Source organism: Manacus candei, unplaced genomic scaffold, assembly GCF_025592945.1.
Source record: "Manacus candei isolate 608988 ecotype Guabito, Panama unplaced genomic scaffold, ASM2559294v1 h1tg000009l, whole genome shotgun sequence".
Lineage (NCBI taxonomy): Eukaryota > Metazoa > Chordata > Aves > Passeriformes > Pipridae > Manacus > Manacus candei.
The window spans coordinates 6,467,264-6,755,621 of record NW_026138057.1 but is presented as its reverse complement, the minus strand read 5'-3'; the positions used below and the strand labels follow the sequence as shown (position 1 = coordinate 6,755,621).

Here is a 288,358-nt window from a genome sequence, read left to right as displayed (position 1 = left end):
TCAAACCTCCTAAAATAAATACTGCCTCACTTTCAACTGTCTCAGAGTAACAACATCTCCCTCTCGATGTAACAAAGCAGAACGTTCATTGTCTTGCCAAGGGCCATAAACTCCCTCTTGCTTGGGGGCTTTACAAAGATCCCGCTTTAAGTACTATCTTGAATTACTTCCTCCTCCTCCTCCCCTCTTCACAGCTGCCGCAGACCGGTCTGCAGTCCCCTGCTGAGCCCCCACCTCCCTCCTCCTTCCACTGCTCATATCTTTCATCTTTCCCAGGGGCATCTCCTAACACCAAACACCTGGGTCTCTGCCAGCTGGGAGAAGAGCTCTGCCCATCCCGCTCCTTCGGCTCCCAGTCACAGTCCTGAAAGAAACAAGCAGTTGGGAATGCTTCCCATTACCTATGGCAATATTCATCAGCCATATCTAAAGATTAAGCAGCTAAGAAACAAAAACCTCTAGGGATCCACGAACAATTCAGAATACTAAAAAAAAAAAAAAAAAAAGGCCTTCAGCCACAGAGAAAAGAAGCTCAGCAAGCAAATAGAATTTATAAATGTGTTTTCTCAGACTATAGAAAAAATGGTATTTAACTCATGGTAACTACTGCAGGGAACTGGTTGGTAGACATGGAGGATTTTTGGTTTATTCTTGATTTTTAAATGGTCTTCCTTAAGAACACGAACTACAAAAAAATGTTATATCTTGGAGAGTTTTCCCCCTTTTTATATAAAATACATTTAAGGATTGTTTTAAAGAATAGTTTTCAGATTTATTTCCCCAAGTAACCAGTTTTTTTTCTCTGACTTCTTTCATCTAGTTGTTTATTAGTAATTTGTCCTCCGAATATAATGTGGAAAAGGAACCCTTTCCAGGCATTGCATTTTTCTTTTCTTTTGCAGGTTTGGACATCAAATCCTGGGGAGGATTTCTTTTTTCCCAAACCACATCAGAGTGCTCTGTGTCAGTTTTATTAAGTCATGCCTAGCAACATTTATCTGACCTAAGCACCAAAGATGCCTCCAGAGCATCTCCTCCCATCACAAGATCCATTCATGAGGCAAGTCCTCATGTGGCATAATTCTATAAATTAAAAAAAAAAAGGAGAAACAAGCCTGTATTCCAGAGTTCCCAAGCTGAACTCAATATTTTAACTGACACAATTACTTTTTCCAGCTAGTCAGTTTTTACATCAGCATAGGAAAATAGGGGTGTAGTAACAGTATTAATTCACTTTTCTTAATTAGATACGGGCTTTTAAACTAAAATGTTGGGCTTTGCTCTTCATGGTTCAGCACTGGTCAGCTGAGTTACAGTCTTTAATGTGCCAGTTAACAGACAGGTAGTTATAAAAAGAAATTTAAAGACAGCCTTATCTGCATATGATTCCTTTGGTTCATGTGCCTAACTACGAATGTCTGAAGAAAATCCACTTCTCATACTTAAGCAAAAAAAAAACCCCACTGTGAGGAGAGATACATGCTATTACTATGGTGAGAACACTTAAACTACTCATACAGTGTCTTTGTAAAGTACCTGTCATCATCCTCTATTAGCACCTCCACGAAAGGGTTGCCACAAATCTACTTTATAACTAGAATCACGGTAATCTTTCTGTAGAGGGTGGTGATTTTCAGCTACAATACAGACTGACTCACTACTCAGAATTGTCTTAAATGTTTCTCATTTTCTTCAAATATTACCTACCTTGGCTGTGAAAACCATATCAAAACATGCTTTTCAACAATTACATTTAAGCACACATCTGTTGAGTTTTACTACCACTGTGGTTATGATGATGGTAAAGAATACTTTCTAGAGAAAAATGTTCTGCAATGACTCACATGGAGTTGCTAATAATATGGAAGTCAAAATGCAGTCAATTGTCCTCTCACAATCTAATATTTTTTCAATTCATGAAGTCTCACTTTAAAGGCATTTAGCCTTCCTTTTGAGTGGAGGGTTTTTTTAAATGAAAATTCAAATAAGATAACGTTTTTTCAGGACATAATTTTGAACAAACTGGTCCTGGTACAACACTCCTTTCCAGAGGGCAGGAGAAATCTAGTTGACAAGAATGCTTCCTTGCAATCTAGGATAACGAACACAGAAGAAATTCACTTGTACTCTTTTGTTATGGGCTTTTTCAACTGCTCCTAGCATGTAACACAGCAAAACTAAATTTGTTGAAATGGCCAAGGATCCAAGTAATAGTAATACCTTTACCTGGTTTGTTAATCATGTCTCAATCATCCAACGGCTATTAATTTATTTTTATATTTCTTCAATGTTCATAAGCTCTACAGATTTACACAATAAAAAGAAAAAAGGGCTTGTTGCTACTGTGCTTTCTTCTCTGGCTAGATTTTAGATTATGGCTATATTGTTGAGCAACTGCCAAATATTTCCTCTGCGTCCCCCAAAAAATGAGAAGAAAATTAATAAACAAATAAACGAATGAATAAGTACCGCTTTCCCTCAAAATTATTGCCTAAATTATTTCACTGCATTCCATAAAGATCTCTGTATGCAGCACGTCTTGCACAGCATTAATAAAAGTATAGAGTTGATTTATTCCCTCGTGTTTAGCCTCAGAAAAGAGGTGGAGTGTCTGGGCAGCTCTGTCAGTGGGTCACAGTACAACTTCAGCCCCCCCTTTGTTTGACCCAGACTATTGAGCCCAAAAAAATTTTTGAGAGCCTTACTTTGAACAAATGAACTTTCCTTGGAGTCTCCCCTTTTCCTTCTGGTAATCAAAGACATTCCCTGGCATGCCACTGTTGCTTGTTGTTCATAATTTGTATTTTGGAAGTCTTAATTATAATAACGTACACTTGAGATCTAATCAGTTTTCATCATCACAACACGCAAACATACCTGCTCATATAGTAAATATATCTTATGCAATTACATAAATTAGAAGCTGTTAATAAATTCCTATAAATGGTAATTGATGCTGCCATAATTTTACCATCTTTCATAAAAATAATCTGCATCAAAAAAATATGGAAAAGAATTTAATTTAGACAGGATATGGGAAGGATACTGTGAGGGTCTTTGAACTAACTTCTGTTAAACAGAAAAAGTACTAAGCTTTTAGAAGTATATTGGGCATTCCCCCTTCCTTGTGCTTAAAGCATGAACCTTATTCAAACCTCACAAAAACCTAATCTGTTATCATTTCCATCATTTTAGTTGATTATTCTGCAGCAGCACATAAAACGGACTAGATCAGTGAATAATCCTAACAACAGAAAAATGGAAAGCACCTTTAAGTATTATTATAACATTTGACTAATAATGTTTCCATATGGAAAGTGTCTCTGCACCTAGAAAATATTTGAAGACAAATACTGTCAGACAGACAGTACTTGAGAAGGGAATTCTGACATCTTCCGTGGTACCCCACAGAAAAGTCATGAAAAACTCATTCCTGAAAACCATTTCAACAGAGCACAAATGTGATACTGATGCCAGCAGCAAAGAAAGCACAACAAAAACCTGTGTTGCTGAAAGGGCTTTGTGAACCTCTATAACACCATGGATTTAACAGAGTTGTCTTGAAAAGGTGACGAATACAGAGCCTGTCACCATGCAAACTCTATGACATATGGCCAGTAGATTGTTGGTAAATATTTAATAAAATGAAACATTAGTCCCTGACGTAAAACCTCTACTATACAAAGAGGCAGAGGTACAGCAACAAAGCACGTGCTCTTTTTTGACAATGGCGCTGTGTTTCAGGTTGCTCATATCTACAGACTAAAATTAAAGCTCAGTCTGTTACCACAGTGTAATACAACTCAGCAGAAGAGGCCTCTGTAGATTTTCTTTTTAGTTAAACCTGGCTTCTGTGGTTCAACAGCTTGACAGCAGTATATTGCTTTTGCTGGAACATCTGTCCTTCAAGTCATTACTATTCCTCCTTTAAAATCTTTGCTGTAAAAGCCAGTAGAGTTTGGGTGTGGGGTTTGTTTGGTTTTTGCCTTTGTTAATATCTTATACTTTGTATAAGGTGCAAGATGCACGTATAGCACAGGACTGGTGCTCAAAACCAGAAAATTATAAAACGTATCTCAATTTGCTAGTCCTCACTGCTTATGTGATAGAAGGCTAGATTTTATAGAGGACCAATTAACTTTTTCCTTTTGAGCTGTGATTTAAAATCAGAAATAGTAGTAAAATTAGTTTAAGAGCTTCAGTTCCAGGAGAACTCCAGAAAATTCAGCAGCTCCACTTACAACTGGAATGAATTGCCAGAATGCAAAATGAACACATTTAGATATAGCATGCCAGAATTATGTGCAAAGTTGCCAATCCAAATTCTAAAAATCACAGATGGTTTTAAAAATCTTTACTTTTATCAATAATGAACATTGAGGTCGGGGTTTGTTTTTTTTTCAAGTTTTCATATTTTTGCACACTTAGGGTCACACTTATTTAAGCATATTCTAATTTTAGACCCAAGTACTATCAATATAATTTCTTCAGTGAAAACAAAACCCATCAGTGTCATTTCCTGATTTCCGCAGCTGAGTTTTTGAGATACCAAATTGCCCGAACAAAAAAACTTAAAAAGTGGTACAAGATAAAAAGATCCACAATACAAGATCCATTATGAAGACTGACAATTGGCAACATTGTACATGGAAAGCATAAACTGTGCTTGCCAAATTTCTGTGATGGAATTAATCAGCCATCAGACATATTTGTCTTGGCCCATTTGCTGCAACTACTTTATTATCCTCTAGAAGCAGTAACTTACTGCTACACAGATCTACTACAGACAAGTCAGCACTTGAATGGATAAATATGTGAATGGATATGCTGGAAAAAATGCCTGTCTCAAAAGCTGTTATCCACTAACATTTTTCTTTTTTTGGACAAATTCACACTTCACTATCAGCATTACAGATTAAACATTTGTGAAATGTTTGAATTCTCCTTGTGTAGCAAAGTAAAGACACAATATTTTTTTTTCCATTAGAAAAAAAAAAGGCAACATCTTTTTAAAAGTAAATTCACTCTGCAGGGCAACAATATTTCTTCAGGACAGTCAAATTCCAAAACTGCAATTATATTTCTTTGTATAACGTTATAATTCTTAAACACTCCACACAGTGCTATCTCATTGTAAGTTATTTCCTGGTCATCTTACTTATTTCAGCATCTCATTACTCATAGTCAAAATTTCAGTGAGACTAAGAACAAATACATATGTAACACTGAAAAAAAAATCCTGGCATCAGTTCAAACTAGTAATAACATTCTGAACATTTGTTATTTAAGTTTGTTTAATTCTTTCCATCTTTAAATGTGTAACAAGGCAACTCGTCCTATTCATCATCATGAGATCTTCCATTATCCAATCATGTATCAAGAAAACATGAAAAAGTCACATTACAATAGCATCTGTTAATGTGTTTAGAGCTCTGCAGTTGCTCAAGCTGATACTGAATGCAGAGACCACTAGATGGCATAAAGTAATAAATATAATGAGAAAAAACATAATGAACTCCCTGATTTCTTTTATGGTATATATTGATTTCCTTTATGATAAAAATCATGCACTGAGAGAACTAATTTCTGTTTACTGAGGTACTAACCAAAATTAATACTTCTTCTACACACAAAGACCTATAGAGGGTTGTGTTGAGGACACAAGCTTAACTAAGGAAGTCAGATAATGTTAATATGAAGGCTATAAATACAACCTCTACCCTTTAAGATTACCTATTCTGCTACAACATTACTATATATTCACACATTAATTCAAATATAACGCAAGACCATAGTTTAGGTTTTTATAAGCAGATTTCTTCACCAAAAAAAGTGGCTTTTTTCTTTTTTTGATATTCAAAGTGCTTATGACTCACAGTCTGAAGAAAAGAAGACTCAGAGGAGACCTTATAGCTCTCTACAATTACCTGAAAGGAGGCTGTGGTGTGGTGAGGTTCTGCCTCTTCTCCCAGGCAGCCAGCAACAGGACGGGGGGAAACGGCCTCAAGTTTTGCCATGGGAGGTTCAGGTTGGATATTAGGAAAAATTTCTTCACTGAAAGAGTGGTTAGTCATTGGAAAAGGCTCCCCAGGTGGAGTTATAATCCCTGGAAGTTCAGAAAAAGAGTGGACATGACCCTTCACGACATGATTTAGTGGGTATGGTGGTATTTGATCGAAGGTTGGACTTGATGATCTCACAGGCCTTTTCCGACTTTAATGATTCTGTGATCTTTGCTAACAACTTAACAAGTTTGAGACCTGGTCTGTAAAATTTCTCAAGCCCTCATGAACCTCTCCCAGTCACCACAACCATTCAAAACCATCCTGGCCTTGCCAGGACATCAGCCTCCTCCCTCAACACGCAAGTACATCCCATCAAGTACCACGGACTTGCGTACATCCACTGTGTTTTAGAAGTCCCTTGATTTGATTGTTTTATACCAAGGTTTAATGGGTTGACCCTGGCTGGAGATGCCAGGCACACATCAAAGCCACTCCATCACTCCCCTCCACAAGTGGACAGGGGAGAGAAAACATAACAGAAGATCCATGAGTTGAGGCAAGGACCAGGAGAGGTCACTCACTGAATACCATCAGGGTCAAAACACACTCAGTTTGGGAATATTAGTTGAATTCATTACTAACAAAAGCAGAGCAGAACAATGAGAAGCAAAATAAATCTTAAAAACACCTTCCCCCCACTCCTCCCCTCAAAAGGCACCAGGAGACAGGGAATAGGGGTTACAGTCAGTTCATCACAGGTTGCTCCTGCCACTGCTCAAGAAGAAGAGTCCTTGCCCTGCTCTCCGTGGGGTCTCTCCCATGGGAGACAGTCTTCTACAAACTTCTCCAACGTGAGTCCAACTCACAGGCAACAGTTCCCCATGAACTTCTCCAGTGTGGATCATTTTTCCATGGGGTGCACAGTCCTTCAGGCACAAACTGCTCCAGTGTGGGCCGCCCACAGGGTCACAAGTCCTACCAGGAAACCTTCTCCAGTGTGGGCTCCTCTCTCCATAGGTCCACAGGCTCCTGCCAGGAGCCTGCTCCAGCACTACTTCCCATGGGTCCAAAGCCTTCTTTCAGGAATCCACCTGCTCCAGCATGGGTCTCCTCCACGGGCTGCAGGTGGCTCTCTGCACCACGGGCTGCAGGGAAACCTCAGCTCCAGTGCCTGGAGCACCTCCTCCCCCTCCTTCTCCACTACCTTGATATCTGCAGAGTTGTTCCTCTCACATAATTCTCACTTTGCTCATCCTCTGGCCACAGTACTTCTGTGTAATAACTTTTTATTCCTTCTTAAATATGTTATCACAGGGGCACTACTATCATTCCTGGGCTCAGCCTTGGCCAGTGGTGGGTCCATCCTGGAGCCAGCTGGCATTGACTCTGTGGGACTTGAGGAAAGCTTCTGGAAGCTTCTCACAGAAGCCACCCCTGTGGTCCCCTTACTACCAAAATCTAGCCATGCAAACCCAAAACACAAGGGTGAATCTTCCTTGCTTAAGATTTTCCTGCTGGTGTCTGGGGACCTGGGATTTCTGAGGGAAAAACCATAGCAATAAAGGCCAAGGAGAGGGAAGCACTGAATACTTCAGCCTTTTCCATGTCCTCTGTTGCCAAGTCTTCTGTCCCGTTCCACAGAGGATACACATTTTCCCTAGTTTTCCTTTCTCTGATAATATATCTAAAGAAGCCCTCCTAGAGAATCTCTCACTGGATTAAATTCCAAGTGAGGTTTGGCTTTCTTAACTCTGTCCCTGCACACTCAGGGGAAGAAGGAAAAGAAAACTAATTATTTATGTAATTAGTTTAAACATTGAGTAGTGTGTTGAGCATTGGTGTTGTTTTTTTCATTTTATTTATTTTATATTTTCTTATAAAATTGTAACTTTGTTTATTCTGAACGTTATGAACAAATGGTTTTATGTGCATTTAAGCTCATCCAGGCTCAGTCTAACGACATTTAAGATAATTTAGCAACATCATCCCTCACCTCAGGTCATGACAAGTCTATAAAGCAAGACCCTTGGGGCACTTTACCAGTAGACCAAGCACTCCAGCTCGTCCTCCATGGTTTCCAAAAGGTAGGTTTACAGCTGAACTGCTCGGGTCAAGGAGAGAAAAGCCACTGTAGGAGTCGGGAGAAGAAAAAAAGTTTTAATATTGCTTACACTAAAGTCTCTGGAATGCAAGAAGGACTTGAGACACCGCAGGAGTTATGGATATCAGGTGGGTATTCCACTTTTGAGATATAGCCTTTGGTTTCACTGAACTTTCTGTTTTCTGTATTTACCCACTGCCTCAGTTCAGCACTTCTATGCCTATATGCTATTCTTTTATATTCCATTGATGCTATCTGTAACAGTGGTAGTGCCGAGAGAGAGAAGGCTCCAGAAAAAGGGACCAGGCTGCTTATGAAAATGTTGGCTCACCAGACCAGTGGTAAGTGAAAACTTCATAACATTAGATGATGCTTTTTCAGAGTGTGCTGCTTCACTTCTACTTTTGAATGGTTTCTGTAGCTGAACCTGACAGTTATAAAGCCGTGGACTTCCAAAGATGAATTGATTTCCAGGAAGCCAGGACAACTTTTCGTTCAAAATTGAATTATCCTTTTCCCCATATATATATATCTATTTCATAGATATATATATACACACACACGCATATTCCTTATGCTTTATACATCAAATATGTATATGTATTAAAATATTCACATCTCTTTTCATTACATGTTTATACACATATATATATTTTCATATCCTGGTGCACAGGAAGAACCAAAGATCAGGAAACAAACATGAGAATGTCCTTTGTAGACAGTAGGAAAAAGCCTTTTGCACAAAGCAATAATAAGCAGACTATTTCTCCCCAGCAAAGTGTTTCCCAGTAGTTACAAGCTCTCCAGCTTTTCAATTAGACTGTTCCACAACGTGGAGCTTATTTCTAGGTGGTGACCAACAGACCCCAACACTAGATGTAGTTACTGGTAGCAGCCAAATTGTTGCATTATTTCAGACAGAAAGTAGAATGGTCTCATAAAACATCTTCTATGTCTGTTTCTCTTGCTGTCCTGTCTCTAGCTGTGTAAATGCACGAAGCTTTTGGTACATTTACACAACTTTTGGTCATCTTTCAGTGGTGTTCAATTAGCTCTTTCCACTTCCCTGCAAAGCTATTTCCTGTGTGCTTTCCCTGCGTGCTTCCCTGTATGCTGCCTGTGTTCATTCCCTCCCCTGTTTGTATACATTCCCCTTGTGCTTTCACAAGCTTGCTCCTCACTTACCTTGTGTTGAAGTGTTCTTTTAGATGCTACTTAAGAGAGAAGAGACACTGAAGATATGGCAACAACACGATTCTTCCTGCGAGGAATAAGCCAGATTTGGTACCTTCATGTTAGTTGTTCAGACACAGTTTTTATAAATGCCCCAATATCATAATAGATTATGGTTTTTAATATCTTCTTGATCTCTACTTACAGAGCTTCAAAATTAATTTAGGCTTGAGAAGTGTCAATCTCTTTGACTAATTAAATTAAAGCCTATTTGAAATTGGACCATTTGGGGCCATTAACTTTTTAATAATAGTTATTACCATTAAAAAATAAGACATGGCTGAGCTGTCATCGTTCTGCCTCTGATGTGCTGTCCTCAAAGATTGTGCCTATCCAAGCAAATTATTATATCATGAAACATGGTTTTTCATAACTGTGTATCCATAGGCCAGTCCAGTTATGAGCAGCTATGAGGCATCTAGTTATGAGACATAAAAATGTTAGTGTGTATAATTTTTGCCTTCTAATATAATTTAAAAAACAAAAGCTGCTTCAAAGCTAATTGAATGCCAAGGAAAAAACAGATGCTACTTTATTTAATTACCTGTTTTAATCTTTACTGAGAAATGCGTTACCTTATTAAAAACTCACTGGAATACTAGATGTTCCCACCCTGTCTATAATGATACCCCACAATAGCCTGAAGTTGTTTCAAGGTTTTGTTTCCACTTGATTGTATATTTTAACGCTTCAGCAGCAGGTTCACTTGTTCATACAAAAAACATGATTTGCATTTCAACATTAAAATTAAAATTCACTCTGATGCAAGTAGAATGTCGAGTTTGCAGCACAAGAAGGCTGTAAATAATTTTTAAGTGTTTCTATAAAAGATAGGGTACGTGGGGAACCCAAAATCTAAGTGCTGTCATTTATATGCTATGCCAACTGGAAACATGGGCAACACGAGGATGAGAGAGAGTGAATGTCTTTCTGCATCTCCTTATAAAAATAAGAGTCAATACAATCAAAAAGGCCCCTAGAAAAGTCACCTGTCCACTGTGCACTCATGGCCTTTAATAAATTAGGTTGTAACTGTCAAATAGGCCATAAAATAGAATTCTAATTCCATTAGAAATTCTGAAATCTGTCTAAAATTCCTCAAAGAGAATTGAAGTGTTTTTTAAAAATTTTACTCTGAAAAGACTATTATCAAATGTTCCTAAAGCTCCTGGAAGATGCAGGAGAGTTGTTAGAAAGCTTGCAAATTGAGAAGATTGTAAATCCTGGAATCTGAGAAAGCTGAAGACAACATAGTCTACAGGCTTCCTTGAAACTTCATTATCATATGGTAAGTTTTGTGAGGTGTTTCATATAAAGATGGATCAGGCTCGATACTGAATGTACAAAGGTTACCATAAGACTTTTCTATCTTTTTTAATGAAGTGGTAAATCATCCACCCCTTAAGTTACTCTAATAAAAACTAAAATAGCTCTAAGTTCATTTAGATAGTAGACAAAGAAGAGCAAGAATTAATATTCCAAACGGAAAAAAACCCTCCTATATCTTCATGATAAACCTGGATCCTTACACACCACTCAAAATATTCCACTTTACAAAGGCCTGCACCTGCCCTGCCATACCAGCCTTCACACATGTGCTGGTTTGTGTGGGGTGCAGCTAATTTTTTTCATGTTAACTAGCATGGGGCTGTGTTTTGCTTTTGTACTGAAAATGGTGTTGAAGAAGGAATGGGGGATCATTTAGAGTAATGGCACCTGTCTTCCCAAGTCACTCTCACACATGATGGAGCCCTGCTTTCCTTGAGACAGCTGAAGACCCACCAGCCCCTGGGAAGCAGCGAATTAACATCTTGTTTTGCTTTGCATTTGGGTTTTACTTTACCTATTAAACTGTGTTTATCTCAAGCCAGGGGTTTTCTCACTTTTACTCATCTGATTGTCTCCCCCGTCCCGCTGGGGGAAGGAGCAGCGTGGGGATTAGTCGCCGGCTGGGCTTAAACCACGACAAGGCAAAATTGTTCCATTCCATCCCCAGCCACAGGACTGGCAGTAGACACCGAGTCCTTGCTTCTGGGATATGTTTGGAAACCGAAACACAAAACTACAAAGCATACAGGACCTCCTTATTCTCTCTGCTCTACATTCTTCCTCTTTATTCTCCCTACCGTAAGAAGCTTGAAGGCTCTGACTGTGTGCTGTGGTTCGTGGGGCTCGTGACAGGACAGGATGACTGAGGAGCAAGTAGAAAGACCCAGAAGCTTCTGGGGCTGCTCCTGAAATATGTTTTAGATCTTTTAAGGATAAACAAAAGTTATCACGAAAAGTCTAGACAAGGTGACAATATGGAACCATCCTGAACTCTCCAACTTACTCACCTGCTTTCTGGAATTCTCAAATATAAAATTTCTCTATCCTGTAATACAATAACTAATACTACTTTCAACAGATTGGCACAAGCCAAAATTTCTGATTTCTCTCAGTTTTGGCTTTGGGACTAACAGTTATTGATAAAAAGTAGAAAAATATCAGAAATCCTCAATAACAATTCCAGGTCACCAAAGAACAGCAGCAAATGGGCAGCAAATAGACCATTATTATGGACTTGTATTCACTTTTCTAGTTGTCGAAGCACATTTGATCAAAATATTGTTTCTTAAAACCAAAATCTCAAGACACGAAAATATCACGTATCACCAGCCTAGCTTCATTTGATTCATTCCTATCAGCAAATCTATGCATCCTGGAACAGCTTTGAGTAAAGACTTTCTCTTCAGGATATTGATATTGGGTCCCACAACCCTAGTTATATCTTTCAGGTACATATGCCTTATAAGCACTGCTGAGGCTAAATAAGCCATGTCTGCTCCATTAAATTAATAACATTAATTTTAGCTTTTTTTGCAACTTTCCTAAGCTGGAAACAGAAAGAATAGTGGAGAATTGCTTTGTATTTAATATTTTAAATTTTATAAACCTTTTTCTGCACAAAAACCAGAACATCTGCATATGGCACATTAACACAACTTAATGCTGTACAGTAAACTATTTTGAAAATCGAAAAATCAACAGACAAACAGAATGTAGCACAGAAAAAATTTATGAATATATAACTCCAATATATAATGGATTATAGGACTTTAAAATACATGTCATAGCTATCAGGGTAGTTTGCTTTACGTTTTGCTTATTTACAAGGGCTGAAACTTTGTGTTCACAAATTATGAAATCTACTAAAAGAAATAGACTCTTGAAAAACATCTCTTTTTCCACAGTGGGACATACTTGACAGATGTCAAAATGACATAATCAAATTTTAATATGCTGTAGGAACTGATCAATTAAGAGAGCTTGACTTATATATCACAATGCATTACCAAACTGACGCCACCACAAACAGGGTGATTTTTTTGGCACTACAACAATTTTCTGGTAGATTTGTTGAACAGCACGAATGTAAGAGCATAAAAATTTTTCCTACAAAATAGGCAAAACAGTTATTTGACATTCTCAGTGATGCTGGCCAAAGGTAAAGCATTACAAAAGACTGCTGGGAAGAAGATTCACTACAGCTGTTTAGCAGTGCCCATTCATATATCTCACATGTATGAACCACTTTCAGTCAGGGACTAAGTTGAACACCAAGCTACCACAGAAGCTGAAGACAGTAACGAAGTGCTGAGTCATCTCAAAATCAAAACTCAGAGAATTCAGTCGTGTTTATGGCAAAAATTATTCTATTCTGAATAATAATACACAATAGATTTCATTTTCAAGGGTATCCTTGTTGAAGTCTCCCTTCCTTTTAGTATCCATCAGCTGTGTTTGAAATATCTCACTGTATAAGTATTTACTAAGTTCTTGGGATAGAAGACTGCTCCCTAAAATGGGGAATTGTGCTATGAAAACAGAATAGCATTTGTTTACACTTGTTACAAACAATTTTGTTAATCTTGAGCAAACATTGTTCCTAATGTGATCACAGTTTGCCAAACGAAACACTACATCCAGCTTCATTAGGTAAAACCCAGTTTCTTCTTCAGGCAGTACAATGAACAACTTCATTTGTTGCCAGATTACTCCATCTCTAATTTCTTTTGCCAAAGGAAGTTGGAATTGGCATTCAGCTGAAGATTCCACAATGAAAGTGGGTTGGCACAATTTTGTTGAGAAATTACTTCTCTTTTACGATGAATTTCCAAGTCAACACAGTGAGCAGTGGCTTGAAACAGATATGTTTCTGGTGTGTTCCTGCCTATAACTGGATACTCCAGGGTATCAGGATACTCCCTGAAATATCCTAGCCACATTGACATGCGTGCCTTAAGAACGGAGGGGAATACAGAAAATCTTCTGAGATTTAAATTAAATTCCTTCTACTAAACTGATAGGATTAATTAAAAGCCACAGTCGCCATCAGAACAATACTGTGGTAAGGTCATAAAAGATCCAGATCGTTCCAGTGGAATTAGTGGTACCATAAAAGTGCCTTTGAAAACTGTTACTTTCAAGAAATCTTTTAACTCCAGGGAAACATGTAAAACTTTCGGACTGAGAGGCAATCTTTGGCAAAAATGTTGCATTTTATTCTGACTTTATTTTTCTAATGGCACTATTTTTGGCACAAAGAGTTCTTTCTATTGCAGAAGATATATCTCAGACCCTTTGACCTCACCAGAGAGTAACAGAGAAAACAGCCCCCCTCCTTTTTTTTAGACTTAACAAACTGGAGCATACAGCAAGGAAATGAGTAAGCAGGCAACAAAGGTATGTTTCCAACTTCCTAAAGATACAGCAACTAAATCTACTTCATTAAAAGTGAGCTGTTCCTTTATATTCTTCCTCCCTATCCTGGCCACTGGCAAAGTTGCACTATTATCCTATGAGTCATTCTTTCTTCAAAATATCTCTCTGGGTAGTACTTGTTAATTAAACTTTCTCATCCTCTCTTACTCTCTCTCTTACAGTTGTTAGCAATAGTCTTGTATCCTCTTTTTTGAATAGACATCTATATGTAACCTCCCATTATTAGAGTAGTAGGAAGGAACTGACTATCTTTTACTCTGTGTGCCCATTGAACATAAAATTACTAATTATATCAAGCGTGCCTCGTGAGTGCCACTGGTGATTTAAATAGTACATTTTCTTCATCTCTTTAGGACAATGTTACCTATTGTGCAATGCTTCTTTGGTGGCATTTTAGCTAGAGAATTTGAAAGGTTCTCCGGTTTCATAAAGAAAAATGTGGAACATCTGTCCTTTTTCCGTGGATGTGACTCTGCAGCAGTTAAAACAGCCTGCTGTTCAGAAATGCAGAGTAGGAAATAAAATGTCATTTGAATACACGTGGTAATAATAGCCTGGTTGGCAGCGCCCTAGCCAGAACAAATACCCATCAGAGGTGTACCTAGCAAAATCATAGGTACTGATTTCTTAATTTCATTTTTATGAAATGATAAAGAAACGTTTTTCACAGAAACTAGGTTTGATTCCCAACCATACAAACAGACATATATATTATATGATGGGTTTGTCCTACAAAATACAGAGAGAAGTAACAGAACATGAATGAAATACCTGAGTGCAAACGAAAAGATTATAGAGCTGCTATTTATGCTTAGTGAAACAAATTCACAGAGTAGCTCTGTGGATGGCCAAGAAGTTGCAGCTTATGTCTTTATCCATATTCATTTAATGCCTAGTTCTGTACAGAGTAACAGCTCTGGCTTTAAGCATGTGGTAGGACAGGGAAGGCAAAATATGACTGAAGAGTAGCTGATGTGTTGGAAGAGCAAGGTAAGCAGGGAGAAAACCAGAGCTTAGTAACACCTAAAGCTCTTCGTCGAAAGTCAGACCTTCACCATGGAGGCTACTGCAGAAATGAATAATCAGAAAGAACCAGAAGTCTACAAGGGGTGGAATGGGAAGGTAGAAAAATTCAGATTTAAGATTTAACTTAGGCCAAGGAAATCTTGGAGCAAAACCAGGAAAAGAATCTACCTCTCAAAAAAAAAAAAAAAATCAATCCAGACCTCATCTAGAAAGTACCTTTTGTAAGCAGAGACAAACCAACACAGGCTGCTGTGCTCTGGGCTGCCTTAGAGCTGACTCGGTACATCCCCCAAAGTCCCTTCAAGACCTACATTTCAGCAGCAAGATAAAGATAAGGAGGATGGGACATTATATGTGTGATTTTTGATCTTTTTATTTCTGTCATGTATGAACATCAAAAACGTTTGTTGGGACTGCAGTTGTCAAATTGTAAGCCAGCATGTGAAAACAGCTGTCTATCCTCAGCACCAACAAACACGAATAGATCTGTCATCACAATTACAGCTCAGAGCTGGACTGCCTTCAAATACCAACAACAGTCTGCACTGCGAGCAATGTCAAATAAGCCTGACTCAACTGGTTTAGGATCCATTTCTGTAGAGAACAGAATGACAGCCTTTCTCTTCTGTGAAAGGTTGCAAGACTTTCTGTGGAAGGAAGTCTGTTATCTCGCGTGTTAAATATGTCGCGACTTGCTAAAAGAAGTCACTCTAGAGATCAAAAAAATTATTTACACGTTTAGTAAAATAAATATACCATTTATTTATGTGCATATAATTTTAACTTGATTACTCTCCGACAGCCCTGTTTCTTTATTACAGCAGTAACTGGCTTGTGATATTTTTTTTACGGATCTCTCACAAGTGTTTACTTAGATACACACAGTGGCTCAAGGGGTTGTAATGAAACACTGATATTTTCATCCCAGAACAGCTATATGTTGGCAAGAAGTGACCAAGAGACATCTGAAAGTACCTCTTGATTTAGCAGTGGTCTAGGCAAAGCTGATCTGGGAATCTTATTAAGAATGCAATTCTACGATGTAATTATCACTATCAGCATATCTAGTCAGCAGATTTAAAATGAATATTACATTTCTCTGTATATCATTGACAATATGAAAAAGAAATGAGAGGAAAAGAGGCAGAGACAATCATTTCCCTTGGAACACAGAAGAAGCAAGAACCAAAAATATAACTATTTGAATCAATTCCCAGCCTCTTTTCTGAAACAAACCTGTGTACTGACTTCCCTCAGGAAAGCAGATTGAAGTCTTCAGATGTGCAGATTGCCATTTTGAAATTACAACTTCTAATATTTGTTCTCTAAGGATATAGTTTCTCTCAAGTCAGGATATTGTTACATAGCAAATATACTCTGCTTCCTATTGGTGCATTACTTCTGCATTCCTGATTTTTTTAATTATCATAACAGTCTACCAGACAATAAATTACAAAAACATTCCGGTACAGTAAAACCATTAAGCAACTGGAATTACAGGCCACCAATACCAGTATCCATATAAACCAAACTGGCTGTATAGAGGCAAAGACTTTTGCCTCTCAAAACCTTACAGCCTGAGGGTTTGCACATATTTGACATGAAGTTTTGCTAAATGTGCACTTTCATGGCAAATGGAGGTATTTTTAATGTGGAAAGTGTACTACTTTTTAATTACTATACTATTATGCTATATTACTATAAAAGAAGTAGCCATAATCATAAAGAAGCAAGCAGGAGAAAAGGAGAAGAATGTAAGAAAGGGAAAGGGAGGGAGACTAATTTAGGAAAAGAATAAACAAAAAGAGGAGTTTAAAGTCCATTGTCACAGGACCAAGAAAAATCTTTTAGTTTGATTTGATTTTTATGTAAGTGCATGCTCCTGAAAACTTGTATGTTCTGCTGAAATTTTTAATTAGGAAATGCATTGTCATTATATTCTGATTTTTTTTGTGTGCACTTAAAATCATCTGAAACATCTCACTGAAGGAATCTGTAAAGTTTTTAAAAGACTGACACTGTGCAGTAACAAACTTTAATTGAAAAGTACTGGCGATGAACTGATAGTTACCAATGGATTAAATGAGGGACTGAAATAAAATCTGATGATGATTCCTCTCCTAGCTGCAGGTTGCAGAGTATAAGTTCAATATTATTGTCATTTCCCTTTCCATCCCTCTCCAGTGATCCCAGCTGTATGTGCATTCTTGGTCCCTGGATACAGGAACAAAAGACAGGTAGAAAGTTGTTGGCCAGTTCATTTTGCACGTGTGATACAAGTAGTTTCTCCCTCTGACCCCCAGCTCTCAGGAAAGGATGAGCACAGTTTGGTGTTTATAAATACAGCTATAACTGTGCACACACAGACACACACATACAAGTTATGTTGTGCAATGTAACCTAGTAAACGTAGTATAAGTTGTTATCTTAAATTCATCTGAGTGTTAAAGATGCAAGTGATCATAAAGAGAAGATGCAAATTTAAATATGGCTCTTCAGGAGTGGTTTTCACGGTGTCACAGTGTATACCTGTCCTGTAGATTCTATCCAGGAATTACCTGGAGCTTCTAACCACCGTGAAAACAATGTAATCGTGGTATATAAAAAGGTATAGAAGCAGTGTGAGAACCTGCACATTAGCTGGCAATTGTAATCTTGAAAGAATTAGCGGTTATTAATTGTTACTAATTCTTGTTTAAGCTACCACCGTTCCAATCCACAGTAAATAAATAAATAAGTAAATAAATAATTGAGATGACAGGAGTTAATTCACATTTCTAAAGGCCATTTTTTTGTTTCTGGTAAATCTGGGATCTCAGAAACATAAACGAAAAATTAATCTCAGCATGGTTTACACAAGGTTTTTTGTTTCTTTTGTTTGTTTGTTTTGTCTTTTTTCAAGGGGTCTTCATAATTTACGGATCAGAAACAGAGAATCAATTTGTATCCCTTCAGGATCTACTTCCAACTGATGATGCAAAGATGTTTTTTATAAACAACTGATGAGGTTTTTTTTAATTTGAAATATTAAGTCTCTGTTTACCTTTAGTGTACTCTAGAACAACAGTGATTGAGGGATTAATTTTTAGGCTTGCTTTCCAGAATAGAGAACTTGCATTTCAAAGAGGCATTATTGTACATTATTCTTCCCCATGACTAAGGTTTGCAGAATCTCTTTCAAATTTCACACAGGCATATGTGAGGAATGTGCAAGGAACAGAGAATAAAATACACTATCACAGATCTACCAATGATGACCTCAAAGGCAAAAAGTATCATGTTATTTGTAGGCTTGAAGCTGAGGTAAGGGAAGACCTTTGGGATTCAAAAAAAGCTATTATTTGAGATATAATAGGCCACAATCTCCACTTCTGATTATGCAACCCAGCAAGAATAGATATATATCCTCAAGAAAGAACCCATGAAACCCACTCATCTTTTATGTCAGCCTGTAGAGAGAAAGGAAGAGAGAGGATATGTTTCAATTCCATTCTGACTAGATGGTGAATAAGTCTGTAACAGTCAGTAACATTTCTTAGATATGCCATTTAATCACACACACAATAATGTAATTAAAGGTGCAAAAACACCCCAAAAATTAAAGGCCTGTCTAAAGAACTGGTGATTCACAAGGAATTGAATACACGAAACTTGGTTTGGGTCTGAGTCATGTGGAGCTCAGTATACGACTGATTTTTGCCAAAGGCAACTGTAATAATGTTGAAAAAGATTAAAATTTTAAATATGATTAAACTCATTAAGAACTTGTTTTGAAGCTTAAGTGGATGTGGCAGCAGAGAATAGGCTGGGATGCAACTGTGAATCATGCCACTTTCACTCGGAAAAAGTGCTCTCCAAACCCTGGAGTTGTGCTCTGTGTGAGGAAAACGAGCTGAACGGGTCCCAGGGCAGCTTGCCTGGAAAGGGAGGAAGTTCACTGACCCAGAAATGCTGTTTTTGCTGCAGTGCCTGTGCAAGTCCTGTCTCCTGCCAACCGTGTAATAACCTGAGACTCTATCTGGAACTGATAAGGAATGAAACCGGGGCGGAATGGTTGAACAAATTAAACATGAAGCACTTCAGTTTAAAAAGTTGTCAGAAGCTTGTCAATAGTGATTTAAATATGTGGGATGAGCCACATCCTGCAAACGTCATTTTCTCATCACTCTCTATACAGCTTATTTAGATTATACAACAACTTCTAAGAGTTTATATATAGATGTGAGGAATCCCACTTCCAGAAAATAGAAGATAATTAGAAAATGAGAGAAAAGCATCACTTCTTTTTTGTAAGAAACACCATTGTGACTTTCTAATACTTCCCCTGATAGATCTCATGAGCTCTGGTCTTCAACCAAACAATTCTAGTCCTGCTTTTTGGTGGAAAGTTTGTGAGTTTTTCAGAATTATTCTTTTCCCTACTGTTGCTGAAAGAGAAGAAGCTACAAGTTCTCCTCAACTAAAATGGTCTGCACTTGCCTGTAGTATATACAATAACGTCTTTGAGGTTTCCACTTATAAAGCTGGTCACTGTCATTTATCTCCAAAAAAATTTAAAATAAGATATTTACTCATACAATTGACAAAGGAAACCTTTCCTAAACAAAGGTTAGAAGGAACCAGATACTTTCCTAAGACAAACACAGTAAAAGAGGTAGCATCATAAAAGAACTCTTTTTTTCCCCTATAAAGTCCATGGACATGTATTTTAGCAAGGGGTCTTTGGTTTTTGAAGGGATTTGTTTTCTCAGGGAACTGAACAACAGTTTTCTCTGGAACGCTCATTATTTTCTCAATACTTAAGAAAATGAAGGAAAATATATAAATTAGCAAACTTTATCAAATCAACAAAAAGATCAGTTTGATTTGAAAACATCAGTATAATTACTTCTAGAAAGAAAATCAGGAGATATACAGTGGCTCTCACATTTCATACTTCAAACGTCTGCAAATTTTTTGTTCTGACCTTTTGAGTCTGACCTTAATAATTATTACTAAGAGGATAGCCTTCATTTTCACTAAGTGTCTTAGTGAATCCCTCAACAGGTGAAATCTCCCCTTTCAAAAGCCCAGCCTCAGTTATATGAATCATTTAATTACTGCATATGTTCACGGGGTTGTTATTTTTTTTTTAAATAACCCTAAACTAACAGAGCAACAGTTCCCAACCTATTTATAGGACCAGCATTGAACTAAAACACCAACTTACAACCCATTTTTCTTTCAAGGCAGTATTAATTTAAATTTTTAGCCCTGAAACTTCTCAAACTCTAAATACTTTATACTTATACATTTTTTAGTTTAAGTATCATTATACCATCCCTAAAAAGTTCTGACTTAACAAAACGTGGTGAAAAAAAGCATGGTTAACAATTAACAGTTTTGTATAACACTAGGGAAAGTTTTTGCATGAAACTGGGTATCCTTTCATTGTTCTCACTGGAAATCAGAGGAACACTAAGGCAAAAGAGCATATCCAGCAATCACATATCCAATTGATTTTAAGTGACAAGACCAGGTGTAAGACAGAATATTATCAGCATTTTAGTCAATTTTTTTCTAGTTCAGTTCATTTATGCCTGTAGTTAAAGTGTCTCATGAGTTTCAGTTTGTTAGAATGGACTTTCAGTGAAGGAATGAAATATGATTAACTTTAAGCAGGTATTGCTGAATTGAGCCTGCAAATACAAACATAAAGCAAAGATTAATAGTTCTGTCCAATTCTCTCTAGGACTGTACTTTTGAGGAAGATGTTTAAAATAGTATACTTAAACTAAATAACTATTTAGCATCCAATAAATAACAATTTTTTATATAGAATAGGCCTCAAAACGGAATGTTGTACAGATGTCAGTTTTTTATTTTCATTCAGTCCTAATATCTTATAATTGACCTGGTGCAAATAAGCATCTTTTAAAATGCTTCATTCAGCTCTAGGTTTCCTAAATATCTTAAAGACAAAACCACACCATCTTGTCAATAGATATTAAAAAAAAAAAGCCTTTTTTTTTTCTTTTCAATGGGATAAATCAGTACTAAGATGGAAGATTATTCCTGAATGACAACATGTTATATTAACAACATGCTCATGGAAAATGCATGAGTATTTATTGTCCCCTCTGGAATTTTCTCTGTTGACAGCAAGTCTTGGAAAGAAAGCATTTTCTTTACCTTTCTAAATCTACCTGCAGCTCTCATATCAAAATTACTTAGGATAGGTGCATCAAAGCAGAGATGGCACAGTCTCTTCTCTCCGAGTGAATCCTCCAGACACTGCGCTAGGCAGATCATCACCTTTTTGAATATTTACTTTCTGTCATTTTCCCTCACAACAAAACAGATCTTCGATTATAGGTCATTAGCAAGGTGCTGGAGAGTGCTGAGAGCCAAGTTCTGGCTGCCTGCTTTCCAGGAGTTGGATATCTGGATCTAAAGTAAAAATTACACTCTACAACTTTCTACCTGAATGAATGTACCAAAAACCAGACCTAAGGATCATCAGTTGAAGAGAAAGGAAAAGCTGTGATAAGAGCTCAGTTCTTTGATAGAAAATGACTGGCATTGTACTGCTTGTACAATTGTACACTGCATAATCCTCCTTGAAGCCCTGACAGAAACGTCACTAAAAGGAAGGAGATTTCAGAACCTCCTCTGTCCTTCATGTTTCCTTTGCTAGTGGAGAAGGTCCTACACTGTGATGCAGCCTGATCTCCTTGTGTTATGATGTAAAATATAGCATTATGCATTCCATTTATAGCTAAAGGTTAGAGGCTGCAGTCTTCAAATGCTTAAATACTTCTCTATTTTGGTTGCTCTTCTGTAAATAATTGTATCTTTCTTTTACTTTATGTCTCTTCTGATGCCACCTACATAATTTCTCTTTGTATTGGCCAGTACTACATGCTCATAGCAACGCATTTGTAGGCACAGCTGCAATACAGATAATAAAATAACAAATAATAAACAATTATCAGTGAATTAATGACGTTCTGTAATGATGCCAAAGTCCACCTGATCAGGCACAAAGCCTGAATCATCTTCATATTAAATCTAATATTCTCTTGCCCATTGTAAGTGAAGGATTCCTTTTCCTTTCCTGCTCTCCAGTCCAACAGGGAGCTTGGGAAGGGTATGCAGCACACGATACTGTGATAAAAATAAGAAAGTGGAATATATCAATGGAACCAGAAGCAAAAGTAACTCAAGGTGCTGATTCACGTCATAGACGCCAACAACTCAAAAAGTTGCAGTTCATGAGTTTGTAAAATTTAAAAAAAAAAAAAAAAAAAAAAAAAAAAGGCAGTTTTGGCCCCTACCTCATGGCTGCATGACAGTAATTTAGTAATTCTTGATGTGAAAGTTTGTCAGATGCATATTCCAGGCAATACCTCCTCCCCCTCGTTGAATCATACAGGCTGTGTCCTAATCAAATTATATTTTTGAAGTGTTTCCTCACTGAATCCCACAAGATTGTTTCTCATATTTTCCCCCACACATGCTTTTGAAACTAACTATCCTGAGGCTGCCAGCAGAGCCTTCTTTCTTCTCTCTCTCCCCCTACCCCCCACTTTCCTTTTTTTTGAGGGGGGGAGGAAGAGAGTCATAGTTACATTCGTCATTTTTCAGTCCTTCACAATCTGCCCTGTCAGCTGATAATATCTAAAAATATCAGGAAGATCAATATTTATTTCTGTCATTTCAGGATTATGCCTACTATTTTTTTTTTCATAGAAGGAGTCACCATCTATTAACGTCAGGAAAACCCTTGCGTTCAGATCTGTTGTGTCCTGTTAGTTGGACTGTCAGTGACCTTCCCCAATATTAATGAGAAGGTCCATTGATCTCTTCCAGCAAATACAATTGGAAACTCCCCCTTACAGCCAGGAACAGAAGGTTTGCTGGAGAGCAGCACAGCAGAGACATGGAATCTCTCACCTAAGCTGCTGCCATTTGCTGCCACATAATTACTCAGTGATTAATACACAAGAACAAAACATGATGTCCTTGGCTGCTCACTGGTTACCCCTGCTTATCACAAGCCAGTTACATCATACCCTGTTTTTTATTTACAATGGACTCACTGTTGTCTTTTGAGTTCTTTCCAGTTGTATTCCAAGAGTTGTTCTCTGTACATTGTAATAACCATGTACCACCTGTTTCCTCTCAAACTGGCTAGCAAGAGGACATTTATGTCACCCCTGCCCAATCATTTGCTAAAACAGGCCTCATTGCTGGGCTACAGCCTAGTGCTTTCCCGAACTTTTTCTGATGTTCTAGCAGTATAAAGCAGCTGACAGCAGCTGGTTACCCAGCCCTGTGTCCTCAGTACTCCCACAGTTTCTGGTGCAAAAAGACGAGGGGAGACAAGGTCTCAGGACATGGGAAGGCTGAAATGCAGCTGTAGGGCTAACAGCCTTGTGGGATTCAGTATGGAAACATGTAATTTGAGTGGAACACACTCACCATGTTGAGCTCAGTGGGGAGAAGCTATTGCCTGGCCTCTGGAGTCATGCAGCAAAGGATACAGGTGACCCACATACAAGTGAAGGCAAAATTGGGATTGCTTTTATTGATACGTGAGCTTAAACTATTTTCCACCAGGTCTCATGTCCTGGGTAAAATCAAAGACAGTCTCCATGGAGTCCTTCCCTAGCACAGCACTGATCACAACCAGTCCCTCAGTAAACATCCCTAGAAACACCTATTACTACCGAGGGCTGGATTGCAGCTGCCACTTCAGCTTGAGCTCGTTCCACCTCAGCTTCCTTCTCCTCACAAATGAGTTTTGCCTGGGAAAGACCTACCACACAAATGATAGACCATTCTGTGGTGAGGAAGCATGAAGCCTTAGCTCTTACAGTCATACTCTTAGCAGTTATAGGATGTCAGAAATGAGATGAAAAGCATTTATTTCCTAAGCAGAAATGCCAACAAGTTTTCTGAAAACCCTAATTGTCATAGATCACACAAAAACAATCCCTTTCTATTGGCACAAGCATACTATCACTCTGTGACAGTGTAAATGAAGCAAGATAGATATACATTTCAGGAGGACACTGAAGAGGGGCTGGAAGCTTCACTGAAAACTTTGTGCACAGCTTTTTTAAAAGTAACTGGTAAAGAGTACACAAACTGAAGTAGCCTGGGGATTTAATTGCCACATTTATTTTTAAAAGGATTTCCATCTAAGATGACGTATGAGACACAACACAAAGGACCTAGATTTTAACAGGAGTTGGTCAGGGGAAGATGGAAAGCACTTTTGAACACGTTTGAAGCACTTTTTGCAATATATATAAGGCAAAAGGCACACGAAAAATCTGAAGTAAACAGGTATATACATTACTATCGGAATCTTGACTAAGAGTCAAAACCTGCAGTGGCCTTCTCTTGATGCACTCTGCTTCCTCAGTGCACTTCTCTTTCCTCATGTTCTGTAAGGGTACACTGTGAGTTTAGGCCGGAGCAATGTAATAATACAAGGATAATAAAACCTTCTTCAAGGGATGGGAAAGAGTTGGGGCACAGCCTGATGTTAGACCCCTAGTTTTTTTTGATTAAGAAGTCTTTAGTGAGATGGGTCCTTGTGAGGACAATGCAAGTATCAGAAAGAAGCAAAGTGTGCATGTTTCACATAAGTTTTAAGCTTTGCACCTTCAGAGTTAGGCCCATTGCTAGAGCTCATTTGGAAACTATGCTTTCAAGAAAAGGGCTTATGGGCTTTCTGAGTGTTGAAGTTCAGCTGCTAGAACTGCTAGAGACTCTACTTTCTGATCTAGCAGTTAGTCCAGACCCCAGGTGTGCTGTCCCAATTGTTGGTAAGCAACTAAGTAAACAGGTCAATGAAAATTTATCGTATCAAATGTTTGTCTGGACATCATGGATCTTAGTTGGGAAAGCTTACTTGTGGGCTGCCATAAAGCCTTGGCAAGAAATTTAGTCTATCCAGGGCACTACCTGAATCTATCTGTACAAGACAATAACAGCATTTTTCTCCTCTGGAGTCTTTTAGAGACAGAATCCAAGAGTGATACCAAGGTGTTTCCATGCTAAGACAGCAGTTACTTAACACTGTGTATATGATAACAATAGATACATATCCACTGAACTTATTACACTACTTCAGCAGCCTAAACTGAGCTTAAATTTTCCATTTAATTTATCATATTCTCAGAATCCACAACTGCCCTGGTTCCAGGGGTGTTTCAGTGGGAACACTAAATTGAGGAACACCATTCCTAAACCATGACAATCCTGTATCTCAGTTTGTTGGGCAATAAGAATTACAGTGCACAGCTTCCCAGCCTTCTCTATGGCCTGTCACAGATGTGCACTTTATCCTCACACCAGTAATAGTTGTGTGTCCTTTGATCTCGTTCAGTTTTTTTGCATCTCACCCACAGGACGTGACTACACCAGGCCTAAATCCTACCAGTGGCATCTTCTTTCCAGTCAAACCCAGGGCAGGATGAGTCCTCCCAAAAATTCCAAACAAATTCTCTGTTACTACTACTAATATCAGGAAAACTGCAGACACTCTGGGTCTTTGGTTATCAAACTGAAGACAAAGGAAAGTTAGTGAGACCAATCAGTTTGCCAGCTAGATTCCATTAGAACTTGAGCAGCTGAAATAGGGACAGGCAAGGAAGCTGTGTCAGTGATATTGGGCAGATGCTAAAGATGCAGTTGGGCATATCCAGCCTGGATATGCAGTCTATGAGAGGATCCAATGTCAGGGACAGAAGCAGAGAAGAGGGGAATAAGTACTAAGGAGGTTAGACAGGGATGGAAAACTAGTTGTTTAAATTGCTGTTCATTGTCAGGATTAGGAAACGTGGTCTGGCCCCTCAAAGTTGCACAATGACTAACAGATGGAGATAATTTGGAGAGATATTGACAATGTGTGTGCAGGTCAACTTGGAGACAAATCTGTGCACACTCTAAAAAAGAAAATAAAAGTAATATTATGATTAAAATAATCTTAGGCCTAATTTAATTAACACACAGTAAGTGAGAAAGTCTCTGAAGACCGCATGAGTGTACCCAATAACAGAAATTAATGAGTGGAAAAAAATCTAAGATAAAGCAAATTGCATCAAATCCTTCTACAGGGGGCTTTTTTTCTTCCACTGCTACTGCCCACATCTCTACATCACTAACCACTACAGATGTCATCATTTTTCCTTAACCATGCCACATGAAGCTACAAGTATAAATGAAATACAATACATATACCCCACCTAAGCATATATGTCCAACCAAAGCTCTTATAGAGTACATGGGGAAGAACACGTGAGAAGGTACTACTGTGCAGCTATCAGGACTAAAAACTGCATTTTCACATGCTCAGTCCACTCTACTATGCTGCCTCACTCTGAGTTATTGCATCATTCTATCCACCCTTGAGGCAAGCTATCTCATCAATTTAACATTTGTATATTTATATCTCATCTAAAAATACCTGTAAACATATGTGTATAAATACTGTATCCAACCTGCCCATCAGCCCCAGTCACCTCCCACCTCCTGCTCACTAATAGCACAGTCCTGCATCACCTCCCACTCAGCCAAGTGATCCTGTGCTAGCTGCTTTCGACATACTCACAGCTATATATACTTGTGAGCACGATAAAACCCTCCTGCAAAGTAAAGACAACATCTCTTTTGCAAGAGTTACAATGCATTTTAGAGTCACTCTGATGCTCCGGGGTTTTGGGGTTTTTTTTACGCTGGTTTATGTGCTAAATTTGCGTATACGTGCATGTCTGCAACTCATCTAGTTTGAAAAAGCATATACCACTAAGACCAAAAAAAGAAAAGCAAAAAAAAAAAAAAAATAATCCCAAACAAAGAAACAAACAAACCCCCCCTAAACAAAACAAACCAAAAAACAAAGCCACAAACAAAAACCCCAAACTGGTCACCATTAGGTAGGTAAAAATATTTTTTTCTAAAATAATAATTAAATTATGATAATTCTGAATTGTTGATAAATCTTACCAAAAAAAGTGAATGCAATTATGGTTTTTTCCATAAGGGAATATTTCTCAGAGCAACTGTATTCTACAGTCTTAATTACTTGTATTCTATATGTTCTGTGTTAGTGGCTAAATGCAATCATGGTTAGGGATTCCCAGTGTTACTATGCCATTTATCCATTCCTAATACAGTGCAGATACATTCCAAATCTATCATAAAATGATTTTCACATAATGGAAATTTTCAGTTTTCTCCTACTTTTCTCATGAGGTTTTTCCATTGTTTAGTATTTCATCTCACTGCAAAGAGTAGTTCATGATTCAAGCTTATTTTTCTTGCTTAATTTCATCCAACTATTCTAAAATAAGAATTTCCTTATCTCAGTATTTGCCCTTTTCAAGTACATGTTAACAAATATCATAACCTTTTTGCTCAATACTTTTTATTTGGCCAAGTTATACACAGAAATTTCTTTTCATGGTCAGCCAATTGCCTTAATCTCTAACTTGTCTCTAGTGGGTTAAATTAGACCTTAATGCATTTAGGGTATTGCTTCAATTTAAAGAGTTTGGCATTCCTATTCTTGGGGATTTAAAAGGTGTTCATGCAAATATGAAAAATTTTATAGAACTCTCAGTGCAAATTAGGCTTGAGATCCTTTGACAAGAGTTTGCAAATGCATGTGGGCTACAACACTTCCATGTTACATGGATTTACCTGGCCCAGAATGGTGCTGTTTACAGGAAGTTTAACAAATTCCCTATGACTGATGGAATGGCAACTGCTCACTGTCTGATTGACTTTCACATGAACACTATGATCAAGAGGTGGTCCCTCACTCAAGTCTATAATACCATTTTTGTAACCCCACAGTACACAAGGAGTACCCAGAATGTTTCTGGACGGACAACATTCAAACTCTGGAATTAAATTTTCAGAGAATTGGACCTTTATGTATACCTGCTAAGTGGTACTCTGAGTTTTTTTTTGGCAGAGGCAGGGAGGAACTTCCTCCTGTGGCCATTCCCCTGCAGCAGTCTTACTGTCAGTTTAGGATGTGATATATACAGTATGTTCTAGACAGGAATGACTCCTTACAAGACAAAAACTCTCTTGGCAAGGAGAAGAAAAATATACCCAAACTTTTAACACTCTATACCTAATAAATTTAAAATATTTAAATATTTTCTGAGAACGAGACTGGGGTTATACCAATATATATTGGTATATCAGTCAGCTATAATGCTCAACTGAACATTGGACAGCTATTTTAAAAACATCAATTAGTTGTGGTATTATATTACTCATCAAAAACTTGTTTCCAACCAGAGAGTTGTTTCATTGGGATTTTTAGGTGTCAAGTTTCTAAGTATCAGAAATTACCAAGAAAACTAACAAAAGTATATTACGAGTCAAAAAAACACCATAGCTCTCTCCATTAAATAAAAAAAAATCCATTGAGGTCCTTATTTTAATCTTGTTTCCCTCTTCTCCTTGGAGCCCAACTAATTAGCTGCCATTTATAGGTGTCCAAGTACAGGCCTGCAGGATACCAGACTTGATAAAACCAAGATATTTTCTGAAGATCTGAGCATGAATCTTAACATAGATTGTCATCTGAAGTGGCACAAAAACAAAGTACACATCCTGATATAGGAGGCAAAAAAATCTAAGAAAGCATTTTAATTACATTTATGCTTTCAGTGAACATAATAATAAGTACAGACAAGCAAGTAGGCAGCAACAAAACTCATGGGGATTATTTGTAAACTACTGTAAAGTTAAACTAATTAATTAAGTGCAATTGATATTCAGATGCATTATCCTCAATAGGATAGAGGCAGGATTTAGTTAACATGGACATTTGTTTGAACCGTATTTCTACATCAAAGGATCAAGACCTGTCTTAAAAATGAAAAGAAGTAGTTTCTCCAGACAAAAAAATTATTCCTATGAAAATAGCAACTAATGAGCCTTTGTTAATTTTAGGGGGGGAAAAAAAAGTTTGTTCAGTTTTAAGCAGAGTGTTTGCTCTAACTTAAACAAATTTCTATATTCTACTGGATATAATTGTGAAAGGCAGATAAGGTAGGTTTCAGAAATTATAGGTGAATACAAAACCAAAGAAGTCATTCTGTTACAGGGGAGATTGACTTTTACCACATTGCAAAACAGGTAATTTTCTGTTTATACCATCTTGAACTTTCTCTTGGTACCAAAAAGTTCTCATACATCCCAGAACATTTCCACTGCTTAGAAACAATCATTACTTAGCCAGAAACGATGGTTGCAGTGCTCAGTGATCCTTTCCCTGAAGTTATTACAGAATGCTGCAGAACACAATGTACCAGATGACTATAAGAACTCAATCCTTGAGGTTCATCAACAGTGGAATTTAACATTAACTAATTCCCCTAGCTCAGTAGAGATCCAAACTCACCACTCTACTCTGCAAGAAGCAAAGGTATCTTACTGGCACTCAGAAGTCAGCCAGGAAATTAATGGAAGCCTATGGGTACCAACTGACAACAACTTTGCAGTCATTCTCATCTCTCCTTTATGCCTGCTGTTCCAGTTTCCACACTTTTGCATTTCTCAGTTGCCATCCTTTAAAAGATGCATGGAATGCCAAGCTAAATCTTATACACATCAAGAAGTTCTGTCCATAAAGGATAGTGGGAGTTCCATCTGTAAGACTTCGCAAACCACTGTGATAATCATTGTTAATCACCCATGTTTCCAATGTAGTCAATATAAATAATTCCACAAACAACATTTGCAAAGTTCTGGCATGTGGCAAATGTTCGGTAGCTATGTTTAGCACATGCTGGATAATCCAAGTTCTTCATACACATTAAATTAGTAATTTTGACTCACGATAAAAAGGGAAAGGAAAAAAAAAAAGGTTTTTAGAATCTATTTCAACTATAAGAGGAAAGATGTGTGTCATGCAAGAGTGCTATAAACTTTAGAGGAAGAGGTGCTTCCTTAATATAACAAGTAAGGTACTTTGTCTAGCTTTGTACTAATTGTTACTAAAGCTTTTCTGTTGTTCAGCATGGAGGAATCTTTGGGTAGTGTATCAGTGCTACAGTTGTTCCTACATCATCCTCACTGAAGGTGTAGAAAGGAAACATGTTATTTGATATACAACTGTAAGAATAGCCCCTTGGGGAAAGAGCAGACCTGCTTAATGCTGTTCCTTATGAAGACCTCTATGCTTTCCCCAAACGTCTGTAGCTTTTATTAGCAGAAATTCTGGTATTCACTCCCTTTGGGGAGGAAATGCTCAGTTGTTTCTCCCAGAGAAAGTATCGTGGTTATATTTATGTTCTTTGGAGAAAGTAGAGTGACAGGAAAATGAAATATCTTCCTACTAAAAACTCAGATTTTTGTTGCATAAATTTGAATATTTTATTCGCTAATGCTACTACAGTGCCTTATGCTTTCCAGCTATGATGTTTTCTCCTCTTATGCACCACAGCCACTCTTAAACATTAGACCAGTGAGGAGAATGTTCACCTGCCATGGATTATGGGAATTGTAATCCAAAGAAAATTTAGCAGCAAACTTATCTCCTTGAGGTGCCGCAACATGAGACTCATATTAAAATTAGAAGTGCCCACAAATGCTGTGGGTACTCCTTCTCTTTTTTTTTTCTCCCCCAAAAAGAAAACTGAAAACTGCAGATGGAAGTCTGAAACTTTCTGTAAAGAGCTAAGTGTTAAGATACAGGTGAATTCTAGTCGTGTTATTACCACGATTACTAGCATGGCATTTGGTAAAAGAAGAAACTGAGTCATCGAGGAGAGTATTTGCCCAGGGTCAACCACTGAAGTGGTGACAAAATGGAAAGCAGAGCCAAACAGTCAGAAGCACTGACGAAGGACAGACGGCTGGGGAGAGGAACGGGCTGTACGAGCCGCAGTTGTGATCAACTTCGACAGCTCCGGAACCACGTCACAAACTTTGCCTCTTGAAACAGCCACCTAAACTCTGCTCACTGCCAACTTTTGTTGCTATGTTGTGATTTCCCCACACCCCCGCCCCAAGGAATAGCTTTCTTTTGAATGAGGACAAAGCATTACCTCAAAAGGGTCTCTGACTTTATTCCTCTGAAAAGCTTTTGGCTTGATCTTTCCTTTGTCCAGCTTCTAGGCAGCTATTTAGACGAACACAAGTGCTTGACAGAGATACAAAACACAGAACATTAGCATTCCCCATCAGTATACACACACATATTATCACAAGAGTTCTACTAGATGACAAGTAGGCAGAAGCATAGCTATGTAATACTACATCGAGATAACTTTTTCTTATGCAGTGTGACAAATGTTCTATATAAGATTTGCTTTCACGTGCACGTTCATTTGGATACCCTTTTGCTCCTTGCGTCTAACATAAAAAGTGGATTCAACCCGGAGGTATTGAGCCATGGCAGAAATTCCACAGATTCCCCTCTCCTGCAGGATCTCAGAGTGTTAGTAAACATAACAGACAACCAATCAGTCAGGCTACAGTAACACACACATCTCCAGAAGGCAGTGAGAAAGCCTTAAATAAAACATAGTACCAGCCTTCAGTGGAGTGCATTGAGACAAATGCCAGGGATATGAAAGGTGTCGCTGGGATTACCAATGACGTGCTAATGGTTGTTCAAGCAATCTCTGTGCCTCCTTCTCTCTGACTCACTGTCTCTCTTTGGAGGCTTCTCTCACGTCATTAAGGGACTGAGGGTTATTCACAGATCACTGACTAAACGCAAGCTTTAGCTTCCCGCCTGCATTCCCCTGGTCGTATGAACAGGACTGAGGTCACTGCCAAGCAGCCTTTGAGCTTTTTATCAATAGATTCAATGAAAAAAACCAAACCAAACAAACAACAAAAACTTGAGTACCTTCTGCTCTCCCGTTTCTATCTCCCACTCCATTCTCCACTCCCCCCCCCAACTCAGTTCTGTTTTTTCCTGTTTTCCCCAATGGTTTAAAAATTCCCCTGTTCACAGCAAGAACTGTTTTGTGGTTTCCAACTCTTTCCAGAGGCTTCTGACTAATAATGCAAGATGAAATACGTACATAAAGCTCCTAAGTTTTACACAAGAATCCAGCTTCAGGATAGTTACTAAAGAAATTTTTGGTTACTACTAGAAACAAATGAGCCACAAGTCAACCCAACCATTTTCTTATACACCTGCTTCTAATTACATTTTACAGTGTGCTGTGGTGCTCTCTCACATGCTTTTTAAGCCATCACTTTGGTAGGAAGTGCTGCAGGCACTGCAGTCTTTGACTGAAGCCCCTTCCAAGTTGCCATTATCACTCGCTCAAGTGCTACACTGTTGGTGGTTTTTTAAACTGGATTCCATGAGTTATTCATCTTTTCATTGTAACTATGAGTTTAAGGCAATATACTCCCAAATGAGACATGCACAAGATACTACTGTTGCACTGCTTTGGCAGTGCCTTCAACCGACCACAGGGAGTGTTTTCCCCTTTCCACGTGGAAACAACCTGTACTGCAAAAAATACATTTATACTAAGGTGCCTGCAACAGTACTATGGGACTGTAATGAGTATAATTAGAATCTACACAACAAAGTAGTATAATATTTATGTGCAGCTTAAAAAATTCAATAAGAAAGGATTATTTTAGACAAGATGACAAAAATGAAGGACTAAGATCCTATGTCTCCAGTGAGCACAATAAGCTATTAATCTGGCTTCAGCACACACAGGCAAACATGTCACAAGTGCATTCATAGGACTTTTACACATCATTTTTCTCACAACATCATGTGTAATTGTCCCTATATTGCCTTGTCCCCATCTTACTTATTCTCCTTCTATTGTTTTTATCCAGGTGCCAGTTCTTCATCTGCAATCCTCATCAGATATTGCAATATTCCAACAGTCAAGTTGGCACCTTTTTGCACTTACAGCCCTCTTAAACAGAAGCAAAGTAGCAGACTTACTTCAACACACTCTGGTATTCCCAGGTTGCTCAGCTAGTTCATCACAAAAGCCTATTTTCCCCACAGTTGATGTCACAAAACAAGATTATTATCTTCCTTCACAGATAACGATTTCCGTTGTTTTCCAAGAACTTTTGTTTCAGGAGGCAAGTTCATGACATGATAACTGTAAAAAGGGTTGGAATCAGGCTAACAGACTCAAAAATGAGGGAGGGCCTGGAAAATAAGAAGGGTATGATAGTAATAGACTTCATCTGCTTAAGCCTGTTTGTCTGCTAACACTGAAATGTTCCACTGAACATGTCTGCTCCACTGAAACAGAGGAGATAATCTAGAGGTGAGCTGGTCAGCAGAAAAAACACTCAGGACATCAACATGTTAAACCACTAAAGAATTTCCAGATTGTATTTCTTAGCACCCCAGCACAGCCTATTAAATGTGGCAATGAAGCAGACTGGGAAGGATTCTATTTTTCATCTCCTACAAAGCACTCTGCAGAAGAAAAATACCGTGCCAAGTTCTCAGTTTACATTTTGTGACAGGGTGATGCTCTTAAAAATTAGTTGTACCCTCCACTGAAAGTATAGTTTTCTGCTGTCATGACTAAATCTCCTGAAATAACAAGTCAGTTTATTTTCACACCCTACAGTTCTCTGTGGTAAAGAAATTCCAATATATTTTTGTCTTTCTTCTTCCTATTTTCAACATTTGTGACACTTCTACTTCATAAGATAAACATTTGAAAAGGAAGATGTCTCCACACTACAGAAACACACTTTTACCACACTGGCTTTTAAAAGCAAAGTTCAGTTCTGAAAAGGGGAAGAAATCACATCATCAGAAAATGACTTTGGATAGTCCTGTACATGAATTATTCATGCTCTATTTTATAGTCCCCTTTATTCTCCAAGAAATATCAAATGATTCAGCAAGCCTATGATTTTCTGTGTTAATCAGATGTCTGACACTATACTCAGGCCTGATGATGGGCCAAAAGAGAAAGAACTTCTTTATGTGAGTTAACTGCAAAAACTCTTGACGAATCCCACTCAGTTGCATGTCTTCTTGTAATAGGATGTTCAAATGCAACACAATTACATTAGTGAAAATGGAAAATTTCATCTAATGATTTATAGCCCAAACACTAAGACATCAAGGAAATTCCCACCAGAACCATCATGTGCAAAATGAGCTATAGTTTTCAATTATTTTTGAAAAAAATAGATGGTCTCTCTATTTTATTTCTTTCTTTCAGGTCCATCAGTACATCAATCATAGCCTATGGTTTCTTTTTCCAATACGTTTCACACATCCTCACTATCTATAGTCAAGGACAAGATTATACATATATGTCTTATAATGACATATTTAAATGTCTAACAGTCAGGTTTCTTTATATCAATTCAGAAAAAAAAAAAGAAAAAAATCAAGACAACCTTCTGCTTTGTTTGATTATTATTATCTAACCTGCTAAGGGTCCCATTATGTTATGTTTTACAAGTCCACCAGAAAGACAGAAAAACAGCATGTTTGTCCAGAACAACAGAGAAAACTGCAGCATGGCCTATATAGTTATATAGATCTGTGTATTATCTATACAGCCAACACTGAGTCAGAATCTTCCAAGTCCCTCATCTTGTGGGTGACTGTATAATCCCCTTTCTCTCTCATTTTGATGATTACAAGAGCCCTTATTACCACATCTGCCAGTACTTGGTACAATTTCTTTAGTTCTGTTAGTAACAACATATAGGTAATAGTAGGGCTTAACCACCTAAGGAAAAATTGTTATTCTTTACCAACAGAGGTATCAAATCAGCTATAAACAATATTTTTTCCACAGATTTTTTTTTTTCCTGTACCACAAAGGAAGATTTTTGAATAACAAACACAAAAGGAAAACACTCCCAGAATAAGCAAAAAGTTCAAAGTTACAGCTCAACTAATCTAAATCTCACCATGGTCATGGAAAGATGTTCTGCCACAGCCCAGCTCACACCATACTCTTCTGTCTGCTTTCTTTACACTTGATCAAGCAGCAGCCAGCTGAACCCAATCACCATTTTGATAACAGCATGATTTTATATTAGATCAGCTGTAACACAAAGCTGTAACCCTGAGTATGTCTACATAGGAGGGCTAGTAAACCTTCACAATCAGCTTAAAACTCATGGTCTAGGTTTCATGAAAATCAAAATATGTCCTTGAGTAAGCAGGATGATTTTCTAATGCTGATGTTTAAATTAACATTTTCATGTGGTATAACTTCTGAGATAGATATGACAGATCATGCAGATTTTGAAATCCCATTGAAAAAAAAAATACCTCCCTTTCATCTGATTTTAAACCATGTTACAATATTTGTAATTTCCTATAACCTATGTGAGGTAAAATAGTAGTATAAGGGCCTAGCTATATTTGAAAAATAGTAAATAACTAACAAGGAATAACAGGTTACTTCAAGAAAAAAAAATGGCCCAGTATGATTATCACTGAGGGCTTCACGGTTGTTGCAGTATCTGCTGCTTACTGAAAATAACTGATGGGATTAGATAATGTTTTCACATAAAATTTAAAAAATATTAGGCTATAAAATACAAGAATAAAATAAGAAATAAAACATTTTACATTATTTTTAATAACACAGGCTAGTCAACTCTCCAAGGCCTCAGAGCAGATTCAGTATTATTTCTTCATTATGGCCTATATGCACCAACAAAACGTGCTTAGGAAAATAAAAAGAATCAAAAAGTCAGTTAACATTGAATTTTTAACTAACCCTACAAATCTGACTAACCTATGATTAGACATATGTGACATATGATAGACACAGAGTGTCTGAACCAAGGAGTTTATACACACACACCCACACACAAGGGGTGGAAGAGAAAGACATGGAATGCAATGTGACAACAGTAAGCCTTGGTACACTAGACTCAACTGTGCATGCCTCAAGTGTAGCTTTCTTGTTTTGCATCTGAAGCACTGCTCCAGGAAGGAGAAGAGCAGGAAAACAAGGCACTCTAAGAATAAAAGCCAACCCGTACACACAATAAATATTTTATGTTCATTTTTGACTATGCCCTTGTTTCCTGTTCAGTGGCTGAGCTGCGCATGGCAGCTACTCCAGGACCATCCTAAATTGTAAATCCTCTACTGCAGGCAGAGCAAAGAGTAGGAGGAACTGAAATACGGTCAAAAGCAGCCCCTTCCTTGCTCAATTTGCGCAGTTGGTACAACAGTTGTGTTGCGTTAGTTACAGATTCATCCTTGGCTGGAGGGCACCGCGGGCTTGGCTGACGCTGAGTGATCAGCAAACAAGTGTGCTGGGGAACAAAAGTTTGCATCAGTGGCTGGTAAGCAGGCCTGACAGTGCTAATTGCCTCTCAGTGGCTGGTTATAGATGAAGAAGATGCACAGCGCGGCGTCCTTGAAGCGTCATCAGTTCTGAGAAAAACAAACAAACGATTAAAATAAGTGAGTGGTGGCAATCATGAAGAAGAATAACGAATAAAGAATAACATCACGAGAAAGGACACAAAATATTCATACAACATGTATTTTCTTTAATCTTTTAAAGCCCTCACTTCAATACTAGCTATGTTATGTTAATTAATGATACTAGAGCTCACGGCTATGGCATTTCTTGGCATATTGTATGAAACAGATGTCTGAGCCTGAAGACACTGGCTTCTATTTTTCCCCAAAATAGTGAGCTGTTAGCATTCTTTCTGCTGCTAACATATTGAAATCTGCTGCCATTTTCTCTTCTGTTGTCTCAGTATTAAATCACAAAATACATTGTTGGCTGGCTGAGAGAGGGTAGAAAAATATTAATTGAGACGTGAAAAGACTCCCTTTTACAGCATTGCTGCCCCTCAAGGAATCCTATACCAAAGGAGAGGTTGCTAGAAATATTTTCAGCAACTGAGTAGCAAAAAAGGATGGTGTGTGGAAAGCATGTGTAATAGGGTTAGGAATACCTCAGAAGGGATGTTGAGTTCTATGATTTGTTACTTTCTTTTGTTACTCTACAGCTACTTGGAAATCGAAAGCCTGTTTTCCAAAATGACATATAGTTGGACTTCAGTGATCCTTGTGGGTCACTTCCAGCACAGGGTTTTCTACGATTTTATGATCTCTCCATCAGACATCACAGAAAGAGCATGAATAACACATCCCTTTTGTTATTGAAATGATGTTCTTCGAGTATTTAGGGAGGAACTTTTTAGGTGCTCCTCAAAATCCACTGTCACACAAGCAACGATGCAGATCACCACGGCCCAGAATATGCTATCCTACTGTATTTTGAATTTGAGTATTATTATTTGTGTTAATAGCACAGAGATGTTTTCATTTTTGCTGAGCAGTCATTTCACAGAGTGAGGGCCTTTTCTGACTGCCACCCTCCCAGTGAGGAGGCTGGGAGTGCACAGGGTCCATACACCTCCAAGGACAGGAAGAGACACAGCCAGGACAGCTGACCCCAGCTGACCCAAGGGATATCCCAGACCACGGGGTTGTGCTCAGCCTACAAAGCTGGGGGAAGAAGGAGGAAAGGGTAGACATTCAGTGATGGCATTTGTCTTCTCAAGTGACACGTTATGGAGCCATTTGTTCCCAGGGATGGCTGAACTCCTGCTTGCCCATGGGAAGGGAGGAATCGATACCTCGGGGCTTTTTGCTTGCCTGTGCAGTTTTGGCTTTACCAAACTGTCTCAACCTGTGAGTTTTCTTACTTTTACCCTTCCATCTCTCTCCCCCATCCCACTGTTGGGGGGAGTGAGTGAGCAGCTGTGTTGGCCTTGGTTGACATCGGGGGTTAAACCACAACACTTTGTTTCTAAAAGCCTGCAAATTTGGCATGGTAACTTCATAACACTAAGCTGTTTAGAACCATACTGTATTGTTTCAGCTTAGATTTGCCATACTGATCTTTACAAAGCAGAAAAATATTTGCTAGGAGAAATATTCCCACTTATAGAATATGCCAGGCAATGATTACATGGAAAAACTAAAGCCAGCTTCTCTGTTTTGTAGGACTTTGGCAAAATCGTTCAGTGATACAGCATTCAATCCTGGGAATTTTGAATTATAAAGCTAAAGAAAGATATAATGAACTCAGAGAAGAGTTAGAAAGGAGCTGGCAGAGAAAGAGGGAAAAAAATTTAAAAACTCAAGGAGTTGTTTGGTGAACAATTGAGGGAGTTCTAAAAAAGGTGGGTTATATGTTAAGTTTCTTCAGATATTTGAGTGGTATAGTTAATGAGCAGGAGCATTTAACATTGAAAATTGCATAATTCAAAGTGATTTGGTGGACTTCATAAATCAGAAAAGAGGCAAGAGATTAGAGAAGCAAAAAAATATTTAGTGGCAAAAACTTGAAGGGCTCTGACTTCAAATGCAAAAACCTGTTTCTAGGTAATGCACAAGGCTGGAATGCAGCAGATCTGGACTCACTTATCAGGTCTGTTATGTATATTATCAGCAAGCCCAGGAGCAGCTCTTTGCTTCAGTTGTGCTTTGCTAAAATGGGGATATTGTTGTGGCCACTTTCTCAATCTTTGTTTTATCTATTTAGACTGTAAACCCTCCAGGGGAAAAATTACTTTATGCTATGTGTTCATAGAATACCTTGCACAGTGGAATCCTAATTTCACTTGAGCTCTCCAATTGTTGCCATAATACAAATAATAAATGATAATGTATTAAGACCACCAAAGAACAGCCCTCCAGTTCAATAAATGTAAATCCTCACTGGAGATAGTTAAATCTACTCTGGACTTAGAAATAGAAAATATATTTCAGGGAATAATCCTGTACCAGTAGGGGCACAGCTGACCTATTTTTATCTCTAGCTCCATGAATCACGGAAGTTAAAATGGACGTATTACAGTATCAAATGTCTATTTTGAATGATATAATAGAAGGAGAAATCTTTTGAAGCTCCTTTTCTTTCAGGCACAGCACTCTCCATATTAAGCCCAATGTAAGGTGCTTATCTTTGAGATATGGAATAAAAGCTGTTGACCTTTTAAACATAAAATCTTGGTGAGCTTTGGTATGGCTTGATCTAATTATATTATAATGGATATAAGGTAATCTCTTATGTACGCTGTCTAGACACATCATCTCTTATCAGAAATCTCAGGGAAAAAATTGGACCTATAGCAAAGCAGTGATATAGCAATCTTTGTTGAAAGACCAGGATGCCATGGCTTCACAACAGACAACAAGAGATGCATGACATTGCTAAGCAACGCTATGAGCTAGTGAGGTTTTCTCTGGCTTCATATGGTGTGGTAGTTAAGGAAGTAAGAGCAAGAAAAGAAAGACAAAAAAACAACCAAATGAACTGAAGAGCGTAATAAAGAAAGCAAAGTGGAAAAGCAGGAAAAGTAAGTGTGAGCTACTCAAGTAATTGTAGCATATCAGAACTGCTGTTCCACGAAAGCCAAAATATTAGAATTTTGTAATTAAAAAGTAGTAAAAATCAAAATGTTTGCCAGTTGATTTCCCCGGCTGAACTTGCATCATCCTATACTCCTTTAAAGTTTGCAATCACATGTGGATTGGAAAGTGCATCCTAAAGTAAATTATGCTTTAAAGGAAATCACCGTTTGTTAAAGCTCTTCTCTCGCAGGTAGGCTAGAGAATGTTTGAAAACTAAACAAGTGGGTTCAAATGTGGTTGACAGAAGGTTTGAGCATTTCAAAGAATAAAACAATCTGATAAATGGTAAAAAGGTTCTCTTTGACAGCTTGACAAGTTATTTGCACTCTAGAAAGCAGAGTTGCTTATTTGTCTCCATCGTTTCTCTCCATGAGATTAATTCTCAGACGGTAATAGGTTTGTCTCTATGAGTAGATGCTCCCATGTTTTCTTCTTTTTTAACAGAAATACTCACTACCACTCATTTAATCTCCATAGAGCCAGTGTTGTTAAAAGTCTTCCAACCAAAAGAACCTCAGCAGATAACTTTCTAAAGTATGACCTGAATTTTTCCTGAATATAATCAAATCCACACTCACGTACAAGAGAATCTAGTCTAGAACAAAGGTATCATAGCAGAAGGTTTTCCATCTAATTATAAAAGGGCATAAACTACTCCTTCTAAATAAGGTCATCTGATTCTCTTTTCCCACTCAGATTGTTCTTCAGTAAGGTCTCTGACTCTTGTGTAACTTTTGTCTTCTGTCAAAGAAAGGATATTTGGTAAAAGATTAATGAGCACTCCCAATCCATCTCTCATTCAACACTGAGGAGGTGTATTGTCACCTTGTCTACACATAACTCTTTTCAGGGAATACCTTCTGACCTTGTTTTTCCTGGAGTGCTTCCCAGACAAACTAAAGCTATCACACAGATGACAACAGGATTGCTATCTCTTAACTCTTCAAGGAGAGTAGGAGAGATCCTTTGCAACACTTGATCATCTGATGTGAAAGCTGATGTTCAGTATTTCTCATGGTGACCTAAAATAGTTAAAAGGACCATCCAAAATAAACTATTTAAGATGTCATTATAACAATGACTAGGTGTCCATAACCACTGCAGCAGTCAAAACAAAGTCACTTCCTGCTGGTTCTCCAGTTGACAAACATTTTTATGAAAAGAAACAACTTAGTTATTGAAAAATTAAAATCACAGATTGGAAAACGATGTATCCATTTGACACAGGAATCTGTATCTCTGTATGCTCTTTGAAATAGAGTAAGACTGAGTTTCTAGTTTTCAATTGTTTTGTAAACATGCAGCAAGAACCACATGACACTAACTCCCTCAAAAAAGAGCATGAAGTACCGACTAAAAAAAGCCACAATTTCAATGCCATTAAACTCTTGTTTTCTGTCTGATTCATTAACAGGAGCAAAAGTAATCTTGGAAAACAAGGAGTAATTATAAGCAGACTCTGGGCTGCAAACCTGTAAAATAGCACCACTGATGAAGCTGTCACTTCCTGAATTATTTTTGTGTGAGAAGAACTCTCTTTCTCCACAGTTTTCTAAGAATTTTCAGTCTTTAAATGCCTGCAATGAGTATCTTATTTTGCAGTGTCTGTCAGCCCAGAAGCTGTAAAATTATTCTTTCCATCTTAATGAGAACATGCTTCTTATCTCTATGTTAATGGCTAAAAAAATATGTTCTATTAGACTAAGAACTCTCCACTTCCATATCTGACATGATTATTCAGGATTTTAAGCATGATTTATTTAGAGAAGCTTTTTCTTTCTGGTTAGAAAGACCCCAGTCCTATCCTTTTTTTTTTTTTTTTTTTTTTTTTTTTTGCTGTTTTTGTACCACGCTTTTAAATCTCTCACTAATACTGAGTGACATCAGAGAGTTATCCTTTAATGAAGTCCAGGAATTACACAAGAAACTTGAAATATTTTAGCCGCTTGGTTCGGTTTGGGGAATGAGAGGTGTTTTGTGACCACAAGAGGGAGCTCAGATTGTTCTGTTCCGTGCACAGCAATGTGTGTGGGCACACGGGAGAATTCACTTTAAATCAATTTGCTACAGAAATGAGAAAGGTCATCAGATATATTTTAATAAGCAAGATGGATACAGATGCAAGTTTGAATTCATATCAATCTTAATTAGAGACTTTTTCAATGAAACCAGAATTGTTCCAGGTTTTGTTCAACAACAAAAAATGACACATTTTTCACTGTTTTTTTGATAGTAAAAAGATTTAGGATTTATGTTAATACTCTTTTGTGAGTAATTCCCTAGTTTCAATGAGACCATTTATGGGAGGGCAGATCTCTACCGTGATGAATGATGGCAGCAAAATTCATCCTAGCTCTATACATAATAACAATATACAAATGTTAACATTCCTAGAACAAATCTCACATTTCAATTACACAAGACCTACCATGTATAAATTGAAGCAGCAGTAACAGAATTCTTAGAAGTCTTGGAATGCTCTTGAACCTCTTATCAAAATGTAATAATTATCAAAAGAGAAATGTGAAGAAAGAAAACGACTTTGGACCAAAACCTGTCCTCCTCCATGGTTGGACTGTTTTCTGAAAACCATTTTCTAATCTTTAGACCTGTTGAATTCCAAATGTCTGGAACTAAGAGATTCTATCAGTTCCCATGTTCTCCAAATTTCATACTTAAAAAATTTTGGGATATTTTCTGGCACTCAGTCTTCCCTTTTCTCCTTCTGTTTTCATCTCATTCCTCATAGGCCTGCACATCTTGGCAAACAATCCCACTCCCTTCTTATTGCTTGAAACAGTCAGGTCTTGCTCGTTTATCCACACACAAATACAAACACACTCATAGGATTGAAGGGCCCTGGAGCTGTGGATGATACAAGGTGGGAATCATAACTGTGAAGCATCAAGACACTGATTTGAGCACAAAATTAAGTAGGGGATGTTTGAATATATATTTATATATATATGTGAATATATATATATATATATATATATACAGTGGAAGAATTTCATGTATGGCTTGAGATGAAAGCTCAGATGTTTTCTGTGACCTCAAGCACAGCTTGTTCTTCCCTGACAATACTTCCCCATGCAATCTAACCAACTGCATATGTGTCCAGAACAAAAGTGAACATGTGCAACCTTTAGATCAGTGTATTTTGGAGATTTGCCTGTAAGTGCTCCTTCCCATAGCCCCCTCAATTATCATTAGAGTTTTCAACCAGGATTATTTATAATGACAAAAAACATCTGAGAAATATCATTTTTGTGCAGACTTGTTTCAATGTCATTTAAACATTTACATATTGGTGTACGCTCTACTTCAAAAAACAGAAAAATAACAAGACTGTGGTCTTCTGTGCTGACAGGCTTAGCCACAAGTTGTTCCAATATCTCACTAAAACATAACAAACTTGTAATTCACAAAACATGTATGTAGATCATTAGTGGTTTAAACTAAGTGATGTTTATTGATTTGAAAAGGTCACTCCTTTCTTTGTGTAGCACTTGGCAGGTTCACCCACAACCCATTTTACCCCCATAACTTCCTTTAAAAAATGTAGACCACCTCCACATTCATACTATTATCAATACCAAATTAAAAAAAAAATTATGAAAGACTTGCAGATCCACGCAGACGGCGCTGAACGCATCTTATACGTGCAAAATGTTTTGCTGCATTGCAAATCTATACATAATATTTGGTTGTATTGTGATATAAGTCACAATAAAATCACCATATTTTTCAGTGTTCTATGCTAATTTACATTTCAATTCTGTTCACGTGCCCTCAGTAAACTGCATAAAATCAGATTTTCCATTATTACAATGTAAAATACCACTTGTGGCTTAATAGAAGTGACGCACATATTTAAAAATAAAAAAAAAACAAAAACACAAGAAAAAACCCACAAGGAATAAAATAGCAGAAAGTTCTCTGCACTTTCCTCACTGAAAATTAAAACAGCAGTTGAGGAGGAAAAAGAAAAGAGAAAAATTTTATTAAGGGTAATGCTATACACATTTATGTAATAAACATATGTCTGACCTTTCTGCAGTCCCCAAAATTGCCAGCTACTGTGAGCCTTTCCATAAACTGCCTGCCAAATTGACAGAAATACTGGCCACTTTCCTACAGTTCACATCTGTGTTCAGTTTGCACGAAGAAAGGACGTTGAGAATGTTTGACTTGCTCCAGTCTGTAACATTATTTCTGATGAGAAAGCCACTTCATCACAGGAAAGCAGAGAAACTGGTGACCAGTACTCCTGATAAGGAATAATTTGTTAATAATAGATCACTTGAAGACAGAGATTACTTCTCCGTATTTAAGTCAGTTAATTCACTTCACGATGTCCAACACGAACTTTTCCACCTCAGTGACATGAGAGAGAAAGTGCCATCCCTAGTTTTGTACTGTCCAGAGGCTTGGATCCCAGTCCAAACGTGGGAAACACTTGCAAGGCTTGGTTTCACTATTAATGACCATTTAATGACACCAGCAAACCACGACATGAGCCAAAAAAAAGAAGCAGCCTTTTCTAAGGAAGGGAACAATACTCTGGTGGTCTACACCGGAGCCTGAACTTTGCAATTTGTATATGTGTGAGATCCTCATGACACAATAGGATATTGCAAAATGAATGTATTTTTGTTAGCTCACCAGACCTTTTTATATATATACCCAGCAGCAAATAGCTCAACTCATCCTCTGAGGCTGCTGTGATACTTTTCATTTCCTCTGGGACACAGCTGCTTAAAACAACCACCACCACAGACTTTTATGCCCTCTCAGTTCTCAACTCAAATTTAACTGTTTGAGCAGTGTGGTGATTCCCTAATCATCAGCACACCTAACATTAAATGTAACCCCATGATCTCATGCAAGTAAAAATACTTGCTAAATTTTGGTAATTGCTGACTCAGAATTAAGAAGTCCTGTCATGGGTATTGCAAAGATGTAAACTGTCTATACGTGATTCTAAAACCTCCACGAAGCAAAAAGAGTCATGTAAAAGTGTTCAAAACATTAATATTTTACCTCATGATCTTAACCATTGATATTACTACAAACACTGTATCTACTCTAAAATATCTTTCAAAACTAGCATGATGCTCAAAGATGGACCAACAGTAATACAAATTTACAGCGTAGAGCTGCACTGCAAAGTACTGGCTCTTGAATGTTTTGCATAGCAATATGCAACCTGATGTTTCCTGAGGTCAAAATTGTCAATTATATTTAAGATATGAAGAATAAATTAGGGGTCAAAAAGGGCACATGAAGCCTTTACCTCCCCTGCTCTCCAGACGTGTCTCTCTGTACCGCGTGTGAGTAAAGCCTCCTCTCCCAGATCTCTTTGGCAAAGCTGAGAAATTTGGACTCCTACTCTTGGGTCTCCTCTGCCACTTTGGGCATAAACCAAAAGAAAAGTATTTGTGATCCTGGGCGTTCCACTTGTGGCGTCCCAAACAGAACTTCCTATTAAGTGTAGGAAATCACCACTTTCTGAAACGTGCACTTCTTTTTCTATTTACTAAACTGAATAATTTGCAATCACTAATTCCATTTAGACTCCACCATCAATGCTAGTGTTTAAATAACAATACCAAATTTGAAGTTGACTGTGAGAATTAGTTTTTTAATTTTTAGCAAAGTGGTTGAAATATATAAGGTGCAACTGCATTAAACATACAAACATGAAATCAAACACAAGTCTATCTTGAGACAAGCCTAGAAAAATGAGAACATGAAAGATTTCTTTCAGTGATAATTCCTAGCATTTTACTCACAAAACGAGAATAGAACTCCTCCTGTTCTTGATACATATTCTTGAATGATATAACAATAACAAATGCCAAAGTACTGAATTAAAATTGAAATATTCTCTTGAAAAATATGGATTTTGTTATTGCATCAAAAATATATTATGGATAGTTCTTTTCAATGGAGAGTAAGAGTATTTCCCAGTAATTTTCTCTGGAAAATAATTCAAACATGAATATGTTTGTAAACAAGGGCTTTCATTAAATACTTTTTAAAAATCCTAATTAGATCTCTAATAGTCTGAGTGTTCTCAAATCAACTTTAACAGAGAAAAAAGGGAATGTCCACATTTGCCCTTAATTCAAACAATATCTCTGTTTTCTTTTGCCCAGCATTATTTTAATGCTGTTTCAGGCTAGCATTTAATTTAGGATAGAGTATATGATATATGAGCACAATCAGGATAACACTAGAAGATATTCAAGCTTTTCTGTGTGTCTTTAATGGAGAAAATATAAGAATCATAGTTAGAATTTACAGTTTGAGGATTTTATGCTCAACATGTATGCTAGGCAACAAACCTTTTCATAGCAATTTAAATATTCCAAGGTAGGAATAATTTCCATACCTTGTTTATTTTCTGTAAGGTTAGCCACTAGTTTATTTTTATTCTGACAATCTTTTTTCTCCTTCCTCTCCATAAAAGGAAAAGCATCAACCAACTATTCTGAAAGAGAAGTGGGAATACCATTTGTGGACTTGCAATTAGGCAGGGGATGGAATTAAATCAAGTTAGTGACAGCAAATTTAATGCACCACACCAAGAAGCCAGACATGAAGAGCTGGCCACACATCTAAAGAAAGGGAAGGGAACTGTCACAGTTATTTTATCAGTTAAGCAAATACACATATTTTCCAACTTATATTGCTTGAGTGGAATGGTTCTGTTCCCACAATGAACTTAATTAACTACCTGGGAAACACAAATCAGCTCACATTTTCTGTGAGCCTCAAATATACTTCAATACTAAACCGTTTGCCTGTCAACTTTTTTCCTCTCAGTGGTGTACATCTCTACATATCCTCGTTCTGTTCCAGTGCTGGAGCACAAGTGGTGTGAAAAAATCAAAATAAGTTCACTTCTGGCTCAGTAATTTTAGTCTGCACTTGAGGGAAGCTTGAGGCTTTTTGCTTTGTCTGGTTGGGTTGTCTCTATAAAGAAAAAGCTGCTGCCAATTAATAACCAGGATAAAACTTCACAAAAGCAGTTGGGTCAAAGAAAAAATTTTCATTTCATGACAATTATTCTCATCTCCTTCAGCTAAATCTAATATCTTAAAGGACACTCCAGACTCAAATATTTGGCACAGAGGGACAAAGAATTGAATTTGACCTACTAGCATTTTCCAGACTCTCTCCTGTCCTTACTTTTGACTCATTGTTCTCCCTATATTACAGTATTCTCATCCAGTTTTCACAAAAACTATTGCACATAACTGCACCGGAAAGCTGGTCAGCAAGGAATTTAGAAAGCCACAGAGAAGGAGACCAGTGCCAACATCTGTCATAGTTTTTAAAAGGACAGTTTGCTATGTTAGGCAGGAAAGCAAATAAATCTCAGGGTAGTATTTGACAAATATTAACCCTGGCAAATTGGACGACTGAAATGTACTTTTTAAGATATCAGTTGTTTCACTGGACACTTGCATTTATTATACGTATATTATATTACACATAACTTAGTTCATAACTAACCCAAGTAAATAATTAGCAAGATTATGATCAATAAATAAAAATATAAATTAAATTTAAAGTGACTCCTGGCATGTGAACAAGCAATGTAAAAAAAGTAGGCTTTCTAGACTGGTACAGCAGAAGCACCAGCACTGACTTCTCAACACAGCCAGCAAACATGCTCTGGAGTTTTTTGCTCTTAGTATGGGACAGGATCTGTCTTTGCATTTGCACATGCTGTAGTCCTATGAAATGTCTCCTTTAAATATCTGCCATGTCAGCTAAATTGTCTGATGCCACACCCAGCTGAACTTCACACCTCAGATGTTGCCTTGTCTGCCCTTTAAAACGTCTTCTAAGGTATTACACACAGCTGACATCAGCCTGCCTCATCTGTCGTTCCTGAGTCTGTCTCCATACTGATAAATGTTACATTCATTTTTCCTGGCCCTCAGGTGGTTTGTTTTGACCCACTACAAACCACAGAAAGGCTGACAAAAATCTCTTCATTTTCCAATTTCTTTCATTTCACTATGCACACTTGACTACGCAAAATTTGGGTTGCAAACATGCCTGCTCAATGGATTGACTCCTTCTCCTCTGATCACCTGAAGGATTTTTTGTAAAGCCTCATTTCATCCCCTTCTGAAAGTGATAACTTGCTTCTTAAATTGGGTAAAATACCCAGCTTCATAAAAATAGCACTCACATTGATTTTCTGCCTCATTTCACGTTTTGTTTTCAAACTCATGATGTGGGCACATAACCTTCTTCTTAGCCTACATTAATCACACATCAGTAAAACCCAATGATGCCATTTTGACAGTAGTTCCTTCTCTTTACTTCAATTTCTTCAAAGACATACTATGAAGCAGCTTCTACTACATATCAACTGGATGCAGTCTCTTCCACATCATTTCACGTGTTCACAGACATATAGCTGTTTAGAGTCTTTATACTCAGGAAAATCGCTGTAATCAACATGCCAGGGTCAAAAATAAATATGTAGAATTTGAATTAAGATGTGTAACATGGGTACTTTTCCATTGACCAGCGATTTTATCCTTACCTCTTAAATGGGGTCACTCCAGTCACCTGCTCTCCATCCGCATTCAGCTTACAGCACGATAGAATCTTAGTTTCAAAAAGACTACTAGTGACAACCTCAGTTCTTCCAAGTTTGTACTGCTTAGGTCAACCAAGAAACTCAGTTCCTTTAGCACAGAAGAGTATTAATTCCAGAAAAGAGCACAGATCATACAGACAGCAAAAAATAATCACTATGAAGAGGTGTTTGTTGTTTTTTTTTTCCCCTAAGAAGATCCTTTTTGCCTGATAGGAAAGTCTGTTTTGGGGGAATACAAATGACATTTCCAAAATTCACCTCACTCTACATATTATACCTGCAGATTTGTGCAACATGAATGCTCCAGCTTCTCTACTCCAGGTCTCTGTGACATTGATGACAGCATGAAGCTGTAAGCTCTGGAGTCGACTCTCTGAGCTCAATAGACCTATATAAATATAACACTAAAGTGGCATGGGGATGAGTGACTAAAGGACCAAATCCCATGCTCTTACTAAATCAACTTTTATGTTTATTTTAGTCTAGGCATACATGATATATAGCATACACTGTGTAATCATATATGAGGTTTGATGACAGCTGCCACGTATTTAAATGTGATATTAATGTCAGATGAAGATTATGAAACTTGATGTTTTCTCTTGATGGTCTTCATCACCCTGAGCTTCCATCAAATCATTTCACAGTACTCTTTGAAAGCTCTGTAGTATTGTAGGCTGCAACAGGAGAGAGGAATTCATAACTAGCAAAACCTCCCCCTCGCCCACACTTCCTCACAACAATCTCCAGAACAAGGCCAAGAAAAAAGTTTCAGATGCAAATGTTCTCCAACAGGAAATTCAAAAAAAAAAAAAAAAGAAAAGAAAAAGAAAAAATAAAGTTAGCCATTTGCAGAACAGACTTTTAAATGAGAAAAAAAAAAAAAGAACAATTTAGGAAATGTAAAATGAAGCCTTATAACATTAAAATCTAACATCTACATCACCCATCTAAATACCAAGACCTAACATGGTTTTCAGTGGCTCTCTTCTGTTTTTCAGATAGCAGTCATTAAATGAGATCTTATGTTCACAAAAGTTTAGGAAGAGGAAATATGGTGCACATGTATATGTTTGAGAGCAACTACCTTTTATAAAAAAAAGCCGCGGATAGACACTTTTTTTGGCAATTTGGTAAATAAAGAAAATTAGGCAATTTTTATTAGCATACAACATAAAAACAGGTTCAGCTGGATTGATTAGGAGGAAGTCAATGTTGGCTTTGAAAATGCATCTTAACAAAGGTTGTATCTATTTTGGAAGCCTTGTGCATCTTCACAGAACCCAAGACTAGACACTGAGAAGACTGGTGGGTAGACTGAGCTTTAGTGATGGTGCCACAAATCCAAGAACATGCACTCACCAAAACTCACTTTAAAAACCTGAACTCTGAATAATTAGGGTGAAAACAGAAGGTTAAAACTCTCAACACACTTTCTCTCTGCTTCTCTACCCGCGCTTTATAATAAGCTTAAGAAAATGTACACTGGAAAATAAGTATTACCTCAAAGAGAAGGTACTGAATGAAGATTCTGGAGACCTTCAGTCAATTCCCAGGTGTGCCACAAAACTCTGTGTGCCCCTTACTTAGTCACTTCCTCTCCATGGACTTCAGGTAAAAGCATCGATCTATTTTTGGCTCACTAGTTTATATATAAATTTGAAGGACTTCCACTTTCAATTTTTTTGCTTTTTCTCTGGTTCAGAGAACCAAAATTATGGATGGTTCCAATATTTCCCTTTAGGATGTTTTCTCGTAATGAAGCATTATGTACAAACACTTACTGGTATTGCTGATTAGTGTTGTCACAGTATAACCCAAGGCCCCAGTTGCCACGAAATCCTGTTATTGTAAGCACTGCACACACTGCAAAATGGTGTTTAACACACTGTAGAAGATCAACAAAAAGGCTTTAAATACCTCAAAGGACAACAGAAGTTTTTCACATTAACAACAAGTGCACTCTAAAGACATTACAATGACACGTGTCTTACACACAAGGTGGCACATGCCAGCAAGGGACTGCTCATCTTTATCAAAATTTCTGCTGCTGCTGACTGCTCATCAAAATTTCCTTTGAAAAAGTAATGACCTGACTTTGCTGGGTGTGTTTTAGGAAGTTCTCAAGGCTTTAGTTGTTCTAATCTGGCACTTCACTCCTGCTTATGTTTCACCCACAGGTTTATCAGCCAGAGACCATCCCTGAAACAAGTCACAGTCTTACCACAAGGTATCACGATCTTTGCATGTTTGCATCACACTGATGTTTTAGCCTTATCCTAACACACTCATTTTAAATCTGCAATCTCTTCAAGCATAATGATATTCAAGTACATAATTTTTTAGAGGATCAGGTCCCTGGAGTCCTCAATGTATTTCTCATCAGCTTCCAAAAGGTTTGGTTTGCTGTTTTGCAAATTATTATATTTTATGTGGACTTAAACGTGTAGAGAATTTTTTTGAGTAACGAAGCTTCTTTTGATGAATATTCATTGCTTTTGTAGTGAAAAATATCTCTTACTGGAGAAACTCTCCCTTAGCCAAATTCACTGTATGTTAATTTATTATAAGAGAGTGCTTCGCTTCATTTTCTTTATCTATTTACATACATATTGGTCAGAAAGGTCATAGACAAATGAACAATTATCTATTTACAGGATTAATAAGTGACATATGATAAAACTGGCTTATTTACTATGAATTACCATAGAAGAAATACTCAAACACATTTAGATGGACTGGAATCTGTAACAACACCAAAGTGGAGAAATGAGTGCTTAGGTAATTATTTCAACAATTATACTCTAGCGTAAACATTTTTCAGAAAAAAAATCCATTAACATGTTATTTCATTCTATTTAAGCTTAGTGCAATAGCTACTTAAAGGAGCTAAATGGAAGGTGGTTCAAGGAAGTCATGTTAGGTCCGAGACTAAACTTTGGACAAAAGCTTTTGCAAAAATTATTCTGTATGACTAAATGTGGACTACTATGAGGCTTCTAGGAGATTGCAAACTCTTTTTGTTTGTTGGGGTTGACAGCATTTTCCAGCCAGTTGAAACTGGATGTTGCACTAGAGGTTTGGGTTGCAAGCACCTGTTTAATTTGTTCCGTATAAACCACACACTGTCTTGTATTTCCATTACAAATGTAACTACTATAGGCACTGTATCTAGTACATATTGGTCCCTTAAATGGGAATGAGGCTTTATACCCAAGCTCCTCCCTGAAGCAACCCACTTCTTTTGGTCATTTAAGTTTTAGAAATACTTTTGGCATAAACGACCATGAGAGGTAGGGAAGTATTTTTGCAGTGTAGTGCATTTCAGCAGGCCTGTTTGCTGAAGTTTCAAAAGGTGTCTGCATTTAAATAGTCTGTAATGTTAGATGCATCAAAAGCATGCATCTGATTGCTGTTGCTTCACAAACAGTCTGTTACAAACCCAGCACAGCAAGCATTGTCTCCAGTCTATTAATCTACCACTTACCACAACATTTTTGTGCAATACCCTGGGGTAGAATTTATAAACATGGGCCTAGCTCCCTCATAATTTTAAGATTTAGCTTTTCAGATACCTGTCAAGAGAGATATTGCTTAGCCAGTGAAGTATACCCATTCTGAAAAACTATGATGTCCCAGTGGGGACTTTTAGCCAAGAGTTCCATTCTTTTTTCTTTTAATTCAAATAGTTCTTATCACTAGACATGCAGGATGCACCCAAATGAGTACAAACAGAAGCCAGATATGAGAAAAATATATCAGAAATCAGATAAGATTATTTTCTTGATAAGTATTGAATATTTAGTTAGGTCCTTGGTTCCATCTTACTCTCCTGTGTAACCCTAGATGCAGAGCTTGAGTAACTCGTGTAAAATAGAACAATATGTCCCTGTCTCGGCACTTCAGCAGTGTATGCCCTTCACTTCAAAGGAGGAACTGTCTTCTATTCAAAGCCCTCTCCTCCCTGAATTCATCCTGAACTCACAGTCTTAAAGAAAGTATGTCAACAACATTCACTAGGCATATTGCATTACACAGCACCAAAGTGAGGTTCAAAACTCAATCACTGATGCATTTATCTAATGAGCTTTTCTTCAGTGGGTCAGTAATATTCTCCTCATGTCACAGATAGAAAACCAAGATGAAGAAAGGAAATATTATCTCCCTCATAAGGTCACTCCATGTGTCACTGGCAAGCTTGGATACAAACATGGATAGCACTTGCTACTCTATGGCAGGCAGTACTGGCTCTAATCACAAGAATAGCCTTAACCAAACTCACCAAAACTCAGTGCTTCCCCAACACAGAATTCCAGGAAGGAGCACTTACGTCACCAGATAAGAGTGACTAATAATGAAAATATTGAAATTACAAAAATAGGCTCTGTAGTAATAAAGAAAGTCGATCTATATTTTAACATTCGTGCATTCTACTTGAGATATTTCTAAAAATAGTCTTACTGTTGTTTCTTTTCTTGACTCATGGGGTGCCAAGATGGAAATATAGATAACTAACTGAAGCTTCAGCTGGGATGGAGCCTTTAATTATTAACGCATGTCTGTAACTTCTCAAAGATCATGGACAAAATTAACCACGACAGGATATATCTTTAACTGTAGATAAAGCACCAACCAATGTGCCACTGGCACATTAAGATTCTTTTATAGCCAGAGGAGTCAAACTCAAAATGCTTAAAATTAAGGACTTCACAGTCACAATATTTGTTTGTTTATGGATATTCCTCTTACAGATGAGAATATTCACGATTTCCCAATTCTACCATCAAATGCTTTGCAGAGACCTTTGACTATAAAATTGTGTGGGAGTAAACTGAGGAGTTACTTAAATAGCAATACCAAACTTAACAGCTCAGCAACGTGTGAACATTCTTTAATCTTGATCCAATAGTCAAATCACGGCCCAGATAATAGCACCACGGGTATATTTTGTATTCATTTAAGGTTTTACACCAGTACTGGAACAAAGCCACTTACAGTGCTCCACCATCAGCATATTCTTTCTCCCTTGGTCTCAACATTCACCTGTCCCAGCTCTCTAAATTTCCAGACAGAAATTTCATTAGATGCCAAGGATAAGGCCCCAGGAATCTCCATCTAGTCCACTGTGCTGTTGTAAACAGCAATACTAAAAGAGCTGAGCCACAGAATAATGTATTGAGAAGGAAAGCAAGGGGGAAAAAAAGGAAGAAAGCAAAAACCTTCTTTACTCATGTTCCTGAGTGCTCACTGTCATGGCGTGCAAACAGCTTTTCTCTGAAGTCAAGCCTGCTACTTTATAGTGGCTGTCCATGAACTGCCATTTCACAGCAGGATTCCAGGCACAAAACCACTAAGCACGTGCCACGTGGTAAACTATAAACATGTATTTGTGCACAGCACAAACAGGGATTTGGAGCACAGCATCATTGAATGTACTCAGCTGAACACTGATAGGCTACTCTAGAGCCTTCCCCATGAGAAAATGGTGAAAATTCAAAATGGTTTCACATTTTTTGTAGTCATAACTCAGCGCTTTTCTGTACTATTCTGTTACATAACAGTTTCCTTTATCAGTATCAGTTTGTCCAGCCTTATGAAAAAGAAAATACATTCCCTTAAAGGACAGTGGAAATGCCAATGATTAATTCATATCAAAACCAAAAGACAAGATGTGGGTAAAAAGCACGTGATTTTGTGTTGCGTATACACAAGACTACAGTAAATATAAAGAAATAATAATTAAAAAAAAAAAGCTTCATTTGCTAAGAATGTACTACTCCAGCTCTATTTAATGAACTAGAAATCTAAAATTCTTAGCTAAACTGCAGTGCTCTGTTTTACTGCTTCAGACTGGATAATCAATATTTCAAGTATATATATACAAGACATGATGTAATACTACAATACAAACATCTTGAATCTTATATAAGAAATACACATTCATTTTTACATTGTTTGCTTCTATTCCTTCACAGGTTTTTCTACACTTTACTGGAATAGTATCAGAACTATGTTCTAGTTTTTTGTACACAAAATATAAGCATTTATGGGACCTAATTCTTCCTGTGGCAACCAACTTTCATGTGAGAGATTAAGGATATATGACTTTAATACAGGTAAAGAGGCAGGGGAAATGTTAGTGGTGTTGAGACAGAGAGAATGGTCTAAATCTGTCTAGCCTCTAATCAAGAATTGTCATGAAATTCTGTAAAATAATGGCTTTGTTAAACCGAGAAATAAAAGTTGCTTTTCTCACGTTCATTGTTCATGTAAGTCAAAGCACGATACATGAAAACAGAAAGCATTTATATAAACAATATAAAGAGACTTGACATCTCACGTGCTTTTGTGTGCTGTCACTGTAGCCAGCATTAAAAATCAGCTCCCCCATAAAACCATTTTACAGCAGTGGAAATGGCTTTCAGGTGAAGCCCCACGCAGCGAGCACAGCTGCCTCTGTGTGCACAGCCCCCTGGCCAGCACAGGACGCCCACCCACCCCCCATGGACCACACCAAAAACAGGGAAAACTGGGGTATTTCAGCTGCTTCTGAAAGCCACACTTGTCCTTTGGTCACTTCTCTTTATCCAGGGCTTGGCTGGGTATGGAAGGAGAAGCCAAGTGCCAACCCTCGGCAGCGACAACCACACTTGAAGCACAAAGGAGCTCCTCCAAAAGAACAGTAATGCTACAGACTACAATAAACCCATGGAAAGCTGCTGAATCAGTACCCCAAAGGAGACAGATGTCTAAAATGTGGGTATAAATAGTCAATGAATAGAAAGGCAAATGCTAAACGGTAAAATATTTAGAGAAATTCACTTGGAAAATAGAAGGCTCCAGATAGACATTCTAGCAACTTCCAGTACCTAAAGGAGTCTACAGGAAAACTGGAGAGGGGCTTTGAACAAGGCATGTAGTGACAGGACAAGGAGGAATGTTTTAAACTGAAAGAAGGCAGGTTTATATTAAATATTAGGAAGAAATTCTTTACTGTGACAGTGATTAGACAGTCTGGTCACAGGTTGCCCACAGAATTTGAGGATGCCCCATCCCTGGAATTGTTCAAGACCAGGTTGGATGAGGGTCTGAGAAGCCTGGTCTAGCAGGATGTGCCTCTGCCCACGACAGGGTTGTTGGAACAGGATGGTCTTTAAGGTCCCTTCTAAAGCAAACCATTCTGTAATTCTGTAAAGTCGATTACCCTTCACACACCTGTCGCGGCGCACGATTGTGGCTCCACGCGGCAACGAGCGTTTCCAAAGGGAAAAATAAAAAGAAAAAAAAAAAAAAGAGAAAAAGAAGAAAGAAAAATTATAATAAAACTATATAAAAACCGTGCCTTGAATTTTTCTCACAATGTCACCACCGAAGCACTGTAACAGATCCCCCGTACAAATCCTCCTCAGCAGCAGTGGCACCGACCTCCGCTGCGCGCAGCCGGTGACAAGGCCACGCCAAGGCGATGCCCAGCAGCCACCCCTCAGCACCCAGCCCTGCTCGAGGACCATCCTGCAGCACCCTGTAGTGGTTTGGTTTAGGCCTCTTCCTGGCAACCAGGTCTAAACTAAGGAAGTACCCGTATCCCAATATTCCATTCTATTCTTTACGTAAGCAGAAATATAAAGAGAAGAGGGGAAGGGAGTTGGATGGGAGATCTCTTCTGGGGGAGTTGGAGAGAGCAGGCAACCTCCCAGCAGCTGGGATCTTCGTGTGGGAGTGTAGGCCTGTAAGTTTTTGAGAGGCTGTTGCTTCTTCTCGATTCGAGAGGAAAGGGTCCAGTGGTGTGGCCTCTGTTTTCTTAAGGAAAGTATTAAGATTTTGTTTGCTAGTTCTTTATTGGCTGTGTAAATCTGTTTTTTTCTGGGTTTTTTGGGGTGTTGGGTTCTCTTTCTTATATGTTTTTGTAACCTATATATAGTTTTTGTAACTGTATATAAATGTAAAGTATATATATATATATATATATATATATATATAGCTTTGGTTCTGTTATTTTGGTCTTTTGGTAATTTTTTCCTCCATTTCCTTCCCTGCGTTCATAAAAAGGGGGGGGGGGGGAAGGGAAGCCCTTTGCTGTGGTCTTGAGCTCTTGGTGGGGGAGCCAAGTCCAAACTACCACACACCCCCAGGTGCTGACTGGTTTTGTCTGGGGCAGGGGCTGCCTCTCTCAACACCCTGCTGAACTGGGAGTAACTGAGCCAGGTCTGGAGCACAGAGCCTGACACACAGGACAGTCGCCCCACGTGCTCTACAACCACCGTGTTTGGGGCGGAATATTCCCCAGAATTTCAGAAGACAGGGATAAATGAGCAAATGAGAAGAAACTAAAATAATTTCAAAAGTTTGTGGCTCTTTTGTCTTGCATATAGCAGCAACAGAAATACAGAGGTCCTGACACACACCTGCAAGGGCAGCACCTCGGCAACCAGCCCTTGGGTCAGTGCTTGTCACACACAGCAAAAGACCTTCAGCGAGCACTGAAAACCAGAATTTTTTAGGTGTCCGTATACATGTCAAGGACTTAGAAACAGGAGTTGGAGGAAGAACAGAATGTTATTTAAAAAGAGCATAAAAAATGAGCAAAAATTTTTAGGGTTTTCTTTTTATTATTATTTTGTCATCAGTGAAGAGCATGATCCTGTAAGACCACGTAGCTGCTGAAGAGAAATGTTATTTTAACCATTATTTGTTTTGTCTTCAGAACCAGAAGCCTAGGATAAGCATCACAAAGCAGGGAAACTGTTTCAAGGGCTAAATGTTGAACTGAACTACTAGACTTTTGCAATTGTCCTTGTTCTTTGCAATGGACTGAAAACCAAACAAGCCCTGACACAAACAGCCCCAGTCTCAGTTCAGTTGCTAACAGTGACCCATATATTGAACAGTCTTATAAGAAGCTGAGAGAAGTTGAGCTTAATTTATAGCACCTTGGTTTAGTAAAGATTAAGTTTTCAAAAGTCTGGGTTGACCTAACCCTACTCTCAAATTGGACAGTATCAACTGTTATGGAGTGTGAAAGTTGTGCCACAAACCTGTTGCCAAATATTCATTAAATTTCCCCAAGTATACAAATACAATTTTAATTCAAAAGCATTCACTTTCCATAATGCATAAATAAAAGGGGGAGAAAACCTTATAATCATTCCCTTTAAATAAGCGACTAAACTCTACAAGGAAATTACTATTTTCCTTCAGCATTTTCCATCCAACCATAGGCCCAGCTACCAACACATTTCATTATGCAAAAGTCGAAGAGGTTAAAGATACAGATAAAACCAGATAAAGAGTTTTCAAATCTTTTAAAAAATGTTGCTCTTCTCATGCCTGAACAAGGTGAAAATAAAAGATATGTAAAAAGAAAGAACCTGTCTGGCATCCTCCCCGACAATATGGGAAAATTATATGTTTCTTCTGGAAGTGGTATTTTAGCACAGTGGGATGTTCTTATGTTGTGACAAGATAATGTGTGTGTAAAGCACTCCTATAATTTAGCTGTCACACAGACACAGCTACTCAAGTGCATGTGTGTCGATGGAGAATTAGCTTTGATCTGTAAAATACATCAGATGGTTTCCATTCCTTATGCTCAATCAATTCAGTTTGGTAAGAAATTAATCTGACCATCTTTCATACAACCATTGTCAGAGTGTTTAATCTCTGGAACTGATGCTGTGACTGCATGGAGCTGTTTACAGGATAAAAAACCTAATGTCAACATGGATAAAAATCACTTTTAATGATTTTTAGCTTAGCACTTCCATTTTAGAGCATCCTGAATATTTAAGGCCATGAGGGTAATATGTTACCCAGCAAATTTTTCTGGGAAGAAAAAAAATAATGCATATTTAATCCTGGATAGACACTAAACTTTGGAACTGAGAAATACATTTTCTGTAGCTTTTGTAACTTCAACATTAGAGATCCAGATGTGAAAACAGAATTCTTTTTACAACTATGCCTGCCAACACTATAACAACTGACTTAAACTTGCTGTAGTTTAAGCTGTTAAATAGCACAGCTGGTACAAAGCTTTTTTCACTATAATAATTCTTCCAAATACAACCTAGTTGATCAAGGGAAGCCAGCTGATGGAATCTTTTTGGATTTCAGCAAAGCTTTCGATATCGTCTCTCACAGGATCCTTCTGGACAAAATGTCCAGCTCACAGCTGGATAAACACATCAGGTGGTGGGGGAGCTCACAGGTCGAGCACAGAGGGTAACAGTGACTGGGGCAACATCAGACTGGTGACCTGTCACTAGTGGGGTTCTGCAGGGCTCCATCTCAGGCCCTGAGCTCCTCGACATCCTCATAAATGACTTGGGCACAGGACTGGAAGGGACACTGAGCAAGTTTGCACATGACACAGAACTGGGAGGAGCTGTTGACTCCCTGGCAGGCAGAGAGGCCCTCAGAGAGACCTGGACAAATGAGAGGGCTGGGCAATCAGCAACTGTGTGAAGTTCAACAAGGGGAAGTGCTGGATTCTGCACCTGGGATGGATGTGTGGACAGACTGGGGATTGAGGTGCTGGAGAGCAGTGCTGTGGAAAGTCACCTGAGGGTCCTGGTCAGCGACAAGTCGAACATGAATCAGCAGTGCCCTGGCAGCCAGGAGGGCCAACGGTGTCAGGGGAGGCTTACGTTGGATGTTAGAAGATGTTCTCCCCTCAGAGGGTGGTTGGGCACTGAACAGGCTCCCCAGGGCAGTGGTCACAGCACCAAGCCTGACAGAGTTCAAGAAGCATTGGGACCATATGCTCAGGCACAGGGTGTGACTCTTGGGGCTGTCCTGTCCAGGGCCAGGAGCTGGACTGGAAGATCCTTGTGGGTGCCTTACAACTCAGTATAGTCTGTGATTCTGTGATTAACTTAAGACTGGACTCTGAGTTTTTCAGTGCATGGTTCTTCAGGCAAAAAGAAAGCAAAAGTAACTCCAATTTCCAGGAATCAGATCACAAGAAAGGAAAAAAAAAAATATATTCACATTGTAACTAGAATGAAATGCTTTGAAGCTAATGCCTGCTTTGAGGGACTGGGATCTGGGAGCTGTCTCATACATTCCTCATTTACCTCCTGCACATGCTCACCTGAAAACACAAAATATTTCTGAGAAATTCCAGTGTTCTTTATACACTAAGCATGTTTCAGTCTTTAAAGTTCAGCTGCTGTAACAATTCTTCATTCGGCATGTGGGAAAAAAAGGCTAAACCTTAGATCAGAAAAAAAATAGTAGCTTAAATAAGGCCCTACTCTTCAGCATTCCTCTCTGCTGTATACATCATAGTTCTCTAAAGTCTTACCTCTAGGCACAGACAAGTCCTTAATTAAGAACTAGTGGCAGAGACTGCCTACAGTCATTTAATGCAGCACAAAAAAATGGGACCCAGCACAACAAATGAAAATCACGCCCATGCTTGTTCTTGAGTTAAGCACATTACAAGTTTGGCTCTTTCAGTTTCTGACCATTTTACTGTTTCTAAAGGCTACTTTTATGGAGCGAAAACATCTATTTTGAGGAGCGTAGTCTTTACTGCCAGCACTCCATTTCCATAAATAAGTATGCTTTAGTTAGTGAAGGAAAATAAACAAAGAGAACACACAGATAAGCTATTTCAGCATTCAGTGCAACTCAGGCAGTAGGGCAGAGAAAGGTGAAGTGGTGCCAGTATTTTTTAAACCTTGCAACTGATAGAGTAGGAGTGTAGAGAAGAATGAGGACTGTGATGAACAACCCTGAGATTAGCTCAGTTGGTTGGAGCCTGGGGCTAACAACGGGAAGGGTGTGGGTTTGATCCCTGTATGGGCCATTCACTTAAGAGCTGGACTCGATGATCCTTGTGGGTCCCTTCTAACTCAGAATATTCTGTGATTCTGTGAACCAGAACCACGTAATTTGGACAAGAGACAGGCAAGAGAACAACCACCCCTCTCCATCTATCTATATGTGTGTGGCTATTAGCTGTACTGCTAAACACCAGTTACACCTCTGAATATCAAAATAAATCTACTTCCCATATTCACACTAACTTCTAAATTTCTTAGATGTGAAGAGAACACACATTAATTAGGCAGCTACACACATGTTACTTATGTTTGCTGTTCCAACCAGACTAGGGAAGGCAGAGCAATATTTCACAACATAAGATTTTTGCAAAGCCACAAGAATCAACAGCTTTGTCACCAACCCTTCACTCAGCGAATCAGCTCTTCTCAAGGCAACTCACTTCTATTTTTCCAGTGATACCTTTTTTTTTTTTAATGCTTATGAGTGTCCCTTCAAGCACATGCATACTTTCTTCTTCACTGTGCAGTAAGAACACCCTCTTTCCCTGCGGAAAAAACCAAAATATCACCTCTTTGGCCTCTTTCAAGTACCCCTTCACCACTAAGTCCCACTTTGAAGTCAGTACTGTCGGCTCATGATGATCAGGCAGCTGGCAAAGTGCAGAGCTGTTGATGGCTGTTAGTTGACTGTGGTTCTCTCCTTTCTTGGGGAAAATATCCGTTTCACTTTTCTCTTTCCCTGTAATTCCCATCCCCTTGCCCTGCAACTGTGAGGGAGGAAATAACAAACCAGAATAAAAATCCTGACCTACTTTATTCCTCCCCAAACTCCAGAGAAACTATTCCTTCCCTTACTCAAACATTTGAGGGATTTTTGTGGGTTTTGCTGTGTATCTATTTTTTATTATCATCATGCTTCAATGTTCCATCTTCACTGCCTTCTCAAATGATTCTTGTCAGAAATATTGTGATTTTACTATGATCTCATTTAAAATACAGTAGATTGGATTTCATCTTGATCTGTATTCTTGGCTACAATTGTTGGACTGCAAAAGGACAAGTAGTAACAGGTGTACATAGAGCTAAAGTTGAGTAGGATGTGATTTGTTGTGAGAAAGGAAGTACAGAAGTGGAATGCAAGCCTGGTAAAGACAGCATTTATTTTCTTAGTCCTAAACAAAACAAAACAAAACAAAACAAACAAACAAACAAAAGTGGGTATGCAGTTTTGGGCCACTTAAAATTGTAGTATTTATGCTTCTACAAGTTTGTTCTATATTCTGTCTTGAAAAACAGAAAATTGCCAAGTCAGAATCTGAGTAGGCAGAAGAACCTCAATAAATCTGTAGACATTCAGAAAGAAACTTGTATACCTTGTTGTAAAAAGAGTTTAATGGCTCTGAGATACACAGCACTGTCCAATAATCAAAGAGAATTAAAGTGCAATTAATTACACAGTTTGAAATTAATATATTAGTTTCTCAATGGTACAATTTCTACCCCTAATAGACTTCAAGCTGGGAAACTGAAATAGAAATTGTAACCACAGCACAACTTGTTCTGTGCACACACAACAGACAGTGGCCATTAACTGCCTTTAATGGTTTGCACACCAACAACTCACTGGAGAAAGGGCTACAAGTATTCAAATAGTATACTGCAATGAAGATGAAAACAAGCATTCCCTGCTCCCTGATGGAAAGGTAACTGCAGGAACGGAAGAAAAATAATAACTTATAGGGCAAGAAAACCTGGGCTAACTAAAAAAGTATGGAAAACATGGAATAACCTTCAATGCTTATATAATGAAGGTTCGAAGTGATCATCCACAAAAGGAACCAGCCACTGTGCTACTCCAGAACGTAAATTTTGTTTATTTTTTTAAAGTAAAATAACACACACACACACACAACTGTTTTAGAGTCAGTAGTGAGTAAAGAACTGTGTTGAAATTTCCAAATGTTTCACAGAACCTGAAGGGCAGAGAAATAATGTAGTGTCTCCTTCGAGCTTCCTTAAAGTAACACATACAGACTACACAGAAAAGCTCTGCAGGACAAGGGAAAGTTATGAACTTCTGGCCCCCATTTTGGGACTTTGCAATAGGCAGCCACTTCTGTGTCACCAGGAAGGGACATTCTGTTAGTCATCACTCGATTTATCTATTACTGTCATAAAACAGGATTCAAAGGGTTTAGGATTTGATAAAAAAACATACAAGTCTGTTACAGGCAGTAGTGTGGTCTATAAATTTGCTTTACTTATGCAGTTCTTCTAAATATAACACACAAACATCATTTTAATATAACTTTTTGAGCCTGACACTTGTCTTCGCCTCAAGAACAGAATTTTTGTGGACAATAAGGGCACTAGAAATACTAATTCACTGTTTTTGAAAAAGGGTAGACCTGTGTCAAATGAGCAAAAAATGTGAATCAACTACATCAAAGTATATTTGTACTCCTTAAATTTACATAGACAACAATACAGACATCACAATATTGTCGTAATATCACAAATTATATGTAAATGAATGACAACACAGCCATCCATTCCACAAAGTTGATATCTGGAAATGCACAGAATAATCTTCAGTAATCTTCTAGGCAAACTATCAAGGAATCAGTTAGGCAGTTTGAAGCTGTTCTTCATTAAACATAATTAATTGCAAATTCTGTGACACTCAAAAGCAACCTTATCTAGTAAAATAAAACTGCTGTGAATAAACTTCTCTTCAGTGTCTAGTGCTATGCTAGACATACTTATAGTGCCAGTTACCTTAATAACCATAATTTGACCTTAATTCATCACATCATTATAGAATTTTTGCTCTAAAATTAAAAGCTAGAGGTTTCCTTCTGAGAACTACCTTAATAAAATACCTACATATGGTTTTTATCCACTATATATACACCACTTACAAACATTGTATCATGCACACAGCTTTTACCCGTGTCTTTATGTCATATTTCTGTGTAAATAAGCTTTACTTACAGCAGTTATCACTAGATAAATCAGTTATTTGGTTGGAAAAAAAAAAAAAAAGAATAATCATTCGACAAAGCCAAGCTGCTGGAAAACACAAGATGGAGAACCAAGGACTGCCATTCTCCCCACTAAGCCTCTGCTTGGCAGCAGTGCAGGCTGTCCTGTGGGAGCCACTGCTTGGATTTGATCATACAACCAAAGAAAATTGCAACCACCCTAGCTTTAAGATTTATAGATTTAAGACACTGGCCCACCTTGGTATGATCTGCCATTTCTGGGCCTTTGTGTGAGGCAAATGCAGCTTGCTTGCCTCTCCCCTCAGCACGGAGACACAGAATTGGCTCGTGGCAGTGCTGCTCTGCTGATCAGAGCAACTCTGGTTGCCCCGTTAGAAAGGGATTTCCCAAATGACCTTTGTGACTGCCTTGGTTTGAAGGCTGACCCATGAAAAGTAAAGTTTTGTAAAGGCCTACTGGCAATTCAACACAAAAGAGTCTCTGTAGGAACACAAGGAGCTCTTGATACACAGCTTCAGCTCCTGCCTATCAGCTGTACATAAAATTCGATCATAAATTAAATACCAGTAGCACCACTGACACTGGAGTTTGTATTAACACTTTTGTATTAGATTTTTGTATGGGCATAGAGTAAAAAGCTGAAATTACAAAGCATTTTCCTATTTCACAAAAAAAAGTAATTAGAGCATAATTTATCTGTATGTCTGTATGTGTGCATCTAGAGGACTCAGAGCTTTCCAGAAAATAAAAAGAGAGGGAAAAAAACCCACCAAAACAAGCAAACAATCCCCAATCCATTTTGCCCACAAAACCCTTTCAAATTGACAGCATATTTTACTTATTCTGCAATAGTTCTTTTAAAATAAAGACTGGCAACTCCCCACTCAGACCCCATATATACAGATCTACTTCTGTCATTTATTTCTACAAAAAGACAGAATAATGTACACAGGTAATGCCTCTTTGTCACACCAAGATAACATCAAGGGAGTGAGAATACTCTTAGAAACACCTGGGAAGGAGAAAAGAGAACTGCAGCCTCACTCACTAGAGCCACAAGGTGGTCATGGTTGCCTCTAAGAAGTTCACATAGCACAGGATTACTCTGTGGTTCTTTGTGATGGGGGAAGGACAAAATTAGACTGACAAATTAATATAGCCACTGTAGTTCTAATAATTTGAATTTACTACAATTATTCTCTTCAAGTTTTAAAATCAGACTGAAAAAAAACCCAAAACATTTAGCTCAATCATGTGCAAATAAGACAGACCTGAAGTCAGAAATACAGATTCCAAAATATCAGTAGAATATTGTTTTAGTAATTTACAGCTGAGGCACTAAGAAAGAATGGCTTTTAAGGAAAACAGATACGGTCAGTGTCCCCCTTACCATGTTAAATGTCAGTGTCTACTGAAGTCAGCAATGCCTTGTCTTTGAATTTCAGTTGGCACCAATAGGTTCTTCACAGCTCCCTGACTTTGTTCCCATATGGCAACTGTTAATTTTTAATAAAACAGTAAGATGTAACAAAATGAATCACAGTGACAGCGAAATGCAAGAAATAAGTAGCTCCCCACTTCAAATGTATGATGAAAGCAATGAAGTATAAATTTACAACTAATTCTATGACCCTTTTATTCATTGCACCATTTTAAATTACAGAATCACTGCATAGTAAGGTTGGAAGGGACCACAGCGGTCCAACAACCCTGGTCAAGCAGAGGTACTCCTTCCCTGGAGTACCTGGACTTTAAAATGTTCACATTTTATCAATGTGTTTATGGTGAGTCAGTAAATAGCAGAATTCCCAGCTGGACTCTCGCTTCTGCTCTTCAGCTGGATTTGATCTGACTCTCATGAGCTCAGTCTTGCATCATTCAGAAAATTTTTTCAAGTAACTCTAGCCTCAAAGTTGTTCCTTGAAAAGGTGAAGTTTTTTTTCCTCTTTACACAGAGAATGAGCTCTGCTCTTACCAGCACAGTGTTCAGCTGGATTCCCACCCTCCCCCCTCTCCTTTAAATTGAGGGCCAAGGTCATTTTTACATTATCTGCTACAGACAGATTTTAAACACACCAGCCAGATGTTACTTCCATCTTAAAAATATAGCTGTGGAAAGTGTTTTAAGTCATAACAAAAGAAATCTGAGGGATTTGGAATTGTTTTGGAGTGACTCAAATGAGGAAGAAAGTGCACGTGATGTCGCAAAGAAGCAGTTCCAATATCACATTGAAAGTACAGACCACTAGAGATCAGCACCCCTGAAAATTCTGTAAAAGCAAATAAAATCTTGGGAATAAAAGAAATATGATGTTCATATATTAGCAATGTTGTTATTAAACTCCAAAACTCCTGTCCAAGCGACTTCAGAAGCAGCACCCACTCTTACTTGCAAGAAAAGTTTTACCACTAGTTGGTAGTAAAACCTATCTCAGTACAGTGAAAACATTTTCTTGCTCAGCAATGAGGGCTTGATGTTCACTTAGGAGATCACTACATATTTACAGCTCTCTTGAACTACCTAGGAGATTCTGGGAAGCTAATCACAAATGCCATCTCATTTAACCAACAACTTATATGAGGAATTGAGTAATCTCCTGTAAGAAGGGGTATTGACCTGTAAGAGGGGCAATTTTTTTCATTTCTTCCTTCCTATCACTTATCCTCCCTCCCCTTTTAATATAACAATATTTCAGCGTGTACATATATATATATATAAATTTAATCTTAATATCTTTTCCACAGTAGGAACAGGAAATCTTTGCAACTCTGCACTTTGTAAACAGTGCCAACTCTAAAACACTTGTATTTCCTATTTGACAAAATTGTCCAATCCTAGGAAGATCTGAGAGCATAACACCACTGAAAAAGGTGATTTACATAAAAGATTTCCATAACTAAACTAAATATTATCTGGGCTTGGTATCTCTCCCCGTGGCCACTGAAAAAGTCTTTCTGCTCTTATAAGCTTAAATTATCTTTCTCTAAAAAAAAAAAAAAAATAAAAATAAATAAAAAATGGATTGCTTTCAGCTGCCAGTTGGGAGAGATCCCTGATCCATGCCAGCTACTTCATGTCCAGGAAACTATCAGGGAAAACATGGTCTGACCAGGCCAAACAAAAGAGGCCAGGAATACTTTAACAGGAAATAGCATAGGCAGCTGAGTTTGAGTGCTGGGAAATATTCCCTGTTACTGTTGGACAGGATTTACATATTGGCACTGCCTCTTAAACTGTAAACCCCCCACTCTGAGCAATGCTGGATTTACACTAAATTTTTGAGGCCCAGATCAAAGCTTTTGTAAAAGTGACACATGGAATGCTCGCTTCTTTTATTAACATAGCAATAAACTAATAAAGAGGAAAAATATTATTACCTTCTTTTTAAATTGGCTTTTGTCTTGAATGAAAGATCTGAAATAACTCCAGCTGTGCTGTTTGCAGCTCTACATTATTCTTGGAGACGATTTAGCAGAGCAGACTGTTCCACCTCATTCTTCAGTTCCCAGTTCTCTAAAAGGACCAAAACAATTGTGTTTCATGATGGAACCACTGGGGACTGAATGTCAACTCTACCAGATCCTTCAGTGTAGTAGCAGTGTGAGTTCCTTTAACCAAAGAAATTATATATATATATATATATACACACGCACATGTATAAATGCAACCTGTAAAGCCATATCTTAACACCAATGAGAATTTTTTAACACATTGAGCAGGCATGCACCTGGCTGCAAGGCCCACATTGCATGTTCAACATTTGGGATCTCCATTATTCCAGCATATAACCTAACCCAAATTTCACTTACGAAAGCCCTAATAAAAAGTCAGGAGGCTGCTCCTCTGAGTCTGCTGTGCTACCTTTCATCCTTTCCTTATTCCTTTCACTGTAATCCAAATAAAGAGCCATGATTTCATACCTGCCTGCCCCTGGTGGGTTACCACCTGTTTTGCAGCTGGTGGGTCTCTTTCTTTACATGAAACAGTTTTCAAACCAGCCCTTCCTTCTGGCACCATGAGGCAAATTTTAGTCCCACTAAAACTTAGTGTCCAATTGCTTTCACATAATCACAGCCACAACCCCGAGCACTGCTGTAATGGTTCCAAAAAGACAAAAATCTGCGGCAGTTTGAAAACCTGCTTTGTTCATCCAAGATTTAATGGTCTGTTTGCTCCTTCCGGAGACTACATATTGTGACATTTTGCTCAGTCTAACAGATGCTACAAACAACTCTTCTTAAAGCTGTGACCCTTATTCTTGTTTGCTGCTTTTGCATAATGTGAAAAGACATATTAACAGTCCGTCCAGCAACTGAGAATTACTGCAAGGGATTTATTATTTACCTAAGTATTTTTTCCACATACATACATTTCCAACGGATCTCAGCCCTTTTGTAATGAAAACTCAGACTTATGCCCTCATATTCCTCTTGATTGTTGTTTGATTTCACTTTTATTTTTATTACTGTCCTCTAACAGCAAATGTATTCTATTTAAGAATCCGAGAAGGAAGTGAATGTCTTTTCAGGACAAAACAATACGGGCATTTTAGAGATGATTTTATTGGAGAAACTGTTGTTACTATGATTTAACTTTCATTTAAGAATTAACTGGTATGCCAGCAGGCCAAGTTGAGGTATGATGACATATACTGAGACATTAGATTTCAGTGTAGTAAGAAAATCTATATAATACTGGTTTCTTGTTCAGCCAAGTATGGAGGTAATTGATGCATATTTTTATATGTGATTTCTAAATTTTGCTGTTAAGATTTCTAAAGTTTGCTGTTAGTCTTTTATTCTTTGAAACAAAACTCATTATCACCCTTTGGATTTCCCCACCAAATACATTTTTGCCTGGGATGGTAAATCTTGCTCCTTGCACGAATGCCCTATATTATGATGTGCAAGTTGTAATCGTTAAAAAATGCTTTGTAACAGTTATATATTCTGCCATGTTCATCATATTTCATACTTGTTACAACTTAGGTACTTTAACAAATGTCTTCAGGGTTTTGTTGGGACGGTGTGCTGATAAATGAAGAGATGCTCACACAATCTGCATAGCTGGTCGTCTTCCTCTCTACTGCAACCTGCATGCACCAGGTAGCAATTACACCAGCTGTGGTCATGTTTATGTGACAAGAAACAACAGCCTGGCAGAAGCAGTGAAGTGAAAGAAGCGTTCAACCTGCACTGAGAGAACAGAGCAAACAGCAAAACCCAGCACCGGCGCTTTTCTCGAAGAGTGGGTGCTCTCTATAGTTATAAATTTACCCCTTTTCCCTCTTCTTCTTTCAGTTTCTTTCTTCTGACAGTTCAATTTCTAAAAAGCATTGTTTTGGAGTGCAATCTGTGTGAAAAGTTGCACTGTGCTCAGAGGAATAGATCACTGACCCACAAAAGCCTTTGTGCGGTTACCAATCTGCCTTCTGTGCACACTTAGGGATTCTCCAAAGTTATCTAGGCTGAAGAGATCGTATCAAAGTCTTTTGTATTATACCAACTGCAGGAGTTTCAAGGGGAATTTTATGCTAATGATTCTCTTTAATCTCCATATAATTCAGGCCAACTAAAAATAGATCTTTTACAAACAATGAATCATCATGACTTTAAGTGGATGCAGTTCTGCCACAATAAAGTCAAAATCTCTGTTCCAGAGCACCTTTCTTTCCCCTCTTCACGTAACAACCACCCAACAAGCCACCAACAAAAATCAATATAATTGATTTTTCTTCCCCCCTCTTACTTCAGGTGTCAGTACTACAACCAGAGTCAAATAAAGAAACAATTCCAAGTACCATATTAATTTGAGGGATAATTCTGGAAATTAAACCGAATTTACCAATTTTTTTAAAATTAAGAAAATTAGGCATGAGATTGTCAAATCTCACAACAGTAGCAATAGCCATGGTCGTTTGTATTTTTAAAGAGAAGAAAAAAGTACCTAGTCCCAGAGCAGGCTGTAGACCTACTTTTACTGCTGTTCCATCCTCCTGGAATGTGTGAGAACTCAGAGATACATACAGCAACTAAACAGATTATCTATGATTAATTAGCATCTATGTTACTTTGCAGATCAGATCTGTCTCACAAATTTGCACACAGTGGTATTCTACATGCAAAGATATCACCCAGTATCTCACTGCCAGGAGACAAATAGCTTTGCAAATGCATCTCTAAGACAAAGCAGGCGTGTGCAGTAAGGAGCTAGTTTTGTATTTGTCCTTAGCCCATTTTACTCTAAAATACTATCAAGTAAAGGAAGCAGAAACGGTCATGTTGAAATACTAAACAGTAATTCATATGGCAGCTGAAAGAAAAATGACAATACAATTGGTTTCCTAACATAATTCTTGTAGATTCTTTGAATTTTACCAACACCCTTTTGGAATTCCCTTAAGACTAGCACATAAGATAAAGGACTGTATGCATTTTTCTTAGACAGAAGGTGGAATAAATGAACATCTAGAGAGCAAAGGCCAACTATTAATATCACAGAGGTTTAAAGCTAAGGGAGATCCAGGTGTTGGCTGATGAAAAGTAAGCATAAAATAAGCTGAAAGATTGTTTCCTGGACTTTTAAAAGCCTTCATGTGTGAACTTCTCTGACATTTGCTTTTGGATCTCATCACATTTTATTTTATTCTTTTTCAATGGAAGTTAACAGTATGATCCCTGGGTTAAGTTATGTACCTTACTGACAGTGAGGCATATCTCTCAATTTACCCAAATTTCAACCTATGGAACTTCGTGAATCTGATGTGGCAAGGTCCTATAAATGAATGCACATGTCAGTATTGGGTGGCACAAGGAAAACAAATCTCCAGCAGTGCCCCAGCTGCTATGCAATGCCATTAGACCTCTTTTACACAGTGCACAATGAGGAATTACAGACATTTCTAAGACCACTCCATTTTAAAAAGCGTTGTTTAAAATTATTGCAATACATATGCCAACTAAACCAATGGGTACAGATGCAAACCACCAACCAGGAGACAACAGAGCAATTGGATGCCTGTAACTAAGCAGGCAAAGAAACAGATCCTGCAGGACACCTGGAACAGAGAACCCCCCAAGACAGTGGCCTTTGCTGAGCTCTCCATAATCCTTCATAATCAAACTAAAGGAGGACAGGTTTACATTAGATGATAGGAAGAAATTCCCCCCTGTGAGGGTGGTGAGGCCCTGGCACAGGTTGCCCCGAGAAGCTTTGGCTGCCCCATCCCTGGAAGTGTTCAAAGCCAGGTTGGATGGGGCCCTGAGCAACCTGGGCTAGTGGGTGGCATCCCTGCCCATGGCAGGGGGGTTGGAACAGGATGATCTTTAAGGTCTATTCCAACTCAAACCTTTCTATGATTCTGTGATTCCTGGTCAGCAGAAGAGCCTGCTAGTCAAAAATAGCCCATTCTCTGTTCTGTCATCTTTCCCAGTCCAGAGCACAAAGAGGTCAGCGAGAGTGTCAGCATTTTGCATTAGGATGGGAAGAGTACTTTTTCAAAGATAGCATTTCTCTAGGACTCAGAATTATACCTGAGCGAAGCTTAAATTTAACATTTTATTATTTATCTCCCAAGTGAATACCTAAATCTCTGTCTTGTTGATTTTTTTTAAAAAATATGACTAAGAAAATTGCTTTCTCCTCCAGAAACGTAGTGCTCAGTTTGCAGATGCTCACAGTTTTGGAGGTGTAACAAATTGGAACTCCGTGCTTATTAGGATTCAGATTTTTATCTTTTCTGCAAGAAAACATTGGCTCTTCTTTCTGGGCTAGTAGTAGTAGTAGTAGATCCAGATATACTAAAATCAGTACAGTGCTTTTAGATCTGAAGAAACATTTTCTATAATATTGTATAAACAGAGATCCACATTTCCAGGTGAGACATACTAAAGTATGAATGTAACACACACTGATACAGTAATTCACTTTGTGGTCAAAGACCACAGTGATGAAGGTGGAAGAGAATTCAGCCAACAAGGAGACTGTTAAATTCAAAGTTTCCTACCATCAGTGAAAGGAAACGAAAGCATTACAAAATTAAGCAAAATCAGGACTCTGAGAAAGCAGTAAACATAAACCAAAATAGTGTAGATTTTTGAAAGTACTTAGTATTGCTCAGTGTTGATCCTTGGGTAAGTTACTTGGGTAACTACTACATAATAAGTGAAATAATCCAGCTCCAAACACAAAATATTTGAAAGGTCTTACCTGTCTTTCCCCTTTATAGCTATTTTGGCTTTTATCTTTAATTGCTTCCTCTTTTCACTTCTTCCAGCTTTCCCTTTCTGCCTACAGTAGTCACCTTCTCACTACCAAGCACTGCTCTCCCTCTGTGCTAAAATTATCAAACTATTACATTCATCGAAAAATTCACATTAAAGTTTGACTCTACTTTTTGAGTTACCCTAGAAATTACTGAACAGGACATCCAAGGAACTGCAATTACATAATGTGCCCTAGAGGCAATTAACAGACATGAAGCAATCTGGCCTGGAGAAGACCCACTGAAGAATATTTACTGGAGCTTACTAAGCCTTGGCATAGCCTGTTTAGAAAGGTTGCTCTTGCATGAAGTGGTACACAACGTGCACATTAAGATCAAGTTTCAACTGCAGGCAAAGAAGAGTGACAGTGAGATCCTTCCATATTTTTGAAGAGGCCCTTAATGAGCACAAACACATCAGGGGTTTACTCTGCTCAGCAGCGACTGAAATAAGTATTCTATGAATTGTGAAAGAATTTAAGGGCCACCTAGTGCATTATGCCTCCCTGTTTCTGATTTTCTGTGCAATTTCTGAGGATAAAGAAATCCTCAGACGGGTAGAAATTTTGATGATTTGTTATTGTGTAAGAAATCAGAATAACCACTTACAGAGCATGGCCATAGGAATTACTCTTTAGACATCCTTGGCTCAGACTAATTATGATATTTTTTAAACCTTCAGGTCTTTTTGTCCAAATGAGCCAGAAATAGTTTGTGTCAGGTGGGTTAAGTTACCTGGCATGTGTGGCACATCAAGCATATCAGCATGGGGAACTAGCACAGAAAATTCTAGTGAGCTGCCATTTGACTTTACTTCAGGTTCCTGCATACAAATTGTTATTCCTTGGAGTTTTCTTTCTCAGCATTATAACATACAAATTATTCCCTTGCATTACTTAAACCTGCTTAAACTTATGCCAGGAAAGTCTTTCCTTAGATTTTGCCAAAAACTTTCCAGATTTGTATACCCCATTATACTCATACCAAGATGTCCACTTTGATTGTCCATGGAACATGACCATAAAGATGAGGGGTTTGTATTTACTCACTACTTTCTAGAAAAATGAACACCATTTTCACCAGAGCCCTTTAGTAAATGATGTTCCATGGGATTTTTTCAGTAGCAGACATATCCCAGAAAAATACTAGAAGGCAAAAGCTGTCTGGTTCCTTCTTGCCTTGCGTTCTACTTTTCCTTCATAGCATTTCTTCAGTGCTGTAGAAAATAGGGTGCATTTTTCAGATTAAAAGCTGTTTTTCAATTTGTTTTCCATGAATGTTCCATTGTGCAATGTGCTGCATAAAATCTTACTGCCACCCCAGGAGAGAAACTGTGTGTGGGGAAATCCTACGGTACCTTTGTCTAGAGTTGATTATTTGTAATCGTGAAACCTGCGAATAAACTACCTTGGAAAAAAAGGAAAAAATTGATCCACTTTGGTAAATTACTATTAATGCTTTCATCTAAATTGCATTAAAGAAAATCGTCACATTTGTACATTACCTGTACATTACCTGATGGGCAGGTAATAACAACAACATCCTGACTTTGTTGACATCTTCATTTTTCGGTCGCTGTAACCACTCCACTCTAGATGGTAAGAAATGCTGAAAAGTCAGAAGAAAAAGAATTAGCCTGCCCCATAGTGCTTTGATTCATCCCTGCTTTGCCTTGTTGTTCTTTGTTGCAGCGTATACTGGATAAAGTTTCTTAAATTGAAGGAACAGCATGTTCCTTCCCCTCCCTCTACAGAGGGACTGTGCTGAAGAAGGGACCATCTTGTGGTGTTCTATCACCAATATGCAGGTCATTTCTAACTTTCTTTGAATCAGCTGAAGTGCCTGTGGGAGTTTCTTTGTCTCTTTAAACAAATGGCCCTAGCACTTAATACTTTGGAAAATATTTACCACTACATTTTTCTATTTATACATTTCTCAGGAAAAAAAAAAAAAAAGAAAAAAACATTACCAAACTCAAACAGGTCTTCCCACCGAAATTTTTGCCAGACATTGTCATTGATTTCATATTTTGTAGAATACCATCTTGCCCAAATAAATCATATAAAATCTGCTATTAAGGCATTTTTTATATGAATGCTGTGAATCAGTCAGTCGATGGGCTGTAAAGAATATCCTCAAATGCACATTTCCTAGACCTGACCAGAAATGAGGGATGTAATAACTCTGTGATAATACAAGTTGACTCCCTCAGCATAGATGCACCAATGTAAAATAGATGCCTGAAATACCACTTGTGTGCATCCATGTAGCTCGTATCTATGTGAAATTATCAAGTTTGGAGTTTTTACTTTTTCCCTCAAAAGCATATTCTTAATTTTTTATTACTGAGGAATAACACATTTTGAAACAATTAGACAGCAATATTTAAAACTGTAGGCTTCAGAAATCTGTAGTATAAAACCAACTTACATAACATGAATAGAGTTTTTAAGCACCTGATGAAATTTTAATAACTCGTCTCTTTTTTGGAAGTGTTCTTACTATGTGCACAAATTAATATTGACAGTTTGATTAAAAATGACAAATACTTTTTTTCAAAGCATTCTGCTCTTAGCAACCCAGGCTCTGGAACATATTCCTTGAAGAGGTGGTCAAAAAGTCACTTTCTTCCTTCTCTCCCCACCAAAATGGTAATTTCAGCTTGCCCATTATGAGGCTATTTTAATGATACATTTAGTACACTGGTGTGGGGAACAAAGGCACACAAGTTACTGGTATTATTTCATAGCAAGGTACTACTGCTGAAAGTTTCAGATGGCCCCACTTCAATGGGTTCTGTACATCAACCTATCTTTATCTCAGTGGCCTGCTAGAACAATGCTTTTTTGTTGGGGGGAGGGAAAAAAAAAAGCAATCTATTTTTCAAGTAACAGATGGATAAACAGATGGGTGGAAAAGTCCACTGAATAGTGTGTTGGCTGCCTGTCATTGCTGTATGACAGCCAATAAATATCATATGGATTAAACCTGTAAACTAACATGTCCCTATTTAATGAGTTCTTTCAGAATGGTAGATGTTTGCTTGCCAATACCCGTACAAATGAAATGCCACTTTGGATAAGGTAAATTTTTGCAAGGAGACTAAACACCTAAGAATAGTTTGTTCTAAGATTAATAACCAAAAAGCAAACAGGGAAGGGAGCCACATGGTAAAGTGCATTTTTTACAGACTGTCTATGAGGAGGTACCTTTTGCACATCTGGAATGAATTCCTGCAAAGAACTTAATCTTCAGTATGTTTACACTTAGGATAATGTTTTCATACTCCTTACACTTCTTCTTGTGAGAATTTAATTCTTTTTCTTTTTTCCAGTGCTCAATTCAGTAGCCACTCATGGACATACCTACCCACACCAGACCAACAGCAGAACCACATATTTCATCCTCTTTTGAGAGATTCTCTCTACTTTGGGCAAACATAAAATTAATGAAAATAATACTGACATGACATAAAATTCCATATTTACTGGCACTTAGGCCTTTCAGTGTCACATGCATCTTGCATTACAGGTGATGACACTTTGCCTGTCTGACAGTGCCAGCATGGCTGTGAGGAATGGAAGGCTCCTGCTCACTTTAGAATGTTCATCAGCACACAGATTGTTGTGGGTAAGAGTAGTTCCTTTACTTTTCTTCCAGCCTGTTGTCTAATATTCACTGAGTAGTTTCTACTGAGACAGAGCAGAAAATTTTTTCCTTATTCAACAGACCATCCCTGATTTTACAAACAGAGGTAAAGCTCTTACAGGCTCAGTTCCACAGGCTGCAAAACGAGATGAAGAGAGATTAAAAGTTTACCCATGGTGCATTGAAAAATCTGCCTTGAAAAGAAGTTCAGTTCTCCAGAGCAGTGTTCCAGTGCTTTCACCCCATGGGAATCTTATTCCTGAATTTTTGAAGAAGATACGAAAGCAAATATTCCGTCACAATAATGACATGTGAATTTCAGTATTAACATTGCCTCATTTTTAATAATTTTTCACAGGTAGTAGAAATTGATTTTCTGATTTTCAAAAATAAAAATCCTTAAAAACAGTATTCCTGAAAAGAAAACGCAGGAATGGTTGATGTCATGAAACATAAAATATTTAGTTGTGCCAAGATGGAAAATAATAGAGAAAGAAAATGCAAAATAATTTCATTATGAAAATATAATCCATAAACTCACTGCCAATAGGTGGGGTGAATGTCAGTAAAAATTTCTGAAAATGTAAAGACATTTGGAACACGGTGAGAACAATATTTTGCAACGCTATCAGACAAAACACTATGGATGTACCCAGCAGAATGTTGTATTACAAAAGAAAATTGGTTATATTTTAAAGGCAAATAAAAAATGAGTAGAAAAACCCTGAATTGCTGAGTAAAAAGATTTGACCTAAGAAAGAAATGGTGAAGATTCACTTTGAAATTCAAAAATACATTCTACCATACGAAAGTATCCGTATGAAGAGATCTTTGCCTTCATACAACACCTTTTCCCTGAGAAGCCCCAAATCCTGTGAAGAGGTTAACAACCTCCTCGTGAGGGGCAGAGGAGGGGCAGGCACTGATCCCTTCTCTGTACTGACCAGTGACAGAACTCAAGGGGATGGCCTGAAGTTGTGTCAGGGGAGGTTTAGGTTGGATATTAGAAGAAGGTTCTTCCCCCAGAGGGTGGTTGGGCACTGGAACAGGCTCCCCAGGGCAGTGGTCACAACACCAAGCCTGACAGAGCTCAAGAAGCATTGGGATGATGCTCTCAGGCATGGGGTGTGACTCTTGGGGATGGTTCTATGGAGGACCAGGAGCTGGACTTGATGACCCTTGTCAGACCCTTCCAACTCAGATTGTTCTGTGATTCTGTGCTTCTATGTAAGAAAACACAAACCCCTGAAGTGACATCAGGAGAAAACACATGCCAGGGATTTCTGGTTAGCAAGGGTTGTACTCTGCTATGGGAGCTGGTCCTAAGCAGAGACAGGAGACAGGACAGAACTGGCAACCCGTTGGTGCAGGATCACACACACATATGTGGTTCTGAGTTTTTAGTGTAACACAATCAGGTGGTGTCTTCTTTAAAAGCATCACAGAACCCTGTGAATATCCTTCAAACTCCTTCAGAGCCTTTACAAGGCTCCAGTACAGCCAGCAAGACCACAGCCTTGAGAAGCCCTCAATCCATGCTGACAGCGCTCCAGTGTACTTAGAAACAGGTAACTTCAGTTTTTTTAAAAACAGTTATCATTTTTCCAGCCTCTTTGGGCATATGAGGCACATGTTTGTGCAGACATTACCTGGATTCAGTCTTGCCTGGGGCTGGAGAGTTCCTGAATGGTTGGTTCAATTTTCTTACACACTACAGCAGCCTTTTGAGTGACTGCACACCTCTAGGTCTGATTGAAGGGGTGAATTAAAAGTAGAATATTCTCTTTTAGCGTAATGTAACATGTCCATGCATCTTGCTGTACACTTAGTCATCCCTCTGTGTGTGAATAAGCCCTCCTGCAAAAGAGCTGCTCTACTCTGGGTATATTACTGTGATTGACAGAATCTGTCAGAAACCTTAGTGAGATTTTTGCCCTCTTTTCCTTAACTTAAACATAGCAGAAAATAATTTTTTGAAGTAGTAGGAAAGTTAATAAAACCACTAGAAAGATAACTGGCATAAAGAAACACAGGCATTTTATTTTTACCTCTCAAAACTGGAGAGTTTCAAATTTTGCCAAGCGAATCTTTGTCCAACTCTTTCTTTCTTTTTTAAACACAGAAGCCTTACATCCCCGAAATAACTAAATAATTCCATAGAAGTTTAGATTAAAATAAAATGAGGCTTAGATGTATTTCTGAACTAATTTTTTCTCCTCAGCTGGTGAGTCTCTGGAGTCTTAGGAATGCCTATGTCCCAGTTATTTAAGGCAATTCAAAGTCCCCAAAGTCTGACAGGATCCAAGATTTCAAAATACCACCATGGAGTATGAATTTACTCTCAACACAAAACAACCAAGTGTTCTCAGCCTCCTGGATACATACAGATTTAAAGCTACTTCTGTATTGTTATTTTTGCATCCCAGCAGGGATGGGTTATTCCATGGAACATAAGCCAAAGCAATGCATGAAGTCATTGTTCACACGAAAGTACACACAAAGAGTGAAGATTATTGCTAGCCTTTACACACCTTTCTCCTTCTATTCACCTTTTTGACTGATTTGTTCTCAATATCCATGTCACAGGTAAACTTAGTTTTCTCCATCATCCAGAGGATTTTTGTCACTATATACTTGACTACTTCAGTCTTGCCTTTTCAACATTCAGTGCAGCTGAGTGCATTCCGTGTCTTCACCTCCTCACCTTTCAGCCTTATGCAGCTGCCTCCAGCAGATTAGACTGAGATCTCCAGCAACTCCACTGACAGGTGATATTAGATTATTGCACAGGTTGATGCCACCTTCAGCTGAATTGACCCGTGAAATTATTTAACCAGACAGGAGTCCCTCTGAAACTAAGCCTAGAAAATATAGCTAAAGCACAATTCACAGAATCAGAGAATCATAGAACATTCTGAGCTGGAAGGAACTTCAAAGGATCATCGAGTCCAGGTCCTGGCCCTGCACAAGACAGCCCCAAGAGTCACACCATATGCCTGAGAGCATCATTCAAATGCTTCTTGAACTCTGTCAGGCCTGGTGCTGTGACCACTGCCCTGGGGAGCCTGTTCAGTGCCCAACCACCCTCTGGGGGAAGAACCTTCTTCTAATATCCAACCTAAACCTCCCATGAGACAGCTTCAGGTCATTCCCTTGAGTTCTGTCACTGGTCAGGACAGAGAAGAGATCAGTGCCTGCCCCTGCTCTGCCCCTCACAAGGAAGTTGTAACTGCAATGAGGTCTCCCCTCAGTCTCCTCCAGGCTGAACACACCAAGTGCCCTCAGCTGCTCCTCACACGGCTTCCCCTCAAGGCCCTTCATCATCCTCATTGCCCTCCTTTGGGCACTCTCCAATAGCTTAATATCTTCCTTATATTGCAGACACCAAAACTGCCACAATATTCAAGGTGAGGCCGCCCCAGGTCAGAGCAGAGCAGGACAATCCCCTCCCTTGCCCCGCTGGCGATGCTTTGCCTGATGCCCCCCAGGACACGGTTGGCCCTCCTGGCTGCCAGGGCACTGATGATCCATATTCAATTTGCCATCAAACAGGACCCTCAGGTCCCTTTCCTGGCACTGCTTTCCAGCATCTCATTCCTCAGTCTGTCCATACATCCAGGGTTGCCCCATCCCAGGTACAGAATCCAGCACTTTCCCTTGTTGACCTTCACACAGTTGGTGATTGCCCAGCCCTCTCATTTGTCCAGGTCTCTCTGAGGGCCTCTCTGCCTGCCAGGGAGTCAACAGCTCCTTCCAATTCTGTGGTCTGCAAACTTGCTCCATGTCACTTCCACTTGCATCCAATGCCCCCCAACACTGCCAACAAGGGATCATCTCCAGGGGCTCCACATCCATTGTTACTCCCCAGGTGGATGCTCTTTATATACATTTATAGACACCGGACTAGTTATGGAAGCAGTCTGGAGGACACCCAGGATGATTTACGTGCCAGTGGCCACACTGCTATCACACACAACTCCAAACTGCCCATATTCTCCAGGAAGGACTCTGGGCCAACTTCTGTGGAGACACAAACAGGCAGGTTACAAAGCAGAAGCTCAATGATGTACAGCCTCATCATGTACAGCCTCATCATAGACTGTCAAAAATATAGTCTGCTCATGTGTTTGACCCTGAAACATCAAATGTGAGCTGCTACAGAGATGATCTTGACAGGAATACAGGTTTTGTAACCCAGAAACCTGGAAAATTTGATTTTTAAGGTCTACTTTAAACACAATAAGTGCTAGCTCTATCAGTTCCTTGCGAAGATGCAAGAAGCTCTTACAGTTCGAATTATCATAGAAAATCCCTTTAGAAGTGTGTGGTATAATTTTGAAAAACCTTAAAAAAAAAGACAGATGAATGAGGTTGTGTGTACACTGTCACTAAAGTTGTGACATTAATGTTGTTTTTAGACACTGAAGCTTTGAGTCTCTTACTGGAGAATCTCTTTGTTAAAGATTCAGCATCTAAAGTGACAGTTACCCCCAGTATTGCTGGTTTTCATTCCTTCATCTTTTTTTTTCCCCTTCCTTATATTAAGCCATTGAAATTTTGTAGGACAAGAGGAGAAGAACCTTCAGGAAAATAGTTTGTAACATATGAGCAGTGTAGGCTATGTGGGCTGATACAAATTTCATATATCTTATTTAAAAGTCTTGGTGATTCATATTAAATTACCTTCTAAATTTATTTGTTGATAGAAGAAAACAAAAGCTAACAAAACTCCAGAAAAAGGCCTGCTATTCGAGCACCTAAAAATGATGATAAGAGCATGTGGGGATTTTTAGGGTATTTAATTCTTACTATTTTACTAAACTTTTATGAATAAAATGTTAAAAAAATATGTTCCTTTATTACACTTCAACTTACTGGTTCTAATCAGAAATGCTGAAAAAATCACAAATGGAAGGCCTAATGCATAGTGTTTCTGGACTCAGTCAAATTAACTAAAGAAGAAAAGGTCCCATATAATTCTAAAACTTATTTTGGGGTTACAAGGGGTTCAACAGAAAATCTGAACTTTGATGCGGTTTTTTTTTCAAGTTGAACCCCTAAAAATTGATTAATCTTTCAATGTATTATTAAAAAGTTGTTTAAACAAAAGAGCCATTTTAAGAATTGAACCTAATATTTCAAGTACGGCGAAATCCGGTCTTCTCCCAACATCTCCCCTAATAAGTCCTTTCCAAGACTCCAAGCTGTGATTCAGAAAGAGAAGAATAGTTCAGGGGCAACAGCACGGTGAAGCCCTGAGTCATGCACACTTTGTGGAAAGAGTTGGTGTATCATTAAGTAATACAGGAGGGAAGAATAATTGATACAAGCCTAGTCAGCCATGGGAGGACAAAGCCTACATTTGTGATGTGTGACTCAACGTGCTCTTCAGCAGCAGCACTACAGACAAACAGCTCTCTGCAGGCCCAAAAGAAGTGGAGGTCTTTCGAGAGGAGAACAGGGAACTTTTCTTTGGCAATTTGCTACAGCCCAGAACATCTCTCTGCAGTATCAGTCACATGTAAACACGAGTTATGCACTATAAGAGAGAATTTAAAATACCTAGTGCCTGCTTGTGACTTCTGCTATGGTATACAGACTATAAAAATGGCACTACATGAGCCAAAATACACCTCACAAAGATAAAAGAAACACATTTTAAGCACCACAGATGAAGAAACTGTAGTTCAGTAATACCATTTTCCATCTCAGTTCTGTCATTTCAGTTGCAGAAGTCCATCTGTTTTCTCTACATCCCTGTTTATACATGACCCTTTCAAACAATGGCCCCATCACACAGCGGTGGAAACACTGCCATTAACTCATGTTGGTTTTAATTAAGCATTAACATAGGTGGGAAATACTCCTTGGCTTTCTGGGAAGAAAATGTGTATGGTAGTTGTCAGCATTGTGAGAAGAAAACCCCAACCGAACAGAACTGGGAAAAAGTAGGTGACTACCAACATTTTCCATTTCCAGTTACTCATATATCTAACATAAATACCAACATAATCTAGTGGCCTAAAATAAGAAATGGTCTTCTTTCAGTTCATCCCCTTGCAGTACAGAATAATTCCTTACATGATAGTTGTCATTTCTTCGTCAAGCCTGATTGGCAAAACCACCTCCACACCTTCTTTGGAAAAATCTGTGTGTTGTCATAAAGTTTGCCATGAAATTCACTTATCTTAACATCTACGTATTCTATTTTTCCCCCCCCCTTCAAACCACGCCAAATTCTCTTCTCTCTTGCTCTTTCCACATCCCAAGTACTTATACTCAATCATCACAGTTCTTTGCAAAGGTGGCCTGTGAGCCAGTCCCTCGGATGTCACATGGGTACAGATGCAAGGCAATATTCCATAAATGGATTAGCAAGTGCAGTCCATCATTGCTGTTCACATTTAAGGGCTTACAACCTACTGCCATAGGAACTTCCCTCCATCAGCCTGGCTTCTTACTCTTGAAGGAGAGGCCTTATTTTCTCAAATACCCAAAGGATGGCCATGCTAATTAATGAAGAGAGACTTATTTATGGTGTGTCTATGTATACACATATATATATATGCATACCTAGATATACACCTGCATACACAGACAATTAATTTGGTTAAAACAGTGCAGAAACATAAGCTTTGTGCTCAGGTAAACAGTAAGTATAGAACTCGCCCAGAATCCTACAGTGTGAGAAATCTTTGATGTAAACAAATTCATAGCTCAGGAGACATTTGCCATTGTAGCACTCTTTATATTGTCATAACTACCTCTGTAAAATGGAAGTTTGATATAAAATTCCTGCAGGGCTGCTCTGAATTTTAAAGAAAAATAAAAGAGAGGTGAAAAAAACTGGCCAAAAATTCCTTCACTTATTTTTTTCTATATCTTCATTTTGGGGTACAGAAAGAAGAGCAGAATTTTCTTCACTTCTACTTAAAATCTGGAAAAAAAATGCTTGTTTTCAGATACACAAGCAATTCTATTTCCTTCAGCATTTTGACTGAAAATACTCTTCATTTTCCAATGTCCATAGTTTTGAAGAGGTGTAATATTCTCAGTAGGAGTAAGGTAGTTTCCAACAAGCTCTGCATTATTTCAGTAACACAAAGAGAAGACAGGAATAGGATTTACGCAGGGAAAAGGGAGAATTAGAGAAGAAATGCCCTGGCTCTTGGTGAGCAGTAACTGAATGGTACTGCCACGTGAAAGCTGATCTGTGTAACATGAGGTGTTTATCCCCTCAGTCTACATCTAAAGACTTCAGCATCAATAAAGACCTTAACAGTGGTAATTAGCACCATTTCAAACAAATTACATGAGTTTGCAACTCATTGCTTAATTGACACTTTACTCAACAGAAGGTATTTAATACTCACATAAACCAGAATTTTATTAGAAATGTGGTGAAAGTTTTATTTTATAGACAAAGTAGCATGTTAATAAAGATGGAGTTGAAACTATCATCCCATTTTGAGACTATGCTGCTGCCATGACAATTTTGCAGCAGGAACTATATAAAAGCTTTGTTGTCAGCTCTCTATAAGCATGCCATTTGTAAATAGCTACATAAATATGTAAATCTATCCGTATTTCTGATCACTACATATTTATGACATTTACACTTTTTCCCTGGTCAGAAATGACTAAAAACTATGACTTTAATTTAATTAAGAAGACGAATTGCAGCAGAAGAGCTTCCTTGTCACCTGGAAGGTGAGGGAATTTAAAAATACTCTAGTTGCTATTTCAGATAGCTTCCCCCCTGTGGAACAACCTGTGCCACTTTTAGCAACAGCTCACCTTTCTGTAGATTTTTTTCTCGATTTGAGAACTGTACTTCCCTTTTGAAAAGAGGAAGAGCCCCATTACAGTGTACTGGAAATATCTACAGCAGACAGATTGTCATTAATGGGAAGACCAGAATGTGTTCATATAGGCAGGAGAACCACAACTCTATTTTTAAATACAGACTTAATTCATTTAAAAAAGAATACCTGGAACTTTACTGACTGCTGAAAGAAGTGATAACACTGTTAGTTTTAAGTCTTGGAAAAGTTTAAATAAAGAAAGTAAGATCTAATTAATGAAACTCCAAGATTATAAAAGAAAACAATAATAAATTTCTGCAAGAACATATTAAACCCACTCATGAACTATTCTTCAAGGAAAGGAATCTTTCCCAAAACAGCCACTTAGGTTAAATGGGAGGAAATTATGAAACTGAATCACAAAGCTGTAGGGTTCACGTTCATATTAAAAAGAAAAATAACAGGAACCAATCTCCCACTCTTTCTCTTCTGTGGTTTCTACTGCTTCTTGTTTATTCTCTTTTAAAAGAAACTAAGCAGGCAAAATTAAACTTTTCTATTAATGAGTATGTGTTGACTCTTGTGAAAACAATAGTGAGGACTTCCCCACAACTGTTCACATCAGCTATTTTTAATTTATTGCATAGGCCTAAACATCCTGAATGACCAGCTGAAGGACCAATGAAAACATTTATTCTGAAAATATTTTTTAAAAGTTTAAAATTTTGAGCATTTTTAATTCTCAGGTGAGTAAAGCTTGTTAATAAATAAACTTTTTTTTTTTTAAATTTTCTAATTTATTCTTTACAAAATCCATTGTTGTGGACTGTGAGAAATACTGTAGCCAGCTACATACTGGCAGCTACATTAAACCACCCACAGTGTTGGGCTGTACTTGAATACGAGCACCTACTTACTCTGGCTGTAAACACCACAGAATATAACAAAAATACACTTGTAGATACCAATACTTAACTTCATTTATTAATTCGTGCAGAGATGGAGAAAAATGAGGACTTTTTTCACAGGTCCTTTTCAAAGACCTATGTTGACCGCAGCGAAGGTTTTTAATTGATTCCCTGCAGATAACCAAAATTAGGAACGAAACACCCACCAGAGTTCAGCTTGAGTTTTGCAAGCAGAACTGGTTACTCCCAGTAGAATGTTGCTCTGTGTGTGGCAGAAAACTCAGAACATCACCTCCCCCAGCAGTTATGTCAGCAGAGGAGCTCAGTGGTGATGGACAAGGAGGAGGAGAGGATGCCTGGGTGAGCAGAGCGGCCTGCAACGCAGAAAAGAGAGGTCAGAAAAATAAAACGCGGTAAAATGCATTAAATAACTGGTTAAAATATTAAATAACGTGCTCGTTTCTGCATGCAGACACACACATCTCATAAACTGCTGTTTGAACATCAGAAAGAATCTCCTATGGGCATCCAATTAGGTTTTGAATATTTTTTCGTACGCATCCTGATGATCTGGAACATTTCCAAAATATCAGGAGTATGATTAAATGCATACATATGAAAATGTGAATATTTTTGCAAATAGGATTTTCATCTCATGTTTTCTGCATAATAGGCCTTTCCATGGCCCAGTGGCTGAACAGCTTCTGGCGGGGAGACCTACTCTTCATTTGTTATTGCAACTTGTGCAGCTCATTATAATGACAGAAACCAGCAAAGCTGAGGGCTTTCATCCATCCATAACCCTGTGTATTTCTTTAGGCCAGTGGCTAAATCTTTTACTGAGGCTTTGATAGGTCTTAAGAATCTATACTTTGTCCCTTAGAAACAGCTTCCTAATTAACTTATTTATTTATTGATGAGTGTAGATGAGAGGAAAGAAGCAAGGGTAATAAGAAAAGCACACACTCCCAGCCTATTAACCCTTGCTATTCAGAAATGCTTCAAAACCTGCTTAACTTTCATATTTTCTCCCTCTAGACAGATAAGGCAACATATTTTACATTCAGTATGGAGGAGAAATAAACATCCTTGCCAGTTACATTTCTGCAGAAAATGAGCCCTAGATCAACAGGTTTGTGTATTTACAGACATCTGTCACAGAGGATGAATCCTCCAGAAGATTAAACCCAGAAGAAGTGACAAATAGTTGTTGGAATTCTGATGGAGATGGGCTACATTGCCATTTCCCATGAAAGAGTACAGGTGTCTAGTGGTCTTTAAGCTTCTTGGACAAAAAATCCCCACAAACTATAATAATTTGCCAAAACTCTACCTGTCAACCTTTTTCTGCATTACTTTAATATTGCTTTACTGATGTGCTCCACTGCTGCTCACCATACACTACTTTAAATAATTTCAGAAAGAAGGACAGCTACTGTAATTGCTTCGAAAAGATAATTGCAGACATTGCAAAGAAAACAGTTAAAGATACAACATGAATTGGCATTTAATGAGTCGGACATGCTTGAAAGTCAGCCAACATGCTGTTAAGCAGAACATCACTGATAGAAACCCAAGTTGCTACAGAGTCAGGTTGGCATGTTCAAGAAAAAGGTAGCGTGACAGACATTTTTCTTTGTCCCAAATGCAACACTGCCACTTGTCAAGCTGACAAATTTTTGTTCAACAAGGTTTAATGGCTCTGCTTTAACTAAACTGCTTTCATTTCTAGGAGAAACATTCATCGGCACAGTTTTTACTAAATCGATTACTAAAACAAATTCACATCAAGAAGTTACAGGTTGTGTGCATTCAAGATATTATTTAATTATTTTAAGTGAAATCACAGCTTTTCATGTCACATTCAGGTATCTCAAACTGCATACAACTTACCTCTGCATTTTGCTGAGATAAGGGAAACTTTGCCATTGCCTCCTCTTGCCATGAAAAGCTGTCAGGGCACACAGTGGGCTTACAATTCCCTTTTCCTTGGATTTTGGAAAGGAAGCAGTGGCTGCAGTGAATGCAAATAGAGCTAATAATAATTATTAAAGACAGCAACTGGGCACTAGTCACACATTCTATCATTTCTCAACTTTTCTCCTGACGACACTTTAAAATCTTTGAGCATTTCAAGCTGCTGGATTTAACACTGGGACAGATCCCATACAATTGCTAACTGCCCACCAGTGTAGCATAATTTGGGGAAAAAAATGGAAGCATGACTCAGGCAATTTGAATTATATCTCGACTTTAATCACCGAAAGTGATATTCCCAAAGAGCCATCTTTCAAATTAAACACCTCTCCCCACTGTGGAAGATACACCCCTCCAATTTAACCTGCCCAAGAAAAGTCATGTGCATTATTCTTTTTCAGCATGATAAAATGAATCTCCCCACCCAATAATAACCCTCAGCCTTTGTCATTACCCAAGGCAACTTTAAATTACACAATCACCAATTACACCGTGCACCGCTAGAGGTATCCTCCAGCTCTTAATATCACCGAGCAGTCCTTGCAGGCTTCTGTCGACAGCCAGACCCAGCCACATCCAAACATCTTGCTGCTTTGTCATGCAGGATTGCTTGAGGGGCAGCATGAGCAGCCAGTAAGCTGTGGACCCCAAATCTCCAGGTCCCTTGAAGCACTGCCAGTCCTGTTCTGGCGAGGTGCCTCCTGTCGCTCAGGAATCTCCTCTGGAAATGTGTTGACCTGGCTAAAAAGGCTAAGGAAATTGCCCATTGGGAAAAACTGTGATTACAAAGCTGTATTTATAAACGTTTTCATTCATGAGTTTCATTCAAGAATCTATCACCTTACTAGGATATAAAGTGTAAGAAATACTTTTAAGGACTCATTTGTAAAGGTTCACGTTTGAGAGGTTTTTATGCTCCAGAGAGCAAAAATTTGTGTGTTGAAGATGATCTGATTAGCTGATAAATCACACATAACCAGGAAGCAGCAAAAAGCCTCCTTTTCTTCCACTTCAAACCAGTGTCAGTGCATCTTCATTCCAGTGTCATGACTGGGATTCATAGACACTAAACTTTAATGTTTCAGGAAAGCTGATATTCTTGTGCCCATGGGAAAACCTGGAGCATCATTAATTACAAAAGTAATGAGCGTTGTCAGCGCTGAATCTGATGCAGTGACTTGAACATGGAAATATTTCATAATTTTCACATGCAAAAATAAGGAAAATTACAAGTGTGGAGTTTGCTTAGAGAAAAGAAAACCCAAGTTAAGCACAGTTATTGTTAATTAAATTAAGAAGAACAAAGTGTGAATGCATGCTGAGGAATGCCTGCTACTCTGCAGGCTATAGGAAGGGACTGGGAGTAAGGCCAGTTCAGGTGATACCCTGTGTAGGAGGGAACATGATAATCTATTCAGTAGCCAATATTAATTCTGTATCCCTAATAAAAATAATTAATTATTTCAAAGGAGAAATTATGGCAGAAGTGATTAGATCTTTATTTCCTCATCAAAGTTAAAAACTTTTTATATACAGAGAGTGCTCAAATGAAGCAGAATCCTGAAAACTAAGCTATAACTTGAATAGGTCAGGTAAAATATTTGCCAACTATAACTATGGGAGTGGCTAAACTGTGAAAGAGTATTTCCAATATGCTTCTGAATTACTGAACTATTGGGAAATGCGGTATTTATGGCAGGCTGTGCTCCCACTGGGATACAATTAGATCTAATGGTCACTGCAATTAAATTCATTAATTATTTTTTGTCTAAGAGACAAATGTTGACTGCTGCTGAATCCAGGAAAGTTTCACTTAATTTTAAAAGAGCAATAACCGCCTTGCCTGGAGGAAAAAAAAAATCAAGTTCAAGCAGCAAATACCCCCCGTGCTCAGCTTGTGATATGTTCTTTTCCAAAAAAACTAGAGATCTATTAATAAAGCATTAAGTCAGTGCTCTAAAAAGTAAGATATTGGAACATTTTAAGGGGAGGCTGAGATTTCAATCTCCGTGTCAGTCATCGCGGTATCGGCTGCAGCAGCTCCTGCCCAGGTGTGTGGGGTGCAGCCCAACGCTGCTGTTTACTGAGGATGCACACACGAAAAACTGGCAGGGTCCTGGTGGGAAGGGTAGCGTGACAAATCCCTAATCATGCCTCAATTGCCTTAGTTTTGGAATACTATTAGGTGCAGTACAACTACATGGCAGGGCATTTGCTGGGCTTATTTAATTAATCTGTTGTACCGTTTTATAACTTCACTTCACCTGCTGGTTTTTAATAGCCTAATTAACAGTGATAACTATAGTATGTGTGCTGTTTAGATCTTGAGCCCACATTTTTTAAAACAGTGGAAACTTTTTATCACCTTTAATAGGGGCAGCAACACTAGAGACTAAACACTCTTTCCTCGCAGATATTTTTCTGTCACCCTCCTGCCCTCCCCAACAGAGGCAGTAAAAAAAAAAAAAAAAAGATATTTCAATTCCAAGGATTTTTTTTATTATTTTCCTAACTTTAGTCTTCTGAAACCCACTGCCACCATTATCAAGGCATTTGTGGAATGCAGTGTACTACACACCAGTGAACCTGCCTCCACACCAAGCACCGTTCTAATTCCGCATCATTGTGTCTGTTATTGTACAAGTGCTGGCAGTCAGCCTGGACTGCCCCATACTCAGGGGACCTTGTTTTGCAGAGTGTCAAGCCCTTTCTGTTTCCACAGAGACCCGAGATCAGCCTACTGAACTTACCTCTGCTCTGTCAGCTCTCATTGCCTACCAAGATTTCAATTTAATTTCTATCAAAACTATGAGAACCAGGACATTTTACATATAAAGTGTACATATCGTCAAGCACTGGAACAGGCTGCCCAGGAAAAGTGTTTGAATCACCATCCCTGGAGGTATTCAAAGACGTGTAAAGATGTGGCACTTCAGGACATGGTTTAGTGGTGGGCCTGGCAGTGCTGGGTTAGACCTGAAAGGTCTTTTCCAACCTCAATGATTCTACGTTTCCATAACAAATCTGGACCCAAAAGTAAAGGCTGCAAGATCAGGCTCTCAGACTGTGCATGTATTAACAGGCATGTATGTGTCATTACTCTTGACAATGTAACTTTTGCCCTATATTACAAAACAGTTTTCATGATATCTTCATTTTCAGATACTTATCAGCCAGGACTGTCAATACTTCTTATTTCAGTTCTTTGCAAAGTCTACAAGAGATGTTCTTACATGTGAAACTACTTCTGACTAAAAAAAAATAAAATATATATATATATATACATAATTTACAGGAAAGATGTGGAGAAATGATCTTAAAATAGCGTTCAAATTAAAAAAGAAGCTTTGCTAGCCTGAATTGTTGATGACTAAGTGATTACTAAGCTTCCACAAATTGTAGTGTACAAGTTATATCATGATGCTTCAAGATTTTTTTTATAGTTACTAACTTGTGATATAACCTTGTTAATGCTATGTTGCTATGTTAATGGTATTAGTATAATTACAGCTAATATGAAATTCTAATAACATCATAAATCTAGTAGAAACTTATTCTGAGCTCTAGTAAACGTCCAATGCAAATATAAACCACAGACAGCCTACACTTTCTTTACCAGAATCACATCCACAGACTCAAAGTGATGTGGCACATAAAGAGATGACAGTGGAGTACACTAAAATCTAAGTTTTCACTCAGGTATTCCAGCATGTGTGAGCTTTCAGGTGTGACTTATATATCGTCATTTATTTTCATTCCACTTTCTGTCATATTCCCTAATGTTTATGCAGATTTTTCCACCAGCAGAGATATTTTTTTTTGTTTAAACGGAGGTCAGAAACATGAAGTGTATTTGCCACTGCTGTGTCTGTTAAATTGCATGTGCACTAAAGAATAGCTAGAATTTTTATACATTTATATTTTATTCTAATAATAAATTTTATGTTTGAGAAACCCACTGAGCAAGTTTGTTTCTCTGTCTTTTGAATTAGGTATCTTCACTGAAGTATTTTCAGACAAGAGCATGATTTGTCCTTTGTTCTTTTAAAATCCCAGTTAGCCTAATTTAAAACAACTACTGACCTGTAAAACAAATTATCCCCACGTTTTTATCTTGTGTCTTCGTGTTGACAATAAACCTGCTGTTCCTGTGATCATTTGCAGGTGCACTCCAGAGACCAGAGCAGAGGTACTCCCAGGACAGACAGAGGGAGCTGTATCTCCAGTTTTCCTCTTTAAAAAAGACACCTATAAACAAGCTGTCAGGTTTTAAATTTGCAACCATACAAATATATTTCAAAAACCCTCCAGCTTGTTTTTTTCACCATTACAATCAATCAAATTAGGCTTGTAAAAGCAACAGGGAGAATATGATTTGCCTAAAGATCAAGGTACAGTGAAAAAGTTTTAGTCTTTATAAATACAGCTATGTTGGTACAGTAAGAGATTCAGGTTAACTGACCACTTGCTCTGTTTTTATAGCTTTGATTTCCCAGGAGCAAATATTCACCTGTTTTCCTGTCTTAGGGATGTAATGGCAATACCGAAAAACATGACATGTCATCAGTGAAATATGTCAAGTAGAGAAGTACTAAACAGCATTAATTTAAATAAAGTCCTAAGGACAGGTATTACACTTTTCCAAAAAGGAAAAGCCCTTCCCTTTCCTTCACCTGGGATAAGGTCACAGAGGAGCCAGAAAGATAAATACAATTCTAACTGCAAAGGAGACAGAGGGAAAAATATACAGAGCTGGACTTGGAAGCATATATACCTTCCCACTGTTACCTCTGATTATGCACTAGAAACCACGTTCTCCACCCAGTACACAGACTGAGCTCTCTCATGGCTACTGCTTATCCCCAAACAGGCAAAATTAAACAATGAATGGAAAAAGTAATAGAACACTGCACATATGAATTTTTAAAAAATTGGATGTCAACCTCATAAATTACGTTTCTTTCTAAACTGTTCAACTTTACTGCTTATTTCTTGCCTTTTAATTAAACATAATTTTTTCTTCCACCTTCTGCAGAGGCCGGGGAAGGTAAGAAGGTAAAAGAAGTTGCTCTACATTCATTTAAATTGTTTGAAAGATTCACTGTAGCACTGCACTCTTAATTAATCCACAAAATCCTGCTTTAATTCCAGTATAACTAACTCCAGTGTAAAAAGGCCTCCCCATTTGCTTATATTTCTGAAAGACTTATAAATATAATCTCATATTTTTATAACTTCCATATTAGTTTTAAGCAAGTGCTTTATGAAAAAATAAATCTATGGATATAAAGACTGACTCACATACTCTGTGAATGTTGTTTTTAATCCTGGTATAAATGGTCCTAAACCTATTGAAGGGCTCTTTCTGGAGAAATTTTGAGGCATAAGAAAATCGGGCCTGAACCCCTTCCCTAGTCTTGCTAGAGGTTAAGTAAGATGGGCAGCAACAAATTAACTTATGAGTTCATTACTTCTCTGTTTATTCACATTTGTCTCATTTTTCACCAGTACTTTCGTACAGTGATACTCAAAACAGTGAGTCACAACCGATTATTTAAAACAACTAAGTTATTTTAAAATTTAATCAAATCATCAACAATCTGCGTCTAGGGCTGCTTATTGAAATCATCCCACCCCTGCACATCACCTTTCCCCAGGGCAGAGCTCCTCTCACTGCGCTGTTACACTCTTTAGGAGCATAAACTATCCAATTAAAACCGTGCCTTCTCCAGTACAAAAAAAATGACATTAGAGCAATTATATGAATCATTTATCATCATAGAAATGCTACTCTCGAAAGCAGAATGCAAAACATCTGACACAACACTCGCTACTAGAAGAGCCACTTGCTCCTGCTGTTCCCTGGAGTCAGCATTTTCCCCGTTCCTGCTACGTTAGGAATCCCCTCCTTCCAACTTCCATCCATCAAAACCTCCGCACGTCTTTACAAAGACTGATGTTTCAGGCTGGGATTTCTTTCAAGTCGAGCGGCAATCCCAGCAGCTGTGGCTGCAAAAGACTACTGAGAAAATACTCAACTGCAAAAGTTAAAAAAAAAAAAAAAACAACACAAAAAACCCCAAACTGAAAAGATATTAATTCCTTATATTACTTGCACTCTGAAACAATGAAACTGATTATTTTTCTTGAGGAAGCAGTAGGGAAGCAATACTTGTTGGTAGGTCCTTGTGGGCTATAAATGCAGATAACTGTGCCTAAACTGTAAAATTATGTTTTAAAAAAGTACTGTATTTTTACCATAAATACTTTATTCACAAGATAAGTGGGCCTAGTTTTCAAATAATTATTCCATGCAAATCTCTTTACCAGGCAGGTACTTCTGACAGCATATCAACTTTCTACTTCACATGGATTAACTCATTAAATCCCACTGTCTAGTAATTTCAATAGAAAAGTATGTTTAAAATGCATACAAATAGTCCTGTAGCTGGTTTTTATCCTTCTTAAAATTTTCCCACGCCCTTCTAAACTAGTAACATGAAAAGATACACTCTTTAGCAACATGCTTTCATGCACATATTGTTTGGCAACACCACTGTCTCACCATAATTACCACTTGACATTCTCTACAATTATTTCACATATTGGAAGTTTCTACTCATCCCATTGTGTACAGCACCATATTATTGCCATATTCCCTGCAAACATGGTCTACAATCTTTTTTTTTTTCTTTCTTGACAGATAATCTTGCATTTGGCTGTATTAAAATGTGCATTGCTCAGGTTGAATGGAAGTTTTCAGAAATTACACACAACCTGTACCTTGACAGCATGATTTGGTTAATTTTCCACCAGATACCATCTCTTTCATAAATATATTTTTCTATTATGGAAAACAAAAAGTTTAGTTTCAGTAACATTTCATATATACCACATTGGGAAAATTAGAGATGCACTATGTAGACGTGTCCTGGTAAGAAGATAAAGATGTAATACCCTTCACATAACATGTCACTTACTAAATCATAGAATCATGGAAGGATTTGGGTTGGAATAATTCCCAAACTCCTTGACATGGGCAGGGATACCTTCCACTAGACCGGGTTGCTCCAACCCCCATCTAACCTGGCCTTGAACACTTCCAAGGATGGGGCATCCACAGCTTCTCTGGGCAACCTGTTCCAGTGCCTCTGAGTAAAGAATTCCTAATGTCTAATTTAAATCTCTGTTCTCTTAGTTTAAAACCGTTCCCCCTTGTCCTATCACTGCATGTCTCTGTAAAAAGTCCCTCTTTTTTTTTATTAAATGAAATGAAATGTTTAAAGAGAAAAGAATACTTTGACCAAGTACAACCAGAGGTTTTTCTGGGAAACCATATTTATTTTTTTTCTCAGGCAAGCAGAGGTTAAAATTCCATCCTTTCCATACCTCAGCTTTAAAGCTGAAGGTGAGGAGAAGCTGAGAGGAGAGCAACAGACTCTCCAAAGAGAAAAGCTCAACAAAGGATACGCTGCCATCCAAGCTAAAGGCAACTCCAAGCTAAAGGCAAACTCCCAAACTGAGGGAGTGCATCTACACAGCCTGGTAATACAGCAGTTCCACTACCATAAGCAACTGTGCTTTTGAATTTAGATGTGAGAAGTGTGGGTTTCAAACATCGTTTTAAGCGTAAGGAATTTTAATACTTCCAATATAAAGTCTGAGATACTAATACTCAACTTCTGCTGCAACTGGATGGTCTTTTCCTGAGGCGTGTTCCTGAACAACGCACAGCATGGCACTACAACTCCTCTAAGCCTGTGTTGGAGGCACAATTTTTCAAATCTACAATTGAAATACCTCTCAGTATGAAATCTTGGCTAAAAATAACATTAGCTATTTATATTTAATGTTTGGATGAAAAAATGTCTATTTAGGGTACAGGCTGTTGTCTCAAAGATGACAACAGTAAGTAATATTATTTGAAGTGGAATGTTTTATTTAATATTTAATAGCATGTATAATGAAACTAGTGGGAAAATATTGAGATTTCAGAAGAGTATGAAATGCCTATCATCATTTGACTTCTATTTGAGATTAGTGATAGATGTTATCAACTAAGAATACATTATAAGACTTAGCTTTACCAAGGAATTAAACAATATCCAGCTATTTCAATATATCGTATATTACAGACAGTGAACCTAAATTTCAACTTGTTTGTGTCAATATGACCCAAAAAACTCCTGTGAAGTAATAATTTACACCGATATAAAGAGGATGCTTGATGAAAATCAAGTCCAAAATGATCCAGTCAGTTATCTTTCAGAAGCTGGTGTGTAGTAGTCATTTAGCTGAGTCAGAAATTGCACTTTTTTATTCTACCAACCAAGTTGCAGACTCACCACAAATAAAATCCTGGTACCAATTTGATTATTCAAATTAAGACTTTTTCCTGAAGAAGTCAGAGGTCAAAGAATTTGCAACTTATACAATTTTCCATTTATTTTTTTAGCATATAAAACAAGCAAACCAATGGTCTTATAAGAAAATATAAAAGCTAAATGTAATTCATATTAACTTAATAAAAAAGAAATTATGTTACATGTTCTACTACCTAGTGTAGCACCCAAGTTGAAAGCTGGTGTTAGAGTGGGTCTTGTCTAAAATAATTCAATACTTACCCTCAGTAGAACCTCTTAAAAAATGATCAACGGCAAAGAAGAATACTTCATAAGACCACAATACCCCCCTTTTTTTGAAAAGTTAATTATAATTCTATCAGCACCTAAAAGTTGTACTGGATCTATGCACAGAATTTATGGTTACAGGAAGAAATTCAGATGATCAAGTACAAATTCGACTGCTTGATTGAGTGTCCAAGTGCCAACAAGTGGTCTGCTAAGTATCTTTTCTTCCATCAAGATATATTTATTATTTAGAATTCTTAATCATTAAACAACCAGGTGATCTCTCAGAAAAGCCCATTTACAAACTCCTGGATAGAACATGACATCCTGATGTCACTTTATTTCAGAACTAGCTCTTTTCCCATAGGCATTCATGCAACAAGTCAGTTGGGATACAGAGACATATATATCACGAATTCTTAGCTTGCTTTAAACTTACTCTAGACTGGACCAGACATCTGAATTAGGTGTGTGAAATCCACCCCCATTAAAAATGTGTCTGTCCCAATTAGCTACTGAATTTAGACAGTTAATGTCGGGGTTTTGAATGTAATCTAAAGGGAGTACTACAAATACATCAAACCTGCAATTTTTACAACCTTTACATTTGATGCTCTTTTAAAAAAAGACGTTTATTTTTTTATGATTAGTGACACCCACTGATACCCATCTGTTTTGCATTTTGATGCTCTATACTACATTCTAGTTAAAAAGAACACAAAGGTAAGAAAGAAATGTTTTTAACAGCCTTCATTTTATTTTTTCAGTTTGATACTACCTGTCCAGTTAGCCTTCCAGAAAAAAAAAATTACAGGAAATTATACAATTATCTAATCATATATTTTGTTTTAGACTTTAATAGCAGCTCTTAGCTTGGCCGACCTTCCTCTCGGGTTTGTTTGAACATCCTTGGCCTGGGGTGTGAGAACTTTTTTCTGTATAAAAATCCACTTGGAGTTGGATTTTCCATGGGGAGATTCTCGTGTGTCTTCTTTTTTGGAGGGATTTTTCAGAGCCTGCCTTATCTTCTGCCTTGAGCTAAGATTGTACTTCTCTGTCATGTCTATCCCACGAAGAAAACGTTTGATAATACGATCTTCCAGCGAATGAAAGGAGAGGGCTACGAGGCGACCTCCAGGTTTTAGAAACTTCTCAGCTGTCTTCAGTCCTATGAAGAGTTCGTGGAGCTCATCATTGACAAATATTCGCAGGCCTTGGAAAGTTTTGGTAGCGACGTGCGCGGGTCTCTGAAGCAAATCCTTCCGTGCGTACAGTGCTGATGCTGGAAAAGCACCTGCCACAAATTTTAAAAGGTAGATGTTAGTACCTTATTATTTCTACATCTGGACACCTATGCACTTGATATTAATCCACTCATGCATGATGACTTTAAAGAAAAGCATACTTAAAAACTCTGAGTGGTGAGCTCCCTTGTTTGTAACATACATTACTGTTTTCTACTTAGAATTCACATCTCTGAATGTAAACCCTATTAAAACATGCTGGCTTATGGTTAAGTGTTGGGGTTTTTTTCCCTAGAATCTTTTATAGAAATTGCTTCTCCAAATGCATCACAACTTTAAAATACAAAATGATGGCTGAAATCAAGATAAGGGAAAAAAGAAGACAGGCTAGATAAGTCTCACCTTACAGCTCAGTGTAATCAATGTCAGTTCAATATTTGTGGTTGTGTTATGCTTTTAAGGAAAAAAAATTAATACACAATGGACACAATTTTAACTGTTGCTTTCTAGATAAGCAAGCATTTCTTCACAGGCAGAGATAAGTGAAGACAATGTCTACCTGGCAATAACTATGTTTCGATGAATTACTTAAAGCTTAAAAGAGGCATCCCTTGCTTGGGAATAATGATTGTTGACCACTACTCTTGTGTTTCTTCAAATGTTCACAATAATACTTCGAGAACTTTAGCAAATGTTGCTGATACTGTTGCATTTTCACATGCAGAATGTGTCAAGGTACGGATTTGTCAGATGAAAAATCACCAGATTAAATACTTTTTTATTAGATGCACAAAACTCCGTCTTCCTTTCCCCAAAATTCTTATGAGTTAAACAAGTCTCTGTAGAGACTGAAATTTTGATAGAAACTTTATTATATCAATATTTAATATATTTTAGGCTTGAACTTTCATTACATGAGTACAGAGCAAAAAGCTAGAGAAACCTGATTTGATGGATCAGAGGGACTAAAGTGCAAGAATTTTACAAGATCTGCAAAAGCTGAGTAAATTTATAATCTATTATGTAAGTGAGCACAGGAGTCTGGTAAAGATAAATTGAATGAATAATGCTGGTACATAACGGAAAGAATTATTTATCCAAACAAGAGGGCCCATTAAAGACAAGGCAATACAGTTGGTATATATGTATTAAATTTCATGTCAGTGCTAAGCTGACATAGTGAAGCAAGTAAATGCAGTTCATAATCAAGTAATTGATATTCTACATGGTGGAGTAAAAGAAGGGAACATTGTACCTCTGCAACTAGCTGTCTAAATTCACATTTACACAGGTGATTGAAAAAAATTAATAGAGATATCATAATTCAATATGTTGGCACAAAATAATTTATTAGTGGAATTCCTGAGAGTTTTAAAGGCCAGGTTTTACTGATGTCAGAAAGCATAAGCGCCTGGTATCACAAACACACAAGTGATCTTAGTGTTCAGCAAAGGGACAGGATAATAATGGGATTTAAAACTTCGATCATTAACAAAGTTGTTATCATGCTGGCAACGTATCTAAGATATGTTTCTGCATACTTGATTTTCCCAACTACATTACCAACCCCCTCTGACTTCAACACTAACAGCTCCTAAATTCACTGAAGAGATTCATTGTAGCTGTGGCTGCTTCCTATTCTTATAGTCTGAATCTTTTGAGATAGAAAGTGGCAACAGGATCAACTTCTCCCAACAAACTACTGCATGGGAGGGAATTTGTGGCTTTAAACTGTTTCACAAAACAGAGTAAATAGATGTTACCTGTGGGAGACAGGCTTCTCCATCATTTACAAACTCTGGAAAAGTTGCACTAGCTAGTTAATGTAATTTCTGTCTTTGAGAACATAACCTTCTATATTTACTATAAATCATAAAAATGAATACATACTCTTCTTGTAGGAGTCACAAAGCCCATTTTGACAAGAGAGCTAAACTCAAAAGAGGACTCAAAATCACAGGAAGTAAGGTGTCCCAAGAAACACACTGACACCAAGCTTGCATGAACACGCACAGTATCTGTTTTCGTATTTCTTTACAAACCTATAAATAGATTCTTTGAAAATGGAACCCTTAAAACATCCCTTGACTGCCAGTTGTGTGTGACGAAAATTGTCTCTTTAGTGCATAACATAAAGGAATGCTGTGCTAAGCAAAATAAACACAATTTCTTTAAAGGGTCAAATAACAGCTACAAACACCAGTAGTACGCTCAGAACTCTCTGAACAACTATTAAATGAAACAACAAGGTTTAAAAGACCACTCCTGTCATGTTCAGTCTACAAAAACAGTTTTAACTGCAACGAAAAAGTATTGTTACCTTTACAAAATATTGGCTACTACCAAGCTAGTGGGTTAGAAAACAAGGTGTGTTTTTTGATTCTACCTGTATTGATCCTGCCCCGTCCCGAACAATTTACAGCTGTGACTTAAAGAGCATTGGTTTTATACATTCAATTTTGGACTCTTACTACCCAGAGCTGGTGTTCACCTCTCAAAGCAGATCCAGAATTTTTAACCGCCATATTTTAGCAGTCTAAGTATTTTCTAAAAATACTGCTGGTTTTCTGGGGATGATCCATTTCTGATATTCTAAGAGTATTTTAGCTTCCAAAAGTATCACAGATAAAAATGGAGCTAATCCACAAGAGTACAGCATGTAATTTAGGTACAAAACTGACAGTGCTTCTTGACTGGGACCCAACCATAAAAACAGAAACCTGGAATGAGATCCTCTGTTTAAATCTCCACAGCCAATCTCTCAGGAGTTTTAGTAAAATACTGAGAGTTTTACCTCCTATGTCAGTAAAGCATCTTTTACTCATCTGAAAAAAACAAGAATGATATGAAGATATATGACATCCTTGTCTCTAAACTGGAGAGACACAGATTTGATGGACAGACCACTTGGAGCACATGAGATTGGTTGGATGGTCACACTGAGAACAGTTGCAGTCAATGTCTCAGTATCCAAGTGGAGACTGGTGATAAGAGGCATCCCTCAGGGGGTCAGTGCAGGGACTGGCACTGTTTAACACCTCTGGTGGTCACATGGACAGTGGCATTGAGTGTAGCCTCAGCAAGTCTGACAACACCACTGAGCTGTGGGCAGGGGTTGACATGCTGGAGTGAAGGAATGACACCTGGATGGACCTTGACAAGCCTGAGATGGGCCCGTGGGAGCCTCATGAAGTTCAACAAGGCCAAGAGCAAGGCCCTGCCCTTGGGTTGGAGCCAACCCAAGCACAAACGACGGCTGGGCAGCGAATGGATTGAGAGCAGTCCTGAGGAGAAAGACCTGGACATGTTGGTGGATGAGAAGCTTGACATGACCTGGCAACGTGCACTCGCAGCCCAAAAAGTCAAATGTGCCCTGGGCTGCATCCAAAGCACTGTGGGCAGCAGGTGGAGGGAGGGAATTCTGCTCCTCTACTCTGCTCTGGTGAGATCCCACCTGGAGCACTGCATCCAGCTCTGGGGACAGGGGCCTGCTGGAGCACGTCCAGAGGAGGCCATGAAGATGCTCAGAGGACTGAGTATCCTATGAAGACAGATAGAAAGAGTTGGGGTTGTTCAACCTGGAGAAGGCTCCAGGGTGACCTTCCAGCAGCTTTCTAGTACATAAGGGGGTTACATGAGAGCTGGAGAGGGACTTTTTACAAGGGCATGCAGTGACAGGGCAAGGGGGAGTGGCTTCAAATTGAAAGAGAGTAGGTTTAGATTAGATATCAAGAAGAAATTCTTCACTGAGAGCATGCTGAAGCACTGGAACAGGTTGCCCAGAGAAGCTGTGGAAGCCCCACTCCTGGAAATGTTAAGGCCAGGCTGGATGGGGCTTTAAGCAACCTGATGTAGTGAAAGGCCCCTGCACACGGCATGGGGGCTGAAACTTGATGACCTTTAAGGTCCCTTCCAACCCAAAGCATTCTATGATGCTATGATCTACTTCAAAGGGTTTTGTAAAAACATAAATGGACACAGCATGCTGATATCTGGGCAGATTTCCATCAGTCTGATCACAAACACCATTATTTTGCAGTTGAAACACTGCATAGATAAACAAAAGAACAACGATACAGAGGCTACCAGCACGACTAGGACACTAACAGGTCTTTGGGAAGTTCTTCCACTTATCCTGCCATGGCTGTTGAGTACACTGTCTTCCTGCAATAATCTTCTATGACAATTAACTGAGACATTAATTTACTACTGCGAGTTAATTTATCACAAACTGAAAAAAAAAATAAATTGAAACCCAGATATATTCAGTAAGTATCATACAACCTTACACGCCTCAGTTGGACATGCACAAAGAGCACTGCAGGTCATATTTAACAGTACAGAATATTAATATTCAGGAAATTTGTAAAGAAATGCAGTCACTTTTTGCGGTTTTATGCAAGTAAATCCTCTAAACTAAAAATCAAACTATTTACAAGTTCAAATATTTACTAGTCTGTGGTCAGAGACTGGGATTAACTAATAAATGTAATCTGTGGTAGTTATTCCTGTCACTCTGGCCTTCATCATTTTAGTAAAGGCAGTGGATTTTGATCTATGATCCACGGGTGAAAAATTTTCCTATCACTCTTACTCCTCTGGTATAGTCAAATAAAAAGCTATTTATGCTTTCTGCTAAGGCATAATATCTCTCACCTAGCCCTCTCCAATTACCAAGACACTAAAAGAAAATCCTTCCTGGTAACTGGCTGTACAATGTACAAAAACATTAAAAAAAAAAATCTCTATGGGAAGTTTGTAAAATGAATTTCATTCATAAAAACATCACGCTTCTGGCTAGATGACTGGCTTGAAATTCCAGTGAGAGAAATTATCATTTTTAGTTTTAGGATGCCTTGATGATACTTACACTTTTAAAAATCTAATACATGTTGAAATGTATTGAAATTTCAAAAGCTTGTGAATGAAATTAGCAACATGCTGTGCCTGTCAATATGAACTATTAAAGTCCCCAGAGTGTATGAGAGTGGGAGAGTTTAAAAATTAATTCAGACCGTGCACCTGTTTGCAGGAATTCGTCTGTTGAATTAGCATTGCATTTAATAAGTTTCTGTGACGCAACTAATGTCCTTTTGTCTGGGCTCCCTCAGTACAGTGTTAATTCTCACCCATCTGAAATTCAGGCAATATTACAAATTCCAAACTGATAATTAAAGTCTATAAATGTGAACCAGTCTGAATGAGACTGACTTTAAACATTAAAGTTCTTTTTAAACTTTATAAAATTCTTTAGTATCTCATCATGAATTCCTTTCAAGCTAAGGTCAAATGATGACATGATCTCAAAATGATCTGTTAATAGATTAGGTATCTAAACAATGCTCAGAAAAATTAATTTTTGGACAAAAGTTAATAGATAACAAAGTACATTGCTCACTGAAAAGAAATCAAAATAGATCATCAGTTGTACAGGAAAAGCATATCAAAATTACGTTTGAAAAATTTTACTATTTTTAAAGTTTTTCTGCACACGGAGTTAAACCTATTGTTTTCAAATAACTCAATGAGGTACAACAAAAGACCTCAGCAAGCCCTTCATAATCAACTTCCACACATCGATTCGCTGCCCTTCAGTGGAGAACTGCTGCTCTTTAGTATTTACAGAGCGTTCAGCATTGCAGAGAGCTTTGTGGAAATTATAAACAGCCAGCAGAGCTCCACTGTGCTGCAGAAGAGATGCTGTTCACGTGAGTGAACAGAAAACTCCTCCTTTCTCACACGTAAACTGCAGACTCCACAGCTCGCAGAGATCTTATTTAAATGGATCGGAAGCCTTCTGGAGAACATTTGGAAAAATTAAAACAAAAAAGCCAAATTTTAAATTTCTTTTTTCAGGACCTTATGCACTGGCATAGGATGTAGACAGAGAGAGAATTTTCAGGTGCTATGACAAGATATAGAAAGAATTATTTTCTTGAATTGGAACAAAGGACAGCAAGAAATCACTTGGATACCTGAGTTAGCCCCAAATTGTTGTAGTCAATCTTGACATACAAATCTAGTTATATATTTTTCACAGCTATACCTTACAAGTAGAACTCTTGCTAATACAAACTTTAGAAATATCTGATTGCTCTGTGAGTGTTGTGCAGCTGGTTTGTATGCCTGTTTTGTGGATTTTTTTAACTACATCCTCCACTTTTATCTCCCAATCAATTAGCAACAGCAACACACGTTCTAACCTCTTGGGGGGTGGTAGGAAAGACCAGAAATCTAGCATTCTATAAAAAGAAATTAAATTTTCCAATTTCGGGTTAGTCCAAATCTAGATTCACTGTGATTCTGGTTATTGGCTGGACCTTAAGACAAAAACTGGGGAGCTCTAGAAAATCTGAAGCCACATGTGAAAGGAATATGCACAATACATAAATATCAGATTCTGACACCACCAGAGAAGAAGACATAAATAGCCAGCTTCACTGGATAGACTTTTTGCTTGTTTTCCAATTCCTATATAGGCAAAAATAATGACCCTGTCCTGGAAGACGATCAGGCTTGCACAGAATCTGCAAAATCCAAAATGCAAGATTTTATTATTCTAATTAATATCTTATTTTTTAAAGGACGTGACATTTAACTAATAGGTCATAAATTTTATTCTGGTTAAGTCCTGAATTAGTCAGGGTTTTTTTGGGCTGTGCCACTGAGAGGTTCCTGTAGCTGTGGTCTCTGGCACTTCAGCTCTTGTTTATGTCAATAATTTCACATAAGCATATATATGGATGATAGATGAAATTAATCAAAATACATTACAGTTATCAAAAATTTTGTTAAGGTATAATCAGTTCAAAACCAGATACAATCACCATTGTTCTCCTTTGCTGGATGAATCAAACTAAATTTGGAAGAAGTTCTATGCAAAGAGGGATCAGTGTAACAACCCTAAAATTACTATAATGACTTGCATACTCCAAAAAAAGCAGACAAAACATATATATTTATTGTCTTGGTAGATGTGTGCTGGATTCACTGTTTCTGGCATGTACCCTACCTGATGCATACATGACTAATGTATCAGGAAGCTCTTCAAATATAGCAGAGAATTTAAAATGAGAACAAAAAAGTCCTTCTCATTGTCACAGAAAGTGACCATTAAGTGATGACTCACATGCACCACATTAAACATGAAGGGATCTTTAATCACTGTCTTTTATACACTAGTTTCAGAAGTTACTGAGTGGCTTGCTTACAATGTATAACACATGACATCTTTAACACAGCGATGTGGTTGCTTCAATCTCAATAATGGTATGCTGTCTTAATCAACAGTTTTTCAAAAAGCATAAGAGACACATGATAAAGCCTCAAATTACTATTTTGTGAGGTTGATAATGATGATATTAAAAACGTAAGCTTTGTAAAAGACTCATAGTGTTTTATCTCTTTGATTTTTTTAAAATTATTCGCTCCTCATATTTACTGTATTTACAGTAGGGGCTTCCAACAGCAAGCAGTGTCTTCAGATTCTTTCATCATATCAGCCAAACTTTGGGACTCAGTTGACTGGACATTTTGTTAAAGTGCCCTGACTTCTACAAATCCAAACCTTTTAATTTGTTGGTCATTAAAAGTAAGTGCCTTAAACTTCCAGTTTAAGTAACACTAATTTTTAAGAATACAGTAAATTTTTTAGGACTCTTCAGGATACTTATAAAATATTTTACACTGTTCTTAAGCAAATGTTAAATTTGGATTATCATTTTAAAGGTCTATATTGAAAGTCAGCAATTTAGACTTATTTGTGATGAGATCCAGTGATTTTCATTAATTGGTTAAAAAGAAACAAACATCCTGACATTATGCATTAGAGTGTTAATGAGCAGGATTTGTGTCTTACATTTTTCCTTGAAAATTTTCACTTGACAACACAAACGTGAAGGTTCTTGATGCAAGCACTGTTCCTGCCTAACTGCATTTTGTTCAAGTTGTTTACAGTGAGGAGCAAGTAAGATGGAGTGTTTCAATAGTCGCTTCAGGCTGATTTAGTTGACATGCACAAGGTGAAGCAAGCCATGTATTGCTTTGCTTTGTGCTTCTGATCCTTTAAAAAGACAGAAATCACTTGATTTCACTCATAATTGGAAACTGCTTTGGTACCTCCCCTCAAAATATTAAAATGCAGAAATTTAAAGCTAAATGAGGTATGACATATCTGGTATTTGAAGGTTTGTCAACAGCCAGGATAAAGAATACCCTAGGCTGCTGTCATTCTGTGGTTCAACTTCGCTGGCAAAATGATAAATCACTTCATGTAAAATCTATTATTAAACTAATTGTCAAACCACAATACAAAAAAAAAAAGAAAAAGAGAGCTGACATCAGAGCAGAACAGGCAGGATTAGATCCTGCATGATTTCAAGTACAAATAGATCCCTCTGGGACTCGGGGATTAATATTTTTTTCTTTTTTTCCCCCTCTCCTCGGCCGCTGCGGAGAATTAATGAGGGTACCTGCAACGATGCTTGCAAGCTGCTGGGTTCTGGTGATGGGGTATATGCTGCGTGCCTGCACGATGGCCGAGGCGATTTTCTTGGCGTGCCTCTCCTCCCCGTACGCCCTGAGGATGGACGCAAGCGCCTGTTGATCCAGAGCGTTCACAACATCGGCGGCAGTGGGCATGGCAGGGCACCTACGCACGAGAGCGGCCAATTAGCCCACTGACGTCAGCCTTCATTGACAAGGGGTGAAGCTTCACAGCGTTGGGACATGAAGTCAAACACACACACACACACACACACACGGCACACAAGTGCCTTTGAGGTTTTCGAATAGGAGGTGGCAACCCTGGGAAAAAAAGCTTGCACCTTTTAAATCCTTTTTTTTTTTCCGTGCCGCTCCAAATGGAGTTTGTTCCTTAACTTCAATTAGAACGGCTTTAACTTCCAAGTATTATCATGAACTACGTTTAATAAGGTGACAAGAATATTTCAGTATCGTGCTAAGATGGAAATGCTGTGTGACCTTTTTCTTCAGCCAGCTTTAGAACATAAACTGGCCTCTTACGGGTTCATTTTAGTCACCTTGCATCGTATGTTGTTTTCTAGTTAGAACTGATTTCAAGGACCTTTTCTTTCACATCCCCTGCTATGAAAACAATTGCTAATGAAAATAATTAAATCTTACTTTTCACTAAAAGGCGTAAGAATTTATATCCACGTACTGTTCTGATATAATAGAAATGACCTATACAAATTACAGGAATTACTGCAATTTAAACAGTATAATCTTCACATCTATATATCGAAATCTCTTTAACTTTGCTATTGAAATAGTTCCAAGGTATTTTATGAACATCATCTATGGGTTTACTAATCAAACGAAACATATAAACCACTTAATAAATTCTCTTCTAAAAAGACATGATTTAGCAGAAAATTTTTCAGGCATTTTTTACTCCTCTGCAGTATCTTACAAAAGATAACAAAACTTAGAGGCAAGTAGTATCATAGCAACAACCATAGTGTAAGGCTTTTGTTATGCCTCAGGTACCCTTTGTTCTTATGCTCGTGTTCAATGTATGTTTTCTCATGATGCATCAGGCTTATATTTAAGCCTGGAGTTCAGATTCTTGAAATCTGAGGACTGAATCCCAGGAGGATCACGGGAGCATTTTTGCACAAAACCAGAAAAAGCAAGTATCATGAAATTTGCTGCGTTAAGACATAACATTAACGTGGTAAGCCAATTCCTTAGAAATTGGGGCTTCCCTTTGGCTCTCTGTGAGCAATGAAAAAAGCAAACGGCACTTCTTAAGACTCCAGGTCCATTAAAACACCAAGAAAAAACCCTGTCATTCTCCCAGTATTGCATCATGCAATAACAGCCAGCATCTATACAAGAGAGATCTTTGGTTGCTCATGTAAAAAGCAAAATGCTTCAGAAATACATCAGCTTGTTTGAAAACGATAACCACTGCATAAGTAGAAATTATCATTCCACCACTGATTTTCATGCTCTTGAAAGTACTTAATACCAGTCCAAATAGTTTAAACACAGGTGGTTTATTCAGTAATCGTTAATTTGACAATTAAGTAAACCTGATGTGCCTCCCACACAATGTGAAAGGAAGCTTATGATTTTGCTAAGGGAAGCTTACAATAAATCTATGGGCAGGGAAAACAACATTATACTAGCGTGCTAAAAGCAATGTAGCAATCTGATTTAAAATGGCAGATATAATAGACAGGGGTTTGTTTATTTATTTATTTTAGATTGCATTCCTTTTAGAGAGAAGCAACTGGGTAAGACGGTCATTGCACAAAAGAAGGACACTGCCCCTTTCCTGAGGAAGCAACTGAAACTGCTCCAGTGAAGTTTCCACAAACAGTAAGCGTGGCAGGAAAGGGACTGCAGTAAGAAGTTGTGTGCCTGCAGATCAAGTACAGGCTGAGAAACTGTGGAAATAACAGGCCTCTGAAAGGGAGATGTCCCAGGTACACAAAAGTTACTGGTTTAATTACTCATCACGGGAACTTTCCCCTTATTTCAAAGGAGGTAAAGATGATAACCAGGGCTGAGCACTGAGACGGAAAAAAGCTTTTTGGGAAAAGAAAAAAAGTATACTCGTGCAAAACTGGATGTGGTTTGATGATGGGAATTCTTCAGTTTAAAGGGAAATGAAATGCACAGGGGTTGCTGAGCAGACAGTTTTTGAGTTTCAAGAAGAAATATTATCGGGTACCTGTCACTATCCATCCTCATGTCCAAAGGTCCATCCTTCTGCAGGGAAAAACCTCTTTCGGGTGTATCAAATTGCATGGAAGAACAGCCAGCATCCAGGAGAACTCCATCCAGAGTCCCTGGCTCAACCCCAGACGAGAGTAACAAAGCCTCTGACTGGCTAAACTGTCCTAGAAGAGGTTGAATCTGTTTCCTGTAAGAAAGTAACAAATAAATAGCTTCGAGTTTAATTATAACAACACAGTCTCTCCCCCTTACATAGCAGGAATTAGATAATAGCACTCAACCTGCCTCAGAAGCAATAGGGCTATTCTCAAAGTAATAGTTCATGTACTTTTCATATGCCAACATTGAAAACTGGTCCAAACCACCCCTCGGTGACTGCTTGAGCTTCTTTAACTCTTTACTCCCTTCCTGTTTGATCTCAAAAAAAAATGGAAATCTGATTAAAATTTAATGTTTTCAGTATGCAGGAACTCAAAGGACACCTTTCAGCAGGAATGCCCTGACCACCAAGGTATCTGCCCTGCTAAGCAAGGCCCTCAGTCAAGTGAGCACAAAGTCCAAAAAAAGAAGGAACAGATATTGGACCTAGAGAAGCAGATAAGATGGAACAGAACCGCACAACCTTGTGGTTAATATGTACCTACCAGGGAAAACATCCCAAGTTCCTGCCATGGGACAAACACCTTCTTAGTGGTATTTGCCATTTTAAAAATAAATGGGCAAATGAGGTGCACTGGATCATAAGCAGGGAAAAACACTTCAGTGTAGTTTGCATTCAGGCACCTAATCACTAGGGAGAGTAGTTTTACATGCCCTTTTGTGCTTAGTGTTCTTTCTTAGATTTAAAATGGTTCTTGCTTAATATTCCCATAACGAGACAGAAAAGTGGCATGGCAAGGGAGAAGATGACAAATCTGCCTCCCCACATGTTCCAGTGTCCAACTGCACTGAGGGTGGTTGGGCACTGGGAACAGGCTCCCCAGGGCAGTGGTCACAGCACCAAGGCTGACAGGGCTCAAGAAGCGTTTGGACAATGCTCTCAGGCACATGGGGTGACACTTGGGGCTGTTCGGGGCAGGGTCAGGAGTTGGACTTTGATGATCCTTGTGGGTCCCTTCCAACTCAGGATATTCTGTGATTCTACGATCTCTGAGGTGTCCAATGACTTCTTGAGTGTCTAAACCTGGATTTTTGATTTTTGCTTACATATAAGGTGACTTACAATTATGTATTTTATCTGCCTCTCAAAATCTCAATGAATTTTACAGATTTGAAAAGATTAGCCAACGTGTTGCTGCATTTTTAAGCAGTACCTGCAAAATACAACATATTTCTGTCTCTACCAAGAAGCCACTGCTTCCAGTAGAGAGAAACAGTTCCTTTAAAAAGAAGACATTATAAGCCCAACCATATGGAAGAACGTTCAGCCCCACAATGTTCTCCTCGTTAGAGCAGAACTACTGAACGTAGCACAAAACCCAGGAAACAGTGTGAATGAACAAATTCCATGAGGGATATCATGATCACACACACAATTTCGAATTGATTACTGTCCAGCACATAACTGAATACATCTACTCAGCTTAATAAGAACTGACAGTTCCTGAAAAGCACAATGATCCACTTAACATATTTAAACCAATTTAAGCTACATAGTTATAGTTCTGAGATTGTATTTCCCCTCAATATAATCAGAGGAATTTTCTTAAAAATCTGTAGCACTTTTTCCAGCTGGGCAGTGTTTCTAACTTTATGGTTCATGCAAATGAATGAACTTTAAAATTCCATATGTGGGACACGAAAATAAACGAGACCTAGGAAAAAAGGTAAATTGCCATTGTCTGGTTGCCCAGTAGACAGTACTCCATGTCAGCAGCTCTGAACTAGTGCTCTACTATGTGTTACCAACATATCTGAAAAATTATTCTGAAAAATATTTATTTATTGCGAGACGTTTTATTACATTTCTTTAAAACGGTCACAGGCATGTGGATAACTAAGATGTTCGGGACAGCTTTTGATCTGTGGCCTGCCAAACCTTTGTGATTAGAAAAACCTAATTAAAAAAGAAGAATATTTGAAGTAAGTTGAAATTTACTCTTCGGTAGAGAGATGCTTCAGCTGGAAAATATTTTGGAGTTTGCAAATGTTTTGGAGATTGAAAGATAATTAGGCTGACATTTTGATGTCATACTTTCAGCTGTGTGAAATTATAGCTTCTGTACATAAGGTGTTTTGTTATACACTGCCTTGTGTGTACCAATAGTGCATATAGGCATCTTGGTGAATATAATTCCTTACTAAAACCAGATGGTTTTTATGAGTTTATAACGACTATATCGCAATGGTCAGGCCAGTTCTCTGAATTCCTGTTTCTCTGTGGAACAGAAGACACAATTTTAAGCATCTTGGCTATCTCATACACTTCAATTAATCAAACCAAGTACACAACTATGAAAGATTTATTACCTTATGAAAGGAAATACAAATATCAACTCTTTTTTAGACAGGATAGTAACAATGATGATAATGATGACAAGGACTAATCTATTAGATTATAAGCATGACACATTTATTTAAAGTAAAATATTTTACCAAGCATTCTAATATGAGAACATATTAGAACATAATAAAACTCTTTTCTAGCCTACCACTCTTTATGCCTATGTCCAAATAAAAACTGCCTCTTACACACATGATTTTCTCTAAAAATTCCTACTTTAGCCTCAACTTCCTTTTGCCTTCAGGTTTTTATTTACATCATCTGTAAATTCGCTTTACAGAATAACCTCAAATAAATAATAAATGATAAACTGTTAAATAATAAACTACGTTGAAAAAAAAATTTCTATTTCCTGGAGTCACATGCCTTCTGCTCTACCCAGGTATGCAGAATTCATTCCACCTTCTTTTTCTCTAGTGTTTTCTTTGGGCAAAAGAAGATTTATGTTCTATGACCACACTTACCGAGGGTGAAAATCTGTTATAGAGAGCATTGTAATCATTTTAGGCAATCTTTGAAGGTTACAATTTAACTAAATCCAATTGTCTTGCTTAGGAGAAAATATTTAAACTTAGTACTTGAACAGCACTTTACATATTCAGAATATTTTAGAAACGGAAAACAACTGCGAAGAGCTTTTAGCTTCTCTCTTATAAATGGAGAAACAAAATTTGCAGGGTTTAATATTTAATGACTTGAAGATACCAATGCAGAAATCTAAGACAATTTCAGAGATTATGGTCTGAGGATGTAAAAAAGCAGAAAATTCCTGTCATGTTAGCTCTCATTTGGGGTGTGTCTGTATGGGGTAATAGCATGGTAATTGTTTGATAAATTCCCAACTGCTACAGACAAGCAATCTCTAACTTCTCAATATATTCAACATGCTCACTCCCTCTTTATTAATCTTGACATTCTACAAGAAAACATTATCTAAGGTTTTAAAAGAACACTGGGAACATGGACAAAACAGCCCATTTTATGAAGAACAAAAAGTTATTTCAGCTGCTACATACGTCGTTGGGGCCTTAATACATTTTCTTGCACAGCAACTTCAAAAGCTTGCAGAATCCTTGGAAAATAACACAGTTGGAAAACAAACAGAATGTTGGGTTCAGGGTCCTTTGTTCAGGTCATTACACAGTATTTTATTATATTTTACTATGACACATAGCACAGTAATTCTGCTAGACAGCACTCCATCCACACTTCTCAACTATATGAAAGAGCAGAATGACAAAGAGTTCAAAGTCTCCTAAAGTATTTCAGGCTCTACAGATTTCAGTTAATCTCTGGTTTTTACATCCCTTTATAAAAATATTTATTTTTTATTTTACTAAGTTGAGAGGGATAAACACAGGGAAAAATTAAATCTGAACATAGCTTCTACAAAATAAACGAAATCTTTTCTCTCATCTAATTTTTCTCCCTTGTCACAGAGACTGATGTGACATCAATCATTCCAGTAATTTCACAGAAATGTGTGATTATGCTTTGATGGCGCTTTAGCATTTTTTTATGTTTAAATAATAATACTTGCTCTTGATCTTTCACTGTTGCTCCACTTACAAATTCTATGTATGAATACATAGAAAGCCATGATGACGACGTGTCAACAGTGAAAACCACCTCCTACTCAACCAGAATTAATGGTTTCTTCGAGAGAACCGGAAGAAAAAAAGTTTCTCAGCCAACTCTTGCCACTGCACATCAAACAAGGAGACCAACCTGGTGCTTTGATTCTCTGCTGAGACTCCACCAGGGGTGCCAAGTAGCACCAGCTGCAAGGAGGATATTGGTGCAGACTTGGTTTGATGTCACTGACTCACCTCACCCGGGTCATTCTGCAGCTGCCAGAGAGCTGCGACTTTCACTCACGGCTGCACTGCTTCAGGCACACCCAGGAGCAAAATACTCTGCTTGTAAATCCCTGGAACTTTCAGCATCCTACCTGGAAATTGCTGTGAGTGTTATCCTTCCTCAGTGTAACACCCATCTCAGAAAACGTACCTGGGCATTCTGTAAAAAGTTCTAAATTACCTTTGTCAAATGGAAAACTGGCATGGGCTTCGTGCTTGCAAAGGGAAAAAGTAAAATCAAAAACTGTAACATCTATCAGCTTATAAATGAACCCTGTCATTACATTCCTAGATTTATAAAAAAATTAATGACAGATCTAAAAAAAGGCCCAATTCAGTCTAGGCTGGGTTTTGTGCTACAAAACTACAAACTCAAATCTCAGCCACTGATTAACAAAGACCTGAAAAAAGGAAGAAGAACACGTAAAAAGCAATTTCCATAGAACCAAGTTAATACTTTCAAATTTGAGGGCTATAATAATAATTTTACTCTGTGTGTTGGGATCACAGAAATGTGATTATAGGTATTTTTAAACTGGTAAACATTTACTTACCATGTGTTCCCACTCAAGAGTAGGGAACACTTAAAAGGTATGCATACATTTGAAGGCTCAAATACTTCTCTGCATATAACTTGAAGACATCACAACGAAAAAAACCCCAACAAACCCCTCTTTTTGTATTGACCTATTGTTTAGTAGAACACTAAACACCTTACACTGTCAGAACTGCTATCCCAAAAGTGAAAATGCTTGCCTTTTTCTGTCTCCTCCTGTCAACTGTCTACCTCTCTCACACAAACCCTTATGAAACTAGTTACTTCCTGCTTCAATTGTTCTTCTCTAGCTCCCAGGAAAACTTCCTCTCCTCATTACCCTATAAAACAGTGCAATCCTTTACTGCTCACATGTCATTGACTCCAAACCCCCCAAACTGTTTCTAACAACCTCTCAAGTGTACCTGTGAGATATGTCAGGATGGCTCAAAACAGATTGCTCATTATTTTAATGTTCATTTTTACTTCTGTATGAAATATGCACTCCACTGTTCTGTCCACTAACACAATTTCTATGTTAAAAACTGCTGCAGGAACTATAAACACCGTTTCAGCAGAAGGAAAAGATACAATTTTTTAACCAATAGCACAAGTATCACAGATTACTTCCACTGAGCACCTCCAAAATCTTACCGTATTAGACATCTTCCACAGCAGGTATGTTAAATCCCATCAAAAACAAACATGAAAATTTAAGTTCCTAACGAACAATGTTTTCCACTAAATTACAGATTAAGAATGCAATTCTTTTCCCTTTGGTGGGAAAACAGAACACTAATAGAGTAAGACTAGCGATCGTTGAGGCAAATTTCAAAATTACATGCCCCACCAAAATTTTGAGCAAGTGTATTTTGTAGTTTCACAAGTCACACAAAGCTTTGCTGCATAATGAGAGCAACTGATGTTATTTTATGCAATTGTGACTAGCCAGAGTTAAAATCCTTGTTATAAAATATGTAATATTGTTAAGCGTGCCATCTTTATTACATAATATATGCAGAATATGTAATATGCTGTCATTGTTCAGATGTGCAAAAAACCCAAGCGATCAGAATGATTTGCTTGTTGTTCATAAGACATAACAGTTCAGAGGGTAAGACACCATCCTCAGAAGAGTCATAGATATTTCTCTGACTTTACCTTGGCCCATCTGGGGATGTCACTTTAAGGTACATGTTAGTTTAGCCTTCACAGCAATAGGACAGCCCAGTCTTACAAGGATCAGCGGGCACAAGCAAGAATAGCTGAATACACGTGTTGTTACCTCAGCACTACCAAACATCCATCGTGACCCTCAGCTTCACTACCACTGATTTTCACTGCCCTGTCAGAACCAGGATGTATGTATTACATACACCAATGAATCTGTCTGTTATTTCACCTCTATTACTTTAACAAGTAGTGCAAGAAGTTTTGTTGGACTCGTAGCGTTTCCACTGATGGTTTGCACCATCACGGTGAATGTTCAACTCATCATTCAAGTTCTAAGATTATTTTTCACTGTAAGAAAAGATAGCAAAGCAACTTTTCTTAGAGTTCATAAATCTTAATAATTATATGCTTATTCTTTCTCTATTAACATCTTAACAGATATGTTTATCAAAATTGCCCCTCCATTCCCCAACAACCCGCATAAAAATTGATACTTTCACTAAAGACATAATGGAATTTCACTGAACTCAAAAGAAGCGTTGCTACTGGCCTTAGAAGGAAGAAAGGTTCTGTCTAAATCAGTTGCCAAAACCCAGGAGATTTCAGAAAGAAATTCTGGATATACACCAGCAAGTCAAAAACTACAAATTGATATCAGGAACACAACAGCTGTGTATAAACATGTTTCAGCCCATGAATATAAGAATACCAAAATTTGTAGCAACAATCATCATAGATAGATTTTTTTTCAACATGAAGGGAAGAAGCAGATCACAACAGTTTTTCCCAGTATTAGCACCCAGTCTCAGAGGAATCTGAAATTATAATTGAGGGTTGCAAACCGGGGACAAGGCACACAAACAGATTTATCATGCAAACAGCTTTACTAATCAATTACTGATTGGTTGTGATCAGCTATGTATAACGACCAAAATACCATATATGAAATATTACAGTTTAAAAAGACAAGAACTCGTCTCTCCTGTATATTAAACGAACAGAACAGCATACTTTCTCTAATAACTGCTTTCCCACCCTGCAACATTTTGGTTTCTGCTGTCTGAATATATTTCTACCTTACCTAAATGAGTAATTAATTATTCTTCCTTTGACAAACTATTTCCTTGTTTGAAACAGTAGTTAAACCTTAGAACACTGAGGGTAAATATATCGAGCATCAAGAATTTATTACAAATTAAACAAGGATCTTTTTCTTCCTTTCTGTCATTCTTATCTAAGCTCTGTCATTGAAGAACATGTCTATGTTCTTAATTGACTCCCACCTTAAGCATTAAGCTGTCTGCCCATCACTGGCACAGCATCACATCTCTCAGTTACACGCTCCTAATTGTGGGAAGGAGAAATAGGAGAAGCAGAACACAAGAGGAATGCAAATAAGGGCAGAAATTAAGTAGGGGCATCACTCAGCTAAAAATTACAAAAGCCACAAAATTTTGCTCGCTCTTCTGTATCTTTGCTTGTACCAGGTCTTACCCTTTTTGAGACAAGGAAACAAGAACTGTGTATAAAATTAAAAATACAATCACGTCATGCTTTTAAATGAGGGCTAACATTCATTATTTTGTTCTCTATTTCTTTCCTGGTAGTTTTTAGCATGCTCTTCTAACTACCAGTGAACACCAAGCATTAAGTTTTCAAAGAACAAGCCCACTATTTCATTACTCACTAGTCAGCTCATAGCCTACATAAGTAAACTTAACATCTTTTTTGCCATTTCACTTTATACTTAACTATATGACTTTTCATCTGCTGCTTTGTAAGGTTCTACAGTTCTTCAGAATAAATCTTCATTTTCACTGTATTAGGTAACATAGCCTAATCAACAATCAGCAGCAATTATGCCAGCAATTTACTGTCTTATTTAGATCATTTATGAATAAATAAGTTGCATGCCCTACTCACATATCCTTGTGGTACTTCACTGGTGAGCTCATTGATTTGAAATGAGATCAGTGGCCCCAAAAACCAGGCAGAAAAACCTACACCAGAAGACTGTTTTGCTTCTACTACCCATTCTTTACACAACTTTACCCTGTTAAATCCTACTTGTCACTTCTGTATTTACAAACTGCAAAAATTTGTTTGACATTAAAAAGCACTTATAATCAAAATTAAATCTATATTTGTTTCTCATAACATTGCAATCCATTCCTGGAAAGAAAGTAACGTGCTTAATCCTACTAAAGATTATAACATTTATACACATATTTAAAATGGAGTATTTTACTGGTTCATCAAATCAAAACCTCAAGAAAGTCATGATTTTCAAATACTGCATATGAAAAGTTAGGCACATCCCTTAAGATAACAGACCTTAGTTACACTGGTAAGCATTAAACTCTGAAAAACTACTAAAGTTCCACAAAGGAATAGAATATTAACAACTGTAAGAATGCTGATGATTTAAAATGCTGTCTTAAAACACAGTTCAGCAGCAATTCACTTTCCCAGCAACCTTGACCTTTTTTCTAGTTTAAAAATTTCAATTTCAGAAAGCAATCATAAGAATAAAACTAGTTTGTTTAGGAACCATTAACATCTTGCTGCTCTGTAGACACCACCTTGTTAAGCATCCATGTAGAATCATACGGCCAATTCTATATTAAATTCTAATTTCGTTATCTCACCTTGTAATAAAATTGGAGAAATTTAAATTAATTTCACCACTGACAATCTTTCCTGACAATCAGTGTTTTCTGTACTGACATTTTTACTTCATACAAGTCATGAGATGCTGCATTCAGATGGACTTCCCTCTGACATAATGAACATCCAGAAATTATGCAAATTATCTTTTAAGTATAAGAAATAATAATTAATGGTTTTAGTGAAATACTCTAGTTTCAACAATGTATTTTTAAATGCATAGAGACTACATGCACAGTCTAATTATTTGCCACTGCAGATGACAACACAGGGTCTGAAGCTGTAAGTATTTGGAGAAGTAAGAGAACATTTAACTGAATAATGTTTGGCCCTGAAAGCATACACTCAGTTTTAAATTACTGCTCTGGTTCTCTCTACTGGGATAATATATACAATTGAGATAAATAAAAAATTAAAAAAAAAAAATCAAACAAACAGATAACAGCCCCATTTGTGAAACAAGACAACATCCAGAGGTAAAAATATAAAAAGCAGTGAGTTGGCTCCACCAAATATGAAAGTTAACCAAACTGGTACATAATCAACGGTTAAAAAAATATCATATAGAAGAAATAATATGGAAGTGTACAAATGTGACTGGCAGGCTATGAGAACAGAAGCTGTTGCAAAGCTCCCTTTAAACTATGATGAAACATGATCCTTACAAACCCACAAGCAAAAAAATATTTGCAGTCAAGTTTCTAAGCTAGAAGAGGCAATGTCAATCAAGTCAAATCTGTTGCATGTCCTCCAGGAAAGGATGACAAAGTTCCTACGAAAAGGACCCAAGAGAAATGGGATGAGTTCAACAGCATCACGTGTGAAATTATGTACTGAAGGCCTGAATAAAAACCTTGCACAAGCTGGGATCTCATCATCTGGGAACAGCCATGAAGAAAGGGAACATGAACTTTTACTTGACCACAAAATGAACAGCGAACAGTAGCAGGAACACAGCTGTGGAAAGGGAAACAAAACCCTATAATAAATCAGAAGTCCAAACTGGAACAGAAAAGTATGAATGGTAAGATGTTATCCAGAGCATGGTGTGCCATTATGGGAGCCTCATCTAAAAGAGAACAACTCAAAGGGGAACTGGCACAGAGAAGCTCAAATAGGATGAGTAGAAGTGAGAGTCATTATTATGAGATGAGAGTATAAAAAAAACACCCAGACTTGTTTTGCATACAAAAAAGAAGGCCAAGAATAGATGTTAATATTCTACAGCAAGTATTTTAAATGCCAAGGAGAGAAAAGAGCTAATAGATATTAATAAACTATTAGTTAATTTTAGTCGACTAAAATTAAATTAGGTAACTACTTTAACTGGAAATTTAAAGAAAGTTTCATATAATGAAAGATTAGACTCTAGAATAGCTTGAACACTGCATATAGAACTCCTAATTACTTTTAAGACAGAGCACAGTGAGGGAGATTAAATTATCCAGTGGCCTGTAATACCATGCAATTGGATTCAGTGATATAGAAGTCTCTCATAGCATGTTTATATTTGAACAGTGATTGTAATTCTCCATTGAAAAGTTCACCCTGAAAATGTTTACATAAACTTATCAAGACATATACACATTACACATTTTACATGTGTATAAACATACTCCAACCTAAGAATAACTTACCCCTTAGGTATAAACGATTCATTTTATTTTTAGAAAACCCTAAACTGAATGCATAAATACAACATTGGCACTGAAAAAGCTTCTTTCTTTTAATTTTTCCCCAAAGTGCTTGCTGGGGATTTTTTAACCAAGTATAACTGGTATTGACTAGGAACTGCTATTTGTCTGACAGCAAACTCAAAAAAGACACTGCTCTCAGATAAAATTATTCTTAGTTTGTTTTGGGTTTTTGTTTTTTTTTTAATTCAGAAGATGAGAAAGCAACTCCCAAAACTTTTGCTGCCACAAAAGGATGATTAGGATCCTGAGGTCAACAACTTTTGATCACTACTGAAGGAGAAGTTCAGTGTCTGTGTTTCCACAGAGAGTAATAAAATAGTCTAAAGGCATTAAATTAATGCGATAGAAAAGGAGAGTTTTGCAATACACTAAAAAGAAACCCCCAAACAAATCCAACTTACTCCAGTGGTATTTTAAGTATATTTCTATCCATCTAGAAAAAAGGAGAATGAGTACATCTAAAAAGAACATTTTAACCTTTTGCTCCATGGCTTGGAACTTTGTAGGTTGTATTTCTCTACATTTATGAGTAGTTTTTCATCTGTTTAGCAGCTGATTCCTCAATCAGACAAGTACTTTCTTTTGTATTACCAGCTTTATTAAAGGCTAAGATCTTATAAGTAAAGTAATTACAGGTACTTTCCACATCAAGAAGAACCCTTTGAGAGGCCAGAAAATACACAACACGATCTTGACAGCCTTCAGAAAACAAGTCTACTTAGGTATTTATTTAAAGTGAAGTTTCCCAGAACTGGAATTAGGTAAGAGTCCATTTGATCCACAAATCTTCAGACTGTTATGGAGAATTTTTTTTTTTTTGAAGTGCCAGGTTCTTGCCTGGGAATCACAGAACCAGACAATAATTTGCAAAAGAGACCTCCAGAGATCTTCTAGTCCTGCCCCCTGCTCAGTGCAGGTCTAATCAGATGGGCTGCTCAGGGCCAGGTCCAGTTGAGCCTTGAACACCTCCAAAGATGTTCCACAGGCTCTCCAGGCAACCTGTTCCAATACTAGCACCCTTATGGCAATTTTTTTCCCTACAAAATCTAACTGGAATTTCCTGCCTTTTAACTTGTGTCTCAGAAACTCCAAAAGACTCCAGACCTTTGGCAGCCCTTCAGGCAGGTGAAAAGCTTTAGTGCAAATTCTTCGTAAAGTTGGTAAAGGGTTTTAAATTATTAAAGTCTTCAAGAATAGTATAGATCACTGATGCAGTTTTTAATCTTTTTTCCCCCCAGAATTATCAGGACAAACTTGAAATTAAGATATAGCAACTGTGTATATAATTCAATTATAAAACAAGTGTAGTTTGACACACCTCTGAAGATTCATTCTTGGTTATGTTTTGTCACACAGAAAACTAAACAATTATTCCTTAGTTATTTATATATTTACTGCAAGCAGGTTCATTTTCCATATCAGGCTAGTAACATATGACTTTGAGTTTTTGATGCTGGATTCTTGGCAGGATATAAAATAATTGCTCATCGTTACCTGATGACATGAAAAATTTAAGAATCAAGCTGTAAACACAAGCTGGTTTAGAGCTCAGTATTTTTGCACATTCTCAAAATTGCTGATTTTTCAGTTATAATATGGCTTCCCTTTGGAAGTGTCAGTAAATGGAATTTCATTGCTCTCCATTTCCTGCAGTACTTTGTTAGTAGAAAAATTCATTACTGAGTAGAATAATCCTCTTTGGAAGAAAGTCTAATTTTTGTTACTATACATATATATTTGTGTTCCCATTCACAAGCTGGACTACTTAAATCATTGCAAATATGAATACCAGCACTCCAAGTGAAAAAAATAATCTTTTATTTTGAATAAATGTCTCTTTGCCATGGTGAAAACATAGGGAATTCATTAAATTCTTCAAAATACACTAGATGGCTCCACTGGTGTTCCTACAACGTGCTCTGGTAACGTTTCAAATCTCCCACAGGAGTTACTAAAGAAACACCTTCCTATTTCATTTCAGCAGGATAATGTCTTACCTAGAGTATACTCTTCCCTAAGGTGGCATACCATAACATTAACTCCATTTGAAAAACTTCTATAAAAGCAACTTAAAAGACACCATGTTTCCAATAAAGAAACATCAAATAAAATCAAACAGAATTCAACTGAACCACGCACCAGAACTCATTAACGTCAGGACACGCAAACCTTTGGTTTCGCTCTGCAAAGCACTGCCATGAACCTGGTGCAGTAAATTCCATCCCCACACACCACCTGCAATATCAATGACTTTCCTGTTATATTCACAGTATGGTTATTAGATTTGTTAGAAAGTATATAGCTCAATTTGATTTCTAAAAGTAATCCTCAAGTGATCCCAGAGCTATTGTTCCGCCTTACAAAAGAATCTAGAAACTATTGCCCAAAGAACTCCCTCTGTGAGTCTGACTGCTCAGCATTCACACATTTGGGCTGACTTCTCCATGTAAAGCAGTTCTGATGTCATAGTCCTTTGGTCCATAAAACGAGTGAGTTATCTGATATACAGATTAACACCTTACAGACAACTCCGTCTGTTGGAAAGATTATCAGAGAGTTCTGGTTTTTAGATGTGGGGATAAAAGACATGTTCACTTCATTACAGCTGGTTTGCATCATGCTTCTTACAGAGAAGGAGCTGAGCAAAACAATGCAGGCAAAGGCTTAAATCTTGTCAAAAACATATTGGGGTCTTTTCAAAATATGTTCCTCATCATTTATCTTTATTGCTTGTTTACCTGATACCACCTCTCTGTGGATCCCTCTGACAAACACCAAAGTCTGTCCAAAGTGAAGAAAAGAGTAGAAGCACATTGTGCACAAAAGGGTCTGGCATGGCATCTTTATAGATGTATCCACTAGGAAAAAAGGCAAATCTTTTTACAGTATAGTTAGCAAAAGTCTGATAAACAAAATTAAGAGTCAAGTGTTCCATGAGTCACAGAACTAATCAGGTATCACCTGAAGTACTGGGCCAAATTTTACAGCAAGTGCTTTAAAACAAGTAGTCAACAAGCTGAAGGAGATCTAGAGACCAACAAAAAAGTGTTTAGAAAACATGACTCATATGGAAACACTGAAAGTTGTGCTTTGGTTTGTTTTTCTTTCTGGATAAGAAGGCTGGAGGGGATCTGATGGTTATCTCTATAAGAAGTTATTAAAAAGATGTCAGTCTTCAGACATTCTCCATGCCAAGCCAGTGCAAGTCAAGGAATACTTGACTGAAGTGGCAGCAAAGTAGCTCTGAGCTACACATTAGGAAAAATTCGTTATGTATAAACCACAAGAAATCACCAAGACATATTATTTATGCAATTCCTGTTATTTAAGAACATTTCTAAGAAGAGGAAAGGAAAGCACTGTTTTGGAATTCCAGAAGTATATTACATTTTGGGTCAGTTTTACGATTTATTGACACTGTTTAAACCCCACGTTTCTAACATACGTGATTTATTTTATTTGAATTCCCTTTTGAAAATCATTCAGGGTTGAAGTTGTTTCATTCCTAAGTTTGAGTAGGAAATCTGCAGTTAAATTTAAAGTTGCTAACATCACGTCTTAGAAAAAGTGGCTGATCAAATTTTTTCCTATATCATTCCATTCTTTCTTCTGTCTTATCTCCTGATACTTCCAAGACTGCATCAGGGGTTCTTTATCATGGATTTATTTCTTTGTACTAGAAATACAGGCAGAAGGGCCCCCTTCACACCCTTTTCCCTGCAGTCAACAGTTTCCCAAGTATGACTTCTGAAAGGCAGAGACCATAATGCCTACTCTTTTCTGTCTGTTGTAAGGTGGTATTCTGCATTGACTAAGCAGATTTTGGATATACAGAAACCTTTCTTCTTGAGTCTGCAAAAGTCATCTTTGACTCTTCATCCTTCAGTATCAGGAGTGTCAAAGTATCTCTCTAATCAACTGAAGTTTATATAAAACATATACATATATATATATATACATATATATATACATATATATATACATATATATACATATATATAAAACCTCCTCAGAAACATTACAAGAAGGATATAGATAGCTGGTACCCTTGCCCATGGGGAGGGGTTGGAATTAGACAATCTTTAAGGGTCCCTCCCAACCCAAACCATTCTATGAGTTATTATTTGTTTTCTTTTTTTTAAAAAGGGTATAACATACAGAACCCACACTTTTTTTGAAATTGAAAATTTTAGCTCAAAGTTGAACACATGAACATAGATGTTACAAATAAAAAAAAAACCCCAAGAGGCTCTGGACAGCACAGAACTGTCTGAAGGGACCAGCACACACTTAAAAGCATTTTCACTGATTGATTTCATGCTGAAGTGGACAGAGAGGTGCAAAGCCATGGTACTTTCCATGGCAACTGCAAGAGATGCCATATATGTACTTCTGCTGTAGAGCAAAAGATGAAGCAAGACTGAAACGCAGAGCCATGCACAGGTTTGGTATTTTTCCCCTCTGTACAAAGGACCAAAATCTGTCTTTCACTCAATACATTCACCTTGAACTAGACAGCCTGATGACATATCCTGAAGACACAACTAAAGCTCTTTCGAGGCTATCCCTGATTTTCCCACAAGTTTTAACGAGGCTGTTGAATGGTCAACCGATGTTTAATTTCTGTTCTTTGCCATTTTGCCTGGCACATTCCACATTTGCATCTCTTCCATTCATTTCACCTCTGACTCATATTATTCCCCTTTAAAATGCCCTACTCCCTTCAATCATGAATTATTCAAATCACTTGTCCTTTTGGCATTTTTCTGATGCTCCATTTTTCTCAGCATAACTTACACACAGCTCTTGTCTTCTAGATTTGCTTTTTACCCTTCAATTGCTATATTTTTTCAATTGTCCATGTTTTCATTAATTTCCTGCTCTCTTCCATATTCTTCCTCACTGCTTCTCTACAAAGTAGCAATGCAATCCTACAGGTATTCTTGAGACATAATAATTGCCATGGTTCAGACAGAACAACGAATAGATGTTTACCTCAGAAAATATCACTTAAAAAGCTTCTCCTATTTCCTAGGGAAAGAAATTCTCATTTACCAATGTACAACCCAAGTAGTTATGAGCCAGGCTTCTTCTCCACTATATTGACAGAGATCAAATTGAATATATTCACGTTCATTGCAAACAAATCCCACCTAAGTGATATGAAATCACTGAAACTTTACAATTCTGCACAAATGAACATTAACCTCTTTTCAGCTCATTACACATAACCCACAGTTTTACCAACCAGCAATTGAAGTTAGAGGGCTGAAACACTGACTTGTATGTACAATTCAGTTCTTCCCAAAAAGCTTTCCACTACAGTACCTCACCAACTGGACTTTAAATAATCACCTGTGAATCTTGCATGTCTAATTTAATCTAGTTTCTGGTGAAATGGCAAATGTAAAAAAAAATACAATCCATCTGAAATTAATTTGTGGATCATCACTGTTATATACTGTTCTTCTCTTACATCCTTTGTTGATTCCTGTGACAATTAGAATATACTGTGTCTGACTTACAGATACTCAGTTTTAAAGGTTTATGTAGTGTACTGAAGGAGATTAATATTCTCAAGGAGATTAATATTCTCAAGGAGATTAATCTAAAAAGCTAGCATTTTTGATAAAGGTACCTGATTTTGGGGGGTAAGGGAATGCTGAGGAAAAAAAAGGAATTAAAACCATGGTGAAATCATGCAACTACTGCCTGTATTGTAACAACATATGAGTAAGGAAATTACTGGTTTAGGTCTTTCACAAATCCATATTGGCCTTACAAGTAGTTCCTGCAGTGAAAATTTCTTCATTCAAGAAGTTTAGCTCCTGATTAGAAAAACCCTGCATATCAGAGATGTCTGCATTATAGCTATATGGATTTTGGAGACTGCAAAAGCCCAAATAAAAATTCATTTTGAACAATTACTTCAGAACTTTACAAAACATTAATTTCATTTTTTTACAGGACATTCTCCAACAGATCTTTTCCCTGATTCTTGCATGTGCAGTAGCAAAAGAAAGTCTATAATCACTATTCAGATATCCAAAAATGACTGTTCCAAGTATTGCCTAAATATCTGCAAACTACCAGCACTCAAAAAAGGCAGGTAAAATATTTAATTGTAATTTTAAAGATGGATAATTTTTAATTTTAATATTAGACTGTAATTCTTAAATTTGAGATTTAAAGTAGCTTTTCATTTTTCAGAAGTAGTCAGCCTTGTATTCACATTCCCAGTTAGGTACCTGTACAGAAGGAACAAACAGATAGCTTCAAAAGATGTATATTCCAAGAAGAGAAGACTGCTAATGATCTCCCTCATGAAGCTCAAAAGCATAAACAAGTGGTCTCTCCACCACAGAAGTTCTTTAAAGAGAATATTGAAAGGATCATACAGGAAGGCAACGGCATTTTTTGATGTTTTAGACTTTGCTTTCTCATGCCATGGCAGCAACTCCACAGTTCAGAGTGAAGATTCAGACAGATGCAAAAAAACCGTGCACACAGGAGTAACCAACAAGGCTACTCACTTTCTGGAAGACTTCATGTCTCCTTCATGCAGTTATTTAGGCAATAAAATCCTTTCTCCCTCTCTAGTTGCCTTCTTGCCTTTCCCAAAGAAACTGGACACATTTAATGCAGTTTTTCTTCTCTTCCAGAATCAAGCGTAGCTTTTCTCCTCTTTGTTTTAATGGTCTCCAAATTCTGTCACTTCCTAGGCAGTCTTTCTGCTCAGCCCCTTGGGCAAACAACCCCCTTATTTGTCAGGCCTCACAATTACTTTTTTTTTTACCCCATATGTTTCAACACTTTTCTAAGTCACTACCCTGCAAGAAGAAAATGTTTACATCCATTAACTCGGTAAGGTCACCAAAACAGAGGTTGGTAAAAGACAGCAGAGTCTCTGATGTGCTGTGTCTGCTGTCAGATTCTGCAGCACCTAGAACAAATATCCAAATTACAGGAGATAGCAGTGAGGGGTGTTGAAGGTTCCACACACACGAAATACAAGAACTAGAAACAGAATATCCAAAAGTTTCCCTCTCAAAGATGACTGGAAATCACATTATAACTATATTACACATAAATGCAGATACCTGATGTTTTACGATCAAGCAGCTTCTACTTACTTGGAAAATTAGGATGTAGTTGCCAAATTTAGATTGCAACCATGACCATTTATGTGACATATTAATGCTGCCCTATTATAATAAAGATCAGAGACTTCAAGAGAAGCACTTTTCGCAGGAAATTTTCACTACTGATCTAAAGAACACAAAATCATTAAGAAACTGCAGGAATGGAAAAATAATCTTATATAAAAGAGCATTCCTTTCAAAACAAATCCAGAGTACCGTAGTAAAGCAACGTGTACAAACAAGCGTTTTGTAACTTTTGTTGACAGGCAACTCCAACTTCATGCCTGGATACACAGTGCACATCACTGAGCCCTCTGGAGAAGATCAACACATCTTCCAGAGAAGGAAAACATATCTGTTGTGGGTTCTGTTTGTACACGCTGGCATTTCTTATTGCCGGAACACAGAGAGTGGACCAACAACTAGAAATGAGATCCTGCAGCACCCTCTCCCGCAGCTGCTCCATCCCACTCCGTACACGGGGCCTACAAACACACACTCTGAAGTCTGGTGCCGCTTTAAGTTCAGCCTTTTGAGGAAAAAGCCAGCAACAGACACCTCTATTGTACTTCTCTACGTTTGTTTTTGACAAGCTCACTCCCTCCACCTGATTTTCCTCCACACCTCCTGTATCTCCCGAATTCTCTCTACCTTAAGTCTTTGGCCCCTTTCACATCCTACTGAAGCTCTGGACTGACCTGCAAGGATGACTCAGCTGTAATTACATTAAATTCTAATAAAAGGCTCATGCATTTGACAAGGCAGACCTAGCTTTACCCCTGCCTCTCAAATACACGTGTACAGCAAGCAGGCGAGCTGAAGTGTGGCTCAATAGTATGTTTTGGGAACTCTGAGTGCAATAATTTATATTTTTATTCTGTTGTTTCTGGAAAGCTACATTTAGTACATTATAAAAAAGATCTCTTCCCTTATTTCTATCTTGAGAAAGAATCCTAATTGGCCAGAACCAGTCATAAAAATTTAACCATGTTTCTGAAAACACGAGTGCCAAAGGGTAATGCATCGCTAATGGTTGCCAGTGGAATAAATAGCAGTTCTGACGTCAAAACTTTGTTACACTCCAATAACTGGCTCACTTGGGGTTTCAGGTACAGCAAGTTACATGTCAGTTTTAAATAAAGATATAAAAATAGAATACACAGTGAACCATATTGTCACTATGCAGCCCGAAACTACATGATTTATGTCTAATAAAATGTTAACAAAGGTGATAGAGGGTATAAAAATAGTACTTCCTACCTCATAATATCCTCTTACTTAGATTTGAGAGGGCAAAACAAGGCAGATATTATTTCCCTTTCGTTTTTCAAAACATATGGCCAAAACCAGAGTAAGCAATTTTGAGTGGAAGTGACATTTTTTAAACATTTATAGTACCTTTACCCAAAAGACAATATAGTCAAATTCAAGTCGTAAAAACCTGCATTGCAATGGATCTCTGAGTCCCACTCAGATAAACACATTTAGAAGCAAGAAGCTTTTTCCCTTTTCTTTCAATTTCTTCTGTAGAGCAACCATTAAACAAAACATTGTGAAAGATTTTTGAAAAGATTTTGTAAAAGATGCAAACAGTGGGCCAGGCTTGTATAACCAACAGCTTAATTGGATCAGTGATTCAGCCAAACAGATGATGGGCAAAACTATGGTGCATGTATGGAGCTGAATACTTGAATCTAGGATCTTTCTTGAATACTTAACACTTGAATGGTGGACTTGGCAGTGCTGGATTAACAGTCGGACTTGATTTTAGAGGTCTTTTCTCACCTAAATAGTCCCCTAATTCTTCCAGCTATGCCTACAAACAAACAGAGGTTTAGATGTTGCAAACTATGGTTGTATCCATAGGGAAGGGAGTGGACAATACTCCTAAGGTAATATAGAAGGCTAGAGATAGAAAGACTGACCTCAGGTTCCTCAAACTTTTATCTGGTGTCCCACATAGACAACACTACACCATCCTGATCAAACATTAGCATTAAGCATTACTAATCTTTTCCTTTCTAAACCTAAGTATGATCATATAATGTTGCCAAAATATAACCAAAAGCAACAGTATTTTCCACTTCAGGACAGCTGAAATACTGAGGGACTTCCACAAAAGAGGTTATATCATGTACAAAAATAAGGTTAGAAGAAATATGCTGTGTTGTCAAAATGTTATCACCATTTAATTGAGCACATCCAGCAGCTCACAGTCCATCTCCTATTTGTGGAGACAGTTCAGTTATAGCTTAAAAAGGGCTTCAACTGGGGGAAGGGGTGGGAGAACTAAGTTCCCCCAAGAAAATTCTGAACTAGAATTGAAAAGGATTTTTCCTGCCATGACTCCTCACAGAGCCTGGGGGTCTGTGGTGCCACCCAAATGGAACAAGGAGGCTGGTCCTTTAAGAAGAAATTCCCCTGAGATGGTGCTCCCCCTCTTGCTTTCAGCAGGTAGCTTGGACAGAGCCTGCCAATTGTTCATGCAGTCACTAATAAATCTCTTTCTCTTGATGAGCAAGTCTTATTCATCTCAAATAATTTCTGTCTTGAGCACCTTTTTAAGTATTCCTGGGAGAACAGGTATTATTTACGTTTCAGCAATCCAAATGTGATCTACATTATTTAAATATTTGTACCATGCTCTGCATGTCTGCAAATATCCACTAAAACTTTTGTTCACAATTAAAAAACCGCTCATGTTGCTCCTAGAAAACATGCAGCCAAAATAAATCCAGTTTGTCTACAGCCCCTGTAGAGTTTACCAATCTATTGTTCAAAGTTCGAGACACTGAGTTTTAGACTCAGCATATGTTATCATTTAAACACTGATTCAGATGATACTAAATAGTGATGAAAAATCCTAACAATGTTAGTATTTAACACCTGCTCCCTTGCAGAGCAAAAAGCATTAGGACAGTTAGTACAAATCTGAAGTAAAAAAAAAGTAACAGGGGGAAAAAAACCTGCCAAAACAAATTCTTACATACTCATTATCATGAGTAGCTCAGGTATGGCAAAAAATAGCTTACTACGTAGACTTCAACATTTTCAGTGCTGAGTTGTCACTGCATTTTCAGTCCTTGATCCTAAGTAGAAAAAATATACTGAAAGCAAAAATTGTCTACAGTTACCTTTCAAAATAGTAAATTATACCCTATTATATATTGCGAGATTTTTTTTTTCAGCTGTAGAACAGCTCTACTTTTCCAGTAGATTTTTCTCTCCAGTGAGTACCAGAAAATCATTTTAAAAAACCCAATAACAAATAGCAATGTGTAATAACTGCGATTTCAAAATACAATATACTACAAACAGTAGATTCCTTTTACAAAGACAGGGCAGCTTTTAATCTCCTCAATAAAGGTGACTATTTTACTTGATGTATTTATTTAAATTGCAGCACATATAACTTCTTAATTAGTTCTGACACTGCAGAATAACCACCACATTTTAAACACACTGTTGTTCAAAAACACTGCCCCAGTTTTCTTTGGTTTGCTTTGGCTATTTTTTTTTCTCCCCTAATATCAGCTGGTGCATTTGTCTAAGCTGGAAGAAAGAATTCACCTCAAGAGGGAACAAGTGTTTCAGCCACAGGTTTTTATGAAGAACAAACAGTCAGAGTGGTGACAGGAATATCTAAGTCTGAGCTTGCTAGGGGCAATGGTGAAGCAACATACATTTGCTGCCTTGGTTATGTCCCCATTTTTAATCAGTAACTCTAGTCTTGTGTTGCACTGAAATCTCTACCTTTTGTCTTCCCACTGGGGACTTTCTTATATGACAGAAGCAGCAAAATATCCCATTGCTATGAATACCATTCCAAATTCTTCATTTGTTTAAAAGCCATTAAACAATTACCATTAGAGAGCCCAGAGGAAGGAGCCCTGGAGCAGTACACAGGCAGAAAGGCACTGATGGCTCCCCTTCCTTGCACAGCTCCTCACAGTGCTCATCCTTTCACTGCCCAGCGATGCCCTCCTGCCATCACCTGATGCAGCCCAGAAAGGAAGCTGTACTTTCACTTCTTGCAAACACCACTTGCCTCGAGAGTCAGAGTTGAGCAATTTCAATAAATTCTTTCAGCTATCCATGAGTAGTTTCCAACAAAAGCCAAAGAAATGTGTAACCCGGAACAATCTTTGATTCATTAGTGAATGTATCTTAAATCCATAAACCAGACTATGAACCAAAATACGCAGTATAAAAGTTGACTGAACATCAACATTCCTTCTCCAAGCTGCTCCACTTCAGTCCAAGTTTAAGCAAAGATCTTGTGCAACTAATCCAGTTTATGGGCATTACATCAACTTCTTCAAAATAAGGCAGGTTTACTTTGTAGTTATTAAATAAGCAAACCTTCCCAGTAGTATCTGCATGAGGTTACAAAATTCTGTCTACAACTTGCAGACTTTACCAGGCAATTCCATGCTTAGCCTTCTACCACAAATATGTGAGTTCTTTCACTTAGGATAGTGGTTCATCTCAGATGTACAACCACTTTTAACTACAATTAACAACTATAGTACAGTTTTATGGATGGGAGGTATTCCTCCTATCATTTCCTTTCTCTTAAATGGAACTCAAAATTTAAGTGAGCATCACAGGTGCCAATCATAAAATTTTCAAGAAGAAACCAAAAATGCTATCTATCAGTTTTGACACTTTCACTTTTCTTTCAGTTATTTATTTTTTTTAATACTTACAATACTGAAGATTAATTTCAATATTTTTTTTAAAATTAAGAGAATTTTTCCTAAATAGGGGAAAAAATCCATTCATTTTGTTAATAAGGTATCGATATCTCACTATACTACTTTATCACAGTAGCTTTAAAAGTCCTTACATTTTACAAAGTACACCCCACATCAAGGATTCCCTTGAAGTTTCTATTGCTTTTTTTCTTTAAAGAAAATATTAACCACTTGTTCAACACATCAACACACTGCCTCTGTCAATTTAGATGTTTAACTATAAACATATTCTAATCTTAAAAGTCAGAAATAATAGAGATGTACAAACTTTGTATGTATTTTAGTCATAGCTTTTAGGATGAAGTAAGAAAAAATAGTATTGTACACTCATAAATACCAGAGCTTTGGCAATATACAAAAATACAAATTATAGCCCACATCACTGTAACACTTCAGGATAGGTGATGACCATCGTTAGACTGTGGAAGTTCATATGCTCAGTTCCTCCAAACTCAAGACCAATGTATCCCCATGATCAGGAAACGAAGCAGAGGGGGCAGGAGAGCTGCACGGATGAGCAGGGAGCTCCTTGTAAATCTCAAATGAAAGAGAGAAATGTATGGGATGTGGAAAGAGGGACAGGTCATGGGGGAGGACTACAGAAACATTGCAGAGATGCAACAAGGAAGGCCAAGGCCCACTTGGAATTGAATCTGGCAAGGGATATGAAGGACAACAAGAAGGGCTTCTACAAGTACCTCAGCGGCAAAAGGAAGATTAGGGAAAATGTGGGGCCGCTACTGATTCAGATGGGTGTCCTGGTAATGCAAGACACAGAAGAGATGGAATTACTGAATGCCTTCTTTGCCTTAGTTTTTACTGCTGAGAATGACCCTCAGAAGTCTCAGAACTCGGAGACAAAACAGGAAGGCTGTAGAAAGAAAGACTTCCCTTTGTCATAGAGGGTTGGGTTAGAGATAGGCAGAAATAACACCCGTAAATCCATGAGTCCTGATGGGATCCACCCACTGGTGCTGAGGGAGCTGGCAAATGTTCTTGCTATGCCACTCTCCATCATCTTTGAAAAATCATGGAGAACAGCAGAGGTGCCAAATGATTGCAGGAAGGCCAATGTTACTCCCATCTTCAAAAAGGGCAAGAAGGAGCACCTGGGAAACTACCAACCAGTGAGCCTCACCTCCATCCTGGGAAAGGTGGTGGAACACATCATTCTGAAGGTCTTCATAAAGCATGTAGAAGAAAGGAAGGTCTACAGGAGTAGTCAGCATGGATTCACCAAGGGGAAATCATGCTTGACCTGCCTTTTATGATGGCATGGTATGATGGGTTGGCAAAGGGGAGAGCACTGGATGTTATCTACCTTGCGTTCAGCAGGGCTTTTGGCACTGTCTCCCATAACATCCTCAAAGATCAGCTCAGGAAATGTGGGTTAGGTGAATGGACAGTGAGGTGGATCAAGAACTGGCTGAATGGCAGAGCTCAGAGGGCCGTGATCAGCGGAGTAGAATCCAGCTGGAGGCCTGCAGTCAGTGGTGTCCCCAGGGATCAATCCTGGGTCCAGCCTTGTTCAGCTTGTTCATCAAGGCCCTGGATGAAGGGACAGAATGCACCCTGAGCAAGTTTGCTGATGATACAAAACTGGGGGGAGTGGCTGATACACCTGAAGGCTCTGCTCCCTTTTGGGGGGGACCTCGATAGGCTGGAGAGTTGGGCAGAGAAAACCTTGATGAGGTTCAACCAAGGCAAGTGTAGGGTCGTACACTTGGGGAGGAATAACCCCAAGTACCAGTAGAGGTTGGGGGCTGAGCCAGTTGAGAGCAGCTCTGCTGAGAAGGCCCTGGGATGCTGGTGGGTGACAAGATGACTGTGAGCTGGCAGTGTGCCCTTGTGGCCAGGAGGGCCAGTGGTATCCAGGGTGCATTGAGAAGTGTGGCCAGCAGGCTGAGGGAAGGGAAAGACCAGGAGCTACTGGAGAGGCCACAAAGATGATGAGGAGTCTGAAGCATCTCTCTTATGAGGAGAGACTGTGGGACCTGGGCCTGAGGGGATCTCGTCAACACATACAAGTATCTGAAAGGCAGGTGTCAAGAGGATGATTCCAGACTCTTTTCAGTGGTGCCCAGAGACAGGACAAGGAGAAATGGCCACAGGAAGTTCCACCTCAACGTGAGGAAGAACTTCTTTCCATTGAGGGTGGCAGAGCGCTGGAAGAGACTGCCCAAGGAGGTCATGGAATCTCCCCCTCTGGAGACTTTCAAAACCATCTCAACATGTTCCTGTGTCACCTGCTCTAGGTGACCCTGCCTTGGCAGAGGGGCTGGACTGGATAATCTCCAAAGGTCCCAACCTTCAATAAATGCAAAGTGTAACGGTACTGTGCAAGTTTATCTGAGGGATAAAGACAATGCAAGAGTGAAAGCTCCTAGAGCAAACTGCTGGAAAGCACTCACTTTCAAAATTATGAGCCACAGCATAAGCAAAGAATAGAACAAAACTTCTGATGAAAGTTCCTGTTAACTTCTCTCAAACAGAAACAGGATGAGCCAATCTAGTTAAGAGAAAATAAACTATTTGAAATGTATTTTTACAAGAAAATCACATAATGTATCATCATGATGTGTTTAGAAGATGGTGTGGCATGATCATATTAACTGCATATCCAAACTCTTTTAAGTACTAATTGTAGCATGCAAACTTTAATAGACATTTTCAATTTATTTACTATACTGCAGAACATGCATCACATCAACAATTTATGTACCTTCTGTTTGAGCCACAAGGGCAACTTTAGACAAAGAATGATTGCGACCAGAGGACATTTAACTGCTACAGTTTCAGCTTCTTTCCTTCTCTTCACTAAAATATAAAACCAAAATACCTACTTGTTTAGCATTTAAATCATATAGTCTTGCAATAACTGCACAGCATTCAAAGCCCTTTAAAAATATTCATACTAGAATACATGTTTCCAGAAAGAACTGTGAAGAAATCACATCAACTTCAGTCTAGTTTAGGAATAGCAAGAGCTGTCATTTTGACCTGTAGGCTCTCCAATGCTTAATTCAAGAATATTCAGACGTTCGTACCACTGCATGCAGCTCCCAAAGCAAAGGAAACTCAAGTGGCTTCCAGTACTGTGGATCAAAACTCACATACATGAAATCCCACCCTTATGAAAAGCTGGTGACGGACTTAAAAGTTACTAGATTAAGTCTAAACTTTCACCAGACTTAAGAATTATAGGAGCCTAGAGAAGCAGGGGAGTAAACTGTGCCACCAACGGCAATAATCTATATCTGTAATCAAATTATGTAAGTACTACCACATGATGAAAATTTTGGAGTGAGAAAGGAAAGTTTGCCAAAGTTTTGTTCATAAAAACAAGAATTGCTTATGTGTAAGTGAATGCAGTCAAGTAACCTGGAGAGAAGAAGAGGAGTGTGGTCAAAAGAAAAAAAAAAAAAGAAAATAATATATCCCATTGTTTCACATTCAGCGAAGTTTTGCCTCTTTGGAAGGCACCAGCTATCGTTAGTCAAATGTTTATTAAAGATTTAATCTTATTTGAAAGGATCCTGAGGTTTAAAAAAAAACAGAAGAACACTAGAAGAAACTATACCCTTGAGACAGAAACCTTTAATATGGTCATAGAGAGGGCCAAGCTCTTCTAGTCCTGTAATATCTGAAGATAAAGTGCCTTCCTCCTCTAATGGCAACCTCCAAAGTGACTCAGGAATTAGAGAAAGAAAAAAAAGAAAAAAAAAAAAGAAAAAAATTATATAATACTGACATCTATTTGAGTGAATGTTCTTGAGAAAAAGCCACGCAGCAACACTTGATTAACTGAATAATCACTGCATTAAATATAAAGAGGAAGGTTTAGGTTCCACATAAAAGTACAACAGAAAAATCATTATTTGAATTGGTTCTTTGTATTCCTTACAATAAAACAAACTTTTGTAGTATCAGGTGCAACCAATAATACTTACTTTGACTTCTATAATTTATTTTCTTTGTTCATCAGCATCAACTGCACCACAGGCTCCTGCTGCTTATTGTCCTGGTCGATTTTAAGCCCTTAGGTGACTTGTTAGCAAATGATTCGGAAATAAAAAGTGACGCAAAAAGCCACGTAAATCCTTATTAATTATTAACTCACTCTACCTCTAAGCCACCTGCAGTACCTCTTAAAGTTGATTATGGGACAGAAAGACGTCAGAAAGCCAAAACATTGAGAACATTCTGGTTCTAGTTAAAGGGTGCACATTTTTTTTCATATAAAGTTCTATTAAAATTGTCATTCAAGCTTAAAATATCCAAACAGTTTGACTAAAATGTTTTACAGATGTGTTAAACCTATAACAGGTGGTGACTGGATTGAGCATTGCAGATGAACCTTGCTGACTTAGGGTACGATCTAAACCAATAAATTATACTTTCCTATTTTCTTTAAAACATGTAATTGTAGAAAAAAGTCAAATGTAAGTATCAAGTCCCCTCTGATGTTCCAAGGTAAGAGTACATGCCAAGGCCACATGCTACTTCCTCATGGAAGGAACAGAGCAGCCTAAAAATATTTTCTAACATTGACACCCTAGATCAAAGCCAGACAGTGTCACTCTGCGTCTAAGCCTTTAGGCAAAATTGTTAATGATGACGATGGCAGTGAAGAAGACAAGCAGCAAACTAGAAACCCCAGGATTCAGGAAGAGCTCAGCCTTTTTAGGAAACAGGTAAATAAGAGGCCTCATGAGGCTCTCCTGACATGCAAAGGAACTGAGGACAGTGGGTCAAACCCCGTGAACAATTTTTGCCAAGTGCAAGGGAATCCATACCCATATGAAACAAAAAGCCACAGCAGCCACAGCAAGATGGTTTAACAGGGAAATCCTGACAATGTCAAAAAAAAGGAGGACCAAAAGGAAGAAGCAGGACAAGCTACCAGAGAAATCCTGAGCTGGTTTGCACAGGGCTGAAATTAGGAATACCCAAATCTGTCTGAAGATAAAACTGGCAAGGAATATGCAACGAAGACAAGGACAACTGGAGAATGGCGCAGGTTGACCTAGTAATAAACTTCTCTAAAAAGGCTGAGGCTCTAAAAAGCCTTTGCCTAAGCATTTGCTGGCAAAATCTGCCCCAAGTGTTCACTATCAAAGACTAGGAGGGAAATGTGCTAACAGCACAGCACAGGAGGACCAGGCAAGATAGTCACATAAAGCAGTTGGACATGGACAAGGATACGGGATCAGATGACACATACCAGAATGTGTCAAGAGAACTGGCTGATGTTATCATGAAGCTCCTCTGTTAGCTTTAGGACAGCTCCCTGATCACTTTGACAAGGTCAGTGCCAGGATAACTTCAAAAAAATGTCAGGAAAGATTTTCCAGAGAATTACAGACTGGCAGATCTCACCTTCATCACTGTGGAAATTACACAGTAAGTCCTCATGGAAACTAGTCCCCACCACAGCAAGAGCAAGTCAACATAGATTTATTTAAGGTAAAACACTCCTGGATCAACCTCACTGCTTGCTAAGACAAATTACTGGCTCTGTGGATTACAGGTAAACAGTAGATTTAGTAGACTTTAATCCAGCTTTTGATTTTTCTCCTCTATAACCTTGGTAGCCAACATTAGAGCAACAAACAAGGTATGGGCAAAAAGCTGGATTTAAAGGCTATCAGTACAATGGATCAATGTGTGACTTCACCTGGAAGTTTAACAGGAAAGGAGAGCTTCCTTTCACAGAGAAAGCCCTGTCAGATCTACCAGGGAATCTAATTTTGAGTTGAAAACTCAAAAACTCAAAAGCAAGGTTCAGTAATTAAAGGGTTTACACTGCATATGTGAATGCAGAATTAAGGGATAAACATTCTTGTGTACCATAATTTTATTAAATATTTATCTATTCCTATTAAATGTGCAACACTGACCCATTGAGAAACTTCATGTTTGGCACCCAAATACTGACATTTCTTTCTGTAGCAATGGTTAGAGAGAGGGGAGAACAAGGCATTTTTAGTACTGCACACTTCTATTTTTCAATATTCAATATCTTATTTATTATGAGAATTAAAAATGGAAACATATTCTTTTGAAAACAAGAAATTCCCCTGATTATACAATGAGATTCAGTTCTTTTTTCTAGCCTTGGTAAGATAAAGGTCTTCAAGCCATGAAGTCATTGCACAGAAAGAGAAGTACAGAATTTTAAGAAGTTTTTAAAATTCAATAAAATTTTGTTTTATTCATATTTCTTGCTGCAATGTATCTGAATTTATAATAAACTAGTGTCTCAAACAAACAGCTATGAAAAAGGACATCAAATTAATATCAAAAGCCTACAGAGGCTTCTTTTTCAGTCCATTTTTTATCTGCAAAATATTCAAGGAAACAGAATTCAAGGTTTCCTTCAGACATACCTTTGGTGCCCTGTCCATCAGGTATGCGACAATGCAAAACAAAGGAACAGATGGGACCAAGAAAACCAATGTCTTCCATATCTTCTGCTCAGTTCTGCTAAGTTCCCCTCAAACCCTTAATATTCCAAACACCCAGGAACAGCAATACAGAAATAAGCATGTATACCTCAACTTCAGCAAGGATTTCAACACTGTGTCACACAACATCCTCACGGGTAAACTTGGGAATTGTGGACTAAATGAGTGGACAGTGAGGTGGGGTGAGAACTGGCTGAACAGCAGATCCCAGAGGGTCACAAGCAGTGGCTCAGGGCCTGTCACTAGCAGTGTCCCCCGAGGTCCACAACTGGTCCCAGAATTGTTTAACTTACTCATCAGTGACTTGGATGAAGGGGCAGAAGCCCCCTCAGCAAGTTTTCTGAGGACACAAAGGTGGGAGGAGTGGCCGATACCCCAGAGGGCTGTGCAGCTCTTCAGAAGGACCTCGACAGGTTGGAGAGATGGGCAGAGAACTCTCTCAAAATCAGCCAAGGTCCTGCACCTGGGGAAGAATAAACCCATGCACTAGTACAGGCTGGGGGCTGACCTGCTGGGAAGCAGCTCTGTGGAGAAGGACCTGGGGGTCCTGGTGGATAACAAGCTGTCCATGAGCCAGCAGTGCCCTTGTGGCCAAGGCCAAAGGTATCCTGGGTCCGTGAGGAAGAGCATTGCCAGCAGGGAGGTGATCCTGCCCCTCTGCTCAGCCCTGCTGAGGCCACATCTGGAGTCCTGTGTCCAGCTCTGGGCTCCTCAGTACAAGGGAGACTTGGAGCTGCTGAGCAGGTCCAGTGGAGAGCCACAAAGATGATTAAGGGACTGGAGCATCTCTCTTATGAGGAAAGGCTGAGAGAGTTGGGCCTGTTCATCCTCAAGAAGAGATGACTGAGAGGAGACCTCATCAGCATATCCAAGTATCTGAAGGGAGGGTGTCAGAGGATGGACCAGGCTCTGCTCAGTGGTGCCAAACAACAGGATCAGAGGCAATGGGCAGAAACTGATGCCCAGGAAGTTCCACCTGAATATGAGGAAGAACTTTCCTGTGCAGTGACTGAGCACTGGAACAAGTTGTCCAGAGAGGGTGTGGGGTCTCCCTCAGTGGAGATATTCAAGAACTGTCTGGATGCAATCCTGTGCCATGTGCTCTGGGATTACCCTGCTTGAGCAGGGAGGTTGGACCACTGGACCCACTGTGGTCCCTCCCAACCTGATCCATCCTGTGAAATTCTCTATTACAAGAGAGGTCTCATCTACTTTGTACTATAAAGCAGATATTAAAACCAGACTAAAGTCTAGTCAACAGTTTCATGATTGGTCATATATCTTATTATTAACAGCCATTTTAACTATTATTTTTAATCTCTTGGAATGTTTATAACGGGTTCTTTTGAAGGCAAAAGAGAAGAATATTTTAATTACGCATTTTATTTTCAGACAACTAAATTTTTTCCATGGTACAGTGTGCTTTCTGAACACACAGAAATAAGATCATTCACACTACACAAGTCATATACCACAGTAGAAAAATCCTATCTTAAGCATACTGTAAAAATAAACCTGTTTGTGGTGTTCCCCTCATTACCATGATAAAGAACACAACACTAGCATTAACCTTCTTACTCAGTCTTTCCTTAGCTGCAGGTTTTGACATATATAATAGACTGACCTTGAGAACAATAAGTCTCTGCCTGAGAAATTTCATCTTACATACACAAATTTTTGTTAGCTTGAAAGTAAGAAGCTGCCCTTTATGCAGTATCCAAGATGGTCAATTCACTCTAAGTGAAATGAGCTTTGTTGTAACACAAAGTTTAGCCAAGTGACAGCACTGATTATTCAAAAGGCACACACATTTCTGGTCCTGCTAGCTGGAAAAGTAACAAACCGAACATTCAATTCTGCTGTGACACAGCATTTTTACTTATTTATAGAAGATTATTTTTAATTATTTATTTTTAGAATATGAAAATGTACTACCATAATTTCATACATTATCAGTTCTTGGCTTAAATATTACCAAATGCCAGAAGGTTATATCTTAATATGCTCACCAAGGATACTTAATGTCCTCACCAAGTGCTAACATCCACTTCTTTTGACAAAGGCAGACTGGGATGGGTTGAATCCAATTAAGTGTTGGGTGTCACACATTATTCCACCTTAGTCTAGACTGTACTGCAAGGGATCAAAACTCATTCTAATACTGAGATGAGATTTTTGCCTTGTTTTTTGCTGCAAATCACTCTGTTCATTAGGAACAGCAGGTAGTCATGAAGGAGATGGAGGATGAACTACTACCTGATAGAAGATAATATGTGGTACATGTCTTCAGAAAGGGCAGGCAGAGACAGTGCAGCAGAGGATTAAACCTTTCCTGATCACAGAAAAGTTGTAGGTTTTAGCAGCTAGTCTCCAAGTTTTGCATGAAGTAATTTCTAGGGGTTTTTGAGGGCCAAAGGCACAAGTTTTCAGGAATTAAAAAAAAAAAAAAAAAGTGCTTTCCCAGAGAAGGCTTGGAGAAAGGGAGTGCTCCTTATCCTCCTCTTTCCTTTCCCACCCAGACAGGTGGCACAGATCATCTTGAAGATGAATGGTCAACCTGGATATCATTATCAGGAAGAATTTGGTTGTTTTTCTGACTTGTATTTAAAAATTGGAGTTCCAGCAGCCCCTAACTTCTCACGACCAGAGTAAGACTGACAGTATAAACAATATCAATATTACACATTGTTTCTGCTGTTGAGACGTGACTCTTGTATTACTTCTCAGAGATCTGTGTGTGTCAAGACCACTTAGTCAATATTGGTCTCAAACAGCTGCATCATTCAGCAGCAACAAGGCCACAGGGAACTTCCATTCCAAGTTACATGTTTTCTGCACTGATGTTTTATACAGAAAATCCGAAAATCTCTCTATACAAATCTTTGCTGCTTGATGTATTTTTCAGGCATCCAAATACAAAGCCAGCAATTAACTGCCTGATTTTACTTTCAGTTCTTTCAATACTCTGTACAACACTTGGTACAGCTGAGTCACAAAGACCAAAATGAAATTAAAATGCAAATGATGTTTATTATTATGACAGGAAAAAAAATAGAATTATGTAGTCAAACTCAAAGTAATTCATTTTTATGATCTATGTCACTTATATGTACAACCCTAACGCATCTAAGAATAACACTATTTGAAGTACAATGACTCAATCAGAAAAAATAATCTGAACTTCTCTATACATTTGCGTATTTCATAGTTAAGTTTGAAGTTCAATACTGATAGAAAGTATTGATAGAAGGTATTTATAAATATTTTCATTTAGTTACCTGTTTTCCTTTTTATCACTGTAGGAGAAATGAAATCATGAATCAGAGGCTATCAGCTCTTTTTTTGCTTGATTTAGCTACTTAGTAAATTATATTTTTAGCTTAAATACCAACAGTCTTGACCTTCTCTTAGCAAGTGACAAGTACCTTTTTGTCAATACATTTCCACCTTCACAGGAAAATGCTGGTATTTTCTGCTCTCAAAAATTATAATCTATCTACTGATGAAATAAACTTTTGCCTGTATTGTTTGATACTATGGAGTATTTCAACACAGTTGATGTCCTCTTGATTTGCACAGAGTGCCTCAACACCTCCTACTGTAAATGTGAGCAAATATACAAGCTAAATATACAGCTCTTGACAAACAAAATAAAATACAAAATGCTGCTGAAGAATGTGAAGATACCATCTTTTCATTAGAACTAAAATATCTGTAGACAACCAGCTACCAGGTGCAAAAACCTTCTGAATAAAACCTATGTTCTCTTTCCCTCCTTCTTCTCATCATGAAGGAGTTTTGCTATTACGGAAAACTAAATTTTTTTAAAAAAATTAAAGCAGTCCTGTATCAGTTTCCTTTAAAACACTGATTATTTTTATAAACACCAAACTGGCTTGTTATTGTATGAAAATATGCCCAGAACTCAATTGTTTGGCTACGAAAAAATTGCTTTAAATGTTTATAAAGGTATTTCTAAGTATTATTGAAACATACATTTTTAAATGTTCTTAATTAGAATTTAAGTTCAACAAGGAATCTTTTACATGTATTTTAGTAATGAAGTGGTTCTAAAAGTAATATAAAAGTCTTCAAGTCATCTAAACACCTGTAAGAAACTTTGTCATCAAAAACAAGAAGATGGAAAAGTGACTGAAAGAAAAAGTTGATGTCTCCTTTATGGATCATAGAAGTTCAAAGAATATTTCAGCTTTGTAATCATTTACTTTGGGGGGGGGGTTAAGAAATTTTTTCTTTTTAGAGAAAAACAAACCTACAACCCAAATTAAGCATCACAGAACTGTCCTCAGAAACACTCTGAGTTTAAGAGCTACAACATTAAACTTTAAAGATATTCTGAGTGCTTTTATACCACACTGATATAGATGAATTAAAAAAAGAACAAGAAGAACACGTCTGAAACTACTGCTGATTAAAGTAACACTTAGCATTGCATTCTATGAAGTTGAGCTAACAGGTATATATAACATCCCTAAAAATAAATTAAGGATCTGGACATTTATACTGAAAAAGTATTCAAATCACCCACATTCAGCTCCGTGACCTTAACCAATACCTAGAGGAGTTTTGTCTGTTTTAAATTATTTCAGAAGCTTCTTATCCCTCTCCATCAACTTCAACAAGTCCTCTAATTCTGTAAGTACAATTAGCATTTTACAGTATTCCTAGAAACACTGATAAAAGCTGCGATGGAAGAAAACAAACATTCCATTGAATGTTTCTTGGTCAACATCTGTGGTCTAAAAGCTGTAGCTTCTCAGGCTAGAAAGTAATTAAGCTGCTTGGCCTATACTTCCCTTGCCTAAAGATGTCTAAGATGATTCAGACCATACTGACTGCCTGAAGGATGAGGCTGGACTAGATGACATCCTAAGATCCCTTCCAATGGGAATGGCTTTGGCATTGCGTCATGGTTTAGCAGTGGTATTCCCCAATTTACCATTCCCACTGAAACACTCCAAACCACACGCCGCTCGCTCCCTCCTCCTTCCACCTCCCTCTCCCCCTGTGGGGAATGAAATAAGAAAACAAACAGTAAAAGTAACAATATTATAACAGAGTGTACAAGAGAGGTGAACGATTCGCACGTTGAGTGCTCATCACGTGGAGCCCAACGCTGGCCAGCATGACTGGAAGGGACCCAACCCCCTGCCCCCTACCCCTGAGGTGAGGTGGTATAGAACAACCTCAGGCCATGCAACTGCAGAAATTAACCCTGTCCTGGCCAGAACCAGGAAGAGAAACTGCCTAAACCAAAACTACCATCGAAACTGATAAACGTCAATTATTTGCAAGACTCTAAATTTCACTTGATATAAAATGACTCAGTAACAGCAACAGAAAAAAGCATGGACATAAAACAGTTCATTATTTTAAACCTAATGCTTACAGACCTTCCTTCAGAGCTTCAAATTGACCAAAATTTCTTCTAAGGTTTTCCCACTAAAATAATATGATGATTCAGCTTCTTCAAGACTACTCAGATCAAAATTATAGCACTTTGTTTTCCTCAATCAGTAAGTTGTAACCCTGACTCATTTGACTGGAAATTATATTAAATCTAATAGTGACATATGGGATGTTATGTATGAAAACAAAGACAAAAGTCCAGTTTTATGGTATGAAATTGAAAATAATTTTAATAATATAACTATCTGATAATTCTGTCAAAATAAAATATATAAATATAACATTAAAAAGATTAATAGAATCTTGTAAATAGAATGAGTCTTGATAGACTCATTAGTATTTAATCATTGTCCAAGTGTATCTATTGCTAAAGAAAAGCTTTAGTGGGAATGTCAACATAACCACATGCCTTGAATTAATGCTATTGTGTATATGAAGGCAGTATTTTGCCATAACTATGGTCTTAAAACACACTTTACTACTTCAAGATGTAAACAGTGCTGTTAGAACCCACCACTGAGACGGGTAACAGAGGTTCTCATTAATAGAGGCCTTGGGGTGGATTAGAGTGAAATGACACTGAATGATCAGTGTGTGTATATATATACATATATATGTAGGGTTTATTTTAGAACAATTTGGTTGCAATGGAAAGGAGGTATGTAGCTGTTCTGGTTGTTATTGTTATCTATAGTAATATAACAATATAAAAGCATAAAAATGTCGCTTAAAAAAATATATAAGGAAAAGAAAGACAGAGAAAGAAAGGGTAAGAGTAGACAGTGGAGAGGAAAGATAGACAGTGGACAGGAAAGACATCACCACTCGTGGATCCAGCGACAAGACTTGGTTGTGGCATGTCAGATGTCTGGTTGGTCCAAGTGATGACTGAAGTCTTGATCTGTGGGGTGTGGGGGAGGCCCATAAAACAAAGAGTTCAACAGGTCAATATGCATCCAGGCTCAGGTGGGAATGCCCAGGTACCTCCCCCGGGGGGGAGTTTTAACACTGTTGATCAGGAGCAGTCTGATGGTGGAAGTGGTGGAAGGCCCCAGAAATGTGCTTGGGGTCACTTCAGTGGTCACTGGTGGTCACAGATCCCATCCTGTCCTGTCCCATAACTTGGGGTGACACGTGCATGGGCAGTTGCCTCCTTTCCCATGGTTTGCCACAGTGGGAATTTTTGTCCGGATGCATTAATCAGGATGTGCTAACCAGATCTCATCTTCACCAGGCCTGGAATTAGCACCTTCCTGTCATAAATTCCTCCCTTCTGTGTTTATCTCAAGTTTCCACTGTGGTAGCTTATCTCATGGCAAGTTCCTTCTGCGGCCTTGACCATGTTTGAGACAGGCAATTGTACTCTTAAGTCCTTACAAGTGCAAATGAGGACTTCTCTATTATGTAACCAGCATATGAAATGTAAACTCAGCTACTAATATTGAAAATGATCTGTAGTCATCCCAAAACAAAGTGGTAGAAACCCTTTCTGAACTTGAAATTACCAGACTACAGTCTGTAACAGGCAAAGATTTTGCAGCCCACGTTATGTCTGCAATGAAAATAAAATTAGGAATTGCACATACAAATTGTTTAATTGCAGTTTCAAGTGATGTAATGTTGGTAGTGAAATTTCTACAATTATGCTATGTAAGAGAAGCCTGATACTCAAATCACAGAATCAGTTAGGTTGGAGAAGACCTCTAAGATCGAGTCCCACCATTAGCTCAGCACTGCCAAGTCCACCACTAAACCACATCCCTAAGTGCCACATTTACACAGCTTACGAATCCCTCTAAGGATGGTGACTCCACCACTTCCCTAGGCAGCCTATTTCAGTGCTTGACAGCTCTTCCATGAAGAAATTTTTCCTAATATCCAACCAAAACCTTCCCTGGTGAAATGTGAGGCCTTGTCCTATCACTTGTTACCTGGGAGAAGAGATCGACGCTTATCTGGCTACAACCTCCTTTCAGGTAGTTGTAGAGAGCAGGAAGGTCTCCCCTAAATCTCCTCTTCTTCAGGCCAAACACCCCCAACTCCCTCAGCAGCTCCTTGTAAGACTTTGTGCTCCAGTCCCTTCCCAGCTCCACTGCCCTTCTCTGGACACGATTCATCACACCAGTATGTTTCTTGCAGTGAGGGGCCCGAACCCAATCAATGGTGTGGCCTCATCAGTGCCAAGTCCAGGGGGACAATCACTTCCCTGGCCCTGCTGGCCACACTATTCCTGATACATGCCAGGATTCCACTGGCCTTCCTGGCCACCTGGCCATGCAGCACCCCCAGGCCCTTTTCCACTGGGCCACTTTGCAGCCACTCTGCTCCCAAGCTGTAGCACTGCAGGGGGTTGTTGTGACCCAAGTGCACTGTGTTTTTCTGACCCTCATACAGTTGGCCTTGGCCCATTGATCCAGCCTTTCCAGATCCCTCTGTAAAGCCTTCCCACCCTTCAGCAGACCAACACTCCCACCCAGCTCGGTGTTGTCTGCAAATTGACTGCACCTACACTCAATCTTCTTGTCCAGATCCTCAATAAAGATATTAAACAGGGCCAAATACTGAGCCCTGGGGAAAACCACTCGTGACCAGGCATTGACTGGTGTAACTCCATTCACCACCACTCTCTAGTCCCAGTCATCCAGCCAGTTTTCACCCAGCAAAGAATATACCCATCCAAGCCATGACCAGCCAGTTTCTTCAAGAGAATGCTGTGGGAAACAGTGTTAAAAGGCTTTACTAAAGTCCAGGTAAATGACAGCCACAGCCATTCCCTCAGAAGTTCACAAGGTTTTAACAAAGCACTAAAGGGACAAGATATCAAGCAATGTAAAAACTAAAAAGGGAATAGAACCAATTGTTAAAAGTAAACTCTTGTATTTGTTTTCTATGTCAGGGTAATTTTGAATTTGGCCCAAATTTAGACCAGGAACCCAGCGTACTCAAGGATCACGCTGTATGTATAAAAGCAAGAAAAGGTTTCCAGTCATTCTGAAACTTGCACAGCTGGGACTTCAGCAACAAGAGAAAGAACTTTTATTCCTTATGCTTTTATATGGAAACATATTTGGGGGTGTTACCCAAATAAATCCTTTGGGAAACAAAATACATGACAGAAGAGCAATATTTTAATATAATGGCATTTGAAGGTCTTTTTACCGCTCTCAATTGAATTTTTCCACCTCATATTTAAGGTTTAACACTTACCTTTGTTGCTTGCATTTGAGAGGCAGCCAGATGTTGACATATATGGAGAATTCTTTAGAAAGAAATAACCCTATAGGTAACCAATTAAGTATATTTATATATAGTCAAGGCACCATTATAATGAATATGCCCTGACTGCACATTAATTGTATCCCTTATGCAATACAGTCAAAAGTTAAATACTAGCTTGTAAAAATAACATATAGCAACAGGAAGCACCAATATATAATACTCAGCTACAATTCATAAGCACTTAAAATAAGCTTATTGCAACTGAAAAAAAGAAAAAGAAGTTCTGTTTTCCCTAGAACCAAAAATAAATTCTATTTTCCCCAGAGCATACAATGCACAGCTGATGTTTCTATCTCACTTTTTCTGCAAACTTAGTGTAACCCTGAAAGTAAAATCCACAAGTGCCCTCACACCTCAAAATCACTTTAGAACTACAATAAGATGATAGTCAAATTGTATAAGGAATTTTTATGCCATTTTTCCATACTTTGGGGGTACAATTTCTTATTCTGCTCACAGAATTACAAAGCACATATTTTCTCCTCTACGTAGGCTTTGCATGAGTTTCTCATACTTGGAAGCTTTCAATGATATTGGTTAATTGCCAGATTTCAGCCACCTCTCTAACCTCTCCCTTTCAGTGGGCGTGAAAGGGTTTACTTGTAATGTATATTGCCCCTGACTGAATTTTATCTTGTTCTCCTGAATTCTCATCAGCAATTCCCAAGTTAGAGGCTTCCCCAGAAAGTACGTCAAAGGATTCCCACCCACACACTGAATATCTAACAGACCCTGACCCATTTTCTCCTTATTAAAGCAGCACTACATATTTTAAAGAATAAAAATAATAAACAGAGACACTAAATGAATGCAAGAATTGCAGTGGGAACTCTGCTCTTTCCAGATTTTAGTTCTGACAAAATTGTTATCAAAAAGCAAAGAGACACATTTAAAATACAAACATCAAAAGTGTTTTTCCTGAGTTTTCATTCTGACTTATTACTCCACCCATCTTTCACCTAAGTACAAGGAGGACTTCATTTATAAATTCTGAATATAGAAAAATCCCCCAATTTAGCCACACTTATCTCCTCTTGCAGCACTATCTATGGCCATATTTCACAAACATAGAACCGTTAGGGTTGGAAGGGACCTCTGGAGATCATTCAGTCCAGCTCCCTGCCAAGGCAGGGTCACCTGAACAGGTTAACCAAGAATGTGTCCAGGTGGGGTTTGAAAGTCTCCAGAGGGGGAGACTCCACGACCTCCCTGGGCAGCCTCTCCCAGTGCTCTGCCACCCTCAACGGAAAGGAATTCTTCACGGATGTTGAGGTGGAACTTTCTGTGTTTTAGTTTATGGCCATTGCACCTTGTCCTGTCTCTGGGCACCACTGAAAAGAGTCTGGAATCATCCTCTAGACAACTGCCTTTGAGATACTTGTATGTGTTGATGAGATCCCCTCAGGTCGATATCCTGCATTTTGTCCTTGTAAGAGAGATGCTTCAGACTCCTTATCATCTTTGTGGCTTCTACTGGATCCTCTCCAGTAGCTCCTTGTCTTTCTTGAACTGTGGACACAAGAACTAACACAACACTCCAGATGTGGCCTACCTAGGAATGAGTAGAGGAGGAGGATCCCCTCCCTCAGCCTGCTGGTCACACTCTTCCCAATGCAGCCCGGGGTACCACTGGCCCTGCTGGCCACAAGGGCACACTGCCAGCTCACAGTCAGCTTGTCACCCACCAACATCCCATGGTCTTCTCAGCAGAGCTGCTCTCAACTGGCTCAGCCCCCAACCTCTACTGGTACTTGGGGTTATTCCTCCCCAAGTGCACGACCCTACACTTGCCTTGGTTGAACCTCATCAAGGTTTTCTCTGCCCAACTCTCCAGCCTATCGAGGTCCCCCCCAAAAGGGAGCAGAGCCTTCAGGTGTATCAGCCACTCCCCCCAGTTTTGTATCATCAGCAAACTTGCTCAGGGTGCATTCTGTCCCTTCATCCAGGGCCTTGATGAACAAGCTGAACAAGGCTGGACCCAGGATTGATCCCTGGGGAACACCACTGACTGCAGGCCTCCAGCTGGATTCTACTCCGCTGATCACGGCCCTCTGAGCTCTGCCATTCAGCCAGTTCTTGATCCACCTCACTGTCCATTCACCTAACCCACATTTCCTGAGCTGATCTTTGAGGATGTTATGGGAGACAGTGCCAAAAGCCTTGCTGAACTCAAGGTAGATAACATCCAATGCTCTCGTACCATCGTACCATGCCATCATAAAAGGCAGGTCAAGCATGATTTCCCCTTGGTGAATCCATGTTGACTATTCCAGCATCGATTAGTCCAGCTGGACCAATCACTCCTGTAGACCTTCCTTCTTTGTGATGACCTTCAGAATGATGTGTTCCACCACCTTTCCCGGGATGGAGGTGAGGTTGAGTGGTTGGTAGTTTCCCAGGTGCTCCTTCTTGCCCTTTTTGAAGATGGGAGTAACATTGGCCTTCCTGCAATCATTGGGCACCTCTGCTGTTCTCCATGATTTTTCAAAGACCATGGAGAGTGGCACAGCAAGAACATTTGCCAGCTCCCTCAGCACCGGTGGTTGGATCCCATCAGGACTCATGGATTTATGGGTGTTAAATCTGCCTAGCCAATATCACAGAATCAGAGAAGCAACTCAGTTGGAAAAGTCCTCTGAGATCAGTCAGTCCCAACACTTCCCTATGACCCAACACTACCATGTCAATTAGACCATGGCATTAAGACCAATATTTTCTTAAACACCTCCAGGGACTTTGGCTCCAGCAGCTCCCTGGGGAGCCCATTCCAATGCCCAATCACTCTCTCTGTGAAGAACTTCTTCCTAATGTCCAGCCTAAACTACTGCAAAAACTAGTGCAAGACTCAAGATCCGTCCTGTAGCTGATGTGCTGGAATTTATTAACATCCTCAGTTAACACATGCAATATTCTGTTTTAAGTAGAAAAAAAAAGGTAACAGAAAATTCAATTGAGGTATGACTTTCAATGTGCCCATTGCATTCAGAGTTTGAGACACTGGGAATCAGATTTTGCTGGTTACAGTTACATAATAGCCTCTTCCTCCACCCTGTGCTGTCACCTCTGAAGGAAGGGAAGCACTTCAGCAAGTCAAAAAACCTCTGCCAAAACAGCAGTATTAAACAAAAGAGGTGAAAAAAATAGTCTAGAGCAGAAAAACAATGAAGGAGGTTTATACTTCTGTGCTGTAGTTATTCAGTCAGATACATCTACAGTTGTGCTTCTTACAGAAGGGACAGTCCTACATCACCCTTAGATTGCATCTGCATGCTACCATTGCCTTTTTTAAGCTAGCACAACTGTTTCTGTGGCTCCCTGGTGAACCAAGGAACTACTTAATCTGAGAATGGACCTGACCAGATACAGATGTCAACTGGATGAATTCCCTGAGCTTTTGATGCCCACACAGACTTGAACTGAACCGATACGAGGTTTATTTCTAACACAGGGCAGAAAATAGACACTAAAATCCCATAATATTAGATCAACCATCTTTTAATGAATATTGAAAAAAAAAAATCCATTTATAAAAGCTCCAAATCTCATAGGTCAACCCCTTATACCCAACTGATTTGTAATCAAACACTAACTTTACCTGTTATTTATAAATTATATACTTATACCTCCTCCTTTCCCCTTGCAACTGACTTCCCAGGGATAGCAGATTAATAATTAGCACATATACCATACATGTGCTAATACATGAACATTCTTTTATCTTAATTTTCAACACAAACTATTATGAAAAAAGATATATTTACCTTCTGGAAAAGGATCTACCTGTTCTTTCTAATAAGACAGACAGAAAATGAGGGAAAACACCAGAGCAAATAAGAGCACTGCTGTATCTTACAATATGTATTCAGGTGGCATGCAGTCATCTTTCAGTGATCAAGACTCTTCATCAACAACACTATGCTATTTAAGAATCCACTTCATTCTAAGGATAACTTGAATCTCTACAGGTGGACAACAACATGTCTGGAGTCCAAGAACCAGAGTTTTACAAACAAAAATAAGAACTAGGAGACCTCCTTTGTCTAATAAACCACAATAAGTTACATCAACTATAATATTATATTAAATTAAAGTTCACCCTTTCACAAATTTAAGCAAGAAGAAAATTAACAATGTCAATCATTGGCAGAACAGCATCCAACACCTGTAAAATACATCTGAAAAATAAACTTTTTTCGCATCCAGGTTTTCATAGGATGCTTTACAGATAAACACATATTGAGTCAGAGACTGCACATTGTTGTCTTATGTTGTGTGTATGTTTCTAAAAGACTGGGTTTTTTCTATGACACAAAGAACAGAAGATTTTACAACTCCCATGACATTTGGTAGAATGTGTTTGCAGACCTAGATTAAAAGAAAACGGACTTTCCTTGACAATATTCTCCACAGTATTCTTTCAAAAAGAGCATTCTCTGAAGAAATAACAGTTGAGAGGAATTCCACAAATTTGTAAGTTTATACTGCATGTCACTTCAACCCACAAAGAACTGAGAATTAAAAGAAATATATTGAAGTGTTTTTACAGAGTGAGATGACTAGAAACTGAGCCATGCTGTCTTGTCACATGTTTGCATTTCTCCCACTGGACCTCTGTTAAAGACATTGAAGAAAGGAATGTAAAATTCAGCCTTTTATCTTAGAAAAGATGAGGAATACCTTCTGCATTGCTTAATATTACTGCTGACTTAGAACTCCTTTTTATGTGGGAAAATTTCACTGAACAAACAAGTGTTTCTTCAGCCATCTCTTCCAGTATTCTTCTTCTTGGAAATATTTGTTTTTCCTCATGTAAAAGCTATTTTGAAATAAATACTCCAATGTTTTCAATCTGACAGTGGGCGTCCTCTCCTTGTTCCTTGACCTAAACGTCTTAAGTCTTAATTATTTCATATGATTTAGTTTTGTATCTACATACTCTTACTTCTTGGTCAAATCTGAAAAATATCACTTTCTGAAAAGCTCATATTCAACTCTACAATGCACACTTTTGCATGAATGCAATGATGCTCTGACTGGGCTCTTTCTTGAACAAAATAAAGGAACAAGAACTTTGCATAACTAAAAAATTGCATTTAGCAATTGTTCATTTAGCAAATTCAGCACTCTATTTAAAAAGAAAAATGAAACATAAGCTATACACAGAAATAGTACCTTATTAAATTGTTCAGTAGTTTCTGAAGCCAGTGGCAAAATACTTAGCAAACCTAATACTGAATTACAATTATTTTGGGGGGGTTAATTAAAATATTCATAAGCCATATTTAAATGACCTCATTATTTAAATTCTATTATTCCATTGATGTTTTGTGAAATATTTACCACAAAGATATGTTTTTGTACCATTCTGCCATCAGAACCATCTCAAGGCAAACGGAACCCACAAATCTTTTTTAAATCCATTTTTAACCGTAAAATTGGCTACTTGATGCATGCTCAGAATTAAGAGTACTGAATATGCATTTAACTCCAAAAATCTGCATGCAAATATCTCCTACTTAACAGGGTACACGCAGCATACAATGCTATTCTACAGCAAGCCATTAAAAACTATAAAAATATATTAAATTCTGTATAAAATACCAAAGTATCAACCTTATCCCAACCATATTTCAGAGAGGAGAAGACAACTTACGGGTAGGATTCCGAGAGCTGCTGAGCTATCCTGTAAGCTGTGGGGTCCCTGTCCAGGGCATACACAGTGATGTCGTTGGCTCTCTCCAGAAGAGCTGTCGTGTGACCTCCGGCTCCAAACGTCATATCGAGGAAACGCTGTGGGGTGAAGAAGACACCACCTTTACCTCAGAGCAGGGATAAACTGACTGTTGATTTAAAGCTCCTTTTGCTAATCTCCCTTATGTACTGGAGGAAAACATACCAATGCCTTTCTGGAAATAAATTTTTGTGTTTTGTGCAGAATTGCAACCACGTCAGAGTAACCTTTTCAGGGGTTGTGAACTCCCTCCTAGCAGTCCTTCCAGAACAAAAGGTCAGTCATTTGGGACAACCAACTGCAGCTTCCTACTGTTCCCATTTCTTTTTATTGTGTGTTCAAAGGAAAGCCACTTACTGGATGGATACAAAGATGTACAGGATATGGGATTATAGGCAGTAATTGCACCATTTATTTTGTAAGAACATGTCTAAAAGGACGGCTGATGCATTGTGTAGCAATTAAAAAAATGACACTATCATAGTTTTATACCAGAGATCAAAGTGTGGTGGCACATATATTATCCTGACTGGCACTAATCTAAGTAGCCTAGAAAATGGAAGCTTTCAAGACAGTACCATAGATTTGGGGTTCACTGTGCTTTGTATTTAGCTATGCATTTAGGTTATTAATATACACTGATGCTCAGTCCTGATATATCTTCTCTACCATCATAACATGTTAATGTTAATTAGATGCAGAATAGCACAGGAAAACCCACCTTAACAGCAATCCCACTTCAACTGCTGATGTGACATACTCTGTGGGCTGGAGTTATACCTTTTGATAAGCAATAAATATTTCCTTGCTTCTGAGGAATACTTACTGCCTATGAATATATACCAGGCCTGTTTTTTTTCTTTACAGAAACTAAGACTAGAAGATTTTTAGTAATACCAGGCAAACACAGCCACTCTCTCCAGTCTTCTAGACTAAAACTGACAACACTTTCAAGGAACTCTGAATGTAGTCTAAAACATATGTAGGTACAAATTCAGCACCAACTGAGTAACACTGGGCTTTGCTGTGTGCTGGACATTTTGTCCAAAAGGATCCTATGAGAGACAATATTGAAAGCTTTACTGAAATCCAAAAAGATTCCATCAACTGGCTTCCCTTGATCAACTAGGTGGGTTACCTTGTCGTGAAAGGAAATCAGGTTTGAGAAGCAAGACTTTCCTCTCAAGAAGCCTTGCTGGCTGTGACCAATGACTGTGTCATCAGGTGTTTTTCAATACTCCCCAGAATAACCTTCTCCATAACTTTACCAGGCACTGAAATGAGTCTGTAGTTTCTGGGGTCCTCCTTCTTGCCCTCTTGAAAACTGGGACAACATTCCCCAGCTTCCAGTCAGCTGGGATTCCCCTCCAGACTCCCAAGACCACTCAAAAATCATCGGGAGAGGTTTTACTGTGACATGAGCCAGCTTTTTGAGGATTCTTGGATGAATCCCATCAGGCTTCACAGGTTTGTAGGGATCCAGCTGGAGCAGCAGATCCTGCACAATTTCAGGGTCTACTGGGAGTTGATCATTCCCACAGTCATGGTCCTCCAGCTGAGGGCACTGAGTCCCCTTTGGTTCATGATCCATGTTGAAGACAGAGGGAAAGAAAGCCTTAAACACCTCTGCCTTGTCTCTGCCCATGTTTTTGAGGTAACCATCCTCATCCTCAACAGGATGATGATATTTCTCTACTGCCTATTGCCATTAATGTTTTTGAAAAAACTGTTTTTACTGTCCCTCACATTTCTGTCCAGGTTCAACTCCAGTTGAGCTTTGGCTGCATGAATTTTCTCCCTACAGTGGCAAGCAGCATCTCTGTATTCTTCCCATGTCACTTGATCTTGCTTCTACTGGGCATACACCTTCCTTTTTTTGCCTTATCTCCAAGAGAAGATTCCTGTTCAGCCAAGTTGGCCTTCTGCCTTGTCTGCTTGAGTTCCAATACTTGGGAATTGCCTGCTCCTGTGCTCTTTGCAGGTGTTTTCTGATGTTACTGTTTTTATGGCAATGTATCTAAACCGAAGTAGAAATGTGACTTAGTTTCTGCACCCTGGAATTCCCATAACTCTTTCCTCTCAGTTGATTGAACTGACCTCTGTTGACTGGGGGGAAACTCAGACTACACACAAGCTAAACTAGAACAACAAATTCACCATATATTTCGATATTAGTACCTGCAGGCCTTTCTTCCCACTTCTGAAATTATTTTTTATGTGAAACAGTTTTGAAGATCACTTATCAGCCACAATCATATTAAACAGAAATTGATGCCAACTAAACTTATTTACAAAGATTACACACCACAAGGGTAAGCACCTTTTAAGGGAAATTTTCTAACTTATCTCTTGAAAGAATTAAGATTCAACCACAAAATCCCTTTGGAACAGAACAGAAATTCAAAGGCAATGAAGAAAGACACAAATACTTTTTCAGAAATAGTTTTTAGAAAACATAAATAAAGGCTTATTTATGGAAATTCCATAATAATAAAGCTGAATACTTAAGAGAATAATAATATAACACTACTGTTCCTAAAAGTTGGTGCAATTTATGATCTTTTAAGTTCTTTAGGCTGTATTATTTAATTTTTTTGTGTTCTGTCATCATGTTTCCTAAGCTGATGCTCTAGAAACAAATCTCTCCTATAATATTTTACAAAGTTCATGGAGGAAATAAAATTTAGTTGGGTGATCACCCAATATTAAATGGTACCATTTGTATGAAAAAAAATAAAGTACTGACACAGAATTTTTTTGTAAGTGGTATGTATAAAACAAAACTATGTTACAGAGAACAGAACACCCACACTGTATAAATGCTCCCACCGATCTATTTAAGCATTCTGATTTATCTTCTGCCATAACAAAAACAAAAGTATACTCACTGAAACCAATTTACAAGCACAAAACTGAAACAGTCAGAAAAGTGTGGTTGTTTCTTTAACACAACTAACCATAAGAATTTAGCTACATTTTGAAAATACTTGCAATATGTTAAAAATTCCAAGCATTTTCTCTGTAAGTTCTCACGTGTCACTGTTGAGAAGATTCAGAGAAGGTCTCTTATGGCAGAGGGTCCAATCTGTACTGTACTGTTACTTCTACTAAGCCCATAAAAATCCAATACTGGCTACTGAGTGGGATATTAAACCAATTAGCTAATTTTTTATTATCTCCCTTTAATTAAAATTACTAATATAAAAATGTAATTGTTAAATCTTCATTTAGCTTAGAAAATTGCAAAAATGAACATGAAGTCTAGAAAATATACAAATCCTCTTAAATTGCTTTTAAAATTTGTAAGATATACCTGATATCTTTGATTTCCACTCAAATTATTTCCATTTAATCCTTACCAGAAGTAATGTACATAAGCAATAAACAGACCTTTCTACTTTTATCTTCTAGTTCTGTAGAGAAATCCATTTAGAAAAATCCCTTTAGAAAAATGTGAAGGAACAACAGAAAATTAAAACCACCTTTTTATTCCTTGCATAGGATTAACCCACTCAGAAATGCACTCAAAAAACTTAGTCACAACAGTCCCAAGTGTCATTTAGGATTGCACTTATTCTGCAGCAACACATAACAATCAAAACCAATCTAAATTACATCATAATTCCTCTTGAAAACAAAAAAAGTTTAATCAGCATGAGTCACGTCTTCACGACTGGGTTTGGTTGTTTTGTTTTAAAAAAAATGTTCTTATTCAATATCACAGCTAGAAATCTAGCATTAAAATTTTCAAAAACCTCAACATTGCCTTTCCTAAAAGAGACCTACAGTGCTGGCAGCAAGAGTCAAGGAAGGCGTAGGAAATGCCCTATAAGTGGCTATATTTTCTTTTAAAAAGAAAAAAATTGGGAAAAATATTTTTATTCCACTTAAACTCACTAGTAACATGAATTTCCAGAAAATAGTCTTTCCCCACTAATAAGTTTAGCAATTTGCCTATTTGTTGCATGACTATACGTTTTCTAAACATCTAACTCCTTTTTGGTCATGCTTAGAAAGTATTGTACCCTTCTCCCACCACACTTTCAAGTGTTTCATCAAGTTTGAACAGTAGAATATGAAAAAAAACCTTTTTGGCCAAATCTCCAGACAATTTTACTTATTTAAGCAATATTTATTATTGCCTCGTTTTTTAGATGAGTTTTTGAAGATCTTATAGCTTGTTCAAGAATACTTATATTTTGCTTAATAGTTTCACCTTTGCTCACAGACATCTGCTTCTGCTGTCATTCATTTTAACTGTGATAAACTTTAAGATTGATAAACCCCTTATACATGCTGAATGTTAATAAGCCATACAGATGATCTTGTAAATAAACCACAGATAAATACTAGCAATGCAAAGGAGAGAAGAGAAACGGTAGGGGTTATTGTACCATGACATAATGACAAGCTCTCAATACTGTGAGAGCATTGAAAAGCTTTAGTTAAGAACCCATGCAAGCATTTACTGTGACTGAACACATGCTCCTGAATTCCACTGCCCTTCCTGAAAGAACCAACACAACCTTTAAGGAACAGCAGACAACTGTAACGTGATCTTTAACCCGGGAGCACCGAATACAAGAGGATACAGTTCTGATTCAACCCACATCAAATACTGCCTCACCAGAACTAATGGAATTGGTGTCCTGGAAAACCTAATTAAGGCTACATTAAGTGCATTCTGTCATAACTTTTTAAGGTAAAGACCTTCCATGGGTAATCTTTGAACTGCATTGATACATATACCTAAAGGCACAAGCAAGAACTCCTACAGATGCCTCATACTCTAGATTTTCCACTCAAAAGCCACACTTTGCATCTAGAACCTAAAAAAAAATAAATAAATATCACTTCAAGTTATCAAATAAAATAATTCTGTTATTAACACAACCATTTTGGAGCATTGATCAGATTTTAAATTAATCACTGTAATATACTGCTTCATAATATGCTTCTTATACATTCCATTCATCTTTCACGCCTGAAATAAAAGATGCTTCATTTTTCCTTCCTCTTTCTCTCTTGCCTAGTAGTTTTTAATCAAATAAAATTAAATGACATTTTATCCTCCTGGTCCTATAAATACTGGAAAAGATTATTACATGAATTCCTACTGCAGTGACTCATCGTTCCACTGTTAAGTTATGATAGTCCCATCAGAGTCCCCTCAGGAATTTTATAATCAGTTTGTGACTATATGTTTTAGAAACCACTTGGCTCTTTCACGACATACAGATAGCAACAAACAAAAACTTCATAGCTTTCATTTTACAACTAGCTCTAGTACAGTTATGGAGATACAAAGAGTTTATCTTTGCCATTTTTGTATACAAGACCTTTCAATGAAAAGCTCTCACAGCAAATATCTTTTAAGCACTTCATTTCACTATGACTCAAGTCATCTGTAATTCCACTTATGATTATGTTCCACATGTAATAAAGTTTACTCCACTGTATCTAACAGCCTTTGTGATTATTTTCCTTTGCTGTGTAACAAAATGAGATTGCAGAACTTAGACAAAATTGAAACCCAACCATGACAAACTGAAACTACATAATACTTACTTAAAAAAAAATCTCACTAGTTCCAGTATTTTCCAGTGTCTTCTTTCTTGATTTTAAAGGCAAGAAGAACCTTTACCTCTTTTTAAAGCAAGTTGATCCTTTAGAAGTACAACTTTATATCCCTCTACTAACCTAAATTATTTCAAGCACCCCATCAAATGATCTTTCACAAAATGCTTTTTCTTCCTCTCGTGACCCTGACATAGCTTCAAAGGGGACTTCACAAATTACACAACACCTCAAAAAGACTTTGGAATATTGTACAAAACACCCAAGACATACTGAGTTGGAATATGGAACATAAAGGACGTGATGCCCTATGCCAAACAGTCTTCCACCCCAGGATGAGTACTTCATGAGCAGGCTCTCTCTTTTCCATCACTGACCATGTGACAGACTTCTGCTGTTACCTTTTGGTCTGGACAAACTGCATCTCACCTTGTTCACACTTACACTATACCAAAAGATCACTAATATGCTATGATTAACTAGTACACATAAGGCATTTACCATGGCTCTTTCCAACAGATAACATTAATTTCTTCTGAAAATAGAGAGCCTGTTATTCCCCAAAAAGTGACCTTGCATTGCATAATTATTTATTCAATCCCCAGCCCTGTTTATCCACTTTTTTCTATTATAAAAACTATATTGACAATGGCAATCCTGCCTGCCTTTAGCAAGCGTAATCACCTGAACCATCCTAACCTCAAGTTCCCTGGTTAAAATAAAATAAATAAAAATCAGCCTTCCTGGGAAAATGTAGTTCCTTCCTCCAGCCCTGTTTTGCACCTCCTTCAATGACTTAACGCTCACTCACTGAAGAGACAACCACACAGTTATTCCCCTCTTATGCTCTTGTATCCTGCTCTTGGCATTTGTCCCCTTCTTGTCTAAAAAAAAATGTTTCCCTGAGGGGCAGCCATTCACATTTAGTGAGCAGAACGTTTTGCAGCACCCTTGGAGTACATTTATTGGAGTATCCTGCCCCAAATTAAATGCTCACAAGACCCATCAAACATGGCATGAGCGAATCACTTAGGAGGTGATGAAGACAGAGATCACGTCAGTCAAATGGAGTGGTAGCCCAGTCATGGAAAGACAAACTGACACTACATAACTCCTAGTGCATGACCTCTATATAATGTAAAACTCATTCAACTTTGCCCTTTGCAAGATATGTATCAAAAATGGTTCAGACGCAGTTTTCAGAGGAAAACATTGCTCACTGGTAAGTCCAAATAAGGAGAAAGAATCCTACCCAATCATCACCTCTTTTACCTAATGGGAAAGACATACTTCCTGAGGTGCAGAAAAAACAAGTAATGTTGTTTTCAGAACAGAAAACAATATGAATGCAAAGTTTAAAATACAAGCAGAAGAAAAACTAACTTGTAAAAACTACACCCTTTGCCAGTACTGTATCAATAGTACATGTGAATATACTATTGATACAGCCATACATGCCTGATGGAGGGCTTTCCACCCAAAATCAGACTTCACAAATGATAAACTAGAGTCACAGAACTTTCCAGTGGGAAAAAGGAAATCCATCCACAAACCCTGCTGCCACAGCTGAGAACACAGCCCCAGTCCAAACAGTTCCTCACCACTCCATCTTCCAGAAGAAAAATGAGGATTTAGGAAGAATGACAATTATGACATTAGTATCTTTTCAGTGTTTGTATAACATATTTGTTTTGAAAATTGCACTCTTTCCACTTTTTACAGGCTTGAAACAAAAAAATACCAGAAGACTGAATTTATTTAAAACATACTACAAGGAAAAGGTGAAGAACAGCTATGCAGCACCCAAGCTATGCAGTCTAACTTTTTAGCCCATTAGAAGAAAAGGCAATGCCTGGAAACTGCTGCCTGGAGAAAGAAAAATAAAAGGGAGAAAGACCCTTCCACGCAGCTGAGACATCAAATGTCAAAGTAACAATATTTTTTCTTGATGTATCGCTATACTGAATAATCTAACAAAAATAACTTCACAAAAATGAGTGGTTACATGATGAGAGCAATGATTTATTTCTACAATATTAAAGCCACCATCCAGTAGTGTATTCCAAGCCAATCAAAGCTAGGTCACAGTGCTTCCCTCTGCTTTTACTGATCTTTCTCAGTGGTCTGACAAGCCAACATTTTTCACAAGAACAGGGTTTTCATACTTGAAATGAGTGCTAGTGGTTGCTTGTAAATGCAAAGAAGGTCAAACTACTAAGGATGTTTGTTAAGACTAACAATAAATATTTATTACTGCATCGCCAGGCACTGCTGGTAGGTATCAAAGTACTTACTCTTATTTTATTTGTATCTATTCCATCTCTTTGTGGGGAAAAAAAATATCCCTGGAACAAAAAAGTAATATCATAAAAAAAAAAAATCAACACATTGCAAGATGCTTTTCACTACTTCATTCTCCTGGTGTTTCTATGATGAGTCATGTTCTCTAAACTTGTTGTCTGAACTTCCTTGTTATTCACAACAGAAATTGTTCATTGTCAACACAGCTTGTTTTCCACTCTGCTTTATTTTTCAAATACCAGCTCTAAGTGGATTAAAGTATAAACATATCTAACCTCTTGTTCAAACTATCATAAACATATCAAACCTCCTGAATTTGCCACATCTTCTCACTTTAATACACTCAGCTATTTAATACACACTAAGCAGAACAACAAACTGAAGTGGGGAGCAGTGACAAGGAATCTTTTCTAGCACTGATTTTTTTTTCCCCAAGGAATAGTTGATCTGCTGTATGCTTTTATTACCACATCTTTCACAACAAATCATTACAAAGGTATGAATATAGACATTTTAAAAATAGTTACTGGAGTAAATGCTTCTCGAACAAAGTACACAGACTATTGTTTGGGCACACATTTTAAAGTCAACAGTGAGAAAAAGCAGTCTCTGCTCAGTTCCTTAGTATTTGACTTTCCTTCTGCAAAGCTCAGAATTGAAAATTAATGTTCAATGCTGGCCTTTGTTTATACCAACCTCACTGAACCCATATTTTTAATAAACACGGACAGAAAATTAATCAGGACAAATCAAAATCAATCAAAGCTATCTATGAATCAAATCTTAAGAATCTTTTCCTTCTAAAAGGAAGGAAAAACATACCCAAGCCTCAACGTATTTTCCTCCAATCTTCTAAATATAGGGATTCTGTTAAACTACAACATGAAGCAGAACTTATACTATAGGGAACCACCAAAGAGACTTCCAGTCCTACTCCAGCCAACAGGCTGGACTTAAAACACACAAGATCCTAAATAGGCTTCTGGTAAGAGGTTGCTTTAAGAAGTCCACCTTCCCAAAACCACAGCTCACTCCTCATCCAGTCCCTATGCAGAATTACAAATGTTAAGACATGATATGCATGGAGGATGAAGGGGAAGCTCTGGATGCAAATACACCAGTTCTGAGCCCCCCAGACTATCAGTAAGAACACAGCCAGTGCATGCAGAAACACACCTGCATATACAAAATCCTAATAGCAGGAACAACTACCATTTGAAAGAATGAGTGTTCAATGAAACAAACTTATCAACCTAGAACTCCTCTGATTTGCAGCCTCCTTCTTTCCACCTAGTAGTAGTAATTAATGAGAATAAATAATACGTCTCAGGCTACTCTAACTATTTCAATAAAAGACCAATGACAACTTCAGTGCAAGAGCAAAGATTTTTCAACCTAAAATGGATCTGGTCAATATGGCAGAGGGCAGGAAAAAAGGTTCTGTTGCTTTGAAATCCATAATACTTACCCAGTTTAAGTTACTAACATTTCATTCAGGCCTTTCTAACAGCTATTCTGACATTCTTTGAGATACACCAAAAAAAGTACCAGGACTTGTATATTGCTTAGGTTTTTCTTTGATTCTACTTCTTTATTACTTCATCAAAATGATTTAAGTATTAGTTTGCCATGATGCACCTTAGAAAACCAGGAATCTATGAAGGTATCCAACTGCCTTAATTTTAATATAATTGCCCAACTAGACGAGAAACAAAAATATCTTCAGAAAAAAAAAAAAATCTATGCTAACTGAAATAAACTTCCCATGTTGCAACATGCAGCAATATACTACATGATAATTTTAGGAACAGAAAAATATTATTTGCTTTTTTAATACTATTTTTAATGTACAGATATATAGATATGGATAAAATTCAGAGGGCCTTCACAGATTACCTTTCACATTGGTATATGCATAACCAATGAACACTAAAAAAATGCTATTCAGTATCTTTATATACTAGGTAATGATAAAACTAGCATTCTATATCAAGAAAGAAAGACTAGACTAAGCCATTTTGTTCCAATTAATTTACAGTCTCCACAACCTGAAGTTAACACTTGTGTTTCATGAACATGAAACTGTACATATACGCATCATGTGCTGAACAATGAAAACAGAAGCTGGGCAACAATTACCACAAAGCTCTAAAAGTTATTCTGCCCCGGTGCCTTAACACGGGGCAGGGTGTTAGTTCTATAAAAGCCAGTTAAGCTATTTCTGGGACCAACCTGACTTAAAGCATCCTCACACTACCAAAACCACATACCTGTTACAGAAAACAGGTTTTTAATTTACAGAAAATATCATTATTCTGAGATGACGTCCTGCTCTAAAGCAGATGTTTTCATAAGAAACTGAATTAAAGGAAAAAACCCTGTTCTGTAGCGAAGTATTTTAAAAGAAAGCAGAAGTGTCAGGTTCGTGTTTTGTCACACCAATAGCTGATCTAAACCTCATTTGCTGCTGAAGTTATTCACCAAAAGAAGGACATAAACTCCATTTCTCCTACCCTCTTTCTCCAGGTCACCTCCTAGGCATGCACAACTCAAGCCTAAGAGCAAGATTTCCACAAACTGTTGATTTTTAATCAAATTATGTCAGTACATATTATCCCCTAGAGCTCTCACAAGACAAGCATATTAAAAGTATTGTTTAGATATGCTGAAAAGAGTAATTGAGAAGGCAACTTAACCATATTTTGTATTCTTTTGTAATTTTTTCACACCACAGAAAAAAAACCCCACATTTCTCCTAAACGTTTATCACGTATTCAACATTTGCATTTCTCACAGCACTTGTCTTTAATGCACTACATAAATATTTTTCACACTACACCAGACAATCATCGTTTCATCTTTCCTAGATGGACTGTGATCTTTTTCAAAGAAATTTTAGGACCAGTTTTTGCAGAGTATAGCAAAACGTAAGATGAACCTAAAAGATGTTATGTGAGAAATATGCAGAAAAATCTTTGTTCTGAAGCTCACCACCTTTGAAGCCCCCTGTCAACATCTATTGGAGTGGTTTTGACAGATCATGTTTATGACCAAATGTAACAGAGAAGAAAAATTAAATTTAGGACTGTTTTTTCTTAACACATGTTCTGAACAACACAGGGCTAAAAAATTATAAGAGCCAACAGGAAGATAAACTTTATTGTGCAATAATTTCAAAGGCACAACATTGCCAGAGGTAAAAAGGAAGTAATTCCAAATCTCTTTACATAGAGTTTATTTCAGGTATCATTTTGCATTTTAAGTTACTCAGAATTATTTCTGAACAAACTATGATGGTCATTGTGTGCAGCAAAGAAGATTCTATAGGACAACACAAGGAATTGGGAACCATACCCCTTAGGTCACTGTGAACATATTTATGTAAGAATAAAAATGAAAAGCACTTCCTTAAAAACTTATGAAAATGAACATTTGCAAACAAACAAACTCCCAAACCTATAAATTGCAGTGCCAGTGCAAAGTCACACACACAGGTAAAGTCACTTACACCAGCTCAGTTACACAGAACAATCCAAAAGGTCGGTGTTGACTTTGGAACATCTTATTATGGAAACAAACAATCTATTTAAAAGAGACTAATGGAAGTAGGATCACTTTTCGTCTGAAAGACATATGGAGTCTTTTTCCTGTCAACTGAAGTTCATGGTTGGACTCAATTTACAACTCTGATCAGACTAACATGCTTAAAACCCCACAGCGTGTAGAAATCTCACAAATGTTGTCCTGTCATTAGCTAAAAATTATCTAACTTTGTAACCCTATAAATAATAATTATTGATAACAGTCCTTCTACGAATTAGACAATTATAGGAAAATAACAATGCAAATATATGCTCAATTTTTTTTGAGCATACCAGAGTAATAAATAAAAAAAATTCAACCAACCAATTAAAAAAAAAAACCAAACAAAAAGCCAAAATAAAAAAAAAAACAAACAAACAAAAAAAAAAAAACAAACAAAAAAAAAAAACCAAAAAAAAAAAAAAAAAAAAAAAAAAAAAAAAAAAAAAAAAAAACAAAACCCATGGCACTCTCCAGAAGAATAAAGTCTCTTTGAAAAATTCTGTATTTTTATTTTTCATCTTTGGCTGAAGTGTAAATCCAAGATAACAAGTTGTACAAAGTTACCAATTCAACTACATTATGAATGAAAGCTGTTGTTAAGAGTAAATTATCCTTAACATCAAAAAATCTACTCATCCAAGCACTTTAAATAATTTCCTCTTGGTAGTATTATTTCATATAACAATCCCTATTGATTAAGTAATGGTTATTTAAAAAAAAAAAAACAAAACAAAAAGAAAACCACACAATACGTTTTCAAATAAATTCCAAATATATTATTTTTCTACGAGAGGAAGTCAAAAGGCAGTCATCTGAAATAATCTCCCATTTAGTTTTAACATTATTCATGCAATAAGCCTATTAACTTTCTTCCAGTAACCAACTCAGCAAATTCTCCTTCTCTCTTTACTCCTTAATTTCATTCTTTGTAACCCATATGTGAGTATATTAAAAATAGTCTTCTGAATCTCACCGTCCAAAGGTGAAAGTTTTAATTATACATGCGGAAACCCAAGGTAACACGGCATTTGTGATCTTTTTGGAAAGGTTAGCCCCCAAATATCATGAAGCACTATGTTTTCTTTGAAGTATGAAAAAGCAGTTCCATTTCATAAGAAAGTTAGCGTGTAATTGGAGTCTTTGTCATAGTATGAATTCTGAAAAGACCACAATGTTTGTCCTGCCACCTTGGCCCTTTCGTTTTCCACTTCCAATTATTTCAGTTGTGCAAAAAAGTGCTTTGGGGTGTCTTTATTTTTTAACACACGCACACACACACACACACACACACTCTCACACTCACTCTCCCTGGAACTGGGCTGAAGAAAATCGGTACGATTAACAGAATTAATTCTATTTTTTAGGATACTGAAGCTCAGCTGGCTCGTAAATAAAACATATTATATATTCTATGCTATTTCTCTTTACTTTTTAAAAAATAAAAATGCTTGTAAAGCAAAATTACACTATGTGTTTTTCTTACTGCACTCCATCTCTGCTGTGTTACCTGCCTTTTGTCTCAAGCACAGCAGCGCTTCAGAACTGTGGGCTTGGGGCACCCTCAGTAAAACACAGCATATTACCAGCTCTCCTTCTGCTATTAGTGAGCTCAGGCTACTTTACTTCAGCTCTAGGATCAGTATTTCTTTGAAAAGGTCACACCTGCCAACTATCTGCTTCCTGCTCAGGACAGGAATGGTTCAGCACAACGCTGGAGTGGGATGTGGAGCACAGGGTTGCCAAAGGGAGCCTGTAATTTGGATACTTTTCACTTTGCAGGTGGTTGAACGCCAGTTCACGTTAACCTTTCTCGGGGCATTTCCTTCCCTAACACAGACATGTCAAACTGGCAATGCCTCCTCTGGATACTGAAAGAAGGTAGAATAAACGTTACGAATAAAGGAGGTTCTACTCAGATGGACAGACCACTGAGGGACTGTCTCCAGAGAAACAACACTGTGCTGCAGACCAGCACACCCCAAAAGGCCAAATGAATTCTGGTATGATGCCCCATATCTTGCACTGGATGCTAATTATGTCTGCTAATATTGTGAATTATTAAGAGTTGTCGTGCCATGTTGGACTCGATGACCTTAAAGGTCTTTTCCAACCTAAACGATTCTCATTCTACTATTTTTGCATATGTCATGTTTTTGTACTGTGTTAATCAAGCAGACCTGGTTCCAGTCATTTGAACATTTACAAGTATCCAAACAAATCACATCAATGGACATATGAACAGAGAGCTAAGTTAAAATATCACCAGAAATCGTGTTTCAGGATTAGACCACCAGCCTTGTTTACAATGCTTTTTAGAAAGGAAGTCAACTGTGCTGGATCAAACTTATATCAGAGCAATGTTTGCAGTATGGCAACAACAGCATTAGTAAAGTTTATTCTTGCAATTCATAAATTCAATTATTGTTAAACTGTGGTAAACTTATGTACGCTGAAGTCTTATGACTGACAACCTAAAGCAAATAAAAATATTTGATCCCAACATATTTCTGCATCCTTTCTAGAAATTCTACATTGCATTTAAGTGGAAATTATCTCTGCCTGAAGAGGGATAAGGTCAAGTGTAAAATGGCAAGGGAAGAAGAGACACTGCTACCAAGAATGCAGGTTACATTAGTCCTCTTTTCATAAAATTAATATGGTATTTCTGGACAATGGTAGCATTCAGCCATGTATTTATGAAATACTAAAATATACCTTCAAATAATTGATTTTTTTAGTTTTACATTAAAATACCTCAACATTATCTACAATGACTCAAAAAAACCCACTTTTGTAACTTTATAGTACATTTTACAGCAACTATTTTCCATATTGTCAAAAATCCCTATGGCTTTACTTATACAGCAAGTGACTGACTAACTGTAGCTAAAAACAGTCACTCTAAAACAAACAGCAAATAGATAGCACATTTTTCAGTATTTAGAAATGCAGTGCTACTAAACTTCATCGAGCAGAGAAGATTTAATGACCTCCAATACACCGTAACTGGAGATGCTCATTTTCTCATCTAGCATGCAGATACAATACACTAATACATAATTAAAGAACAGACAGTTACTGATTTATATTTATGTGAGATCAGCTTTACAAAAAGGAACATACTTCAGACTCACAGGCAATTAAAACCAGATTGATTTCCTAGCACAACTATGAGTTCGAACTCCTAGTGAGAACAGCATGACTTATACTTTACTTCTATACTCTTTATTACGTTAATACAGCAATCAAAACATAACACAGACCCTCAGAAAAATCCTGTCATTCACCACTGACAAAAATAATGAGCATAGAAACCTTATAGGTTTTCATATAACCCACTGATTACAGAAGGCACCCAACTCTGCCCTTCAGAGCATAAAACTGAACACCAGGAATTCCCAGCCTCGAACTCTGCAGATAGTTCAACAGTAGTATAAGAAATCTTAATCAGCAGCATGTAATTATAGTAATAGTATAGTAATAAAATATGCTTAAGGTGTCTGCAGTGTTGACACAAGTCACTGAAAACCAACATGTATGCACAATCTGCAGTATGAACGAGTGTCCCTTCCTTTTTAAGGCAAAAAACATTCTCAGCTCTGTCACCCATGTACTTTAATAAAGAATGCAATGGTGTGGAAATCACAGACTACAACGGCATGACTAAGTGAAGCAATTTTTGGAGGGGAGGTCTGCTGTTAATTACAAAGAGAACAAACAAGTAGATTAAGAACATAATAAACTACATTTTACACAGAAGCTGTTAAACTAATTGGTTGCCTTTCAACACGACAGCACAGATACTATCATAAGCCAAAAGCTGGAAAGAGGCAACATACCAAACTTCTCTTTCTGATAATGCTCTTTGTTTACCAGCTAAGTACTACCTGTGGCAGCACGTTCCAAAAGGAGGAGCTGGTTTGGCTCACCTCTGTTAGATCTTATTGGCTGAAACAAGAAGCATAGAGCGACTACATCTAACTTAATTACACAGATTAGATATACACAGGAGTTTAATCAACCAGTTCTAACACTGCATTAGTTGAAAACAAACCAAACAGGACCAATGCTGCTTAACATCCGACTGTCTGTGTAAAAAACTGCTTTAAAAATCCCTACAAATACACGGAAAATAAGAAAGCTTGTATTATGAGAAGAAAAGAATATAAATACAGTAAACTTTCTTGCTCCCCTTTGTCTTTATTCATTGCCTGCAAACGAATTGTTTTACTCAGCTTTGTGTAGTGATGCTTGTATGCCACGATCCCTCATTAGAGACCAAAGGAATTACCATTAGCAAAACTAACTTGCTTTATGAACTGTAAAGACATACAACACAGTTCTTTTCAAACGAACTTGTTATCTAACTCAAGATAACAGTAACAATTCCATGTAATTACAGATTAGCAGTCATCTCCCTCAGAGCAAAGCAATTAAACACATGTTTATCTTCAGACCTACAGTGCTTAGCTGTCTCGGAATCAACATGCACAACTAGATGTGAGTTTTGTAATTGTTAGCTTTATCCTGTATTTCCATCCAAAAGCTACTTGCACAAGAAAAGAAAAATTAAAAAGCAATTATAATTTTGAATCCTCTCTTCCACGGGAAGAATCTGAGCCATCAAGTGTGGTCTGATACATGTTAGACATTCAATAGTTCAAACAGGATAGAGGACTAAAAATAAAAGGTTATCTTACTGGTATAAGACATTTTTTCCAATGAACTCTTACAAAATTCCTTATGTTATTAAGCTTATTATTATATGTTTTGAATACTCATTACATTATCCACACAGCATCCTCATCCAGGCTGTTACTCAGTTACTCTGCCTATACAAACAAGGTACAAATGAGAGCACAGACCAGTCTGAATTGTCTTCCATTTTCTTCCAATGAGTGGAATCATTCAAGAATAGTAATATCTACTCTAAATATCATAGGTTTGTCGTTGTCCTATAAATCACTATATGGAAAAGTTAAACACCTTAATGCAAACTCTAGCACCATGACTCCCTTTCTGTCCAAATCTATGATAAATAAATCACCATCTTATACATGTTATTCAGTGGCAAGTAATAAAATGACAACGTACAGGGGAGGGTGACAGCACAACCTGGAATACCAACAGCTCAAAAATTGTACCAAAATTGATGCAAAAAATGGCAAAGTCAAGCACTACTGATGAAACAGAGAGGAGGGGCAGGGAGATCACAAAAATCATTTAAGTGCAGTTGAACAAGTGTAAAAGCAAATTAGAACTTTATTAAAGATTCATTGAATAAAAACATCCAAATCAGCTGTGCAAGTTTTTCTAAAAGCAATGCAAAAGACAGGCATGTCTCTCACTACAGCAGTCATGGCTTTAAATTTACACATGAAACTTATTTTCCATAAAAATAATGCACACGTCCACTTTTCCTGGAAGTATTGTATTTTATATCTGTTTTCTGTACGTCTCCGAGGAATGGAATAATGTCCACAAGGATCTGAAATATATGCTTCATTGAGTCCACTTTGACAAACTCTTACATACTGAAACTTCAGATGACCACGTTAATCAGCATTTTCTGTCACAAGCATTCGGCAAAAAATGGCTGTGCAAGACTTTAAAATTCCATTAAAAACAACCTACTTCAAAAAGAGCAGTTTTTTTCCTATGCTCCAATCCCATTCCGGTTCCTAAAAAAAGTTGAAGTATAAATTTAACAACAGAAAATAGTCTGAAGGTTAATTTTAATACAATGCCTCCTCTACAGACATTTTCCCCAGAAAGCACTAAATAACATTTAATTTCAAAATAGTCAAAAGTACTAAAGGACCTGCTTCCTGTTGCTATGTTTAATGGTCTTCAGGTTTAAAATTAAACAAACTAGAGGATATCATGTCAAAATGCAGGATATGAAAATACAAAGATCCTCTAGAAAATCCAGGCAATTTGATACAGCTTCTGTTGAAAAAACCAGGGAAAATAACTAATTTTGAAACTTATATAAAAACAAAGGGTGCAAATTTTCATATTACAGTAACACAGAGAACAGACCCTGTTTGATGAAGAGACAGCACTGACACAGGCACCGAAAATTTAAGTATCACGTGTGGAACAGACCAGTAACTAACAGGGAAGCACAAATACATTCTCCAAGTATTCTGGTCAAGATGCTTAGGCATTTTATATTCCTTAAACTAAGAATATAAACATAAGTAAAAGTAAACGAATATAAAAGTAAAAAGGGACATCTCTAAATATAACGATGTAAATTCCTAAAATATCATCGCATACAGGATCACAAAAAACCCCACACACTACACAAAAGCTAATTATCAACCAATTATGAATAAAATTCAGACATTGAAAGCACTGAATTCAACAGGTATTTGCACCAAAACTTTTCAGTGGAGGAATGTGTTGAGTGTGACCAATAAAATTAAGAAACAAAGGACAGCAAAATACATTTACCAAGTAAATTTGTTTGAAAAGGAACATTATTTTTAGCATTTCTGCTCTTTCAGCATTAACATTTGCTCTAATTAACCTCAGCCACGAAAACCTAGTAGGTTCCAGGAATGAGATTTCATGGTTGCTTCCAAAAGGAATCAAAAAGAACATGTTCCATGAACGCCACACAGGCCACCAGGACTGCAAAGGAATCAGAGAGACTCCAAAGCTTTCAAAACCCCCACAAATTTCAATTTTCATGGATTCGAATTTAAAAAAAAATTCCAATTTTCATTTTCATTCTCCATTTCCATGTTCATTGATGTAAACATAAGAATATGAACCCATGGTTGGAGGTGATCAGTAATTTCTTAGTACACACACTGCAGGAATCCAGTTTGCATTCAATAAGTCAGGGGTACCTTTGTCCCCAGTAATGCAGAATGCCTGAGCAAAACAACTAACATTACAAAAATTTAGAATTATTGGCATACTTCTCCTCAAAATGTATTTAATCAGTATTATCATATAAATATTTGCCGTGCTTTAGGAATGGTACTCCCCAATTCAGTGCCCTCACCCAGACCCTCCAAAATCACACCATTCTCTCTCACTCCTCCCTCCTGCTGTGGCAGGATGGGGTGGAGAACTGGAGGCAAAAAAGGCAAAGATCACGGGTTGAGATAAGAACAATTTACTGGAAATAGCAAAGAGATGTGAAAACAAACAGTAACAGCAACAATATTAATAACAAAAGGAATAAGGAAAGATATTATTCACGTGGACAAACGGCCCTGCCAATAGACAACACAGGATGGCTTCTCCCCACCACACTTTCTCCACCCAAAGGAAGAGAGAGTCCCTTCCCCCAGTCAGGTGGGATGGAATAACCTCTGCATCCTGGCCACACCCTCTCCAGCTACTGCAAAAATGAATCCTGTCCTGGTTGGAACCAGGACAATGTTTTTAAACTTAGTTTGATATGGTAACCAGTAACTGTGAGCTCTTTCTGCTAAAATAAAACTATGGGTATAGATTTCTTTTGGTAAGAATCACTGTTTTACACAACTTTTAAAACTCACTTACAAATAATTGCCGGTTATTTTTGATAACTTGACCCTTGTATTCCACATTTTTGCTCTTAGTATTATATATTTTAATATACTAATCAAATAGAAAACCCTAAGGCAAGTAACCTGACCTGCTGAGGAAAAAATAAAGATATTCCTAAACCGCACAGGTAAATTCTATACAGAACCATAAAAAGCACAGGACTAAGAATATGTTTCAAAGTGTACTTATTGGACTGTTTGTTAAATTATTTTAACTATTACAGCCTCTGAAACTATTTCAGAGACAGGCCAACAAGACAGAATTTTTATATAACGTTTGCTGAAATGAAGTCTTAAGTCTCTAATTATTCCCTTTACTAGCAGACAAGAGACTGACACTTCCAAGACTGGTGTTACTGATGCCATTTAATGATTTTAACTTGTTTCCTTACCTGCCTGGAAGAACGAGCTAATCTGGTAGAAATTTTGTGCAACATTTGTACAAGCAATTCATCTCCATCCACAGCGAGGCAAAACCATTGGCTGTAACACATCAGTGCACACAGAACACAACTTCCAAATATTTCATTGGAGTGAAATGTTCACTAAGTATATTATCACCATTATTTGCTTGTGTTATGAAGAAAGCATTGTCCCACACAATTCAAAAGGGATGATTTAGTGTATCTTAACAGTCCTGAATAGTTCCTCTATATAAAGCAAATGAAAATCCCACTACTGGTGAGATTTTCCAGACTTTTGTACTGAGATCCTATTAACAGGCAAGAAATCTCATTTCTTCATCTTCAGTATTCCAACTTAGAATGGGCTGATTGTGTCCAGCAATAACCTAATCCAAAGAATCTGAAGTGCTAAAACCCAAAAAATGTATGTGAAATGATGTGTGAAACACGGGATGAGAAAAAACAGGAAACTATCACCTCTTTTAACTCTATAACCAGGATTATATGATTAATATTTTACAAAGTAGTTAGATCACACAACTTTATCACCAAAGCTACTGTTGCTGTTACTGAACACAACAATTCCCAAATTACTAAGTTTAAAATCCAAGCTACAGGTCTCTCCCACAGAAATCTTTTCTTAAATCTTCTGCATAGAACAAGAAAAGTTTAGAAGAAATGGAAGATGTTTATCTCATTTTATTTCATCTAGAAACTGGATACCTCCAAGTAGAAGTTTATTCTCCTTGGTGACTGTAAGGCAGGTGAAAGTTTTGCTTTAAATTTTAACTGCTTCTTTCAAACTGAGAGAGATGCTTTGAAAAATGCTGCATTTTACTCTTCAAGAATTAATTTTATTGCTAGTTCCTAGCATAAATATTATGTTGTTGACCATATTGAAAACATCTGAGCATCACCACAAACTAATGAAATAGAACAAATGCCTACATGAAAAAGTTATAGCCAAAAACCTATATAAAAATGTAGGGTTTTAGTTTTAAATAAAATGCAAAATCAAGTCCACAGACACTTGGATGGAGAAAAAGACTACAAGTGGGGATAAACGAAGAACTCTTAGAAAAGGAGAGGAGCTGGATAAAACCAAGATAAAGACAACAAAGAAAATATGCATGAAGGAGGAAATCCTTTAGAAAGGAAGGAGGCTGAAAATGAACTGCATCAGTAAGCCTTGCATTCCAAGGAGAAAGTTTGATGTGCGGGAAATCTACAGTCCAGAAAAACAATAAAATCACATTCAAAGAACAAATTTCAGAGCTAACTGAGTGATCACTTCAGGAGGGAACAGAACACATTCCATCACTGCTGCTTTATATGAGACTGGGCTTAGATGAGGACAAGGAAATAGGAAATGTGGGAAAGGAGTCCCTTAGGACACATCTCCCTGGTCCAATAAAACATCCAAAGGCTCCAGCAGTTTTCTATGGAGGACTATTAACATTGCTTTTATACAGCTGTAGCAGATGGTATGATTCACTTATCTCAAAATACAAGAGCTCAGGGAACTTGATGATATTATCAAGCATCAAGTGAGAACAAATAAAAAAGTGCCTTTCATGCAAATATTGAAACTATGGTTATCATGTTGTGGGGAGAGGTCTAACATTTAACACAATTTTTAGAGAGGTAACACTTGAAAAAACAGAATGCCAGTGATACTATAGGAACACAACCCTCAACTTTCCCCCTGCAAGGATGTCCTTAAACTACAGTTGTCAGGTAGAGGTAATACAAGGTAGAAAATAAGAATTCTCTCCCTTCCCCTTCTTTTAGGCTTCCATTAGCACCTGCTGTTGGGCACTGCCAGAGATGGGACAACTGGTCAGATATACTTGTGATGTGAACCAGTGCTGTATTACTGATGGCCTCATGATTTAGCAATATTTTTATATCTAAAGAGCTTTATCGAGAAGAAAAACTGTCCAAGAGAAAAACAATGCATAATCAAAAAATCTTCAACTTCCCCTAATCTGTAGAAAGACATTTGTTCAGCATCCCACCTTCAGTACTCATCACATGATGAAGTAGCATAGACCTTTCTCCAAGTTCAAAAATACTGTCTCAAAGATTTTTAGAAATAAGATTTGGAAATAAGAAACTCAGTTGCAACCATCCATTCATGTTTTCACTCCTCTGTTCTCAGTGGGAGCAAGCAGGACTCCTGCACAAAGCCAGCAATGGGGTTTTTTTTAATAATGCAAATGACAAAAAAAACCTGAAACCCTGCTTTTCTCCCAATACCTTAAGGTTGTTTCATTTTCCTTAATGAAAGAGACAGCTTCAAGACATGTCCTGTTCTCCCATCTCCCCTATATAGCTCTTTGCCTCCTCAAGCTGCATCATGGAAAGAAACACATGCACAAAGGAACTGAAGAACAGGAAAAAAAAGGTTTCCAGTGATACTGGAAACAGCTGCCATCATCTGGAGATGGTGGGCAGGCACTGGGATAAAGAAAAGCCATTTAGCGTTATAAAACAGGCCACAACACAAACTGAACATCAGAAGTGAAAACTAGCAAAACTGAAAATGTAATCTGCAAGTCAACACCAAAAAATGTATTTAAGTTCGATTTTTAAGAAGTTCTGAATAACACTTTAAAAAGTATTGGAATAGTGAAAAAACATTCATCAGTACTAATAGGAAGTTCTTAATGAAGAAAACTTTAAAAAAAAATCCTCAAAGGACTCTAAACACTTGTAAATGCACAGGCACGGTAAAAAGCATAATTACTGAATATGTGACCTAACGTGGGGAAAAAATTCAAACTGAGTACTATAAAAATCATAAAGAGGATAGTAAAAGATAATAGCAATGGCAGGTCTATTCAACAGAAACAAGATCTTAAACCACACAAATTTTAACAGCAAAGAACAATTAATCTAAGTTGCTAAAAACAAAATACTTCAGTGGGATGTCAAGCAGTAACACAAAGCTGACAACTGTGCTTTAATTAAATTTGAGACTGTTACCAATTAGTTAGTCTACAGCACTACAGGCTTCATGCTGCCTATGACTCAGTGCACTGACTCATCCAGTAAAACTTTTCTTACAGAAGAACTATCCAGGCACCCACAAGGATGCAAGATCAAAAGGGAAGCAGTTACATTGACCTTCTTAGCAAAAGTCTTGTTTTAAATTTAGATGACCAAAAGTATATACTGACACAACTGCTCAAATAGTTTTTTTGAAGGAGAGAATTTCAGGAGCGCTGTCTTAACTCCATTTCAGATAAACATCTCAAAAAATCAAAATGCAAGTAATGTTTTGTACAGTTTGAAACTGAAGGAGCAGCTTTTAAATCTGGTTTTTTATAAGCTGCTCAAGTAGCATTATTTATTATTAATAAAAATATCTACAATTTTTCATTGAAAAATCCTGTTTTCTTCCACTTAAGAGTCCAGGCTGATTTTAACAATTGGAGGCTGAAATTATTTCTGTGTTAGAAATAAAGTCTTCAGCTGATGGGAAGAGCTGGGACAGCGTGACAAAATGTCTTCAGCCATTTCCCTCTTTTGAGAAAAAGCATGTTTGGTTAGATTTTTAAATGATAACAATTCTACATTGCACTAAGCAGTAATGGCATTTTCAAGTTCCGAAATGATGATAAGAGGACCTCCAAAAACATGTTAGTCCTAAAAGTAAGACTTGTCTCTCTGTTGTTCTTTCTGAATACCCAGGCTATGATGCCCAAGCTGCCAAGCCCAGAATCTTGGAGAAGGAAAGTTGTCTCTCTTGCCCTCTCAGCCTGATGGTACCAACACAGAGAGAGCAATCAGAGATGAGTGGGTGAGAGATGTTCAGACTCAAGACAGGCAACCTGTTGTGAAACCCTTCAGTTCATCTGTACCAGCTGATGTAAACAGCTCATTGTTTCCCAAAACAACTGTCTGCTCACTACATCTGGTCCTGTACTCACAGGTTCCTTCAGCTTGCTTATTCACCTGAAAACAAACTGCAAGTAAATTGACTGTTTTGGTGTGAGCTCACGCTATGGCTGCACAACCAGAAGAGCAACAGGAAGCAAGAACGTATATCCAGAGAGCAGCACATGCAGTGCAGCTGGAGATCTGTTAAGTGTTAACAGATAAGAACTCAAGAGTTGTATTTTAGGCCTGTAGGAAAGGGTGGAACAGGTAATGCTCCTGAGGGTTAACACGAGCATGAATGCTGCAGTTAAGAGTTATTCTTAAATTAAAGCAAGCTTTCCCCAGAACTTACACTAGGATCTACAAATCTCTGTATAAACATTAATTTTTACCAATTGAAAAAGCTGTAACTTCACTGGGAACAGGCACAAGTCATCTCCTTCACACAGCAAAGATTGTCACAGAATGTCAATCTATCAAAGGCTGGTAGCAAAACTATGGTTGCACAAGATGTTTAGTGTAGGAGGAATTAGGCACTATTTTCTTATGAGTGCTTTCCCTCTTGCAGTTCACTTCTCTCAGCACAGGGGCTTACTGGGTACTTCATACGCCACTTAAACTTAGTAGCATGGCACAGAAAACTAATACAGAAAAAGAAACTGTAGTTTTCTGCCATATTAGTGTTTGACTGATTTTCAGAACTCAGGGAGGGATGGGAGCTTACACAGATGGTGATATTTGGGGGGCAGGGAAGGTGGACTTGCCCCCTTCAGTGGCAGCACGACACTTCACTGGCTTACCTGTTCAGCTTGGCTCTTCCAGCAAAATCCTGAAGGAATGAATCAATCACTTCCATTTCAGTCTCCTTTCCAAAAGTGAAGCGACACCAGAAATGGCAATATCCGACACTAACTGAGAAATGCACTCAGCTGAAGGAGGGTCACTGGAACCTCTGCCACCCAGCTCCTGGGAGCCTCGGGAGGTCACTGCACCAAGCAGGTAGGTCACTCACAATATTGGTTTTTCTGTCTGTAAGACTCTGGAACACTAGATCTGCTTCCCAGACACGCTGTGACTTCAACAACTGCAAGTGGACGTCACTCCAATGTGTTGCAAACCTCTAAACCAAAATGCTAACCTCTTCAAAAAAGCAGGAAAAGAGGTATTTCTGCTTGGGCATCCACAGCATAATTTTGGTATTGTTGCCTCTAAGTTCTGCAAATGCTTTTGTACTGCTTTATAACAGACTGTAAAGATCAACTCTGTGTAATGCTTTTGAATTAACTAATCTCTGAAGGTAATCTGTGAAGAATTCAAATGTTGAAAGGATGTAATTCAAGAGACAAAAATCTGAATTCAAAGCAGAGTCTGAATAGTGAACAGTGGATAAGACATGCCCATGCACAAGAATAAAACAAAATACTTAGCTCATTTCCCCAGCACTCTCTGGCTGTGTCTACCTGAACAGGCCAGTAGAAGACTCTCAAAGGGCAGACCCACCATTTTGCCCAAGCCCCTGCCCACATGCTATGAGGATTTACTTCAGACCGTTTCCAAAGGTAATTTTCTCTTTTTAGGAGCTCCCCTAGATAACAGTTTGCTTATAAATTCAACGCCAGCAGAGGTCTGCTGACCAATTACACATGTACAAAATTCTACACTTTAAAAAAGATAAATCCTCTCTATTCAAACAAAATATGCACTATGTACGCTCACTTCTAAATTTGCAATAGCAATATTGCTGGTTTTAGAGAATGGCATCTATCAAAACTTAAACTACTTAATCAGATCATATTTATGGAACTATTCTAAATCTATTTTTGCTAAAGCAACAATACTGATTAGAAGATTTATCCATTGGAGATCTTTTTTGTCCATGATATTAGCATTTCAGTCTCCAAAAGGAGAAAACAAAGTTTCTATGAAACTTTCTCCTCTTCTGCTCTGCTAGAAGTGACATCTGTTGAAAGAACATAACTGACAGCTGAAAGATGTGGAGCTTCTCAAAGCCACTTAACAAGGACTTCAGACTAAATCTTGAAAATCAAAGTCATAGAATCACTGAATATGATGAGTTGGAAGAGACCCACAAGAATCATTGAGTCCAACTCCTGGCCCTGCACAGGACCATCCCCAAGAGTCACACCATGTCCCTGAGAGTATCATTCAAACGCTTCTTGAACTCTGTCAGGCTTGGTGCTGTGACCACTGCCCTGGGGAGCCTGTTCAGTGCCCAACCATTCTCTGGGGGAAGAACCTTCTTCTAATATCCAACCTAAACCTCCCATGACACAACTTCAGGCCATTCCCTTGAGTTCTGTCACTGGTCAGGACAGAGACCTGCCCCTCCTCTGCCCCTCACAAGGAAGTTGTAACTGCAATGAGGTCTCCCCTCAGTCTCCTCCAGGCTGAACACACCAAGTGCCCTCAGCTGCTCCTCACACGGCTTCCCCTCAAGGCCCTTCACCATCCTCATTGCCCTCCTTTGGACACTCTCTAACAGCTTAACATCTTTCTCATACTGCAGACACCAAAACTGCCACAATATTCAAGGTGAGGCCGCCCCAGGTCAGAGCAGAGCAGGACAATCCCCTCCCTTGCCCCGCTGGCGATGCTTTGCCTGATGCCCCCCAGGACACGGTTGGCCCTCCTGGCTGCCAGGGCACTGATGATTCATGTTCAATTTGCCATCAATCAGGACCCTCAGGTCCCTTTCCTGGCACTGTTTTCCAGCATCTCATTCCCCAGTCTGTCTGTACATTTGGGGTTGCCCCATCCCAGGTGCAGAATTTGGCACTTTCCCTTGTTGAACTTCACACAGTTGGTGATTGCCCAGCCCTCTCATTTGTCCAGGTCTCCCTGCAGGGCCTCTCTGCCTGCCAGGGAGTCAACAGCTCCTCCCAGTTTTGTGTTGTCTACTCACCCCTGATTAAGCCTAAAGCATGTATTTACAAATTTCCCTTACATTTCTCCATTCAAAGCACTGCTTCTTTGGTTGACTCAAGATGTGACTTATAATGCATAAGGCTCCTGCATCCTCCCTATTTATCCAAAAACTGTTTATTGCACCTACTACTATGTCCTATCTAATGCAGAGAAAGGATTATATTTTAATCTTTATGCAACTACATAAGGATTTGTCCTCAATTCCTGTTAAATATACAAAAATTAAAATAGCATACGTGTTTTACATGCCTGGCAAAAGGCGGGACATTTAAAATTATTTTAAATAAACAAGGTTTTTAAAAAACATTGGCACAGTGAGACAAGCTACGTAAGTTACTTGTGAGCTCGCAACAAAGATTTGTTAGTAGAGAAATCTACTTTTATAGAAATGTTGGAAAGGGTTCTAATATTTCTCTAAATGAATTAAGAAATTATACACGCTCAAAGTCAAGCTGAAAACATCATTAAAATGTACGCTTTGCTGCTATTCACATGCAAATAAGAAAAATTATCCCAGAACTAAGAAATTAAGAGGTCAAAGAGACCAAGAGATTCTTGCATTTTTATACTATTGCAATCTAGTAAGAAGTAATATTTAGTCTTTAGCGTGCTAATAACCTTTGCTCCCTCTTATGAGAATTCAAAATATTTTGCAAATATGTTCAGTTTCATAAGGTAAATCAGACATATCTGGTTTTAAACTAGAGTATTTTGATTTTTAATAATTTTTTCGAAATTATTGCCTCACAGAAGGGAAAATATTATTACAAATCCAGCAAACCACACACTGTACACAGACACCTAGACACTCTAGAGTCCCTGCCTCCCATCCTGAAAAAGTTGCAATTTCATTTGCATTCTGTTACTTCTGTGAGAAACGCCAAAAATGAAAGATGACTTCCTCTGCCACTAGATGTTCTAATGCCATCTCAACTTCAATCAGCAACAAAATCCTCCCGTGTTGCAACATAAATTAACAACGAAAAAAGAAATAAAAAAAGTAACTTCTGGAAAATAAAAACATCTGTGGCAAGCAGCAGTCAAGGTTACCCAGCAGAGCAAAGCAGTTCCTCCAGCTTTCCCTGCAGTAAACTTGAAAACACTGAAAACATACACAAGGTAAACCAGCTTTACAAATCTCTGGACCTAAGTACCAATAAGGTGATGCTGATGACACCACTGTGAAACATTTATGAGCAGCTACTGATCTAGAGAGGCACAATTCCCATCCAAATCTTGCTCAGGTATCCAAGAGCGGAACTTGTCAGTGAAAATATTATAAAGGGATTAAAAGGTATTACGCCTGATGACATGACCTGCCAGAAAATAAAGACGACCAAGAAAGCCAAAACTCACAGCTCTACAGTTCACATTCCACCTACGTAAAAAGCTGTCACACATAATTTAAAAAAATAAGGACTAAGAGGTAAAACCTAACTGGACTAATTTTTTTCCAAAAGTACTTTTGACAGTATATTAAATGATAAAAAAGTTGTTTACACAAAGACTAACAAATCTACATCACAAAGAGAAACATAAATAAATAGTTAGCATTTTGTAGGAAAATAACCTTCTCAGATCATGTATTAAGCACAATATAAAAAGATTTTCCAGGACTGGCCTATTCAACAATTCAACATAATTCAACCATTATTACCCATTTTTCACATTCATCTCATTGGTACACTAACAGGATGCTACTAAAGTATACTAGTATACAGCTGAAATATCTGTAAAATCACTAAGTCTGCATATTCAAGAATTTCATTAATTTGTACTTTCTATCAACCATCTCTACATCCTTTCACACAGAGGAGAAAAAAGGTTGCTACGAATATATTTTGAAGACTCCATCAGTCACAATCACTTAATGCCTCCAAATCATTTCCAATATATTTTCTTCACAAGGGTTCAATTTTCTGATTACAGCTAAGTATGAAACAGCATATGAACACTTACGAACAGTTTTTGTACTAAAACATAAAAAAAAAGGCGTTTTACCTCTTCTTCATTATTGTTCCCTTCTTCACTCATTTTCTAAAGCCTCATACCTTAATTTGTGATCCTAATTCCACAGAACATATTGGAATACTCCACCTGTAGACATCTACAGTGTATCTTAAAGCACACAACATCCTTCTCAGCCATCAACTGCAGCTCCTCCACAGAAGCCTGGCAAAAGTCCATTTGCTGGCAAACCACTCTAATCCTCACACATCCAAAGGCAAGCCATGTCCCAGATCCTCTCATGTATCCCAAGTGTCATTCCTTGCCTCGTGGGAAACCTGCCAGCCAAACACTGCACTTCATGGAGCTGAGTGAAACATCCAGAAAGATCTCTGGGAGCGATTTTTTTCAATGCAAGAGAACACAGATGAGCCCCTTCCCTCTTGGACAAGTGGTAAGAAAAGCAAACAAAAACCACCACCACCTGCTTTTAGACAGCTCTGGCAGGCCTTGCTTCAGTATGCATTATTTACTTTACTCATTTTCCTAAGAGTAATGTTGTCTGGAATTAGATTTAATGACGTTATGACTCAAGCACACCATTATTAACATTTCCTTAGGAAATTAAAATTTCAATGTCTGAATGACTTCAGCTAATCACCAGACTTTGCAAGACAGAGATGGTTTCCTCAGCTACCTCAGAAGAAACTTCTTCCTTCAATTATAACTAAGATATTTAAGATGCAATGAAAATTTTACAAAGGCTCAACTGAAAATCTAATCCAGTTTTTAATATTTATGGTTAACCAACCCCAAAAAAGCCATGGACATGGTTTTGATAAGTCTTGGCTGGCAGGTGCCTACAGCAATTTGACACTAGATAACATGTTTTTTGATAAAGAGGGAGCCTGAAACAATATTAATTTATTTCAGTGCTTAAAACACAATTATTAGAAAAGTATTTTCCCAAGCTGCTGAACAGTAGCAAACACCCCTGGAATGAAGATGACATGCTCAGAAAATCTGGGAAAAAGAAAAAATATTAGGAAAAAAATCAGACCATGCACTTGCATAACTTCAGATACCCCTTTAAACACCAAATTTGGTAGTTTAAACTTTTAATTGCCTCTTCATTCAGAAAAAGTCTGTGCAAAACTACTCACTACAGGATTAAACACAAAACAAGAAAACAAAAAGAACAAACCTGCAGATATTTTCCATACTCCAATTGCAATCTTCAATTGCTAGTAATACTTTTTGTGATCGAAAAAGTCTGTATTCCTGTTTGCAAACTCAAATTCAAATATTTAATAAGAAAGCTTAGCCAAAAGGCTGACTAAAGACACACAGTACTAGATGAGGAGGAAATGAGTAGCTACATATATTAATTATCACCCTTTCTGAGATCACAGGCTCGATCAAGTTAAAATTTAAAGGGCTTAGATTACTTTCTGGTGAATTTTATTAGTTTTCCCCAAGAGGTGCAAAGACTAATGCTGTCACAACAGAAAAGGAGAGCATATACAGCGTCATTACAAGCTGAGTCACCCGAAAGCACTGAATCTTGCTTTATTATAACACAGCATCTTAAATAGTCTCCTGAAGCACTATCATTTGTTATGCAACAGAGTGACAAGAGCAAGCGAGCCCAGTGTCACCATAAAACCAAATCTGGCGCATCTGCAGAGTCCTTCTCAGTGGGCAGACCCTGTCCCCTTGCTGGTCTCTTTGGATATAGCAGCTGCAGGCTTCCCTTCCTCTACTGCAATAGGGAAGGATGCAGATCAAGGTTGGTGAGAGCTCTTCTTCTTGTGGCTGCTGGTGACATTTAGATACACCTGCAGAGAGCCACGGTGCAGGTGGGAGATGAGGAGGTCAGGCAGATGTCCAAGAACCACCACCAGAAGGTTCTTCCCTGTGCAGCTGTAGCCATCAACTTACTCCTCCCCCCGTCCAAGTACTTCAGTTATTTTCTCAAGAGAGACCAAAATCTTGAAGGATAAAAAAGGAAAATCTGAAGGGACTCCTTCACCATGCCTTGTTCATATCCTGCCATCATTCAGATGCAAGACACGGATATTTTTCATTTCCTGGTACCGCAGCCGAATCACTCAGCAATACCAGCTTCAAAACAGAACACAACTATGCAGTGCTCTCAAACAAATCACACGTGCTTTAAGTCTCCTGTCATCAAGGAATTTAAGATCCCTGTATTTTTGCAAGACCCACTACAGAAGACAGCAAAACAAAAAGATAATTGACAAGCGTGACTGACTTTCTCCGCCTCCTCAACTGGCTGTTCAAGAACAGACTCCTGTCTTGTTTTCTTCCCAGTCCCCTCCTTTTCTCTCTCATCTTGTGATGGAACTCACCCAGACGCAGATACTGTAGAACATATACGACATTTGTTTGGTATTGCACTGTTAAATAATACTCCTTCTACCTTGTTACTTTTTATTTAGCCTGAATGTCACAGCACAGAGCAATCAGTCATAATTTAAGGAACTTAAGCCAATGGGGTCTGATTTTCCAAATCCACGTGTAGACACTACCATCATAAAACAAGACAATATTACTATTTTAAATAATAATAAATATTTGAGGTACTATCTTTTGCATATCTTAGTCAAAACTATTTTGAAAATATTTTCCATTTTTGCGCACTAACTTCAAATGTTAACTTCAGCAAAAAAAATTCCCTCTTAAGGTATGATTTTAGTCAAATGTTTTAATCAGCATTATCTGATGAGATTCCATTTAACTAGTTTCCTACTACACACCACCAAAAATGAATATACTTTGCATACATATGCACTCCACACACATTTATTAAACATTTCCATACCCAGTTGTGATCTGGAGCATGACTAGTCTCTTCCATAAATTCACAATATATGCAACCAGATAAGAGTGACTGAAAGAATACACAGGAACTACATGATCAGCTGCAATAACTCTCAATATACCCCAGTAACACTCAAGTATCATGGGAAAAAAGTGTGTTCTGTAAATCCCAGAATATTGTCAGAATTTCTCTGTATTAGTTTACTGCCTCTTGCAAGTTCCTATATCTTTCTGTTTCACAACAATGGTTTATCTTTATCAATCACCATATAAATCACTGTGCTACCGACACAGAAAAATTAGCCATAAAATTTGCATATGGAAAGATATTTTCAGCATGCTTCCCACAAAAAAAACCATAGCTGTTTCTACAACAAAGAACACTTACAAATCACTTGCTTTATGTCACCTAATTAATTTTACAAGTCCAGTGAAAATAAGGTAAAACAATAAAGACTTTCACTATATCCATGTGTGTCTTGTGCTTTTTCAAAACAAGTATTTCAGCATTTATCTCATGATGTAATTAATATTCCATTCCAAACTTGGTATTTTGGTTGCATCCTACCAAAAAAAAAAAACAAAACCTCATACAGCTTGAGAACTCAGAACTAATTTTTCCAGATCCCTTTTCAATTCCTGTTTATCTTGGATACCCTGCAGAAAACTTCAATTTTGAGAGCCTCTAGTGTAAATGGGTCCTTCCAGTTATAAATTATTTGCAGATGGCTTTGGAGGTACTATGATAAGAACACTGGTCACCAGCATAGACCCGTAACTATTTATACACCACGATAATTGGAAACCTTTCTCACAAAACAGAAGTCCACTCTGCAGGATGCTGTACAGAGAAAGGTTATTTTTGCCTTAAAGAGCTTACACTCAGTGTAAGGCAGAAAGAGAATACTGACGCATGGACAGGAATATAAAGAAACTAAGACAGCAAGTTCTGAACAGCAGACCCCACTTTTGCACACCAGCAGCCTTCCTCAGCTTCCTCCAAGTGTCATCTGGGACTTGACCAACTAGCTCTGCAGAGAAGGAAGGAAACAATCATGCTCCAGCCCAACAACATCCAACAGAACCTTCAGGAGGTGAAAAGCCACTGTCTTCAGACTGCAACTGCAGAGCTCAAGCATCACTTCCCTCACAACAGAACAATGTTTGACCATCAGCAGTGTCTTACACCTCCTCCTGTTATTTTAGAAGGCCACGCTCATGATCTCAGCTGAAAAAGAATCATTGGATGTTTGGGTGGGTGAAAATAGTAACTATCCTGAAAACAAAGCAATATAGACCTGAAAGACTGAAAGGAGAGCTCATGGTAAAGCTGGATGTTTTCAAGAAATACCTGTCTCTTTCTAGAAACTAGATATCACACATTACTTCCAAGACAAGGATTGTCATTCCTTCAATGAATGCTGGGTAGCAAAAATAATCTGAATAATTTTATGGAGAATCAAAAACAAAATCTCCACAATAAGTCCCAGCTAACTCAAGATGTCAGACAAGACCTCTTTGGGGAAAATTAACTGCCTTATTTTTGTTTACACAAATTAACTTAATGAGAAAAAAAAAATCACCTGATACTGCTTCTGATTAATAACTTAAACACTGGAGAAAAGGGAAAGGTCTCATTCATTCTTTCTCACCTCAAGTTTGACCACCTATTATCACAGATACCTATAATTTACAGACACTAAAAAAAAAAAAAAAAGACCTCTAGAACTATCATAAACCAAATAGAACTAGCAGAGTTTATGGTATCTCCATTCTAGTCTATTCTAGATCATATTTAATGCAAAACCATAGATGGCATCAGATTACATATAATCTGAGTAGGGCACAAGTTGCTTTTGTTCTAGTTGGAGTTTAAATATTATGCATCGAAGTGTTTGTTGTGCTGGAGCACTGTCATTTCCTACAGCTTTGCAACTCATAAGAACCTTTAAGGTCCTCCTAAGAATAGTTAAAATTTCAGAGTTTCAGCCTCTGGCATTCATACTAGAAGTCACTGCTAATGAAACTCTTTTACATATCACTAAAGCCATAATATGTGGAGGAGATCCACATGTCTAGTTAAAATGCCAGTGACTGTGGTAAAAGAAAAAAAAATGGGAAAAAGCAGGGTGAAAACTGGGAAACATGCCTCTGGATATCTAAAGACACTGATTCTGAAAATACTTGGTTCTTTAAGAGAACAGAGAAAACTCAATTGCCCAGAGAGCTGCAAAAACATCGGTTGGGTATTCGCAAAGAACACCATTGGACTGAAAAGATTAAAATGTAGTTTAATCAATACAGTAAACTTAAAGAGGAAATTACTTGCATGTGGATTTACTGCAACAGACTTTTCATTGAGAAGTGAGGTAGATCGGTAAAAACTAATTTGTAGCCTTTGCTTTAAAGACAGGACTACTACAGGGACTTTGTGAAACAAGGCAATAAAAGAAGATTCAGAGATAAGTGGAAATATTATTGCTAAAACCCCTGACAAACAGACTCCCCAAAGGAGACAATCAACAAGAATATTCAGTAGGAGGGTACTAACATCTTTATCTCAGCTGTGACTCACTCTTAAGTAACATTTATTTTCTTAAGAACCCCTATAAGTAAAATGAAAACCCCATTCACTGACCATAACTATAGGGAGAACATCATCTTTCTGATTAGATTTTCTTTATATTGGCAACTCCTTGTATTAGCACACAACAAGAAACAGAGGCCCAAATCAGCTATTTTATAACAAAGAATATAACTGTGTCAAAGATGAGTAAAGGAAATTTTTATGTGTAGGAGAGAAGAAAGCAGAAAAACTAAATCCAAGATCGAGCATTTCCTTCCCCACCCACAATAAAGTGTTTATGGACTTCCCTGTCATGACTATAACGTTAAAAATGTAAATTTATACGACAGTCCCAGTTGAGAACCATATTAATACCAACTGGTTACCACCACTCACGTCAGTGAGAAACTGTCTCAATCTGTTGTTCAAAATTTCACTTATTCCAGCAAAATTCAGTTGACACATTGCATTCTTTTGCAGAAAGTGTTGAAAATATATATATAAAAAGAAAAATGAGAGTGCTGAACAGTTTCCAGTTTCCTTTAATCTGAACAGGTTAACAGTATAATGCTTCTGTTTGAGGTAAACACACTTGGACTCCTTTACAGCAGTCATTAGTTGTTCACTACTAGCTTAGAAACCTGCAAAACCATGGATACACAGACCTGAAAAAATCCCACCCCAATAATAAGCTATTTTACATTCATAAATATTTAAATTACCAAAAACTCTTCAGGGGCAATAATAGTTACTCTCCACAGTTTATAACCTCAAATAGTTTCTTTTGCAAGTTCTGTTGCCAAGAAAGTTGGTTTGTTTTTTTTTATTTATATCAAAGACAGTTTAATGAACAGTCACTTCATCAGCCTCTTCTTATCTAAATAACTATCTAAATATATAAATCTTATCTAAATAACACAACTGGAAAAAATACTTTACATACAGTGTCACAATTTCTATGTCCATTTAACGTGTGAAAATTTCACCATAGCTCTGACATAGAAATCTGAACTTGAAGTTATGTATTTGACTGATTTAAGTGTCTTCAACAGCAGGACACATGCAAGAACAATTTGTATGCTAATGTGTGTGTACACTATTTGCATTCTCACTGCTTCTTCAAACACTTAAAATACAAGGCAACACAACAAGACTTGACTGCAAATTTTTGATCACTGAATCCATCTCAAAATTGCTACATCACTTCGCCACTGTTGGACGAGGCTGTTTTCAAATGAAAACAAGAACATACACTCTCTTTAAACTTTCTACTTATTTATGTATTGTTTCAGTCTTTGTAGGCTTATCACACATTGATAAGCCTAAATTAGTAAGATCCTGTGAAGCTAACATAAGCACTAGTATCACAGATAAAAAGTATCCGAAATGTGAAAATTATTTAAGCATTTACATTGCTTAAGAAATCCTTTCAACTTAACATTCTATTTATGATCACTCAGACAAAAAAAAAAACATTTCACTGTATCATTTTTCTCAAGGAAGCATGTAACAATATACCTAGACTGCATACAGTGCACATATATCAACACAGCAGTGTAGAGACTTGAGCTAACCCAGGTACCAAAAGCAAAGTACTTATAGTACCATACCCAAATAAGATAGCTTGTAAAAGTTCCACACTAATGAGGCAAAACCATTTCTGGTACCATACAGCCATTTTATAACTACAGTATCTCTACAGTGCTCCTCATGCAGTGTAAGCATTTCCTAAGGAAACACCTCCAACCATGGAAATAAGTATCTCAGAACAAGGGGTGATGATGATGATTTTTAAAACCCCAATACCACCTCTTGTACAAGAAGAAGAGAGCTTTACACAAACTCATGACACAACCATCCATGAGAATTCCCCACTACTATGAGTAATGAACAGGACCCTAGGAATACACATGTGCAATTCAGAAAGACAAGCACAAAAGCAAGCGAGTATTCAAACACAATAGTTTTATTAGTTTGAATGCAGAGTCTTAATTTGAATTGCAAAACAATTTCAAACCTTTAAAAGATGTTTTTGATCCTTAAAGAGCACACCTTTATTCCTCTACACAAAAGTTAAGCCTACGCTGCACAAATTTTTCTGCTGGACTGTTAGTGAATCACAAACATTAATTAATCATTGAACTCACCTGACCTGGCTGGGGGGATAAACAACTAAGAACCTCCTCCAGCATCACTGGTGTATGCAATCTTCCAAAGTTACTCTTTTCCGTACTTTGAGGCAACTCTTCAGTTTTGCATTTCTGGATGGTTTGTTCCTTTAACTCACAGTCAGAAAGCTTTTTTGATGAAATATGGATCCTTCTGGCCAGACTAGCCACGCTTACCGAATTCAGGTTTAAGTTGTGGAGAAACAAACACTTGTAAACTTGGCAGAGATACCGAGATAACATTTTGGAGTTGATCAACCTGGAAGAACAGTAGATGCTGAGAATTACTTTCAAACAAATACTTGAAACAGTGTATCTGTTTAAAAAACAAAGTGGAACTGCTGTAAGTAAAGCAATCAACACACATTCCAAGATGGGCAGTTTTATAGATATGTCACGTCAGCAAAATATGTTTTCAGAAGTTTCAATGCTATTTACCAATCAAGCAACCAGTAGATTATTTTCACTATCAAATTTTTATTATGTGTTTTGCTTGCATTTACCTTGCCAGAGGCCTCAGGTATTTTGCCTGTGCAGATAAGAACATGCTGAGTAATCACCTCTGGAAAGTTATTCTCTCAATAATTTAAGCCTCAGCTGGGTAGTATTTCCACCTACCTTAAATTCGTTAGTGCACATCCCTCTAACTTTGCAGACAACCCAGAACTGAGGTTTCACAACAAAACACAGCGCCCCTACAGCAAACACACACATCACCACGGGATGCTGTGCTGGTTTTGGCTGGGGCAGAGTTAATTTTCTTCACGTGGGGCTGTGCTTTGGATTTGTGCTGAACACAGCAGGGAGGAGACACAGCTGGTGCAGATGACCCAAACTGGCCAAGGGGATATTCCAGACCATATGATATCATGCTGAATTTATACAGTGCGGGAGGTTTGAAGTGATGGTTTGTCTTCTCAAGTTACTGTTGCGCGTGAAGGGGCGCTGCTCTCCTGGAGAGGGCTGAGCACCTGCCTGCCCTTGGTGAATTGATTCCTCGCGTTGCTTTGCTTGTGTGCACAGCTTTCTCGTTCCCCATTAAACTGCCTTTATCCCAACCCACGAGTTTTCCAGTTTTCACCCTTCCCCCGCTCTCCCCGATCCCGTGGGTGGGGCAGCGAGCGCCTGCCGGGGCTTGGTTAAAGCAGGACAGGTGCGGCCACCAGCCTCCTCCTCCTCACACCGACCCACGCGGGTGCGAGCCCAGCCCGGTCTCGCCGGGGACACGCTTTGCCTACAGCCAACCCTATTCTGTCAGACCGCGGGGATTTTGTTTCGTAGAAGCGAGCAGAGAGCGTACTTTATTACGGTCTAAAGCGGCACTCAGGCACAGCCAGAGGCAGAGCGGGGCTCGCACTGAGCCAGAAGGTGAAGGCAGAGGCGGCCGGAAAGCGTCAGCAGCCCGCAGCCCGGCCCGCGCCAGCTCCGCGGCCGAAGGCTGTTCCCCCGCTCCCCGCCTGGGCTGGGCCAGCGTGACACGCGGAGCGAGACCCCCCGCCCGTTGGTGGCCCCGTTGGTGGCCCCGGCGCTGTCCCCGTTCGCCCGGGCCGCGGGGCACGCGCCGAGCTCGGCCCCGCGCACTTACCGTGAGCGCCGTCGCTCTGCTGACGTCACGGGCAGGCGGCCAATGAGGAGGCGCGGAGGGCGGCCTGCTTGTGTTTGAATTGGGCGGCCGGAGCGTGGCGGTTGGACCGGCCGCGGAGGTGAGAGCGGGGACGGACACGGGCCGGAGGCGGGCAGCGGTCCCGGGGTGAGTGTATGGGCCGGGGGGCGAGAGAGCGGGCGGACAGGGGCCGGGGGGCGAGAGAGCGGGCGGACAGGGGCCGGGGGGCGAGAGAGCGGGCGGACAGGGGCCGGGGGGCGAGAGAGCGGGCGGACAGGGGCCGGGGGGCGGGAGAGCGGGCGGACAGGGGCCGGGGGGCGGGAGAGCGGGCGGACAGGGGCCGGGGGGCGGGAGAGCGGGCGGACAGGGGCCGGGGGGCGGGAGAGCGGGCGGACAGGGGCCGGGGGGCGGGAGAGCGGGCGGACAGGGGCCGGGGGGCGGGAGAGCGGGCGGACAGGGGCCGGGGGGCGGGAGAGCGGGCGGACAGGGGCCGGGGGGCGGGAGAGCGGGCGGACAGGGGCCGGGGGGCGAGACCGGGAATGGACACGGTTCGAGGACTGAGACCGGGTGTGGACACGGTCCGTGGGTGAGTCCCGGGGATAGGCGCTGCCCGGGGGACGAGTGCCGGCGGCGGACACGGCCCGGGGCCGAGTCCCGAGGCGGGCGCTGAGCGCTGTCTCGCCGCTGCGCCGATCCCGGCGGCGCGCCCCGAGCAGGAGGGTGTGCGGTGGGGTACGGAGGGGAGCCCCCCGCTCCTCTGCCCCAGGTGTTCCCTTGCTCCCTGGCCGTGTCTCGGTTATGGCTCAGCTGAGCTTGCCCCGAAGCGGCAAAAGCGTCGCCGAGAGCCTTTAGCGTGCAAGTCGCTGTCCGCTCTTAGAGGAACGAACAAGCAAGGATGAGCCATTTAAAGGAAGTTCCAGGTTGTTATCGGTCGCTGTATCCCGTGCAAGTTACGTTAACGTAAATCCCGCTGTAACTCCCTTTAAACCCACGTGCAGCGTAAATCAATAACCCAGGGAATAGAGTTCCCTATAACTACAGCATAGGCGGCTGCTCTGCCTTCTGCTGCAGGACAAGAAAACTACCCACATTAGTCTGTAGGAACCTGGAAGCTCATCTTCAAGCTTGCTCTGACACAAAGGACAGCCAGTAGGTTATTCAGTAGCTTGAATTGTTAAAATAAATTTAGGAATTTACCGGGGAAGTGCTAGCTGGGTTTCTTAAAGCTGCGCTGGCCAGTTCTAGTGCTTCCCTAAGTTGCACTGCATTGTAGCTGACTGGCAAGCGCTGGGTGGACCCAGCAGAGATGCCGGGTGTTAGTCCTTATCAAAAACGTGAACTACCTGAAAGGTTTTATCTGAAATATAATGCCTTTCACTCTGTGTTGTCAACTGCAGAGGAGATTCAGCTGTGCAAGACCTGAAAGAGTCTTGGAAGCGAAGCTGGGGGCCGGAGGGGATGACTCCCGCTAAGGAAGAAGATGTTTGCAGTCACGTGAAAGTGGTGGTCCGTGTCCGTCCAGAGACCCAAAAGGAAAAACAGGACAACTTTAGCAGGGTTGTCCATGTCATTGACCAGCATGTGTTGGTCTTTGATCCAAAGGAGGAAGAAGTTAGCTTCTTTAACGGGAAGAGACTGACCCATAGGGACATTAACAAAAGACAGAGGAAAGATCTTAAATTTATGTTTGATGCTATTTTTGATGAAATGTCATCCCAGCTGGAAGTTTTTGAGCATACTACCAAAACTCTGATTGATGGCTTCTTAAATGGATATAACTGCACAGGTAACTTCGCTATTTATTTTCTTTAATTAAAAAACTTCAGAGTTTCTACCATCGTATGCAGCTGCTGCAGGGGCATTAAAAAAGCCTGAGATAGAAATAAAGCCCTGTGTTTTAATTCATATGTATGAGAGGCTGGCTTTTTAGCATATGGAAGTTAGAATAGCTCTACTATTTTGGAAGTAAGTTTGTGTTAGGGTTATATAAGACTTCAGAATTTTATCTGAAATATGTATGCTAATGACATAATAACTCCTCTGGAGTTATTCAAGCAGAAGCAGTTGTGTCACTAAATGTGTGGTAGCCTGCTTTATGAACTCTTTAAGAGGCTTTTTTAATTGGCAAATGAAATGTGATGAGGAAATTAAATGTCTTTTAGCAATAAGTCGATGGTGTAGGGTTATGAGAGTAAGTAAATAATATTTTCATGTAAATTTTGAACCGAAAATTCAAAAATGTTACTTTGAAATAGGTCTCTGATTACAGCTGTTAAAGGTAAAGTCTAAGTAAGGAACTTGATCAGTTTATGAAAACAGCTGTTCAGAATGACAGGTCTCTGTTCATTTGACTTATGTGTTTCTGATTAGCTTACTGGTATAATTTGCATGTTCTTACTTTGGTTTTTTGTGTAAATTCAGTGCTTGCATATGGTGCAACAGGAGCTGGAAAGACTCATACCATGTTAGGTTCTCCTGAAGATCCTGGAGTGATGTATTTAACCATGATGACACTTTATGACCGCATGGATCAAATAAAAGAAGATAAAATATGTGATGTTGCTGTCTCTTATTTAGAGGTGAGTTCCTGCATTTGCTATGTTGCTTTTAATAATTCATATTTAATACATAAAGACAAGCTGATTTTGCCTTTCCTTGGTCCTTTCTGGGGCTTGACAAAATGCATCCTTACAGGAGTGGGACTGAACTGTGCTCTGCCAAATTTGCTGCTCAAAGGCGCCTTGTCACTATTTTACAGAAGGCTGCCTAAAAAGAACAATCACTTCTAATATATTCACTGAACATTCTCGTGATTTTTGTCTTGCTGATCAATTACATCCCTCTGAATATCTTGATGTGTACAAAAAGATACCAGAGTTATATCTCAGGAATTCACAACATCCTATAAGCACTGTGAAATTACACAACAAAATGATGTTCTGGTTTTTCAAGTCAGTGTCTTGGCACTGCTGTTGAGTAGTAGTAGTGAAATTGTTATCTTCTAGCTCCCTCAAATTCTTAATGGAAGAATAGTTGGTGTTTGGGAGGGGGAAGAAGGAGAGGAGAGAAAAAAGGAAAATAAATGCTTTGGACTCATGCTGCTTGCAAAAACTTTTTTTTTTGTTAAAAAAAAAGTTTTTTTTTTTAATAAGAAAAACAGTTATTTACTAGAAAAAATGACACACCTTAATGGCTTAAAAGAAATCATGCACATTGAATATTTTGAGCTCAGTGTAATAAAGCTGTTTGGAAAAAAATCTACAGTGTGAATTTGTTACTTTGCCTTAAAGAAATACTAAAAAAGACGAGTGATTTCTGTTTATTTAAGTTTAATTCAGTCAAGTATGGGAAGATGTTAATAAAATACTTTAAATTCCCTTTCAAAGATTTACAATGAACAGATCCGTGATCTGCTGGTCGGCTCTGGACCTCTGGCTGTTCGTGAAGATGCCCAGCAAGGGGTGATAGTTCAAGGTCTGACATTACATCAGGTATGTAAATACATATGGAAACTCACAATGTGCTTGAGAAATTTGAGAAAGGTCCCATAGTTCTGTGAGAGTTGTATGGAACTTGGTAATTTCCTAGTGGGCTGTTTTCTGGCCAGTAACTTGCAGTCTTAACTGATTAGTCAAAAGCACATCGTGGAATAAACTGGTAATATTACTGAATGCAAATAAGTAAAGCATTCAGTCCTTATTGAAATCCAGCAGGATTTGACAGGTTTGTTTTTCAGCTAAAACATCTTGGCATCTTTGCCAAAGAGTTGCTATGCTGGCCTGGAAAAGTAGTTTAACATGAAACTTTTCAAACGTGGTTATTATAAAAACAGAAACAACCCTGAGACTTCACATTGGTGTAGAACACTCCAAGATGGCAATGAAGGCAAAGTCAGTTTTGCAATCTGACAGTCGATTCTTGTGGACCTATTTTTTTTTTTTGTAGCATTTTAGTGTATGCTATGTAGCTTCCAGATTTTGTGTTCATGGAATGAATTGACAGGAAACAGTGTTCTTAGTTTGGCTTGCTCTGTGAACATCATCCTTCCAAAATCTCCAGTCTTGTGAGGGGGCAAAAAAAATTAGTGTATCACTGTTTAATGCATTAGTACAAGAAGAATTAAGTCAGGCATTCTTAAATGAGGCTTCTTCTATGGAGGACCTTTTCAGATTTGTTTAAATTCTTTACTAAAAATATTCTCTGATCTAAATTTCTGCAGTTAAATGCTTTTCATACATGACTGCTCTTTAGTGGAGAATATTTGTTTGAAGTGCCTCAATTTCGAAACAGGAAATTTCTCTTATTTCTGGGTAGATAAAATGTTAAGTTCCTTTCTTTTTTTGAAGGTGACTGTTAATGTATTGTAGAATCTCCTATAGTTGATGGAAAAGGAAAAAAAGTGTATTTATCTTGTTCTCTACCATTAAAGCCTAAATCAGCAGAGGAAATCCTTCAGATGTTGGATTATGGAAATAGAAATAGAACTCAGCATCCCACAGATGTGAATGCCTCCTCTTCCAGGTCCCATGCTGTCTTTCAGGTAAGATAAAACAGCAGATGTGCAGTGGTCATTACTGTGAGTTGCAGGTTTTGTTTAAAGTTGGATACACAGGAAGCTTTTATTTTTAAACTGTGTTGAACCTTCGTTTGTCTGAGAGGGGATTGAAGTTTTCCAGTTTTCTCGTTGACTCCTTATTCCTTAGAAGTATGTAAAGGATCATAATGTTTATATTTGGAAAAATGAATTCAATGAAAAGGTCTCTAATTCCAATAGTTTGAACATATAACTTATACTTATGACAACTTGTATACCTTAGAAGAAATATCTCTTCTGAAAAATGGTAATTCTGAGCTTGGAATATACTTCCATATTGTAATCTTATAAACTGGAAGTTATTGGTGGGTTTTTCGTTGGTTTATGGTTTCATTGTGTTGCTCAACATTTCTGTAAGAAAAATAATTTACAGAATGAGGTTGCATGTCTGACTATAAACTGAGAATGTCAAGTAGTACTTTCCTACTGTACTTATTTTGGTTAATGTTAATTTTTACACTAAAGTGATTTCTTAATGTTGTGGTATGTACCAAGTTTTAGAAAATGAAATGATGATTCTTAGTTTCCATAAATGAGTTTCGAATGAGTTGTATAAGTCCACTAGAACTTACAACTTCTCCCAAGATTATTGCTGCATGCTACCCCCTGACTCCTCCTTAAATACAACCTCTGATATTTAAAAACTAGTCCCATTAACTAAAATGTATTTTCTTTTCTTTTCTGTTTGTTATCACCTACTGCAAAGCAGTATCTTGAATTATTTATATGATGCCCCTCAGGGTTGAAAAATATTAAATTTGATTCTGGTCCTTGCATTACATCATTCAACTGTTGGGCAGTTCTTAACTGTATCTGCAGACTTTGGCAATGCTTAATGAAAGCAACCAAAAGTTTTGGGATTTTTTTAAAGAAACTTCTAAATATGTAACACAGCAAAAGTCACTGCCACTCTAAAAGCTTCTATATTTTCTTATATACCTTAAACTTCTGTTTGAAATTGCCCTCCCTGTTTTTAATTTCCCCTGAGGTCTTGCCCATGGTTGTACACTGTACGTGATCATACCAAGACTTCTTCTGAAGTTGTTCAGGTTGAGAAGTTGTTCATTGTTGTGTGTGTGTTCTGCCCTTAAAAAGGCACAGGGTACAGTGCTACAGAGTGAACTGCTGATTTCTGTTTGTTTACTTGCTGGGCTGGGGTGTCTTATCTCCCTCACCTTGACTCAGGAAAAAAGCTCTGGATTGTGTGATCTGGCAGGCTTTGCATTCTTCTCAGTACATCTCTAAAAGTGGCAAGCAATTCCATAAATCACTGCAGTTTCTCATGTATTTCCACACATCTGTGATGTTCTGCTCAACAGATTTGTGTCTTTGGTTCCAGAGATGCGAGTGTTGAGAAATCCCCAGTGCTGTCTCGATTGAACTTTTTTCTATTATTTTCAGAGCTGTTTGTTTGTAGAGATATGTTATCTTTTATGCTGGCTTTGGCTTTGCTTGTTAACTTTATTGGAGCAGGATGTTGTCTGAAACTCACTCAGAAACTGATAAAAGTCTTAGCCCGGGACATTCTGAGCTGATTTTAGAGATGCAAGTTTTGCCTTCCCGTACCATCTGTCTTCTGTTTGAAACATCTATCTAGGTCAGGCAATTACTGCATCTGAAAGTAAAATCCAAATTGCCACACTGTTCTATTGAAAGTGTTCTGCTGACTGACAAAGAAATATAAAAGTTTCTGCTTTGGGGCATTTCCTGTATCTTTTGAATTTTTACAAAAGCTTGAGTCGTACAACATAGTTTGGCTGTCACTCCAGCATTCCCTGCTTCACTAATGATAGTTACTGGGTTGTTCTGATTGAGTGTTCCCAGTCTGAGGTTGGATTCTTTTTGTCTATTGCACTAGAAATAGTACAACTGAAGTTAGTTGTACTGTTTGATATAGAAATATATCTATTTGGAATAGATACCTTTCATGGCAAGTCATAAGTATTTGATTCACTCAGAATACTTGTCAAATTATTCCCAGTTACAAAGTGCTGTGAAGACTTCATTTCTCATGCACAAAGCTTAAAGCTACAGAACTAGTGAGATGTTGTCTTTATTGCCTCATGCATGGCAGCTGTTTCCTAATTGATTGTCTAAAAGTCTGTTCATGAAAGGGTCAGTAACCAATAGCCTTATTAACAAATGGCGAGGCACTCAACACAAAAGAAGGGAAAATTTATAGAGAATTCTGGAAAAGTAAAAGCCATCTAAGGATAACTTTAATTCTCCTTACTGACTGTATAATCATACTGCCTACTTCCTTATAAACCTGAGGAAAGAATACCTTCAGCAGCAGAAGGAAGCAAAAGTGTTTAATTCCTTGTACATCTCCTGTACCGTGAAAATTTCAGGAAAAATGGGATGAGGAGGAACAAGTGGCTTCAGTGGGTACCACGTTCCAAAAGATGTTGGAGTGTGTTTTCACAGCAGTAATTAAGTGTTGTTTCCTATTAATGGTAGATACAATTAAGTCTAAGTCCCTGCAAATCCAACCTTTTTCCTGGTTTATCCCTATACGTTTCTTTATTGCACATTCCTAAATGTGCATTTAAAAAATGAACACCTCTTTCAATTTAAAGCACAATAGTGTGATATACATCTTAAGTGATAAAGAATCAAGAGCTATTTTAGCTGTGAAACTCATTTTTCCCTGTAAAGAGTAAAAAAAAAAACCTCACTAATCTTCGCTGCTGTTGTAAGCAGGGCCAGTTGGTCACTTAATCCTCTGCAGCAGGATGGGGGAGAGAATCAGAAGTGCAAAAGCAAGGGGGTTCTGAACCTTGTGGTTCACTTAACTAAAGGGGAGTAGGGGAGGGGGAACAATCATTTGCCACCATCAGATTGATGCTCAGCCATTCCTCAAGCAAGGGCTGCTTCAGAGAAACTTCCAATCAGTTTGAGTCAGCTGTTTTCTTGCAACCTCTTGCCGAGTGCCTTGGCGACCGCAGAGCCGCTGTCCAGCAGCAGCTGGTCACCAGTGAGTCACCAGCACTGCCTGGGTCACAGGGCTGGAAGCACCACATAGGCTGCTATGCAGAAATTTAACTCCACCCCAGTCAAACTCCATGCAACTACTCTCTGCTTCTTTTTCCTTACTGATACCTGACACAAGTTGAGTTTAAGAGGTGTCAGAAATGGGTTTGCTCTTTTTCCATTAGGCCAAGCTACCTGTTGGTGTTAGATATTTACAAAAAGGTTTATCTTGGATTTCGAGAAGGATTCCAGTAAGGATTTCTGAAAACAGTTTTTAATTTAATTTTTTTTTTTAATTGTAGATTTACCTACGGCAGCAAGATAAAACAACCAGTATCAATCAAAATGTTCGTGTCGCCAAAATGTCCCTCATTGACCTGGCAGGATCTGAACGTGCCAGTGCAACAAATGCCAGGGGGGCTCGTTTTGTAGAAGGAACAAACATTAACCGCTCCCTGCTTGCTCTTGGAAATGTCATTAATGCATTGGCAGATCCAAAGGTTTGTAAGTGCTGCTTTCCCGTGCAGTCTTCACCTCCTAGTGTTCTGAATTTAGTTTTTTTTTTTTTGAATGCTAAACTGGTTGAGTAATGGGAATTACATTGTTGATGCTACTCCTTTAAGGTTGTTTTCAGGGTTTCCACCATCATTTCTGTGATAGCTGAAAGACAATCCCAATGAGAAAGAGTTCTCAAAAATAATGTACAGCTACCTAAGGATAGTGTCAAAGATGAATGTAATTGCTTTTCTTACCACCTTTTTCAAAATCAAACATACATAGAGAACCTTGTATGAGTAAACAAATAGCCTTACAAATAATCTTTATTCTCGGGGGAAGAGACTTTTAAAGGATAAAACAGCACCTATCCCCAGTTGTTCTTTTGTGATCTTACATACATACACACACGTCCCTGCTCAAAGCAGTCTCCTGATCTGGCTCACCAGCTCAAGGGAAGGAGGGGGTACAGTTGTGTGGGATAATGACAAAACCTCCTGAACTTTTGCCTAAGTCAAGACCATTGTTTACCATGACACTCTCTTTGTCCTTCTGGGCAACTAGCAAATTCTCCCTTCAGATATGCCAGGAGAAAAGGATCAGAGCTTTTATTTCCCTTCCTGGTGACGCACATTCTTGTCACCATCTTGTTGGAGTGGAAGGAGGAGTTTAAAACCCATACTATGGGCATAAGGAAGATTCTTCATGTGGATTTATTTGGTGCAGGATTGGGTTCCTAGTGACCTAACTTGGCACCATGAGACAAATAGACAGAAAGTTCGTAGATGTGCTTGAAAAAAAGCTTCACACGGCCGAGTTGGGTTGCCTGGAAAGGTTGTGGAATCTCTATCCTTGGAGATAATGAAAACTCAGCTGGCATAGTCCTTGGCATCTTGCTCTAGCTGCCCCTGCTTGAGCAGAGGGATTGAACTAGAGGGATCTTAGAGGTCCTTCCCAAAGTGAACTGAAAGTAGTTTAATGTATCTTGCCTTTTCTGTTGGTTGCCCCATGACAAATAAAGGTTATGTATCCAGACATCAGAAAGTAACCTAGCTAATACACATGATGTAAAGGTATTAAACAGCTTCAAGAGACTCAAACTGAGAGGTATAGGTAACTTTAAGAAAAATTACTTAGGTCAAAGAAAAGTTTCATGACTGTCATGTCTTGTGGCATTGTTGAAATTCTGAGTGGACTTTTGTTCTAAGTACAGTTGACTAATCCATAGAAACGTGTACAACTCTTTTCAGCGCAAGAAACACATTCCTTATCGGAACAGCAAACTCACTCGTCTGCTGAAAGATTCCCTTGGAGGAAACTGCCGGACAATAATGATAGCTGCTGTCAGTCCCTCCTCCTTGTTCTATGATGATACCTATAACACTCTGAGGTATGCAAACCGAGCCAAGGATATCAAGTCTTCTGTGAGTATATTTGTATTTATTGGTCTCTTGTCGAAGTATAATAATACAGTATTAAGAGAAGGATAATTATTGCTTTTGGAATATTGTATTTTCCTTTACTTTTGTCTCAGTTTTGTTCAGTTATCTCTTCCTTGTTACAGACACCTCTTCCTTATATGAGTGATAGATGTAGTAGGTACAGACTAGATACTAGATCTGACCTAAAAGCAACATAGCTTCATTAATGAGAAGATGTTGCCAGTTTGAAATAGTTTGTTCAGGGAGCATGAGATTTAGGAATAATCCTCAACTGTTAGAACTCACATCTGTTTTCAGTATCTTCTTGTTACTTTGTTGAAGAACTGTGAAGTATATTAAAGATGTGTCTGACCAGTTGTACAAGAGCCAGTCCAGGTTTGTTACAAGTAGATTCGGCTGAAGCCAAGAAGTTCAAAGAGATTATACTGACAATGAGATTATATTAATTATATTGATAAAGGAAAAGCCACCAGAATGTCCTGTCTTCTGATCTCTACTGTTTTGATTTTTTTCATAATCTTTTTTATTGCAGCTCCTAATTGCTTTTATGTAATATGGGGTTCACTGTAGTTTCCATCTGTTGCATAATTACAGATAGTTTTTATAGTAAAATCTACAAGATACACATTAAATGGTCAAACTAGTCTGAATAAATGCAAAATGTGCTTGCACATGTAAATGTAATTACTTTTTATTGTTCTGTTGAGCAAAATTACCTGGCCATGGGTGTGCAACAGATGACAGCAAAAGCTGAGAGTCATATTTTTGTTGTGCAAGTCAGGATTGTATTCATCCCTTTCCTCATAATACAGTGTATGTCTAACTATGTAGTAATTATACACAGTGTATTTATTATGCATGAAAACATGAAGGAGCCACCTTAAATTCTTACTTATTTCTTTACAGCTAAAGAGCAATGTTGTTAGTTTGGACAGTCACATAAGCCAGTATGTTAAAATTTGCAACGAACAAAAGAAAGAGGTATGTAAAAAAAGATCTGTTGTTTAAAAGTTTGAAAGATTAATTCTGAATACAAAAAAAAAAGTATATAGGATTCAACCTTAAAGGCAGTATTGTATTGTCCTAATTCTCCCATATAGTATTTTAAAGTAAGAAAATTTTATCTTCTGAGAGGAATATTACCTACTGCCATTTGTAAAGCTGTTCAACATATCAGCACAGAATGCTAGGTTTGGAAAAAAAAAAACAAAAAAAAAACCAAAAAAAACCCCAAAAAAAAAACCCTATATCCCGACTAAAAGGTGCCTGTTTTGGTTTAGATCCTAATGTTGAAGGAGAAACTGAGAGAATATGAAGAAAAGCAAGTAAGCATTCCTGAAAACTATCATGCTGCAGAACTCTCAAACAACCAGCAAGTGGAAATAGAAAGGTAAATGAATTGCATCTCAATCTTGCTTCCCAAACGGAGCTTCCCAAGCTTGGAAACGCATTTGTAAAACAAACTTGCTCTTTTCAGTATTGGTTTCCTCATTTTAACATTGCTTTACTTAGACTGGGTATGGCTTTGCATAATGTGCTGCTTCTTTTTTGGAGCAACTTGGTGGTGGATTTAAAACGAAAGGGGGGGATGCAGGAAATGAGATGTGACAGGAAGGAGCATATGAATGCTGGCTTCCAGCAAAGCTGCTTAACAGGTTGTGTTTGTGGGTAGGCAGAATGGAGTTTGCATAAGTGACAGCAGCTCTTGCTACTGTTGGCAGACACGACTTCAAGTAGTATCTTTCCTGCAAGGTTTGAGAGAGAAAAACCTTGAAGCTCTTCTCTCTACGAAGAGTTTAACGTATGTTTGTAGATTCCTTATTTTCTGTGGCTTTTATATTTCTTGACCTCTTTCTCCTCTTGATATTCCTGTTGATCTTCTCTCATGGGGCTGTCTCAAGAGAGCCCACAAAAAGTAACAAACTAAGATGTGAAGTATCAGTTTGTTGAGGAAGTCGATCTATTCCACGAGAAGGCAAGATGTTGGTGCAAAAGTCTTTCTGGATCTGTCTCTGCGTATGTCATCGTGTATTTCTGAGAATTATTAACCTAGGTTTATTCACTTAGCTTTTTTTAATTGGCCCTTTGAATGTGCTGGTTTTTAACCTGGGAAACCTGCTGAGGTGAAGTAAAAACCCATTCAAAAGCAAAACATTCTCTAACTATGCTTTGTTTTACTGGCATCCCAGGCATTTCAATAAACTTTCTCATTCAGGTTATTTAAATTTAATTTTCGAAATAAGTGTGGGCTTCTAAGTCATGTTGATAGTTCTGACAGTTTCCCTGCATATTTTTGCACTGTATGTCTTTAAGATTGATTTAATTTCCTGTGATTTGCCCTTTATTTCATTCCTTGTGTGTGGGAAGAGTCAGTCAAGGGCGAGGTCTCTAAAATATCTTTTCAAAATGCTGGACATATTCTATGCCAAGATTAGTTGGTCAGGGAATGTTTGCATTTTAATGTTATAGCATATCCATAGAGCCACATGTAAGGCTATCCTATTCCCTCTAAATATCAGAAATAAAGTGAATATCTCATTCTGTTCTTCCTCATGAATATCCTGTCAGGTTCATCCTACTGATGGTGTGGGTGATGAGTTGATTTCTCCCACGCTCACTTACAGGTTTTGAAGGTATTGTGCTGCCTTCTCCCTCTTGTTTGGGGCAGGAAAGAGTCTTATCCATGAACTTGTATTTCAGTCCAACTACCCATGGTTTTTGCTTCACTGTCACCTGAAAGAGACTCACTGAGTATTGCACTTGCTTCTTCAAACCCAGAAATCATTCCTTCTCCATCTGTCTGAAGCTTGGAGTCGTGTTGTCTGCCAGCCCTTCAAGTCTTAAGCCTGTTGAGGTAGACAGTGGATGCTGGCTTTGGAGCTACAACCAACAGGTCCATGAGCATTTTGAGACAAGGCAGTGTAGAGGGTTCATACCCTGCATATGCCTGCAGGATAACTTTGTAATTTTTCAAGGGAAGAAGAGAGGGTAAAGCTAACTCCATAAGAAGAGAAGTGTGCTTATTGAAAGAGTGAATCCAGCTCAAGGCAGGAACTTTGCAAAGGCTTCTATACTTGATGCTGTATTTGGGGCACAGATGATTATAGGTGCACGTTTACTGGTAATAGTTCTTCATGAGGACTGTACGTAGAATCAGGATGTGCACCCTCTCCTAAATTATGCCCAAGTTTTTACTGTGAGGGAAACAGAGGGGGAGGATTCACTTGGATTCCTTATTGCTGTGTTTCCCAGGCAGCTGGGAGGAACTGTGTTTCTATGGATACTATGGAGGGCAAAAATTCTGCAAGCAATTGTGCAGTAGATAGTATAGTAGTACAGATAGTAACAGTGTAGGGTAAGAACTCTGATACACTGCAGCTGACTTGCATTGTGGTAGGATCTTTTAGGTTGGAAAAGACCTGGAAGATCATAGAGTCCAGCCATTAACCTGTAATGACTCCTTAAAGAAATAGCACTTCTCTGTTTTAATATGCATTTTTACCTAGATATGATAGCATTCTCTGGACACTTAGGGAAAACTGCTTTATTTTTAAAACTGTGCAGAAGAATTCTTTTCTTAATTCTTTCTTTTTAAAAGGAGAGTAGTGAAACCCTAGAATAAAGGGCTCAGTTACTCAAACTTTAGACTGTGAAATAGAATTGCTACTTCTGAAATACTGGCAAGAAGTCAGTTACATGGCAAGAATGTCTCTGCAACTTGCTCTGTAATTCAACCTGTGTTATTTTTTAGCAATTTTACAACACTTAATTTTATGATTTTTTTGTTTTTAATGCTAAACACTGTAGCAACCTCAAATGTTGCATGTCTTTAGAACATTTACATGTTAAACTGTGTCTTTATTCTTATGTAGAGTTCTAACAACACAGGATGTTATGAAATGCTTTGTATACAAGTTGGTCATTATTGAGATATACTACAGTGTCTTTTGGGCCGTTCTGTGCTGTTGCATTTTCAGTGCTCAGGAGTGAAGTGAACAAGTACCACCACTGAAACTTATGTTGCAACGTGGCAATGCTTCCAGAGTTTCTCCTTATCCTTGTTATTCTGATTTGTGTTGCAGAGTAGGGATAAACAGATAACTGGTTACTCAATAACTCCTTGAGTACCATCTACTAGTTTGGGTTTTCCCCACTATTAACCTGCTATGAGTTAAAATCAGAACATGGACCATGTTTTTGTTGTCCATTAGTGATTAAAATAGTACAACTTCAGGGAACATGAGCAACTAAAGACTTTCTTGGTTCTCCTTTTTTGAGAGAGAGGTGGCAGGTTTTTTGAAGACCTTTTGTGTCTATGGCAGCAGTGGTCTGATCTGTTTAATAAATTGGTATAAAAAGTAGAGAACATAGCTATTTAGTATCTTTGGGAGGTACAGATAAGACTTATGTGAGAAGTTTCAGATGCTTTTCTTTTAAATCCCAGTGTCAACTTCATAAATACAAGAAGATTTATTTTTAGTGACCCCTTAAAAACTTCACATCTCATTTTCAGTTCAAATACATAAAACCCTTTCTGATATATTGACACTTTATTTAGTGTTCATATATAACAGGCTTCACTTATTTCCTCTTAAGTTCTTTATATTTATTTTATTAACTCGGAATTGAAATATCTGCTTCTAAATGAGATGGCCATTAAAAGTGTTCAGTAAGTAATTAATTATTTATTCTTATCCTTTGGTTCTAGATACAAAGAAACCCTTAAAAATGTGTTTGCAAACCGTGAGGAAATCAGAAAAGAATACCTCAACATGGAAAAGAAACTAAAAGAAAACACACTGAAGAAATACTACCATAATCAATGTCATGAACAAATTCGACTGATGTGCTCTGAAGAAAAAGTAGAAAAGGTGGGTTTTCTATAATGTACTGCAAGGTATCATCTCTTCATTTTGCTATATTCATGTGTATATTTTGCTTAAGTAATTATGCAATGAGTTAATTTAATTAAAATGGGACACACTGATTATCACTTCTCTATGACTATTGCATTAGTAACCTAATTTTTGAGGTATTCAGCAGAGTGTAGTTGTCCTCTGAACAGAAAGAGTACCCTTTCCCTTGTTAGGACTTAGAATACTACCTCATTCATATCCAGCTTGCTGGGTTTGAGCCTTTTAGTTGCCAGATTTCAGCAAAACATGGGAAGAATTTGATCCTTGCAGATAGAGGATTTTCCTGTTGCCCAATATTTTATTTATCAGGGCTTTTCTAGGACACATTCAGGAAAACAAAGCAGATAAAATTGCTTCTTCACTTTCATACTTGAGTAACTAGGAATTATTTGTTTATGTTACATAAAAATAAGGAAAAGAAATCTTTACATGGAGAGAGAGAGAGGATTTGGTAAACATAATCTGAAGGTTTTCCCCTTAAATGCTAATTTCTTTTTTTTAATTCTTTTTTTTTTTCAGGCCACTTGCAAGCGGGATCAAAGGCTTGCAGTCCTTAATATCCACTCTGTGCACATGCAGAAGAAAAAAGAAGAGGAGGTCAAACATTTTGAGGAAAACACCAAATGGCTGCACCGTGTTGAAAATGAAATGCGTCTTCTGGGTCAAGATGGGTGTATTCCAAAGGTAAAATGCCTTTCACTTTGTCAGGGTTGGGGAGGGGGAGGAGAATTGGAGAAAGGGTAAAACCTATGAGTTAAGAACAGTTTAATAATTGAAATAAAGTATGTGAGTATACAGAAAAAAAGGTGAAGATATCTTTGGGTTTGCATAGGTAAAGCATGTGCCTGTTGGATTCTTAATGCTGATTGCAGCACACCCACCACTGGTCAAAGGAATCTACAAAGCAATACTTATGCATGTGAATAAAAATCAAACAGTTCATACTTTTCTGCCATAAAACTTCCTTATCATAATACAGCTCCACTCCACATTTACTTTTCAATATTGGTTGAATTAATATTACTTTTTAGCTTAAATTTTAGTTTTTTCCCTATCAGTTCGATATGCAGTTGTTTGATTTTGTTTTTTTCTTCCCAATTCCCCAAAGGAACTTCGTCAAGATCTGCAGTATTGCCATTTAAACCTAGAAGTTCAGGACCTGAAAGCACAGATTAAGCACATGTTAGCTCTGGTGTCCCTTCAAGACCAGTATTATAAGCAAACAGAAAAGTAAGTATGGTTTCATGGCAGGTGTGATAAGACTTTATGTTCTGACACTTATAACTTCAGAAGACCTATTCAGAGAAATTAGTTTAAATTGAAACAGAAACAAGATTTATTTTTGTTTTCTGGGTAAGAATTGTGTTTACTTAAGCAAACTTGTCTTGCCTCTTGCTGTTTTACAGAGTACTAAATACTTTGCTTCCCGTTCTTCGCAAGCAACACCTGACTTTGAAAGAAGCTGGGTTGACAAATGATTTAACTGAGACTGAGTTTGGGGAGGTTGAGCAGCTTATTCAAAGACAAAAATCAGTAGCTTGGGCTGACCAGACTGAAGAAAAGGATCAAACTCAAACCCATGAAGTAGACATGTCAGCTATCTTTGCATTCCCACAGCTTGTGAGCAGACCAAACACCCCGTGCCGTAAGTGTATAATTAATTTGTCCTCTGTTGGAAAAACTTCTAAATGTGTTCTGCAGAAGCCAGATGTCATCCATAAAGGCAGTGGATGCACACTTCTGCAAATATTGAAGCCAGATGTAAAACTGAGCCTCAGACTCTTTCTATAAATCATACACCATTCTTAATTGAACATAGAAAAGAAGTTAACTTTTTCAATGACTTTTTCAGTCACACTGAAAATCCTCTTCTTCTTGTTACATACCCCATGTATCAATGTTTGTAGATCCTGTGAGTGCTATTAAGAATTCCATTTAAATCTTTCAGATTACATTGATGGAAAAGGAATCATAGTGTCAGTCAGTTATAATTTTGTTGGACTGATTTGAAATGTTAAGCAAGTACTACAGCTTTGCACAATTTCTAGTGATAGACTTGAGGGAGATGATATTTTGTATTAATTACAGGTTCACCTGGAATCAATTTAGTACAAAGTTTTACAGTATTTATTTTTCCAAGAATCAAAGCATTCACCATTTCTACCATGGAATTGACTGTTTTGCTGTATCCTGATGGCCCCATTTTTCCTCTGTAACTCTACATAGCTGGCATTTTCTCCTTTAGATGTAAAGTGAGTCGCCCTGGAGCATAGTCTGGGTGAAAAAAGGGATGAAAAATCCTTATGCAAGCTGCTGTTCTGGTGGATGACAAGCAAAATCTCAGCCTTTAGTGCAACTGCTGTGGGCCAATGCTTGTCTTGTGCTCTGGATAGACAGCACACAACACACTGAGGCTTTCTCATTAAAGCTGCTAATCCATAACATTGACAGACATCCATAAGTAACCAGGGAAAAACAGATAAATATTACTTCAGCTTCTCAAAAGCTGGTAGTCATAAAAGAGCATTGACCCCTGGAGAACTGTGAAACTAGTTCCCTCCTTTCTTTAGCTTTCTTCCTCTATACAGCTTGAGACTTCTTTTGTCAAAACCATTTATTGCTTCTGTTCTGATTAAGTGTATATGTGATTTTTGGCATGTGTTTTTGTCACTGTAGATGATGCCAGATAGTTGATACCCAGTGTCTCACTGTCTGCAATGTAAAGGTCAGATTGTGTTGAATGTCAGGCTGTTCTAGAGTTTTTGGGTTTTTTTGCATGAGTGGTGGTTTTGGTTGATTTTTAGTTTGAATTGGGTTTTCTTTTTAGTGTGTGTTTATTTTTGTGTTTTCAGAAAGAAGGGAAAGAAAGTTTGCAGACTTGCATGGTTACATTTCTTATTCTGCCCGTGCTAGTCAGGGATTCATTCAGCAAGGTTGAAAGTTGTTATTTATTTTATATCATAGGCATATATTTTTACATACTGGCTTTTTTTGCTTTTGGGGTACTTTTTTTTTTTTTTTTTTGGCAGAATAGGTAGGGAGATGTACCCAAAGGCTAATCCAGAAGCTCTGTAATATCCTTTGTAACTAAGTATTGATTGTAGTGGCTCTGTTTTGTTGTATGTGGGTTACCATTGTTGTGAGTTTTAATTCCTGATGCTCGTAAGCTTTGTTAGAGTTCTTGATTAATCTGCTTCTTCTCCACCTTTCTTGAAGTCCTGTGTTGCAAGAGGCCTGATCTGTTCTTACTGAAATTAACACTAAAATGAGTATTTATTTAAATTCTACACAAACTGTTAAGACATGAACATTTCACTTCATTAAAATAATTAGATATTATTTGAGAGGTTGCCTTGAAAACCTTATGTGGAGGCATTCCAATTATTCTCCCCTTCTAAATATTATTGAACTGTATGTTCCCCTAAGTAAATGGACACTGTAGTTTTCAGTTAAGATGGACTTTCTTTGGCTGAAAATTGTGTATTTGCCTGGAGATGTCCATGGAAATCTTTTTTTGGTACCGCGGTGATTTTTTTTTTGTTTGCGTCTTTTCCTTTGGAAAAAGGAAATAGGAGAGGTTACTTTGACTCCTTTCCCTCTAATTAGATGCAGTATAAAACATGGCAGAAACAACTCCCTGAAATTTTGTAACCTTTAAGGGAAGGTTACCTAAATTATTATTGGTGTTGACACAGTCGTATCAATACATCTTGGGAGTTGTGGTGGAAAAAAGTAATCCACTTATCAGTGCTTTAAATTTTTTTCTGTTCAGCACAAGACAAATGTAATTAAATAGCTCCTCTTCAATTGTGTGTTTGAATTTATATTTAAAATACATTGAACTATTAAATGATATTGTCATGGAAATTAATTTCTTAAAAAAAAACCCCATAAGTAAGAAAAATTACATTAACATGGGGAAATACGAAGCAATACAAGGGCAGCATCCTGGTCAGAAATAGGAAGGATGCAGTAATTTCTCTTTTCCTTTAAAATGAAATAAATTATTCAAGAATCCAATTCCTGCTTCCTAAAGTCATTTCAGAAGTATGCTTGGCAAATGTTAGCAAGAGCTGACCTAAGAACTTAATGAACAAATAAAAAGGAAGATTTATACGTATCCCCTTGCACCTCTGGTGCATTGATATTTTATTATTTATAATTTGTTCAAGATATTGGGAAGGAAGTAGTGTTTTGCTCCAAGATTGTTAAAAAAAAAAAAAAAAGAAAATAATCAAAAAACCACAGAGGTCATTATTCCTCATATAAAAATCCAAATTTCAAATTTAACATTTTTGCATGGACCTTCATCTTATCAGCAGGAAAGAGCAATGCACTTCAGTTTTTGTGACTTGGTTCTTATTTTTTATGATCTAAGTTGAGAGCAGTCATTTTTTTTTTAATCTCCCATTTAATATATGTTGCCTTGTGTTAGTGTCTCAGAGTTTCTTTTCTAAATTTTGGGGGAGAGGATACAAAAGTTAATTGGTGGCAATGTAATGTTTCATATGAAACCTAAGTTGAACATCTAGATTGAGGAAGAGAGTGTCTACTAGTAACAAATGTGATGTATTACTTTTGAACACATTTGAAAGACTATTTTTGTTTTTTTGAGGTAAAATCCCTCTACAAAAATGAGATGGTACTCATGTAGAAAATACTAAGCCTTACAAGGAAAATATTTGTTCCTCTTCACTGTAAGCTTATGAAATAAATAATTACATCTCTTTTGTTAAACTTGGTAGTATCTAGGGATATATGTAGTGCATGTGCCTTATTCATAATTGGAAGTTCCAGTCACTAACAAACTACAAGTTCCTGTTTAGTTGCTGTGTGTTTAAATTGGTAGTGATTCAGAAAGCCATCTGTATTTAAATTCAGCCAGTGCTGAATTCTGGGTGTTGCAGAACATGGGGCAGTGATCATTGCAGGAACTTTTTTAATGACACTAAACTTTTGCCTGCAGCTCTTTGAGAGAACCATGACAATGTTCAAATGCAAATGAATTGTCATTGAGTGTTTTCACATAAAATTTAAAATGCTTTAAGTCGCATAAATAACTTCTGTGATTATAAGCACCACTTCCAAAAGGCCAAAGCTGCTAAATCATTTCTTTGGAGTAGGAAAAACTGTGAAAGCAGGGCTTTAACTTCTTATGTGTTCCTTTGGAATTAACTACATTGCACTAGCTGATTCTGAAGAAGGAAGTTAAACTAGTAGTTGATGTGGAAAAAGAACCTAAAAAGGGTAAAGAGAAGGATAGCAAAGCTAAAAGGTTTTTATTCTAGGTTTTGTTACAAGTCTTCAACAAAAATACATTCTTGAAATATATTCTAAATATTCTTACTTTATTGTGTGAAGTGGTTGTGCTATTACCTTATTAAGATCCTTCTATCTATTAGGAGCTTCAAAATAGCAAAGAATTTGAGCTGATTCACAGTAATGCCTAAATCTTTGTTTCTAATGAAGATTTCTTCATTGGAAAGAGTCTCCTATATATTAAATAATATAAAGTCACAGTGGGGGAGGAAAAGATCAAGGTGCTCTCTCTCTGTTTCTATGTCCAAGATATCAAGATAGTCCATCCTTATGCTTAAAAACTCTTGATTTCAAGTGAAAGCTAATTAAAGTTCATATGCTTTGCCAAAGCACATGACAGGAGTTGACCACCTCCTATTTTGTTTTTCCTTTAAACTTTAAAACCTTTAAACACCTTCTGTAAAATTCTGACCTTAATTATAAATTAGAATTTATTTTTTTTTGTGGAGAAAATGTTAGTTTTCCCATATCTCTTTTTTTACAAATATGTCAAAAGTTTAGATTAAACTTGTGCATGCTTCATGTAACCATAAATGTGCAGTCTTATGAACAGTTTAACTGTTTGTATCAAGGAAAACACAGGCTATGAAAACAAGTTCATTTAAAAATGTATTCAGGTGCCCATTCTTGAGTGTTTATTAATGGACAGCCATACAGTATTCAGAGTGTGGACTGATGGGTGGAAAGCTCTGACTGGTATTTGCAAGTATTTCTGTGAATGGGAAAGTTCTTGGCATTGTTTCAGGCATCCCATTTCCAGAAGCCTTACTGTACATTACCATTGAGAGAATGGAATTGATTTATAGGAAAGCAAAAAAGAAAAGACAAGGCATTCATTGCCTCCCCTTGTCACAAACATCCGAAAGTAAAGTCAATTTTCTACTTGGTATGGCAGGAAAAATTGGGGTGTAATTGTACATAGTAAAAGACTTGATCAAAAGTAGAAGTGTGTGTCTTGTATATGGGAAAGAGAAGCCTTTTCACATGGTCTTATATGACTTCTAAGTATTTTTTCTCATGCTGAGTAAAATAGTTCCAGATCACTGGGACTCACAAGAATGCAGCCTGCATTTTAGCCTTTTTCAGTTCACAGCTCTTGCCTGTGAACCTGTAGTGAAATTGGTCATCACAGTGATGCTTTTGAGTATGAATATTAAATAATTGAAATGCATTGACCAGACCTCATTTGCAATTTGGAATTCCATGAGTCAGTTGTTAAAAGAATGAAAATGTATGATTAGTATTGTAATTGGATCAATCAGTGGTAGCCTAGAAATGTTTATTGAAATGAATACATTAATATTTGATATCACTTTAGCAGAACAACCTGGTAGACTTAATTTAGCACAGTTTCCAGACATAATCCCCTTATGCATGTTATTAGCATGAGTTCTAGAAGAAGAGAAGTCTTGGCCGTTATTTTGTCCCTAATGTCAATTAGAACTAACTCAGTTCATGAGTTGTTTTGTCATGAGCTCTGCTCACTTTTGCTGTGACTCATGTTTCACAGATAGTGCATTCTGCTTTTTGTATTAACACACAGGGCTGTAGATATCTAATATTGCTGTGTTTCTTGTCCAACAGATCAGTGCTTCTGAGCAGTCTTTTAGGACAGATGATACGACAAACTAAGGGCTGAAACCACCTCATATCTTTTGGTGGGGGTGATTGGTCAGTGGAGGATGGCTTTTGCTTTTGATTTCTGAGTAAACCCCTTAAGAAAAATTATACCTTAAAGAATTCTGACAATTATCTTATATAAACATCAGCCTGAAATTCAAGATCAGCAAATAACATGATCTATTACCTAAAATATATTTGGCATAATGCTTAGTTTTAAAGAGAAGCATTGTTGCTGAAAGCACTGTCTAAGGAAATATAACTTCTAAATTTTTCTTTTAAGCAACTCCATCAGGTTAACTGCTGATGTTTTTTAAAGTATATGGTGATTCATTTTTGTGTATGAAATAAAAAATAATATTACTGAATCATGATGATCATTATGATGCAAAAGATTGAACTGGCTGTAAAACTGTGAAGCAAATATAAACCATAAATGTAATTATTTATATTATGGAACAGGTTTGGAGATTTTCTTTAGAGTTGGAGTGTGTTGTTTATCTATCAGCAGGAAAATAATGACAGCACTTAATGATTACCATTAGACATCCATTCAGGAACTATTTAGATTTGTTCTTTAAGGAAATACAAATAGCCCTACTTGGTCCACCACTGTATCATCTTCAGTACCATGTATTTAGCACTTTATGGGAGTAGTGCTGTTGTAGAACCTTTTGTTGTCTGAGCTCATTTTATTTAGGCTTCTCAATGGTAATTTTTAAAAGAATTTGCAAAAAAATTAGCAACTAGCTTCAAGATCTTGCTTCCTTCATAAGAAAACACTGGCAATCCTTTATATTCAAAATAAAGAAATGTTTTTCTAACTGTATTTTGGTTTGCCTTTAGATCATAACTGTCTGGAGCCATATACTGTGTAACAAGAAGTTAAACAGGAATTGGAATTTTGGGGTTGGTTTTGTCACATCATATTTGGTTTATGTTGTTTAGTGAAACCAAGTTAAATATGAGGCTGCTGGTGATGTTTGTTTACTTGTTTCCTGTGTTAGGAGCAACCTAATATTCTCACAAAAAGCAATGGGAAGGGACACTTCTTAAATATTTTATATGCTTTCCAAATTTCTAGAAATAAAATGGCTTTAAAAATGGGTGTTGGTTTTTAGTAACAGCTTATATTTGCCCTATACAGAATTGCTGTAACTAGTTATTAATTTACTTGTATTACAGTATGAAATGCCACTCACTGTGATGCAATTCATCAAATTATTTACATTGGCAGTACTTTTCTGTTCTTTACGTATTTAGTTCATGATTTAAATGCTTGCATTTACAGTTAATTTAAAAATGCTTCCAATATTTAGGCCTGGAGAAGCTTCTAAGACTTGGCACTCCCACCAAAATGTTTCTCCATCAGACTTCCTTCTAGTAACTTTAGGACATTAGCAAAACCTCAGTGTCTTACAGTAAGCAAACTTTCTGAAACTGAAACCTCCCCATCCTAATGTAACAACAGCCTAATAGAATTCTAACCATTATTTTTCCCGAAACACACATTCAGATGCATATAAGCAGGAGGAAAACCTAATAAATGAATATTTTAAATGTGTCCTGAGGCGTTTAATGGATGGTTATTTCGAACACTAGATCAGATGAAGCTTATTCTTATATTTAAGACTACAAGCTGTCAAAAGTCTTTTAAAAAAAGGTTTTGCCTTCAATTTTTGGTTGTGATAACTAGAAATTATTTTTTTTTTCAAAGATGTGTTAGTCTTTTACACTGAAGAATGTATTGTACTCATTAAAACAAAATTAAAAAGCAAGCACCTTAATGAAGCATAGCATTGTTGATAGTGTCAGAGAGGACATATTTTAAAATATTTATAAATAAGTTTCTTGCTTGCAACTAACAAAGTCCTACCAAGTTTTGGAGAAATCCGTCTTCATCACAGTGGGCTTATGTTATTTTAGGGAGAGCTAAAGATTTATTGGGAAACACACAGGCCCTGTTTTGCTACCCTTTCCATTCCACTGCTCATGGAGAATATCCTGAATTAGCTTAGTGTTTAGATTACAATCAAGCTACTGTGTCCCAGCAACCTTCTGCATTTCCCCTGGTAAATGTTGACCATGGATTAGACAAGGTATTAGAAAACGTATTTTGCATTTTATGAAAAAGAAACCCTGTACATACGTAAGGTGAATTGCACATGGGCACGCACATACACAAATTCACAATTCACTTATTTCATGTCAGGTCATCCTCTTGGGCCTGAGTCTTCCATGTATGTGTTTCTTCAAAGTGAAAGCAGCATAATAGAATTGTAATTGTTCATGTAATTGTCCAGATGTCTTTTCTCATAAACAGTTTCTCTTGAATTAACCTGCCTTTCTTGCTTATGCACTGTTGGATAAGGTGTTACATATTTTTTGAACCATAGTGGTTTAAACATTGTTCATTCTGAAACTGAGCCCTTGAGTGAGGAATAAATGTTTGCTTTTTTTTGCAATGGTGTTGTCATTGAATTAAGTTCTGGCAACACAGAATATATTTGTGGCCTATATATTAGCATGTAATTTACTTGTTACTTTTACACACTTTGATACTACCTGTTCTCTCCTCCTAGAACAGGTCTGGGTCTCATTGTAGTCTTTAAATCCTTTGCTCTCTCCTTATAACTCTATTTTGTATCTTCTGATTGAGCATAATCTCATAGCTGGGCATGAGGAATCCATCCTATGGTGTGTCTGGTACCAAAGGGTGTAGGTGCTGGGATCATCCTTCATCACCTTTCCTTCAAAGAGGATCTTATTTGGGTCTTTTCCATAAGATATCTGATTTCTTGGGGAACTGGCATTCTTAAAGCATCTTGGCAAATTGAGTTGCAACTGAGCAATGAGGTTAAAATTAAATGGGGGCTGAGAAGTGGTAAACAGAGAAAAGACTACAATCATTTAAGCCTTGTTTTCTGTAAGAAATCAAACTTGTGGAGGTAGAATAATGCAATACATACGTGTTTCTAATCAATCTTCCTCCTCTTCAAAGGACTTTTTTGGAACAGCTAAAATGCCCTAAGTGCTAACACATGAGAGAGAACTATAGAAGCATTCAGACTGAGGAGTTCAAAATAACTTTCTTACTCTGAGGCAAAAATAAAATGAAATTTTAGAAGAAATAAATATTTATCATCACTGCTGTAGGAATACCATAGCTAATTCCTGAGTAACTTGCAGCAATTTAAAAAGCAGGAGTTCTTTTTGCAGTTTAGTTGCTTATAGGCATGTAGTAGGCAATGCAGAAAAGAGAAGTATGAAGCTGTGGCTGCCAGCTGAAGTGGAGCCAATCCATAGGCATTTTAAGGATACTAGGCTTCATTTCTTAAATTTGCACTGGAAGTTAAATATAGAAGCACTTGGGGTTTTGACAACCCTCTCCTGCTCTTGATTTGTTTTTTAAAAAATTCCTTAATTTTTTGTTGTTAACTATGTAAGTCACCACTTGCCTAACTGTATGAACAGTGGGCTGTGTCTTAAAATGACTCTCCTTTACTGAAAACTTGAATTAAAAAAGGCCATTTCTGTCTTACTTTGGACATTACCCTTACTACCACCTGCTTGAAAATAGAAATATTATAACATTTCAAGGAAGATTATTTAATTCAAGATGAATGAGAATGGCCAGTTACTGCTACATTGCTTGCTTTATTTTTGAGGGCATGGGGAGGTGTTAAAGAGCTTTGCTCCACACAGTTGATGTATTAGGATGACAGAATCCAGGTGACTTCTTTGTTTTCCCTTTTCCAAAACCCTACATTCTCTTTTGCAATGTCAGAGAATTTTGTCCCTCTTAAGTGGTTCTGTGTCCTTCCTTTTACAAGAACCTCTCATTATTCTACATGGTACCTGCTGAGGAAAAAATGGCTGTGATCAGAAGTCAGCTTAGATTACTGTGATTGTACCATCTTAAAATATGAGTTTTGTCATGATAATGTGAGCATTTTCAATACTCTTACTATTCCATTCCCTCTTGTCATGTGTCCTATCTTCCTTGTGATTATTTATATTATCTCTGGAATTAACTACACCAACCTATGCATATTTATAATACTTTGAGTGTCACAGAACAAACACCATCTAGACCATACTGCAATAGAAATAATTTCATCTATATCATCAAACTAATATGTAAATGAAATAGTGTTTGTAATAATTTCAGCTAAGTTTTCTGATAACTTCTGTCTCGGTAGGGAAGAGGAGGGAAAAAGCAAGATCTGAGCAGTAGGTATAGGTTGGTGTGGTAACCATTGTTACTTGTGTTTCACAGGTACCTCTTGTGGTACACCATCCCAGGAAATGACTAAAAATACACCAAAAGTATTAGAATATACAGAACCACCACAGAAAAGAACGAGGAGGAAGCTAATGGACTCTCCAGTAGCAGCTCAAAGTCCAGCTGCATCCAAGCCATCCAGTCTGCAGCACCTGGAGGATTCTCTCGCCAAGGAAGTCCACCCCATAGTGTACACCCCGGAATCTTGCCGAAAGCCAGCACAGAGCTGCTGCACAGAGGCTGTGCTAAAGAAGGCTCTGCACTTTGCAGGCCTCAAGGAGGTCAGTGCCCAAGGCACAGATACACCAGTGCAAAAGGCCAGTGTTATGGACACGACACACGATGTGATCCCCGAGTGCAGCGAAGCCATCATGAACTCAACAATAATCCTCTACGAAGGCACGGACGAAACAACTGAAATGCCCACGTGCTCACCCGTGAAGGAGTCACAGCCCTGCAGCAGCAGCATTGTGCAAAGGTATTTTCCTCGTATGGGGGCAAGAAATATTACCAAATAATTTAATCCTGTGTATCTTTACAGCTGGGTTTTTCCATTTATGTCTGTTTTATTTGTAAATGCAGCGTTTTGAAAATCAAACCCTCAGTTTTGACCAATATCCGATTCAATTCTGCCATTATTTGAAAACAGTGGTGTGTTAGTGACAACAGATAAAGTTGGAAGCTTATCCTATTTTATAAGATAGGTATTGAAAAGAAATAGAGTGCTTTTGAAATTGGTTGTGATGCTCCAGGCAAGCTGCTTCCTCTCAGCCTTATGTTTCTAGTCTGTAAAATGGACACTTAACCTCTCCACACTGAGAGATGCCATGCTTGTGTGAAGTCTGCAAAGCTGCCTCAAGTAATATTAGTGAAATGAATTTCCAGTTTTGGTTTCCAGCTCAGCATTTATTTACAGTTAAGAACAAATTCACTTCACTTTTACTAAGAATGTGTTCTACAAAAGCATAATTCTTTTATGGTCTCAAGTTGTGCCAGGGGAGGTTTAGGTTAGATATTAGAATTTCTTTACAGAGAGGGTGGTCAGACATTGGAATGGGCTGCCCAGGGAAGCAGTAGATTCTCCATGCCTGGAGATTTTTAAAAAGAGGCTGGATGTGGCACTTAGTGCCATGGTCTAGTAACCACAGTGGTAGTGGATCAAGGGTTGGGCTTGATGATCTCGGAGGTCCCTTCCAACCCAGCTGATTCTATGATTCTATGATTTCAGACTTGATCTCACTTCCTTAAGAAACAAAAATTCTGCATCAGCATTTGAGAAGCCCTCATATATGGCAATGACTTCTGCTGCTCAGAGAAAAAGGAAGGTATTAAGGTAAGATTAAACGAACTCTTCTATACAAGATGAGTTTGTATTCATTTGTGTTCTTACTTCAGTTTCAGTATGACATTTCAAATCTGAAAACATCTTCTACAAGTCATCTGAACATGCAGATGACCTGTTCTGATTCAAAGACATTTGAATTCAATTCAATTTTCTTTATTTTTCCTGGCAAGTTCAGTACATTTTCTTTTTTTTTTTTTTTTTTTTTACTCTTGATTTAGGAACTTCTGTTTTAATAGTGATAAACTACTATATCTTGTGTACCTGCTGCCTACTCAAAATAGAAAGATGACACATAATTCTGAAAAGAGAAATTCCACCATCAATTAAACCTCTGATTTGTTTGAAAATGTTCTGCCTTTGCTGGAACACATTAGAAAATACCAAAAGGTCTTTATATGATCCAGCCATCATTGCACATTAAAACAAAATAAGCCTTTTTCTTTTTTTTTTACTATATATAATATGTATGCAACACTTGAAAAGTATAAAGAATGAACCTTACTATCAATTTACACTGTTATTGTACTTTAACAACATGTGAAAAGAAAAAGAATTATTACCATATAGGAAAAATTGATCCATGCAACAGAAAGCAGAGGAAAAAAAATATATGACAATACTTATTTGGTCAGCTTTTTTTTTTTTTTCCCAGTAATTAATTTTCAGTCTCAAATACTGTGGCTTCGTTCTTGTGGTCTGCTCTAGGAAAAACTTCCATATCATCATGTCTGTTTTATGACCCTGAAAGAGGCTTCTTAGTAGGAACAGCAGAAAAGCTGAAACTGAATAGACACTAAGTAGAATTGTATTTTTGTGGGTTTTCTGTTTGGTTTTTTTGTGGGTTTTTTTTAATTTATTTAAAACCTGATTAGCTACAAGGTCAGTACTGATTAAACAGCTTTTTGCTTTTTGCAGTTTTTTTTCCTATTTTCTATTTCCAAAAGCAAAAATTGACACAACCTTTTTTTAAAATCATGTTATGAGTTGCCAGACAGTGAGTGGAGGTACCACCACGTGAGTCTTCTGAAGAATATTTCGGGACTGTAGGAACAAGTTCTATAGAGAGGTCACAAGATGTGGAAGGAACTTAAGTACCTTTTTTTAAATTATCAACTTTGAGACAGAGAAGCTTCCTAGAAGATCACAAATCCACCTGGTCCAGTTTCATGTTGCTGTTCTAATTGTTACCAAATACTGTTCTAAGCTGTTTTGCTTGGATGAGAAATAAACTGTATTGCTCTAGAATGAGAAAAGGGGCACTGCTCATACTTCCTATCTTTCAAATAGCTCATTATGAATTTAGCAGAATAAATTACGTGCTCTCTGAAACCAAGCTAGTTTTTTCTAGATTGCTTTAGGGAGAGGTATTGGAACTTTTGGAGCCTGATTTCTCTAGTCCTAAGGTAAAAGTTCCAAGACAAACTTTTGGACTACTCTTTTTATAATAACTATGTAATGATTTCAAGACATACAGATGCTTATTTCTTCCCAGAAGACTAGTTCTTTCTGTTCATCTTGTTTCTTCTGTGTCTCAAGCACATATTTCTCAGTTCTGAAGTTAGAATACCACTACAGGAAAATCCCACAACTTTTTATTCCTTTTATAGGGATTATTTCTTCTGCCTCAGACTGTAAATTGTCTGTAAACCAAAATTATTTATGGTTTTGTCTAGTGGTTGGTGATGAAGCAAAGGAATGAAAACTTATTTGTGAAGGAGGGAAGGAATATGCTCTTATTTTTCAGATAGAACCTCCTTTCCTTTCTCTTCTTTACTTTTTCCCTGTTTTCTCTCCAATGCTGTCTCTGTTTGAAGTGGTTCATGAAGCGGTTCACTCATTCAGCTCCTATTCACATTAGAATAAAAATGTAAATTTCAGACATATTGTCTACCTTAGAAATATAATTTCAAACAGTTGTATTTTGAGGATAATGAATAAGAAACAAGTCAGTCGTAATAGAGACTACTTTACCAAATCACATTAAATCCTTATTGGCATAAGTTCTCTTCAAGAAGTAAGCATGAATAGATTTTTAGGACTGGCACAAGGCAAATCTTAGTCTTTGCTGCTTGCTGTATATTTTCATTTAGGCAGGAAATTATTATTAAGAAAGTTAGTGTAACTTAGGGGACTATAAAGTGGTAATAATACAATATTTATTATGAGAATAGGAAAAGCATAGAAACTTGGGATGTAAATACAATTAGCTTGTTTATGAGGCTGTCTTGTAGAGTGGAACTGAGGAAGTTAGTGAGGCAATTGCAAAAGGGTGAGATCAGATAGGTTCATAATTTTCACTGTAGGCCTTAAGTCCATCACATAAAAGGCTTTGAAATATAGAGGTTTTGTCTTAATGAATTTGAAGCTATAACAGCTTTCTTGCAGCTTAGCTTAAAAGTATTGTCTGCCATGAAGCCACCCCCTCCAACTGTGTTGGAGGCTATAGAAAAATTATTGTAGCAATAAAAAAATGTGATTTGTCCCATAAACACAGCTTGGTCATTTCAAGGATTTCGTAACACGCCTGAAGATTATTTCTTACTATAATTTATGTGTGGTGACCACCAAACTGGTTTCTGTGGTTTCCAAAAAAAACTGTGGCGTATTGTTCTGCATTTTGGCATTTAATTGGCAACGTTAGTTCTTATTTTCACAGTTTGAAACGTTCTTGTAAACTTTTAAAGAGGAAAAAGGGGAATAATATCCCTAGATATGCACAATAAATTAGTTTCTTCTTAGCGTTCCGTTATGATTGGATAATATCACTTAAAGTGTTTCTGCAAAGCAAGGCCTGAACTGCTGTGATACAGCTTAATGACTGTACTGAAAGGAAACTCTTTGCTGGCTCCTTTTGCAGTTCCACATCCAACACCGTGTCGGGCGGCCCGCAGGACCCCGTGGCTGCGAAACGCGTGCGACAGGACATCCTGTTGGGCCAGGCAGCTCTGCGAGTGCCCCAAGGCTCTGGTAGGTGTCAAAACTTGAGTGTGTGACCCTGCACTGGTGGCTGTTTGTTTGTTTGGGAGGTGCCAAATCAAGGTGGCTGCTCAAGGTTTTGTTAATTCGGTAGCACGTGTCGCTGTGTCAGCACGCCAAGCCATCGGTTTGAATAGTGTATCCATTAAAAACAAACATCTCAATGTCTAACCCGGTTATCTAGTTGATATCTAAGCAAAATTCAATATTGCTATGAGGTTGTTGGGAAAACCAACCTAAAATTGTTTGTGTACTTGTTGAGAAATCTGGTGAATGAACTTTATTACCAATTTTGTCTTTGCACGAGTGTGGTTCATCAAGAAGTAAAATCCTCTAATAATTACCGTACCTGTTTTTAATTGCTTGCTTTGTTTCACGACACCACACTGATTTGTTTTAACAGGTACAGGTTTTTTCAGAGGTCTGTTCCTTAAAATTTGGGGCTATATTGGGCAAAAACAATAACTGAGAAAGAAAATTATTTTAAAGCAGTATATAGGAATTATTTAACTTGTAATATATTGCTGATAAAAACACTGGCAGGTTGTATTCTGTGGAAGTCTGCTACAATTACAGGGCCTCTCTCTGGGAGAACTGTAACAAAATGAGTTACAAATACTTTTTTCAGACCACGTTCACAAATGTCTTTTGTTCACAATTTTATAAAAACCTCTGCCTTTCCTAGTGCATGGCACTACGTTGCTTGGCACCTGCAGCAGATTTTAATGCACTAAATCCTTACAATTTTCATTTCATCTCTACCCAATTGACTCCTGTCTCTATCTTCAGAAATATGCTTAATGATCTTATTGGGCTGTTAAGAGGAGATCCAAGACAGTTTAAAGTTTTAGTCTGCTGTTCTTATTGAATAGCACAGGCAATACACTGGTTTTTACAGCACACACATGTTTTTAAATAAAAACTGATGTGAGGGAGCAAGTATATATGAAAATGTGTTATTTTGCATTCATGAGAGATGTTGAGGTTGTATTACAGTAAACTTTCTAGAAACTGAAAATCTGATTCTAAACTTTGCCTAACAAATATTTGTTATTTGGCAAAGTGCATACACAGTTAGATCATTATCAATATCTACTACTAAAGACTGGTTTAGGAAGTTACCAAAGTCGGTCACTACTCAGGAATTAAGAAACTATATAATGAAGCACCACAATCTGAAATAGGGAATAGATTTTTGATTCTTCAGAGTTTAACTGAACATAAAATACAATTTATTTTCAAAAGGGAAGAATAAACCATAACTAAATTCCTGAGAAGAAGAACTGTTTTCAGATTAAATAGACAAAACTTCCTCTAATGGCATAGTATTCATTTTTCAATACTATTCTATAATAGTAAGGATTAATAACATTTTTGCATACTTCTACATCTTTGTGTAGACCACTGTGCCTTTTTAGTAGCATCTCATGTCAGTTGAGAGTCTAATCATTGGACTTTCTAAGCAATTAACACCCTGGATTACTGAGCTGAGAGTGATTATATTTTTGTGCATCAAAATTAGGCTTTCAATAAGGGCAAGAAATATGTGTAAAAATTCTTAGGCATATTCTGAAAAGGAGGTCCAGATTGGCCGAATTCTACTTGTGTTTATTGAATGAGTGTCTCCCTATTTCTAATAGCATTTTTTTTTTCACTAGAAATGAAAATGAAGAGCAGGAAGCAAGAACAGGATACGCCAAGAAACTTCCTTAAAAGCTTTTCTCGAGGAAATGTCACATTGGGCCTTAAATCAAGGACATCAAAAGATCTTTTACTTCACGTTTCCAAGAAGAAAAATAGGATTTAGTTCTGAGCTCTTCCACATTTGAAGCAGGACTGATGGATAGCAAATGAGAAGAGGGTGACTTTTGTTTTCCTCTTGTAAATAATTGAGAAATTTTTCGATGCATGTGTTAGAAAACTTGGTTTGACCCCCTAAATTATTTCCATTGGAGCTTCCTTATGTTAAAATTGTTTTTCATTTGGAAGCAAATAACAGATGTTAATATTAGAACACATTCATGCTCAGCACTAAGATGCCAGTTTATCTTTAGATTTTTAGCATCTATTGATGATAACATATGTAGTGCCAAGAGACAGAAAAATATTTACAAAAATTGTTTTTAATTTTTTTTTGTCTTTCTGGTTTTTAGTCTGTTACTTGGTTGTAAATGTTTCTGTTCTGTTTTTTCAATTAATTCAGCTGTAAATAGGTGTGTTAATTACTTCAAATAAATTTTTACGTTCATTAAGAGCAGTATAATGTGAATTGTGTTTCTAACAAAAATGTATTTTTTTTCCTCTTCTCTTATGAAAAATGTCTAATTTTGACAAGTGCTGTTACATTATAAACTACATGTATTTGTATGTTCTAGTAAATTATTAATATTCAGAAACAGATTAATTTATGTGTAGTTGTATTGTAACCTTGACAGTCTTCCTGGCCTTAGGAGCATTGTTCTAGCGTGCTTGATCTGTGCAAATGTAAGCATATGAATTTCCCCAAACTAAGGAAAACCAGAGGAAGAAGTCCAGTAACCAGAGGCAGCTCTCTGAAGCAAGGAGCTTGCAGCCCAGCCATGAAGTACACTGCAGAATTTACTCTTGACGCATTGGAGGGACATTTTTCAGGGGCTTCTGAAGAAGGAAATTGGAACTGCCTGTATAAGCTTTCAGGACCACTTCTGGGAGGAGCAGGCAATGTTGCAGAGGAAATCTTCCCTGGGGAAGTTCAAAGAGGAAGGAGTAATTCCTTAAGAAATAGGCATTACAAGTTAAAAATACCAAGCGAGATGAGAGGAACTGAATCCTCCTGTGTGCATTTTAAAGGGATATGGGTGATATGGTTGTGGTGAGCATGGGATCATACTGGTAGTGTAATGAGAACTGAGAAAATATTGGCTCTGGAAAAGGCTTCTGTGAACGTAGTTCTAAACCTAAAAACTAGAATTTGGGACTTGCCTGCTTAGCAAGGTAATGTAATTTCAGTAGAATTAAGGGGGAGGGTCATTTTAATATTTCCCTATCATAATAAACAAAAAGATTTTGGAATTAATTTTATTATTTTGGTGCCTCATACAGCTAAAGTTGTAGAGACCATTTTTTATTTATGGGATCTCTTTCAAATTCTTAGTATTTAATATAAAACGTGCACAGGGAGCTTGTTTTATTGGCACTGCTTCACATCTGCAAGAGACATGTTGGGTTTTGCTTGTAAATATAGTTGTGACATTTGTTGCTCTTGTGGTATGTAAGACTTATACATAAATGTTCATAGCTATTTTGAAAGATTTTTAAGACAGGCTCATGCATGCACCATTTTGATAGTCACAACACAAAACTGATGGGATCTCATCCTTTCTTCATGTGTTCTGCATAGCCTTGAGTGGAATTGGTTCAACTGACTTGCAACACTTTTCCAGGGACATTAAAAAAAAAATATGTTGAGGAAATTACCACACTGACATGAGAAGTGATTCCATCAGATGTTGATTATACATTTGATAGCTAGGTATATATAACTAGCATAAACAAAATGTTTCCAGAGATTATAGCAGATTGAAGTAGGATTTTTGTGTTTTGGGTTGCTGTTGAGTGATATTCTGCACTATTGTACATTTATTTTGTTACATACTGTGAACACATCTCGACTTCATGAGCAGGAAGTGCTTCAGAGCACATTCAACACACAGTGCTGACACAGAACTTTTCATAACTTTTCAGTGCCTGATAACTTCTTGTCAGATTGCCAGTTAGGTAGAAGGCAAAGAGTATTTGGGAAGCAGTGGAGGTATGATATAATTAATTTCATTTTCTTGCCAATCTGCTTTGACTGTTACCTGTTGGCCTGTCTTTACAAACTGATTTAAGTAATAGTATTTATCTGAAGTATACATTTCATTGATTTCACTCTGTCATGCCATGCAGGGTTAAATCATGCTGGTGTTGCAAGTGTGAAAAGGATGTTAAGATCTTGTTCCACTGGGAAATTCTTAGGAAAACAGACGAAGGCTGTAGGGTATAGTTTGTACTGTGACTCATTTGCTTGCTTATTGTCATTGCAGGAAAGTGAATTTATAGGAGCTATGTGAAGCACAGGCTCGAGAGGCTGTCAATATTCCTTACTTGGGGATGGAGCTGGATACAGGAGAAAGAACAATGCAGTTGTCATTGAGGCTGTAGGGACTGTGCCACTTATAAGGGACTCTGCATCTTCATACACATTTTGCCAGGCATGATTTTCTTTACCAAGCACACAAATAGCAAATATTTTGGTTATTCCTTTTGAGAGGCTACCTCTAACTGCATGTATGCCTGCACAGCTGTGCTTCGGCGTGTTGGTGCTTCACAGATGGGCACGTTGAAAGGCAATTCAAAAATCACATGCATTGCTTTTTGTAGACTTGTAACAAGCTATGTTACCCTGATAGTAAACAAAGACTTGTGCAAACTCATATCCAGAGACACCTACAGATTTCTAGAGATGATACGAAATGGTGTGATTCTTGGGGCTGTCCTGTGCAGGGCAAAGAGTTGGATTCTGACGATCCTTGTGCGTCTCTTCCAACTCGGAATATTCTGTGATTCTGTGATTAAAATCACACATGAAAATCATATCTGCTGTCCTGTCAAACTGACAAAGCACAAGAACTTGATTGGATTATTAGGAAAAGTCGTTTTTTGGTGGTGGGAGAAGATTCCATAGCAGTCTGAAGGTAATGAGACATCTGCTCATTGGAACGAATGTTTTGGGATATCCTCGGCTGTGGCAGCTGAGTCTCTTGGAAGTTTTGGTACTTTGGCTGCAGAAGGTAGCAGGTACTATTTGGAAAGCTGACAACATAATGGAAAAAATAGATTTATGTTGGCAAAGTGGTGCACCATGGAAATCAGTTGGACTCCTCAGTAGTTTTCTTTAACTTTGATTGGCTTTTAAAAAATGTGAGTCTGTAAACAGGCATGAGGAAATTAGTTTTAGAGAAAGTAAACATTCTTAGAGAATTCATCCACTAGAATTGTAAAATATGTAGTGTTCCCTGCAGGAAATTGCAAGAGCTGCCTTAATAGAGAGTAGATGTAATTTACATTTACATGGCCCATTTCATTTTTCTACTGTGTAGTGCTCTTGGAAAAATTATTCCTGATTTCCCTGTTGTTTTAAGTTTAATTGTGGTATACCCATTAGGTCTTAAGATTTTATGTAGCATGACTGTTGTACATCTAAGATCTACAGGGGGGTGATTGAATCTAACATTTCTTGGAAGCTACAGTAGAATAAGTCACGCTTAAAAAGTGTTTAACTAAAATAATATTTATTTTGTGATTTGAATGTCAGTCTGCTTCACAGCTGGCATTGTTTTTAACTGAATACTTGTAGTTGCATTTCATAAAGTATTACAGTAAGATGATGAAAACATTGCTTTCACAGCTAGCTAACAAATGCACTTAGAGGCTACTGTTGGTTCATTTACTTAGAGATGTCTTCAAAAAGAAAATATATTCTGATAGACTAACTGTAGATATTATAGCTGTTCAGTATTCTGAAGGAGACTGGAAAACCAGTGAATGAGTTAACCGTATGATTAACATGAAACATATTTGCATTCAAATTCAATAGCTGAATTCCTGCACCGAGACAGTGACATGAGGGAAAAGAGTCTTTAAAAATCAGAAAACACCATAGTAATTAGTGGCTTAATTATGTGTAGGTCAAATAGTGTCAGGAGGGACTATGATGCAGATTACTCTTCTAGACACCAAAACCAATGCCTGAGCAGCACACAGATGATGCCTCAAAGTTCATACATCACTCTCTGATATGCTCACATTCAACAGCCTTTGTAAGCTGGGGAGGAAGCCCAGAAAAGTCACTACAGGATTTAACCTGGGAAGGGGAAACTAAAGTGAATGTTTAAAAATCATCTGTAAGGGACAGATAAGTGCTGAAGCTGTTCACCTGAGGTAGCTCTCAAATCAGCCTTTGTGGGGAAGAGCAGGGAGGGAAACAAATACCTAGAAAGCCAATTAAATGAGGAGGTTAGACATCAAAATCTGTACCTTTCAATATCGAAAGTAAAAACTTGGAGGCTGTGTTTATGTGAGGAAAAACAAAGATAATTTTAAACATGAAAGTTTTAGAATCATTTGCTGGAAGTGGAAGTTAATAATGAAATACTTCTCCACCTGTGTAAGGGCTGACACATAGTGGTCCAGTAAAAAAGTAGTCAAAGAGGCCATGATAGAGACCCTAAAGGAGGTAGAAATCTTAAAGGAACGTTAAATGAGACTCGCTGGGACTTTTCTGGGCAAGAAATAGGTAAATTTGTCATTTGAGGTGGAAGAGATCAAAAGCACCCTTATCAAGTTGGCCAGGGCCAAGCTGGGGGAGGTGGGAGGTGCCGCTGACGTGCCCGAGGGCAGGACAGCCACCCGGAGCTAAAGGGAAGGAGCAGCAGGAACCTTTGCAGCCTTGTGCTGTGGGGTTGGAGCACAGGGCAGAGGCTGAGGGAGCAGGGTTTGATTTTGGTTTGGCTGCCTAACAGCAGCCCTGTGTTGATCAGGGAAGCTGAGAAGGCAGGGCAAGGCTCTGCTGTGGTGCATGCTGGAAGATCAAGGAGCAGCGGTCCTGAGTTGAACTGGAGGTGCTTCTAATGGTGAGGATGGCTGAGTGTTGGAACAAGTTGCCTGTGTGGCTGTCAAATCTTTCTTGACACCTCCAAGGACAGAGAACTGAACAAAACCCTTCGTGACTTAATCAGCTTTGAGGGTTGAACAACAACTTTGAGGCTGAGCTAGATGAACCTTCCAAGCTTTATTCCAACTTGAATGATGCTATGATTCAAAGAATGGAGTGAATTATCTCAAACTGCAGACCAAATAGAAGATATTTTACAGACAATTTTTGTAAGGAATACTAAAAGAAGTCTCTCACTGACCTTTCTATATCTGAAAGGTCAGATATAGAACAGTTGAATAACCGTGACATGAAACCCATTGCTTCAGTTGCCCTTAGTATCAATGACTTATAAATAGGCAACATTGTTCTTTTGGTTTGGTTCGTTGGTTGGGGTTTTTTTTAAGAAGCTCTAGGCTTCTACACAAGAAATTTAAAGAATGCATGACTCCAGCAGTCTGTTAGAAAATATGGTCAAGAGGTGGGACAAATAAACCTATGGGCAGATCTAGTCTTTCTGTAGAGGCAAGCCATGTCTCACAAATCTGTTAGATTACTTCACAGACTCTGAGCTTATAATTAAGATAGGACTACAGAATGAAGTCCACTTATATTTTCAAAAAACTGTCAGCATATAGCTCATGGTAATTATTAAGGAAATAAAGTTGCTTTGGGGCAAAGGTGGGGGGGATCCATGTAAGAGTTAATGCATGCTTTAGAAATCAAAACCAAAGGGTAGGAATACATGTTCAGATTTTAGAATAGAGGACAGATTACTGGTGCAGTCCAGGTAAGTGTGCTAAATCCAGAGAGTTTAATGCATTCACAAATCATTTCAAAAAGGGGTTCTAATGTCAACTGAAAAAATTATTGAAATTGAATTATTCAGGTAGTCGAAACAAAAACTAGCTATGAAGAGGTGGAGGAGCATCTCAGCTACTGAGGGACTGGGCAAAAAAGTAAAAAATGAAACTGACTGTGAATGAATGCAAAATGATGCACAAGGAGAAAAATAGCCCAAAATGTACGTACATTCACGACGATGGGCTCTCAAATAGATATTATTACGCAGGAAAGAGACCTTGGAGTTATTGTAAAAATGCCATGAAAACATCAGCTCTGTGGTCAAAATAGCACAAAAATGAAAAGAGAACAAATCATTGTGTAAATCCTTGGCATGCCTGCTTCTTGGTGTTGTCCTACACATTTCAAATAAATATAGCAGAATTGCAAAGTTTATAAAGAAGGATGAGAGGAGCAATTAAAGTACTGAACAGCCTGAATACAAGGAATGTAGTTTTGGAACATTTCAACCTGAAAAGTAGGTGATTGAGGAGTTATGATTAAGGCATATGAAATAATGAGTCATGGAAAAAGGGACTAGGCAACAATTATTCACTGTTTCTTACTGTACAGGAGCGAAATGGCAGGTCCAAAACACATGAACGTTCTACCCTGCACAGTATATTTTATGGCAACGAGCTCTGTAACTTAAAATGTGATGGATGCCAAAAGCTTTGAGTTCTAAACTGGTTAGGCAAACCTGTGGAAGAAGTGGTTATGGGGAGCTGTTGAATACAGAGAGACTGGTTCTGCAGGTGCTCAGAGCAGTGAGCAAATAGGGAGGCAGGAGGGTATGTTCAGTGTGATTCGCATCTTTGGTCCTGATATTTCCATTAGTGGGGCTAGTAGAGGGAGGAGACTGAGCTTACTGGACTTTTAACTCTAGTATGTCTATTCTGAATTTTTCCTTAATATCTTAAGTGCTTAATGCTAAGAGAGTAGTTTTCCTGACACCCTGTGTGGTCAACAGAGAAAAAGAGAGAGGGGTGGAAGAGACTCCCTTCTAGAAGGCAGTTCAGAATGGTAAGCTGGCTTGGATTCCTTTGGCAATACACTCACCTGGCAGGTAAGTCTTGTTCCTAGAGGACCTTCAAGTTTGGCTTTCTGGATATCTCCTCCCAAATGACATTTGTATTTACTCTTCGTATTCTGTGTAAATTTACAATGCACAGTAATGAAGAACAGATCAAAGGTTCTGACCTTTTAGCCTAGTTTTGGCATCTCTCTGAGGTTTGAAATACTAGGTGAGAATCCACCCTACTCGAGCTGAAGAGGTCTGGGAACCATAATGGGCACCAAGAAAGGTTGTTTCTGATCTCAGCACTGTACTGCTTCATGTAAATTAGGAATTCCTATTTTGGAGAGAGATGAGGAAAAAAAACCAAAAACAAACAAAAACACCCCCCAAGCAAAACAAAACAAAAAACCGAACTGGAATCCACAAATTTTGCTATAAAACCTGGAAATAGTGATTTTCATCTTGCATCATAGTCTTTTTGCATAGCCTGGCTTTGCTTTCTCAGAGTTCACCTTCCCTCCTGTTGGCCTTTAAATCATGCATTTCTTAGCCTTTGTAACATTCTGTGACACTCTCCTGCTCTTGTTCCCATATTAGAGAAAGGGAGAAGAAAATGTGTATGTTGGACATTCTGAAAAATACAGGGAGATTAATTCTGTGATTGCTTTAGGATATTTCATCTGAGACTCGTTCAAACATAAAAGATTAAGAAATTAAGAAAGAATTAGGCAGTAAATAGTTTTAAGCACTGAAGATTCCACTGGAAAGCTCTAAAAGTTGCATTGCCTTCACACAATTCTTACATGCAGAAATTGAAGATGCTAAGGAAATTCACTGAAATATATGCTGAATACGATAAAATATATTGAAATTATAAAGTATTTTCCTAATAAACCAATTTCCACATACAAGTGAACTGGCTTGCAGGTGGGGAAAATTTTGTTTTGGAAATTAGTCTGAAATAATATTTACCTGAATACTCTCCCACAACTTCATATGCTTTAGACTTTTTCTCCCTTCTCAAAATGGGTCATTTTTACCATGTCTTAAATTTTCCTTCAAATCCATTTAAAGGTGTTTCTGTCATTTAGGCTCTATTTAAGTTTCAAGTATTTATTTAAGTATTTAGCTATTCCTTTTTTTCTACTAGTTCTTTCCTTAACTTTTTTTCTCTTGACCCCCTTCCATCCTTCTCCTAATAACAGCCCCACACCACTGTACCTTCTCAGTTCATTTTTAGAAATTGCAGAAGCTTGAGAAATCAGCAGAGGAAGCAAGATTTTATCACTTTAAATCAATACAGTATTGATACTAAACTTTATAATAAGCAAAATACTTTGTCACAATTAATAGAAGTTTAACAGTGAGTTTGTCAGAACATCATGGTATTGTGACTTATTAAAAGCTCTTTAATGGTCTCCTACTTCACTGTGTTCTGTACATTCAATTTTGCTTAAAATACAGAATAACCTCATTTTGTTCTTCTGACTTCCCTGTTGGGCATTAACCCGTCTTGCTGTGTGAGCCCTTTCCAGAAGGCACATGCTGACTCCACACAATTGCTTTGCAGAAGTGGGGGAGAAAAGGGTTTTCTGATTTTTCATAGTAATATAATTTTGGAAGAAATTTTGTGGTTTTTTTTTTTTTTTTTTAGAAAACACATATCTGTATTTTCTAAAAATGTTGTAACAGCATTGTGACTTTGCACTCTGGGTAACAGTAAATATTCTGTTTGATACAACTAACCATGGGCTTGGATTTAATGGTCATGGCTGTAGCTGGAGTGCAGAGAGTAGCAATTGCAAATCTGAACAAAACACAACACTTTTGATGGTGAGGTGGGGAGAGGCTCTTTGAGTGTGATCTCTGAGAAAACGAATTGTTCAGCTCACCTTTGGGGCAGGGGATGGCAGAGAAAGGAGGGGAGAAACAAGCTTTTTTTAAAACGTATTTTCTCACATTGTTACAGTAAATGCAGTACTGATTTAAGTTGAAATTTAGATCTCACTGAAGCCAACAGCACAACTGCCATTTCTCAGGGACTAAAGTTTTTCACTCCCTGCTTTCAGATGGCTGCTTTTTCCTTTAACATTTTACTTCCACGACTTAATGAATGTGTCTGTTAACTGGTGCTGATTGCTATGATCGTTCACAGTGGGCTATGCCTGAAAGTGTTTTCACTTGCACCAGGCAAAGGTATTTTGCCCCGTGCTCATGCATGTGGCATGAGCCTCCTGAGTGTGGTATCATTTTATTTTACTTCCTTTTCTCTTCCCACTTGGCACTGTAGCCTGGTTTCCTCCAGTGAGGTCTCTAAAGGCATTAGTGACAAAACACTGAAAGCAGACCTAAAAACTTAGCTTGTAGAAAGATAAATGAATCCCACTTTAAATATTTTTAAACACATGCTGCTTCACAGTTTAATTGCAATAGACTGTCCAAAACCGTGGCCTGACTTTCTGAGGTTCCCCTTAATTCCTTCTCTCTGCATCTGAGGCTATGTGAGATTTTGTCACATAGTTCTCATACTATATGTAGAAAGAGAATCACAAAAACCTTGGTGTTAATTTTAATGCTCATATGTTGATGTACTCATGTATATAGCAGTACTTGCACGACTGAGTGGCCATAGTTCCCTTGCAAGATTTCCTGTGCCAGCAGAGAATGGAAGAGATGGAAGAGCCAAGATTGACATTTAGGCATCAGGGAAACCTTTTGCATTGGAATAGCTTTCCAAATTTGGTTATAATGAAAGAATTTAAGTAGAAAGATATCAGTAATCTGTTAAAAAAAAATTTAAAATATCAGTTGTTTGCAATTCAATCCATTTCTCCCCAAAGCATCTCTCTAACACTGCCCTGTCTGTATCTTTTCCTCAGTCCCCAGACTAAGGCTTTTCAGTAGTGATCAGAATGCTCATGTATGACAATTTGTGTCACTGTAAACCTTTGCATACAGTCATTTTACATATTGTTCAGTTTAAAGAGGTAAGATCTATATTTTTTTCCCTGCCCTTTTAGTGGAATTGCTTTAGTTATGATCTGGAGTCATTCAGTGAAGAGAACAGAGCTCTACATGAAATCTCATTTCTTGTGTAAGATGGAAGTAATCTCATGAAAGACACAAAGGAAGAGAAAGAAAACTTGTTTGGTTTTTGGCCAGAGTGATGATTCCTTTAAGGCAGTGGACTCAACATTCACAACAAACTTTTTCAGATCCCTCTCTTCTGAGTGCTTGTTTTGAGACAACTGGAGGTTTGTATCGAGAAATGTTGAACATGTGCAAAATTTTGCATTTGCAGCAGCAAGTGTTGTAATCAGGGACTTTGCTCCCAACATATAAAAAGGCTTTAAAAAACCTTAGCTTTTGGAAAACTCAGATCCTTAGACTTTCAAAATTGGCAAACAAAATTAGCTGACACTCTGAACATTTTGGCTTTTATCTTAAATATTCCATCCCCCTTGTGTAAAATAGTGATAAAAATATCCTCTTACTTCAAAAGGGCGTTGGGAGGATCAGTTCATTAATGTTTTCAAAGAATTCGGATGCTGTAGTGAAATCACCATACAAAATCCCATAAGGAAATTAATAATTCCGTATTCTTTGTAGGCTTTGGGTTATGGTAAATCAATGACACATAAGATTATATACTTCATGAGAGGGGTATCAAAAGAATAGTTTTTCAGTAGTCTTCCCTCCTGTGAGTGCTGTCCACTCAAGGCACTCTGTGTGCTCAGAGCAGTATGGAAAACAGTGTTGAAGCTGTGGGGAAAGGTGTCTGTGCTGTAGGAATGGACACTTGGAGACACACTCATATTGTACAGACAGCCTTAAAAATGTAATTTTGGTTTGACAGTCAAACGTTCTCTTAAAAGAAAATTTAGTTAGTGCTGTTAATGTGTGTTTTCAAGTAATTGAAACATATTTGTTTAAAGATCCGCTGAGAGAATCCTTTTGATATGGTTTAACAGCGGCCCTGTGCTTTTGGAATCTAACACTTCACAATTCAAGTACCTGGCAGAGCTTTGCACAGTGCACAGCGATTGTGGGGAGCAAAGATTTCTGGAAACAGCATGGTAAATGCATTATAATTGCTGTCATGAACCTGAGGATCCCATTAAATCAGCTAACCTGGGGATTTAGTGATTTGGCAAAACCAAATTTCGTTTCATGGAGTGAAAAAAAAAAAAAAAGGCCACTCAGAATTATTCAAACTATCTAGAGCTGTAAGAGCTGTAAATGTTTGAGCAGGAGCTCCAATTAACAATTGTATTGATTCCAGTCCAGCTGTTACAATGGAAGATGAAATCAGAAGTCTGATAGAAATCTAGAAGTGGATGGAACAGAGTTGCACAGTTTCTGTAACTTTATTCAACATCTCCTCTAAAGGTGTACATTTAAACAGAGAAGAATGGAAGAGAACATCAGAATTAGTGGAAACTGGCAGGTGTTGTTAATCCACGTGGTCAGAACATTCCCTGGCTGAAGGAGCAGGGCTAGAGAAGGAGATGCTGTGGGAGCTCAGTCTGGCACAAAGTAGAGGCAGGATGGGCAGGGGTGGGAACATAACCCTCTGTAGGAAGCAAGGCATGTTCAAGCCAGTGGTGACAACTGTGCAGCAAGTTGAGAGTGGTTAAGAAAGCATGTTTACTAGTGGAAAGTCAGATGACTAAATGTATTCCACAGTAACCAGCACTTATGGGGACCCTCTGGAATACAGAGAGGTAAAAAGAGAATAAGACAACACAGGGACTGATAATCAATCTAAAACAAACAAATGAACTAAACAAACGAGCAAAAAAAACCCTCAAAACATCAAAACATTTGGCAATGAAATGAAGATATCAAAGCAGTCATTTTAATAGAAATTTAAGGTCAATTTCTTGAACTGTGGCATTTAGGCAATTCAGCCAATTAGATGCTTAAAACTGACCTGAGAATTTAGGAAATATGTATTTACAGGACACATTTTGAGAGGTTCAAGGTCTGCTGTGCATTTGTGAATGCTGTCAGCTGCCAGAGGAAAGAAGAGAGGATCTTGTGTGGACAGTGCTAAGTTGTGGCAGAACAAATGGGTTTTTCATCTGTAAGGAAGGATTGTGAAGAATGGTACTTGCATCTGGGAATTTTCAGTAATAGAATTGTCAAAAATTAAAAAAAGAAGGGAAGAAAAAGGACAAACTGGGTCTAGGACTGAACGAGTAAAATTGATAGTCCAAGTGCCCTAACTTAAATTTCTCTCTGGGGGCTTAAATTTTTATTTAAGTTTTGCTAAATCATGTTATGAAAAGCCCAGCCCAGAAAAAGCTCTCCACTTTTTCAGTTCCTGAGGGGAAACTGGATAAGAAAAGGGAACATGCATTCTAGATGTTTTTAGGAATAGAATGAGATCACTGCTCCTACAGATTCAGGCACAATTAGTCTTTTTGCTCTCATCATTATCATTGTCATTTCTAGAAGTTTTTTAGTGTTTGTTTTTCCACACTAGACAATCTCAGTTACCCAGAGAATATTTTTAAGATGACTTTTACTTGAATTATGTAGTCTGACATTCAGTAATCAAAAGCACCAAAACATAACACCCAATAAATTAATTTTTAAAAGTTAATTAAATTGGTCGTAAAAGCTAACAATCAGAGAATTAAAACTGTGCAATAAATTAGTGACTATCCATAGCTAGGCACTTCTGGAAATGCTTAGGTATAACTTTAAGAGTAGACTTGTAACAATGACAGTCTGTTTCTAAAATTTGTGAGGGAAAAAAGTAAATGTATCGTCACTTGATTCAATTATATCCACAAGGTATATATATATATATATATATATATATAATTTATTCAATTATATCCACAAACAAGAGATTAAAAAAGGCTGCCAGACTAACACTGGATTTTTTTTTTGATTTTTTTTTTCCAACACATAATTTTTAAAAAGCCTGGGTGGTAAAACAAAGAACCAACACAAACAGTTGGATGGGGCCTCTGGGAAGAATGGAGGTGATAAACGGCACAACTGTTCCTACAGCCACACTGTGTGCGCTGCCACTAACAATGTTACTGCTGCTGACAGATACTACTCTGAGAAGGTGTTAATGCTTTCAGGCATACACTAAGCTATTAACTCATGCTTCCTCCTCTTTATCCTTTCGAAATCCATAGGAAACCAGCATATTACAGCAGCAGAACCTGCTTTCTTCTTTAATTCGACTCGAATTTTTTTCTTGTTTGAAAACGTGTCGATTGTCGCAGGGAGGGAACATCTTAAATTCCTGCTCTTGCTTAATGCAAGAGTAAGCAAAGGCGTGCTGTCAAGTCTTCGTTTAGGTCTTTGGGAGGAAGCTTGTTCATGCAAGCAACAAGGAGTCCTCAGCTGCTCTGCTGCTCTCCTGGTTTTCCCTGCAGACGGGAGCTGACAGGGGTTAGTTCAGGGCACTTTGCTTGTGGCCGTTGCGGTGTGTGTTGGACCATGAGCGGTGCTGTACTCTGATCTCCGCTGCGTCTAGACAGATATTCATAATGAAATAGATGTCTGGATAATGAAGTAGACTTTCACAGTCCTAATGGGATTGAAGCCTAGAGAGGCTGGAAAAAAAGAGCAACTTGCACTGCACCCTCCTGGGCTGCTGGATTTCACGGGTAAGATGAGCATGGGCAGCCAGGCTGGCTTTGCCTTTAACCTCACCTTCTCCCCACACACTCAGCCCCACTTGACCTGATCTGGGCTCTCAAGGCTCAACTCTCTGGAGGGATGCACAAGCACGTTGACTGAGACAATCAAGAGAAGTTATACAATACTTAATCTCATCTAAAATTCTCCAGAACATAGGGTTCTTTTCAGAATCAAATTTCAGTTCTTAAATATTGCGCACAGCCATGGTCTTCTAATGAATGATGGAACATATGTTTACTTGTACATTTTTATGCTTCTTGGCATGTGGAAATCCTTCCCAACTAAAATAAGAGTGATTGTAACTCCCAAAGGCTAATCTCTTGTGTTTCAAGAGTTCTTTGAAACAGTAGATCAGACTGGAAGGTGTTCATATGAGCACTAGCAGCGGCAAGAAGCTGGGGGAGAGTATGGGTGCAGGCAATTGGTTTTTGTTCTTAACAAAGTTGGACAGCTAAAGACAGTACATCCCTAATGTCAGAAACAAGCTACAAGGTGTTCTCTGTCTTGGAGCTTCTGAGAGTACAACAAAATCGCTGCAGAACAGAGACAGTGAGACAGCAGAAGTCGTGGGCTTTCATCCTCGTTCTCATTTGTATGCAAAACAGTTCCTTGGTTCTTTGTATATTAAGAAAACTTAGGAGTAGGGAGATTTTTGAAATAATCATGGAAATCTTTGGGCATTTCCCCAGTGGCCTTTTTAGGGTGTAGTCTCAGGATAGCTGGTGTTTATTTTCATGGGGTTTTCTGGAGAGAAACCCAGATCCACACTGCACCTAACCCTGCCTGTGCTGTGAGTGACCTCCAACTCAACAGACCTCCAAGGAACTCCGTAAAGTTAAACAATGTTTGTGGGTCACTCGTGTTCAAAGTTTCTCTGTTTGGTGTTGCCCAAGTAGCTACAGTGTATGAGTGCAGAAAACTTGCAAATGTATTCAGCAAGCATACATTATGCATCTTCCCTTGTAACTGATGACCTTTCATAACATACCTGTGTGGTGGGCATTCATCAGTTGTAATGTGATATAGAACTCATGTAAATGTATCTCTACAAAACCCATTGAATAATATATGGACCTATTGAAAAAAAGTACAAACAAAAGGAGAGGGTACAGATTAATAGCCTCTTTTTCCATCTTTTTTATGAAGGTAAAATTCTAATTTGTCAATATTTCCCATATTCATTTCTAAAATTCTTTTTGGCAAATTAAAACAGTTTTTAAAATTAATTTGCCAAAAATTACATTTTCAATACGTCAAAGTTTATAAAAATATTTTATAATATTCACAAACGTAGGTATAGACTTGAAAGATGTAAAATTAAGACCATGACAGAACAGAATGCAAAAATTTCAGATGTTCTGTATTTAAATAATTTTCCAGAATTTATTTTTTGGAGTTCTTTTGATCAGCCCTAAATAGATTCATGTAAAAGAACATGCCCTCTGCGTTGCCCATAACATTTACCATAAACATATGCTTAAAGACAGGTACCTTTTTGAAATGTGCAGCTATACTAAAAGTGTTTCAGTCAACAGAACTGCTTACACTAGATGAAATACTCCCTATCATTAATAGGGCATCGAGTGACATGAATTTGCTGATAAGATATATCACTGAAAAAACATAAGAAACAATATCTATGTTTTGGACTACTTTTAGAGGCAAGAAAATATTTCGTCTTGGACAGGCAGGCACAAATGAAGTGCATTCAGCTTTAGGAAAAAATGTTGCAGTAAAACTTAGGTATTTGTATTAACAGTGGTTTAATCCTTTACTGAGAATTGTCCTGCTCTTTGGTGTGCTTGTAGAATAACTGTTATGGGCTTCATGGTCTGATTTTTTCTGAAATTTTACATATGCTTGTATAATGAACAGCATTGTATGTGTTTGGGCTTCAGTAAAGTGTAAATAGTTTGAAAGTATCACACACCTGTAAAATTACGTACTGACATAACTGGCAGAATGTTAACTTGTTATGTATCATTAACACTTATCAAAAGCAGGACTGCATTTAGTTCTTTTTGTGAGGAACAAAAGAACCTTGAAGGAAATGTCGGTTAAAACTCCCAGTTCTTTTTGATTTCGGAACTGTGCTTTGTGATGCACAACAGAAGAACCCGGATAAGCTAAGCAGGAAGTATAACCTTTGGAAGAAGGGCAAATGTTCACTGCTGCATAGTGGTACAGAGAGAAACCAGGGCAAAATGAGCTGGCACAAGCTCAGCTCCAGCTGGACTGATGGTCCCTGTGTCATACTGGCAAAATTGGTTGTCTCTATGTTTCTACTTCTACAACGGGGTGTGCAGGCTTATCTTCTTGCAAATTAACTATTCAATAGCATTAATTCCTGACTCAATAGCTCATCCTGCTCCAGAGACACTCCTCTGGCCTTATTTCTTGCATTGTTTTCGCTCGAGAAAATAGTATCCAGACTCAACTGGGGCAGTTATTTTAATTGTGTGGAATAACTGCAGTGAGTGGAGTTAAAGGGAACATGGAAAAATTTTCTGAAGTGCAACATGTGGATGGGTCCCCCCCTTGGTTTTGTTCACCTCCTGGATTTCTTTTAGTGAAAGTATTTCTCATCGTCATTAAGCAAAGCCATCATAAAACAAGAACAAAAATAGGTATCTCTTTTAAAATCTTCTTAAATGTCAAAATCTAATTTTTCTTTAGTACTGCAATCTCTTTATTTGACCATAATGATAAAATGCTTTAGAAACCAGTTGAATTGTTATTTTGATGAAGTTAAATCTTTTCGGTGAGGACTGCTTAACCTCTGCCTTTTTTCTTGTTTGCTATGGGAGCAAACAACAGGATTTACTTGCAGAGGATGCTCCAGTTTTCTAATCTTCAATCCATATACAAACTCAGTTTATCATGAATCTTAATGTTTTAGTATACTGGATTTTTTGTTTCCTCTTAGAAGCAGAAAAAAAAGGGGCTAATTTCTTAATTTCTTGGCTGGGAACCTTGAAGCATATTGTTATGTATATATGTATCTGATGCTGCTTAATTATGATGTTCCCAGGTGGCCTAACAGCATTTGTTGTCTACTTTAATCAGAATATTTGATAATCATCAGTAAATTCTTGATAATGTGTCAACAAAACTGATGCTCACCTGTATCTGTACTCTAATAAATACCCTTATAGATGAACTCTAACTTTTAACAGCATATTGAGTCAACCCTAGTTATTTTTAACTTGGGTGTGGGATTCCAGACTCAATTTAAGAACAAAAAGGGACTTATAATAACTGCTGTTTGTGCTGGGGCACGGGCAGTTGATGCAGTGATGTTGGACATAGGATTTGACCCTTTCTTCCTGCACTTCTTCAGTATTTTTACTTAGTGGAAATCAGTATATCACAGACTGCCACAATCTGTGAACTGCTGTGGTTACACAAATGGTTCTGTTTTGCATCTTGCTGAGAAACAAGCTTTTGAGTTTCTTCAGTCTCTCTGGCCAGTGGATGTGGCAGCAGCTGTGAACTCTCCTGATGGGGTTTCTCTTTCTGACCCTTTTATTTGACTGTGGTTTTGGGACAAATAACATCATTTCGCTGGACCCTCCCTAGCAACCCTCTGCCTTTGGGTTAGGGTTTTTTGTTGGGTTTTTCTTTAGGAGGAAGAGGAGGAGAGCACTGCCTGCCTGTTTCTGAGGCTGATGTGTTCTAAGTAAGCCCTGAAGTGTATTCTGTTCCATAAATTTCAAAAATAACTCTTTGCACTCCTCATGTGGAGACCTCTTTAATGTGAGTAATACTACATATGTATGTTATTTCTGGAGGTGAAACGTGGCTTGGCTAAGCTAACAAAAGTCCACAGAAGACCAGACCTTTCATGTATAAAGAATGCATTTTACTAATTTATTATGAGTACTGGTCCCCATCTCCCAGCAGCAGGAAAAGCTCTAGATGAAGATCTTTACAAGTGGCCAAATATAGGTAGGGCTTTCTATTACCTTTTGTATGGGACATATTAAGGGAAAACAGATGCTTGATAGACAGAAAGTGAAATGTGCATCAAGAATTCCTGTATTTCAAAAGTTGTAATGAATCCTGGTAGGAGGAAAAGGCTTTCTAGACAATGCTTTTATTGTGCCTTTTACAACAGTATTAACTTTATTTGTACTCAAACTTAATATACATTCCAGAATACCAAATGTATCCAAATAAATTTGGATTTTAAACAATCTCTTAACTGGAAACAGTGCCAACTCTAATGGACAGATACCTGAAATACTTTTTTAAAAACTATACTGGCCATCATTGCAATTTAGTGCTCATCAGAATTCAATTTACTCTGCTTAGCTTTTGTAAGCTTATTTTTCTTTTTTTCCCCCTTAGTTTGCCCAATATTATAAATACTTATTAACTGCCCATAATTCATTTCAGGATAAAAGTAAAAATTAGTGCATCTTTAAATTTACAATTAGGAGACAAAAAGGAGAGACATCTGAGTTGAGGAAAACTTGCTCTTTTCTTCTTAGGCTGCCTTTTTAATGCTGGGAAAGGTATACCTACCTTTGGGTTCAGCCTTGAGGTATAAATTCAGTCTTTCTAACCTGTGAAAGACAGCTAAGACAGGCCTGCTTACTCTCAAATTCATCATGCATCTTAGAGATGTGTAAAAACCCAAGTCTTTGTCTCAAAAATTCATAATACAGGTGAACCCTAATTTCCACTATCCCAATTAATAATTAAGTAATTTGCTGAAGTGCTAATCCAGTATATTACGAGTTTACTGTTAACTTCCATTCAATAGACAAATAAAGACTCGTTCTTCACATGAAGGAAGATTTCTTGGCTCCCTCATTTGGACTTTGGAATGCTGGGACATTCATCTTATCTGCTGTCATTAAATGGCCAAAGGAAGAACAGTTGCAGCATTTGAAGATCTTTGCTTGCCAGCAGAATGACCAACAGAAATTGAAAATACTGACGTGTCAATTGAAACAATGCACGAGTAATTAGCAGAGTCTGTGAAATAGAGAAAAACAAATGCATAACAATTAGTAAAATAAATCCTTTGTGACTTTTAATCACTGAATACATTCCTACTACACTTTAGTCAATGCATACCATCCCAGTTAACATTTCTATCCATAAGTGACATCTTCTGTTAAGACTTTACTTTCTTGGTTTCTCTTTGAGTAAGATGATGAAAAACAGAGTAAATGCAATAAATAAGAGTAACTAAAGACTTTTTTTTATTATTGCCGTTGTTATTTTGTGGTAGCAACTCTCAGATTGGCCATGTGCTGTTGCAGAAATAGCTGGTACTTATTTTGGAGAGCTTACTTTTCCTAAGGGCCTGAGGACAGGCATTTCTCGTTGCTCCAGGAGGAGTGCAGGTGGTCACTGCTTCTCTGGGTGCCGTCCAACACAGTCTGCTATTCAAACTTAGTCACAAGTTCAGATTTCTAATGCTACATGAAAGGTGTATTGGGTCACTATTGACACCTGAATATCTGGCCACAGTTATTCAAGTAGACATTAACCACTTCAGTGGCTTTCTAGTACAACTGTGTCCAAAGGTAGAAATCTGGTCCTTCCCCAAGTCACAGTTTGGTATTGCTAGAGGGCATAAATTATGACTGAATGATGGCAGTGAAAAGACTTTCTGGTCTTTATCTAACATCCTTCACTGACTCAGTGGCCACCAGACTTGCCTCTTCCTGCCTTGCCAGGACATTTGTCTGATTCTGCTGTTATCCACAGAAGAAGAAATAGAGTGAAGGGAAAACTTTTGATTGCTGAGTTGGCAGACAACTGCATGGCTATGGGTCTGAACTGACACCTGAACCAAAACCCAACTGCTTCATGGTGATTGCAGGTGAATTTGCTAACATTTCATCTGTGAACAGGAAATCTAGTTTGTAGGGCTGTTCTTTTCAGAAAGCCATGGAGATGGGAGAGAGGCAAAAGATTTTCACCAAGGACTCAATACCTAGACTTCTGAGGACAGCTTTACGATATTCAAGACAAAGTAAGATTTAGTGGGGTTTATTTTGCACAGAAAGCTCCCCTCTCACTTTGACTTTGGTTGTGCATTATTTTAAGGGGAAAAAATAACATCTCTGTAGATTTTGAGGGGTTTTTTGCATTCATTTAAAATATTTTCATACCCTTCAGTTTGAATCTGCTTCGTCCCTCAAAGCTTTCCCCCACAGAATGATCAAGAAATACTGCATAAGTTAGGAATGTATTATTTCTCTTTTAAAAGATGAGAAAACATGCACAGTGACGAGCTGATGTATCAGATGCCTTGGTTAGACTCAGAGTAGACCTGGCAACACCCCAAATGCAACTAGAAATATTTCAAAACACAAAACATTGTTTCTAACCCCTATCTCACTGTTTTCTAGTGCTCTGACATGGATAATGAAAATATACTCCTGAAAGATGTGGACTGTTTGAACAGACTTGCCAGAACTAATGAAGAGTGCATATGTGTGTATATATATATGTATATATGTATATATATATATATATACACAAATATATATATATGGGAGTTCATATCTCTCAGAAGTCATCCAAGTTTTTGCCTTACTTTGTAAATGTATCTATTTTACAAAAGCATTATTAGAAGAGCAATTGTTGATGTCTAACTGCCGTTCAGACTGTGCAAAGTTTGCTTTTTGTTAATTCATATTGAAAAATAATTGATCAGATTTAGGTTAGTGGATTTAGTTTCACTCTTATCAAATATCAGGCATTGGTTGCTAGTTACAACAGCTTAGCATCTGATACTCTTGAGGTGGCTAAAGAGGCACTATCTCATTTCTTCTAGGGTTAGTATTCAGCAGCAAATTTACTTTCTATTTTAATGCAGACAAGGTGATGGTATGCTAACTTGCAGCATTTAATAAGGTACTAGAGCCAGGATCGAATGTTCAGAAGATGATGGGCAAAATAATATTTAAATAATGTTGATGTGAAGGGTTTGTGCACTGAATCTCTCAGATAAACTCTGAGTGACTACCATCCCCCAGTGCAGACACCCTTTCCTTTGCAGTGCCAACAGATGGGCTCTGTGCTGGGATCAGGGCAGTGCCTGGGGGTACCTGCTGCACACTTGGCTGGCATCAGGAAAACTGTCTTCCTGCTGGCCTACAAGAAGATCTTTATTCCTAATCTTCATGAAGTGCAAGTGCTTCTGCCCAAATTATCCTTATTCTCCTGAAGAAAAACCATGAAAAGCAGCACTGGGGTAGCTTTGATTCAGTGTGTGTGGGCCAGGAAGCAAGCATAGGGTCCATGAGAGAGAGACCAGGGAGAAACATCAGGGAACTTCAGCCACTGACACTGAGTAACTGCTGTGCAAGGATGTGCTTTAAAAATGTTTGTTGTGTTTTGTTGATGATATATCTGATTTCATGGCAAGGGTTTTGCTTCCAGTGCTGACCACAACAGCAGAGCATCACTGATGGCAGAGCAAGAGCAGAAGGCAGAAATATTTCTTAGCATTAGACTCTTGTTTATATACGACATTCAGCTCATGAAATAGTTTCAGGTGACCTGTAACCTGTCCGTCTGCTTCACACCCTGAAAATTCCCTTCCTCCCCCTCCCGTTCCTGAGCTCAGATGTGTCTGTAACAGGAGCTTGGAGTCACCAGGACACAAGTGTTTTCAGGCTGTGCTGACCTTGGCAGCGGGTGAGAGCTGCACGTTTGGTTGGGTGACAGCTTTGCTCGCCAGCTTTCAGATGTCACCCTTGTCCAGTGTGGGAAAGTGAGCCAAGACCCCCATTATTGGGAAGAGGCTCTGGTTATCCATACAATGGCAGGCATGCCTGCCTCTTGGGGTAGTGTTTCAAAACAGCAAATGCTTTTTGCTGCTCTCAGCTCGGTGATAGGAGAGCTCCAAATGCTCCCACGACGTTTTTCTTTGCGCCGTATCCCAACACAATAAATCTGTCCTACAGGAGGTATGTGTTTATACTGCACCTGCTGCCATCCTTGCTGGACTGACACTGTCACAGCATTCCAGTGTATTAATGTCACTATATGTTGCCCTTCCCTGTGCTATCAAGAAAAGTCCTGGGCTGCAGTCCTGCTGCCGTTGTGTCACGTGCCACGGTTTGCTTAAATACCAAACATCAAAGGAATATTGAAATATTATCTATTTTCTGCCAGCATCTCTCTGTCTGTCTCTTAGAGTACTTTGTGGATGAGCTGAAAGGGATGCCAAGATGAGATGGGCCTCAGATTAGGTGCTACTTTGCCCTCTTCCAGGCTCGGGCCTTGAATTCCTCAAATTTTATGTTGGGTTTTTTCCCTGTAGGTTGAACCTTTGTAAATAATGAAAGCGAGAGAAACCTGATCTGGTAAACTAATAATTGAATAAGTTAGGTAATATAACATGAAAGCAGCAGTACAAGACAAAAGATTCCTTGTACAGCTCAATCATTAAGTGATCATCCAGGGCAAATCGTGAATACACAAATGTGTTTCAAAGTTGGTTTGTGCTGGCAAAAGCATCATAAGAGACTATTTCAATGGTCTAGGCAATGATTTGACATGTGCTCAGTGGCACTGAATAACTTTTTTGCAAAGCATTTTATCCTGTGGCAAATCTCTATGCCCATCAAATGGGAAATGAGGGAATATGACTGCACTAACGCTTACTTGAGGGAAGTACAGTGTCTCTGCAAGTCTTATGTGTGTGAAAGAAAAGGTCTTTGTGCCAGTAGAACTGAGGCTGTTGTGAGGAAAGAGAATATGACAAAGGAGAAGAGAAGCAGTTGTGGTCAAACACCTTCGACAGTGCCAATAAAATCTCTCTGGAAATGGAGATAAAGGATGAGGTTTGACTAAAATGGCCATTTAGAATTGTGATGCTGTAGAGTAGATGGGAGTGGGAACATAATTCCATGCAGATGGAGGGGCTGAGTATCTGCATATGTGCACTAATATCTGCACATAGGGAAAGAGAGGAATGCAACTAAAACATGTGAGGAACCAAAATGATTGCTAGCCTTTATTTCCATTTCTGATAAATTACTTCATGCTGTGTTTTACGCAGAGTATTCATTTTAAGGAACATTTGCAGTGAGTGACAGTTGTAGACACAGGAGTTGTAGATAGGCAATGTTATGTGTCTCTTATTCTGTGATTTATAAATTTGATAGAATAGATTAGAATATTTCACTTGGAAGAGACCTACAATGCTCATCTAGTGCAACTGCCTGACCATTTTAGGGCTGACCAAAAGTTAAAGCATGTTATGAAGGGCATTGTCCAAATACCTCTTAAACACTACTGGGGCATCACCCACCAATCTGGGAAGCCAATTCCATTGTTTGACCACCCTCTTGGTAAAGAAATGCTTCCTAATGTCAAGTCTGAAGTTTTCCTGCCACAGCTTTGAACCATTCCCACGTATCACTGGATCCCAGGGAGAAGAGACCAGCACCTCCCTCTCCTCCTACCCTCCTCAGGAAAGTGTGGAGAGCAATGAGGTCACCCCTCAGCCTCCTTTTCTCCAATCCAGACAAGCCCAAAATCCTCATAGGCATTCCTTCCAACCCTTTCCCCAGCTTTGTTACCCTTCTCTGGATGCATTCAAGGACCTTCACATCCAGATTGTGGGACCCAGAACTGCACACAGCACTCGAGCCCATGCCAACACTGAACTCAGGGGGATAATCACCTCTTTTTCCTGGCTGGTTGAGCTGTGTTTGATGCTCCCCAGGAAGAGGTTTGCCCTCCTGGCTGCCAGGGCACACTCTGGCTCCTATAGAGTTGCTGCTGACCAGCCCCTCAGATCTCTGTCTGCAGGGCTGCTCTCAAGCCACTCCTCTCCCAGTTTATACCTGTGCCCAGTGCTACTCCATCCCAGGTGCAGAATCCAGCAGCTGGACTTGCCAAATTCCATCCCATTAATCATGGCCCAATGCTCCAGTCTATCTAGATCCCTTTGCAAGTGATCTACACGATACTCTCTTCATGAGAAAGTTCTATGTCTTATTTCCCAGCATGGGATTAACTTTTGTTCCTCAGCCGTAGGGGAGCATGGCTACACGTTTGGCTGCCTTTGTTAGAAATGTGATTGATTCATGGTTTTCAGGAGCTGTGGTCTTCCTCTGGCTTTCTGCCTAATGGGCACCTAATGGAGCTTGAAGCCACCAGTCAGGATTGTGTTTTCTCTGCTGGATACCAGGCAAGTGCTGGCACCCTCTGTAACTTGTCTGTGGGTTATCCCCCCTCCACACACTTGTGATGTCCACATCCTCTCCATCTCAAACATCCAGGACTTCCACAAGCCCACATATTTCAGGTTTCTGTCACCTTTCATGCAGTACAGGCTCCAAGCACTCCAATCTCATATCCATGAAGAGATTCTAAACTATTCTCTGACACAGTGGGAGGAGGAAGTGGTTTAATGCAGGTGGGTATGTGCAGTGGCAATTCCACTGCATGAAGTGAGCAAAGGTTATGGTTTCCTTACCTTGCTCCCACCACAGCGTGCTCAATGGCCTTGTCCAAGGACAAGGGTAATTTTTTTGCAATAGCCAAGAGGAGACATTGTCAGACACTGATGTTATTCGATACCACCTCAGTCATTGCAGGCGACAAGGGCTTCTGGCTTCCAAGAAGAAGGAAGGGTGGAGGGAGGGCCAGAGCCATCCACCATTTGTTCATTGTCTTGGGGTCTGTGGTGAGCACGTTGGCGTGGGAATCACCCTCTCTTTTGTACACTTTCGTTATTGATATTGTTGCATTACTGTTCTTTTTCTTATCCCACTGCTGTTCCCAGTAAATTGTTCTTAACACACGATCTCTGCCTTTTGAGCCTCCCATGGGAGAGCTGCAGGGAGGGGAGAGCCCGTGGTCTTTTTAGTGGGAGTACTAAGTTTGGGAATTCCTTTTCTAAACCATGACACTGCTTTACCTGAGCATGTGGAGTACATAATGGCACATCCATGAAGACTATGCACATCCATTCAAAGATTAATATGCACCTGGTTTTAACAGGTGTTTCATTTCCCTGCTCAGTACCTTGAGCAAATTACTTGGCGCAGCATCCTACACCTCTCTCCTTTCAAGTTTAATTTACCCTAACTAGATTTAAGTAAAGCATCATCTCAATATCATCATCTCAGCATTGCTCAAGTTCCAGTTTGGCAAGGCTGAAGAAAGAAGCTCAACAGGAAGTTCCATACGAGGAGAAATGACAGTCTGAGGTAAGTGTGTTTCCAAGGGAAATGATTTTCAGCCTTAGGCCCTGCAGGATCTTAACTCACACTGTAATCCCAAAGTTCAAATATCTAAGAAACATGGTGAATGTTTGAAGACTAAATGTAAGCCAAGAAGCTAAAGATGAGATTGAGTTCTCAGTCTTAAGAACTTTGTTACTTCAGCCTCTGCTTTTTGTAGCTATGCGGGGTGTGTTTTATTTCTTTTTTTTTTTTCCCAAATGAAGCAGTGGAGTCCATTTTATAAGCATCAGAGTCTCAAAAAAGAGTAAGGTGTTAAAGCAATATAAGATTATTTTCATCCCCTAGAAAGACAAGTAAATTTAAGACCAAAGGATTTTGCTGCAATTAAAACATTCAGCTCTTTGGTGCCTGTTAACTTTGCTCTAGTCACAAAAACATGCACTTCTCTACCAACATAAAAGATTTTTTTATTGCTTCTTTTATTTCTTCCTAATAATGCTTATGAAAAATGCTCTGAGGAAGAAGTATCAGATGTGGCAGACAGATTTCAAGCATTGGAGGATATGCACTAAATATACATTTAGATAGTAATTTAGCATCAAAACCTCACTATGGATTTGTGACCACAATTATGATTTTTAAAGTAGTCTATTTATGCATTTTGCAAAATTAGTATTTGCTGAACAGAAGCTACATCTGTGCAGAGTTTGGCTCTGTTTCAGGTGCATGCCTTTCCCAGGGAGACCCAATATGTTCTGCCTGGCCTTGCACTCTGAATGGATCGGTGTTTCTAGATAGAAAACAGAAAGCACACAGCTAATGAATTCCAACTGCTACCTGTCCTTAAAAAGCACCAAGCATTTTGAGCTCCTACAGAACCCTCTGCAAGGGATTTTAAAAGGTTTACAGGCATTACTGCATAAAGCTGTTTATGCCCACTCTGGGTGAGAGTGATGGTATTGGAGCTCCCCTCTGCCCTGGTCTCCAGTAGAGGACAGAGCATTACCTATTATCACATTACTGCATCAGTCTGTGTTCTGGAAGTCTCCAGTTACTTAACGGTAGGCTCCCTTAAATAATTTATTGTTATTACATATATTTTCTGTGATGGCAGTGCTCAGGAGTTTTCAACGGGACAGGACCCAAAACCAGTATAATACACAACAGAGAGAAAAACCCTGCCCCAAAATGCTTGCAAGGTGAGATGGCATGATACATAATGATCTTGGAAGGCTCTTCCAACCTTAATATTTCTATGAATGTCTATAGCAAGATAAAAGGCAGTGCTGGTCAGCAAAGCAGGTTGGAATTAGGCACATTGGCAGTCCACCTTCTGGTTTTGTAGGCAGCATGAAAAAAGAATATCCCCAGTGGTAAATGGCAGCAGATATTCTTCAATGAATAAAAGCTGATTGGCACACAGAGAGGCAAACAGAGCAGTCAGAGGGAGCAGTTTGGGTTTGGCACTCTGGCTGGAAATAAGAGTTGTATCTAATATAACCAATGCAAAGGTGGAGCAACATGGGCAGTCAGGTCAGAAAAATTATCTTGGTAGATCATTCGGGGCAGAGATCAGTGGGGCAAGGCTGCATTCATCAGGGTAGGATGTTGCAATATTTGAGAGAGTGAAAGAGTTTGGATAAAAGCTCTGACTGTGTGAATAAAGCTCCAGTTTCAGGGTTCTTCTACAGAAAGAAATGCGAGATATTAGGACATAAAATGGACATTAAAAGTTAGAATGAGGCTTCCTTTCCCTTTTCGGAGGGAACCATTAACATTTTATTTTATTTTATTTTATTTTATTTTATTTTATTTTATTTTATTTTATTTTTATTTTTGAGTGAGGTTATTTTGTTTTCTAGCCTCAGGCTGGAAAAGCATGACTCCACAGTGTTAATATACACCTGTTGGTTTGACAGGGGTCAGTTTTAAGGCAAAACTCAGAATACTGATGCCTAAACTTTCAAATGAGGTGCCAGAATCAGGAAACTTCATGAGGATATCAGTTATAATTTTTTTTAGAAGTTCTGGCACTCGGGAATTCAGTAAAAGCTGAAAAACATTGCTTAAATGTGCAGCAAATTAGAAGTGAATTAGAACTGAGCATTTATTCCTTGATAGAATGCTTGAATTTTTTAAGTGACTCCTGTGATTTCCTTTACCATCTGATTAGAGATTTCTGAATACTTGAGACTAGCATAGTTTCTCATTGTCCATATTTGTTTAGACAGCCCTGTTATTTGCTGATACATGGTGTGGTAATTCCAGTTTTTGGTTTTACACAGCTCAGCATGCCAATATCAGTGCTTTCTAGCCAAGCGTTTCACCATTACTTCATAATATTTCTTGTAGATACCTGTTCCTAAAATAATGTTTGGCACCCTCATGCCATACTAGGTGGCCACAGATGGTAGTAGCAACATCTTTTGTCTCTATACTTACTAAATGCAGTTTTACTGTTTTACACCAGAAGAAATGGCTTTACTAGAAGCTAGCAGGTTAGGGGAACCACCAAGCTGTAAATGATGATCTCACACTGAACTGTCAGCAAAACTGAAAGTAGAGCCTGGTTTTTTCCAAAGCTGGCTTTATGCAAAACTTATGTACTTGTGTGGGCACTCACATCTGGTTAAGAATTTAAAAACTAGACCGATTAATACTCACCTCGATCCCTGCAGAAGCCACCTCTTTGTCTTTCACATGGAGCTTTGTCTTTTCTTTGTGAAAAGTTGGGGGGTTTAATTTCAGGTAGACGATGTACTGACAATGAAGCATGATGTAATTTTTGTATGATTTGCCAGGTTGAGTCAAAAGCTCACAGCATAGGAGACCTCACTTCAGCTCGATGATTCACAGGGAAATTATAAACTGCCTCGTCTTTGCCAGGATATTTACTCAATTTAACTAACTCCAGTTAAGAGTTCACCTTTGTTGGACAGTATGGACGTGGCTTGAGTTGTGTAAACTAACTTCCTGACCTCTGGAAGCTGCTTGTGATTGTTTTTTGCCCTCAGAGGTTATGAGTTTACTTTATCAAACATTAATTCTTTTTATTCACTTCACATTTCTTGCTCAAACCTCCTTCTAAACAAATTCAATATAATCTTAAGCCAGTACCATTTCCATCTTCAATGCCATGTCTCCATCTGACTCTGGATTCAGTGTGTGCTCCCTAACCTCTCATGACATGGGCTCAAATTGCAGTCTATTGGTATATCTTTTTCATTATATTGTAAAACAACTTCACTATTCCATGTCTGACACTCCAGAGTGTCAGTAATTGGGTGAATTCTCCTCCTGCACTCTCCTAACTGTGCTATCTGCCAAAAGCTTTTTGAATACAATCTTCTACTCTATGGCAAACCCAGCCTTTGCCTTGAGAAAGACCCTTTAGAAACCATTTTACTTGTCTTGGTTAGCAAAGGAAGTGGTAGCAGGGGTGCAGGAATTTTCTCACTTTCCAAAGAGAACTCAATAGGAACAATGTAGTTTTCCTCTTTTTCATTGGCCTTGCTTCAGTTCTCATCAGCCATGCTCCTATTTAATTATTTGTGTTCCTATAATTCAAAGTAAAATAAGAATCATAGAATGGGTTGGGTTGGAAAAAACCTTGAAGATCATTCAGTTCCAACTGAATGCCTTGGGCAGGGATACCTTTCACTAGACCAGGTTGCTCAAAGTGCAACAAATTGACCATGTATAAGCTAAAACCTGTGGAAGAGAGCTTGATTTAGTTGTTCAGACAGTTCTCACATGGAAACAATGGTGATTTATCTCCTGAAGTAGTGGAAACTAATTTAGTGTTTCAACCTAACACCAACAGAGACTGCCTGTGAGCTGAGCCTCATTTGGTACTTAAGAAATTATGTAAAAGTTGTTGTGTTTGTCCAGCACTGCTTGGCAGTAGAGGTGCCAAGTTTTACAACAACTAAAATAAAAGGTTAATCAGTTTCTTATTCACAAAGCAGAAATAAACTTGATCCCCTCACCCTGCCTCAGGTGGCTGACAGAGAGTGAGATACTTAAGTGGCACTCGAGTATGTAATGGACTCATTCTTGGAGACTACAAGTGACCTTCAGCACCTTACTGATGCAGGGAGTGGGGTAAATTCTGCCTGGCTAAGAAATAATATGTCTGTCACCGAAGAGCAACTGGAGCAGTAATTCTCACTACACTTTTTCTGGAAGATGCTTCATCACAGTCCTTCTAAATGGTCTGATTAGGCTACTGGTGCTTGCCAATAAATAAATGAGAGACTGATATTTCTCTGAACTCCCAAGCTACTTGTATGGGACTTTGCAAGAGGATGAGGTCCAGTGATTGCTGATGTGTCTGGGAAGAGTTTCCTATGAAACCTGTGCCTCTTTTTTGGTGTTGGGTGTGAGCATGTAGGTTTGTAACCCAATTTCTTGGTTAGATACAGACATTCTTATATAAATACAAGCCTTACTGGGTGTTTACAAGAAGAAGGAGCTGGGCTACGTCTAGATGAGCAAGTGAGTAGGAATTATAGGAGTAAAATAACCAAACATGGAGCTTATTCTCCTGGTTTATCTACACTTCTCACCACGTGAGAGAGTTTGAGCCTGTTGCTGCAAAAGGTCACTGCTTTCTTTTGAGCATGTAGGCATCTATGCTGTATGCATAGATGCAGGTATCTGCTTTATCCCTTTGTATTGAGTGTCACTGAGCAGTGATGTCCTGATAAAATGAGCAGATTGGGCTCCCAAGCTGCAGCTGCACCAACAACTACAAGTAGAAGTCCATGCTCTATATCAACCCCTGCCTGGGCCCTGTCTGGAAGAGTTCCACCTTCCTTTGTGTCAAACCACTGACAATCACTATGGTTGGGTAGCAGTTTGACAACATCAAACCCAGAACTGTGTGGTGTTTGCTAGTATATAGTCTCAAAATATGTTACTGTCAATAACGCTCGCTTCAAGGGCCATCTGGTTAAAAGTTCCTTCTTGATTATTGCATGATTAGGTAGTTATTGCATGATTAGTGTCCTAGTGGCAACATGTTGCAGTGTGTGAGTTTTATGCTGAGTCCATTACTCTTGGGTTTCTTTTTTCAACAATCTCTCTAGGTAAACCTTTTTCTGGCAAGTCTCTGTCAGAGCAAATGGGCTAACAGGAGCTCTTGATATTATTTCATACCCAGCGATATTATTCCATACCCAGTGAGAAAGGGGAGGCTTTTCTTCTGTAAGTGCTACTGCATCCCAAATAACTGGACAAACAGAGATGGAAGAAGCTGAATATGTCTTATATAGTTTTGTCAGGTTCAGAAACCTAATTATGTTGTTGCCCTTCCACATGTAACACGTAGCTGTCAGCTGTGCAGAGCTGCAGAATGTTAGGATGTTACTGGAAGATGGAGATACAGATGCAGTTACATCAACCAAATACTGTATCTGCGGAAAAATATTTAATGATTGGGTTAGTTTTGCATTAATGTAAATGTAATCTTCCAACGTAAACATTCATTCTCTCTTTAACAAGGCACACCCTGCTATCTGCACAATCAAGGCTCCTCTTAAGGAGGTTTCTAGAAGATGTTTTGTTATTATGAAAAGCTTTAGTCTTGCTCTGGAGTTCAGCCACACAGTGGGAGGGAGCAAAAGGCGATGTAGAAAGTGGACACAAGGAACTGAAAGGCAAAGGAAACCAGTCATTTAATATTTTATCTTTACGTTTCAAATCGTTGCTTTTGAATATCCTGAATCTTAATTTAAGAAGTCCCTTCAACATTATTTTGGCTGTAAATTATTTATAAGTTTCCCCATCTCTTCTGGTACTCTGTTTCTGGGCTTCCTGTGAGACCTCATCAGCTTCTAGCAACATGCTGAGGCACTGCTGTAATCTGTTCAAAAGGAGGGGAGACAGGGCTAACAAAGTGATGCTCTGGGATTCGTTCTAGCATGAATTGTCAAAGATGAATAACTAATAATGTGCTTTCTCATTTCTGAAAAGCTGTGGAAAATCCCTGTTAATTTTGTTGCAATAACTCATTAACCAACCTCTTTACCCTTTTTTGTTAAATCTTAAATATCTCTCTTTTTCCCATCAGTCTTAGTGAAGAACTCTCACATTTGTACATCTTCCTGCTTGAAGAAATCTACTTCCCAGAGTACCTTTGTTGATATTTTGTTCAATTCAATTTAAAATATCTCAAGTAAGACAGATGTTTCTGTATCCTTCAGAGCTGAGGGAGGATACAGTCCAGGGCATCTCACTGTCAGGTATATTTTCCCTGTGAAATTAGCCAAAATAGTCCTCTCTCCTTTGCATCTTATTACACCCAGTGCTGTATACAATTTAATTCTTCTACCTGCACTGTATTTCTCCTTTCAGGCACTCATATTACAGAGATTGTTATTTGGCACCTGTAATTTTGCCAAAGTGCAGCCAAGATTAGATTGTGCAGCATCTGCACCAATGAGCAGAGGCTGAGCAAACCTCCATGGGAACTGCAGATGCCCAAAAGCTACGTGGAGCCCTTGGTCCGCTGCGGGAGGCCTTGGCAGGGGTGAGTACAAGCAGGGTTTCTTCATTTCCCTGGCCACGTTTCATCACAAACTCCCAATTTCATTAGACCTCCATATTTCTCTTAGGTTTGTTTCAGGGTTACCGCTTTCAAATTTCCCTCCAACATTCTGAGAAAAACGTCAGCACTTTGGATCCATTCATAGTCATGAAATCTGTTTAGGCTCTGCTTCAGTTTCTGGAGATCTTAATTTTTGAGTTAACTAAGGCAGAAGAACACGTTGCCTTTTATGACCAAGAGGATATAAAATGTCACTGATGGAGCTGGAAAACCTTTTGCAGTTCGTGGGACAGTTGGGATTTAGTTCTTCCAGAGCAAGGTATATATCCAGAGCCACACAGATATGAGTAACCCTATGGAAGTGCTTGTGAGTGGCCTATTGCATGTAAATTGTTCTTCTCACGGGCTTCTTCAGGCCCACAGCTGCATTCTTCACAGCTGTGGGGGATACCAAGCTGAGTCTCAGATTTTCTGCGGTTGACTTGTAATCAGATTTATTGACTAGGGCAGGCTGACTTTCAGAAAGTGTAAAAGACAAAACAGCAACTGTGGGAATAAAAGGAATATTTTTTTCATTACTGGCAGCTTCCTTGCTTTGACTCTTTGACCTCTTCCCAAGGTCAATTAAATGCCTCAGAGGAACTGAAGTGGTTACGAATCAACTTTGTCATTGTCCATTAGGTGGATGGAGAACATTTCATAAAAATTAAAATAGGTTTTCAGGGAGACTTCTCAGTAAGTGACGTGTCCATGAATTGAAGATCAGACCTTTTCACAGGGCAATTTACTGGTTTGCTCAAGTGTTCTCACACAGACTTGGTGCCCCCAGATGTTCCTCTTCTGGCACAGTAGTGTCAAGTCAACCATCAACACGCTCAGCTGGAGTCCTTCTCCTTCCATGGTTTCCCATCCTCTGGTCCAGTACACTGTCTGTTTAAGTACCTTGTTCATTCTGTTCTGGAGAAATAAGCCATTATCAGGGAATAATACTTTTTGACTGGGGCGGATAAGAAATGGAAAAAGCAACAAAAATGAGCACTAAATGAAGATGATCCTGTTGACTGCAAGAACTATCTTTGAAGACTTCTAAACAATCAGAAACTTCAGTTTGTTTTCAGCATATGCTCCCAGGGGAAGGTCATCTGATTCATATCCGTCAAATGTTGAAGGGATGAGTCACAGTCAAACAAATCACACTTTTCTAACTGTCTTTACACATACGGGAAGGAATAATCTCTCTTCATTTAAAAGGACTTTTTCTTTTTCTTAGTAGACAACACTCAATAACTTAGCCCCATGTTATCTGTTTTCCTTGAATTATGAATATTTATTCCTCTCCATATCCATAAATAATACATAATCTACAGTTGCCTCATTTTTCTCTTATGACCTTTACACACATCCTGTAGTTTAAATCAAACTCTCTCATAGTTACAAAAAGCTCCAATTCCCACTTGAAACTTAATCCAACACCCACCAAAAAAATTCTTGTCTTCAAATAATAGCTAATATCAGATCTTATATTCTTTACTGCCAGTCAGCCAACACTGGACATAAGAAATACACTATTACAGAAGTCACTGGTTTATGCCACAGCATTTAAGGTGTGATAAAATGTACTGTGATACTGATCCCATGGCTCCAATATTCATGTGTGAGAAGTGCCCTCTGCATGCACAACTCTCATACAGCTGACAAGATACTGTGCAGATTCAGCACCTGCTTTTTTACTCTAGGAAAATCTCAGAAGCTCTGATTGCCCTTTTGTTTTTTCATAGGGGCTTTCTCCTTCATAGAATCATAGAACAGGTTGGAAGGTACCTTAAAGACCATTTAGTTCCAACTTTCCTGTCATGGGCAGGGACACCTTTCAATAGACCAGGTTACTCAAAGCCCCACCCAGCCTGGCCTTGAATACTTCCAAGGATGGGGCATCCACAGCTTCTCTGGGCAACCTGGTCCAGTGCTTCACCACCCTCTGAGTAAAGTACTTCTTCCTACATTCTAATCTAAATCTCTTTTAGTTTAAAACTCTCCCCCCACCTTGCCCTATCACTATTTGCCTGTGTAAAAACTAATTTTCCTTCTTTTTTACAGACCCTTTTCAAGTCCTTCTCCTTGCGTGCCACTTGCCCCAGGCTGCACAGCCCCCGGGTGAGGCTCTGCTTTAGCATTTACATTTGCTTTGCTATGTAAGTGCTGGTGGTTGAGTGAGTTCCACAAATGGCATTTGCCAGGGTGTTTTGTGGCAGAGTCGTGTATTCCAGCACACAGAGGTGCTCATTCCTGCTCCTCGCCACCTTCCAAAGTCTGTTGGCACAAGAGGCGTGTCCTGGCAGCTGCACCCAGGGTTACTGTCCTGCCCTGGGAGGCCTAAGAGGGAGCGAAGTCCTTTGGAAAATTTGTAACTCGGAGAGACAGAGAGAGAGAGAGAGAGAGAGAGAAACCATGCTGAAGCAGTTTATTCTGGGTAGGACTTTGTAGCCCTGTGGGGAATCCACGCTGGTATAATACCCTCTGTCGGAGACTGTATTCCATGAAAAACCATCGGGGCACAGAGACCGAGCTGCAACCCAGAACCTGTGGCCTGGGGGAGGGGTGGACCCAACTTAGAGAGGTCCCCTGAGAACTTATTCCCCTGGGAGGGACCCCACGGAGCAGGGGAAGGACTCAGAGCTTTGGTTCCCCTGTAATCCATGATGAAGGTCATGGTGAGGCAGGTTGTCCCCCTGCAGCCCATGAAGGACCATCGGGGTGCAGAGACCCCCCCACACCCCATAGAAGAGGGACCTTCAGGTGTGACAGATTTGGAAGAGCTGTTGCCCTGGAGAGAATGGAAGAGGGGCTCTCAAGTGTGGTAGATTTGGAAGAGCTATCACCCTGAGAGTAAAGAAGGGACCTGTCCTCCTGCACTGATGCAGGGGGCCGAGCGGGGGTTAGAAAGTGTGTTTAAGACTGTTTATTTTATTACTCTTTAGTTTCTATCCTGTTAGCAATAAATTTTAATATTATCCTCACATCGGGTCTCTCTTGCCTGTGTGACCTCTCCAAACTTTTAGCAATTTTGTGGGGGTTTGAGGTCCAGCCAGAGTAAACCCACGACAAGGTGGAATTCCCATCGGGTGGGAAAGCTGTGTGAAATGGAACTCAGCAAAACAGCTCTCTTCAGACAAGTCCCCTTCTTACTGCACCCCTCCGTGGGGCTCGTGAGAGGGGGGGTCCAGGGCTGGCTGATGGGCAGTGATGGCTTGAGCACAAGAAAAGCTGTTCAAGAGAAGCTTCCAGAAAGGTGTGCTCCAAGCTGTGACCTGAATGTGAAATAGATGTGTTTGCAAGACATGCTCAGGAAATTAAATTAACATTTGAGCTTGCAGGGAACTGAAAGTTTTTTCTCTCCTAGTGTATACTAAAGTGCCTGAAGAATAAATCTGAATGAGACAACTATTTTAACGACAATCATTTCACACTATTTAAAAAAATGCGTTAATTTAGATTTATCACCGTGAATCACAAACAATGCTGAGGGAATGTGCACAGGTGTTCCCTCAGCTACTACTCACTAAGAATCTGAACTGCTGTCCAAAACCTGAACTATTCAGAGTTAGGTAAGTATTCCCATTTTAGAGGAAAAGAACCTTGATACACAGAGAATGCATTCAGAGCAATTAATCACAGGATGTATCTGGGGCCAGAGCCAGATCTTCTGACTCACAGTGCTTCCTTTTTTGTTAAGAAAAAGTCCATAGTTATTTTTCATAATTATGTCCTAGAATTTGGGTAAAACAAAAAGTTTAAAAAATTGATGCAAACCTTAAAGTAATCCTGATTATTAATTCCCTTACAAGCAGCATGATTTTAAAGAGTATTAATTTTAATATCAATTATTTGTGTACTGAACAAACGTGCATCTCTAATATTTTAGTTTGGACACCTATTTGAAATGTTTCTAAATTAACCTGAAAAGTTCCTTGAATCTTATCCTGTGGGAGACACTGACATTTCATATTTTATTCTGAAGTCTAAATGTTTGTACTTCTAGGAGATTGGATCTGCCTGTGAAGGGATGCCAATCTCTTTCCAGCTCCCCTGATTTCAAATGGCCATTTTCCAAGACCAAAAGTAGTTGAAAGAGATCCATTGAAGTGCAATTTATAGTAATATAAAATATAAAGGGGAAAAAGGAACCCCCTCAAAGCATTTAACCATGAAGCTAATTTATCAGACATGCAAAAGGTTTTTGGTCCTTTAATGTGAATAGACAGGCTGTATCTTTCCAAGGTAATTACAGAGCAGTTTTGATGACTACTCTCACTTAGATCTTTTGGTCAATTCATATGAAATAAACTATGCCATTTAGACACATAACTGATTTTGAAATGTCATTTTATCTAGGGAAAAAAAGGATCTTTTCATATCTTAACTCATTCTGTCCTATCTTATGTCCTTCCCAATTTTCACACCTTCTACTTCAGTGTATTATTTCCTACTCGTAAATAACTAGATAAACACAACTCTTCTGTTACCCCAAATTCATCTTCAGGTCCAAAAGTGTTTGTTACTGGACATTATGATCTTGAGAAATCAATATCCTAAATATATACCAAAACCCAATGAACAGGATTTTAAAGCCTGTCCTAAAAAAGGAGGGAATGTAAAAAAGAAAGAGTAACCTGTGCACCCAAAGGGACAACTGAGCTCTTTTGAGAATTTAGCCCCAATGTAATAAAACCCATCCCAATGTCACTGTAAAATGTGCCAGAGTGTAATGTGAGAACATATAGAGAACTTCACCGATGTAATTCCTACAGTCCAAACTGCTGGAATGATGTCTATTCAAAGAAAAGGATCTTGTCTCCAGTTTTCTCTCTGAGTGTATAAGTGATCTTGATGCAGTGAATCAATATTTCATTATGTGAAAAACCTCTCCAAGATAAATTTTGAAGAACAGAGAAATTAGTGTTACAAATAACTTTTCTTTTTTTCTCTTTTATTTTTAAGGTTCTACTAGAGTTGCGTGTTGAAACAACATGAGGTGATGTAACAAGCAGAGTGAATAGGTTGTCACATTGCTTTAAAACAATGGATGACTTGCCTTAACATCTTAATACTGCTGTATCTGTAACAAACACTTCTGGAGCCCCACTTGTGAGCTGCTTTAGTATCAAGTTAATTCATGTTGATGGCTATTGCCTATTAGTCACCACTTCCAAAAGGAATGACAGCGACTGGATACTTAAAAAGAAATACTGCAGCTGATGATTTGCATTATGAAAAATGCCAGCATCAGATCTGTTTTGGTGTCCTTGAGAATCTGAGCTCAGGGAAAAGGACACGTAGAGTTCAGCCCTGTGTGTGTGTGCCCGGGCACAGGGAGTCCAGAGTCTACTCAAGGGTCCCAGCAGCACCCACAACAGACAACCCTTGACTGGGTTTGGAAAGAAAGTCGGGAACTGCTCCCTCTGATGTGGCTGGAATTATGGCACCACATAGGTTTCTGCTCCATGCTGTTCCTGCATCCCTTTGTTCCCAGATAATCTTCGTTATTTAAGGGAAAACTTCAGTGAAAGGGCTGGAGGGTGGTTGCCTGTTTCAGGAGGACACTGTAGGCTGATGTGTGGTGCCTAAAAGGTGGAATTCATAGGCTGAAATCTCCTACACACATCCCACCCCATCCAGTGATTGCCCTGAGCATCAAGATTTGTAGGAAAGGATGGCAGGTGCCCCATCCACCTCCTCCTTCAACTGGTGCTGCTCAGCTCCAGAGAGAAGAGGGTTTGGGGAAAGGCAGAACTTCATCACAAATGAGTTGAAGGGACAAAAGCTTAATGGGCAAGGACTGACAGGATAAAAATTAGACTTTTGATAATTTTCATCTTGTGTTTAGCAAGTTCAATGGTATTTAAGAAGGACTAAGATGTCCAAGTCAACAACTTTTCTTTTTTATTGTAATTATCACCTGTTGGCATTATTACTGAATTTATTTTTTGCACAGGGGTTAGACATAGGGTTTGGATACCAAAACTCACTGAAAAGCATGGATCACCAGTTCTTCTAATGTATAGGCACATGCAAAATATTTCAAAATAGCGAACACCTAGCAATGCCCTATTATTAATGTCAAAATTAATTTCTTTCATCCTCTGGTCTTCAGAAAAGGTTCCTCCTCGAATTTATTGAAACCTTTTCATGTGGCTTATCAGAAGGAGTGTATTGAACTAATCTGTTTAAGAATTCTTATATAGTGGTTGAATACATTTTGTGGTGGGATGAGGTGGCACTCCATGTGAGTGCCATTTGATCAGGAGGTGACACGTCACTGGAGAAGTTGAATGGAGTGGTGCCAGGCTATGCACAGCTGTTAATTTGGGAAGGCTAGAAGTAAGGAGATTGGATTTTAAGTAGCTAAAAATTTAGAACACTGCCTTTGTAGCCTCAACAGTTTTCTAAATTTAAAATAGAGTTTAAACTCATATTCATTCTGTGATTCCACCAAAACCTGGGAAGATCAATAACGCAGGAAAGTATCTTTCGGGACATCAATGCTCTTTCATGGAATCTGGGACATTAAAGGGTTCTGTCTGTTTCAAAGCTGTCCCTTAAAATATGTTACAGAAGTCGTCCTCCTGTCTCAGGAGAACAGTGGCTTAAACTGCTAACATGGGAGGGTTAAGTGAAGGAATAAGGTTTGCAGAGGAAGAAGTTTGTCATAATCCCGGAAAATAGTAAACAAAAATCCATCCCTTTCCTCTAGCATCCTTTCCTTTGTCTCTCTCACCAAACTCCTTTTAGCACACGTGATAGCTGCAAAAATGGGGTTTCAATACGCAAAAATGCTTTTGATTAGACAAATGAAAGTATTTTAGAGTCAAATTTTGGTAATCAGTGCTCAGATATGCAAAGAGCATCACACTGTTAAAAGTATGGCACTTCAGGCAAATAACTTGAGCCAATCTTGCAAGATGCTGAGTGCTGCTGAGGAGGTCCTGAGCAAATTCTCTCCCTCCTTTCCTCCCAGAGCCATGCACAATATCGTGTCAATGCAGCGCCATGCACACTGTGGATGTGGATTGTTAAGGGAGCCTACAAGTCACTGTGACATAAACAACAATGAGAGCAGACTCTAATTAATTCTCTTCTGGCTTTCACACTGATAACGAGATGTAGTTACTACTTTGTCATTATTGTATTTTTTGTAACACTTTCTTGGAGAACTCCCTTTGAGAATTTCCCCCAGGAAAAAAAAAAAGTGTTTTGTTCCTGCCCTCTGTGCATCAGTTGTCAAACCCAAGGATGCCTGCCAACGCAGCTCAGCCTTTTGTAGTCAGAAATTAATTTTCAAACAATGCTTTCCAATTCCTAGCTAATCTGTTGTATGTTATTCAAACCTCCAATGTATGTAATTTCACAAGGATCGGCGTAGCCAAGTACACAGAAGCCTTGAGCTGGCATGTCAAACAAAATGTTCTCTCTTGGAAGTGAACACAGTCTCATAGTGATTGAATAATTAGTGTTTTGAGTGTTCACTTCTGAGGTTTTGCAGTGTATTCCAAAGTCTAATTTTATAAATGCATCCTATTTTATAAATGCTTCCTGATTATGACTACAGAACAGCTGTTTTGTGTAAATTAACAGCAAGTGTAAAAGCCTAGCCCTGCTTTAAGTCAGCTGCATAAATCTCTTAAGTTTCTTTGGTTTGAGAACTTTTTGCCTCTCCTTCAGGGTACAGCATGACTTTCATTCCCATCGCTTCTAAAAACAAATTGGGTTTTAAACTTGCAGTGAGACTGGTGGCTGAGCAGGGCCTCTTGACATTCTCTTCTCTGCTAAACCTGGACCAAGGTCACACAGATGTTATGTGGTCTGCCAGTTTCTTGCAACATCAGACCAATCCAGCAGTCTTTCAAGAAAATCCCCAGAAAAGAAGCTCGTGACAGAGTTGGCTGAGGAGCCAGTAGCCTTCCTCTGTTACAGTGGCTGGTGAGTCAAACCAAGATCAGAGAAGTTAGAGCATTAATCATGACTTTGTCTTGGAGCTTAAATTCCCAATTCCTTGCTTGTCACCTGGACATTTTGTTTCAGGAGGCTTAGGTGCTCTGAGCACAAGGCTGACATGACTAAACCCCTTACATGCTAGGCGAACCAAAGTCTCAGAATCAAAAAATAATAAAACTGAGTAAGAGCAGGCTGTTGTCCCAAACTGTACTTCTGCTCTCTAAAGCGCTATGTGCTATTAGACCCAATTTCTATTCAGAAATTCTATTCTGTTCTATTGTTTCTCAGGCCAGCCATCCAACCTTCCTTGTTGCTAAAGCGGAGGCCTTAACCTTGGGGAGGCTTTCTGTCTTGGGGAATGGTGGGCATGAGGGAAGCAAGAAGGAAGAGGACTCCTTAAATGAGCCTTAATATCCATATTTTATCCTCTCTACATTTCAGGCACTAGCCTGCAAAATCATCATTCCCTCATCAAGCTAAGCTGGTATGTGTAGAGCCTGAGTTTGTCTCATTTTGGACAGTGGGGCTTCTCAAATGATGCAGGGAAGCAGGATCTGATGCTGAATTTATGATCAATACAGGTGGATTACACACCTTGGGCTAGTCTGGTGAAAATTCATAGAACAGATTTGGACACTCCTATTATATACCAAGCATTTTACCTCTTAAAGAAATAAATATTTTGTCAATGTGTATATTAAAAAATGGGGAAGTATCAAAAGTAAGGTTTCCTCCATCAGTAAAAAGACAAATTTCTAGGGAAAGAAGTGCACTGAAAACACTGGTCCTAGACCACCTGAAAGAAACTTTGTAGCCCTTTCTTCAGCTGTATGACATTTTTACAAATGCTTGCAGAATACTACAATTCAAGCAACCAGATTTCAAGGCTTCAAAACTTGTGCAGTACGTTAAAGTTGATAACGTTGGGTGTTTCATTTCATCAGGAGAAAAACCTAAGCATCAAACTGGAGAAGAGGAGGCTCCAGAATGACTTTATTGTGGTCTTTCAGTACCTGAAGGCAGCCTACAAAAAACGTGGAGAGGAACTGTTCACAAGGGCATGTGGTGATAGGACAAGAGGGAATGTCAGAGGGTCTGATATTTCTTAATATCAGATTAGATATTAGGAAGAAATTCTTTGCTGTGAAGGTAGTGAGACACTGGTACAGGTTGTCAGAGAAGCTGTGGGTGCCTTTTCCCTGGAAGTGTTCAAGGCCAGCTTGGGTGGCTCTGAGCAACCTGGTCCAGTGGAAAGTGTCCCTGTCCATGGCAGGGGGATTGGAACGAGATGATGTTTAAAGTCCCTTCCAATCCAACCCATTTTATGGAACTCAGTAGGTCTTACATCCCAGCACAGACCTTGCTTGCTGGCGTGCAACAAAATCTGGTCCCTGCTGCCCCACGCAGCACCACAGTCGGCCACCCTTGCTCCATCAAGTCAGCTTGAAGCCGGTCTGTGCCAAGCCCCATCCCTCCAAGGGCTGCTGTGAGGCAAGGGTCCCCATTTCTCTCCAGATTTATCCTCAGGGTGATAGCACACAGGGCATAACTCAAACTCCTCTGCTGTTATGATGGCCTCTCCTCTGATTATTTATGGTACGGTCACAGCTGGAGGAACCGGGACAGTCAACCTTGCGTGTCCTGTGGCTGAACTATAATGCAACACAACCTCATGAGCATGAGAACCATTTTTTAATTAAGCAGTTAGAATACTGCATTATTTGAGGATCATTCGGCATCTTCTAATCCTTATTTGATTTAGCTTTATTTCACTAATGTGCATTTCGCTGCCTGTTGTTATCTTTCTCTTTGAATCTGCTTGGAAATCCATTTAGTCAGGGTAATTGCTCCTTCACAAGGCACTTCTCTGTAATGTTCAGCACAATGATCTCACGTCAAAAGATGATGTTAAAGTAAAACGACTGTCATGATAAAGTCTTGGTTTTTTAAAAAAAAAAAAAAGGGAGAATAAAAAGCTACTATTTGTTCCTGTTTCTGATTATCCTCCATTACAGGTAATGAAATAACGTGAATAAAAGTTATAAGTATCATACTAAAGGGAACTCAGACTCATCAATAATAGCAGAAATTGCAAACATAATCTTATTTAGTTGCACATGTTGCTGCAGTTAGAAGTCAGTTGTCTGATTACAAGAAAGAAAAGGAAGCATCAATATTGCTACTGAAGTCTGAAAGTAATTTTATTCCCAAATTAACAATATTGATGATGTATGTGCATATAAAATAATTCCTCTGCAGTGCGCAGAAGGAATTGGAAGGTGCTGCCTCAGACCTTTTGCATCTGAATGCCTTTTATATTGTCAAAAAACCAAAAATAACAGTAGATAAAATACTCTTATTAGATGGATGGTTTCATGGTTTCTCATTTGGGTCCAAAAAATGGAGCCTTGCTTTGCAGACTCCCGTGCCAGTGGCCAGCAGAAGCAGTGGCATGTCCTGCACGATGATTTCCACTGATGGTAAGGGAAAGGGCAGCTCCTGACTCAGCTGGACTCTCAGTGTCAGGGTTGATGGTACCAGCCTGCGTCACATTTTTGTCAGCACATCAGCTTCTCATTTTAGAGGGGATCCACTGGTCTAGAACAGAGGTTCTAGGAAAAGGGGTGCAGACTGTTTTGTATTATTTGTTTCGACCAGCATTGGTTTCACCCTGTGTTTCTGCACAGATACGTAGAAGTTTGTTGGGGGAAAAACATTTAAAGGCATCACTCACACTCTTTGCAAGATTTTGTTGACTAGTAGCTTAAATAAACTCCATTTTAACAAAACTTCTTCATCCTAATTTACAGTAATAACTAATTTAAGCTCATCTATGGATCCAAGGTTCTGTGACTGAGGTAGGCAGGTCTTACTCTGAACTGAAGTATTATTTTAAAGGAATCTGGTTAGACTGAGACTAGCAGATTAATTTATTATATCACTTGCTGAATGCCCCTACTTGAAGATGTTTGTGATTTCTTTGTAGTAAACATGACAGGTAAATAAAACCAACACTAATGGTCCCCAGAAATTTTATATTAAATGGTACAGGTGCAGACTTTTGACCTATGCTTGTGACAGTGTAACATGGGGTGAGCAGCCTTGCTTTTTATTCATTTCCCCTTTTTTGATTGTTTTTCCTTGTTTGTTTGGTTTGGGTTTTTTTGCTATGGCGTTACTTATGCCTCATTCTGGGAGGAGAAGCAGACAGCTACCCTTAAATAAGAGAGATTTGTTAATATAGCCATCACCTGATGCTAACAAGCCTGACAGGAACCTGTTTTTTATAAGTGTTCCTAGCTAGGAAAAATGATGGTGAAGGTGGTGTGATTCAGAGTCCAGCTGAATTTCTTAAGTCATTATCAGCTTAGTTTCAGGACATTTTACAATACAGAGCAAGACAGATATTAATGCCTGTGGTCAACTATCTGCTTGTAGTAGACAAAGTGCTACATGATAGTTTCATGGGAAGATCGATGCTGCCGCTTCTGAGATGTTGCTGACTCACCCATGGCATCTAATGGATGCACTTCCCTGAATTAATTCCTGCTTCCAGTTCCGTAAATACTGCTAAAGTAAATGATACCTCTTAGGAAACATCCTGTCTTCGTCTTAATGTCTCTTATTCCAGTGGTTAATTACTCTTACTGTTAAACATTTGCATCTTATTTCTAGCTGAAAAGGGTCTAGTGTCAGATTCCAGTTATGGCTTATTATCTTTGTGTGTGTTTTTTTTTTTTTTCAAAAAGCTTCTTTCTTTGGAGGTTTTGTAATTAAACAAGCTTTATTATTTTTTTCAGTAAGATTTTAACGATAACATCACGAATCTTTTCACCAGAGCACATTATTTTTTCCAAATGTGTTTCTTCTTTCTCCAGTAAAGAGGCACTTTCGAATTCTTAAAGCACTTTAAAAGTATTGTGCTTTTTAAAGGAGTGGTAATGATTTAGCTTTGGTATTCCAAAGGTGTAAGGGACATAAGGATCGTAGGGTATGGTCATATGTTTTATTAGACAAACTGATACAGGCTGAGGGGGAGGGGTGGGGATGTGAAATAAAATACTGGGCACACAAGCATTCCCTGAGATGCCAAGAGGTTTTTGTGACCAGTTGTTAAGTAGTCAGTTCAATAAAAAATTACTTATTATGTCTCCCTTTTTTTTTTTTTTTGCAATATTTCACAAAACAAGGGGTGGAAAATGCTATATAAAGAACATTTAAGTATATTCTAGCAAAAAGTAAGTTGCTTTGAGAAAAATAATCTGCAAAAAAATTATGATCAGTGTTGTTCAGCTCAAAAATAAATAAATCAAAAAGGTGATATATTTTCTGTCAGGTTAAAAGTGTTGAGCTAAAGAAATTCTTCTTATAGTTGTCTCTCTTGTCTTTCATCACCTCAAGCTTTATTAAAGGAAATAAATACTACTAAATGTGTTCAGCAATAAAGTATTTTAAAAAAGGAATATAAAAATTCAGTGATGGGGGGGGGAATTAGTAGCCAATCATTAAAGTGTTCTCAAACCATTTTAAAAATCTTTTTGGCCCCCTCTCCTGTCACCACCTCTGTCAGTGTCAGAGGAGGCAGGAAACTGCACTGGGTGATCAAATAACATAATTACTCAAAAACAAACAAACAAAAAAAACCCGAGACAAAACAAGCCTAAGTGCTTCTGTTTAAAATAAGGCAAAGAGGTGCTGAGTTTTTCCTCATTCACAACATTTACTACGTGTTTGACATTTGAGCTGCTATAACTGGGAAGAGATGACTCCATCCTGAGGGGAAGGATGTTATTTCTACAGCTAATTGGCTGGCTGATACCTTAATTCATAAATCCCTTCGCCTGTTCTCATTTACCATGACTAAAGATCCCAACCATTTATAGCTGCAGTGAGGACAAGAATACTTATTTTTCCTGCTTTCTTTGAAGTTCATTCTTAAAAACCACTGAGATGTAAAATTCCTTTTCAACAGGTTTTTTTTTTTTAACCCAAGTACCATTTAAAATACATATAATATCAAACCTTCCCTAACAAATCTGTCACAGTGACTGAGAACAACTTTAATTAAATCCTCTTATTAAGTGAAGAAGTAATTTACATTCACCAGATTTCACCAGATGAGGTTAATGTAATTATACCAGGGATGTTACAAAAACTGACAGCTCCCAATGGCCTTATGATCACTTGCAAATTAGAAGAGGAAGAGCTCTGAGTTCTCATTTCTCCTGTGCCTGATACATGCAGAAAGCTATGGGAGACATTTCCAGAGGAGGCCACACCTCCTCTCTGGATGGCTTTTTTCCTTGAAATTTCTTTCATGGTAATAGCTGTCCTCATTTTTATTCTTTGAAATGCACCTTCTCTGCTCAGTTTGACCCTCTTGACTGTTAATGTTAAGACTTAAAAGGGGTTTTAAATGAAAAAACAAAAATCCAAATGACAAGCACTGAACTATAAATTATGAAACAACTGATAATTACAAAACAGATGCTTGCATTACTTATGTGCTGTAAGACTTCACTCCAAGCGCATCTTTCTTCTAGATAAAAAATCCTTTAATTTATTTTGGTTAGAATTGTTCCCTCCACATCTGATACAATCACTTTATGTTTCAAGCTTATAAAAACATTTTCTTAAATATACATATAAGAAGCCAAAAAAAACCTTAAAAAAATTATTGGCTTATCATTATTAAAAAAGTCTCTCTCTAGTGGGAAAAAAAGGTTGATATGAGCTATTCACAGTTTCAATGTCTCAATGAGCAAATTATTGTATCCTTTTAGTGGTTAGAGCAAACCTTCTGTATCCAAGACTGCCTCAAAGACCAAACTACATGGAAAATTTAAGCTTGGTCCATTCCAGAAATTCCCTTTAAAACTCTGCATGCTGCAGTGTGTAAAATGTTCTGGGACATACATGCACCAGCAGTACTCACCTGCACCAGCAGGACCAGATAACTGTGTGTAAAATAGTCAGGCAAGTGCTCAACTGGCCAAATATTTTTTCAGTCCATCTGCTGGCAATGGTGCATAGACATTTTTAATATTGCATACTACATTTGTGAAAGTGGAAGAGACAGAAAAAGAAGTAAGAAAGAGTTTTGAAGTCTTCAGGTATGAATCGTGAGGTAACTAAGTGTTGTTTTTATATATATATACATGTTATATTAAAAGCCATTTACTTCTAATTCATGGGTTACTGGCTATATATTTCCTGCATAAGGAAAAATCTAAGTTGAAAAAGCGTTCTTTGAGGTACTGATTTTCTCCTTGATTTCCCTGATGCGCCACAGCAGGAATTTTCTTAGTGATATTTTATTCATTTTTCCCCTTCCAATTATCTTTGATTTTTCTTTTCCCGTCCTTCCACCCATGCTCCACCACGGGGAGTGACTTTGTGGCGAGCAGAGGGGAATTCCTTCAGCGTATTTCAGGGAGCATGAAATTCAACCTGGGATTTTGCAGCGAAGGCTGGAGATGAAAAGTGCTAACCGACAAAGTCCGCTCGAGGGGAAAACGTTTTCTCACTTCCATAATGAAATATTCATAGCGCCAGACTTCCCCCCTTCCCCCCGCCCTGGCGCTCACATGTGAATTCCAGGCTGAACTTTTGTGATCTCTAGAAATGGGACCTTGGCAATACCCCTCCTCTCAGGATTGTCCATCTCAGCCCTGGATGTAAAAAACAGACAACCAGCCGCAAATCCCAACGCGCGCGCTTCCCGTGTTTTGTGACTCGGAGCGACGTCCTGAGGATCCTTCTGCCACGGGCCCAATTTTCTAGGAACATCCCCTGGAAGAGATCCCGAGCTCGGCTCTTTAGCCCATGTGTGTCTTCATCCCTCTGAGAACGCAGGCTGGGCTTTTCCAAGCATCACTGAGCAGCGTGGAGAGTTACATGCCGGACGCTGCTCTTGCTGTATTTTTATAGTCTCCCAGTGAGGCCTGATCTAAAAGACAATCTCCCTGCAAAGTTAGATGACTGGGCCTAAGTGACTTCTAGTTGCTTTTCCTTTGTCTGTTTGGTTTGGCTCCGCTTTGTTGAGGCTACTGGGGGAGAAAAACAAATTTATTTTGAACCAATACCAGCACAAAACAAACCGATCAAAAAAAAAATCGAAAATTAATCTCACCTTTTCATACCATTACACCACAACAACAAGCTTCAAAAACATTTTCGGTTGTGGTTTTGGGATTTATTTTTCTTTTTTTTTGGTAAAGCCTGAATTTTTCTGCCACGTGCATTAATTTTATTAACTTCATATAATCAGTATGGAGACTTTACGGATGTCCTACATGGCACATCTTTCAGGTGCTGCAACCCAGCAGAGCAGAAGGTAAGCCTTAAACACTGGAAGGCCTGCCTTAACCTTGTTTTCTCCAGTTGAGAGATACTGAAATAAAGTTACAGGGTCAGAACACAGACTTATTAGAAGAAAGATTATATATTATATTATATTATATTATATTATATTATATTATATTATATTATATTATATTATATTATATTATATTATATTATATTATATTATATTATATTATATTAATTGCATTATATATATAATTATATGTTATTATACATTACATATTATATATATAAATAATATAAAAATTATATTCTTAGTGTTAAAAATAATATAATATAAAACATTTACTGTTATTAATATATTATATTTTATTCTGTTACATTTATAAACATAGAAAATTATTTATTAGTCTTGTGTAGTATCAAATTGTGTGATTTCTTGAACTGCTATGCAGTATATAATCTGTGACACACTTGTTACATGGAATGAACAAATGGTTGGAAGTTCTAAGCTATCTCAAAGGGACAAGGTGAATATATACATTAGCAACCATCAAATACAAAATATTCATCACCACAAGTAATTTTTTCAATTTACAAACTACATTTTGTATATATTTGTTTATACGTGCGGAGTTAAGGTGAACACTCAAAATATTTTCAATTATTAGGTGATATAATACAGTTCTGTATTTCTGAGCAGAAAATTATCCTACATGGATAATCTCAGCCTTTGAACAAGAAACGGGAATACATAAAACTAAACGCTTGGTCTGATCCATAGTTCACTGAATTTCACCCAAGCAATGAAAATTAAATGCTCCAAACTGCACTTTGAAAGACTCTTCCTATCTCACCTCAAGGAAATAAGTCAACTAATTTTTCGTGGTTTAATTTACGTGAGTAAAATTCCACCTCTACTGAAATCAATGACACAGCCCCTGTGCTTTTTGTTGGCTGTAATTCCACTTCCATATGTACACTGTGACTGATGGTCTCTGCCACAGATAGCTCCAGGAAATGTCATTTATATATATTTGTGCAGTGCCCTGCACAGTAAAGGTTGGGCTTGGCTGAAGTGAGCCAATGAGCTGGTAACATAATATAAATAATAAATGATACCTGCTAAACAACTTTGTATAGAGGGTTGTGACTGTGTGGAAAGGAGATTTATACAGCATGAAAAAATACTATTTAATGACTTCCCCTTCATTTTTTTTTTTAGCATACTTGCAGATTAGACTGACAGTTCAACATACAACATGATTAATTTTCTTGATTGCTCAAGGACCTAAAACTGCTCAAGAGCTAAGCAGAAATTATTTTAATTTGAATGTTATTAATTTAACTGATCAAAAAAAAATTGACTTAAACATTCCAAATTGTTTCATCCTGAAAATGCTGCTATGGCCTTGGTTTGGGTTTGCTTCTTGCTCCACGTCTTGAATAGTTGTGTTGCTATTCATCTTCCCTAGAATTGGCAGGTAAAATAAACTGTCTTTAGAAAACATAACGACCTGGCAAAAGGAGGAGGTGAAATGTCTTAGACTTATCTCTTGACCTTCTGACCCATCAACGGAAGAGAAACCTGAACACCGTGGTGACCACCAAAGGCCACATTTTTCTTTCTATTGCACCAGCACAGCCCAGCAAGAAACAGGCCCCTCTCCTCAGCTTTGCTCTTTGACTCAAACTGCCAAGCCCCAAAGTAAACTGTAGAAATAAGGAAAAAAGAGATGAAACCCAAAAACCAACCAAGCAAACCAAACCAAAAGGCCTACGGCTATTGCTTTGTCCAGCCCAGAGAGACTGTATTCAAGGGGAAAAGTCCAGTGTGTTCAATTCTAGATCATTTTACATTTTTTTTCCTTTAGATTTAAACACTCAGTGGTAACTCAGATGGAGATGAAGGAGTAAAACTATCGTTTGGAATTTGAGTAGCCAAAACGGAAGGAGGCATTGCAGGGAGTGCCTTTGTGTTGATCTGTGGTAAAGTCAGGTAACATTTGGGTATACTTTCTTTGATTTACTGGGAAATTAATTTACCTGCAGGAATTTCTCCCTAAAATGTTTATTTTTGTTCCCTAGCTGGGACACTGTTGCGTGAACTTGCAGAGGCTGGCTCTGAGAGTTCTCTGTGCCTCGTAAAGAATTTAAATGCCTGTTACTGTCTATTGCTTTTGACTAATACAGGGAAAAGAATCCTCTGAACAGACTTGGATTCTTAATACTGTGATTAGACAGAGACAGGGATACACTTTGTTATTGCCCTTCTGCAGTAACGAGCAACGTGCCACGAATGTCTCATCCTATGTAGCAGCTACCCATGAGACAGAAACTTTTCTTGGCACAAAAATTTCAGTTAGGGGATAAGAATCTTGGAAATTTTTTTTCTGTAGAGACAAGGGGATGCATATGGAAAACCCACATAATAATGGTGATTCTAATGAATACTATAAAAAATCGTGGTTTAAGAGCTCTTGCCTTCATACTTTTTTTTGCCTATAAACTATACTGAGAGGATGTGAAACCTCTCTTTGGTATTACAAACTGCATTTATACTTGGATATCTGGTACTGTAGGTGCCATAAATTACCATTACTTATTTTATAATTTAACATCATTATTTTACCTTATTTTCTATTATAAAGTCCATATTTCAATGGTACTATCCAAACACTTTGCATTACCTTCAAATTTAGTGCCTTTCTCCTCTGCAGACAAAAAATTTGACATTGACATTTGCAAAAAGTTGTTAAGGCCTCAGAAGCATGACTTGGAAATTAGATGAGAACATCAAGAGCTGGGGGGAGAACTTTAGACACTTGAAAAAAAAAAGTTACTGGCAGTATATAAATGTCCTTCCTCCAGGTGTGCTATTGTTTTATCAAGCACACTTATTAGCTGTTTTCAGCCTCTGGTTGTCACCTGTGGCATCTTTAACCTCATTCTTTAAAATGATACTGTGCTAAAATCAAACTGCCTATTAATGTGGGTAAAAGCCTACGCCACGTGGTTTCTAGTCCATTCTGTTACGTTTAAAGATCCGTCAGTTATAACAGCATCTCAAAAATATAGCACTTGGTTCTTGAAATTTAATATTGTAAGCATGGGGAGAGCCATTATTGCCTAACTTGTGGCACCCTTCATCTCTCATTCCCCTCGGAACTGTGTTTTCCATCTGCACTACGTCTCGGTGTCTGCCTGGGCATATTACTACTACTAGAGCAGCAGGTTGTACTTGCTGTTTCCCCTCCAGTCGAGAGAAACCTCCAGATCACTCTAACCAGACAATAATGAAGACTAAATGCCTAATGTCCCAATCTGGTAAATTAGATTAAACAATTGAGAATATCCAAAGAAATTAAATGTAGCCCAATACCTCTTAACGTCTCGGGAAACTGGAGGGGGAGGGGGAGCTTTAGATCCTAGGGTAAAATTTTGATGTATTAATTCATAAATGAGTACCACCTTAACCTGCTGTCCTTAAGAGAAATTTTGACAAATAAGAATGTCAGAATTAGACTAACAGAGCATCACTTACCCCTCCATTTTAGTGGGTGTTTTATGTGTTGGCATCAGTCACCTACAACTGTTCCCAAGATGTTGATCCCCACTCCACACCATCACTCAGCGTTCGTAGCAAAACCAACTCAGAGGAAAAAGGGGACCCGGACACCAACAGAGGTTCACCAGGAATTTTTGGCTCGGCTTTGTACTCAAGCCTCACAAATGCAAGTCTGAGCCCCAAAACACTGCTCTGGGCTCAGGCTCCCCCCTTGGCATCCTGTGGCTTTGGTGGGAAAGAGAAGCAGGGGTGGCCACTGGCTGCGTGTTCATGCACGAGTATTGAGGGGGTGTGGGGGTGGTGACTGTGCTCCCCTTCAAAACCATTAAACCTCACTGTGCTTGGGCTTACAGGAAGATATTTGGGGCTAAAAAGTGGTCTGCTTCTTAACTTCCTTCTCTCCATACTTACTGCAGGCTTTTGGATGGTGTGTGCATATCCTTCATCCCCTCTGCTCCCAAGGAGTTATTTAGTTCTAAGTGCCTGACATTTACTTGGCTTTAGGTCTTTGAATGAGCATGAAGCCAGGCAGGGAAAAATCTACTGGCATGATTTCATCATAGATGTGATGATGTTATGAATTATCCTATTTATTTTCTTTTTGTATGTGAGTAGTAGAACAGCAAGAGTTTAGAAAAAACAGTCCTGTTGAGAAAATCTTTATGTTAAATAATTTTTTTAATTAAAAGAGAACAAAGCAGAAACCAAGACACAAAAAAACCAACAACCAAAACCAAAAAACCAAAACCAACCCACCCACCAAACAGAACCCAAAAACCACCATCAGAGAACCCCAAAAACTTTAGAAGCAGGGTTGAAAATGTTTTTCCCTTACCATTTGTCATGTCTCCTAGGTTTGCTACTAAGCAATTAGGTAGAAAGTAGAAATAGTCCCTTATTAGAAATGGAAGCAGATAGAAAAACCAAGAGGTCTTCCACCATTTTGAGAATGAAAAGAAATATTTCAAATTCTGTAACATCACAGTTTTTCATCTACTTCCTATTGGATGGCTGGATGCTACACATTTTTCCACTTGCAGCTAATCCACGATGTTTATAAGAATTTACTACGTTGATGCAATAAAACTGGTCCTTGACCTGCTATGTTAGAGGGGACCTGTAGTGAAGACATTGGGCTTTGAGCTGTATCTATGGTAAGTTTTCTGTAGACTTGACTGGATATGCACATTACAAGTGTTTGAAATACTCAAGTCTCCTGGGGAACATCTGTTTGGTCCAATGTGCCTTAAAGTAGAAGTTCCTCAAATTAGCTCTAAGTGCATATAAAGTCTCGTTCATATCCTGGAAACAAAGTGCACAGGGCATTAAGTACAGTGTTCAGAGCAGTTCTCATTCCAGTCATAGTTTATGGACCCGTGTTTTGATCTCCAATGGCTGATGCAGACACGAAGTCGACTTCTGCTCAGAAACACAAAGTACTGGAAATTTCAGAATAGCCTCGTTTTCTTTGGGAAAAAAAACCAAAGCAAACAAAAAAACCCGAAACAAAACCAAAAAAACCGTAGCTTACATTTGTGGGTATAGATATGATATGGTTTGAAGCTGGCTCCCTGCCAAGTCTCCAAACCTTACCACCAGAGTTCCCCCCCCCCCCCTCAAACCTCAGGGAAAAGAGGGAGGAAAAAAAACGAAAGAAAACCCGAAACGAGAGAGAGACAACCAAAGTGAGATATATAAATATATTTACACTTATATATAATTAAAAATAAGGGAAAGGGAAGGGGGAAGGGAAAAGGAACAAAACCAAAATATTATATATATATAATATTCCCAATTAGCAGCCCAATATCTATCCACTAAAAGAGTTAACAAAGAAATAGCTCACTACTCTCCTGGGACAACCGAGGGTCGCTCCAGAACGATCGCCGGCAACCTCTGTCTCCCAAGGTCGACAAGGCCTAACCAGGCCTCGCTCCCCAGCACGGCAGACTCAACAGCAGGGAACCTGCACCTCCAACCCGCCGGAAGGAAAGAGAGCGAAAGCCTCTCCTCCTTTCTTCTTATAGCCCAGCTTACGTAAAAATCATAGGGAATACTGGGTAAATCTGGACCCTTCCTTGGTTACAAACTAGTCACCAAGGAAGGCCTAGCCCAAACCACCACAAGATATTTTCATCTGCTTTTCTAGTTGATGCTAATGCCGCCGATGACTTGAATGTTAAATCCTATTAGCCCAATCTCCTTCTTTTAAAAAGTTTGTCCACTTGATTGTGATGGAAACAGATAGGAGATGGGAAAAGAACTTTTATAAATGCATTTTAGTGCTAAAAATGCTGCATTAGCAACTTTACCTGCAACCAGATATCCCAAACCCGTCTCACCAGTACATTTGGCTCTGTTTCTTTTGTCCACATCTAATAGCTACTGCTAATGAAGTGAAGAATGTGGTGATTGCAATTACCTTTTTTGGAAACAAATAAATCATAAATACTGATGGTCCTAAGTTTGATTAACTACAGATTCATCCTTTTAAAAAAATTTTCTTGATCTTTTGGCTGACCTAAGAAGGTAGAAATCTGTAGAGCCACTAAAACATGCTGAAATAGGTATCCCTTGTAAGTTGTACTAACTGATGGTCTAATCAGCATTTTAATTTTCGTAGTAGGCTACCATGAGTTTATTTTGTTAGTGCCTCCATAAATTATTTTAGGTATGAAGGTAAAAGTTTGCTAATTTTAAAATTCTCTGAGCGTTTTTTCTTCAGAAACATTAGGAACCTTATCTCTTCTAGAACTCAGCTAGTCATCTAAGCATCCTTTGTTGGAGTAATTCTCTTCAGTTAACACCTCACAGTTTACAGGCTTTGTTCACCTCTGGAAGTAGGAAAAGGTGTTCTTTGGGATCACATGGCAAAAGAACAGCATTCTCAGAGCCCCTAAATCCTCCAATAGGTCAAAGGTAATTATGACTTATTATATAAACAGTGACAAGGATCAAATAATTTGCACTGTGGGCTTTCACACGCCCTAGGGAAATTGCCAAAATTATTAAAAAACATGGGAAATCCTAGCAAGTAATCCGTCACCTTCACAAATATTTTTCTCTTTGCATCTAATTCCATGCAGATGTGGGAGAGACGTAGAAAAGATGCTTACATTTGAATCTCCGCTCAAAGGTGAGTTCAATTTTTTTTATTTTTTAATATTCTGCCACCTATTGGTAACTGTAGGTGCTTGAGATGATGCACATGGCACAGTGAGAGACACGACAACCAATGTAATCCATGTCCCTGTCCCTTTTAATTGACACGATCATTTACTCCTCTTCCCGTGCCATTTACCCTCCGAAAATTCCAATGGGTCGAATTATGTCAGAGGAAACCACCGAAGCATTAAAACAATTCCACAGTTTTTTAGGTGGCCTGAAGACAAATCAAGCTTTCAGATTTTGGGCTGTCTTTCCCCCTAGAGATGTATCTTAAGTACTGGGGCTTCTCTTACCAGATCTAAATACGAACACTTCCTACAAATCCTGTGTGGTAAAAGCATTCTGGAGACCAACAACATTCCTGTCTATTTGTAACTACAGATATTAATTTCTTTTTTATGATGTACATTGAATAGAATTGGATATCCATTGTGCCTGTAATACGTTTAGAGAACTCTCTAATTCTGTGGAAATCATATAGATTCATATCAATCTTGATTAGCTGTTTGTTTTCAGACGCAGAGCAAGTTTTACCTCACCTTGAGGGAATCCTAGATGAGCTTAGTGGTTTTTGAAGATGATTGGGAAAACTTCAATGAGTGTGATATTTGTGTAATACACCCCGTATGTTTACTCTTTGTTCAGAAACCCACTCTATCAAACCATACATAATGTTACCCTTGTCTCATTAGTAACTCTTAATGTGTAAGATTAGCATCATTTTAAAGATTTCATTACTATGGAGGGGGGTGACATCAAAGGCTAGGACTGGTCCGTTCCTCAGAGTCTGTTATTTGGTGTTAATCTCCCTTTAAAGACTTTTGTCTGTGAATGTGAAACTTGAATGCCTAAGACAGCAGATATGGAAGGATCTGAATATCCAGTGTATGTTGGATGTTGAATATCTTCAGAGAACAGGAAGAGAGTAATCAGTGTGAGAAGAAACAGAGTATTGGGGCAGGTAAAAATAGGTCAATACTTTTATTTTTGAATGCAAACCAGAAATTCCAGTCTAGGAATAAGCTGAAGACATGAGAAAGAGAGTCACAAAGAATGGGAGAGATGAAAAACAATCAGAAAAGGTGCGAGAGTAAAGCAGAGTGATCAACACAAAGGTGAGCTAAATAAAGAGTCCAAACTCTGACTGATAAGGGCAGATGTGGAAAGTAGAAGGTCAAAGCGTGAAAACAAACAAGGAACTCTTCGGAGGAGAAAAATAAAGATTAGAGTGTGACAAGTGGGTTACCAGAAAATAAAGGTGAGAGGTAATTAAAGAATATTGCTGAGGAGCTCGCAGATGTACTTCTGTCAGTCTTCTCTGGGGAGGCTCCTGAGAGGCACCAATTTTCCTCAGGCAACAAAGATGACACATTCTGGGACTGAGGTGCTGCTTTAATACATTTTGCAAAAAATAGATCAGCTGTGGGATAACAGAACACCAAAGCTAGACAATGGAATAGCTGAGGGCTCGGACCTTGGCTCCAGAGGAGCTTAGGCATAAAGCCTTAAAACATTCCCATGTAAGGAACCAATATGTACTAGATACTGTGCCTGTAGTAGATACATTTATAATGCAAATTAAAGTGATGTTTTTCAGTGTCCTGTAAAAGGAATGATTTCCCTAACGAAGTATAAGTTGGTGTTCATTACTTCTAGGAAAACCTGTAAAATCAATCACTAGAAGTGGATGTTTAAAACACTTGGCAGGGGACATGAATGGAAAGGAAAACCAGCCTCTCTCTGAAGGGGAGGTGTGCCTCTTTAAGATCTTGGGGTTTTATACTCACAGATGACTGTTAAGGAAGCAGAGAAATCACAAAATGAGAGGTAAAGTGTTTTTAAGTTTAAAGAGGTTAGTGGCCAGACAACAGAAGCTCTACATCTAAACTTGGCGAGCTGTCAGCAGTGGAATGATCCCCGAAGTGGTTGATGGGGAGATCTGGGGGGCTCATGACTGTGTGCAGTCCCTTGGAGGGCAAGCTCCATGGTGTCTTCAGCTCACAGACCACGCTGCCCATTGATACTTCCAGCTACTCACACTCACATGGCCACTTTATTTCCATATCATGCAAGGGCCTGCAGTTCACATGGCCAAGCCAACCTTTGCACAGAAACACCAAATTCTCATGTAAGTGACCAATAGGCTTACACCAAGCATGATTTTCTGGTGTTAGCAATACCTCTAAACCTCCTCTTTCTCTCAGTTGCAATGAAATTTCCTGCACTGATCCCTGATCCAGGCCTGTGGTTACCTATTGATGCCAGAAACGTGCTTGGTGCTCAGCTTTCCTCTGTGTTAACTCAGGTGCCCTTTCCCAGGTGGCCACCATCACTTTATTCTTCATGGAGCATTTCCTTGTAGGTTTGTGGAAAAACAGAAGTAAGCAGCTTGCTTATAAGGATTTATGGGAACTCTGGGCTCCTCTCAGACCCACAGCTCCCCAGAAGGCTAGAGAAGGTGGAGCAGAAGTGCAGGACCCTCACATGAAAAAAGAATGGGTAGAAAACAGCATCAGGAAGGCGGTTTTGGTAAATGCAAATCACTGTGCACAGGAGGTGGTTTCTTAATTAATGAGTCAGTGCTACTCTAAAGGCAGACTGATGGGTCAGTGTAGTATCAATTCCCATATCAACATAATCTCAGTTCAGTGAAATTCTGTTCAGAATTGAATAGCAACCAAAAGTGATGAGAAAAACAGGGGATATAAATCATGTGGGGGGAAAGTATAAATATATGATTTTATTTTAGGAATCAGTCAGTTCCTTTTTTTGAAAGTGCCATTTTTATTTCTTGTCGCCAAACGTGAAAAGAGACAGCTGAGGTAGAAGTGATTTAGGAATGAAGGAGGAAAATAATGGACTTTCGCACAAAAACGAATTTGTCTAGAACTGACAACAGTTTGGATACTTTACAATGCATTTAGAATGGCAACAGGCCCGTCTTGGTCGTATGCAATTCTAAAGTTGGAAGAGAAGAACCCATTGCTAACAAAAGTAGGTGAACGAAATCCTTGCCAACTTCCTGCTAATTAGAACCTGAAAATCTAGAGGAAAAAAAAATGAAGTGAGGGGAATATGCCCTTCCAGAACATACACGTTGACAGACAAACAGAGCACAGACAAATAAAATGGGCTCCATCTGCACTATCTGTGAAAAAATAGTGTATGTGTTTTTAGATATTAATCCTAGTGAGCCCAACCGGGTTTATATATTTATAATAAAGTGGAGAATGATGTTATCAGCTGGCACTTTTTTGGTCAGCTGCCATTATGCTCTTCAGTAATTTTGTTACATTCCTTAAGCAGCTGCTAGACAAATTCCAGTTAAACACACTATCCTGTGAGCAAGCTATCCATGATACTTCGAAAATCACTACAGACCTGCTCTTGGCTTGGTGCATGGATGACAATTGCAGGATCCATAGAACTCTCAATCCACTGGCTACTGGAACTGAAAACAGAACCAGAGTTATGATTCTGACACTGGCATTCAGACTGTCGGGACAGAAGCTTACTTACTGCAGTCAGTTTTAGGACTGTTCATACACTAGTTTGTGAATTCACTTAAAAATGTATATTCATATGCAGTAAATGTAAACTCATACCCTGTTTTACGCAGAATGTCCGGGGCAGAGAGTGCCTCTGCTGACCCATCTGCTGAGCAGACCACACAGCAACTCATTTATTTCATAGGGGAGGGAAACAGAGATCATGGAAACTAAAGACTCAGCACATGCTTTCGTTCTCTCTGCTTTGCTTTTATCTGTTTTCTCCTGTAATTCAAACGAGTTTGTGGTGGGAGTAATGAGCAGAGCCTCTGGCACAGGTTAACCAGGCCCATACAGCCTTCATTCAGTGATGGTGGACGGGCTGGTGCAGAGGTCTTGTGTCACCATTTTGGTGGAGAGTCTGCAAATAAACCTGTAATACTGCAAAAAAACCTGTTTTCCCTCTAGAATAAAGTTTCATGGAAGCGGCTGCGTTTAGAGGGGAGGGAGGGTTTTGGGGCAGACCTTTGGTGAGCAAGTGCAGCAGGGCCAGTCTGAGGCTGTAACTCAGCAGCCAAGAGCTGCAAAAAAGCCCAGGTTGGCTGCTGTGCCAGTCACTCCGACCCAAGGGGTAGAGGTGGAGAGCTGGGAGAACGAAAGCATATGTGGGAGCAAACACCCTCAGGGATGGTGCTCAGGAGATAGACTCCAAGCACCTCTGATGGCAAGAAGGGTCAAGGAAGCCGAGGAAAAAGACGGGGTGAATCTCTCCTTGCAGCCTTTCTAATGCCCCCTCTAAAGGAGGTGTAAGGAGAGAAGAAAATGCAGTAGTCTCTCTATTGAATTTCAAAGCCAGCCTATGAAGTTGGGGTGTACAGGGAGTGCACCTGAGAAAATTGCTCCTGAGCAAAATGGATGAACTTGTGAAAGCTTATGACAGAGTCCCTCCCTGCACCAGCTGGCTCACCTGCAGTTTGTGCCACACACAGCCTGCTGCAGGCCATCATGGGCTGTGGGCCACCACTGTGCCAGCAAACCAGATGGAAATGGGCACAGGCACGAGTGCCAGAGCATAAACCCATCTTCTGGTACCCTCCCCAGATGTACCAGGGCACGGATGGAGGAACAGAGAAGGCTGTACTTTTGACATTTTTTTTTCTTATGTAATAACTTTCTGACTGTATAATTTGTATAAATTACCTGTTATTATTGTGCATGGCACTTTGGCCTGTTTTGGTGAGCCATATAAATAGTCTGCCTACGAGCAGTCACCCATTTTCAGTTGGACAAAGTGGGCAGCATGGGCATGTAGCCACTTACAACTGCCTGCATCACAAACTACTCTAAGAATGATGCTTTGAACTGTGTTCATTCCAGAGAAGCTAGATTATAAGGTACATGTGTGGATTAAAAAAAAAAAAGGCAAAGAAAGGTATGATTATAGCAAACATCACTCACACCATACCTTACTTTTAGAACCAAAGCTCTTTGCATTTCTCTCTTGTTCAAGTCTCACCTCCAGACATGCCTCAAATACATTTATCCTGCTAATCGTCTCTCTTACACTGTTTAAAGGTACAAATATTTTAGGCTCAGCTTGGAGCACCATGGTGAAAGTTACCTGTCATGGCCCAATAAGGACCATCTTCACCTTGTTTTTCACTTTGGCAGAGTTCTGTTACTGGGAATGATATTTTCCCTACTGAAGACCACATCAAGATGATTTGTGTATGTGTGTGAAAGAAATCAGGATAACCTGTGGAGTAAAGGTAGTGGGAAAAATATTGGTTTAGTAATTTATTTTTGTTCTAGGAAAACTTGTTTCATTTGTGGTGCCTTCTTGCTTGAGAACAGGAATTTAAAATTGGTTAAGCATTATTTGGTAAGTAAGCAAGCCTGTCAGCCTCATGCCGATGATGGTCTTTCAGTCAGCCTCATGAAAATCTGCTGAAATTTGGCCAACTTGTAAATAATGGGAAAAAAATCAATCTGTTTGCTTGCACTCAGCAGCACGTGTGAGCAGTGGTGAAGTTCTCTGCAGCACCTGTACTCTGGTCAGAAGGGGCTGTGGTGGGCTGTCCTCACGTTTTCCCCCATCAAGTTCTCCTCCTCCTGCTGCTTCTCCTACTGTAACTTCAGATTAAGTAGTACTAGTTGTACTAGTAGTACTACTAGTAGTAGTAGTAGTACTAGTAGTATTTAGGCTCTGACAGTATGGCAGTTAAAATACAGTTAGGAGACCATAACACTATCAATAACCCAGTGGTGAATGTGTGGTAGAAATCCTTGCCTAAACCGGTTTGACTTACTAATAACAAGATGAGTTTGGGATTTTGAACTCTCGTTCTCTAAAAGCCCTTAAGAAAACACTCTAAGTTTTTGTTTCTTTCTGGCTGCTCAGCATGTAGGTGATTTTCATATGGTAGCTGAATATGCCAAATGATGTTTTTAACAGAGAAGGACAGTTTAAGATTTATTGTCTTTACCATAATTTTTGAGAACTATTTTTTTTAAAATAAACCTGAGGATTTAAAGTCAAGTTATCACTATTGACTAAATATTGCACTAGTATCTTATTTGTTTTAACTGTAAATGTGAAAAGACAACACTGCTGTCAGTTCAAATGCAAAAGACATCACACTCACTATAAAAAAAGCCTGAAGACCACTGAATAGAAGAGATCTCATTCTTTTGTTTTCTGTCACGAACAACCAAGTGCAATTTGCAGGATGGTTACGGAACTTGCTGCTGTGTGGAGTTTGCAGGACAGTCGAATATTGCAGGGCTTCTAATTGGTTTGAAAAGTGCCACCAAAAATGTTCACTCCTCTGTATTACGGGCGTGAACAGTATGATTTTTTACAGTTCTAGCTATGACACTGCTTAGACACAGAGGGGACAGTTCCAGCTTTCTGCCATGTCCCTTGAACTCATGTTTCCACTGATAGCAACTGCACCTGCTGCTCAGTTGGGTGTAATCTCCCCACGCTGCAATTATCCCCAGTACAATAGGGATGAGAACAATCCTTGCCTGCTGTCACCTCCATGTCTGTCTGTACCAGCCCTCACTGTAGGATTCCAAGCCTGGATGAGCCTCCACACAATTTGGTAACACAAATAAACATAGATTCAGCCATTATTTACTAGAGATAACAGGGGCACAGCCACCTCACAGACATTTTAAATCCTCTTAATATTCGCATTTATTTGATTTTAATCCTCGGTTCCATGGAGTTCATGCAGTGAATGTGGACATAAAAGATGGGGAGTTTTGGTCCTTTCAACTGAATGGGAGAAATCCAGAAAACCAAGTTTACTGCTCAGATTCCTGGCACTTCCCTGTTGCTCTACAATTCCAAAGCACATACATTCTCTCACTTAAAGTAATGCTCTGGTTTGTTTGTTGAGCAGTGTTCAATAACATGTCAATATGGAAAAATCTGGGGGGCCTTCTGAAGCTCATATATCTTCTTTCCATCTTTTGAATTTGAGAAGTGGCAGAAAGGGAGCTGATGGTTGAATCAGAGGGATAACATGGAATTTTGCAGTCTGGTCCTTTCCTCGTTGAATGGCTGTTGCTGTCAGCATTGTGAGTTCTCTGCTTGTTTCAGCTGATCCTGGAAGCTTTGAGGTCCTTTCTGAGTGATTTACTTTCAGGCACCTCTGTTGAAAAGCAACAGTTTCTTCTTATTTTTAGCTTCTCAATTCTTTACAGAGAGCTTGTTGAAAGGAGGGATTACCTTTTATTTTTGAGTTTAAATAAGATTATGAAACAAAACTGACCTGGCATCTTGAATGAATGGATAACTGTGCAGTACCTGAAAGTGTGAAGATTCTCAAGCCCCAAGGAATTATTGCTGTTATGCTGCTTCTTATATAGGGCTACATCCTGCCTTCCTCATTAATTGAACACAACTGCTAAAACATCCTTTACAATAAGCACTTCTTCATACCAGACATATTTCCTGGATCTATAAAACAGCTTTTAGAAAGAGGGAACTGTATTTAAGACATTAATATAGTTCCACAAAATGATGCTTGCTGACATATGGAGCACTTTTTGAATAATTCACTTTGAAATTAACACTGTAATACCATTTACCTTTAAAGTCCTATTTACTGGAGCTGCAAAGAATTGTTCTCTGGAGATGAGGATATCGGCAAACACCAGACCTGCGGAGCTTCTTTGGTTTGATAAAAACGGTCAGATGAGTTCATGCAAAGAAAACCAGTAAGCGGTGAAAGAGGTAAAAATTGGAGAGGACGAATGCCAGCCTCTACTCCACCACCAGGATGTGCATGGCCAGGTCTGGCAGCAAAGCCCTGCCCCCAAATGTGTGCTCCCCCCTTGGCTGAGGCGACAAGACTTCGCGGGGGACCAAGCCGTAAACCGGCTCACTGAAGCGAGCTGGGTTATGTTTAATCCTTAGAAAAACAGGGATTATTTCAAATGCAGATCGGTTCCACACTGTGATTTGCAGGCCCACCCAGCAGACAGCCAGCCAAGCCCCGCTGCAGCTCGGAGGTGGCCATCAGGAGCCCTGGGCCGTGTGGCTCAGTTGGTGTCCACCGCTCCCTCCACCAAAACTGCAGCGGGGAGCGTCCCAACCTCCTCCACTGGGTCCAAGCAAACGTACTCGGTTAAAAGTTCATCTTCATCTTCCTCTTTTCTCTTTCCCTTGCACTGTTCTGCCGTGCCTGGAGTTGGTGGTATGGTTTAGGCAGAAGGGATGAAGAGGCTGCTGGAACTTCTGCTCGTCAAAACCGGTTGCAAATTTCGTAGTCAAATATTCATAACAATGGGTGCTCATAACATCATAGCTGCAACTTGATTTTCATGTAATTCATTAATTACTTGCTCTTTAGGCAATTTTAGGGATAAATAATGAGGGGAAAAAATGGGATCTTGGTAGTGCTTTTCTATTGATTTTAAAATGACCTTTAATACGGGTTTCTCTGATTGACAGCAATTACTATGGATGTTGACTTTTGAGGTAGAGTACTAAATGTTTTATTCATTCAACACCTGTTTAGCACTACTGGCAAAAATGTTTTTGGTACAGTCATATGATGTTGTTTGACTGAGATGACTCTGTCAATGAGGATAGCCCAAGCTGCAGCTGATTTTTTTCTGCAATAAGGGTACAGAGCAGAAATGTATACACATTTCCCACTGTAGTTCATGCTGACATTGGGTTTATTTTCCATTTTGGTTAACTGCAGTACTGCCAACCTCAAATATTCAGAACTTTTGAGTCAGTTCATAAGAATATTGGGATTAATTTAACTTCATATACCTGTGGATTTTATTTTCTTTAGCAAACCCTAAGATATGAAAGGATAAGGCAGAAAAATTATTTAGAAGCATGCAGGTTGAGCTTTTTGCTAGTCAGAAGATTGCAGGAACTGAGACCTTACCACTCCCTGCCACTGTCATCTGAGGCTGCTGATAATCTGGGAAAGCTGGCACCGCTGTCACGCTCAGCCTGGAATAACCTGCACAGAGTGTCTTATAATTTCATTTAGCTGAAATGTAAACCCATTTGTCTGTGCTCCCTTTCAGGTATACCAGTCACAGCATACCTTGGCAAGAGTAAGAAATTGTCTGTTTCAGACCACTAATGGGCTTTTTCTTTAAAGGAAAAAAACTCTCTGTTTTCAGTGGGAATCACAATTTCCGCATCCCTGTATGAGAGGAGAAATGAATAATAACATCTAGATTTGTCTGAATTCCATATATCCCAGAGGTATCAAGTTTGATTCCCTCCCTTATTTACAATGATACAAGGAAAGCATTTCAATTCTCCAAATGCTCCCTCATGTGGCTTCTTAGCACTAATACTGAAACATTTATGTGTTCTCGGAGATTACAACTCTATGCCAGGAAATAGGCTGAGACAACATAAGAGGTATTTCATGTGACCTTTGACATTAGAAAATGATGGTTCCGGATCCTACATGTAAAATGCTTGGCTTTTATGTTGTTAAATGAGCTGGAACGCAGATATATGTGCTTGTGCCCCTGTGCTGGGAGAAGGGAAAAGCCTGGGCTTTGATCAGGTTTGCCCACTGGATTATCTCATCAGATATCATGGTGATAGATAAGGGATACAAATCTGAAAATAATGGGACTACTCTGATATGATATCTGAAGAAGTGGAAGTCTGTGTACACAATATCCAAAGAGAAGGGAATTTGCTTAATGCACAGCCTTGCTTCCACAACATTTGTGAGGAAATAAATACAGAAGTTGCATAGAAAAAAGGAGATGGAGGGAGGTAAATGTGCTGCAGCAAAGAGAAGGATGTCTTTTTCCTTTACACCGGTTTGGGAGATGCTCCTTTGAGCTCTGCCACTTCCAATTTGGTTACAATGTGGGAAGCCAGTGATGAACCTTGGTGAGCAGACGGTGAAGCAATTTGTGTAAGAAATACACTTATTTCCATTTATCTTAGTGGCCTAGTCACCTGGTGACTTGGGTCAGCATGGCTTCTTTTCTCTCCTTTAATGATGGCTCTCTGTCAGCACTATTCAAGGCTCTGCCTTTTCCTGTGCTACTGCTGGCACTGTGTGATGAGCAGGGACTCCACCTGTGGGCAGCTTAACCTTGGGAAGCAGTAAAGGATGCCACATGGGCTGAGCACTTCCCATTCCCATGGTGAACTGTCGCACCAACAAACAAGGAGTGACTGAGGTCAGACAGTCTTGTATTATATAAAAATCTCTGTAATAAGAGACTGGGTTTTCCCCTTTATAGTTGAACATTCGAGGGGTATGGCAACGTATCTCATAAATTTAGTCAGAACATTGGTTGCCCAAGAGGACTCCAGGTTCAGCAAAAACACCTCTCCCAGTCATTTACACTGAAGGGAGCAGGGAGGTACAGGTGAGGCAGGAAGCCTGGCTGTGTCAAAGAGAGAAGGGTTAGAGAAATTATGTTTTTGTGCTTCTCCAGAGCCCTCACCTGACCCCAAAGCATTTGCATGGTGTGCAAAGGCATATATGTAGGTGTTTTGGTGTGTATTTTTGCCTGAGGTAAAGAAAAATAATACTGCTTTTAGGTCACCTCAGCAATCTGAGAACACTTGCTTTGCATCTTCTCTGCCTCTGAAGTTGTCTTGGAAAAGGCAAGTTTCACCTTAAGGAGGTTGATTCTGGAGTTGCTGGCTCATTCACATAAAAAAAAGGATTAAAAATCAAAGAACTGCAAAGTTAATACTTAATATGTTTCACACTGGACAAAATATTTCTCTCAACAAGAAAATTTTCACTTTGATTTTGAGCTTTTTAAAGCCTCTACAACTAAAACTCTCTGACCCTGTAATGGTTTCTTTTGAATTTGGGTGGAAAATCTGGCAAAAGTGAGAGTCATCTGTGAGCAGTTTTGGGAACACGGCTCTGCAGTTTTCACCAATAGAAGTTCTAACCAGGAATGTCACTCAGCCTTTCTCAGGAGGGTGAGGAAGCTGCCCATATGGTCTGTATCCAGATGCTGTCATTGAAAATGTTGCAGAAACATGCAGTGTTGAAACCTCCCCAGCAAAACGCTCTGCAGGATGATGCTGTGTCTGTAGGCACCTGGAAAAATGTGTTCAACACCCTCTCACGCTGTTTGGTATCACTTCTGGCTCTTTGGGAAAGTAAGCCAATGCCAAAAGAAATGCAACTCTTCGGGGGAGAAAAAAAGTTTCGCACGTTGGAGATTTTACTTAGTAACAGATTTTTTTTCCCCCCGTGTTATTTAAAATACTGTTCATCAAAACACTTTGGTTTTGATCAAAACAAGAAAATACTGCAGGATTGTTTCTTCAGGAAATCCAAAACTCTTTGCTGTCATCTGGTTTTCTGACTTGTTCTTCGGGTAACTGAAGTTTTGTACTCATTGTTGGGGTAGATATACAGCATATTTGGGGGAGTCTGTACACCAGGGAAGACCATTTGTTTTCAGAGGAATATGTCAGACTTCAGGAGTTATTGTTGAACATAGAGAGTGGAGCCTTTCTGAAAGAAAAATGTGGCATTGTTACATCTTTGTTTGCAGGTGTGTCCTACTGGTTGTGACAAAACATTTGTGCTGGAGCTGAGAGTGTCGAGCCTGCCCTGTCTTAGCAGGAATTGCAGGCAAAGACCTAACAGATCATCCACTCCTAAAACCACAATGCAAAACATTTCAGGACTCATCTCAGCTCACATGACACCTCTCAATTTCGGAAGGTAAAATGTAAACAGGTCAGTGACTAATAACTGGGACTTGCCTTTTGCAGAGGTAGTATCTGGTTGATTTATTATGGCAACTACTGGTCTTTTGTTGGTGGAAACACAGTAATCTATGAGTGGTGCAGGGCAAAAGACAAAAGTTAGTCTGATAGACATTTCAGACACCTACCAAGAAAAATGTGAGAGGAACGAAACTTAAATAAATACAAAAAATCAGTAAAACTATTCCACTTGTGCTAATTAACAATGATATCTAATTTAAACTTAGTGTTAGGTATAACTTAATGGATTTTAATTAATTGTAGTACATAATTAATTAATTGCAGTACATGCTAAGTTCTTGTTCCTCCTCCTTTCTTGCCTATTCAAATATCCTACTTTCAGTAATATTATGAGATTTGGGTTTTATGTCAGTTTGAAATACAGAAATTATATTAAATATAGCATTCAGTGTAGTTACCACCAAGCCAGGAACATCAAGGCTCTTCCTTGGGGCATTGTGAGATCAGAGGAGAAGCAGGAGCCAAACCACACCACTTGGATTGCATGGACAGTTTGGTGTATAGACAGTTTAGCAAAGTAGATGTGGGGTAAGAACCATAATACCAAATACACTGGTGTTTGGTATATTGGTGCATTGTTCACCTCTTCAATTAGTCACTTCACCAGTGCCCTCACCCAGCCTTCAGAGGCTGCAGGTGGAGCAGGTGACAGGGTCAGCCCGTTGTCACCTCTTCACAACACTGAATTTGCCCTTTTTTTACATGAATGGCCTCTTCCTTCTGCTTATCCCAGCCACAGCAACATGGCAGTGCTGAAATGCAAATGAGAGGGACTGGCTCCTGAGAACACACATCTGCTTGAAACTCACTGGTAAACAAAATGCAAAGGAAGTATTCAAAGTTCTCTTTGCAGATCAGCTAAGGCAATCTACTTTACTTTTTCGTTTAATTGGTCTTACAAGCCAGCATAGAATCCCCATAAATTCACTATGCTCCATGACCTGAATTCATACTACTTGCCTGTGAAGTGTCTAGAAATAAAAATGATTCGCTATTTTGTGTTTATTTGGGTATTGTTCACATAAGATCCTTAAAGTGATGTGAAAATGTATTTACATTGCAAGAATATTAACAATAGGCAGCAGAGACTCTGACCATGGGAATTAAGAGGGCTCAGGGATTCCTAATAGGGGCACCAAATACAATAGAAATTTTAATTACTAAAAAGGCATATGTAAGTCTCCATTTCTGTAATCTCACATCCAGTGATGTCAGCATGTGTATATATGACTTAGACTACTTAGGCACCCATCCAAAAAAAGCAAATACCACCAAATCTACCATTATTCAGTGACCTAATCATGTTTTGCATGCCCCTTACACAGAGAACAAAACAATCTGATTAAAAAAAAAAAACTAATTTAAATTATATCTATTGTCAACAATCCCAAACACTGTGCCTTTTGAGAAGCTTTCACCTGAGTGTTTATTCACAATGAACCTCATTTCACCTCTTTAGCAAAGTAAAGGGGCTTTACCATAGCTAAATTCCTATTTATAGCTACCCAAAGACCTCTGGACCTGTGTAAAAGTAGGTTAAATGACAAGTAAGACCCAAAGGGCTGTGACTGATAAACACAGATGTCCTAATCTGTGATGAACAGTGATTTTTCAGGCAGAAGTCCACGCTGCCCTTCTACCCACCCTTGCTGCAGTGGTGTCTCATCTCTCCAGATGGCAGCTACTCACAGCCTGGAGTCTGTGCTGAGGAGAACTTGTACCAAGTCTGGGTTTCAATCAGACACTGAACTGCAAACTGGTGACCAGCTGAGGCACCTCTGCAGAGATGCTCGAAGGACAACTGGAGACAGCAGACACAAAAAGCATCCTAAGATAATTCATTCCCTCTTCTCATTCAGACCCCTAAGCACGTTTTAGGGAATATTTGTTGTGCAGACAAACAGGCCCACAAACACAGTACAGTGCTATAAGTACCAGATCAGACACATGAAAAGGGTTTTTGTCATGTAAGGCCATTAAAATGGGTAGAAGTTACATGGCTGAAGAACTTAAAAAACCAGCAGGCTGTTACCTTGTGATTTTTCTTTTTTCTTCATGATTTACTCTAATATCATCAGAACACAGCAAAAATACATCAAATTAAACATCTACAAAAAAAGACCAGACTAATGAAATTGGAGAGCATTCAGGTATTGTACAGGCTGAAGCCATCACGAGTCAGACAAAGAGCTTTTATTTAAACTCTAGCTTCTGTAAAGTGTTGGGAGTGTGAAACTAGTAGCAGTAAAGCAGTCTAGGTTCAATTCAATTTAGCCCATTATTAATGGTTAGTTTTGAGTACCTGTGTAAAGGTCTCACTCAAAAGAATTCTCTCACCATGCTCAAGTTCCACAATTAAAAGGAAGCTCCTGGCAGGATGCAGCACTCAGTTCCTCATCCTGATAAACACTGCAGGTCTGAGCTAGAAGCACAGACTGACCCCTCTCACCCACGGGAGTTTTTTGTCTCATTCCCCCAGGAGAGTGGCCAGCTTGTACTTTTGCTCAAACTAACAAGTTTAAGGAAAGAAGCACAAACAGAGATTCTTCCTACTAGGAAAGTAGATAAAACAGGGCTTCTGAAGCTGAAGTGGAGCCTTGGTCAGAGCACCAGCTGGTGTAAATCACAGCTCACTCCAGGGTTCAGTGGAGTGCCCTGCCAGGAACTCTTCAAATTCTTGCTTGTTTTTAGATTTCTTTTTTTTTTGTGGAGGAATTTCAAACAGAGCTAAGACCACTACCTAGGGTTCTCAGCTCCTCATTCCTTGCTCTAATCATTAGACAAGTTGCTCTTCTAAAGCTGAAGTGCTGAGGTGGGATCAGTCCTGTACGTGATATACGTGCAGAACAATGAGGAAGTATTTGGATTGAGGGGCATCAAGCTGAGCATTTGTTGTTCTGCGCTGCTTAATTTCAAAACAAACTACAGGCTGTGGGTTTGTTCTGAGTTCTCTCTGGTGAGTGATGCTCTGTGACTCCTGAGCCCCTGCCCGGGCTGCAGTGCAGTCGGGGTGTTCTGTCTTTCACTTGGCCACTGAGCTGCAAAAGTGGAACAATAAGAAACAGTTACTGAGTCTAAAGCTGCTGCAGTTCAGCTCACTTTTATGTTAGCCATGGCCTTTATGTTCTCTTTATGTGCATTTTATGTGTTTGTGGAAGAAAAAGCTAACTCCGAGTTAGAGGCCACTGCCTAAATCAGAAACACGTGTTTTTTATCGGACACTGTAGTATAGTACATGCAAATAACAATAAAATCAGTGGCAAAGACATTGCACTGGGGTTTTGAGTCCAGAGTTTTCTCTATTACTGTGATGTAAATCTGGAATGAAAGGGAGCTACTTGGTACCTTTGAATATTTGATCTTATGCTGAACTGAAGGACAGAAGATAATTAAATATAAGAGAAATTGGATCCCTGGAACAGGTAAAGTAAAAACTTGCTGAAATAGTAGTTTAAAGATACAACTTAAAAATGGGAATAGAAAACCTATATTCTTTACCTAACTTGGGCAGAAATGCTGAGTGAGTTTCAAAAAAATGGTTATCTTTAATACTGGAGTTACTCTGCTGATTGGATGGAGGGGAGGAAGGGGTGGAGAATGGATAAGAGGAGAGAAAGAGGGAGATTTTTAAGGTAAACCATTGCTGCAGACTGAGTTGGGCTCTTCAGAAGGAACATGCTATGGGAGAAAAAAATTACTCTTATGTAGATGATGCAGAGAGAAGAGGTGCTGGAATCCCATCACTTACTATGAAAACAGAACGTGATTGACTGATCAGTTTAAGAGAGGATTTGAATCAAGAAGAAAAATAATGGGCTCTAAAGACAAAAAACCAAAATCGAACAAAATCCACACCAAAAGAACAATCAAGAGATGGAAGAATGGAAAAAAGTGGTGTGTTTGTAAGAATATCTTCTTGTGACAAGGGTGAACTTGTGTTGCAAAAATAAGTCGTGGATCCTCAAGAAAGTGAAGCAGACTGAAGTTCACTGCCAGCTTCTGATTATTACTGCTTGCATCTGCAGCTGAAAGGGTAGCACAGAGATGAAAGAGTGTGTATTTTATGGCCAGTTTTCTGAACTGCCTGCAATATGTATTTGTTGGATTTAATCAAAAAATAGCCAATCTGGAAGAGATTTTTTTTCTTTCAGACTCCTCTGAAGTTCATTCCTGAGACCTGTTAGTCTCCAAGACAGAAAGCAAGCAGGAGGGAGAAAGTGGCTAAGACAAGTCTGAGGAAGGAGAAATCATGACTAAGAAGAAAAAAAGGAGGATAATATTTTCAAGATGGAAAAGTTAACAGCTTTCAGTAAGACATTTTTTTTTCTTTAAAGCATTCTATTTTATTTCCAATTACCAAAAAAAAAAAAAAAAGAGAAGAAGTTAGTGTAAAGTCAGTGTGTGCAGATGTCAGTGTGTGTAGTGATGATAACAACATGCTCTGAAAAATTCTGAATTATTTGTGGTTTCCACTTGCTCCAGTCGCAGATCTGGATCCCTACAGATCCTGGTCCCTGTCTTTAATCAGGGATTCACTTTCCAGATACAGGATAGATATGTATAACTGCACAAGATTTAAATTTATATGCATTTATTATTAACTTAATAGGGAGACATGTTTTGCTTGGGGTTGCCTTGTCAGTGCTATATCTAACACAGCTTTTAGGCATATCAACAGCCAGCTTACACCCAGGTCAACAGTCAGTTGTTCCCAATATCAGCTACAGGATTTAATATCATTTTTCATCATCCTTCTCTTATCAAGTAATTTATAAGGAACACTCTGATATCCAAGAGTATTTTGGAAAGCACCTTTCTGAGGCTTTCCACAAGGGGAGTTAAGCAAGCTCCAGTTCATACCACACTTCATATATCTGCATTGATTGGGTCTTTTATGTGTCTGTCAATCTCTCCTA

The 288,358-nt window shown here is 38.3% G+C and overlaps 3 protein-coding genes across 6 annotated transcripts; 1 reads left to right on the top strand and 2 right to left on the bottom strand.

Moving 5' to 3' along the window:
- Positions 1–94,873: 94,873 nt before the first annotated feature.
- Positions 94,874–186,831, bottom strand: METTL15 (methyltransferase like 15). Of its 3 annotated transcripts, none has more exons than XM_051776821.1 (6): positions 186,737–186,831; positions 185,131–185,410; positions 149,301–149,437; positions 106,134–106,325; positions 103,903–104,081; positions 94,874–95,481 (listed from the first exon to the last, which is right to left on the bottom strand). In XM_051776821.1, exons 2-6 carry the CDS (start codon positions 185,392–185,394, stop codon positions 95,036–95,038), a joined length of 1,218 nt encoding a protein of 405 aa, XP_051632781.1. In that variant the 5' UTR covers positions 185,395–185,410; positions 186,737–186,831; the 3' UTR covers positions 94,874–95,035. The 3 variants fall into 3 exon arrangements, with proteins under 3 accessions (XP_051632781.1, XP_051632779.1, XP_051632780.1); XM_051776819.1 differs by lacking the exon at positions 186,737–186,831 and adding an exon at positions 186,452–186,616; XM_051776820.1 differs by lacking the exons at positions 185,131–185,410; positions 186,737–186,831 and adding an exon at positions 183,380–183,463.
- Positions 186,398–187,845, bottom strand: LOC127465858 (basic proline-rich protein-like). The gene is made up of 2 exons (XM_051776393.1): positions 187,767–187,845; positions 186,398–187,626 (listed from the first exon to the last, which is right to left on the bottom strand). Exons 1-2 carry the CDS (start codon positions 187,843–187,845, stop codon positions 186,398–186,400), a joined length of 1,308 nt encoding a protein of 435 aa, XP_051632353.1.
- KIF18A (kinesin family member 18A) lies at positions 186,769–218,971 on the top strand. Of its 2 annotated transcripts, none has more exons than XM_051776659.1 (17): positions 186,769–186,854; positions 188,152–188,540; positions 189,176–189,333; positions 190,141–190,245; positions 191,184–191,294; positions 194,624–194,821; positions 196,067–196,240; positions 197,165–197,239; positions 197,539–197,648; positions 200,967–201,129; positions 201,694–201,858; positions 202,283–202,404; positions 202,581–202,819; positions 212,393–212,876; positions 213,627–213,731; positions 216,601–216,710; positions 218,378–218,971. In XM_051776659.1, exons 2-17 carry the CDS (start codon positions 188,213–188,215, stop codon positions 218,524–218,526), a joined length of 2,796 nt encoding a protein of 931 aa, XP_051632619.1. In that variant the 5' UTR covers positions 186,769–186,854; positions 188,152–188,212; the 3' UTR covers positions 218,527–218,971. The 2 variants fall into 2 exon arrangements, with proteins under 2 accessions (XP_051632619.1, XP_051632611.1); XM_051776651.1 differs by lacking the exon at positions 186,769–186,854 and adding an exon at positions 187,654–187,674.
- Positions 218,972–288,358: the final 69,387 nt, after the last annotated feature.

What these genes read in the sequence shown, in the direction of transcription:
- METTL15 (XM_051776821.1), bottom strand. Translation starts at nt 185,394, where the DNA reads ATGTTATCTCGGTATCTCTGCCAAGTTTACAAGTGTTTGTTTCTCCAC. An exon ending in CAGCTCTCGGAATCCTACCC is followed by an intron (nt 106,326 to 149,300) that starts GTAAGTTGTCTT and finishes ACTTTCTTACAG; the next exon opens with GAAACAGATTCAACCTCTTC. An exon ending in GCTTGCAAGCATCGTTGCAG is followed by an intron (nt 95,482 to 103,902) that starts GTACCCTCATTA and finishes AATTTGTGGCAG; the next exon opens with GTGCTTTTCCAGCATCAGCA.
- LOC127465858 (XM_051776393.1), bottom strand. Translation starts at nt 187,845, where the DNA reads ATGTGGGTAGTTTTCTTGTCCTGCAGCAGAAGGCAGAGCAGCCGCCTA. An exon ending in TAGGGAACTCTATTCCCTGG is followed by an intron (nt 187,627 to 187,766) that starts GTTATTGATTTA and finishes CGTTCCTCTAAG; the next exon opens with AGCGGACAGCGACTTGCACG.
- KIF18A (XM_051776659.1), top strand. Translation starts at nt 188,213, where the DNA reads ATGACTCCCGCTAAGGAAGAAGATGTTTGCAGTCACGTGAAAGTGGTG. An exon ending in CAGCAAGTGGAAATAGAAAG is followed by an intron (nt 197,649 to 200,966) that starts GTAAATGAATTG and finishes CTTTGGTTCTAG; the next exon opens with ATACAAAGAAACCCTTAAAA. An exon ending in AGCAGCAGCATTGTGCAAAG is followed by an intron (nt 212,877 to 213,626) that starts GTATTTTCCTCG and finishes CTATGATTTCAG; the next exon opens with ACTTGATCTCACTTCCTTAA.